The 226172-nt window shown below is 38.1% G+C and overlaps 75 non-coding genes and 1 pseudogene across 75 annotated transcripts; 9 read left to right on the forward strand and 67 right to left on the reverse strand.

Annotated features, from left to right (window-relative positions):
• Nucleotides 1-50: 50 nt before the first annotated feature.
• TRNAN-GUU (transfer RNA asparagine (anticodon GUU)) lies at nt 51-124 on the reverse strand. Its single transcript has one exon. It is a non-coding gene; the product is annotated as a tRNA-Asn (tRNA).
• Nucleotides 125-771: 647 nt separating this feature from the next.
• On the forward strand, nt 772-912 carry LOC142469350 (U4 spliceosomal RNA). The gene has a single exon (XR_012789034.1). It is a non-coding gene; the product is annotated as a U4 spliceosomal RNA (small nuclear RNA).
• A 1858-nt stretch (nt 913-2770) lies between these two features.
• LOC142469347 (U4 spliceosomal RNA) lies at nt 2771-2911 on the forward strand. Its single transcript, XR_012789030.1, has one exon. It is a non-coding gene; the product is annotated as a U4 spliceosomal RNA (small nuclear RNA).
• A 1858-nt stretch (nt 2912-4769) lies between these two features.
• On the forward strand, nt 4770-4910 carry LOC142469342 (U4 spliceosomal RNA). Its single transcript, XR_012789026.1, has one exon. It is a non-coding gene; the product is annotated as a U4 spliceosomal RNA (small nuclear RNA).
• A 1138-nt stretch (nt 4911-6048) lies between these two features.
• TRNAN-GUU (transfer RNA asparagine (anticodon GUU)) lies at nt 6049-6122 on the reverse strand. Its single transcript has one exon. It is a non-coding gene; the product is annotated as a tRNA-Asn (tRNA).
• Nucleotides 6123-6768: 646 nt separating this feature from the next.
• On the forward strand, nt 6769-6909 carry LOC142469373 (U4 spliceosomal RNA). The gene has a single exon (XR_012789053.1). It is a non-coding gene; the product is annotated as a U4 spliceosomal RNA (small nuclear RNA).
• Nucleotides 6910-8768: 1859 nt separating this feature from the next.
• Nucleotides 8769-8909, forward strand: LOC142469351 (U4 spliceosomal RNA). Its single transcript, XR_012789035.1, has one exon. It is a non-coding gene; the product is annotated as a U4 spliceosomal RNA (small nuclear RNA).
• Nucleotides 8910-10767: 1858 nt separating this feature from the next.
• Nucleotides 10768-10908, forward strand: LOC142469348 (U4 spliceosomal RNA). The gene has a single exon (XR_012789032.1). It is a non-coding gene; the product is annotated as a U4 spliceosomal RNA (small nuclear RNA).
• A 1138-nt stretch (nt 10909-12046) lies between these two features.
• TRNAN-GUU (transfer RNA asparagine (anticodon GUU)) lies at nt 12047-12120 on the reverse strand. The gene has a single exon. It is a non-coding gene; the product is annotated as a tRNA-Asn (tRNA).
• A 646-nt stretch (nt 12121-12766) lies between these two features.
• On the forward strand, nt 12767-12907 carry LOC142469344 (U4 spliceosomal RNA). The gene has a single exon (XR_012789027.1). It is a non-coding gene; the product is annotated as a U4 spliceosomal RNA (small nuclear RNA).
• Nucleotides 12908-14045: 1138 nt separating this feature from the next.
• On the reverse strand, nt 14046-14119 carry TRNAN-GUU (transfer RNA asparagine (anticodon GUU)). Its single transcript has one exon. It is a non-coding gene; the product is annotated as a tRNA-Asn (tRNA).
• A 646-nt stretch (nt 14120-14765) lies between these two features.
• On the forward strand, nt 14766-14906 carry LOC142469374 (U4 spliceosomal RNA). The gene has a single exon (XR_012789054.1). It is a non-coding gene; the product is annotated as a U4 spliceosomal RNA (small nuclear RNA).
• A 1848-nt stretch (nt 14907-16754) lies between these two features.
• On the forward strand, nt 16755-16895 carry LOC142469345 (U4 spliceosomal RNA). The gene has a single exon (XR_012789028.1). It is a non-coding gene; the product is annotated as a U4 spliceosomal RNA (small nuclear RNA).
• A 7078-nt stretch (nt 16896-23973) lies between these two features.
• On the reverse strand, nt 23974-24046 carry TRNAV-UAC (transfer RNA valine (anticodon UAC)). Its single transcript has one exon. It is a non-coding gene; the product is annotated as a tRNA-Val (tRNA).
• A 4982-nt stretch (nt 24047-29028) lies between these two features.
• On the reverse strand, nt 29029-29101 carry TRNAV-UAC (transfer RNA valine (anticodon UAC)). Its single transcript has one exon. It is a non-coding gene; the product is annotated as a tRNA-Val (tRNA).
• Nucleotides 29102-36611: 7510 nt separating this feature from the next.
• TRNAV-CAC (transfer RNA valine (anticodon CAC)) lies at nt 36612-36684 on the reverse strand. The gene has a single exon. It is a non-coding gene; the product is annotated as a tRNA-Val (tRNA).
• Nucleotides 36685-37689: 1005 nt separating this feature from the next.
• TRNAV-CAC (transfer RNA valine (anticodon CAC)) lies at nt 37690-37762 on the reverse strand. Its single transcript has one exon. It is a non-coding gene; the product is annotated as a tRNA-Val (tRNA).
• Nucleotides 37763-41654: 3892 nt separating this feature from the next.
• Nucleotides 41655-41727, reverse strand: TRNAV-CAC (transfer RNA valine (anticodon CAC)). Its single transcript has one exon. It is a non-coding gene; the product is annotated as a tRNA-Val (tRNA).
• A 2819-nt stretch (nt 41728-44546) lies between these two features.
• TRNAV-CAC (transfer RNA valine (anticodon CAC)) lies at nt 44547-44619 on the reverse strand. The gene has a single exon. It is a non-coding gene; the product is annotated as a tRNA-Val (tRNA).
• Nucleotides 44620-46724: 2105 nt separating this feature from the next.
• On the reverse strand, nt 46725-46797 carry TRNAV-CAC (transfer RNA valine (anticodon CAC)). The gene has a single exon. It is a non-coding gene; the product is annotated as a tRNA-Val (tRNA).
• A 4280-nt stretch (nt 46798-51077) lies between these two features.
• TRNAV-UAC (transfer RNA valine (anticodon UAC)) lies at nt 51078-51150 on the reverse strand. Its single transcript has one exon. It is a non-coding gene; the product is annotated as a tRNA-Val (tRNA).
• Nucleotides 51151-52530: 1380 nt separating this feature from the next.
• On the reverse strand, nt 52531-52603 carry TRNAV-AAC (transfer RNA valine (anticodon AAC)). The gene has a single exon. It is a non-coding gene; the product is annotated as a tRNA-Val (tRNA).
• A 287-nt stretch (nt 52604-52890) lies between these two features.
• On the reverse strand, nt 52891-52963 carry TRNAV-CAC (transfer RNA valine (anticodon CAC)). Its single transcript has one exon. It is a non-coding gene; the product is annotated as a tRNA-Val (tRNA).
• Nucleotides 52964-53968: 1005 nt separating this feature from the next.
• On the reverse strand, nt 53969-54041 carry TRNAV-CAC (transfer RNA valine (anticodon CAC)). Its single transcript has one exon. It is a non-coding gene; the product is annotated as a tRNA-Val (tRNA).
• A 2465-nt stretch (nt 54042-56506) lies between these two features.
• TRNAV-AAC (transfer RNA valine (anticodon AAC)) lies at nt 56507-56579 on the reverse strand. Its single transcript has one exon. It is a non-coding gene; the product is annotated as a tRNA-Val (tRNA).
• Nucleotides 56580-58684: 2105 nt separating this feature from the next.
• TRNAV-AAC (transfer RNA valine (anticodon AAC)) lies at nt 58685-58757 on the reverse strand. Its single transcript has one exon. It is a non-coding gene; the product is annotated as a tRNA-Val (tRNA).
• Nucleotides 58758-59044: 287 nt separating this feature from the next.
• On the reverse strand, nt 59045-59117 carry TRNAV-AAC (transfer RNA valine (anticodon AAC)). Its single transcript has one exon. It is a non-coding gene; the product is annotated as a tRNA-Val (tRNA).
• A 1752-nt stretch (nt 59118-60869) lies between these two features.
• TRNAV-UAC (transfer RNA valine (anticodon UAC)) lies at nt 60870-60942 on the reverse strand. The gene has a single exon. It is a non-coding gene; the product is annotated as a tRNA-Val (tRNA).
• A 9184-nt stretch (nt 60943-70126) lies between these two features.
• Nucleotides 70127-70199, reverse strand: TRNAV-CAC (transfer RNA valine (anticodon CAC)). The gene has a single exon. It is a non-coding gene; the product is annotated as a tRNA-Val (tRNA).
• A 2824-nt stretch (nt 70200-73023) lies between these two features.
• Nucleotides 73024-73096, reverse strand: TRNAF-AAA (transfer RNA phenylalanine (anticodon AAA)). Its single transcript has one exon. It is a non-coding gene; the product is annotated as a tRNA-Phe (tRNA).
• A 3169-nt stretch (nt 73097-76265) lies between these two features.
• TRNAV-AAC (transfer RNA valine (anticodon AAC)) lies at nt 76266-76338 on the reverse strand. The gene has a single exon. It is a non-coding gene; the product is annotated as a tRNA-Val (tRNA).
• A 3182-nt stretch (nt 76339-79520) lies between these two features.
• Nucleotides 79521-79593, reverse strand: TRNAF-AAA (transfer RNA phenylalanine (anticodon AAA)). Its single transcript has one exon. It is a non-coding gene; the product is annotated as a tRNA-Phe (tRNA).
• A 3169-nt stretch (nt 79594-82762) lies between these two features.
• TRNAV-AAC (transfer RNA valine (anticodon AAC)) lies at nt 82763-82835 on the reverse strand. Its single transcript has one exon. It is a non-coding gene; the product is annotated as a tRNA-Val (tRNA).
• Nucleotides 82836-110208: 27373 nt separating this feature from the next.
• Nucleotides 110209-137534, reverse strand: LOC142469214 (DDB1- and CUL4-associated factor 7 pseudogene; annotated as a pseudogene).
• Nucleotides 131324-131396, reverse strand: TRNAV-AAC (transfer RNA valine (anticodon AAC)). Its single transcript has one exon. It is a non-coding gene; the product is annotated as a tRNA-Val (tRNA).
• On the reverse strand, nt 132573-132645 carry TRNAV-AAC (transfer RNA valine (anticodon AAC)). Its single transcript has one exon. It is a non-coding gene; the product is annotated as a tRNA-Val (tRNA).
• A 7115-nt stretch (nt 137535-144649) lies between the features above and the next one.
• TRNAV-CAC (transfer RNA valine (anticodon CAC)) lies at nt 144650-144722 on the reverse strand. Its single transcript has one exon. It is a non-coding gene; the product is annotated as a tRNA-Val (tRNA).
• A 647-nt stretch (nt 144723-145369) lies between these two features.
• On the reverse strand, nt 145370-145442 carry TRNAV-AAC (transfer RNA valine (anticodon AAC)). Its single transcript has one exon. It is a non-coding gene; the product is annotated as a tRNA-Val (tRNA).
• Nucleotides 145443-146618: 1176 nt separating this feature from the next.
• TRNAV-CAC (transfer RNA valine (anticodon CAC)) lies at nt 146619-146691 on the reverse strand. The gene has a single exon. It is a non-coding gene; the product is annotated as a tRNA-Val (tRNA).
• A 287-nt stretch (nt 146692-146978) lies between these two features.
• Nucleotides 146979-147051, reverse strand: TRNAV-AAC (transfer RNA valine (anticodon AAC)). The gene has a single exon. It is a non-coding gene; the product is annotated as a tRNA-Val (tRNA).
• Nucleotides 147052-148057: 1006 nt separating this feature from the next.
• Nucleotides 148058-148130, reverse strand: TRNAV-CAC (transfer RNA valine (anticodon CAC)). The gene has a single exon. It is a non-coding gene; the product is annotated as a tRNA-Val (tRNA).
• A 1176-nt stretch (nt 148131-149306) lies between these two features.
• On the reverse strand, nt 149307-149379 carry TRNAV-CAC (transfer RNA valine (anticodon CAC)). Its single transcript has one exon. It is a non-coding gene; the product is annotated as a tRNA-Val (tRNA).
• Nucleotides 149380-150025: 646 nt separating this feature from the next.
• TRNAV-CAC (transfer RNA valine (anticodon CAC)) lies at nt 150026-150098 on the reverse strand. Its single transcript has one exon. It is a non-coding gene; the product is annotated as a tRNA-Val (tRNA).
• An 8571-nt stretch (nt 150099-158669) lies between these two features.
• On the reverse strand, nt 158670-158742 carry TRNAV-CAC (transfer RNA valine (anticodon CAC)). The gene has a single exon. It is a non-coding gene; the product is annotated as a tRNA-Val (tRNA).
• A 646-nt stretch (nt 158743-159388) lies between these two features.
• Nucleotides 159389-159461, reverse strand: TRNAV-AAC (transfer RNA valine (anticodon AAC)). Its single transcript has one exon. It is a non-coding gene; the product is annotated as a tRNA-Val (tRNA).
• Nucleotides 159462-160108: 647 nt separating this feature from the next.
• Nucleotides 160109-160181, reverse strand: TRNAV-CAC (transfer RNA valine (anticodon CAC)). Its single transcript has one exon. It is a non-coding gene; the product is annotated as a tRNA-Val (tRNA).
• Nucleotides 160182-162077: 1896 nt separating this feature from the next.
• TRNAV-AAC (transfer RNA valine (anticodon AAC)) lies at nt 162078-162150 on the reverse strand. The gene has a single exon. It is a non-coding gene; the product is annotated as a tRNA-Val (tRNA).
• A 286-nt stretch (nt 162151-162436) lies between these two features.
• Nucleotides 162437-162509, reverse strand: TRNAV-CAC (transfer RNA valine (anticodon CAC)). Its single transcript has one exon. It is a non-coding gene; the product is annotated as a tRNA-Val (tRNA).
• Nucleotides 162510-163515: 1006 nt separating this feature from the next.
• On the reverse strand, nt 163516-163588 carry TRNAV-CAC (transfer RNA valine (anticodon CAC)). Its single transcript has one exon. It is a non-coding gene; the product is annotated as a tRNA-Val (tRNA).
• Nucleotides 163589-165484: 1896 nt separating this feature from the next.
• Nucleotides 165485-165557, reverse strand: TRNAV-AAC (transfer RNA valine (anticodon AAC)). Its single transcript has one exon. It is a non-coding gene; the product is annotated as a tRNA-Val (tRNA).
• A 286-nt stretch (nt 165558-165843) lies between these two features.
• TRNAV-CAC (transfer RNA valine (anticodon CAC)) lies at nt 165844-165916 on the reverse strand. Its single transcript has one exon. It is a non-coding gene; the product is annotated as a tRNA-Val (tRNA).
• A 1006-nt stretch (nt 165917-166922) lies between these two features.
• Nucleotides 166923-166995, reverse strand: TRNAV-CAC (transfer RNA valine (anticodon CAC)). The gene has a single exon. It is a non-coding gene; the product is annotated as a tRNA-Val (tRNA).
• Nucleotides 166996-168891: 1896 nt separating this feature from the next.
• Nucleotides 168892-168964, reverse strand: TRNAV-CAC (transfer RNA valine (anticodon CAC)). Its single transcript has one exon. It is a non-coding gene; the product is annotated as a tRNA-Val (tRNA).
• Nucleotides 168965-170135: 1171 nt separating this feature from the next.
• TRNAV-AAC (transfer RNA valine (anticodon AAC)) lies at nt 170136-170208 on the reverse strand. Its single transcript has one exon. It is a non-coding gene; the product is annotated as a tRNA-Val (tRNA).
• Nucleotides 170209-170496: 288 nt separating this feature from the next.
• On the reverse strand, nt 170497-170569 carry TRNAV-AAC (transfer RNA valine (anticodon AAC)). The gene has a single exon. It is a non-coding gene; the product is annotated as a tRNA-Val (tRNA).
• Nucleotides 170570-172107: 1538 nt separating this feature from the next.
• Nucleotides 172108-172180, reverse strand: TRNAV-CAC (transfer RNA valine (anticodon CAC)). Its single transcript has one exon. It is a non-coding gene; the product is annotated as a tRNA-Val (tRNA).
• Nucleotides 172181-173716: 1536 nt separating this feature from the next.
• Nucleotides 173717-173789, reverse strand: TRNAV-CAC (transfer RNA valine (anticodon CAC)). Its single transcript has one exon. It is a non-coding gene; the product is annotated as a tRNA-Val (tRNA).
• A 1171-nt stretch (nt 173790-174960) lies between these two features.
• TRNAV-AAC (transfer RNA valine (anticodon AAC)) lies at nt 174961-175033 on the reverse strand. The gene has a single exon. It is a non-coding gene; the product is annotated as a tRNA-Val (tRNA).
• Nucleotides 175034-175321: 288 nt separating this feature from the next.
• TRNAV-AAC (transfer RNA valine (anticodon AAC)) lies at nt 175322-175394 on the reverse strand. Its single transcript has one exon. It is a non-coding gene; the product is annotated as a tRNA-Val (tRNA).
• Nucleotides 175395-176931: 1537 nt separating this feature from the next.
• Nucleotides 176932-177004, reverse strand: TRNAV-CAC (transfer RNA valine (anticodon CAC)). The gene has a single exon. It is a non-coding gene; the product is annotated as a tRNA-Val (tRNA).
• A 1536-nt stretch (nt 177005-178540) lies between these two features.
• On the reverse strand, nt 178541-178613 carry TRNAV-CAC (transfer RNA valine (anticodon CAC)). Its single transcript has one exon. It is a non-coding gene; the product is annotated as a tRNA-Val (tRNA).
• A 1171-nt stretch (nt 178614-179784) lies between these two features.
• Nucleotides 179785-179857, reverse strand: TRNAV-AAC (transfer RNA valine (anticodon AAC)). Its single transcript has one exon. It is a non-coding gene; the product is annotated as a tRNA-Val (tRNA).
• A 288-nt stretch (nt 179858-180145) lies between these two features.
• TRNAV-AAC (transfer RNA valine (anticodon AAC)) lies at nt 180146-180218 on the reverse strand. Its single transcript has one exon. It is a non-coding gene; the product is annotated as a tRNA-Val (tRNA).
• A 1538-nt stretch (nt 180219-181756) lies between these two features.
• TRNAV-CAC (transfer RNA valine (anticodon CAC)) lies at nt 181757-181829 on the reverse strand. Its single transcript has one exon. It is a non-coding gene; the product is annotated as a tRNA-Val (tRNA).
• A 648-nt stretch (nt 181830-182477) lies between these two features.
• TRNAV-AAC (transfer RNA valine (anticodon AAC)) lies at nt 182478-182550 on the reverse strand. Its single transcript has one exon. It is a non-coding gene; the product is annotated as a tRNA-Val (tRNA).
• Nucleotides 182551-183195: 645 nt separating this feature from the next.
• TRNAV-UAC (transfer RNA valine (anticodon UAC)) lies at nt 183196-183268 on the reverse strand. Its single transcript has one exon. It is a non-coding gene; the product is annotated as a tRNA-Val (tRNA).
• Nucleotides 183269-184443: 1175 nt separating this feature from the next.
• On the reverse strand, nt 184444-184516 carry TRNAV-CAC (transfer RNA valine (anticodon CAC)). Its single transcript has one exon. It is a non-coding gene; the product is annotated as a tRNA-Val (tRNA).
• A 287-nt stretch (nt 184517-184803) lies between these two features.
• Nucleotides 184804-184876, reverse strand: TRNAV-AAC (transfer RNA valine (anticodon AAC)). Its single transcript has one exon. It is a non-coding gene; the product is annotated as a tRNA-Val (tRNA).
• A 288-nt stretch (nt 184877-185164) lies between these two features.
• TRNAV-AAC (transfer RNA valine (anticodon AAC)) lies at nt 185165-185237 on the reverse strand. The gene has a single exon. It is a non-coding gene; the product is annotated as a tRNA-Val (tRNA).
• Nucleotides 185238-190970: 5733 nt separating this feature from the next.
• TRNAL-CAA (transfer RNA leucine (anticodon CAA)) lies at nt 190971-191043 on the reverse strand. Its single transcript has one exon. It is a non-coding gene; the product is annotated as a tRNA-Leu (tRNA).
• A 5693-nt stretch (nt 191044-196736) lies between these two features.
• Nucleotides 196737-196809, reverse strand: TRNAV-CAC (transfer RNA valine (anticodon CAC)). The gene has a single exon. It is a non-coding gene; the product is annotated as a tRNA-Val (tRNA).
• Nucleotides 196810-203541: 6732 nt separating this feature from the next.
• On the reverse strand, nt 203542-203614 carry TRNAV-CAC (transfer RNA valine (anticodon CAC)). The gene has a single exon. It is a non-coding gene; the product is annotated as a tRNA-Val (tRNA).
• A 1358-nt stretch (nt 203615-204972) lies between these two features.
• TRNAV-AAC (transfer RNA valine (anticodon AAC)) lies at nt 204973-205045 on the reverse strand. Its single transcript has one exon. It is a non-coding gene; the product is annotated as a tRNA-Val (tRNA).
• Nucleotides 205046-216022: 10977 nt separating this feature from the next.
• TRNAV-CAC (transfer RNA valine (anticodon CAC)) lies at nt 216023-216095 on the reverse strand. Its single transcript has one exon. It is a non-coding gene; the product is annotated as a tRNA-Val (tRNA).
• Nucleotides 216096-216384: 289 nt separating this feature from the next.
• On the reverse strand, nt 216385-216457 carry TRNAV-AAC (transfer RNA valine (anticodon AAC)). The gene has a single exon. It is a non-coding gene; the product is annotated as a tRNA-Val (tRNA).
• A 2806-nt stretch (nt 216458-219263) lies between these two features.
• TRNAV-AAC (transfer RNA valine (anticodon AAC)) lies at nt 219264-219336 on the reverse strand. The gene has a single exon. It is a non-coding gene; the product is annotated as a tRNA-Val (tRNA).
• Nucleotides 219337-226172: the final 6836 nt, after the last annotated feature.

Here is a 226172-nt window from a genome sequence, read left to right on the forward strand (position 1 = left end):
ATTCCATGGGCGGAACTAGTCAAGAAAAGAGCTGTCGGGTCTAAAACAGACGTCCCTGGGTGGGCTTGAACCACCAACCTTTCGGTTAACAGCCGAACGCGCTAACCAATTGCGCCACAGAGACCTTGGGTGTTATGTCGAAAGTGGTTATAATAATGTTCATAATGCACAAACCATGTTGATGATATTTTTCCCTACCAAACCTACCATGAATGAGTCCATACTATCTGCATGACGAGTGTGTATATCTGATATGATCTCGTTGGTGTTAAGAGGGGGTTACCCACCCGGGTGCTGAAGATTTACATATATAAAAGCAAGTACATGCCATGTCCCTGAGCTACTGAAGTTGCTCATTTGATCTGTATGGATTTTATTTTTTGAAGTCTAAATGTGTGACTTTCACATTTGACATGAATATCACTGCGAGAAAACATTTCTTTTTCATATGAGATCATGTTTTCGAGCAACTTCCAGTAGGTTTGAAATAGCAATATTCAATCATAATTGTTATTTCACAGTCAGGTCACTGGTAAGAGAGGAGAGATCATGTATTTGGTCCCAAATACACCTCTGGCTGAAGCGTTTGCATGCAGATACACTGCAAGTGGTTGTTTGTGGAACTGCAAGAGAGTCTTTCTAGTTCACAGTTGAATTACCATATTAACTCCCACAATCCATAGCACTGAACCAGCTCCTGCATTTGGCTAGCCACAATTGTAATGAGGGCTTCTTGTGGGCTGGTGGTTTCACTAAGCCAGTAGAAAGTTAACCTTTGCGCAGTGGCAGTATCATAGCCCAAGAGGTTAATCCGAGGCGTGATTATTGCTAGTTGAAAACTTTTCCCAATACCCCGCTGTGATGACTTGCAATATAGTCAGCATTAGCAATTTTTGACAGTCTCACGAGAGATTGATATTTGTGTCTAAATATAGATAATGCCATTCTTTAGGAAACTGTGTAAAGCTGGAACCAGGCAAGATGATAACCACCTACCCCTATGATGCAAAGTATCACTAACAAGAGAATAAAATGCCCCTATGGAGTATGCCACAAGGAAAAGAATTGGCCAAACATTTGTGGAAGACTGTATGGATTACCGCGCTCCTCTTCCCTTTACAAGGGTAACTGCTGCTGGTAAAACCAAAACAAATCCTGCTCTCCTACCAATTTGGGCTCAAATATACTAGTATCAGGTTTACATTTACAAGGTATGTCTCTTTGACAAAGGAGTCATCAGGTTGCATCTTTTGACCAAAACATGATTCAAGCCTGCCCACCTCATCAAGGTCTTGAGCAAGAACCTAAACGGAACATATGTCATTTCTTAATGTCCTGTGGACTAAACTTTGTGAGATACGTGAAAATGCCCTGAAGACTGGCATACAAATGAAAAATGTAGGAGGAGCCCCTGGAATAAGTATGCATTGTAAAATAATTCAATAATAATTGTTATTGCGCAGTCAGGCTTTCAGGTCAAACCAATGAAACATATACCTAATGATGAAATTAGTGTCATGTATAAGGATATGTTAGAGTACTGAGTGTTATCACAGGATTGCAGTTATTAACTGTTAACGCATCTTTCTATCTATAAATTGACATATCTATCGCATGTGAGGCAATCTTAGGTGGGAAATAATTGTACGCTCTCAATGACCACACTCGACCTATTGTCCCCAGATATTTCCAATCCCATCTTGGTTTGCAGATAATCCTGTGCTCTTCACTAGGATTCATCTATCACCAAATATTTCTATTTCCACCACAACAAAAGCAGTATTAATATAGTTCTTGTTCTGGCATCACGTTTCTCAAGCAACTTCACTTAATAGATACCAACACTGATGCATAGAAAAAGAAGTCTTTTGTTTAGTGCATGAAACGACAATTAGTCATCAGACATTCTATTTTAAAATCTCATTAAATGTCTTGAAGGAGATAAGTGGGTATAATATAATCAGGGATGTGAATGTTTTCGGGGTTTTCCCGGCTACTTGATTCCATGGGCGGAACTAGTCAAGAAAAGAGCTGTCGGGTGGAAAACAGACGTCCCTGGGTGGGCTTGAACCACCAACCTTTCGGTTAACAGCCGAACGCGCTAAACAATTGCGCCACAGAGACCTTGGGTGTTATGTCGAAAGTGGTTATAATAATGTTCATAATGCACATACCATGTTGATGATATATTTCCCTACCAAACCTACCATGAATGAGTCCATACTATCTGCATGACGAGTGTGTATATCTGATATGATCTCGTTGGTGTTAAGAGGGGGTTACCCACCCGGGTGCTGAAGATTTACATATATAAAAGCAAGTACATGCCATGTCCCTGAGCTACTGAAGTTGCTCATTTGATCTGTATGGATTTTATTTTTTGAAGTCTAAATGTGTGACTTTCACATTTGACATGAATATCACTGCGAGAAAACATTTCTTTTTCATATGAGATCATGTTTTCGAGCAACTTCCAGTAGGTTTGAAATAGCAATATTCAATCATAATTGTTATTTCACAGTCAGGTCACTGGTAAGAGAGGAGAGATCATGTATTTGGTCCCAAATACACCTCTGGTTGAAGCGTTTGCATTCAGATACACTGCAAGTGGTTGTTTGTGGAACTGCAAGAGAGTCTTTCTAGTTCACAGTTGAATTACCATATTAACTCCCACAATCCATAGCACTGAACCAGCTCCTGCATTAGGCTAGCCACCATTGTAATGAGGGCTTCTTGTGGGCTGGTGGTTTCACTAAGCCAGTAGAAAGTTAACTTTGCGCAGTGGCAGTATCATAGCCCATGAGGTTAATCCGAGGCGTGATTATTGCTAGTTGAAAACTTTTCCCAATACCCCGCTGTGATGAATTGCAATATAGTCAGCATTAGCAATTTTTGACAGTCTCACGAGAGACTGATATTTGTGTCTAAATATAGATAATGCCATTCTTTAGGAAACTGTGTAAAGCTGGAACCAGGCAAGATGATAACCACCTACCCCTATGATGCAAAGTATCACTAACAAGAGAATAAAATGCCCTTATGGAGTATGCCACAAGGAAAAGAATTGGCCAAACATTTGTGGAAGACTGTATGGATTACCGCGCTCCTCTTCCCTTTACAAGGGTAACTGCTGCTGGTAAAACCAAAACAAATCCTGCTCTCCTACCAATTTGGGCTCAAATATACTAGTGTCAGGTTTACATTTACAAGGTATGTCTCTTTGACAAAGGAGTCATCAGGTTGCATCTTTTGACCAAAACATGATTCAAGCCTGCCCACCTCATCAAGGTCTTGAGCAAGAACCTAAACGGAACATATGTCATTTCTTAATGTCCTGTGGACTAAACTTTGTGAGATACGTGAAAATGCCCTGAAGACTGGCATACAAATGAAAAATGTAGGAGGAGCCCCTGGAATAAGTATGCATTGTAAAATAATTCAATAATAATTGTTATTGCGCAGTCAGGCTTTCAGGTCAAACCAATGAAACATATACCTAATGATGAAATTAGTGTCATGTATAAGGATATGTTAGAGTACTGAGTGTTATCACAGGATTGCAGTTATTAACTGTTAACGCATCTTTCTATCTATAAATTGACATATCTATCGCATGTGAGGCAATCTTAGGTGGGAAATAATTGTACGCTCTCAATGACCACACTCGACCTATTGTCCCCAGATGTTTCCAATCCCATCTTGGTTTGCAGATAATCCTGTGCTCTTCACTAGGATTCATCTATCACCAAATATTTCTATTTCCACCACAACAAAAGCAGTATTAATATAGTTCTTGTTCTGGCATCACGTTTCTCAAGCAACTTCACTTAATAGATACCAACACTGATGCATAGAAAAAGAAGTCTTTTGTTTAGTGCATGAAACGACAATTAGTCATCAGACATTCTATTTTAAAATCTCATTAAATGTCTTGAAGGAGATAAGTGGGTATAATATAATCAGGGATGTGAATGTTTTCGGGGTTTTCCCGGCTACTTGATTCCATGGGCGGAACTAGTCAAGAAAAGAGCTGTCGGGTGGAAAACAGACGTCCCTGGGTGGGCTTGAACCACCAACCTTTCGGTTAACAGTTGAACGCGCTAACCAATTGCGCCACAGAGACCTTGGGTGTTATGTCGAAAGTGGTTATAATAATGTTCATAATGCACAAACCATGTTGATGATATATTTCCCTACCAAACCTACCATGAATGAGTCCATACTATCTGCATGACGAGTGTGTATATCTGATATGATCTCGTTGGTGTTAAGAGGGGGTTACCCACCCGGGTGCTGAAGATTTACATATATAAAAGCAAGTACATGCCATGTCCCTGAGCTACAGAAGTTGCTCATTTGATCTGTATGGATTTTATTTTTTGAAGTCTAAATGTGTGACTTTCACATTTGACATGAATATCACTGCGAGAAAACATTTCTTTTTCATATGAGATCATGTTTTCGAGCAACTTCCAGTAGGTTTGAAATAGCAATATTCAATCATAATTGTTATTTCACAGTCAGGTCACTGGTAAGAGAGGAGAGATCATGTATTTGGTCCCAAATACACCTCTGGTTGAAGCGTTTGCATGCAGATACACTGCAAGTGGTTGTTTGTGGAACTGCAAGAGAGTCTTTCTAGTTCACAGTTGAATTACCATATTAACTCCCACAATCCATAGCACTGAACCAGCTCCTGCATTAGGCTAGCCACCATTGTAATGAGGGCTTCTTGTGGGCTGGTGGTTTCACTAAGCCAGTAGAAAGTTAACTTTGCGCAGTGGCAGTATCATAGCCCATGAGGTTAATCCGAGGCGTGATTATTGCTAGTTGAAAACTTTTCCCAATACCCCGCTGTGATGACTTGCAATATAGTCAGCATTAGCAATTTTTGTATGTCTCACGAGAGACTGATATTTGTGTCTAAATATAGATAATGCCATTCTTTAGGAAACTGTGTAAAGCTGGAACCAGGCAAGATGATAACCACCTACCCCTATGATGCAAAGTATCACTAACAAGAGAATAAAATGCCCTTATGGAGTATGCCACAAGGAAAAGAATTGGCCAAACATTTGTGGAAGACTGTATGGATTACCGCGCTCCTCTTCCCTTTACAAGGGTAACTGCTGCTGGTAAAACCAAAACAAATCCTGCTCTCCTACCAATTTGGGCTCAAATATACTAGTGTCAGGTTTACATTTACAAGGTATGTCTCTTTGACAAAGGAGTCATCAGGTTGCATCTTTTGACCAAAACATGATTCAAGCCTGCCCACCTCATCAAGGTCTTGAGCAAGAACCTAAACGGAACATATGTCATTTCTTAATGTCCTGTGGACTAAACTTTGTGAGATACGTGAAAATGCCCTGAAGACTGGCATACAAATGAAAAATGTAGGAGGAGCCCCTGGAATAAGTATGCATTGTAAAATATTTCAATAATAATTGTTATTGCGCAGTCAGGCTTTCAGGTCAAACCAATGAAACATATACCTAATGATGAAATTAGTGTCATGTATAAGGATATGTTAGAGTACTGAGTGTTATCACAGGATTGCAGTTATTAACTGTTAACGCATCTTTCTATCTATAAATTGACATATCTATCGCATGTGAGGCAATCTTAGGTGGGAAATAATTGTACGCTCTCAATGACCACACTCGACCTATTGTCCCCAGATGTTTCCAATCCCATCTTGGTTTGCAGATAATCCTGTGCTCTTCACTAGGATTCATCTATCACCAAATATTTCTATTTCCACCACAACAAAAGCAGTATTAATATAGTTCTTGTTCTGGCATCACGTTTCTCAAGCAACTTCACTTAATAGATACCAACACTGATGCATAGAAAAAGAAGTCTTTTGTTTAGTGCATGAAACGACAATTAGTCATCAGACATTCTATTTTAAAATCTCATTAAATGTCTTGAAGGAGATAAGTGGGTATAATATAATCAGGGATGTGAATGTTTTCGGGGTTTTCCCGGCTACTTGATTCCATGGGCGGAACTAGTCAAGAAAAGAGCTGTCGGGTGGAAAACAGACGTCCCTGGGTGGGCTTGAACCACCAACCTTTCGGTTAACAGCCGAACGCGCTAACCAATTGCGCCACAGAGACCTTGGGTGTTATGTCGAAAGTGGTTATAATAATGTTCATAATGCACAAACCATGTATTTGATATATTTCCCTACCAAACCTACCATGAATGAGTCCATACTATCTGCATGACGAGTGTGTATATCTGATATGATCTCGTTGGTGTTAAGAGGGGGTTACCCACCCGGGTGCTGAAGATTTACATATATAAAAGCAAGTACATGCCATGTCCCTGAGCTACTGAAGTTGCTCATTTGATCTGTATGGATTTTATTTTTTGAAGTCTAAATGTGTGACTTTCACATTTGACATGAATATCACTGCGAGAAAACATTTCTTTTTCATATGAGATCATGTTTTCGAGCAACTTCCAGTAGGTTTGAAATAGCAATATTCAATCATAATTGTTATTTCACAGTCAGGTCACTGGTAAGAGAGGAGAGATCATGTATTTGGTCCCAAATACACCTCTGGTTGAAGCGTTTGCATGCAGATACACTGCAAGTGGTTGTTTGTGGAACTGCAAGAGAGTCTTTCTAGTTCACAGTTGAATTACCATATTAACTCCCACAATCCATAGCACTGAACCAGCTCCTGCATTAGGCTAGCCACCATTGTAATGAGGGCTTCTTGTGGGCTGGTGGTTTCACTAAGCCAGTAGAAAGTTAACTTTGCGCAGTGGCAGTATCATAGCCCATGAGGTTAATCCGAGGCGTGATTATTGCTAGTTGAAAACTTTTCCCAATACCCCGCTGTGATGACTTGCAATATAGTCAGCATTAGCAATTTTTGACAGTCTCACGAGAGACTGATATTTGTGTCTAAATATAGATAATGCCATTCTTTAGGAAACTGTGTAAAGCTGGAACCAGGCAAGATGATAACCACCTACCCCTATGATGCAAAGTATCACTAACAAGAGAATAAAATGCCCTTATGGAGTATGCCACAAGGAAAAGAATTGGCCAAAAATTTGTGGAAGATTGTATGGATTACCGCGCTCCTCTTCCCTTTATAAGGGTAACTGCTGCTGGTAAAACCAAAACAAATCCTGCTCTCCTACCAATTTGGGCTCAAATATACTAGTGTCAGGTTTACATTTACAAGGTATGTCTCTTTGACAAAGGAGTCATCAGGTTGCATCTTTTGACCAAAACATGATTCAAGCCTGCCCACCTCATCAAGGTCTTGAGCAAGAACCTAAACGGAACATATGTCATTTCTTAATGTCCTGTGGACTAAACTTTGTGAGATACGTGAAAATGCCCTGAAGACTGGCATACAAATGAAAAATGTAGGAGGAGCCCCTGGAATAAGTATGCATTGTAAAATAATTCAATAATAATTGTTATTGCGCAGTCAGGCTTTCAGGTCAAACCAATGAAACATATACCTAATGATGAAATTAGTGTCATGTATAAGGATATGTTAGAGTACTGAGTGTTATCACAGGATTGCAGTTATTAACTGTTAACGCATCTTTCTATCTATAAATTGACATATCTATCGCATGTGAGGCAATCTTAGGTGGGAAATAATTGTACGCTCTCAATGACCACACTCGACCTATTGTCCCCAGATGTTTCCAATCCCATCTTGGTTTGCAGATAATCCTGTGCTCTTCACTAGGATTCATCTATCACCAAATATTTCTATTTCCACCACAACAAAAGCAGTATTAATATAGTTCTTGTTCTGGCATCACGTTTCTCAAGCAACTTCACTTAATAGATACCAACACTGATGCATAGAAAAAGAAGTCTTTTGTTTAGTGCATGAAACGACAATTAGTCATCAGACATTCTATTTTAAAATCTCATTAAATGTCTTGAAGGAGATAAGTGGGTATAATATAATCAGGGATGTGAATGTTTTCGGGGTTTTCCCGGCTACTTGATTCCATGGGCGGAACTAGTCAAGAAAAGAGCTGTCGGGTCTAAAACAGACGTCCCTGGGTGGGCTTGAACCACCAACCTTTCGGTTAACAGCCAAACGCGCTAACCAATTGCGCCACAGAGACCTTGGGTGTTATGTCGAAAGTGGTTATAATAATGTTCATAATGCACAAACCATGTTGATGATATTTTTCCCTACCAAACCTACCATGAATGAGTCCATACTATCTGCATGACGAGTGTGTATATCTGATATGATCTCGTTGGTGTTAAGAGGGGGTTACCCACCCGGGTGCTGAAGATTTACATATATAAAAGCAAGTACATGCCATGTCCCTGAGCTACTGAAGTTGCTCATTTGATCTGTATGGATTTTATTTTTTGAAGTCTAAATGTGTGACTTTCACATTTGACATGAATATCACTGCGAGAAAACATTTCTTTTTCATATGAGATCATGTTTTCGAGCAACTTCCAGTAGGTTTGAAATAGCAATATTCAATCATAATTGTTATTTCACAGTCAGGTCACTGGTAAGAGAGGAGAGATCATGTATTTGGTCCCAAATACACCTCTGGCTGAAGCGTTTGCATGCAGATACACTGCAAGTGGTTGTTTGTGGAACTGCAAGAGAGTCTTTCTAGTTCACAGTTGAATTACCATATTAACTCCCACAATCCATAGCACTGAACCAGCTCCTGCATTTGGCTAGCCACAATTGTAATGAGGGCTTCTTGTGGGCTGGTGGTTTCACTAAGCCAGTAGAAAGTTAACCTTTGCGCAGTGGCAGTATCATAGCCCAAGAGGTTAATCCGAGGCGTGATTATTGCTAGTTGAAAACTTTTCCCAATACCCCGCTGTGATGACTTGCAATATAGTCAGCATTAGCAATTTTTGACAGTCTCACGAGAGATTGATATTTGTGTCTAAATATAGATAATGCCATTCTTTAGGAAACTGTGTAAAGCTGGAACCAGGCAAGATGATAACCACCTACCCCTATGATGCAAAGTATCACTAACAAGAGAATAAAATGCCCCTATGGAGTATGCCACAAGGAAAAGAATTGGCCAAACATTTGTGGAAGACTGTATGGATTACCGCGCTCCTCTTCCCTTTACAAGGGTAACTGCTGCTGGTAAAACCAAAACAAATCCTGCTCTCCTACCAATTTGGGCTCAAATATACTAGTATCAGGTTTACATTTACAAGGTATGTCTCTTTGACAAAGGAGTCATCAGGTTGCATCTTTTGACCAAAACATGATTCAAGCCTGCCCACCTCATCAAGGTCTTGAGCAAGAACCTAAACGGAACATATGTCATTTCTTAATGTCCTGTGGACTAAACTTTGTGAGATACGTGAAAATGCCCTGAAGACTGGCATACAAATGAAAAATGTAGGAGGAGCCCCTGGAATAAGTATGCATTGTAAAATAATTCAATAATAATTGTTATTGCGCAGTCAGGCTTTCAGGTCAAACCAATGAAACATATACCTAATGATGAAATTAGTGTCATGTATAAGGATATGTTAGAGTACTGAGTGTTATCACAGGATTGCAGTTATTAACTGTTAACGCATCTTTCTATCTATAAATTGACATATCTATCGCATGTGAGGCAATCTTAGGTGGGAAATAATTGTACGCTCTCAATGACCACACTCGACCTATTGTCCCCAGATATTTCCAATCCCATCTTGGTTTGCAGATAATCCTGTGCTCTTCACTAGGATTCATCTATCACCAAATATTTCTATTTCCACCACAACAAAAGCAGTATTAATATAGTTCTTGTTCTGGCATCACGTTTCTCAAGCAACTTCACTTAATAGATACCAACACTGATGCATAGAAAAAGAAGTCTTTTGTTTAGTGCATGAAACGACAATTAGTCATCAGACATTCTATTTTAAAATCTCATTAAATGTCTTGAAGGAGATAAGTGGGTATAATATAATCAGGGATGTGAATGTTTTCGGGGTTTTCCCGGCTACTTGATTCCATGGGCGGAACTAGTCAAGAAAAGAGCTGTCGGGTGGAAAACAGACGTCCCTGGGTGGGCTTGAACCACCAACCTTTCGGTTAACAGCCGAACGCGCTAAACAATTGCGCCACAGAGACCTTGGGTGTTATGTCGAAAGTGGTTATAATAATGTTCATAATGCACATACCATGTTGATGATATATTTCCCTACCAAACCTACCATGAATGAGTCCATACTATCTGCATGACGAGTGTGTATATCTGATATGATCTCGTTGGTGTTAAGAGGGGGTTACCCACCCGGGTGCTGAAGATTTACATATATAAAAGCAAGTACATGCCATGTCCCTGAGCTACTGAAGTTGCTCATTTGATCTGTATGGATTTTATTTTTTGAAGTCTAAATGTGTGACTTTCACATTTGACATGAATATCACTGCGAGAAAACATTTCTTTTTCATATGAGATCATGTTTTCGAGCAACTTCCAGTAGGTTTGAAATAGCAATATTCAATCATAATTGTTATTTCACAGTCAGGTCACTGGTAAGAGAGGAGAGATCATGTATTTGGTCCCAAATACACCTCTGGTTGAAGCGTTTGCATTCAGATACACTGCAAGTGGTTGTTTGTGGAACTGCAAGAGAGTCTTTCTAGTTCACAGTTGAATTACCATATTAACTCCCACAATCCATAGCACTGAACCAGCTCCTGCATTAGGCTAGCCACCATTGTAATGAGGGCTTCTTGTGGGCTGGTGGTTTCACTAAGCCAGTAGAAAGTTAACTTTGCGCAGTGGCAGTATCATAGCCCATGAGGTTAATCCGAGGCGTGATTATTGCTAGTTGAAAACTTTTCCCAATACCCCGCTGTGATGAATTGCAATATAGTCAGCATTAGCAATTTTTGACAGTCTCACGAGAGACTGATATTTGTGTCTAAATATAGATAATGCCATTCTTTAGGAAACTGTGTAAAGCTGGAACCAGGCAAGATGATAACCACCTACCCCTATGATGCAAAGTATCACTAACAAGAGAATAAAATGCCCTTATGGAGTATGCCACAAGGAAAAGAATTGGCCAAACATTTGTGGAAGACTGTATGGATTACCGCGCTCCTCTTCCCTTTACAAGGGTAACTGCTGCTGGTAAAACCAAAACAAATCCTGCTCTCCTACCAATTTGGGCTCAAATATACTAGTGTCAGGTTTACATTTACAAGGTATGTCTCTTTGACAAAGGAGTCATCAGGTTGCATCTTTTGACCAAAACATGATTCAAGCCTGCCCACCTCATCAAGGTCTTGAGCAAGAACCTAAACGGAACATATGTCATTTCTTAATGTCCTGTGGACTAAACTTTGTGAGATACGTGAAAATGCCCTGAAGACTGGCATACAAATGAAAAATGTAGGAGGAGCCCCTGGAATAAGTATGCATTGTAAAATAATTCAATAATAATTGTTATTGCGCAGTCAGGCTTTCAGGTCAAACCAATGAAACATATACCTAATGATGAAATTAGTGTCATGTATAAGGATATGTTAGAGTACTGAGTGTTATCACAGGATTGCAGTTATTAACTGTTAACGCATCTTTCTATCTATAAATTGACATATCTATCGCATGTGAGGCAATCTTAGGTGGGAAATAATTGTACGCTCTCAATGACCACACTCGACCTATTGTCCCCAGATGTTTCCAATCCCATCTTGGTTTGCAGATAATCCTGTGCTCTTCACTAGGATTCATCTATCACCAAATATTTCTATTTCCACCACAACAAAAGCAGTATTAATATAGTTCTTGTTCTGGCATCACGTTTCTCAAGCAACTTCACTTAATAGATACCAACACTGATGCATAGAAAAAGAAGTCTTTTGTTTAGTGCATGAAACGACAATTAGTCATCAGACATTCTATTTTAAAATCTCATTAAATGTCTTGAAGGAGATAAGTGGGTATAATATAATCAGGGATGTGAATGTTTTCGGGGTTTTCCCGGCTACTTGATTCCATGGGCGGAACTAGTCAAGAAAAGAGCTGTCGGGTGGAAAACAGACGTCCCTGGGTGGGCTTGAACCACCAACCTTTCGGTTAACAGCCGAACGCGCTAACCAATTGCGCCACAGAGACCTTGGGTGTTATGTCGAAAGTGGTTATAATAATGTTCATAATGCACAAACCATGTTGATGATATATTTCCCTACCAAACCTACCATGAATGAGTCCATACTATCTGCATGACGAGTGTGTATATCTGATATGATCTCGTTGGTGTTAAGAGGGGGTTACCCACCCGGGTGCTGAAGATTTACATATATAAAAGCAAGTACATGCCATGTCCCTGAGCTACAGAAGTTGCTCATTTGATCTGTATGGATTTTATTTTTTGAAGTCTAAATGTGTGACTTTCACATTTGACATGAATATCACTGCGAGAAAACATTTCTTTTTCATATGAGATCATGTTTTCGAGCAACTTCCAGTAGGTTTGAAATAGCAATATTCAATCATAATTGTTATTTCACAGTCAGGTCACTGGTAAGAGAGGAGAGATCATGTATTTGGTCCCAAATACACCTCTGGTTGAAGCGTTTGCATGCAGATACACTGCAAGTGGTTGTTTGTGGAACTGCAAGAGAGTCTTTCTAGTTCACAGTTGAATTACCATATTAACTCCCACAATCCATAGCACTGAACCAGCTCCTGCATTAGGCTAGCCACCATTGTAATGAGGGCTTCTTGTGGGCTGGTGGTTTCACTAAGCCAGTAGAAAGTTAACTTTGCGCAGTGGCAGTATCATAGCCCATGAGGTTAATCCGAGGCGTGATTATTGCTAGTTGAAAACTTTTCCCAATACCCCGCTGTGATGACTTGCAATATAGTCAGCATTAGCAATTTTTGTATGTCTCACGAGAGACTGATATTTGTGTCTAAATATAGATAATGCCATTCTTTAGGAAACTGTGTAAAGCTGGAACCAGGCAAGATGATAACCACCTACCCCTATGATGCAAAGTATCACTAACAAGAGAATAAAATGCCCTTATGGAGTATGCCACAAGGAAAAGAATTGGCCAAACATTTGTGGAAGACTGTATGGATTACCGCGCTCCTCTTCCCTTTACAAGGGTAACTGCTGCTGGTAAAACCAAAACAAATCCTGCTCTCCTACCAATTTGGGCTCAAATATACTAGTGTCAGGTTTACATTTACAAGGTATGTCTCTTTGACAAAGGAGTCATCAGGTTGCATCTTTTGACCAAAACATGATTCAAGCCTGCCCACCTCATCAAGGTCTTGAGCAAGAACCTAAACGGAACATATGTCATTTCTTAATGTCCTGTGGACTAAACTTTGTGAGATACGTGAAAATGCCCTGAAGACTGGCATACAAATGAAAAATGTAGGAGGAGCCCCTGGAATAAGTATGCATTGTAAAATATTTCAATAATAATTGTTATTGCGCAGTCAGGCTTTCAGGTCAAACCAATGAAACATATACCTAATGATGAAATTAGTGTCATGTATAAGGATATGTTAGAGTACTGAGTGTTATCACAGGATTGCAGTTATTAACTGTTAACGCATCTTTCTATCTATAAATTGACATATCTATCGCATGTGAGGCAATCTTAGGTGGGAAATAATTGTACGCTCTCAATGACCACACTCGACCTATTGTCCCCAGATGTTTCCAATCCCATCTTGGTTTGCAGATAATCCTGTGCTCTTCACTAGGATTCATCTATCACCAAATATTTCTATTTCCACCACAACAAAAGCAGTATTAATATAGTTCTTGTTCTGGCATCACGTTTCTCAAGCAACTTCACTTAATAGATACCAACACTGATGCATAGAAAAAGAAGTCTTTTGTTTAGTGCATGAAACGACAATTAGTCATCAGACATTCTATTTTAAAATCTCATTAAATGTCTTGAAGGAGATAAGTGGGTATAATATAATCAGGGATGTGAATGTTTTCGGGGTTTTCCCGGCTACTTGATTCCATGGGCGGAACTAGTCAAGAAAAGAGCTGTCGGGTGGAAAACAGACGTCCCTGGGTGGGCTTGAACCACCAACCTTTCGGTTAACAGCCGAACGCGCTAACCAATTGCGCCACAGAGACCTTGGGTGTTATGTCGAAAGTGGTTATAATAATGTTCATAATGCACAAACCATGTATTTGATATATTTCCCTACCAAACCTACCATGAATGAGTCCATACTATCTGCATGACGAGTGTGTATATCTGATATGATCTCGTTGGTGTTAAGAGGGGGTTACCCACCCGGGTGCTGAAGATTTACATATATAAAAGCAAGTACATGCCATGTCCCTGAGCTACTGAAGTTGCTCATTTGATCTGTATGGATTTTATTTTTTGAAGTCTAAATGTGTGACTTTCACATTTGACATGAATATCACTGCGAGAAAACATTTCTTTTTCATATGAGATCATGTTTTCGAGCAACTTCCAGTAGGTTTGAAATAGCAATATTCAATCATAATTGTTATTTCACAGTCAGGTCACTGGTAAGAGAGGAGAGATCATGTATTTGGTCCCAAATACACCTCTGGTTGAAGCGTTTGCATGCAGATACACTGCAAGTGGTTGTTTGTGGAACTGCAAGAGAGTCTTTCTAGTTCACAGTTGAATTACCATATTAACTCCCACAATCCATAGCACTGAACCAGCTCCTGCATTAGGCTAGCCACCATTGTAATGAGGGCTTCTTGTGGGCTGGTGGTTTCACTAAGCCAGTAGAAAGTTAACTTTGCGCAGTGGCAGTATCATAGCCCATGAGGTTAATCCGAGGCGTGATTATTGCTAGTTGAAAACTTTTCCCAATACCCCGCTGTGATGACTTGCAATATAGTCAGCATTAGCAATTTTTGACAGTCTCACGAGAGACTGATATTTGTGTCTAAATATAGATAATGCCATTCTTTAGGAAACTGTGTAAAGCTGGAACCAGGCAAGATGATAACCACCTACCCCTATGATGCAAAGTATCACTAACAAGAGAATAAAATGCCCTTATGGAGTATGCCACAAGGAAAAGAATTGGCCAAACATTTGTGGAAGACTGTATGGATTACCGCGCTCCTCTTCCCTTTACAAGGGTAACTGCTGCTGGTAAAACCAAAACAAATCCTGCTCTCCTACCAATTTGGGCTCAAATATACTAGTGTCAGGTTTACATTTACAAGGTATGTCTCTTTGACAAAGGAGTCATCAGGTTGCATCTTTTGACCAAAACATGATTCAAGCCTGCCCACCTCATCAAGGTCTTGAGCAAGAACCTAAACGGAACATATGTCATTTCTTAATGTCCTGTGGACTAAACTTTGTGAGATACGTGAAAATGCCCTGAAGACTGGCATACAAATGAAAAATGTAGGAGGAGCCCCTGGAATAAGTATGCATTGTAAAATAATTCAATAATAATTGTTATTGCGCAGTCAGGCTTTCAGGTCAAACCAATGAAACATATACCTAATGATGAAATTAGTGTCATGTATAAGGATATGTTAGAGTACTGAGTGTTATCACAGGATTGCAGTTATTAACTGTTAACGCATCTTTCTATCTATAAATTGACATATCTATCGCATGTGAGGCAATCTTAGGTGGGAAATAATTGTACGCTCTCAATGACCACACTCGACCTATTGTCCCCAGATGTTTCCAATCCCATCTTGGTTTGCAGATAATCCTGTGCTCTTCACTAGGATTCATCTATCACCAAATATTTCTATTTCCACCACAACAAAAGCAGTATTAATATAGTTCTTGTTCTGGCATCACGTTTCTCAAGCAACTTCACTTAATAGATACCAACACTGATGCATAGAAAAAGAAGTCTTTTGTTTAGTGCATGAAACGACAATTAGTCATCAGACATTCTATTTTAAAATCTCATTAAATGTCTTGAAGGAGATAAGTGGGTATAATATAATCAGGGATGTGAATGTTTTCGGGGTTTTCTCGGCTACTTGATTCCATGGGCAGAACTAGTCAAGAAAAGAGCTGTCGGGTGGAAAACAGACGTCCCTGGGTGGGCTTGAACCACCAACCTTTCGGTTAACAGCCGAACGAGCTAACCAATTGCGCCACAGAGACCTTGTGTGTTTTGTTGAAAGTGGTTATAATAATGTTCATAATGCACTAACCATGTTGATGATATATTTCCCTACCAAACCTACCATGAATGAGTCCATACTATCTGCATGACGAGTGTGTATATCTGATATGATCTCGTTGGTGTTAAGAGGGGGTTACCCACCCGGGTCCTGAAGATTTCCATATATAAAAGCAAGTACATGCCATGTCCCTGAGCTACTGAAGTTGCTCATTTGATCTGTATGGATTTTATTTTTGAAGTCTAAATGTGTGACTTTCACATTTGACATGAATATCACTGCGAGAAAACATTTCTTTTTCATATGAGATCATGTTTTCGAGCAACTTCCAGTAGGTTTGAAATAGCAATATTCAATCATAATTGTTATTTCAACAGTCAGGTCACTGGTAAGAGAGGAGAGATCATGTATTTGGTCCCAAATACACCTCTGGCTGAAGCGTTTGCATGCAGATAGACTGCAAGTGGTTGTTTGTGGAACTGCAAGAGAGTCTTTCTAGTTCACAGTTGAATTACCATATTAACTCCCACAATCCATAGCACTGAACCAGCTCCTGCATTTGGCTAGCCACCAGTGTAATGAGGGCTTCTGGTGGTTACTAAGCCAATAGAAAGTTAACTTTGCGCAGTGGCAGTATCATAGCCCATGAGGTTAATCCGAGGTGTGATTATTGCTAGTTGAAAACTTTTCCCAATACCCCGCTGTGCTGACTTGCAATATAGTTAGCATTAGCAATTTTTGACAGTCTCATGAGAGACTGATCTTTGTGTTTAAATATAGATAATGCCATTCTTTAGGAAACTGTGTAAAGCTGGAACCAGGCAAGATGATAACCTACCCCTATGATGCAAACTATCACTAACAAGAGAATAAAATGCCCTTATGGAGTATGCCGCAAGGAAAAGAATTGGCCAAACATTTGTGGAAGACTGTACGGATTACCGCGCTCCTCCTCCCTTTACAAGGGTAACTGCTGCTGGTAAAACCAAAACAAATCCTGCTCTATGCATAAAAGACAAGACAACTACATAGTTCCACTGGGTTTTGGACCCAGGACCTTCTGCGTGTGAAGCAGACGTGATAACCACTACAATATGGAACTCTTAAAATTGTTTCCTGAAACAGCTTTTCTGTTCGCAAGAAAGCACATCAGATTCATTTGTGTATGCTCGAAACCTTGCTTAAATTGAGCTTACGTTTTCTGTTTAATAATATATATTTCAAAAAGTACACTTGAACAAAAAAGAATCTTACTCTATTTGGTAAAGAAAAAATTGTCTGAAAGGATACTAAAACTATATCCAATATTTCTGGATTCAAGATTTCCGTTGCCATTACAGTATCTTGTTTTCAAAAACGTACATTTATGCATAAAAGACGAGAAAACTACATAGTTCAACTGGGTTTTGAACCCAGGACCTTCTGCGTGTTAAGCAGATGTGATAACCACTACACTATGGAACTCTTAAAATTGTTTCCTGAAACAGCTTTTCAGTCCGCAAAAAAGCACACCAGATTCATTTGAGTGTGCTTGAAATCTTGCTTAAATTGAGCTAACTTTTTCTGTTTAATAATATATATTTCAAAAAGTAAACTTGAAGAAACAAGAATCTTACTCTATTTGGTAAAGAAAAAATTGTATGAAAGGATTCTAAAACTATAACCAATATTTCTGGATTCAAGATTTCTGTTGCCGTCACAATATCTTGTTTGAAAACGTACATTTATGCATAAAAGACAAGACAACTACATAGTTCCACTGGGTTTAGAACAACTGACCTTCTGCGTGTTAAGCAGATGTGATAACCACTATACTGCACCGACACACTTTATCCGAGCAAATGCCCAGTTTGTACCTGGCAGATACCTGGAATCCGCCGCTGCTCACCTCTTGCATGCTTCGTTGCGTTTGCCTACCCAGCCACGGTTCATGCCTGGCTGACGGGGTCCTGATCTGTTAAATGATAATGAGAAGGATTTACTAGGCTGCAATGCTTCACGTGTCCACCAGATGGCATAAACTCATGACTTGTAGAGCGCCGAATCAGTAATGTGTGGGCTTGCAGTTGCAGTTGCCCGCTTTATTGTGTGTAGTGGGGATGGGTGAGGGGGGGTATTTGGCCCTTGGTGTGAGTTTAGGACTTGCGGGGGGGGGTTGCGGGTGCACTTAACCCCTTCACGACCGTAGCAGTTAATACCGCTACGGTCATGAAGGGGTTAAGCCCTCCCGCTACCCCCCCCGCAAGCCCTAAACAACCATCGTTGGGGCTAATATCCCATTCACCCACCCTCCCGCTACCCACAATAAAAAAATACACACACACAGCAGCCGCCAAAAAATAAATAAATAAATCTAAATAAATAAATAAATAAATAAATGACAATAAATACATTTGAAATACATTTTTATTGATAGTGTAGATGTGCAGGGGGTCTCCGGAGCTGAATCGCGTTGGTTTCATGTCTGGGCCCCCCCTGCCCCCCGAGATACAGGCCCCTTTAGGGGGTGCCGGTATCCCTCTGCTTGGTTTAAAGGGCGCGACCACGTGATCGCGGCCTGTAAACCAAGCAGAGCAGAGGGATACCGGCACCCCCTAAAGGGGCCTGTATCTCGGGGGGCAGGGGGTCCCCAGACCTGAAACCTGTGCGCTTCTGCTCTGGAGACCCTCTGCACATGTACAGTATCAATAAAACACATACAATATACAGTATAAATAAACACTCGTTCTTTACCTTAGCGGCTATGCGCTATGGTAAAGAAGCATCATTTCTGTATTTTAATAATATTGTACAGTGAGCAGGGGGTTCCCTGAGCCAGAAATTAATGCTCAGGGACCCCCCCTGCTCCTGCTCAATATTATTAAAAATACAGAAATGCTGCTTCATTACCATAGCGGATAGCCGCTAAGGCAATGAAGGGGTTAACCCACCGTGCCCGCTTTATTGTGTGTAGTGGGGATGGGTGAGGGGGGTATTTGGCCCTTGGTGTGAGTTTAGGACTTGCGGGGGGGTTGCGGGTGCACTTAACCCCTTCACGACCGTAGCATTTAATACCGCTACGGTCATGAAGAGGTTAAGCCCTCCCGCTACCCCCCGCAAGCCCTAAACAAGCACCGTTGGGGCTAATACCCCATTCACCCACCCCCGCTACCCATTTAAAAAAAAATAGACACACACAGCAGCCGCCAAAAAATAAATAAATAAATCTAAATAAATAAATAAATAAATGACAATAAATACATTTGAAATGAATTTTTATTGATAGTGTAGATGTGCAGGGGGTCTCCGGAGCTGAATCGCGTTGGTTTCAGGTCTGGGCCCCCCCTGCCCCCCGAGATACAGGCCCCTTTAGGGGGTGCCGGTATCCCTCTGCTTGATTTAAAAGGCGCGACCACGTGATCGCGGCCTGTAAACCAAGCAGAGCAGAGGGATACCGGCACCCCCTAAAGGGGCCTGTATCTCGGAGGGCAGGGGGTCCCCAGACCTGAAACCTGTGCGCTTCTGCTCTGGAGACCCTCTGCACATGTACAGTATCAATAAAACACATACAATATACAGTATAAATAAACACTCGTTCTTTACCTTAGCGGCTATGTGCTATGGTAAAGAAGCATCATTTCTGTATTTTAATAATATTGTACAGTGAGCAGGGGGTTCCCTGAGCCAGAAATTAATGCTCAGGGACCCCCCCTGCTCCTGCTCAATATTATTAAAAATACAGAAATGCGGGGGGCGTGTCTATGACGTCAACCAGGACAGTCGGGTAAAGGGAGAGCTCTGGAGACCCCTCTGTATAATCGTTGAATTTATACCTTTGCACCCGGCCAAAAACACCTTAAATTGCATACAATCCCTCCCTGAATCTGCAGGGATGGCGAACAGGGGAAAAAATCAGCAGCCCCAGGGGGTTGGAAGGTTCTTTACCCCTGCTAAACAAACTGCTGAAGCGGGAAGCAGGCGGCAAGATGGCCTCCAGACATCAGGTGCACGAGGCAAACAAGGCCTCACTAGCCCGGCGAGCCCCGCTGAAACAAACGTTTTCTGTTTGATAATATATATTTCAAAAAGTACACTTGAACAAACAAGAATCTTACTCTATTTGGTAAAGAAAAAATTGTATGAAAGGATTCTAAAACCATAACCAATATTTCTGGATTCAAGATTTCCGTTTCCGTCACAATATCTTGATTGAAAACATACATTTATGCATAAAAGACCAGACAACTACATAATTCCACTGGATTTTGAACCCAGGACCTTCTGCGTTTTAATTAGACGTGATAACGACTACACTATGGAACTCCTAAAATTGTTTTCTGAAACAGCTTTTCTGTCCGCAAGAAAGCACATCAGATTCGTTTGTGTGTGCTCGAAACCTTGCTTAAATTGAGCTTACGTTTTCTGTTTAATAATATATATTTCAAAAAGTACACTTGAACAAAAAAGAATCTTACTCTATTTGGTAAAGAAATAATTGTCTGAAAGGATACTAAAACTATATCCAATATTTCTGGATTCAAGATTTCCGTTGCCATTACAGTATCTTGTTTTCGAAAACGTACATTTATGCATAAAAGACGAGAAAACTACATAGTTCAACTGGGTTTTTAACCCAGGACCTTCTGCGCGTGAAGCAGACGTGATAACCACTACACTATGGAACTCTTAAAATTGTTTCCTGAAACAGCTTTTCTGTCCGCAAGAAAGCACATCAGATTCGTTTGTGTGTGCTCGAAACCTTGCTTAAATTGAGCTTACGTTTTCTGTTTAATAATATATATTTCAAAAAGTACACTTGAACAAAAAAGAATCTTACTCTATTTGGTAAAGAAAAAATTGTCTAAAAGTATACTAAAACTATATCCAATATTTCTGGATTCAAGATTTCCGTTGCCATTACAGTATCTTGTTTTCGAAAACGTACATTTATGCATAAAAGACGAGAAAACTACATAGTTCAACTGGGTTTTGAACCCAGGACCTTCTGCGTGTTAAGCAGATGTGATAACCACTACACTATGGAACTCTTAAAATTGTTTCCTGAAACAGCTTTTCTGTCCGCAAGAAAGCACATCAGATTCATTTGTGTGTGCTCGAAACCTTGCTTAAATTGAGCTTACGTTTTCTGTTTAATAATATATATTTCAAAAAGTGCACTTGAACAAACAAGAATCTTACTCTATTTGGTAAAGAAAAAATTGTATGAAAGGATTCTAAAACCATAACCAATATTTCTGGATTCAAGATTTCTGTTGCCGTCACAATATCTTGTTTGAAAACGTACATTTATGCATTAAAGACCAGACAACTACATATTTCCACTGGGTTTTTAACCCAGGACCTTCTGCGTGTTAAGCAGACGTGATAACCACTACACTATGGAACTCTTAAAAATGTTTTCTGAAACAGCTTTTCTGTCCGCAAGAAAGCACATCAGATTCATTTGTGTGTGCTCGAAATCTTGCTTAAATTGAGCTTACGTTTTCTGTTTAATATATATTTCAAAAAGTGTACTTGAACAAACAAGAATCTTACTCTATTTGGTAAAGAAAAAATTGTATGAAAGGATTCTAAAACAATAACAAATATTTCTGGATTCAAGATTTCTGTTGCCGTCACAATATCTTGTTTGAAAACATACATTTATGCATTAAAGACCAGACAACTACACAGTTCCACTGTGTTTTGAACAACGGACATTCTAAGTGTTAAGCAGATGTGATAACCACTACACTATGGTACTCTTACAAAAGTTTTCTGAAACAGCTTATCAGTCTGCAAAAAAGCACATCAGATTCATTTGTGTGTGCTTGAAATCTTGCTTAAATTGAGCTTACGTTTTCTGTTTAATAATATATTTCAAAAAGTACACTTGAACAAACAAGAATCTTACTCTATTTGGTAAAGAAAAAATTGTATGAAAGGATTCTAAAACCATAACCAATATTTCTGGATTCAAGATTTCCGTTGCCGTCACAATATCTTGTTTGAAAATGTACATTTATGCATAGAAGACAAGACAACTACATAGTTACACTGGGTTTTGAACTCAGGATCTTCGGCGTGTGAAGAAGACGTGATAACCACTACACTATGGAACTCTTAAAAATGTTTTCTGAAACAGCTTTTCAGTCTGCAAAAAAGCACATCAGATTCATTTGTGTGTGCACAAAACCTTGCTTAAATTGAGTTTACGTTTTCTGTTTAATAATATATATTTCAAAAAGTACACTTGAACAAACAAGAATCTTACTCTATTTGGTAAAGAAAAAATTGTATGAAAGGATTCTAAAACCATAACCAATATTTCTGGATTCAAGATTTCTGTTGCCGTCACAATACTGTATCTTGTTTGAAAACGTACATTTAAGCATAGAAGATCAGACAACTACATAGTTCCACTGTGTTCTGAACAACGGACCTTCTGCGTGTTAAGCAGATGGGATAACCACTATACTATGGAACTCTCAAAATTGTTTCCTGAAACAGCATTTCTGTCCACAAGAAAGCACATCAGATTCATTTGTGTGTGCTCAAAATCATGCTTAAATTGAGCTTACGTTTTCTGTTTAATAAAATATATTTCAAAAAGTAAACTTAAACAAACAAGAATATTACTTTATTTGGTAAAGAAAAAATTGTCTGAAAGGATTCTAAAACCATAACCAATATTTCTGGATTCAAGATTTCTGTTGCCGTCACAATATCTTGTTTTCGAAAACAGAAATTTATGCATAAAAGACCAGACAACTACATAGTTCCACTGGGTTTTGAACCCAGAACCTTCTGCGTGTTAAGTAGATGTGATAACCACTACACTATGGAACTCTTAAAAATGTTTTCTGAAACAGCTTTTCAGTCCGCAAAAAAGCACATCAGATTAATTTGTGTGTGCTTGAAATCTTGCTTAAATTGAGCTAACGTTTTCTGTTTAATAATATATATTTCATAAATTACACTTGAACAAACAAGAATCTTACTCTATTTGGTAAAGAAAAAAATGTATGAAAGGATTCTAAAACCATAACCAATATTTCTGGATTCAAGATTTCTGTTGCCGTCACAATATCTTGTTTGAAAACGTACATTTATGCATAAAAGACAAGACAACTACATAGTTCCACTGTGTTTTGAACAACTGACCTTCTGCGTGTTAAGCAGATGTGATAACCACTATACTATGGAACTCTTAAAATTGTTTCCTGAAACAGCTTTTCTGTCCGCAAGAAAGCACATCAGATTCATTTGTGTGTGCTCGAAACCTTGCTTAAATTGAGCTAACGTTTTCTGTTTAATAATATATATTTCATTAATTACACTTGAACAAACAAGAATCTTACTCTATTTGGTAAAGAAAAAATTGTATGAAAGGATTCTAAAACCATAACCAATATTTCTGGATTCAAGATTTCTGTTGCCGTCACAATATCTTGTTTGAAAACGTACATTTATGCATAAAAGACAAGACAACTACATAGTTCCACTGTGTTTTGAACAACTGACCTTCTGCGTGTTAAGCAGATGTGATAACCAATATACTATGGAACTCTTAAAATTGTTTCCTGAAACAGCTTTTCTGTCCGCAAGAAAGCACATCAGATTCATTTGTGTGTGCTCGAAACCTTGCTTAAATTGAGCTTACGTTTTCTGTTTAATAATATATATTTCAAAAAGTACACTTGAACAAACAAGAATCTTACTCTATTTGGTAAAGAAAAAATTGTATGAAAGGATTCTAAAACCATAACCAATATTTCTGGATTCAAGATTTCTGTTGCCGTCACAATATCTTGTTTGAAAACGTACATTTATGCATTAAAGACCAGACAACTACATAGTTCCACTGGGTTTTTAACCCAGGACCTTCTGCGTGTAAAGCAGACGTGATAACCACTACACTATGGAACTCTTAAAAATGTTTTCTGAAACAGCTTTTCAGTCCGCAAAAAAGCACATCAGATTAATTTGTGTGTGCTTGAAATCTTGCTTAAATTGAGCTAACGTTTTCTGTTTAATAATATATATTTAATAAAGTACACTTGAACAAACAAGAATCTTACTCTATTTCGTAAAGAAAAAACTGTCTGAAAGGATACTAAAACCATATCCAATATTTCTGGATTCAAGATTTTCGTTGCCGTTACAATATCTTGTTTTCGAAAACGTACATTTATGCATAAAAGACCAGACAACTACATAGTTCCACTGGGTTTTGAACCCAGGACCTTCTGCAGGTTAAGCAGACGTGATAACCACTACACTATGGAACTCTTAAAAATGTTTTCTGAAACAGCTTTTCTGTCCGCAAGAAAGCACATCCGATTCATTTGAGTGTGCTCGAAATCTTGCTTAAATTGAGCTTACGTTTTCTGTTTAATAATATATATTTCAAAAAGTACACTTGAACAAACAAGAATCTTACTCTATTTGGTAAAGAAAAAATTGTATGAAAGGATTCTAAAACCATAACCAATATTTCTGGATTCAAGATTTCCGTTTCCGTCACAATATCTTGATTGAAAACATACATTTATGCATAAAAGACCAGACAACTACATAATTCCACTGGATTTTGAACCCAGGACCTTCTGCGTTTTAATTAGACGTGATAACGACTACACTATGGAACTCCTAAAATTGTTTTCTGAAACAGCTTTTCTGTCCGCAAGAAAGCACATCAGATTCGTTTGTGTGTGCTCGAAACCTTGCTTAAATTGAGCTTACGTTTTCTGTTTAATAATATATATTTCAAAAAGTACACTTGAACAAAAAAGAATCTTACTCTATTTGGTAAAGAAATAATTGTCTGAAAGGATACTAAAACTATATCCAATATTTCTGGATTCAAGATTTCCGTTGCCATTACAGTATCTTGTTTTCGAAAACGTACATTTATGCATAAAAGACGAGAAAACTACATAGTTCAACTGGGTTTTTAACCCAGGACCTTCTGCGCGTGAAGCAGACGTGATAACCACTACACTATGGAACTCTTAAAATTGTTTCCTGAAACAGCTTTTCTGTCCGCAAGAAAGCACATCAGATTCGTTTGTGTGTGCTCGAAACCTTGCTTAAATTGAGCTTACGTTTTCTGTTTAATAATATATATTTCAAAAAGTACACTTGAACAAAAAAGAATCTTACTCTATTTGGTAAAGAAAAAATTGTCTAAAAGTATACTAAAACTATATCCAATATTTCTGGATTCAAGATTTCCGTTGCCATTACAGTATCTTGTTTTCGAAAACGTACATTTATGCATAAAAGACGAGAAAACTACATAGTTCAACTGGGTTTTGAACCCAGGACCTTCTGCGTGTTAAGCAGATGTGATAACCACTACACTATGGAACTCTTAAAATTGTTTCCTGAAACAGCTTTTCTGTCCGCAAGAAAGCACATCAGATTCATTTGTGTGTGCTCGAAACCTTGCTTAAATTGAGCTTACGTTTTCTGTTTAATAATATATATTTCAAAAAGTGCACTTGAACAAACAAGAATCTTACTCTATTTGGTAAAGAAAAAATTGTATGAAAGGATTCTAAAACCATAACCAATATTTCTGGATTCAAGATTTCTGTTGCCGTCACAATATCTTGTTTGAAAACGTACATTTATGCATTAAAGACCAGACAACTACATATTTCCACTGGGTTTTTAACCCAGGACCTTCTGCGTGTTAAGCAGACGTGATAACCACTACACTATGGAACTCTTAAAAATGTTTTCTGAAACAGCTTTTCTGTCCGCAAGAAAGCACATCAGATTCATTTGTGTGTGCTCGAAATCTTGCTTAAATTGAGCTTACGTTTTCTGTTTAATATATATTTCAAAAAGTGTACTTGAACAAACAAGAATCTTACTCTATTTGGTAAAGAAAAAATTGTATGAAAGGATTCTAAAACAATAACAAATATTTCTGGATTCAAGATTTCTGTTGCCGTCACAATATCTTGTTTGAAAACATACATTTATGCATTAAAGACCAGACAACTACACAGTTCCACTGTGTTTTGAACAACGGACATTCTAAGTGTTAAGCAGATGTGATAACCACTACACTATGGTACTCTTACAAAAGTTTTCTGAAACAGCTTATCAGTCTGCAAAAAAGCACATCAGATTCATTTGTGTGTGCTTGAAATCTTGCTTAAATTGAGCTTACGTTTTCTGTTTAATAATATATTTCAAAAAGTACACTTGAACAAACAAGAATCTTACTCTATTTGGTAAAGAAAAAATTGTATGAAAGGATTCTAAAACCATAACCAATATTTCTGGATTCAAGATTTCCGTTGCCGTCACAATATCTTGTTTGAAAATGTACATTTATGCATAGAAGACAAGACAACTACATAGTTACACTGGGTTTTGAACTCAGGATCTTCGGCGTGTGAAGAAGACGTGATAACCACTACACTATGGAACTCTTAAAAATGTTTTCTGAAACAGCTTTTCAGTCTGCAAAAAAGCACATCAGATTCATTTGTGTGTGCACAAAACCTTGCTTAAATTGAGTTTACGTTTTCTGTTTAATAATATATATTTCAAAAAGTACACTTGAACAAACAAGAATCTTACTCTATTTGGTAAAGAAAAAATTGTATGAAAGGATTCTAAAACCATAACCAATATTTCTGGATTCAAGATTTCTGTTGCCGTCACAATACTGTATCTTGTTTGAAAACGTACATTTAAGCATAGAAGATCAGACAACTACATAGTTCCACTGTGTTCTGAACAACGGACCTTCTGCGTGTTAAGCAGATGGGATAACCACTATACTATGGAACTCTCAAAATTGTTTCCTGAAACAGCATTTCTGTCCACAAGAAAGCACATCAGATTCATTTGTGTGTGCTCAAAATCATGCTTAAATTGAGCTTACGTTTTCTGTTTAATAAAATATATTTCAAAAAGTAAACTTAAACAAACAAGAATATTACTTTATTTGGTAAAGAAAAAATTGTCTGAAAGGATTCTAAAACCATAACCAATATTTCTGGATTCAAGATTTCTGTTGCCGTCACAATATCTTGTTTTCGAAAACAGAAATTTATGCATAAAAGACCAGACAACTACATAGTTCCACTGGGTTTTGAACCCAGAACCTTCTGCGTGTTAAGTAGATGTGATAACCACTACACTATGGAACTCTTAAAAATGTTTTCTGAAACAGCTTTTCAGTCCGCAAAAAAGCACATCAGATTAATTTGTGTGTGCTTGAAATCTTGCTTAAATTGAGCTAACGTTTTCTGTTTAATAATATATATTTCATAAATTACACTTGAACAAACAAGAATCTTACTCTATTTGGTAAAGAAAAAAATGTATGAAAGGATTCTAAAACCATAACCAATATTTCTGGATTCAAGATTTCTGTTGCCGTCACAATATCTTGTTTGAAAACGTACATTTATGCATAAAAGACAAGACAACTACATAGTTCCACTGTGTTTTGAACAACTGACCTTCTGCGTGTTAAGCAGATGTGATAACCACTATACTATGGAACTCTTAAAATTGTTTCCTGAAACAGCTTTTCTGTCCGCAAGAAAGCACATCAGATTCATTTGTGTGTGCTCGAAACCTTGCTTAAATTGAGCTAACGTTTTCTGTTTAATAAAATATATTTCAAAAAGTAAACTTAAACAAACAAGAATATTACTTTATTTGGTAAAGAAAAAATTGTCTGAAAGGATTCTAAAACCATAACCAATATTTCTGGATTCAAGATTTCTGTTGCCGTCACAATATCTTGTTTTCGAAAACAGAAATTTATGCATAAAAGACCAGACAACTACATAGTTCCACTGGGTTTTGAACCCAGAACCTTCTGCGTGTTAAGTAGATGTGATAACCACTACACTATGGAACTCTTAAAAATGTTTTCTGAAACAGCTTTTCAGTCCGCAAAAAAGCACATCAGATTAATTTGTGTGTGCTTGAAATCTTGCTTAAATTGAGCTAACGTTTTCTGTTTAATAATATATATTTCATAAATTACACTTGAACAAACAAGAATCTTACTCTATTTGGTAAAGAAAAAAATGTATGAAAGGATTCTAAAACCATAACCAATATTTCTGGATTCAAGATTTCTGTTGCCGTCACAATATCTTGTTTGAAAACGTACATTTATGCATAAAAGACAAGACAACTACATAGTTCCACTGTGTTTTGAACAACTGACCTTCTGCGTGTTAAGCAGATGTGATAACCACTATACTATGGAACTCTTAAAATTGTTTCCTGAAACAGCTTTTCTGTCCGCAAGAAAGCACATCAGATTCATTTGTGTGTGCTCGAAACCTTGCTTAAATTGAGCTAACGTTTTCTGTTTAATAATATATATTTCATTAATTACACTTGAACAAACAAGAATCTTACTCTATTTGGTAAAGAAAAAATTGTATGAAAGGATTCTAAAACCATAACCAATATTTCTGGATTCAAGATTTCTGTTGCCGTCACAATATCTTGTTTGAAAACGTACATTTATGCATAAAAGACAAGACAACTACATAGTTCCACTGTGTTTTGAACAACTGACCTTCTGCGTGTTAAGCAGATGTGATAACCAATATACTATGGAACTCTTAAAATTGTTTCCTGAAACAGCTTTTCTGTCCGCAAGAAAGCACATCAGATTCATTTGTGTGTGCTCGAAACCTTGCTTAAATTGAGCTTACGTTTTCTGTTTAATAATATATATTTCAAAAAGTACACTTGAACAAACAAGAATCTTACTCTATTTGGTAAAGAAAAAATTGTATGAAAGGATTCTAAAACCATAACCAATATTTCTGGATTCAAGATTTCTGTTGCCGTCACAATATCTTGTTTGAAAACGTACATTTACAGTATGCATTAAAGACCAGACAACTACATAGTTCCACTGGGTTTTTAACCCAGGACCTTCTGCGTGTAAAGCAGACGTGATAACCACTACACTATGGAACTCTTAAAAATGTTTTCTGAAACAGCTTTTCAGTCCGCAAAAAAGCACATCAGATTAATTTGTGTGTGCTTGAAATCTTGCTTAAATTGAGCTAACGTTTTCTGTTTAATAATATATATTTAATAAAGTACACTTGAACAAACAAGAATCTTACTCTATTTCGTAAAGAAAAAACTGTCTGAAAGGATACTAAAACCATATCCAATATTTCTGGATTCAAGATTTTCGTTGCCGTTACAATATCTTGTTTTCGAAAACGTACATTTATGCATAAAAGACCAGACAACTACATAGTTCCACTGGGTTTTGAACCCAGGACCTTCTGCAGGTTAAGCAGACGTGATAACCACTACACTATGGAACTTTTAAAAATGTTTTCTGAAACAGCTTTTCTGTCCGCAAGAAAGCACATCCGATTCATTTGAGTGTGCTCGAAATCTTGCTTAAATTGAGCTTACGTTTTCTGTTTAATAATATATATTTCAAAAAGTACACTTGAACAAACAAGAATCTTACTCTATTTGGTAAAGAAAAAATTGTATGAAAGGATTCTAAAAACATAACCAATATTTCTGGATTCAAGATTTCTGTTACCGTCACAATATCTTGTTTGAAAACGTACATTTAAGCATTAAAGACCAGACAACTACATAGTTCCACTGTGTTTTGAACAACGGACCTTCTGCGTGTTAAGCAGATGTGATAACCACTACACTATGGAACTCTTACAAAAGTTTTCTGAAACAGCTTTTCAGTCTGCAAAAAAGCACATCAGATTCATTTGTGTGTACTTGAAATCTTGCTTAAATTGCGCTTACGTTCTCTGTTTAATAATATATATTTCAAAAAGTACACTTGAACAAACAAGAATCTTACTCTATTTGGTAAAGAAAAAATTGTTTGAAAGGATACTGAAACCATATCAAATATTTCTGGATTCAAGATTTCCGTTGCCGTTACAATATCTTGTTTTCGAAAACGTACATTTATGCATAAAAGACCAGACAACAACATAGTTCCACTGGGTTTTGAACCCAGGACCTTCTGCGTGTTAAGCAGACGTGATAACCACTTCACTATGGAACTCTTAAAATTGTTTCCTGAAACAGCTTTTCTGTCCGCAAGAAAGCACATCAGATTCATTTGTGTGTGCTCGAAACCTTGCTTAAATTGAGCTTACGTTTTCTGTTTAATAATATATATTTCAAAAAGTGCACTTGAACAAACAAGAATCTTACTCTATTTGGTAAAGAAAAAATTGTATGAAAGGATTCTAAAACCATAACCAATATTTCTGGATTCAAGATTTCGGTTGCCGTCACAATATCTTGTTTGAAAACGTACATTTATGCATTAAAGACCAGACAACTACATATTTCCACTGGGTTTTTAACCCAGGACCTTCTGCGTGTTAAGCAGACGTGATAACCACTACACTATGGAACTCTTAAAAATGTTTTCTGAAACAGCTTTTCTGTCCGCAAGAAAGCACATCAGATTCATTTGTGTGTGCTCGAAATCTTGCTTAAATTGAGCTTACGTTTTCTGTTTAAGATATATTTCAAAAAGTGTACTTGAACAAACAAGAATCTTACTCTATTTGGTAAAGAAAAAATTGTATGAAAGGATTCTAAAACAATAACAAATATTTCTGGATTCAAGATTTCTGTTGCCGTCACAATATCTTGTTTGAAAACATACATTTATGCATTAAAGACCAGACAACTACACAGTTCCACTGTGTTTTGAACAACGGACATTCTAAGTGTTAAGCAGATGTGATAACCACTACACTATGGTACTCTTACAAAAGTTTTCTGAAACAGCTTTTCAGTCTGCAAAAAAGCACATCAGATTAATTTGTGTGTGCTTGAAATCTTGCTTAAATTGAGCTTACGTTTTCTGTTTAATAATATATTTCAAAAAGTACACTTGAACAAACAAGAATCTTACTCTATTTGGTAAAGAAAAAATTGTATGAAAGGATTCTAAAACCATAACCAATATTTCTGGATTCAAGATTTCCGTTGCCGTCACAATATCTTGTTTGAAAATGTACATTTATGCATAGAAGACAAGACAACTACATAGTTCCACTGGGTTTTGAACCCAGGATCTTCGGCGTGTGAAGAAGACGTGATAACCACTACACTATGGAACTCTTAAAAATGTTTTCTGAAACAGCTTTTCAACAAAAAAGCACATCAGATTCATTTGTGTGTGCACAAAACCTTGCTTAAATTGAGTTTACGTTTTCTGTTTAATAATATATATTTCAAAAAGTACACTTGAACAAACAAGAATCTTACTCTATTTGGTAAAGAAAAAATTGTATGAAAGGATTCTAAAACCATAACCAATATTTCTGGATTCAAGATTTCTGTTGCCGTCACAATACTGTATCTTGTTTGAAAACGTACATTTAAGCATAGAAGATCAGACAACTACATAGTTCCACTGTGTTTTGAACAACGGACCTTCTGCGTGTTAAGCAGATGGGATAACCACTATACTATGGAACTCTCAAAATTGTTTCCTGAAACAGCATTTCTGTCCACAAGAAAGCACATCAGATTCATTTGTGTGTGCTCAAAATCATGCTTAAATTGAGCTTACGTTTTCTGTTTAATAAAATATATTTCAAAAAGTAAACTTAAACAAACAAGAATATTACTTTATTTGGTAAAGAAAAAATTGTCTGAAAGGATTCTAAAACCATAACCAATATTTCTGGATTCAAGATTTCTGTTGCCGTCACAATATCTTGTTTTCGAAAACAGAAATTTATGCATAAAAGACCAGACAACTACATAGTTCCACTGGATTTTGAACCCAGAACCTTCTGCGTGTTAAGTAGATGTGATAACCACTACACTATGGAACTCTTAAAAATGTGTTCTGAAACAGCTTTTCAGTCCGCAAAAAAGCACATCAGATTAATTTGTGTGTGCTTGAAATCTTGCTTAAATTGAGCTAACGTTTTCTGTTTAATAATATATATTTCATAAATTACACTTGAACAAACAAGAATCTTACTCTATTTGGTAAAGAAAAAATTGTATGAAAGGATTCTAAAACCATAACCAATATTTCTGGATTCAAGATTTCTGTTGCCGTCACAATATCTTGTTTGAAAACGTACATTTATGCATAAAAGACAAGACAACTACATAGTTCCACTGTGTTTTGAACAACTGACCTTCTGCGTGTTAAGCAGATGTGATAACCACTATACTATGGAACTCTTAAAATTGTTTCCTGAAACAGCTTTTCTGTCCGCAAGAAAGCACATCAGATTCATTTGTGTGTGCTCGAAACCTTGCTTAAATTGAGCTTACGTTTTCTGTTTAATAATATATATTTCAAAAAGTACACTTGAACAAACAAGAATCTTACTCTATTTGGTAAAGAAAAAATTGTATGAAAGGATTCTAAAACCATAACCAATATTTCTGGATTCAAGATTTCTGTTGCCGTCACAATATCTTGTTTGAAAACGTACATTTATGCATTAAAGACCAGACAACTACATAGTTCCACTGGGTTTTTAACCCAGGACCTTCTGCGTGTTAAGCAGACGTGATAACCACTACACTATGGAACTCTTAAAAATGTTTTCTGAAACAGCTTTTCAGTCCGCAAAAAAGCACATCAGATTAATTTGTGTGTGCTTGAAATCTTGCTTTAATTGAGCTAACGTTTTCTGTTTAATAATATATATTTAATAAAGTACACTTGAACAAACAAGAATCTTACTCTATTTCGTAAAGAAAAAACTGTCTGAAAGGATACTAAAACCATATCCAATATTTCTGGATTCAAGATTTTCGTTGCCGTTACAATATCTTGTTTTCGAAAACGTACATTTATGCATAAAAGACCAGACAACTACATAGTTCCACTGGGTTTTGAACCCAGGACCTTCTGCAGGTTAAGCAGACGTGATAACCACTACACTATGGAACTCTTAAAAATGTTTTCTGAAACAGCTTTTCTGTCCGCAAGAAAGCACATCCGATTCATTTGAGTGTGCTCGAAATCTTGCTTAAATTGAGCTCACGTTTTCTGTTTAATAATATATATTTCAAAAAGTACACTTGAACAAACAAGAATCTTACTCTATTTGGTAAAGAAAAAATTGTATGAAAGGATTCTAAAACCATAACCAATATTTCTGGATTCAAGATTTCTGTTACCGTCACAATATCTTGTTTGAAAACGTACATTTAAGCATTAAAGACCAGACAACTACATAGTTCCACTGTGTTTTGAACAACGGACCTTCTGCGTGTTAAGCAGATGTGATAACCACTACACTATGGAACTCTTACAAAAGTTTTCTGAAACAGCTTTTCAGTCTGCAAAAAAGCACATCAGATTCATTTGTGTGTACTTGAAATCTTGCTTAAATTGCGCTTACTTTTTCTGTTTAATAATATATATTTCAAAAAGTACACTTGAACAAACAAGAATCTTACTCTATTTGGTAAAGAAAAAATTGTTTGAAAGGATACTGAAACCATATCCAATATTTCTGGATTCAAGATTTCCGTTGCCGTTACAATATCTTGTTTTCGAAAACGTACATTTATGCATAAAAGACCAGACAACAACATAGTTCCACTGGGTTTTGAACCCAGGACCTTCTGCGTGTTAAGCAGACGTGATGACCACTTCACTATGGAACTCTTAAAAATGTTTTCTGAAACAGCTTTTCTGTCCGCAAGAAAGCACATCCGATTCATTTGAGTGTGCTCGAAATCTTGCTTAAATTGAGCTTACGTTTTCTGTTTAATAATATATATTTCAAAAAGTACACTTGAACAAACAAGAATCTTACTCTATTTGGTAAAGAAAAAATTGTATGAAAGGATTCTAAAAACATAACCAATATTTCTGGATTCAAGATTTCTGTTACCGTCACAATATCTTGTTTGAAAACGTACATTTAAGCATTATAGACCAGACAACTACATAGTTCCACTGTGTTTTGAACAACGGACCTTCTGCGTGTTAAGCAGATGTGATAACCACTACACTATGGAACTCTTACAAAAGTTTTCTGAAACAGCTTTTCAGTCTGCAAAAAAGCACATCAGATTCATTTGTGTGTACTTGAAATCTTGCTTAAATTGCGCTTACGTTTTCTGTTTAATAATATATATTTCAAAAAGTACACTTGAACAAACAAGAATCTTACTCTATTTGGTAAAGAAAAAATTGTTTGAAAGGATACTGAAACCATATCAAATATTTCTGGATTCAAGATTTCCGTTGCCGTTACAATATCTTGTTTTCGAAAACGTACATTTATGCATAAAAGACCAGACAACAACATAGTTCCACTGGGTTTTGAACCCAGGACCTTCTGCGTGTTAAGCAGACGTGATGACCACTTCACTATGGAACTCTTAAAAATGTTTTCTGAAACAGCTTTTCTGTCCGCAAGAAAGCACATCAGATTCATTTGTGTGTGCTCGAAATCTTGCTTAAATTGAGCTTACGTTTTCTGTTTAATAATATATATTTAAAAAAGTACAATTGAACAAACAAGAATCTTACTCTATTTGGTAAAGAAAATATTGTATGAAAGGATTCTAAAACCTTAACTAATATTTCTGGATTCAAGATTTCTGTTGCCGTCACAATATCTTGTTTGAAAACGTACATTTATGCATTAAAGACAAGACAACTACATAGTTCCACTGGGTTTTGAACAAGGGACCTTCTGCGTGTTAAGCAGATGTGATAACCACTACACTATGGAACTCTTAAAATTGTTTCCTGAAACAGCTTTTCTGTCCGCAAGAAAGCACATCAGATTCATTTGTGTGCTCAAAATCATGCTTAAATTGAGCTAACGTTTTCTGTTTAATAAAATATATTTCAAAAAGTAAACTTGAACAAACAAGAATATTACTCTATTTGGTAAAGATAAAATTGTCTGAAAGGATTCTAAAACCATAACCAATATTTGTGGATTCAAGATTTCTGTTGCCGTCACAATATCTTGTTTGAAAACGTACATTTAAGCATAGAAGACCAGACAACTACATAGTTCTACTGTGTTTTGAACAACGGATCTTCTGCGTGTTAAGCAGATGTGATAATCACTACACTATGGAACTCTTAAAATTGTTTCCTGAAACAGCTTTTCTGTCCGCAAGAAAGCACATCAGATTAATTTGTAAGTGCACGAAACCTTGCTTAAATTGAGCTTACGTTTTCTGTTTAATAAAATATATTTCAAAAAGTACACTTGAACAAACAAGAATCTTACTCTATTTGGTAAAGAAAATATTGTCTGAAAGGATACTAAAACCATAACCCATATTTCTGGATTCAAGATTTCCGTATTCAAGATTTCCGTTGCCGTCCCAAAATCGTGTTTGAAAACGTACATTTATCCATAAAAGACAAGACAATTACATAGTTCCAGTGGGTTTTGAACCCAGGACCTTCTGCGTGTGATGCACACGTGATAACCACTACACTATGGAACTCTTAAAATTGTTTCCTGAAACAGATATTCTGTCCGCAAGAAAGCACATCAGATTCATTTGTGTGTGCTCGAAACCTTGCTTAAATTGAGCTTACGTTTTCTGTTTAATAATATATATATTTCAAAAAGTACACTTGAACAAACAAGAATCTTACTCTATTTGGTAAAGAAATTTTTTTCTGAAAGGATACTAAAACCATATCCAATATTTCTGGATTCAAGATTTCCGTTGCCGTTACAATATCTTGTTTGAAAACGTACATATATGCATAAAAGACCAGACAACTACATAGATCCACTGTGTTTTCAACAACAGACCTTCTGCGTGTTAAGCAGATGTGATAACCACTACACTATGGAACTCTTAAAATTGTTTCCTGAAAAAGCTTTTCTGTCCGCAAGAAAGCACATCAGATTCATTTGTGTGTGATCAATATCATGCTTAAATTGAGCTTACGTTTTCTGTTTAATAAAATATATTTCAAAAAGTAAAGTTGAACAAACAAGAATCTTACTCTATTTGGTAAAGAAAAAATTGTATGAAAGGATTCTAAAACCATAACCAATATTTCTGGATTCAAGATTTCCGTTGCCGTCACAATATCTTGTTTGAAAATGTACATTTATGCATAAAAGACAAGACAACTACATAGTTCCATTGTGTTTTGAACAACTGACCTTCTGCGTGTTAAGCAGATGTGATAACCACTATACTATGGAACCCTTAAAAATGTTTTCTGAAACAGCTTTTCTGTCCGCAAGAAAGCACATCAGATTCATTTGTGTGTGCTCGAAATCTTGCTTAAATTGAGCTTACGTTTTCTGTTTAATAATATATATTTCAAAAAGTACACTTGAACAAACAAGAATCTTACTCTATTTGGTAAAGAAAAAATTGTATGAAAGGATACTAAAACCATATCCAATATTTCTGGATTCAAGATTTCCTTTGCCGTCACAATATCTTGTTTGAAAACGTACATTTATGCATAAAAGAGAAAACAACTACATAGTTCCACTGGGTTTTGAACCCAGGACCTTCTGCGTGTGAAGCAGACGTGATAACCACTACACTATGGAACTCTTAAAATGTTTCCTGAGATAGCTTTTCTGTCCGCAAGAAAGCACATCAGATTCATTTGTGTGTGCTCAAAATCATGCATAAATTGAGCTAACGTTTTCTGTTTAATAAAATATATTTCAAAAAGTTAACTTGAACAAACAAGAATATTACTCTATTTGGTAAAGATAAAATTGTCTGAAAGGATTCTAAAACCATAACCAATATTTGTGGATTCAAGATTTCTGTTGCCGTCACAATATCTTGTTTGAAAACGTACATTTAAGCATAGAAGACCAGACAACTACATAGTTCTACTGTGTTTTGAACAACGGATCTTCTGCGTGTTAAGCAGATGTGATAACCACTACACTATGGAACTCTTAAAATTGTTTCCTGAAACAGCTTTTCTGTCCGCAAGAAAGCACATCAGATTCATTTGTAAGTGCACGAAACCTTGCTTAAATTGAGCTTACGTTTTCTGTTTAATAATATATATTTCAAAAAGTACACTTGAACAAACAAGAATCTTACTCTATTTGGTAAAGAAAAAATTGTCTGAAAGGATACTAAAAACATAACCAATATTTCTGGATTCAAGATTTCTGTTGCCGTCACAATATCTTGTTTGAAAACGTACATTTATGCATAAAAGACAAGACATCTACATAGTTCCACTGTGTTTTGAACAACGGACCTTCTACGTATTAAGCAGATGTGATAACCACTACACTATGGAACTCTTAAAATTATTTCCTGAAACAGCTTTTCTGTCCGCAAGAAAGCACATCAGATTCATTTGTGTGTGCTCGGAACCTTGCATAAATTGAGCTTACGTTTTCTGTTTAATAATATATATTTCAAAAAGTACACTTGAACAAAAAAGAATCTTACTCTATTTGGTAAAGAAAAAATTTCTGAAAGGATACTAAAACCATATCCAATATTTCTGGATTCAAGATTTCCGTTGCCGTTACAATATCTTGTTTGAAAACGTACATTTATGCATAAAAGACAAGACAACTACATAATTCCACTGGGTTTTGAACCCAGGACCTTCTGCGTGTGAAGCAGACGTGATAACCACTACACTATGGAACTCTTAAAATTGTTTCCTGAAACAGATTTTCTGTACGCAAGAAAGCACATCAGATTCATTTGTGTGTGCTCGAAATCTTGCTTAAATTGAGCTTATGTTTTCTGTTTAATAATATATAATTCATGAAGTACACTTGAACAAACAAGAATCTTACTCTATTTGGTAAAGAAAAAATTGTATGAAAGGATTCTAAAACCATAACCAATATTTCTGGATTCAAGATTTCTGTTGCCGTCACAATATCTTGTTTGAAAACGTACATTTATGCATTAAAGACCAGACAACTACATAGTTCCACTGGGTTTTTAACCCAGGACCTTCTGCGTGTTAAGCAGACGTGATAACCACTACACTATGGAACTCTTAAAAATGTTTTCAGAAACAGCTTATCAGTCCGCAAAAAAGCACATCAGATTAATTTGTGTGTGCTTGAAATCTTGCTTAAATTGAGCTAACGTTTTCTGTTTAATAATATATATTTAATAAAGTACACTTGAACAAACAAGAATCTTACTCTATTTCGTAAAGAAAAAACTGTCTGAAAGGATACTAAAACCATATCCAATATTTCTGGATTCAAGATTTTCGTTGCCGTTACAATATCTTGTTTTCGAAAACGTACATTTATGCATAAAAGACCTGACAACTACATAGTTCCACTGGGTTTTGAACCCAGGACCTTCTGCAGGTTAAGCAGACGTGATAACCACTACACTATGGAACTCTTAAAAATGTTTTCTGAAACAGCTTTTCTGTCCGCAAGAAAGCACATCCGATTCATTTGAGTGTGCTCGAAATCTTGCTTAAATTGAGCTTACGTTTTCTGTTTAATAATATATATTTCAAAAAGTACACTTGAACAAACAAGAATCTTACTCTATTTGGTAAAGAAAAAATTGTATGAAAGGATTCTAAAACCATAACCAATATTTCTGGATTCAAGATTTCTGTTACCGTCACAATATCTTGTTTGAATACATACATTTAAGCATTAAAGACCAGACAACTACATAGTTCCACTGTGTTTTGAACAACGGACCTTCTGCGTTTTAAGCAGATGTGATAACCACTACACTATGGAACTCTTACAAAAGTTTTCTGAAACAGCTTTTCAGTCTGCAAAAAAGCACATCAGATTCATTTGTGTGTACTTGAAATCTTGCTTAAATTGCGCTTACGTTTTCTGTTTAATAATATATATTTCAAAAAGTACACTTGAACAAACAAGAATCTTACTCTATTTGGTAAAGAAAAAATTGTTTGAAAGGATACTGAAACCATATCCAATATTTCTGGATTCAAGATTTCCGTTGCCGTTACAATATCTTGTTTTCGAAAACGTACATTTATGCATAAAAGACCAGACAACAACATAGTTCCACTGGGTTTTGAACCCAGGACCTTCTGCGTGTTAAGCAGACGTGATGACCACTTCACTATAGAACTCTTAAAAATGTTTTCTGAAACAGCTTTTCTGTCCGCAAGAAAGCAGATCCGATTCATTTTAGTGTGCTCGAAATCTTGCTTAAATTGAGCTTACGTTTTCTGTTTAATAATATATATTTCAAAAAGTACACTTGAACAAACAAGAATCTTACTCTATTTGGTAAAGAAAAAATTGTATGAAAGGATTCTAAAAACATAACCAATATTTCTGGATTCAAGATTTCTGTTACCGTCACAATATCTTGTTTGAAAACGTACATTTAAGCATTAAAGACCAGACAACTACATAGTTCCACTGTGTTTTGAACAACGGACCTTCTGCGTGTTAAGCAGATGTGATAACCACTACACTATGGAACTCTTACAAAAGTTTTCTGAAACAGCTTTTCAGTCTGCAAAAAAGCACATCAGATTCATTTGTGTGTACTTGAAATCTTGCTTAAATTGCGCTTACGTTTTCTGTTTAATAATATATATTTCAAAAAGTACACTTGAACAAACAAGAATCTTACTCTATTTGGTAAAGAAAAAATTGTTTGAAAGGATACTGAAACCATATCAAATATTTCTGGATTCAAGATTTCCGTTGCCGTTACAATATCTTGTTTTCGAAAACGTACATTTATGCATAAAAGACCAGACAACAACATAGTTCCACTGGGTTTTGAACCCAGGACCTTCTGCGTGTTAAGCAGACGTGATGACCACTTCACTATGGAACTCTTAAAAATGTTTTCTGAAACAGCTTTTCTGTCCGCAAGAAAGCACATCAGATTCATTTGTGTGTGCTCGAAATCTTGCTTAAATTGAGCTTACGTTTTCTGTTTAATAATATATATTTAAAAAAGTACAATTGAACAAACAAGAATCTTACTCTATTTGGTAAAGAAAATATTGTATGAAAGGATTCTAAAACCTTAACTAATATTTCTGGATTCAAGATTTCTGTTGCCGTCACAATATCTTGTTTGAAAACGTACATTTATGCATTAAAGACAAGACAACTACATAGTTCCACTGGGTTTTGAACAACGGACCTTCTGCGTGTTAAGCAGATGTGATAACCACTACACTATGGAACTCTTAAAAATGTTTTCTGAGACAGCTTTTCTGTCCGCAAGAAAGCACATCAGATTCATTTGTGTGTGCTCGAAATCTTGCTTAAATTGAGCTTACGTTTTCTGTTTAATAAAATATATTTCAAAAAGTAAACTTGAACAAACAAGAATATTACTCTATTTGGTAAAGATAAAATTGTTTGAAAGGATTCTATAACCATAACCAATATTTGTGGATTCAAGATTTCTGTTGCCGTCACAATATCTTGTTTGAAAACGTACATTTAAGCATAGAAGACCAGACAACTACATAGTTCTACTGTGTTTTGAACAACGGATCTTCTGCGTGTTAAGCAGATGTGATAACCACTACACTATGGAACTCTTAAAATTGTTTCCTGAAACAGCTTTTCTGTCCGCAAGAAAGCACATCAGATTCATTTGTAAGTGCACGAAACCTTGCTTAAATTGAGCTTACGTTTTCTGTTTAATAATATATATTTCAAAAAGTACACTTGAACAAACAAGAATCTTACTCTATTTGGTAAAGAAAAAATTGTGTGAAAGGATACTAAAATCATAACCAATATTTCTGGATTCAAGATTTCTGTTGCCGTCACAATATCTTGTTTGAAAACGTACATTAATGCATAAAAGACAAGACAACTACATAGTTCCACTGTGTTTTGAACAACGGACCTTCTGCGTATTAAGCAGATGTGATAACCACTACACTATGGAACTCTTAAAATTATTTCCTGAAACAGCTTTTCTGTCCGCAAGAAAGCACATCAGATTCATTTGTGTGTGCTCGGAACCTTGCTTAAATTGAGCTTACGTTTTCTGTTTAATAATATATATTTCAAAAAGTACACTTGAACAAAAAAGAATCTTACTCTATTTGGTAAAGAAAAAATTTCTGAAAGGATACTAAAACCATATCCAATATTTCTGGATTCAAGATTTCCGTTGCAGTCACAATATCTTGATTGAAAACGTACATTTATGCATAAAAGACAAGACAACTGCATAATTCCACTGGGTTTTGAACCCAGGACCTTCTGCGTGTGATGCAGACGTGATAACCACTACACTATGGAACTCTTAAAATTTTTTCCTGAAACAGCTTTTCTGTCCGCAAGAAAGCACATCAGATTCATTTGTGTGTGCTCGAAATCTTGCTTAAATTGAGCTTACGTTTTCTATTTAATAATATATAATTCATGAAGTACACTTGAACAAACAAGAATCTTACTCTATTTGGTAAAGAAAAAATTGTCTGAAAGGATACTAAAACCATATCCAATATTTCTGGATTCAAGATGTCCTTTGCCGTCACAATATCTTGTTTGAAAACGTACATTTATGCATAAAAGAGAAGACAACTACATAGTTCCACTGGGTTTTGAACCCAGGACCTTCTGCGTGTGAAGCAGACGTGATTGCCACTACACTATGGAACTCTTGAAATGTTTTCTGAAACAGCTTTTCTGTCCGCAAGAATGCACATCAGATTCATTTGAGTGTGCTCAAAATCTTGCTTAAATTGAGCTTACGTTTTCTGTTTAATAATATATATTTCAAAAGTACACTTGAACAAACAAGAATCTTACTCTATTTGGTAAAGAAAAAATTGTTTGAAAGGATTCTAAAACAATAACCAATATTTCTGGATTCAAGATTTCTGTTGCCGTCACAATATCTTGTTTGAAAACGTACATTTAAGCATAGAAGACCAGACAACTACATAGTTCTACTGTGTTTTGAACAACGGATCTTCTGCGTGTTAAGCAGATGTGATAACCACTACACTATGGAACTCTTAAAATTGTTTCCTGAAACAGCTTTTCTGTCCGCAAGAAAGCACATCAGATTCATTTGTAAGTGCACGAAACCTTTCTTAAATTGAGCTTACGTTTTCTGTTTAATAATATATATTTCAAAAATTACACTTGAACAAACAAGAATCTTACTCTATTTGGTAAAGAAAAAATTGTCTGAAAGGATACTAAAATCATAACCAATATTTCTGGATTCAAGATTTCTGTTGCCGTCACAATATCTTGTTTGAAAACGTACATTAATGCATAAAAGACAAGACAACTACATAGTTCCACTGTGTTTTGAACAACGGATCTTCTGCGTGTTAAGCAGATGTGATAACCACTACACTATGGAACTCTTAAAATTATTTCCTGAAACAGCTTTTCTGTCCGCAAGAAAGCACATCAGATTCATTTGTGTGTGCTCGGAACCTTGCTTAAATTGAGCTTACGTTTTCTGTTTAATAATATATATTTCACAAAGTACACTTGAACAAAAAAGAATCTTACTCTATTTGGTAAAGAAAAAATTTCTAAAAGGATACTAAAACCATATCCAATATTTCTGGATTCAAGATTTCCGTTGCCGTCACAATATCTTGTTTGAAGACGTACATTTATGCATATAAGACAAGACAACTGCATAAATCCACTGGGTTTTGAACCCAGGACCTTCTGCGTGTGAAGCAGACGTGATAACCACTACACTATGGAACTCTTAAAATTGTTTCCTGAAACAGATTTTCTGTACGCAAGAAAGCACATCAGATTCATTTGTGTGTGCTCGAAATCTTGCTTAAATTGAGCTTATGTTTTCTGTTTAATAATATATAATTCATGAAGTACACTTGAACAAACAAGAATCTTACTCTATTTGGTAAAGAAAAAATTGTCTGAAAGGATACTAAAACCATAACCCATGTTTCTGGATTCAAGATTTCCGTATTCAAGATTTCCGTTGCCGTCACAATATCGAGTTTGAAAACGTACATTTATCCATAAAAGACAAGACAATTACATAGTTCCACTGGGTTTTGAACCCAGGACCTTCTGCGTGTGAAGCACACGTGATAACCACTACACTATGGAACTCTTAAAATTGTTTCCTGAAACAGCTTTTCTGTCCGCAAGAAAGCACATCAGATTCATTTGTGTGTGCTCGAAACCTTGCTTAAATTGAGCTTACGTTTTCTGTTTAATAATATATATATTTCAAAAAGTACACTTGAACAAACAAGAATCTTACTCTATTTGGTAAAGAAAGTTTTTTCTGAAAGGATACTAAAACCATATCCAATATTTCTGGATTCAAGATTTCCGTTGCTGTTACAATATCTTGTTTGAAAACGTACATATATGCATAAAAGACCAGACAACTACATAGATCCACTGTGTTTTCAACAACAGACCTTCTGCGTGTTAAGCAGATGTGATAACCACTACACTATGGAACTCTTAAAATTGTTTCCTGAAAAATCTTTTCTGTCCGCAAGAAAGCACATCAGATTCATTTGTGTGTGATCAAAATCATGCTTAAATTGAGCTTACGTTTTCTGTTTAATAAAATATATTTCAAAAAGTAAAGTTGAATAAACAAGACTCTTACTCTATTTGGTAAATAAAAAATTGTATGAAAGGATTCTAAAACTATAACCAATATTTCTGGATTCAAGATTTTCGTTGCCGTCACAATATCTTGTTTGAAAACGTACATTTATGCATAAAAGACCGACAACTACATAGTTCCACTGTGTTTTGAACAACGGACCTTCTGCGTGTTAAGCAGATGTGATAACCACTACACTATGGAACTCTTAAAATTGTTTCCTGAAACAGCTTTTCTGTCCGCAAGAAAGCACATCAGATTCATTTGTGTGTGATCAAAATCATGCTTAAATTGAGCTTACGTTTTCTGTTTAATAAAATATATTTCAAAAAGTAAAGTTGAACAAACAAGAATCTTACTCTATTTGGTAAAGAAAAAATTGTATGAAAGGATTATAAAACCATAACCAATATTTCTGGATTCAAGATTTCCGTTGCCGTAACAAAATCTTGTTTGAAAACGTACATTTATGCATAAAAGACAAGACATCTACATAGTTCCACTGTGTTTTGAACAACGGACCTTCTGCGTATTAAGCAGATGTGATAACCACTACACTATGGAACTCTTAAAATTATTTCCTGAAACAGCTTTTCTGTCCGCAAGAAAGCACATCAGATTCATTTGTGTGTGCTCGGAACCTTGCATAAATTGAGCTTACGTTTTCTGTTTAATAATATATATTTCAAAAAGTACACTTGAACAAAAAAGAATCTTACTCTATTTGGTAAAGAAAAAATTTCTGAAAGGATACTAAAACCATATCCAATATTTCTGGATTCAAGATTTCCGTTGCCGTTACAATATCTTGTTTGAAAACGTACATTTATGCATAAAAGACAAGACAACTACATAATTCCACTGGGTTTTGAACCCAGGACCTTCTGCGTGTGAAGCAGACGTGATAACCACTACACTATGGAACTCTTAAAATTGAATCCTGAAACAGATTTTCTGTACGCAAGAAAGCACATCAGATTCATTTGTGTGTGCTCGAAATCTTGCTTAAATTGAGCTTATGTTTTCTGCTTAATAATATATAATTCATGAAGTACACTTGAACAAACAAGAATCTTACTCTATTTGGTAAAGAAAAAATTGTCTGAAAGGATACTAAAACCATAACCCATATTTCTGGATTCAAGATTTCCGTATTCAAGATTTCCGTTGCCGTCCCAAAATCGTGTTTGAAAACGTACATTTATCCATAAAAGACAAGACAATTAAATAGTTCCACTGGGTTTTGAACCCAGGACCTTCTGCGTGTGAAGCACACGTGATAACCACTACACTATGGAACTCTTAAAATTGTTTCCTGAAACAGATTTTCTGTCCGCAAGAAAGCACATCAGATTCATTTGTGTGTGCTCGAAACCTTGCTTAAATTGAGCTTACGTTTTCTGTTTAATAATATATATATTTCAAAAAGTACACTTGAACAAACAAGAATCTTACTCTATTTGGTAAAGAAATTTTTTTCTGAAAGGATACTAAAACCATATCCAATATTTCTGGATTCAAGATTTCCGTTGCCGTTACAATATCTTGTTTGAAAACGTACATATATGCATAAAAGACCAGACAACTACATAGATCCACTGTGTTTTCAACAACAGACCTTCTGCGTGTTAAGCAGATGTGATAACCACTACACTATGGAACTCTTAAAATTGTTTCCTGAAAAAGCTTTTCTGTCTGCAAGAAAGCACATCAGATTCATTTGTGTATGATCAATATCATGCTTAAATTGAGCTTACGTTTTCTGTTTAATAAAATATATTTCAAAAAGTAAAGTTGAACAAACAAGAATCTTACTCTATTTGGTAAAGAAAAAATTGTCTGAAAGGATTCTAAAACCATAACCAATATTTCTGGATTCAAGATTTCCGTTGCCGTCACAATATCTTGTTTGAAAATGTACATTTATGCATAAAAGACAAGACAACTACATAGTTCCACTGTGTTTTGAACAACTGACCTTCTGCGTGTTAAGCAGATGTGATAACCACTATACTATGGAACCCTTAAAAATGTTTTCTGAAACAGCTTTTCTGTCCGCAAGAAAGCACATCAGATTCATTTGTGTGTGCTCGAAATCTTGCTTAAATTGAGCTTACGTTTTCTGTTTAATAATATATATTTCAAAAAGTACACTTGAACAAACAAGAATCTTACTCTATTTGGTAAAGAAAAAATTGTATGAAAGAATGGTAAAACCATAACCCATATTTCTGGATTCAAGATTTCCGTTGCCGTCACAATATCTTGTTTGAAAACGTACATTTATGCATAAAAGACAAGACAACTACATAGTTCCACTGGGTTTTGAACCCAGGACCTTCTGCGTGTTAAGAAGACGTGAGAACCACTACACTATGGAATTCTTAAAAATGTTTTCTGAAACAGCTTTTCATTCCGCAAAAAAAGCACATTAGATTAATTTGTGTGTGCTTGAAATCTTGCTTAAATTGAGCTTACGTTTTCTGTTTAATAATATATATTTCAAAAAATACAATTGAACAAACAAGAATCTTACTCTATTTGGTAAAGAAAATATTGTATGAAAGGATTCTAAAACCTTAACCAATATTTCTGGATTCAAGATTTCTGTTGCCGTCACAATATCTTTTTTGAAAACGTACATTTATGCATAAAAGACAAGACAACTACATAGTTCCACTGTGTTTTGAACAACGGACCTTCTGCGTGTTAAGCAGATGTGATAACCACTACACTATGGAACTCTTAAAAATGTTTTCTGAAACAGCTTTTCTGTCCGCAAGAAAGCACATCAGATTCATTTGTGTGTGCTCGAAATCTTGCTTAAATTGAGCTTACGTTTTCTGTTTAATAATATATATTTCAAAAAGTACACTTGAACAAACAAGAATCTTACTCTATTTGGTAAAGAAAAAATTGTCTGAAAGGATACTAAAACCATATCCAATATTTCTGGATTCAAGATGTCCTTTGCCGTCACAATATCTTGTTTGAAAACGTACATTTATGCATAAAAGAGAAGACAACTACATAGTTCCACTGGGTTTTGAACCCAGGACCTTCTGCGTGTGAAGCAGACGTGATTGCCACTACACTATGGAACTCTTAAAATGTTTCCTGAGATAGCTTTTCTGTCCGCAAGAAAGCACATCAGATTCATTTGTGTGTGCTCAAAATCATGCATAAATTGAGCTAACGTTTTCTGTTTAATAAAATATATTTCAAAAAGTTAACTTGAACAAACAAGAATATTACTCTATTTGGTAAAGATAAAATTGTCTGAAAGGATTCTAAAACCATAACCAATATTTGTGGATTCAAGATTTCTGTTGCCGTCACAATATCTTGTTTGAAAACGTACATTTAAGCATAGAAGACCAGACAACTACATAGTTCTACTGTGTTTTGAACAACGGATCTTCTGCGTGTTAAGCAGATGTGATAACCACTACACTATGGAACTCTTAAAATTGTTTCCTGAAACAGCTTTTCTGTCCGCAAGAAAGCACATCAGATTCATTTGTAAGTGCACGAAACCTTGCTTAAATTGAGCTTACGTTTTCTGTTTAATAATATATATTTCAAAAAGTACACTTGAACAAACAAGAATCTTACTCTATTTGGTAAAGAAAAAATTGTCTGAAAGGATACTAAAAACATAACCAATATTTCTGGATTCAAGATTTCTGTTGCCGTCACAATATCTTGTTTGAAAACGTACATTTATGCATAAAAGACAAGACATCTACATAGTTCCACTGTGTTTTGAACAACGGACCTTCTGCGTGTGAAGCAGACGTGATAACCACTACACTATGGAACTCTTAAAATTGGTTCCTGAAACAGATTTTCTGTACGCAAGAAAGCACATCAGATTCATTTGTGTGTGCTCGAAATCTTGCTTAAATTGAGCTTATGTTTTCTGTTTAATAATATATAATTCATGAAGTACACTTGAACAAACAAGAATCTTACTCTATTTGGTAAAGAAAAAATTGTCTGAAAGGATACTAAAACCATAACCCATGTTTCTGGATTCAAGATTTCCGTATTCAAGATTTCCGTTGCCGTCACAATATCGAGTTTGAAAACGTACATTTATCCATAAAAGACAAGACAATTACATAGTTCCACTGGGTTTTGAACCCAGGACCTTCTGCGTGTGAAGCACACGTGATAACCACTACACTATGGAACTCTTAAAATTGTTTCCTGAAACAGCTTTTCTGTCCGCAAGAAAGCACATCAGATTCATTTGTGTGTGCTCGAAACCTTGCTTAAATTGAGCTTACGTTTTCTGTTTAATAATATATATATTTCAAAAAGTACACTTGAACAAACAAGAATCTTACTCTATTTGGTAAAGAAAGTTTTTTCTGAAAGGATACTAAAACCATATCCAATATTTCTGGATTCAAGATTTCCGTTGCTGTTACAATATCTTGTTTGAAAACGTACATATATGCATAAAAGACCAGACAACTACATAGATCCACTGTGTTTTCAACAACAGACCTTCTGCGTGTTAAGCAGATGTGATAACCACTACACTATGGAACTCTTAAAATTGTTTCCTGAAAAATCTTTTCTGTCCGCAAGAAAGCACATCAGATTCATTTGTGTGTGATCAAAATCATGCTTAAATTGAGCTTACGTTTTCTGTTTAATAAAATATATTTCAAAAAGTAAAGTTGAATAAACAAGACTCTTACTCTATTTGGTAAAGAAAAAATTGTATGAAAGGATTCTAAAACTATAACCAATATTTCTGGATTCAAGATTTTCGTTGCCGTCACAATATCTTGTTTGAAAACGTACATTTATGCATAAAAGACCGACAACTACATAGTTCCACTGTGTTTTGAACAACGGACCTTCTGCGTGTTAAGCAGATGTGATATCCACTACACTATGGAACTCTTAAAATTGTTTCCTGAAACAGCTTTTCTGTCCGCAAGAAAGCACATCAGATTCATTTGTGTGTGATCAAAATCATGCTTAAATTGAGCTTACGTTTTCTGTTTAATAAAATATATTTCAAAAAGTAAAGTTGAACAAACAAGAATCTTACTCTATTTGGTAAAGAAAAAATTGTATGAAAGGATTATAAAACCATAACCAATATTTCTGGATTCAAGATTTCCGTTGCCGTAACAATATCTTGTTTGAAAACGTACATTTATGCATAAAAGACAAGACATCTACATAGTTCCACTGTGTTTTGAACAACGGACCTTCTGCGTATTAAGCAGATGTGATAACCACTACACTATGGAACTCTTAAAATTATTTCCTGAAACAGCTTTTCTGTCCGCAAGAAAGCACATCAGATTCATTTGTGTGTGCTCGGAACCTTGCATAAATTGAGCTTACGTTTTCTGTTTAATAATATATATTTCAAAAAGTACACTTGAACAAAAAAGAATCTTACTCTATTTGGTAAAGAAAAAATTTCTGAAAGGATACTAAAACCATATCCAATATTTCTGGATTCAAGATTTCCGTTGCCGTTACAATATCTTGTTTGAAAACGTACATTTATGCATAAAAGACAAGACAACTACATAATTCCACTGGGTTTTGAACCCAGGACCTTCTGCGTGTGAATAAGACGTGATAACCACTACACTATGGAACTCTTAAAATTGTTTCCTGAAACAGATTTTCTGAACGCAAGAAAGCACATCAGATTCATTTGTGTGTGCTCGAAATCTTGCTTAAATTGAGCTTATGTTTTCTGCTTAATAATATATAATTCATGAAGTACACTTGAACAAACAAGAATCTTACTCTATTTGGTAAAGAAAAAATTGTCTGAAAGGATACTAAAACCATAACCCATGTTTCTGGATTCAAGATTTCCGTATTCAAGATTTCCGTTGCCGTCACAATATCGAGTTTGAAAACGTACATTTATCCATAAAAGACAAGACAATTACATAGTTCCACTGGGTTTTGAACCCAGGACATTCTGCGTGTGAAGCACACGTGATAACCACTACACTATGGAACTCTTAAAATTGTTTCCTGAAACAGCTTTTCTGTCCGCAAGAAAGCACATCAGATTCATTTGTGTGTGCTTGAAACCTTGCTTAAATTGAGCTTACGTTTTCTGTTTAATAATATATATATTTCAAAAAGTACACTTGAACAAACAAGAATCTTACTCTATTTGGTAAAGAAAGTTTTTTCTGAAAGGATACTAAAACCATATCCAATATTTCTGGATTCAAGATTTCCGTTGCTGTTACAATATCTTGTTTGAAAACGTACATATATGCATAAAAGACCAGACAACTTCATAGATCCACTGTGTTTTCAACAACAGACCTTCTGCGTGTTAAGCAGATGTGATAACCACTACACTATGGAACTCTTAAAATTGTTTCCTGAAAAATCTTTTCTGTCCGCAAGAAAGCACATCAGATTCATTTGTGTGTGATCAAAATCATGCTTAAATTGAGCTTACGTTTTCTGTTTAATAAAATATATTTCAAAAAGTAAAGTTGAACAAACAAGACTCTTACTCTATTTGGTAAAGAAAAATATGTATGAAAGGATTCTAAAACTATAACCAATATTTCTGGATTCAAGATTTTCGTTGCCGTCACAATATCTTGTTTGAAAACGTACATTTATGCATAAAAGACCGACAACTACATAGTTCCACTGTGTTTTGAACAACGGACCTTCTGCGTGTTAAGCAGATGTGATAACCACTACACTATGGAACTCTTAAAATTGTTTCCTGAAACAGCTTTTCTGTCCGCAAGAAAGCACATCAGATTCATTTGTGTGTGCTTGAAATCTTGCTTAAATTGAGCTTACGTTTTCTGTTTCATAATATATATTTCAAAAAGTACACTTGAACAAACAAGAATCTTACTCTATTTGGTAAAGAAAAAATTGTCGGAAAGTTTTCTAAAACCATAACCAATATTTCTGGATTCAAGATTTCTGTTGCCGTCACAATATCTTGTTTGAAAACGTACATTTTAGCATAGAAGACCAGACAACTACATAGTTCCACTGTGTTTTGAATAACGGACCTTCTGCGTGTGAAGCAGACGTGATAAGCACTACAGTATGGAACTCTTAAAAATGTTTTCTGAAACAGCTTTTCATTCCGCAAAAAAAGCACAACAGATTAATTTGTGTGTGCTTGAAATCTTGCTTAAATTGAGCTTAAGTTTTCTGTTTAATAATATATATTTCAAAAAGTACACTTGAACAAACAAGAATCTTACTCTATTTCGTAAAGAAAAAACTGTCTGAAAGGATACTAAAACCATATCCAATATTTCTGGATTCAAGATTTTCGTTGCCGTTACAATATCTTGTTTTCGAAAACGTACATTTATGCATAAAAGACCAGGAAACTACATAGTTCCACTGAGTTTTGAACCCAGGACCTTCTGCGGGTAAAGCAGACGTGATAACCACTACACTATGGAACTCTTAAAAATGTTTTCTGAAACAGCTTTTCTGTCCGCAAGAATGCACATCAGATTCATTTGAGTGTGCTCAAAATCTTGCTTAAATTGAGCTTACGTTTTCTGTTTAATAATATATATTTCAAAAGTACACTTGAACAAACAAGAATCTTACTCTATTTGGTAAAGAAAAAATTGTTTGAAAGGATTCTAAAACAATAACCAATATTTCTGGATTCAAGATTTCTGTTGCCGTCACAATATCTTGTTTGAAAACGTACATTTAAGCATAGAAGACCAGACAACTACATAGTTCTACTGTGTTTTGAACAACGGATCTTCTGCGTGTTAAGCAGATGTGATAACCACTACACTATGGAACTCTTAAAATTGTTTCCTGAAACAGCTTTTCTGTCCGCAAGAAAGCACATCAGATTCATTTGTAAGTGCACGAAACCTTTCTTAAATTGAGCTTACGTTTTCTGTTTAATAATATATATTTCAAAAATTACACTTGAACAAACAAGAATCTTACTCTATTTGGTAAAGAAAAAATTGTCTGAAAGGATACTAAAATCATAACCAATATTTCTGGATTCAAGATTTCTGTTGCCGTCACAATATCTTGTTTGAAAACGTACATTAATGCATAAAAGACAAGACAACTACATAGTTCCACTGTGTTTTGAACAACGGATCTTCTGCGTGTTAAGCAGATGTGATAACCACTACACTATGGAACTCTTAAAATTATTTCCTGAAACAGCTTTTCTGTCCGCAAGAAAGCACATCAGATTCATTTGTGTGTGCTCGGAACCTTGCTTAAATTGAGCTTACGTTTTCTGTTTAATAATATATATTTCACAAAGTACACTTGAACAAAAAAGAATCTTACTCTATTTGGTAAAGAAAAAATTTCTAAAAGGATACTAAAACCATATCCAATATTTCTGGATTCAAGATTTCCGTTGCCGTCACAATATCTTGTTTGAAGACGTACATTTATGCATATAAGACAAGACAACTGCATAAATCCACTGGGTTTTGAACCCAGGACCTTCTGCGTGTGAAGCAGACGTGATAACCACTACACTATGGAACTCTTAAAATTGTTTCCTGAAACAGCTATTCTGTCCGCAAGAAAGCACATCAGATTCATTTGAGTGTGCTCGAAATCTTGCTTAAATTGAGCTTACGTTTTCTGTTTAATAATATATATTTCAAAAAGTACACTTGAACAAACAAGAATCTTACTCTATTTGGTAAAGAAAAAATTGTATGAAAGGATACTAAAACCATAACCCATATTTCTGGATTCAAGATTTCCGTATTCAAGATTTCCGTTGCCGTCACAATATCGTGTTTGAAAACGTATATTTATCCATAAAAGACAAGACAATTACATAGTTCCACTGGGTTTTGAACCCAGGACCTTCTGCGTGTTAAGCAGATGTGATAACCACTACACTATGGAACTCTTAAAAATGTTTTCTGAAACAGCTTTTCTGTCCGCAAGAAAGCACATCAGATTCATTTGTGTGTGCTCGAAATCTTGCTTAAATTGAGCTTACGTTTTCTGTTTAATAATATATATTTCAAAAAGTACACTTGAACAAACAAGAATCTTACTCTATTTGGTAAAGAAAAAATTGTCTGAAAGGATACTAAAACCATATCCAATATTTCTGGATTCAAGATTTCCTTTGCCGTCACAATATCTTGTTTGAAAACGTACATTTATGCATAAAAGAGAAGACAACTACACAGTTCCACTGGGTTTTGAACCCAGGACCTTCTGCGTGTGAAGCAGACGTGATAACCACTACACTATGGAACTCTTAAAATGTTTCCTGAGACAGCTTTTCTGTCCGCAAGAAAGCACATCAGATTCATTTGTGTGTGCTCAAAATCATGCATAAATTGAGCTAACGTTTTCTGTTTAATAAAAAATATTTCAAAAAGTTAACTTGAACAAACAAGAATATTACTCTATTTGGTAAAGATAAAATTGTCTGAAAGGATTCTAAAACCATAACCAATATTTGTGGATTCAAGATTTCTGTTGCCGTCACAATATCTTGTTTGAAAACGTACATTTAAGCATAGAAGACCAGACAACTACATAGTTCTACTGTGTTTTGAACAACGGATCTTCTGCGTGTTAAGCAGATGTGATAACCACTACACTATGGAACTCTTAAAATTGTTTCCTGAAACAGCTTTTCTGTCCGCAAGAAAGCACATCAGATTCATTTGTAAGTGCACGAAACCTTGCTTAAATTGAGCTTACGTTTTCTGTTTAATAATATATATTTCAAAAAGTACACTTGAACAAACAAGAATCTTACTCTATTTGGTAAAGAAAAAATTGTCTGAAAGGATACTAAAAACATAACCAATATTTCTGGATTCAAGATTTCTGTTGCCGTCACAATATCTTGTTTGAAAACGTACATTTATGCATAAAAGACAAGACATCTACATAGTTCCACTGTGTTTTGAACAACGGACCTTCTGCGTATTAAGCAGATGTGATAACCACTACACTATGGAACTCTTAAAATTATTTCCTGAAACAGCTTTTCTGTCCGCAAGAAAGCACATCAGATTCATTTGTGTGTGCTCGGAACCTTGCATAAATTGAGCTTACGTTTTCTGTTTAATAATATATATTTCAAAAAGTACACTTGAACAAAAAAGAATCTTACTCTATTTGGTAAAGAAAAAATTTCTGAAAGGATACTAAAACCATATCCAATATTTCTGGATTCAAGATTTCCGTTGCCGTTACAATATCTTGTTTGAAAACGTACATTTATGCATAAAAGACAAGACAACTACATAATTCCACTGGGTTTTGAACCCAGGACCTTCTGCGTGTGAAGCAGACGTGATAACCACTACACTATGGAACTCTTAAAATTGTTTCCTGAAACAGATTTTCTGTACGCAAGAAAGCACATCAGATTCATTTGTGTGTGCTCGAAATCTTGCTTAAATTGAGCTGATGTTTTCTGTTTAATAATATATAATTCATGAAGTACACTTGAACAAACAAGAATCTTACTCTATTTGGTAAAGAAAAAATTGTCTGAAAGGATACTAAAACCATAACCCATGTTTCTGGATTCAAGATTTCCGTATTCAAGATTTCCGTTGCCGTCACAATATCGAGTTTGAAAACGTACATTTATCCATAAAAGACAAGACAATTACATAGTTCCACTGGGTTTTGAACCCAGGACCTTCTGCGTGTGAAGCACACGTGATAACCACTACACTATGGAACTCTTAAAATTGTTTCCTGAAACAGCTTTTCTGTCCGCAAGAAAGAACATCAGATTCATTTGTGTGTGCTCGGAACCTTGCATAAATTGAGCTTACGTTTTCTGTTTAATAATATATATATTTCAAAAAGTACACTTGAACAAACAAGAATCTTACTCTATTTGGTAAAGAAAATTTTTTCTGAAAGGATACTAAAACCATATCCAATATTTCTGGATTCAAGATTTCCGTTGCTGTTACAATATCTTGTTTGAAAACGTACATATATGCATAAAAGACCAGACAACTACATAGATCCACTGTGTTTTGAACAACGGATCTTCTCCGTGTTAAGCAGATGTGATAACCACTACACTATGGAACTCTTAAAATTGTTTCCTGAAACAGCTTTTCTGTCCGCAAGAAAGCACATCAGATTCATTTGTAAGTGCACGAAACCTTGCTTAAATTGAGCTTACGTTTTCTGTTTAATAAAATATATTTCAAAAAGTAAAGTTGAACAAACAAGAATCTTACTCTATTTGGTAAAGAAAAAATTGTATGAAAGGATTATAAAACCATAACCAATATTTCTGGATTCAAGATTTCCGTTGCCGTCACAATATCTTGTTTGAAAATGTTCATTTATGCATAAAAGACAAGACAACTACATAGTACCACTGTGTTTTGAACAACTGACCTTCTGCGTGTTAAGCAGATGTGATAACCACTATACTATGGAACTCTTAAAAATGTTTTCTGAAAAAGCTTTTCTGTCCGCAAGAAAGCACATCAGATTCATTTGTGTGTGCTTGAAATCTTGCTTAAATTGAGCTTACGTTTTCTGTTTAATAATATATATTTCAAAAAGTAAACGTAAACAAACAAGAATATTACTCTATTTGGTAAAGAAAAAATTGTCGGAAAGTTTTCTAAAACCATAACCAATATTTCTGGATTCAAGATTTCTGTTGCCGTCACAATATCTTGTTTGAAAACGTACATTTTAGCATAGAAGACCAGACTACTACATAGTTCCACTGTGTTTTGAATAACGGAACTTCTGCGTGTGCAGCAGACGTGATAAGCACTACACTATGGAACTCTTAAAAATGTTTTCTGAAACAGCTTTTCATTCCGCAAAAAAAGCACAACAGATTAATTTGTGTGTGCTTGAAATCTTGCTTAAATTGAGCTTACGTTTTCTGGTTAATAATATATATTTCAAAAAGTACACTTGAACAAACAAGAATCTTACTCTATTTGGTAAAGAAAAAATTGTATGAAAGGATTCTAAAACCATAACCAATATTTCTGGATTCAAGATTTCCGTTGTCGTCACAATATCTTGTTTGAAAACGTACATTTATGCATAAAAGACAAGACAACTACATAGTTCCACTGGGTTTTGAACCCAGAACCTTCTGCGTGTTAAGCAGACGTGATAACCACTACACTATAGAACTCTTAAAAATGTTTTCTGAAACAGCTTTTCAGTCCGCAAAAAAGCACATCAGATTAATTTGTGTGTGCTTGAAATCTTGCTTAAATTGAGCTAACGTTTTCTGTTTGATAATATATATTTCAAAAAGTACACTTGAACAAACAAGAATCTTACTCTATTTGGTAAAGAAAAAATTGTATGAAAGGATTCTAAAATCATAACCAATATTTCTGGATTCAAGATTTCCGTTGCCGTCACAATATCTTGTTTGAAAATGTACATTTATGCATAAAAGACAAGACAACTACATAGTTCCACTGTGTTTTGAACAACTGACCTTCTGCGTGTTAAGCAGATGTGATAACCACTATATTATGGAACTCTTAAAATTGTTTCCTGAAACAGCTTTTCTGTCCGCAAGAAAGCACATCAGATTCATTTGTGTGTGCTCGAAACCTTGCTTAAATTGAGCTTACGTTTTCTGTTTAATAATATATATTTAATAAAGTACACTTGAACAAACAAGAATCTTACTCTATTTGGTAAAGAAAAAATTGTCTGAAAGGATACTAAAACCATATCCAATATTTCTGGATTCAAGATTTCCGTTGCCGTCACAATATCTTGTTTGAAAACGTACATTTATGCATAAAAGACAAGACACCTACATAATTCCACTGGGTTTTGAACCCAGGACCTTCTGCGTGTTAAGCAGATGTGATAACCACTACACTATGGAACTCTTAAAATTGTTTCCTGAAACAGCTTTTCTATCCGCAAGAAAGCACATCAGATTCATTTGTATGTGCACGAAACCTTGCTTAAATTGAGCTTACGTTTTCTGTTTAATAATATATATTTTAAAAAGTACACTTGAACAAACAAGAATCTTACTCTATTTGGTAAAGAAAAAATTGTCTGAAAGGATACTAAAACCATAACCAATATTTCTGGATTCAAGATTTCTGTTGCCGTCACAATATCTTGTTTGAAAACGTACATTTATGCATAAAAGACAAGACAACTACATAGTTCCACTGTGTTTTGAACAACGGACCTTCTGAGTGTTAAGCAGATGTGATAACCACTACACTATGGAACTCTTAAAATTATTTCCTGAAACAGCTTGTCTGTCCGCAAGAAAGCACATCAGATTCATTTGTATGTGCACGAAACCTTGCTTAAATTGAGCTTACGTTTTCTGTTTAATAATATATATTTCAAAAAGTACACTTGAACAAAAAATAATCTTACTCTATTTGGTAAAGAAAAAATTGTCTGAAAGGATACTAAAACCATATCCAATATTTCTGGATTCAAGATTTCCGTTGCCGTCACAATATCTTGTTTTCAAAAACGTACATTTATGCATAAAAGACAAGACAACTACATAATTCCGCTGGGTTTTGAACCCAGAACCTTCTGCGTGTGAAGCACACGTGATAACCACTACACTATTGAACTCTTAAAATTGTTTCCTGAAACAGCTTTTCTGTCCGCAAGAAAGCACATCAGATTCATTTGTGTGTGCTCGAAATCTTGCTTAAATTGAGCTTACGATTTCTGTTTAATAATATATAATTCATGAAGTACACTTGAACAAACAAGAATCTTACTCTATTTGGTAAAGAAAAAATTGTCTGAAAGGATACTAAAACCATAACCCATATTTCTGGATTCAAGATTTCCGTATTCAAGATTTCCGTTGCCGTCACAATATCGTGTTTGAAAACGTACATTTATCCATAAAAGACAAAACAATTACATAGTTCCACTGGGTTTTGAACCCAGGACCTTCTGCGTGTGAAATACACGTGATAACCACTACACTATGGAACTCTTAAAATTGTTTCCTGAAAAAGCTTTTCTGTCCGCAAGAAAGCACATCAGATTCATTTGTGTGTGATCAAAATCATGCTTAAATTGAGCTTACGTTTTCTGTTTAATAAAATATATTTCAAAAAGTACACTTGAACAAACAAGAATCTTACTCTATTTGGTAAAGAAATTTTTTTCTGAAAGGATACTAAAACCATATCCAATATTTCTGGATTCAAGATTTCCGTTGCCGTTACAATATCTTGTTTGAAAACGTACATTTATGCATAAAAGACCGACAACTACATAGTTCCACTGTGTTTTGAACAACGGACCTTCTGCGTGTTAAACAGATGTGATAACCACTACACTATGGAACTCTTAAAATTGTTTCCTGAAACAGCTTTTCTATCCGCAAGAAAGCACATCAGATTCATTTGTGTGTGCTTGAAATCTTGCATAAATTGAGCTTACGTTTTCTGTTTAATAATATATATTTCAAGAAGTACACTTGAACAAACAAGAATCTTACTCTATTTGGTAAAGAAAAAATTGTCTGAAAAGATACTAAAACCATAACCAATATTTCTGGATTCAAGATTTCCGTTGCCGTCACAATATCTTGTTTGAAAATGTACATTTATGCATAAAAGACAAGACAACTACATAGTTCCACTGTGTTTTGAACAACTGACCTTCTGCGTGTTAAGCAGATGTGATAACCACTATATTATGGAACTCTTAAAATTGTTTCTTGAAACAGCTTTTCTGTCCGCAAGAAAGCACATCAGATTCATTTGTGTGTGCTCGAAACCTTGCTTAAATTGAGCTTACGTTTTCTGTTTAATAATATATATTTCAAAAAGTACACTTGAACAAAAAATAATCTTACTCTATTTGGTAAAGAAATAATTGTCTGAAAGGATACTAAAACCATAACCAATATTTCTGGATTCAAGATTTCCGTTGCTGTTACAATATCTTGTTTTCGAAAACAGAAATTTATGCATAAAAGTCCATACAACTACATAGTTCCACTGGGTTTTGAACCCAGGACCTTCTGCGTGTTAAGCAGACGTGATAACCACTACACTATGGAACTCTTAAAAATGTTTTCTGAAACAGCTTTTCAGTCCGCAAAAAAGCACATCAGATTAATTTGTGTGTGCTTGAAATCTTGCTTAAATTGAGCTAACGTTTTCTGTTTAATAATATATATTTAATAAAGTACACTTGAACAAACAAGAATCTTACTCTATTTGGTAAAGAAAAAATTGTCTGAAAGGATACTAAAACCATATCCAATATTTCTGGATTCAAGATTTCCGTTGCCGTCACAATATCTTGTTTGAAAACGTACATTTATGCATAAAAGACAAGACACCTACATAATTCCACTGGGTTTTGAACCCAGGACCTTCTGCGTGTTAAGCAGATGTGATAACCACTACACTATGGAACTCTTAAAATTGTTTCCTGAAACAGCTTTTCTATCCGCAAGAAAGCACATCAGATTCATTTGTATGTGCACGAAACCTTGCTTAAATTGAGCTTACGTTTTCTGTTTAATAATATATATTTTAAAAAGTACACTTGAACAAACAAGAATCTTACTCTATTTGGTAAAGAAAAAATTGTCTGAAAGGATACTAAAACCATAACCAATATTTCTGGATTCAAGATTTCTGTTGCCGTCACAATATCTTGTTTGAAAACGTACATTTATGCATAAAAGACAAGACAACTACATAGTTCCACTGTGTTTTGAACAACGGACCTTCTGAGTGTTAAGCAGATGTGATAACCACTACACTATGGAACTCTTAAAATTATTTCCTGAAACAGCTTGTCTGTCCGCAAGAAAGCACATCAGATTCATTTGTATGTGCACGAAACCTTGCTTAAATTGAGCTTACGTTTTCTGTTTAATAATATATATTTCAAAAAGTACACTTGAACAAAAAATAATCTTACTCTATTTGGTAAAGAAAAAATTGTCTGAAAGGATACTAAAACCATATCCAATATTTCTGGATTCAAGATTTCCGTTGCCGTCACAATATCTTGTTTTCAAAAACGTACATTTATGCATAAAAGACAAGACAACTACATAATTCCGCTGGGTTTTGAACCCAGAACCTTCTGCGTGTGAAGCACACGTGATAACCACTACACTATTGAACTCTTAAAATTGTTTCCTGAAACAGCTTTTCTGTCCGCAAGAAAGCACATCAGATTCATTTGTGTGTGCTCGAAATCTTGCTTAAATTGAGCTTACCTTTTCTGTTTAATAATATATATTTCAAAAAGTACACTTGAACAAAAAATAATCTTACTCTATTTGGTAAAGAAAAAATAGTCTGAAAGGATACTAAAACCATATCCAATATTTCTGGATTCAAGATTTCCATTGCCGTTACAGTATCTTGTTTTCAAAAACGTACATTTATGCATTAAAGACCCGACAACTACATAGTTCCACTGGGTTTTGAACAACGGAACTTCTGCGTGTTAAGCAGATGTGATAACCACTACACTATGGAACTCTTAAAATTGTTTCCTGAAACAGCTTTTCTGTCCGCAAGAAAGCACATCAGATTCATTTGTGTGTGCTCGAAATCTTGCTTAAATTGAGCTTACGTTTTCTGTTTAATAATTTATATTTCAAAAAGTACACTTGAACAAACAAGAATCTTACTCTATTTGGTAAAGAAAAAATTGTATGAAAGGATTCTAAAACCATAACCCATATTTCTGGATTCAAGATTTCCGTATTCAAGATTTCCGTTGCCGTCACAATATCGTGTTTGAAAACGTACATTTATGCATAAAAGACAAGACAATTACATACAGTAGTTCCACTGGGTTTTGAACCCAGGACCTTCTGCGTGTTAAGAAGACGTGAGAACCACTACACTATGGAACTCTTAAAAATGTTTTCTGAAACAGCTTTTCATTCCGCAAAAAAAGCACATTAGATTAATTTGTGTGTGCTTGAAAGCTTGCTTAAATTCAGCTTACGTTTTCTGTTTAATAATATATATTTAAAAAAGTACAATTGAACAAACAAGAATCTTACTCTATTTGGTAAAGAAAATATTGTATGAAAGGATACTAAAACCATATCCAATATTTCTGGATTCAAGATTTCCTTTGCCGTCACAATATCTTGTTTGAAAACGTACATTTATGCATAAAAGAGAAGACAACTACATAGTTCCACTGGGTTTTGAACCCAGGACCTTCTGCGTGTAAAGCACACGTGATAACCACTACACTATGAAACTCTTAAAATGTTTCCTGAGACAGCTTTTCTGTCCGCAAGAAAGCACATCAGATCCATTTGTGTGTGCTCAAAATCATGCTTAAATTGAGCTAACGTTTTCTGTTTAATAAAATATATTTCAAAAAGTAAACTTGAACAAACAAGAATATTACTCTATTTGGTAAAGATAAAATTGTCTGAAAGGATTCTAAAACCATAACCAATATTTGTGGATTCAAGATTTCTGTTGCCGTCACAATATCTTGTTTGAAAACGTACATTTAAGCATAAAAGACCAGAAAACTACATAGTTCTACTGTGTTTTGAACAACGGATCTTCTCCGTGTTAAGCAGATGTGATAACCACTACACTATGGAACTCTTAAAATTGTTTCCTGAAACAGCTTTTCTGTCCGCAAGAAAGCACATCAGATTCATTTGTAAGTGCACGAAACCTTGCTTAAATTGAGCTTACGTTTTCTGTTTAATAATATATATTTCAAAAAGTACACTTGAACAAACAAGAATCTTACTCTATTTGGTAAAGAAAAAATTGTCTGAAAGGATACTAAAACCATAACTAATATTTCTGGATTCAAGATTTCTGTTGCCGTCACAATATCTTGTTTGAAAACGTACATTTATGCATAAAAGACAAGACAACTACATAGCGGCACCCCCTAGCCATAGGCGGGGGGGCTTCATGACCGGGGGGGGTCCGGCCTTCCCCTCGCTGGCCCGCCCCCACACCTCCCTCCCCAGCACAGGGGAGGAGTTCACGGAAGGCCTACTTAAGGCCAGGCTGGCGGGCAGCACATCCTCTTTTGCTGCCCGCCAGACGATTTGGACATCTCCCTTCACCGCACGTGAGTACAGTACGGCTTCTGCCTCTAGGGTTGGGGGCTACCTGCTCCTGAATCGGAGCGTCGTGGCCGCGCGGTAGGCGGTGTGCAGACCCCTTCCCCCAACCCTCACTGGCGGCGCGGGGGTCTGGCGGCCTCCTGTGGTCCCACGTGGTGTGGACACTCGGGGGCTGAGGCACGGCCCGGAGGGCGCGGGCACGGCCTCAGTCAGTTCCCCTCCCGGTCCCCGCGGCGTTTCCCGTCGGCTGCTCGCGGCCCGTTCGGGGGCAGGGGCGCAGTCCCACGTGGTGCGGGCCTTAAGTCTCTCGGTGGGCAATGTAGCGCGGGCAGAAGACCCTCCTACCCCTCCCCTTTTCGTTTAGTGGTCTCGGGGCAAGGGGGTTTGTGGTGGACCGGTCAGCCTGGCGGCTGGAGATGCGGCTGCTCCCGCGGCCCCCCCCCCCCCCACACCTGTGGGGTCGTTAAAATGTATGTGTGAGGAGGGGGCCGGCCGGGATAAATGTATAATAAATAAATAACGTGGTATGGATATGTGTGTGGTATGGGTATATATGTATATATGTGTGTGGTATGGGTATATATGTATATATGTGTGTGGTATGGGTATATATGTGTGTGGTATGGGTATATATGTATATATGTGTGTGGTATGGGTATATATGTATATATGTGTGTGGTATGGGTATATATGTATATATGTGTGTGGTATGGGTATATATGTATATATGTGTGTGGTATGGGTATATATGTATATATGTGTGTGGTATGGGTATATATGTATATATGTGTGTGGTATGGGTATATATGTATATATGTGTGTGATATATGTATATGTGCGTGGTATGGGTATATATGTATATATGTGTGTGGTATGGGTATATATGTATATGTGTGTGGTATGGGTATATATGTATATGTGCGGGGGTATATATGTGGATGTACGGATAGGTATTTATGGGTGTTATGTGCAGGTATGGGGGTGTGTATGTTCATGTGTATATGGGTATGCATGTATACGTAGGTACCTGTGGGGTCGTTAAAATGTATGTGTGAGGAGGGGGCCGGCCGGGATAAATGTATAATAAATAAATAAATAACGTGGTATGGATATGTGTGTGGTATGGGTATATATGTATATATGTGTGTGGTATGGGTATATATGTATATATGTGTGTGGTATGGGTATATATGTGTGTGGTATGGGTTTATATGTATATATGTGTGTGGTATGGGTATATATGTATATATGTGTGTGGTATGGGTATATATGTATATATGTGTGTGGTATGGGTATATATGTATATATGTGTGTGGTATGGGTATATATGTATATATGTGTGTGGTATGGGTATATATGTATATATGTGTGTGGTATGGGTATATATGTATATATGTGTGTGATATATGTATATGTGCGTGGTATGGGTATATATGTATATATGTGTGTGGTATGGGTATATATGTATATGTGTGTGGTATGGGTATATATGTATATGTGCGGGGGTATATATGTGGATGTACGGATAGGTATTTATGGGTGTTATGTGCAGGTATGGGGGTGTGTATGTTCATGTGTATATGGGTATGCATGTATACGTAGGTGGAGATATACGCATGTATAGGCTAGTGCAGCCGCTCTTAGTGGTTGCAGCCCTAGGCCCGGGGTAAGCGCGAAGGGGTGGGCGGCCAAGGTTGGCGCTTCACGGTCTGCTCCCGCAGTTAAAGTTTCGGCGCGGGGACCGCTGATGCGCTCGGGACGATTGTGTGCAGGTATATATATATGTGTATAAGGGTACGTATATATGTGTACATGGGTGCATGTAAATCGGTGCATACGTATGTGTAGGTAGGCATGTATACTATAAGCTATAAAAAAAAAAATGGGCACACGTGGAGGCGCGTGGGTGTATGGGTGCGCGTGGGTGTATGGGCACACGTGGATGCGCGTGGGTGTATGGGCACACGTGGATGCGCGTGGGTGTATGGGCACACGTGGATGTGCGCGTGGGTGTATGGGCACACGTGGATGTGCGCGTGTGTGTATGGGCACACGTAAATGCGCGCGCGTGTATGGGCACACGTGGATGCGCGCGTGTGTATGGGCACACGTAAATGCGCACGTGTATGGGCACACGTAAATGCGCGCGTGTATGGGCACACGTAAATGCGCGCATGTGTATGGGCACACGTGGATGCTCGCGTGTGTATGGGCACACGTGGATGTGCGCGTGTGTATGGGCACACGTGGATGTGCGCGTGTGTATGGGCACACGTAAATGCGCGCGTGTGTATGGGCACACATAGATGTCAATAGAGCTCTTTATCTAGTGACATTATAAACTATATAAATATACTGTAGTAATTATTAGAGGATAAATACTTGTTAATGGGAATCACAATGTTTAGCAGTTATGCTTGGTTACTTTTATCGGAATTCCCCAATTCATTTGGAAGGGGTGCGAGTGCGGATGGGTGCACGTGGATGCGCGCGGGTGTATGGGCGCACGTGGATGCGCGAGTGGGTATTGGCGCACGTAAAGGCGCGTGTGTATGGGCGCACGTGTATGGAGGCGCGTGGGTATTGGCGCACGTGGATGCGTGCGAGTGTATGGGCGCACGTAGATGCGCGCGCAGGGGCACACAGACGCGCTTGGGTATAGGGGCGCAAGTGTATATGGGCTCACGGAAATGCGCTCGTGTGTATGGGCACACGGAAATGCGCGCGTGTGTGTATGGGCACACGGAAATGCGCGTGTGTGTATGGGCACACGGAAATTCGCGCGTGTGTATATGGGCACACGGAAATGCGCGCGTGTGTGTGTACGGGCGCACGCAGGGCGCGCGCGTATGTATATGGGCACACGCAGAGGCGCGTGTGTATGGGCGCACATGGAGGCGCGTGGGTATTGGCGCACGTGGATGCGTGCGAGTATGGGCGCGCGTAGATGCACGCGTGTATAGGGGCACACGGAGACGCGCACATGTGTATATTGGCACACGGAAATGCGCGCGTGTGTATATGGGCACACGGAAATGCGCGCATGTGTGTATAGGGGCACACGGAAATGCGCGCGTGTATATGGGCACACGGAAATGCGCGCGTGTATATGGGCACACGGAAATGCGCGCGTGTGTATATGGGCACACGGAAATGCGCGCGTATGTATATGGGCACATGCAGAGGCGCGCGCGTGTGTATATGGGTGACTGTGTGGGGACTGCGTAGCGGCGATAGGCTTAGAACCGCTTGGCAAGCGCACACGCAGCGCTTGAATAGCTCAGGGCCCAGCTAAGCACCGGAAGTTAAGCGAGAATCCCCCCCCCCCACACAGCAGCATGGCATCGATGGCAGAGCAGTTCTGCCTTCAAGTCGAGGCGGAAAACCATGACGAGGCATGGTTGGATCGGCAGCTGCAGGCGTTGTTCTCTGTGAAACCAGCACGTGGCACTAAGGCTGCTCCCCACGGGAAGGGGAAGCAGAGGGCGCTGCAGCACAACGCGTCAGGCGACAGTCCCCAGGCAGCATTGCGCGCAAGACAGGCGGCAGGCAGAGAGACCACGCTCCACAGGAAAGGAGCGCGGAGGGTGCTGCAGTGCAAGGCGGCAGGCGAAGTTCAGCATCCGCACGCAGGGCGGCAGCCCTCGGTCACGGTACCGCGAGGCAGGGCGTCACAGCGGCCAGGTCGGGCCTCAGCGATGGTGGGGAGGACTTCGACTGCTGGGACGCAGGTGTGTGGGCGCACGTGGGTATTGGCGCACGTGGTTGCGTGCGAGTGTATGGGCGCGCGTAGATGCGCGCGTGTATAGCTGCTCCCCACGGGAAGGGGAAGCAGAGGGCGCTGCAGCACAACGCGTCAGGCGACAGTCCCCAGGCAGCATTGCGCGCTAGATAGGCGGCAGGCAGAGAGGCCGCGCTCCACAGGAAAGGAGCGCGGAGGGTGCTGCAGTGCAAGGCGGCAGGCGAAGTTCAGCAACCGCACGCAGGGCGGCAGCCCTCGGTCATGGTACCGCGAGGCAGGGCGTCACAGCGGCCAGGTCGGGCCTCAGCGATGGTGGGGAGGACTTCGACAGCTGGGACGCAGGACACGGCGGATCGGCGCGCAGATCGGCCCGCGAAGGAGGGGTGGCGACTTCCAGCCTCCGTGACGCAGAACAGGGCGTCACGGCACGCCACACGGCTGCCCGTTGCTGACGCGGGCGGTGTCACTCAGGATTTTGCCTGCCGAGTCAGCAGGGCCAAGGAGACCAAGACGGCCAACCGCAACCGCGGTTGGTGCCAATGTGTTTCGGAGAGCAGAGAACCCAGCATGGTTCGACTACGTGGAGACGGCATCGGGTGAAGGGAGAACCAAGTCGCGGCCCAGGTCTCTTCCTCAAGAGAGGCCACAATGGCCACGGCCGGATGTCACTGGCACCGCGAATCCCACTCCAGTACCAACAGCCATCAGCCGGACCCCGGTGTCTTTCAATTCTTCAGCCACGGCCGGGGTCAGGGGCACGGTAGCGGACCCACCCGGCAGCATCACGCACTGCACAGATGGTGGAACAGCCCCGGCGGGCGGTTGATGGGGACACGCTGTGGAAGGTACGGCATATGGCGTATCGGGTAATGGTAAGGAGTCGCGTTTAGGGCGGCATCGAGGAGATAGGGCAAGGCGTCAAGGCTTGCAGTGTGCGACACAGAGCGAGCAAGAGAGGAGGCGTGGCCCAGTCCACTGCCAGGGTTTATTCCCCAGGGGTCGCTGAGGGCGGGTAAGAAGCCTGCAGCAGTAAAAAAGGCGAAATCCCAGATAGCGCGGGGCAAAGGCGGCCTGCGGCTCCGGAGGTGGGTATGTCCGGGACCGGGTGAGGGATAGTGCAGCGAAAAAAGCGATTCTCAGGGCATCTTTAAAAACCATGGCAAGTTGAGTAACTACTGCTCCAGGCGCGATTGGCAGCCCCAGGTAAATGGTAAGGACAGGCTGAGCTGGTAGAGGAGCATGGGTCCCGCTGCTAGGCATGCCAGGCGGGATAGACTTATTTCAGTTTCCGGGAGGGCTTCGAGAGGGTCTGGAGGGTTGGCGGTACGGGCCTAGTTTAAGGGGGGTTAAATAGGCCCGTCGGTGGCGGCTCTTGGGGGGTAGGTGCTTGTTCTTGCCAAACTGGGAGCTGGGCCGTTTGAGCCCGGGGGGAGTACGAGTGGGCAAGGTCAGTTATCCATGACCTCGAGAGCCCGCTCGCGTAGGGGACATGAGGTCAGCGGTTCGAGGGCCGGCTGACCGTCCCCTCCCCCTCCTGACAAAGGAGCACACTCTGGCAGGGAGTGCATTTACCCCATTAGGTTTTCTGTATAAATAAATAGCCGCGGCCATTTTACCTCCAGCTCCCGTTTCCTGTCTTTATTTGTATGTTGCATGTGGGTACAAGGCGGGGGGAGAGGGGAACCGCCTGGAACCTCCCTGGTCAAGCGGCACCCCCTAGCCATAGGCGGGGGGGCTTCATGACCGGGGGGGGTCCGGCCTTCCCCTCGCTGGCCCGCCCCCACACCTCCCTCCCCAGCACAGGGGAGGAGTTCATGGAAGGCCTACTTAAGGCCAGGCTGGCGGGCAGCACATCCTCTTTTGCTGCCCGCCAGACGATTTCCCACCCACCCATCCCCTTAGTTAGTGATTGCAATCATGTAATGAACGGCAGCAGAAGGTTGAGCAGGGCAGGGTATTCCCAGGAATGTGGACATATGCATTGTATGCCGTGTTAATGGTTCTTTGTTCCGTTACAGCACGAACAGCTGATACTGTGCTGAGTGGAAGGACGAGGTTCCGAGCAGGAGGGGTCATTGTCCAGTTTTGCCTTTGTCGCGGCGGCTCTTGGGGGGTAGGTGCTTGTTCTTGCCAGACTGGGAGCTGGGCCGTTTGAGCCCGGGGGGAGTACGAGTGGGCAAGGTCAGTTATCCATGACCTCGAGAGCCCGCTCGCGTAGGGGACACGAGGTCAGCGGTTCGAGGGCCGGCTGACCGTCCCCTCCCCCTCCTGACAAAGGAGCACACTCTGGCAGGGAGTGCATTTACCCCATTAGGTTTTCTGTATAAATAAATAGCCGCGGCCATTTTACCTCCAGCTCCCGTTTCCTGTCTTTATTTGTACGTTGCATGTGGGTACAAGGCGGGGGGAGAGGGGAACCGCCTGGAACCTCCCTGGTCAAGTTCCACTGTGTTTTGAACAACGGACCTTCTGCGTGTTAAGCAGATGTGATAACCACTACACTATGGAACTCTTAAAATTATTTCCTGAAACAGCTTTTCTGTCCGCAAGAAAGCACATCAGATTCATTTGTGTGTGCTCGGAACCTTGCTTAAATTGAGCTTACGTTTTCTGTTTAATAATATATATTTCAAAAAGTACACTTGAACAAAAAAGAATCTTACTCTATTTGGTAAAGAAAAAATTTCTGAAAGGATACTAAAACCATATCCAATATTTCTGGATTCAAGATTTCCGTTGCCGTCACAATATCGTGTTTGAAAACGTACCTTTATCCATAAAAGACAAGACAATTACATAGTTCCACTGGGTTTTGAACCCAGGACCTTCTGCGGGTTAAGCAGACATGATAACCACTACACTATGGAACTCTTAAAAATGTTTTCTGAAACAGCTTTTCAACCCGCAAGAAAGCACATCAGATTCATTTGTGTTTGCTCGAAATCTTGCTTAAATTGAGCTTACGTTTTCTGTTTAATAATATATATTTCAAAAAGTACACTTGAACAAACATGAATCTTACTCTATTTGGTAAAGATAAAATTGTATGAAAGGATTCTAAAACCATAACCAATATTTCTGGATTCAAGATTTCTGTTGCCGTCACAATACAGCAGCGGCAGCTCTTATTCGAGCAAAAGCCGCCGGCTGCATGCGTCTGGGAAGCGGGTAGCCGCGGCGCGTGGCGGCGCACTGTGACGTCACAGTAACATGCGCGCCCGGCTTCCCCGTCTTCCCCGGCTTCCCCAGGCTTCCCCGACACCCCTGGAGATCAAATTAGGGTAAGTGGGGGTGCGGGGAAGCAGAGGGGCAGAGCAGAAGCCGGGTTCGTGGTCCGGAAGGGGGGGTAATTGAGCGCGAAGTGGAGGGGGGGTGCGTGGGGGAAACGCGGCGGCGCGCGTTTTTTACTGGCGGCAGCTGGGGTAGATCCCGGCATGCCGCCGGCATTTACTTCAATAAAGTATGTCGCTACTGTATCTTGTTTGAAAACGTACATTTATGCATTAAAGACCAGACAACTACATAGTTCCACTGGGTTTTTAACCCAGGACCTTCTGCGTGTTAAGCAGACGTGATAACTCTACACTATGGAACTCTTAAAAATGTTTTCTGAAACAGCATTTCAGTCCGCAAAAAAGAACATCAGATTAATTTGTGTGTGCTTGAAATCTTGCTTAAATTGAGCTAACGTTTTCTGTTTAATAATATATATTTAATAAAGTACACTTGAACAAACAAGAATCTTACTCTATTTCGTAAAGAAAAAACTGTCTGAAAGGATACTAAAACCAAATCCAATATTTCTGGATTCAAGATTTTCGTTGCCGTTACAATATCTTGTTTTCGAAAACGTACATTTATGCATAAAAGACAAGACAACTACATAGTTCCACTGGGTTTTGAACCCAGGACCTTCTGCGGGTTAAGCAGACGTGATAACCACTACACTATGGAACTCTTAAAAATGTTTTCTGAACAGCTTTTCTGTCCGCAAGAAAGCACATCAGATTCATTTGTGTGTGCTCAAAATCTTGCTTAAATTGAGCTTACGTTTTCTGTTTAATAATATATATTTCAAAAAGTACACTTGAACAAACAAGAATCTTACTCTATTTGGTAAAGAAAAAATTGTATGAAAGGATTTTAAAACCATAACCAATATTTCTGGATTCAAGATTTCTGTTGCCGTCACAATATCTTGTTTGAAAACGTACATTTATGCATAAAAGACAAGACAACTACATAGTTCCACTGTGTTTTGAACAACGGACCTTCTGCGTGTTAAGCAGATGTGATAACCACTACACTATGGAACTCTTAAAAATGTTTTCTGAAACAGCTTTTCTGTCCGCAAGAAAGCACATCAGATTCATTTGTGTGTGCTCGAAATCTTGCTTAAATTGAGCTTACGTTTTCTGTTAATTAATATAAATTTCAAAAAGTACACTTGAACAAACAAGAATCTTACTCTATTTGGTAAAGAAAAAATTGTCTGAAAGGATACTAAAACCATATCCAATATTTCTGGATTCAAGATTTCCTTTGCCGTCACAATATCTTGTTTGAAAACGTACATTTATGCATAAAAGACAAGACAACTACATAGTTCCACTGGGTTTTGAACCCAGGACCTTCTGCGTGTGAAGCAGACGTGATAACCACTACACTATGGAACTCTTAAAATTGTACCCTGCAACAGCTTTTCTGTCCGCAAGAAAGCACATCAGATTCATTTGTAAGTGCACGAAACCTTGCTTAAATTGAGCTTACGTTTTCTGTTTAATAATATATATTTCAAAAAGTACACTTGAACAAACAAGAATCTTACTCTTTTTGGTAAAGAAAAAATTGTCTGAAAGGATACTAAAACCATAACCAATATTTCTGGATTCAAGATTTCTGTTGCCGTCACAATATCTTGTTTGAAAACGTACAGTTATGCATAAAAGACAAGACAACTACATAGTTCCACTGTGTTTTGAACAACGGACCTTCTGCGTGTTAAGCAGATGTGATAACCACTACACTATGGAACTCTTAAAATTATTTCCTGAAACAGCTTTTCTGTCCGCAAGAAAGCACATCAGATTAATTTGTGTGTGCTCGGAACCTTGCTTAAATTGAGCTTACGTTTTCTGTTTAATAATATATATTTCAAAAAGTACACTTGAACAAACAAGAATCTTACTCTATTTGGTAAAGAAAAAATTGTCTGAAAGGATTCTAAAACCATAACCCATATTTCTGGATTCAAGATTTCCGTATTCAAGATTTCCGTTGCCGTCACAATATCGTGTTTGAAAACGTACATTTATCCATAAAAGACAAGACAATTACATAGTTCCACTGGGTTTTGAACCCAGGACCTTCTGCGTGTGAAGCACACGTGATAACCACTACACTATGGAACTCTTAAAATTGTTTCCTGAAAAAGCTTTTCTGTCCGCAAGAAAGCACATCAGATTCATTTGTGTGTGATCAAAATCATGCTTAAATTGAGCTTACGTTTTCTGTTTAATAAAATATATTTCAAAAAGTACACTTGAACAAACAAGAATCTTACTCTATTTGGTAAAGAAAATTTTTTCTGAAAGGATACTAAAACCATATCCAATATTTCTGGATTCAAGATTTCCGTTGCCGTTACAATATCTTGTTTGAAAACGTACATTTATGCATAAAAGACCGACAACTACATAGTTCCACTGTGTTTTGAACAACGGACCTTCTGCGTGTTAAGCAGATGTGATAACCACTACACTATGGAAATCTTAAAATTGTTTCCTGAAACAGCTTTTCTGTCCGCAAGAAAGCACATCAGATTCATTTGTGTGTGCTTGAAATCTTGCTAAATTGAGCTTACGTTTTCTGTTTAATAATATATATTTCAAGAAGTACACTTGAACAAACAAGAATCTTACACTATTTAGTAAAGAAAAAATTGTCTGAAAAGATACTAAAACCATAACCCATATTTCTGGATTCAAGATTTCCGTTGCCGTCACAATATCGTGTATGAAAACGTACATTTATGCATAAAAGACAAGACACCTACATAGTTCCACTGGGTTTTGAACCCAGGACCTTCTGCGTGTGAAGCAGACGTGATAACCACTACACTGTGGAATTCTTAAAGTTGTTTCCTGAAACAGCTTTTCTGTCCGCAAGAAAGCACATCAGATTCATTTGTAAGTGCTCGAAATCTTGCTTAAATTGAGCTTACGTTTTCTGTTTAATAAAATATATTTCAAAAAGTAAACTTGAACAAACAAGAATATTACTCTATTTGGTAAAGAAAAAATTGTCTGAAAGGATTCTAAAATCATAACCAATATTTCTGTATTCAAGATTTCTGTTGCCGTCACAATATCTTGTTTGAAAACGTACATTTAAGCATAGAAGACAAGACAACTACATAGTTCCACTGTGTTTTGAACAACGGACCTTCTAAGTGTTAAGCAGATGTGATAACCACTACACTATGGAACTCTTAAAATTGTTTCCTGAAACAGCTTTTCTATCCGCAAGAAAGCACATCAGATTCATTTGTATGTGCACGAAACCTTGCTTAAATTGAGCTTACGTTTTCTGTTTAATAATATATATTTTAAAAAGTACACTTGAACAAACAAGAATCTTACTCTATTTGGTAAAGAAAAAATTGTCTGAAAGGATACTAAAACCATAACCAATATTTCTGGATTCAAGATTTCTGTTGCCGTCACAATATCTTGTTTGAAAACGTACATTTATGCATAAAAGACAAGACAACTACATAGTTCCACTGTGTTTTGAACAACGAACCTTCTGAGTGTTAAGCAGATGTGATAACCACTACACTATGGAACTCTTAAAATTATTTCCTGAAACAGCTTGTCTGTCCGCAAGAAAGCACATCAGATTCATTTGTATGTGCACGAAACCTTGCTTAAATTGAGCTTACGTTTTCTGTTTAATAATATATATATTTCATAAAGTACACTTGAACAAACAAGAATCTTACTCTATTTGGTAAAGAAAAAATTGTATGAAAGGATTCTAAAACCATAACCAATATTTCTGGATTCAAGATTTCTGTTGCCGTCACAATATCTTGTTTGAAAACGTACATTTAGGCATAAAAGACAAGACAACTACATAGTTCCACTGTGTTTTGAACAACTGACCTTCTGCGTGTTAAGCAGACGTGATAACCACTTCACTATGGAACTCTTAAAAATGTTTTCTGAAACAGCATTTCAGTCCGCAAAAAAGCACATCAGATTAATTTGTGTGTGCTTGAAATCTTGCTTAAATTGAGCTAACGTTTGCTGTTTAATAATATATATTTAATAAAGTACACTTGAACAAACAAGAATCTTACTGTATTTCTTAAAGAAAAAACTGTCTGAAAGGATACTAAAACCATATCCAATATTTCTGGATTCAAGATTTTCGTTGCCGTTACAATATCTTGTTTTCGAAAACGTACATTTATGCATAAAAGACCATACAACTACATAGTTCCACTGGGTTTTGAACCCAGGACCTTCTGCGGTTTAAGCAGACGTGATAACCACTACACTATGGAACTCTTAAAAATGTTTTCTGAAACAGCTTTTCTGTCCGCAAGAAAGCACATCAGATTCATTTGTGTGTGCTCGAAATCTTGCTTAAATTGAGTTTACGTTTTCTGTTTAATAATATATATTTCAAAAAGTACACTTGAACAAACAAGAATCTTACTCTATTTGGTAAAGAAAATATTGTATGAAAGGATACTAAAACCATATCCAATATTTCTGGATTCAAGATTTCCTTTGCCGTCACAATATCTTGTTTGAAAACGTACATTTATGCATAAAAGAGAAGACAACTACATAGTTCCACTGGGTTTTGAACCCAGGACCTTCTGCGTGTGAAGCCCACGTGATAACCACTACACTATGAAACTCTTAAAATGTTTCCTGAGACAGCTTTTCTGTCCGCAAGAAAGCACATCAGATTCATTTGTGTGTGCTCAAAATCATGCTTAAATTGAGCTAACGTTTTCTGTTTAATAAAATATATTTCAAAAAGTAAACTTGAACAAACAAGAATATTACTCTATTTGGTAAAGATAAAATTGTCTGAAAGGATTCTAAAACCATAACCAATATTTGTGGATTCAAGATTTCGGTTGCCGTCACAATATCTTGTTTGAAAACGTACATTTAAGCATAAAAGACCAGACAACTACATAGTTCTACTGTGTTTTGAACAACGGATCTTCTCCGTGTTAAGCAGATGTGATAACCACTACACTATGGAACTCTTAAAATTGTTTCCTGAAACAGCTTTTCTGTCCGCAAGAAAGCACATCAGATTCATTTGTAAGTGCACGAAACCTTGCTTAAATTGAGCTTACGTTTTCTGTTTAATAATATATTTTTCAAAAAGTACACTTGAACAAACAAGAATCTTACTCTATTTGGTAAAGAAAAAATTGTCTGAAAGGATACTAAAACCATAACCAATATTTCTGGATTCAAGATTTCTGTTGCCGTCACAATATCTTGTTTGAAAACGTACATTTATGCATAAAAGACAAGACAACTACATAGTTCCACTGTGTTTTGAACAACGGACCTTCTGCGTGTTAAGCAGATGTGATAACCACTACACTATGGAACTCATAAAATTATTTCCTGAAACAGCTTTTCTGTCCGCAAGAAAGTACATCAGATTCATTTGTGTGTGCTCGGAACCTTTCTTAAATTGAGCTTACGTTTTCTGTTTAATAATATATATTTCAAAAAGTACACTTGAACAAAAAAGAATCTTACTCTATTTGGTAAAGAAAAAATTTCTGAAAGGATACTAAAACCATATCCAATATTTCTGGATTCAAGATTTCCGTTGCCGTCACAATATCGTGTTTGAAAACGTACATTTATGCATAAAAGACAAGACAACTACATAGTTCCACTGTGTTTTGAACAACGAACCTTCTGAGTGTTAAGCAGATGTGATAACCACTACACTATGGAACTCTTAAAATTATTTCCTGAAACAGCTTGTCTGTCCGCAAGAAAGCACATCAGATTCATTTGTATGTGCACGAAACCTTGCTTAAATTGAGCTTACATTTTCTGTTTAATAATATATATTTCATAAAGTACACTTGAACAAACAAGAATCTTACTCTATTTGGTAAAGAAAAAATTGTATGAAAGGATTCTAAAACCATAACCAATATTTCTGGATTCAAGATTTCTGTTGCCGTCACAATATCTTGTTTGAAAACGTACATTTAGGCATAAAAGACAAGACAACTACATAGTTCCGCTGTGTTTTGAACAACTGACCTTCTGCGTGTTAAGCAGACGTGATAACCACTACACTATGGAACTCTTAAAAATGTTTTCTGAAACAGCATTTCAGTCCGCAAAAAAGCACATCAGATTAATTTGTGTGTGCTTGAAATCTTGCTTAAATTGAGCTAACGTTTTCTGTTTAATAATATATATTTAATAAAGTACACTTGAACAAACAAGAATCTTACTCTATTTCGTAAAGAAAAAACTGTCTGAAAGGATACTAAAACCATATCCAATATTTCTGGATTCAAGATTTTCGTTGCCGTTACAATATCTTGTTTTCGAAAACGTACATTTATGCTTAAAAGACCAGACAACTACATAGTTCCACTGTGTTTTGAACAACGAACCTTCTGAGTGTTAAGCAGATGTGATAACCACTACACTATGGAACTCTTAAAATTATTTCCTGAAACAGCTTGTCTGTCCGCAAGAAAGCACATCAGATTCATTTGTATGTGCACGAAACCTTGCTTAAATTGAGCTTACATTTTCTGTTTAATAATATATATTTCATAAAGTACACTTGAACAAACAAGAATCTTACTCTATTTGGTAAAGAAAAAATTGTATGAAAGGATTCTAAAACCATAACCAATATTTCTGGATTCAAGATTTCTGTTGCCGTCACAATATCTTGTTTGAAAACGTACATTTAGGCATAAAAGACAAGACAACTACATAGTTCCGCTGTGTTTTGAACAACTGACCTTCTGCGTGTTAAGCAGACGTGATAACCACTACACTATGGAACTCTTAAAAATGTTTTCTGAAACAGCATTTCAGTCCGCAAAAAAGCACATCAGATTAATTTGTGTGTGCTTGAAATCTTGCTTAAATTGAGCTAACGTTTTCTGTTTAATAATATATATTTAATAAAGTACACTTGAACAAACAAGAATCTTACTCTATTTCGTAAAGAAAAAACTGTCTGAAAGGATACTAAAACCATATCCAATATTTCTGGATTCAAGATTTTCGTTGCCGTTACAATATCTTGTTTTCGAAAACGTACATTTATGCTTAAAAGACCAGACAACTACATAGTTCCACTGGGTTTTGAACCCAGGACCTTCTGCGGGTTAAGCAGACGTGATAACCACTACACTATGGAACTCTTAAAAATGTTTTCTGAAACAGCTTTTCTGTCCGCAAGAAAGCACATCAGATTCATTTGTGTGTGCTCGAAATCTTGCTTAAATTGAGCTTACGTTTTCTGTTTAATAATATATATTTCAAAAAGTACACTTGAACAAACAAGAATCTTACTCTATTTGGTAAAGAAAAAATTGTATGAAAGAATGGTAAAATCATAACCCATATTTCTGGATTCAAGATTTCCGTTGCCGTCACAATATCTTGTTTGAAAACGTACATTTATGCATAAATTACATGACAACTACATAGTTCCACTGGGTTTTGAACCCAGGACCTTCTGCGTGTTAAGCAGATGTGATAACCACTACACTATGGAACTCTTAAAAATGTTTTCTGAAACAGCTTTTCTGTCCGCAAGAAAGCACATCAGATTCATTTGTGTGTGCTCGAAATCTTGCTTAAATTGAGCTTACGTTTTCTGTTTAATAATATAAATTTCAAAAAGTACACTTGAACAAACAAGAATCTTACTCTATTTGGTAAAGAAAAAATTGTCTGAAAGGATACTAAAACCATATCCAATATTTCTGGATTCAAGATTTCCTTTGCCGTCACAATATCTTGTTTGAAAACGTACATTTATGCATAAAAGACAAGACAACTACATAGTTCCACTGGGTTTTGAACCCAGGACCTTCTGCGTGTGAAGCAGACGTGATATACACTACACTATGAAACTCTTGAAATGTTTCCTGAGACAGCTTTTCTGTCCGCAAGAAAGCACATCAGATTATTTGTGTGTGCTCAAAATCATGCTTAAATTGAGCTAACGTTTTCTGTTTAATAATATATATTTCAAAAAGTACACTTGAACAAACAAGAATCTTACTCTATTTGGTAAAGAAAAAATTGTCTGAAAGGATACTAAAACCATAACCAATATTTCTGGATTCAAGATTTCTGTTGCCGTCACAATATCTTGTTTGAAAACGTACATTTATGCATAAAAGACAAGACAACTACATAGTTCCACTGTGTTTTGAACAACGGACCTTCTGCGTGTTAAGCAGATGTGATAACCACTACACTTTGGTACTCTTAAAATTATTTCCTGAAACAGCTTTTCTGTCCGCAAGAAAGCACATCAGATTAATTTGTGTGTGCTCGGAACCTTGCTTAAATTGAGCTTACGTTTTCTGTTTAATAATATATATTTCAAAAAGTACACTTGAACAAACAAGAATCTTACTCTATTTGGTAAAGAAAAAATTGTCTGAAAGGATTCTAAAACCATAACCCATATTTCTGGATTCAAGATTTCCGTATTCAAGATTTCCGTTGCCGTCACAATATCGTGTTTGAAAACGTACATTTATCCATAAAAGACAAGACAATTACATAGTTCCACTGGGTTTTGAAACCAGGACCTTCTGCGTGTGAAGCACACGTGATAACCACTACACTATGGAACTCTTAAAATTGTTTCCTGAAAAAGCTTTTCTGTCCGCAAGAAAGCACATCAGATTCATTTGTGTGTGATCAAAATCATGCTTAAATTGAGCTTACGTTTTCTGTTTAATAAAATATATTTCAAAAAGTACACTTGAACAAACAAGAATCTTACTCTATTTGGTAAAGAAAATTTTTTCTGAAAGGATACTAAAACCATATCCAATATTTCTGGATTCAAGATTTCCGTTGCCGTTACAATATCTTGTTTGAAAACGTACATTTATGCATAAAAGACCGACAACTACATAGTTCCACTGTGTTTTGAACAACGGACCTTCTGCGTGTTAAGCAGATGTGATAACCACTACACTATGGAAATCTTAAAATTGTTTCCTGAAACAGCTTTTCTGTCCGCAAGAAAGCACATCAGATTCATTTGTGTGTGCTTGAAATCTTGCTAAATTGAGCTTACGTTTTCTGTTTAATAATATATATTTCAAGAAGTACACTTGAACAAACAAGAATCTTACACTATTTAGTAAAGAAAAAATTGTCTGAAAAGATACTAAAACCATAACCCATATTTCTGGATTCAAGATTTCCGTTGCCGTCACAATATCGTGTATGAAAACGTACATTTATGCATAAAAGACAAGACACCTACATAGTTCCACTGGGTTTTGAACCCAGGACCTTCTGCGTGTGAAGCAGACGTGATAACCACTACACTGTGGAATTCTTAAAGTTGTTTCCTGAAACAGCTTTTCTGTCCGCAAGAAAGCACATCAGATTCATTTGTAAGTGCTCGAAATCTTGCTTAAATTGAGCTTACGTTTTCTGTTTAATAAAATATATTTCAAAAAGTAAACTTGAACAAACAAGAATATTACTCTATTTGGTAAAGAAAAAATTGTCTGAAAGGATTCTAAAATCATAACCAATATTTCTGTATTCAAGATTTCTGTTGCCGTCACAATATCTTGTTTGAAAACGTACATTTAAGCATAGAAGACAAGACAACTACATAGTTCCACTGTGTTTTGAACAACGGACCTTCTAAGTGTTAAGCAGATGTGATAACCACTACACTATGGAACTCTTAAAATTGTTTCCTGAAACAGCTTTTCTATCCGCAAGAAAGCACATCAGATTCATTTGTATGTGCACGAAACCTTGCTTAAATTGAGCTTACGTTTTCTGTTTAATAATATATATTTTAAAAAGTACACTTGAACAAACAAGAATCTTACTCTATTTGGTAAAGAAAAAATTGTCTGAAAGGATACTAAAACCATAACCAATATTTCTGGATTCAAGATTTCTGTTGCCGTCACAATATCTTGTTTGAAAACGTACATTTATGCATAAAAGACAAGACAACTACATAGTTCCACTGTGTTTTGAACAACGAACCTTCTGAGTGTTAAGCAGATGTGATAACCACTACACTATGGAACTCTTAAAATTATTTCCTGAAACAGCTTGTCTGTCCGCAAGAAAGCACATCAGATTCATTTGTATGTGCACGAAACCTTGCTTAAATTGAGCTTACGTTTTCTGTTTAATAATATATATATTTCATAAAGTACACTTGAACAAACAAGAATCTTACTCTATTTGGTAAAGAAAAAATTGTATGAAAGGATTCTAAAACCATAACCAATATTTCTGGATTCAAGATTTCTGTTGCCGTCACAATATCTTGTTTGAAAACGTACATTTAGGCATAAAAGACAAGACAACTACATAGTTCCACTGTGTTTTGAACAACTGACCTTCTGCGTGTTAAGCAGACGTGATAACCACTTCACTATGGAACTCTTAAAAATGTTTTCTGAAACAGCATTTCAGTCCGCAAAAAAGCACATCAGATTAATTTGTGTGTGCTTGAAATCTTGCTTAAATTGAGCTAACGTTTGCTGTTTAATAATATATATTTAATAAAGTACACTTGAACAAACAAGAATCTTACTGTATTTCTTAAAGAAAAAACTGTCTGAAAGGATACTAAAACCATATCCAATATTTCTGGATTCAAGATTTTCGTTGCCGTTACAATATCTTGTTTTCGAAAACGTACATTTATGCATAAAAGACCATACAACTACATAGTTCCACTGGGTTTTGAACCCAGGACCTTCTGCGGTTTAAGCAGACGTGATAACCACTACACTATGGAACTCTTAAAAATGTTTTCTGAAACAGCTTTTCTGTCCGCAAGAAAGCACATCAGATTCATTTGTGTGTGCTCGAAATCTTGCTTAAATTGAGTTTACGTTTTCTGTTTAATAATATATATTTCAAAAAGTACACTTGAACAAACAAGAATCTTACTCTATTTGGTAAAGAAAATATTGTATGAAAGGATACTAAAACCATATCCAATATTTCTGGATTCAAGATTTCCTTTGCCGTCACAATATCTTGTTTGAAAACGTACATTTATGCATAAAAGAGAAGACAACTACATAGTTCCACTGGGTTTTGAACCCAGGACCTTCTGCGTGTGAAGCCCACGTGATAACCACTACACTATGAAACTCTTAAAATGTTTCCTGAGACAGCTTTTCTGTCCGCAAGAAAGCACATCAGATTCATTTGTGTGTGCTCAAAATCATGCTTAAATTGAGCTAACGTTTTCTGTTTAATAAAATATATTTCAAAAAGTAAACTTGAACAAACAAGAATATTACTCTATTTGGTAAAGATAAAATTGTCTGAAAGGATTCTAAAACCATAACCAATATTTGTGGATTCAAGATTTCGGTTGCCGTCACAATATCTTGTTTGAAAACGTACATTTAAGCATAAAAGACCAGACAACTACATAGTTCTACTGTGTTTTGAACAACGGATCTTCTCCGTGTTAAGCAGATGTGATAACCACTACACTATGGAACTCTTAAAATTGTTTCCTGAAACAGCTTTTCTGTCCGCAAGAAAGCACATCAGATTCATTTGTAAGTGCACGAAACCTTGCTTAAATTGAGCTTACGTTTTCTGTTTAATAATATATTTTTCAAAAAGTACACTTGAACAAACAAGAATCTTACTCTATTTGGTAAAGAAAAAATTGTCTGAAAGGATACTAAAACCATAACCAATATTTCTGGATTCAAGATTTCTGTTGCCGTCACAATATCTTGTTTGAAAACGTACATTTATGCATAAAAGACAAGACAACTACATAGTTCCACTGTGTTTTGAACAACGGACCTTCTGCGTGTTAAGCAGATGTGATAACCACTACACTATGGAACTCATAAAATTATTTCCTGAAACAGCTTTTCTGTCCGCAAGAAAGTACATCAGATTCATTTGTGTGTGCTCGGAACCTTTCTTAAATTGAGCTTACGTTTTCTGTTTAATAATATATATTTCAAAAAGTACACTTGAACAAAAAAGAATCTTACTCTATTTGGTAAAGAAAAAATTTCTGAAAGGATACTAAAACCATATCCAATATTTCTGGATTCAAGATTTCCGTTGCCGTCACAATATCGTGTTTGAAAACGTACATTTATGCATAAAAGACAAGACAACTACATAGTTCCACTGTGTTTTGAACAACGAACCTTCTGAGTGTTAAGCAGATGTGATAACCACTACACTATGGAACTCTTAAAATTATTTCCTGAAACAGCTTGTCTGTCCGCAAGAAAGCACATCAGATTCATTTGTATGTGCACGAAACCTTGCTTAAATTGAGCTTACATTTTCTGTTTAATAATATATATTTCATAAAGTACACTTGAACAAACAAGAATCTTACTCTATTTGGTAAAGAAAAAATTGTATGAAAGGATTCTAAAACCATAACCAATATTTCTGGATTCAAGATTTCTGTTGCCGTCACAATATCTTGTTTGAAAACGTACATTTAGGCATAAAAGACAAGACAACTACATAGTTCCGCTGTGTTTTGAACAACTGACCTTCTGCGTGTTAAGCAGACGTGATAACCACTACACTATGGAACTCTTAAAAATGTTTTCTGAAACAGCATTTCAGTCCGCAAAAAAGCACATCAGATTAATTTGTGTGTGCTTGAAATCTTGCTTAAATTGAGCTAACGTTTTCTGTTTAATAATATATATTTAATAAAGTACACTTGAACAAACAAGAATCTTACTCTATTTCGTAAAGAAAAAACTGTCTGAAAGGATACTAAAACCATATCCAATATTTCTGGATTCAAGATTTTCGTTGCCGTTACAATATCTTGTTTTCGAAAACGTACATTTATGCTTAAAAGACCAGACAACTACATAGTTCCACTGTGTTTTGAACAACGAACCTTCTGAGTGTTAAGCAGATGTGATAACCACTACACTATGGAACTCTTAAAATTATTTCCTGAAACAGCTTGTCTGTCCGCAAGAAAGCACATCAGATTCATTTGTATGTGCACGAAACCTTGCTTAAATTGAGCTTACATTTTCTGTTTAATAATATATATTTCATAAAGTACACTTGAACAAACAAGAATCTTACTCTATTTGGTAAAGAAAAAATTGTATGAAAGGATTCTAAAACCATAACCAATATTTCTGGATTCAAGATTTCTGTTGCCGTCACAATATCTTGTTTGAAAACGTACATTTAGGCATAAAAGACAAGACAACTACATAGTTCCGCTGTGTTTTGAACAACTGACCTTCTGCGTGTTAAGCAGACGTGATAACCACTACACTATGGAACTCTTAAAAATGTTTTCTGAAACAGCATTTCAGTCCGCAAAAAAGCACATCAGATTAATTTGTGTGTGCTTGAAATCTTGCTTAAATTGAGCTAACGTTTTCTGTTTAATAATATATATTTAATAAAGTACACTTGAACAAACAAGAATCTTACTCTATTTCGTAAAGAAAAAACTGTCTGAAAGGATACTAAAACCATATCCAATATTTCTGGATTCAAGATTTTCGTTGCCGTTACAATATCTTGTTTTCGAAAACGTACATTTATGCTTAAAAGACCAGACAACTACATAGTTCCACTGGGTTTTGAACCCAGGACCTTCTGCGGGTTAAGCAGACGTGATAACCACTACACTATGGAACTCTTAAAAATGTTTTCTGAAACAGCTTTTCTGTCCGCAAGAAAGCACATCAGATTCATTTGTGTGTGCTCGAAATCTTGCTTAAATTGAGCTTACGTTTTCTGTTTAATAATATATATTTCAAAAAGTACACTTGAACAAACAAGAATCTTACTCTATTTGGTAAAGAAAAAATTGTATGAAAGAATGGTAAAATCATAACCCATATTTCTGGATTCAAGATTTCCGTTGCCGTCACAATATCTTGTTTGAAAATGTACATTTATGCATAAATTACATGACAACTACATAGTTCCACTGGGTTTTGAACCCAGGACCTTCTGCGTGTTAAGCAGATGTGATAACCACTACACTATGGAACTCTTAAAAATGTTTTCTGAAACAGCTTTTCTGTCCGCAAGAAAGCACATCAGATTCATTTGTGTGTGCTCGAAATCTTGCTTAAATTGAGCTTACGTTTTCTGTTTAATAATATAAATTTCAAAAAGTACACTTGAACAAACAAGAATCTTACTCTATTTGGTAAAGAAAAAATTGTCTGAAAGGATACTAAAACCATATCCAATATTTCTGGATTCAAGATTTCCTTTGCCGTCACAATATCTTGTTTGAAAACGTACATTTATGCATAAAAGACAAGACAACTACATAGTTCCACTGGGTTTTGAACCCAGGACCTTCTGCGTGTGAAGCAGACGTGATATACACTACACTATGAAACTCTTGAAATGTTTCCTGAGACAGCTTTTCTGTCCGCAAGAAAGCACATCAGATTATTTGTGTGTGCTCAAAATCATGCTTAAATTGAGCTAACGTTTTCTGTTTAATAATATATATTTCAAAAAGTACACTTGAACAAACAAGAATCTTACTCTATTTGGTAAAGAAAAAATTGTCTGAAAGGATACTAAAACCATAACCAATATTTCTGGATTCAAGATTTCTGTTGCCGTCACAATATCTTGTTTGAAAACGTACATTTATGCATAAAAGACAAGACAACTACATAGTTCCACTGTGTTTTGAACAACGGACCTTCTGCGTGTTAAGCAGATGTGATAACCACTACACTTTGGTACTCTTAAAATTATTTCCTGAAACAGCTTTTCTGTCCGCAAGAAAGCACATCAGATTAATTTGTGTGTGCTCGGAACCTTGCTTAAATTGAGCTTACGTTTTCTGTTTAATAATATATATTTCAAAAAGTACACTTGAACAAACAAGAATCTTACTCTATTTGGTAAAGAAAAAATTGTCTGAAAGGATACTAAAACCATAACCCATATTTCTGGATTCAAGATTTCCGTATTCAAGATTTCCGTTGCCGTCACAATATCGTGTTTGAAAACGTACATTTATCCATAAAAGACAAGACAATTACATAGTTCCACTGGGTTTTGAACCCAGGACCTTCTGCGTGTGAAGCACACGTGATAACCACTACACTATGGAACTCTTAAAATTGTTTCCTGAAAAAGCTTTTCTGTCCGCAAGAAAGCACATCAGATTCATTTGTGTGTGATCAAAATCATGCTTAAATTGAGCTTACGTTTTCTGTTTAATAAAATATATTTCAAAAAGTACACTTGAACAAACAAGAATCTTACTCTATTTGGTAAAGAAATTTTTTTCTGAAAGGATACTAAAACCATATCCAATATTTCTGGATTCAAGATTTCCGTTGCCGTTACAATATCTTGTTTGAAAACGTACATTTATGCATAAAAGACCGACAACTACATAGTTCCACTGTGTTTTGAACAACGGACCTTCTGCGTGTTAAGCAGATGTGATAACCACTACACTATGGAACTCTTAAAATTGTTTCCTGAAACAGCTTTTCTGTCCGCAAGAAAGCACATCAGATTCATTTGTGTGTGATCAATATCATGCTTAAATTGAGCTTACGTTTTCTGTTTAATAATATATATTTCAAGAAGTACACTTGAACAAACAAGAATCTTACACTATTTAGTAAAGAAAAAATTGTCTGAAAAGATACTAAAACCATAACCCATATTTCTGGATTCAAGATTTCCGTTGCCGTCACAATATCGTGTTTGAAAACGTACATTTATGCATAAAAGACAAGACACCTACATAGTTCCACTGGGTTTTGAACCCAGGACCTTCTGCGTGTGAAGCAGACGTGATAACCACTACACTGTGGAATTCTTAAAATTGTTTCCAGAAACAGCTTTTCTGTCCGCAAGAAAGCACATCAGATTCATTTGTGTGTGCTCGAAATCTTGCTTAAATTGAGCTTACGTTTTCTGTTTAATAAAATATATTTCAAAAAGTAAACTTGAACAAACAAGAATATTACTCTATTTGGTAAAGAAAAAATTGTCTGAAAGGATTCTAAAACCATAACCAATATTTCTGTATTCAAGATTTCTGTTGCCCTCACAATATATTGTTTGAAAACGTACATTTAAGCATAGAAGACAAGACAACTACATTGTTCCACTGTGTTTTGAACAACGGACCTTCTAAGTGTTAAGCAGATGTGATAACCACTACACTATGGAACTCTTAAAATTATTTCCTAAAACAGCTTGTCTGTCCGCAAGAAAGCACATCAGATTCATTTGTATGTGCACGAAACCTTGCTTAAATTGAGCTTACGTTTTCTGTTTAATAATATATATTTCAAAAAGTACACTTGAACAAAAAATAATCTTACTCTATTTGGTAAAGAAAAAATTGTCTGAAAGGATACTAAAACCATATCCAATATTTCTGGATTCAAGATTTCCGTTGCCGTTACAATATCTTGTTTGAAAACGTACATATATGCATAAAAGACCAGACAACTACATAGATCCCCTTTGTTTTCAACAACAGACCTTCTGCTTGTTAAGCAGATGTGATAACCACTACACTATGGAACTCTTAAAATTGTTTCCTGAAACAGCTTTTCTGTCCGCAAGAAAGCACATCAGATTCATTTGTGTGTGATCAATATCATGCTTAAATTGAGCTTACGTTTTCTGTTTAATAAAATATATTTCAAAAAGTAAAGTTGAACAAACAAGAATCTTACTCTATTTGGTAAAGAAAAAATTGTATGAAAGGATTCTAAAACTATAACCAATATTTCTGGATTCAAGAATTCCGTTGCCGTCACAATATCTTGTTTGAAAATAAACATTTAAGCATAAGAGACAAGACAACTACATAATTACACTGAATTTTGAACACAGAACCTTCTGCGTGTGAAGCAGATGTGATAACCACTACACTATGGAACTCTTAAAAATGTTTCCTGAAACAGCTTTTCTGTCCGCAAGAAAGCACATCAGATTCATTTGTGTGTGCTCGAAATCTTGCTTAAATTGAGCTTACGTTTTCTGTTTAATAATATATATTTCAAAAAGTACACTTGAACAAACAAGAATCTTACTCTATTTGGTAAAGAAAAAATTGCCTGAAAGGATTGTAAAACCATAACCAATTTTTCTGAATTCAAGATTTCCGTTGCCGTCACAATATCTTGTGTAGAGTGGCGGCCGAACTGAGTTAGAGGGCCTCATGCAGTAAGCGCCGATAAGGCTTTTTTGGCATTTTCCCGCCAAAATTGGATTTGAGATTCAGTAAGCGCCGATAAGTGCTCAAAATCGGCAGTTTTTCGTGCTGAAAATTTTTTATCGCCATGCGGCTGCCGATAAGCCACTTATCTGTATTTTTCGGCACTTTTAGAAATCGGCTGTATTCAAGTAGCCCCGATCAGCTTTTCGGTGCTGATCGGCACTCAGAAATGGAGATTTTATCGGCAATTGGTCCCGCCAACTAAAGTTGGCAAGTTGGAGGGGATAACGAACGGCAAGGTTGCCGGAACGGCACTTAGAAACAAAACCTCTTCTCTACATCAATGGAGTCAATGGAGCGGGGACTTATAACATTATAGTAGTGTTTACGTTCTATTGCTCATAATACAAATGTGCTTGGCATTACAGTGTCGAGGTCATTCACTTCATCGTGTGACCCCTTACGTTTATTATTTGCATAACATTGTACTTTTATATGTTATGATGATTTGCGTGTCACATTAGTCTTCATGTTATGATTTGTCAAGGGAAAATCCTATACTCAACCCTTAAGGAGCAGCTCACATCATATCAAACATGTTACTTAAGTGTGCTTCAATTTATTATATGATGTACTGTAACACATTTCACACATCTAACACATCCAGCGTATAGTAATGTTGTTATACATCATACAATGCTTGTAATGTATAACGCATGATCAAACGTAAATGTAGCTGTTTGTTTTCATGTTTACATGTACTTTGTGACCTCCCTCTTTTCATGACGTCCGCAATTGGACACTCAATAACATTGCATGTTTACATTGTACACGATGCATTACAATCACTTCATGCTAACTTATACACACATCTAGAATAGTTACTCATTTTTACACGTTTGAAACTTAATCAATAGCAACTATCCTGATGGCATTAAATTATGCATATGCACGTTAGAATTACTTCATGTGAACATGTGTCAATAACATGCCAAATTAGACATGTTGCAACGTAGTTTTTCAACGTCAATGTCATGGTTGTAAACTAATTAGATGACAGAATGTTGCGTTCAGAAGTTGTACATGCATTACACATTCCACAAATACTTTCCAATAAATGCTTGTACAAAGCTTAACGTTACATCATTCTCAAATATCATGATTGCTTGGTGAACACACATAAATAATACTTTTAATTTCAAATGGATACACGTTGGGAGTCAACTACTTGGATATGTTAATGTAACACCTTGCACTTTAGCAAGTCACCTGACATCATCACAAAGGTATTTAAAGGAGGGCAATTACCTGCTCATTGACAGCTGCAGACCTGAAAATGATGCAAATGTTTATGAGACGGAGGAACATTCTATTGCACGAGTGGCTTGCTGATGGAGAGGGTGTCACAGGCCAAGGAAGGGACAGAGGCAGGGACAGTGGCAGGGACAGTGACAGGGACAGGCACGCGGACAGGAGAGGGAGAGGGAGAGATCAAGGGAGAGGGAGAGGGCAAGGAGATGAGAGGAGAAGAGAGAGGAGAGAAGTTGTGCCTCGTCCTCGTTTGTACAAGGAGAGAACCCTGTTAGATGGGATGAGTGAGGAGGAGATTGTAAGTCGCTATCGTTTGAGTTCAGCAGCAATCTTAGCTCTTTATGAAGAGATATGGGGAGATTTAGATTTTGTGACAGCCAGAGATCGTGCAGTCCCTGGGCTTGTTAAAATGCTGTGCTCATTACATTATCTTGCTTCCGTGTCATTCCAGACAATTGTGGGCATAGTGGGCGGGGTCTCGCAATCTACATTCTCGCAGGCCTTTACCCAGTTTCTATGTGCACTCAATAGACGCGCTAGGAATTATATTCATTTTCCTACAGAGCATAAAGAGTGGCTGGAAATCAGGAATGGCTTTTATACCATAGCCGGGATACCATGTGTGATGGGTGCAATCGATTGCACCCATGTTGCTTTGATCCCGCCTAGTCAGAGTGAGCATGCTTACCGCAACCGTAAGCACTACCATTCACTGAATGTACAGGTGGTATGCGATGCCACGATGACGATTATGCATGTGGTAGCCAAATTCCCTGGTTCCAGTCACGATTCCTCTATCCTGAGAAACTCATCAGTCTTCCATGCTTTCGAAGAAGGCTATTTTGGACCTGGTTGGCTGGTGGGTGAGTACATATTATGATGTGTTAACAAACAACTCTTGTTTTTCTAGGAAATGTTGTATGTTATAATGTTAACACTAATTGTTTCATATGTGTGCACGATGGATTATAGGTGACTCAGGATACGGAATTAAGCCGTGGCTGTTGACCCCGGTGCCAAACCCTCAAAGGGAAGCAGAGGAGGGGTACAATGTTGCCCATATATCTACGCGATCCGTCAGAGAGGACATTTGGGCTTCTCAAAACAAGATTTAGGTGTCTCAATGGAACTGGTGGGGCACTTCAATATAAGCCTGCTAAAGTGTCTGATATTATAATTGCATGTTGCATTTTGCACAATGTGGCACTCAGAAATAATGTTCAAACAGAAATATGTCAGGGTTTGGAGGAGGAGCATCCCGTCAATTTACCAGCTGACACTGAGCAAACAGCCAGTGGTGTTGAGACACGTCTGAAAGTCATAAACACATTTTTTTCATGTAAGCAAATACATATATGTTCATAGTACTACATAGATGTATTCATTCTTTGTTATGATAAATACATTTCTCCAAATACCAATCACTTAGGAAACAGATGAATATGGTTCGTTCACCTTTATCTTCTCTGCTGTGTGGACAAATGCATGTCATTCATCAACAGGTTGTATTATACTTCTTACCAATAAAAGTTGTTGTGTGTACGTGAAGAAATAATGTGTACAAAATGTATGTAGATAGAAAAAAAACGAATGGCGCACAGCCAGGGAGTCAGGTGTACAGCAAAATGTTTATATTTATTCAGTGCATGGTAGCAGACAAATTCACCCCTTGGGGGACAAAAGCAGGAACCTCCTACGCGTTTCAGACCAGCAGGTCCTTTATCAAGGAGTCTGGGGTGTGCAGGGATGAGGTGCATTATATACCTAGCTGTTAATAAGGTTAATTGCACGAAGCTGAGTGAAATTACGCCCCACGCCCAGTGCGCATGCGCATGACGTCACCCGGGGCGCCGATCCACCATCCCTAAGGATTCTGGGTATGGACCGCCCCCTGCTGTTGTCCGCGCATGCTCACATCAGACGTGAAGCCAGGGCAACCAGGTTAATCTCTGCCTCCATTTACGCCCATCGTGACGTCACTGCGGACCCGTGATAGGTTGAGGCACATCGCTGCACCACCAATGAATGCGGTGAGCAGACGATGCAGCCCCAATCCCCGAGGCTCCTGCAGGCATCTGTAAATGGACTTCACAAAGAGCAAAGTCTTAGAAAAACATAGAAATAATTGTATACACAGTGCGAGCAAGCTAATAAAAAGTCATTTTCCTAAATGCTCACATTGTGAAGAATACACCTCCTCACTGCACATCCCACAGATACAAAGACATACAGTGTATAAAAACGGACCACAACATTGGTCCATTAATAATAGACGTAGTGTCACAACATCTCACGTCTCACTTAAAATGTACACAAAAACAATATTAAAAGCAAAATAGTATAATCCTAAGACTATTTAACCTAAGTCTTTTTTATGTCTTCAATTGCCTCCAAGGGGAGGAAGAATCAACTGTGTTTATAGCATGTATTCATCAATATACATCCACATAACATAAATTTTAGTTATAGTGAACCATAACAAGTGATGTAAAAAAAATTTGGTAACATTCACATTCATTACTATGATTGAGGGCAACTATGGTTTTTGGGAATGGCCCCTGATGTCTACCATATAAATCATGAAGGCTCAGCAATATACCAGGACATAATACAACTCTGACAGAAATAGTGGCTCTAGTACATCCCATTTAGAGAACAGCATTCTAATAAACTGATAATTATGGCCTAGGATTTCAAGAAATGGCCTAAGTTCCATTCTATGTTTAGACCGCAGGGTGCTCTGGTCTGGAGCATAAAGATCCAGTATGCCTCCCTGCAGTCCAAAAGGTTGAGTAAATCTCCCCCTTTTTCTCTCATGAAGATTTTTTCAATTCCCTGAACTTTTAACCCCCTGATGTCACCTTTTGGGCAAATTGAAAAGTGTTTAGAGACAGGGTGAGATATGTCCCCCTTTTTTATTAATCTGACATGTTCAAGTATCCTGTTCTTGAGGGGTCTGATTGTCCTACCCACGTAATTAATTCCACACCCACAGGTTAGGAGGTAAATCACATATTGTGTATTACAGTTTATAAAAGATTTTATCGGAAATTCCTGATTGGACATACAACCCCTGAAATGTTGTGATGGAGTCATAAACTGACAAATTTTACAGCCTCCACATCTGTATGAGCCTTTTGTTACAAATTTTCTAATAGATGGAGGAGAAGAAGCAACATAACTTGGTGATATACACTACCGACACACTTTATTGAAGTGTGGTCGGTACCGCAAGCCGGGAAATCTCCCGGCTTGCTAGTGGCCGCCCCTCGGCGTGCCGCGCGTCATAGATGCGCGGTCACGCGTCATCGGGAGCGTGCGCCCCCTGCACGCGTGTCCAGGGGCTCCCCGAGGGCGCCCTGGTGTCCCGCGATCGCGGGACAGCGGCAGGGGGTTCCGGGGGACCCGGCGGACCCGGCAGCGGTAGGGAGAGCGCCCCGATCGGAGGGCGCTCTTCCGCTGCTTCGGCGTGCGCCCGTCACACTCGGGCGCGCGCCAGGCTACTGCTGCGGCACAGAACGGGCAAATGCTCGAATAAACTGTGCCGCAGCAGTATAGGTTGCAATGGTTTTCGCTTTACGGTAAACGAAACGGGGGCCCTTCTTAACACAGTCTTTTAGACTCCCATCCATCAGGAGGATGTTCCAATGCTTACGGATTATGTTCTGAACACCCTGACTGCATTTATTGTATTGTGTAATCATAAGGGGAACTTCCTGTTTTGAGATGTCGGTACCTTTATTATTGTTAATAGGTACAACTGCATCCTTACATGGATCACCCTGTCTTATTTTAAAGAGATCCTCCCTGTTAGTTAATGCCACTTCTTGGCGAGTATTAGTTAGGTGCTTCATATTGTATCCCCTCTGTTGGAAGCGGTGGCACAATTCCTCAGACTGACGAGAAAAACCCTCCTCTGTGGAGAAGTTTCTCCTCAGTCTGAGGAATTGGCCCTTAGGTATCCCCCTAATCACAGCAGGTGGGTGACAGCTGTCTGCTCTTAATAACATATTCCTTGAATTGGGTTTTCTAAATGTCTCGGTTTGGATTTGACCTTCAATATCCATGAACAACCGAAGGTTCAGACAGTCAATGTGGTGTGTGTTGATATTGTGAGTGAAAGCTAAATTTAAATCATTGGAGTTAATATATGTAAGGAAATTGTGCAGTGTATCTAAATCCCCATCCCAAATCATAATCAAATCATCGATAAACCTTCTATAAAAAGTGATATATTTCCGAAAAGGATTTGTGCTTGTGAAAATAAAAAGTGACTCCCACCACCCCATAAATAGATTAGCGTACACCGGTGCAAAGCTCGTGCCCATTGCCGTACCCCGTTGCTGAAGATAAAAAGTGTGATCAAATAAGAAATAATTGTGTGTCAGCAGAAATTTTATGGCATCCAAAATAAATGCTGTGTGAAATTGATTGCTATCTGGACCCCCGATAAAGTGATTGACAGCTGCCAAACCCTGATCGTGTCTGATGACTGAATAGAGGGACGTGACGTCCATGGTTACCCAAATAGAATGTGGGCTCCATGTTACATTCCTTAATTTAGTAATGAGATCCCCTGAATCCAACAGAAAGGAGGGTAGATCCCTGACAAAGGATTGCAGGAATTGATCAATGTATTTGGATAAGCCATCTCCCAAAGATCCAATAGACGAAATGATTGGTCTTCCCGGGGGGTCGACCAATGTCTACAATGAGTTCCATTAGTTTGAGACTGCACTGGTCCAATGTTGAAATCCAGTGCTGTTCAAACTGAGGGGTAGTGAACCCAAATGTTGGTACCTTTTTTACACGCAAACCCCTGGGGATCCTCTTATTTAGTATGTAATTTTCCAGGGAAATGATATCCCACCAGGCTCTGATGTTTAAGATTAAAAGTCTCTCCAATCTTTATTTAGAGGAGAAACAGGCACTTTTTTCTTTGCAGAAGAATTATAAGATTGTAATAAAAAATGCCGACAAGGGAGGAGCTGTGGAGGTGCAGAGTAGGGCTGGCTACATCAAGGAGGCCTATCGGCAACTTGGGGATGCCACCACCTACTCTGCACTACCAAGTGATCCCACAGAGGGTTTTTTGGAATCCTATAAAGAATTGCTAGAATTAGGGGTTATCACACAAGTTTTGAGCAAGACGGAAAGTGTATTTTTGGGGAATCCAAATCCGACTATACCAGTCTTTTACCATCTCCCAAAGGTCCATAAGACATTGGTTGACCCCCCGGGGAGACCAATCATTTCGTCTATTGGATCTTTGGGAGATGGCTTATCCAAATACATTGATCAATTCCTGCAATCCTTTGTCAGGGATCTACCCTCCTTTCTGTTGGATTCAGGGGATCTCATTACTAAATTAAGGAATGTAACATGGAGCCCACATTCTATTTGGGTAACCATGGATGTCACGTCCCTCTATTCAGTCATCAGACACGATCAGGGGTTGGCAGCTGTCAATCACTTTATCGGGGGTCCAGATAGCAATCAATTTCACACACAATTATTTCTTATTTGATCACACTTTTTATCTTCAGCAATGGGGTACGGCAATGGGCACGAGCTTTGCACCGGTGTACGCTAATCTATTTATGGCGTGGTGGGAGTCACTTTTTATTTTCACAAGCACAAATCCTTTTCGGAAATATATCACTTTTTATAGAAGGTTTATCGATGATTTGATTATGATTTGGGATGGGGATTTAGATACACTGCACAATTTCCTTACATATATTAACTCCAATGATTTACATTTAGCTTTCACTCACAATATCAACACACACCACATTGACTATCTGGACCTTCAGTTGTTCATTGATATTGAAGGTCAAATCCAAACCGAGACATTTAGAAAACCCAATTCAAGGAATATGTTATTAAGAGCAGACAGCTATCACCCACCTGCTGTGATTAGGGGGATACCTAAGGGCCAATTCCTCAGACTGAGGAGAAACTGCTCCACAGAGGAGGGTTTTTCTCGTCAGTCTGAGGAATTGTGCCACCGCTTCCAACAGAGGGGATACAATATGAAGCACCTAACTAATACTCGCCAAGAAGTGGCGTTAACTAACAGGGAGGATCTCTTTAAAATAATACAGGGTGATCCATGTAAGGATGCAGTTGTAACTATTAACAATAATAAAGGTACCGACATCTCAAAAGAGGAAGTTCCCCTTCTGATTACACAATACAATAAATGCAGTCAGGGTGTTCAGAACATAATCCATAAGCATTGGAACATCCTCATGATGGGTGGGAGTATAAAAGACTGTGTTAAGAAGGGCCCCCGTTTCGTTTACCGTAAAGCGAAAACCATTGCAACCTATATATCACCAAGTTATGTTGCTTCTTCTCCTCCATCTATTAGAAAATTTGTAACAAAAGGCTCATACAGATGTGGAGGCTGTAAAATTTGTCAGTTTATGACTCCATCACAACATTTCAGGGGTTGTATGTCCAATCAGGAATTTCCGATAAAATCTTTTATAAACTGTAATACACAATATGTGATTTACCTCCTAACCTGTGGGTGTGGAATTAATTACGTGGGTAGGACAATCAGACCCCTCAAGAACAGGATACTTGAACATGTCAGATTAATAAAAAAGGGGGACATATCTCACCCCGTCTCTAAACACTTTTCAATTTGCCCAAAAGGTGACATCAGGGGGTTAAAAGTTCAGGGAATTGAAAAAATCTTCATGAGAGAAAGAGGGGGAGATTTACTCAACCTTTTGGACCGCAGGGAGGCATACTGGATCTTTATGCTCCAGACCAGAGCACCCTGCGGTCTAAACATAGAATGGAACTTAGGCCATTTCTTGAAATCCTAGGCCATAATTATCAGTTTATTAGAATGCTGTTCTCTAAATGGGATGTACTAGAGCCACTATTTCTGTCAGAGTTGTATTATGTCCTGGTATATTGCTGAGCCTTCATGATTTATATGGTAGACATCAGGGGCCATTCCCAAAAACCATAGTTGCCCTCAATCATAGTAATCAATGTGAATGTTACCAATTTTTTTTTACATCACTTGTTATGGTTCACTATAACTAAAATTTATGTTATGTGGATGTATATTGATGAATACATGCGATAAACACAGTTGATTCTTCCTCCCCTTGGAGGCAATTGAAGAGATAAAAAGGACTTAGGTTAAATAGTCTTAGGATTATACTATTTTGCTTTTATTATTGTTTTTGTGTACATTTTAAGTGAGACGTGAGATGTTGTGACACTACGTCTATTATTAATGTGGACCAATGTTGTGGTCCGTTTTTATACACTGTATGTCTTTGTATCTGTGGGATGTGCAGTGAGGAGGTGTATTCTTCACAATGTGAGCATTTAGGAAAATGACTTTTTATTAGCTTGCTCGCACTGTGTATACAATTATTTCTATGTTTTCCTAAGACTTTGCTCTTTGTGAAGTCCATTTACAGATGCCTGCAGGAGCCTCGGTGATTGGGGCTGCATCGTCTGCTCACCGCATTCATTGGTGGTGCAGCTATGTGCCTCAACCTATCACGGGTCCGCAGTGACATCACGATGGGCGTAAATGGAGGCAGAGATTAACCTGGTTGCCCTGGCTTCACGTCTGATGTGAGCATGCGCGGACGACAGCAGGGGGCGGTCCATACCCAGAATCCTTAGGAATGGTGGATCGGCGCCCCGGGTGACGTCATGCGCATGCGCACTGGGTGTGGGGCGCAATTTCACTCAGCTTTGTGCAATTAACCTTATTAAAAGCTAGGTATATAATGCACCTCATCCCTGCACACCCCAGACTCCTTGATAAAGGACCTGCTGGTCCGAAACGCGTAGGAGGTTCCTGCTTTTGTCCCCCAAGGGGTGAATTTGTCTGCTACCATGCACTGAATAAAGGTAAACTTTTTGCTGTACACCTGACTCCCTGGCTGTGCGCCATTCGTTTTTTTCTATCTGCTGTATCTGGATCCTGGATCATCTGTGGCTGGCACGCCAGCAATCACCCCTGGAGATGACGTGAGTGGGTTTCAATGGTTTAGACTGTTATAGTTAAGTTGTGGCTGACGTCATTTGGTTACTTACAAGTCTATGGTTACCTACCCACTCCCACTGGTATCTCCAGGGTTAGTGCTTTATTGCAATTTGCACTGGATGTTATCACCTGGGGGTCGAGCACCCTACAACCCTTTTACTGCTGCGACACACTTTATTCGAGCAAATACCCAGTATGTACCTGGCAGATACCTGGAATGCGCCGCTCCTCACCTCAGACAAGCCCCATTGCGTTTGCCTTCCCAGCCATGGTTCATGCCTGGCTGACGGGCGGCTGATCTGTTAAATGATAATGATTAGGATTTAATAGGCTGCAATGCTTCGCGTGTCTACCAGTTGGCATAAATTCATGAATTGTAATGCAGTATATATATATATACTGTGCAGTATTGCAGCCAGCGGGAATAAAATGCTTCAATCCCTGCCTGGAAAATAACGCAATGCACTCGGGCAGAAAACAGTCACAAACCTCAATACACCCGAGTATACCCGAATTCGTGGGACTAGCCGAGCTCGAATAAAGTGTGTCGCCAGTGTACCTACAAAATGTATGTACATGCTGTTTTTGGTTATGCAGACACAATAAACCTACTATGTCCATAGTCATTAGCTAGTGCAGTATGGTTACATACAATGTTATTTTTGCAGTGTGACATGTGAGTCACAATGATGTGTACATCATTATGTATTTCATATCATATTTTTTGTATTCTACATGGTGTTTCATATCTAACACAAAATGGTCAATTTTGTGTGTTGCTTACCTTAATGAACATGTCATGACAATGATTTATATTCATTCATGTTTTCTTTTTCAAGGTATATCACTTCAATGACTGCTCATGGTATGTATTTCAATTTACATATGTCATAAGATGTGCAAACCTCGATATAGGTATAGTTACAGGATGTATAACAGAACGTACTGAAAAAGATGTGACTATTGAAACATGTTGTTTCTGTATTGTGTACGTGCGTTTAGCTACACTTGGTGGTTAATGTGCAGTGTATTTGAAAATCATTAGGGACATTACATAACATGTAATGTAGCAAACGTAACAACTTCCATTCATGTAATATAGGAGTGGGGGGAGAGAAGGGGATAAACCCTGCTCAACTATTGATTATGGGAGGAGAATATCCACTGATGCACATGAGTGATCTTAACACTCAATGCATGTTTGCCTGAAAATACACCAATGTTTTCAACATCATTAACATTGCAATGTATGTGATTAGTTGTTGTATCACTGCATCTTCATGTTGATTACTACATTGTCACATGTATATGTATAAGTCAAAGATGTGTGTTGACTTGACGTACATGTAACATGTGTCAAAATGTTTACACCATTCCAAAGTATAGTTCTTTGGATTCTCAACTTTTCCTAATTCATTCTACACAATGACAATGTTGTTAATATAATTTTAATTTCATTCACGTTAGTTATTCATAATGATCATGATCCTTTACAACTAATGTCAACATATGAATGTAAATGAAGTGGACATTTGCATACGCACACATTTCAGCAACAGTGTTTGTGTGTGTTGCAGTTTTTGTGTGATGCATGATTTTCTACGTGAAATAATATAAACAAACATACTAATGTTGCTTTTATCATTGGACACACTTAGCTGTGTATGTGTTGAACATTTAATAAAAAAACTAAACTATAGTTAGTCGTGAGAATAAAATTTACACACAAATGTTAATCTTTTCATGATCTTGAACTAACATTCAGTAGCTCATGCATGCAAGGTTAGCACGACAACTTAGTTAAAAAAACAAAACACATGACTACACAGTTTCTATCACCTCCCTATTGTTATTGTGTACGTTCAGATACAATGTCTACGAGTTGTTATGTAGCATTAACATTCTTTGACAAGTCACATGTGAGATTATACTATATAGTAGATTAATGTGTTTGCTGAGTGATAATGTTGGTTGCATATATCACAGGGCAATACATATAATGTTAGTAGGAAATAACCAAAAAACAATATAAGTTCTAACTTCAGTGCTTAGCAACATCATTATGTTAATTAAGTGCATAGTAAATATTGGCATAACAGGATAACATTATGTATTGATTGTTAATCTGCGCACCAAGCATTGAAAGCATTGTTACATATGTATTATAATAGTTGTTCGGTCGTCGTCACAATCATCTAATATAACGATTAGCTCATCTGAATTCATACATTGTTCCCATGTATTCATCCGTGACATCTGTGAAATACAGCAAACACATGATATTCAAAGATGGCACATTTATCTATGTCTAAGCATGACAACGCGTAACACATCTCTATATGATTGTGGATATTCACGCATAAGTAACGTATATGTTGAAAGTGCAAGGATAAAACCACAGATACAGAACTGTCATTTTTATAATGGCGTTGCTGCCATTACTACGGATATGATATTTCCGGTGCCTGTATACATAATAATGTGTGCGCACAACGTCTGTTGCGCGCTCAATTCACGAATGTGTGGACTAAGTCTTAGCGCATGCGCTAAACGATGTGTATGTTGTGCGTTCAATACATGTCCCTCCATGGTGCTGCTAGCAGCAAGCATATCATGGCTGGAAGTTATGATATGTAAGCGAAACAAAATCACTTCTACACACGTACATATGTAAACTTTGTAAACGGACGTGTGTCGACGGAAACAACGGACGATCAGCCAATGAGCGAACAAAAGACGTGTGACGTCATGTTAAGGCACCGTGAAATGCACGCTAACACTCCTCCCACTGAATTAACATTGGCCTCCAGCGCTGTGCACGCACCGCCCCACCGACGCGCGCGCATTACACACTGCACTGACCGTAACAATACGCTACGGGCACAGCCAATATGGTTTCACGCACGCATGTCGGCTGGGTTGGGGCTTGCATCCGTAAACCTTTTTTTTTGTTTCAAATTTTTTTATTAGGCAATTACAACATTTCACATTATTACAGTTATTTACAATACGTCGGCCTAATTCAGGTTTTTTTTCCAACTTTTTAACTGGAGAGGGGGGAGAAAGACTCAACGTCCCCCTGACCCACCTGGGTCTGCCGGGGAGGCGTGAGTGTGGAAACAGAGAGGGGGGAGCGGGGGGTAGAGAGAGTGGGGGGGATGGGGGGGTGGCAGGTAAGGGAGCTTGTACCCCTTTTTCCCTGCATTTGCAGCTCGGGTAGTGTCATGTGGCATTTCGGCTCATAAGAGTCATGTAGGTTTGCCATGACAATCATATATCGTTAAAGGAGGAACAGGACTGCCTTAGGAAAGCTGAGAGTCTCTCCATCTCCATCACCTCCTGCACTCTTTGTATTATTGTTCGCTTGGGGGGGGGGGACACTTTCTTCCAGGCGGCTGCCACCGCACATCTGGCCGCTGTGAGGATGAAGGAGATGAATTTACCTGTTGGTCGGTCCAGCGTCTCTAGGGGCCTGGCCAACAGGTAGGTTAGCGGGTCAATAGGTATCGTTAGGTCCGTGACCTCTTTTATCAAATTTTGTACGGTTTCCCAATACCTCTGAATTTCCGGGCATGTCCACCAAATGTGGGCCATGTCCCCCTTTTGACTGCAGCCTCTACAGCATAGGTCGGAGGCCAGAGGGTAGATTTGATTTATTCTAACTGGGGTAAGATACCAGCGAAACATTATTTTGTATATGTTTTCTTTGATTGTGGTACATATAGAGGTCCCTGAGGCATTTTCCCAGATACTTTCCCAGTCCTCTCGGTCTATAACTATGCCCAATTCTGCTGCCCAATGTAGCATATAGTCATGTGTGGGGGCTTCTGTGGCCCTCTCTAGTTCTGCACAAATTTGCGTTATCAGACCTTTCTGGTGAGCTGTTTCTCTACAGAGCCGCTCGAAACCTGTGAGAGGGGGAAATTCCAACGTTGGGGATAATGTTTGAATAAAGTGCCGAATTTGTAGGTATTTGAAAGCGTTCAGTCCTACTATTTCATATTTGTTTTGCAAATTTTGATAGCTCAGGAACTCCCCGAAGCTCAAGAGGTCGGCAACCGCTCCAATATTTTTTGCTTTGAATTGATCAAATTGTCTGGGCTCACAGCCAGGAGGGAATTTTGGCTTTTTATGAATTGGTGTTAGTTGGGATTGAGGTGTTGTGAGCTTATATTTGAATTTGCTTTTCATCCAGGTCTCCCATGTGTGTCTCATCGATCCTAATTTGAATTTGCTATTCTGCATGTCTTCCCTGCTCAGGGACCAAAGGCAGGCTGGCAGCGAAGGCATCCCGGCATATTGTGTTTCTATAGCTAGCCAACAGTATTTATTTGGGTTGGTGTTCCAGACTACTGCCTGTCGTAGTTGGGCGGCCAGGTAGTATCTTGTGATGTCTGGAACACCAAGTCCTCCTCTCCCCCTTGAGGCCAAGAGAACTGTTCTGGCGACTCTGGGTTTTTTACCCTGCCAGATGAATTGGAGGATTAGTTTTTGTATATTTTTCAACTCCGAGCCAGGGATGTGGACTGGGAGGGTTTGGAAATAGTATAGTAACCTACGGAGTACGTTCATTTTGACTGAGATCATTCTCCCGATCCATGATATCTGGTATCCTCCCCATTTATCTAAATCTTGTTTAATTTTTTGGAACAGGGTCGGATAATTATGCTTGTACAAGGTTTGGTAGGTCCTCGATATCTTAACTCCCAAGTATTTGATACAAGAGGAGCTCCAACGGTAATTAAAGTTTAATTTGAGGAGTTTCACCTCTGGCTCTGGCAGGCTTAGATTCAGGGCTTCTGATTTATCGTTATTTATTTTATATCCTGAGATTTTTCCAAAATCCCGGAGTTCCTTTTGAAGATTGGGAAGGGAGATTTGAGGTTTGGAAAGGGTCAAAATAACATCATCCGCGAATAGGGATATTTTGTGCTGCCTGTGTCCAATTTCTATTCCTTGGATGTCTATATTGAGTCGTATAGCTGATGCCAGTGGTTCTATGGTTAGTGCAAAGAGGAGAGGAGATAGGGGGCATCCCTGACGAGTTCCATTTGTAATCTCGAATCTCTGGTTATTGCCCCCTGGAAGTTTTACCGTTGCTGATGGGTTTTGATATAGTCTACGGACCCCCTCTAGGTATGCGTCTTTGAAGCCGAATTTGCACATAGTATGGTCCAGGAATTGCCAGTTTATTCTATCGAATGCCTTGTGTGTGTCTAGGCTTAAAAGTAAAGCTTTGGTGCCTGTGAGGTGGACCTGATCAATAATATTGATTATCTTCCGAGTATTGTCCGAGGCTTGCCTGCGACAAATCCTACTTGGTCGTTATTGATTAATCTCGGTAAGATGGGGTGTAGTCTGTTTGCAAGTATTTTACTATATAATTTGAGATCACTGTTGAGAAAGGAGATTGGACGATAGCTTCCACATTGCATCGGGTCCCTGCCTTCCTTATGTATAATAGCCAGATTGGCGAGAGACATTGATGGGGGGATTTGGTTCCCTTCTATAAAATAGTTAAATGTTTTTAGGAGATGCGTGGATAGGGTAGACAAGAATCTCTTATAATAGACGTTGGTGAAGCCGTCAGGGCCAGGTGACTTAGTATTCTTTAGTGATTTGACCGACCTCTTCCAGTTCCTCTTTTGAGATCTCAGCGTTGAGGACTGTGTTTTCCTCCTCCGTTAAGGTGGGGAGTTGGCATTTGTCTAGGTATTGGGTTATTAGTTCTGTCGCTATTGGTGCAGGTCGGCCATTTTTGGATCTTAAGTTATACAGTAGAGTTCCTTATAGTATTTTGTGAATTCTGCTGCGATTTTGTTGTCATTATATTGTATCTCACCAGACCTGCTCTTAATCGCTGTAATTTGGGACCTTTTTTGTACCCCTCTTAGTTTACTGGCTAGTAGTCTATCGGCCTTGTTACACTTATCGTAATATTGTTGATTGGTCCATTTGAGGGCCTTCTAAACATCCTCCAGCTGAGTTTGTCTAAGTTTGGTTCTGGCTGTTATCAATGTTTTGTATATTTTTTTTGAGGAGTTAGCCTTATGGGCTTGTTCTATTGTTTTGATACTATCCGTGAGCTCTTTGATTAGTGCTTGGAGGGCTTTTTTCCTGTGGGATGCGATGGAAATAAATTTCCCTCTAATGGTTGCCTTATGGGCTTCCCATAGGATTGCTGGAGAGGAGACCGTTCCTGTGTTGAAGGAGAAGTAGTCCTTAAGTGAGGATCTAACTTCCCTTTCTATCTCTGGGTGATTAAGTAGCGAATCATTTAGTCTCCAGGAGTAGTTTGTTGTTTTTTCGAAAGGGATTGACAGTGTGAGAGTGATTGGGGCGTGGTCGGACCAAGTGATTGAGCCAATGTCTGATTCAATGGCTGCCGCCATCACATTATTAGTGGTCAGGAAGTGGTCGATACGAGAGTAGGTCTGGTGAGGTGCTGAGAAAAAGGTGTAGTCTCTCTGACCCTGATGTTGGGATCTCCATACGTCTATCAGTGAGAACTCGCTTAAGATTTCCCTGAACCTTTTCCCCTTGATCTGGGAGTGGGTTGTGCGGGATGGGCCCACTGTGGTTGATCTGTCCTTGGTGGGGTTTAAGACCATGTTTAGGTCTCCTCCCACTATCATCGATGACAGATATCCCGGGTCAACGCCCTCGAGAACGGTTTGTAAGAATTCTGTTTGGTTCTCGTTTGGGGCGTCATTGATTAGAGCATTTGCTGAGCCCGCTATGGAGCCATATACCATTAGGAATCTACCCTCTGGGTCCACCGTTGTTTTGACATGATTGAATGGGGTGCCTTGTCTGATCAGGATAGACACACCCCTTTTCTTACTACTGAATGATGCAAAAAAGCACATTGGGAACAATTTTTTGAATAAATTTGGGGGGTCCTGTGATGTGAAGTGGGTCTCCTGCAAGAATATAATGTCTCCCCCTGATTTTTTCATGTCCAGAAGGGCTAGCCTTCTTTTTCGGTTATTTTGTAATCCTTTGACGTTTAATGAACGGACTTTAATTGGGGCCGTGGTGGTCATTATAAATTTGTAGTAGTTCGGGGTCTTGGGGTCCCTCCTTTCCCACTAGGGGAGACCTTGTTTTTATGTTCTAAAGTCCCTTTGTGACTTAGGCCGCCCATTGGGCTGAACCTCCTTCCTGGGGGGATGTACTGAGCTTGCCATTGAGGAGGGGGGCAGGGGGAGGGGGGAGGGGGGAGGGGGAGGGGGGGTAAAGATCTGCTGGGACAGGACCAGCAGATGGAGAAAAGATAGGAGTAGGGCCTGTTTTGGTCCTAAAGTGGTGTCGCCTGGTCTTTGGACGACCGGCATTTGGGCTTGGATGCCCTTCTGGGGTGTGTCTGGCTCTGACGATCGGGCCGCAACTGAGGGGGGCCAGACCCTGAGTTGCTTTTGCGTGGCTCTTTCCCCATTCAACTCCCCCGTTCAAAGTTTGAACCCCGTCATGAACTATATTTGTTGGTGACTAGGGGGGGAGGGGGGGAGGGAGGATAGGGGGGGGGAGGGAGGATAGGGGGGGGGAGGGATAGGGGAGGGAGGAGAATGGGGGGGGTTAATGTTGGTTCTGTCTTATTTCACCTTACATAGTACAATATCAGTGGGGTTATTACATTTGTGTGGAAAGATAGAGTTCTCATATAAACAACCTTGCTTTGTACGCAGTGGCCTGGTGGTGAGGGGGGACCAGTTTGTTGAGGGGGGTGGGGGTAGAGAGGAAGGGAAGTGGGGGCGGGGGAGGGGAGGGGGGGGTTAAAGGGGTAGGGTGCTAAAGGAGTAGGGAGGGAGGGGGTTAAGGGGGTGAGGGATGTGAGGAAGGGGGGTGGGGGAGTGAGTGGGGGGGGGGAGTGGGGGGCGAGGGGGTGGAGGGAGGGGAAGGGGAAGGAAGGGGGGTGGGCGGTTGCATTTCCTAAGCATCATCACATTTTTGATCAGGAGAAACAGTTCCTTGAATAGCCTCACATTGTTGGCAGGACATAACATAACATAACATAACATCGACTTGTGCCGCATAACATTCTTGAACAGATTTAAGCAGGCTTTGACATTGCCCTGGGCTTTTTTTTTGGTTTTTGTTTGTCAGTGTCAGCAGGGTTTTATATCCCTCTGTACCTCGCAGCAGTATGCAAACAGAGTGTAATATTACTTTTTTAATTTTTATTAACTCATTCTATAGGCTGTATACTATGTGTTCCCTGGGGGAGGGTTGTGGCTGCAGCTGGCCGTGTGGTGGGGGGGGGGAGTTCTCTTGTTCAGACCTTCCTTGGTCATTTCAGGGGTGACTGGGTGCTGCTTGGGGGTGAGGTGGTGGGGGGCAGAGGGGATGTTAGATGGTGTGCTAGGGTGGGGGGGAGGGGGGCCTTTGTTGGGAGGAGAGGGGAAGGGGGAAGGGGGGAGGGGTAGGTCCGTGGGGGGGAGAGGGGGAGGGGGCAGTCCCTTGGGGGGCCGGGGAAGGGGGGGGTTAGGGGGAGGTTGGACTGGGGAGGTGGGGGGGGATGGGGGGAGGGGGGGATCTAATTATATTGTGTTAGTGTTACTTGCTTTCTATTTATGTGTCTGATCATATTGTGTTCTTTATCACTGCGTGTGGCATTTGTTCCTGATTGTCGCAACCTTGGGTCTACGTTCATTTGCGTGTGTGAATTGACAGGTGGCGCTGCAGATCTCTTAGTGATAAGCCACTGGAGCTTGTTTTGTTTTGCATATATTAGCCTCTGGTTATCTGCATTTTCACAGCATACATATTATTCCGCGGGCATTCATTAATCTTAGGTCACCGTTCCTCATGGTTAAGTGTGTGGGTGGAGGTAACAGCTTTATACACAGTTGTCCCGTTTCGGTTATTGTCTCCTCCCTGCCAGGCCCCCCCCGGCTGCGCGGCACCGGCTGAGGGGGACCATCTATGGGGGGGGGGCATGGTTCTCTGATCCACCCGGGCTTCAACTGAATCGGCCAGTGGGGGTTGGATCATTGGCCCCATCTCTGGACTGTGGGGTTGGTCAAGAGGTTCCTCTAGCTGTTGGGCCCAAAATGGCCGCTGTTGTCTAGATAGTGAGAGGGGGCCGCTGGGTACGGTTCCATTTTAGCTCGTTGTGTGACCCCCCCCCCCCTACCTCCCCCGACCGGGCCCGCCGCTGCCGACCCGCCTGGCTCTGTCAATTTAACCCGGGGATTTGGGTTACTTACGCTTGCTGGGGCAATTCGTCCTGTGCCCGGGAGACCATGATATTGGGGAGCTCCGACTCTCTGGGTCAGGAACCCCACACGGGGGGGGGGGGCTGGGGGCCAAAAAGCCGAAAAGCCGGGGGGGCCGACAACAAGGAGACACGGGGGGGGGGGCAGGTGCTCTTCTGCTCCCCCCCAAACTCCCTCCAACTCCCTCCCCTGCGTGAAGCTGGGCCACTCGTCTCCCGACATCCTGGACCTCGTCTCTCGTTTCAGGTGAGTGAAGTGGGTGATGTGAGTGGCTGCGAGGATTTGAGAGCGATGCTGTTCTTTTGCCGGTTGCTTCTTTTCCTTTGGCGTGTCAGTGTGACCATCCCCGGCGGCGCTTGCTTCCTCCCTGCGGTGCTGTCATGGTGGGGTCTTTGGGCCATTCTTGGAAACGGTGCCTTTGTATGAGCTGTGAGTGTGGGTTCCTTATTTATGCCGCTGGCCCCGCTGACCTGCAAGCCTTTCCGATGCCCTGATCGGGGGCTCTTCTGGCCTGGGTCCTTCGGGTTCTCCAGCTGGAGGGGGGAGTGAGGCTTAATGCCTTTGCAAAATGTTCCATGTCCTCCTGGTGCTTAATTGAGAGCATCTTGCCATTGCGCTGAACCATTAGCCTGAATGGGAAACCCCATTTATATTTTACACCGCTGTCCCGCAGTAGTATGGTTAACGGTCTTAATTCTTTCCGGCGATCCACGGTGCATTTGGAGAGATTGTTATAAAGTTGTAGTGGGCTGTCCTCAAACGTGATGAGCTCTTTGGTTCGGGCAATCTCCATTATTTTCTCTTTCACTGAGAATCTATGGAGCTTGACTATTACGTCTCTCATCCTTTTTGGATCCTCTGACTGTGGGCCAAGGGAGCGGTGAGCCCTGTCCATTTTGAGGTCCTTCTGACCCAGGTCTCCACTTAGTGAGGCGAAGAAGTCCAGGAGGTAGGTCTTTTGCTGGCCCGGGAGAACCGACTCGGGGATACCTCTGATTCATATGTTCTGTCTCCTGTCGCGATTTTCCTGATCTTCTAGGCATTCCCGGAGATTTTCTACCTCAGCCCTGAGCCGGTAGATCTCGTTTGCGGCTAGTTCTTGGGCCTGTGTGGTGTCCACCATTTTGACTTCTAGGGCCTCCGTGCGCTCCTTGAGGCTTGTTATCTCCTGTTTTAACTCTGTAACTGCCGCTCTGAGATCGGCCTTTAACGAGGCGTGCAGTTCGTTTAGCATTTCTGCCATGAGTTCTTTCATGCCCTCCGAAGTGAGTGCTTCAGCCGCCTGTGCTGGTGCTTCCTGCCGGTCCTGCGTTGGGGCATTTTGTTTGGGGCTGCGTGCGCTTGATGGTCCCACGCCATCTTGGCTTCTCGCAGTCGTCTCTGAACTCCGCGGGGAGAATAGTTTAGTTACTGCCTGTGCTGTCTGGGTTTTTTGCTTGCTCGCCATGCCGGCCAGGTCTGTGGATCTGGAGATGTGCTTTTAGAGGGGGAATTTTGGGGGGAAAGTGCCTCTATTCGTTTATTTATGAGAGGGTCTGGGGAGCTCCTCTGCTACACGTCCATCTCTGTCGGCGTCCTGGCCACCATCCGTAAACCTTTTTAAGGACGCCTTAGAACATGACAACGGTCCCACGTCATATGTTGGCGACACTTTGTTTTTCGATGTTGAATGCTAAACAATGAGGTGTGTGTGTGTTACAGTTAGTGTAACATGTAGAAATGATAATTTAAAAGTGATAATAATCTAGGTTTTGTGACTCCATCAACAATGTGTAGTAATGGTTCGTCATGTAGTATATTGTTATAGGAAATAATGTCTTTGTGCACGCTACATGTAAGCCTGTCTGCAATGTTGGCCTGTATCCACACATTTGGCTAACAAATGGTGTATATTATAAATGTAGACATATATAATGTGAGTAAAGGCATAACGAAATTTGTATTTACCATTCTTGTACTGTAGAAGTCAAAACTGATTTGGCTGCAACTGCTCGCTCCAGGAAGGCACAACAGTATCATCCATGGTTGAGGCAACCGTTGAATCCTGAATCACACACATCTCCATGAGGTGGTCATATGGATCTGCAGTGGCTTCTTCAAACAAGACGTCCGGAGGTACGTACAGTTGTTGGTTGTTTTCCCATCCACATTGGTATTACCCATATAAGTTTGGATACATATCATAGTAGTTTTGTCCATCTTGCATCTGGTCTTGATGAATGGAGTGTGCAGGTACAGCAGCAGACGCGACAGTCGGTGCGGCTTCAGTGTAACTGGTATTAGGCAAATATATGCTATTTAACAGAAGATATGTTCCATGTTCCATGGTAATTTTAAATGATGGTGCAACATGCCAACATCCATATCGTTGATCTAGCCGATCATGGACACGCTCAAATCATTCATTTGCGGATAAAGTGAATCGTACAGAAGTTTTAAAATTTGTTTGTCTGGCTGGTTCTTGGTAGTATGGATATTTCTTTTGGATCAAGTCATAGATTAGGGCAACGGTTGCCCTCTTCTCATCTGTTGATTCGATAGCTTCATAAGTCATAAATTTGTATGATTTACGTGGATGGCTGTGCAATGTGGAAGCTTCTGCCATTTCTTCTCTGTTGAACTGTACAGTGTCTAAGTTGAGAGCATACAGATGTCTGCTGAATGTGTGAATGTGTGAATGTGTGAATGTTATCTTCGCGGTTTGGTCCAAGGTTATAATACAACCTCACTGTTATACGCCTAGGTTTTCTCTCACCAGAAATGTGTTACAATAATTGGCTGAAATTCTTTGTCTAAGATACTCTTTTCACAGGAATCGAAACTTGTATTACGGCTTATTCAATCAACATGTGCAAAACAAGTTGACGATTTTAATTAAAATAACAATGTGTGTGAAATCTTGTACAGTGGTAGAATGAACTGTTTTCGGCTTACACTAACCTATAATTACCCCCACACACACATCTGTTTGTCTGTTTTTCTCTCTCTCTGTTTCTCTCTCTTTCTCTCTCTGTTTGTCTCTGTCTTTCTCTCTCTTTGACTGTCTCTGTTAGTCTCTCTTGATATATACATAGATATATATATATAAAATATATATATATAATTAATTTTATATATCATTAACTATATATTGTGTGTTTATGTGTATGTCTATATATATATATATATTTGTGTGTGTGTGTGTGTGTGTGTGTATATATATATATATATATATATGTGTGTGTGTATCTATATATATATATATGTGTATATGTATATGTATATGTATATATATATATATATATATATACAGCTAAACCCCGTTATAACGCGGTCCTTGGGGTCCACAACCCAAAGACCGCGTTACAGCACAGATAACATTCCAATAGACACTGTTTATAGTATAGCTTTTGCTTGCTTCATTCATTGTAAGATCGCCGGAAGAAGAGATCAGTGTATCTCGAAAGCTCGCACAAATAAAAGCATTTCGTTAGCCACAGAACGGTATCATCTATTTATTTTTTGATTATTGAAGCTCGGCTAACACGGTACTGATACCTCTACATGTATATATATATATATATATATATATACAGGTAAACCCCGTTATAGCGCGGTCCTCGGGGGCCACCCGATCCGACCGCGCTAGACCCGGGGTTGCGCTAATTTAAAAAAAAATTGGCTGCCGCGCGCCTGATCGGCAGGGAGGGAGGGAGTGAGGAGGGAAGGAAGGAAGGAAGAGGTGGCCGGAAGCCCTACACCTAGCAACGGCGAGTCCAGTCGCAACCTGCTCCTTACCTCCCACCACCGGCATCCATTTCCTCCCCCCCCAGGCCCCCACACCTACCGGCCGGGGTGTGCAGCGCATCCACGGGGGGTCCATCTATGTCACAGGGGGGAGGGTGCCATCTGTCACACAGGGGGGGAAGGAGTGTGTCAGATGGGGGGTATCTGTTATCGCATTGCTTAGCAAGCTCTGTCCAAAACCCTACAAAGTTTATTTAGAGGGTCTTTGTACGGAGGCTGGTGGGGGGGGGGAGAGAAGAGAGAAACAGGATATGGAAAAGGCGTATAAAAATCCCAGTCTGATGGGAGATCCCAGAGACGGGAGCGGTGAGGGTGGGGGGGAGGGTGAGACTTTTCAGAAGGGGGGGGAGAGGGCGGTCGGAATAAATTAGGGTCAGACTCGGAGGATCTCCATATATTTCCAAAAAAGGTGTTCGAGAGATGATCACCAAAAAAGATTCCCAGTTAAGTTGCACTCAGCCTATTGTTTATTTTTCTTATAATTAAACAGTAGGTGTCTTAAGGTTACTTATATTTCAAAAAACCCCAAGGAGATAAGTACATAGGGAAATACTAACATTTAAAATCATTTTATTAAACTCATCTATCAAAAATAAACCCAAATAAACTATACTATATTAAAATTCTTGCTTCTCTTTTTTACACAGTATGTGCTAATTGTTACACCAGTGATAATTATATCTTAGTAGTTTGGTTATCACACAGTCTACAGACGCTAGTATATGCAGAAGTGAAGCACCTTAATCCTAGGTTTATCACTCTCAGTTGTACAGAGTATCAGTCGCACAAAGTATCAATCTATGAAATGGAATACTTTTCTCAATGGTGGATGGTTACTATTGTAACACTGCTAAGTTGCAAACACAGCAATAGTCAGAACACAGTTATTCCTTACAGAAGGTGAGTATCAGTGTATATTGTGTATTGTGTAGGACTGTGAACTCGCTCTGTAGGCTGCCCCTAGGGTCAATGCAGCCTTACTAAGAATTATTTTTGCTGTCTTAGCTATGTAATTAGTATCCATGAACAGGATAAAATGCGGCTCTGATTTTACACTGGTTAAACAAGGGGTTAATGCCTTATAAGCACATACAATATTAACACCAGATGTTACGTTTGCATATGGTATCGTGTAGGACTGTGAGCTAGCTGGGTAGGCTGCCCTAAAGGTCAATACAGCCCTACTAGGAATTATATATATTTAATTCTCACTTCTTATGTCTTAGCTATATGTGCTTATTCACCATAGACAGAGTATAGTACAAATGTGGTTCTGATCTCACATGGATAAAGCAAAGGGTAAATGCCTTATCAACACATATATGCATACAATAATAGCACCATGTGTTTTAACCCAGGTCAGGTACTTCATATGAGTCAGTAATTGCACTTCAAAATACACTGTAATTATAAACCACTTCAGTTACCTTTTCATACTGGGTAAAGTACCCGTGTATACATCACTTAATGCTGGGTTAGAGTATACAGTAGCTTAGTGGCATTATCACACTGTAATTGGATATAGGTATATACAACCTTGTTAACTCCGTGTCTCTGCATCCAGTGTTTATTTGGGTTTATTTTTGATAGATGAGTTTAATAAAATGATTTTAAATGTTAGTATTTCCCTTTGTACTTATCTCCTTGGGGTTTTTTGAAATATAAGTAACCTTAAGACACCTACTGTTTAATTATAAGAAAAATAAACAATAGGCTGAGTGCAACTTAACTGGGAATCTTTTTTGGTGATCATCTCTCGAACACCTTTTTTGGAAATATATCGTTTTCTTCCCATTGCACCGCCACTACAACTATTTAATGATGGATATTAAGGTTGAGCAGGAATGACCCCCCTTCCTACTTAAAATATCGGAGGATCTCCAGGCAGTTGTTATAGCAGATGGCGATCCAGTCGGGCTGGGTGGAGGCCCACTGCACGTTGTTGATCTCGCCCTCCGCGGTGTACGCCAGGATCGGGTCCTCGATGCCCCGCGGCATCTGCTGTATGTCCCATATCAGGGCCTGGTGATAGTCAGCTGTGTTACAGATGTGGCAGGAGGAGTGCGGGGCCCAGGCGATGCCGTTGACGCAGGCGCGGTGGTTGTTGAGCCTCGCCACGGGGGTGCACGGTATGCGAACGTCCAGGATGACGACCTCCATCCCGTCCATGGCCATGGTGGCCAGGTAGTTGGGGTCCTGCTTGTTCCAGCACAGCCGGAGCAGCGGGTGGTGCTGCAGATCCTCGTAGATGATGGTGCTGTGCTCCAGGTGCCGCAGGTCAAACATCCGCACCGAACCGTCGGCCCCCACCGAGGCGAACATGTCCCGGCCCCCGCCCGCGCGGCTGAACGTGATGTTGTACACCTCTTTGTCGTGGCGATCAGCTGTGTCTTCACGTGGCCGGACAGCAGGTTCACTCTGCCCAGCACCTGCCCGGTCTCCAGGCCCCAGATAGTGCAGGTCGTGTCAATGCTGGACGTGCCCAGCAGGTTGGGGTCCACTTCGTTCCAATCGAAGGAGGCCAGGGGGGCGCAGAAGTCGGAGTTTTTGTTGTTGTTCAGTAAACACTCCAGGTGCGTCTCTGTCTCCCCCACCCTCCAGACGCGCAGGTAGTACCCGCTGGTGGCTAGCAGGTCGGGACACACCCCCTTGGTGTCAGGGATCCACATGAGCTTGGTGATGGGATACGGGTGGTCGAAAGTGTTTCTGCAAATAAACTCCGGCTGCACAGTGTGCAGTGAGAGTGTGTGCAGTGAGAGAGTGTAGTGTGTGCAGTGTGCAAAAAAAAAAATTACATTTTTTTTCTTTAATTTTTTTTTTTTAAACGGGAGCCACGTGAAAACCGCGTTATAACCGATTTCGCGTTATAACGGGTCGCGCTATAACGGGGTTTACCTGTATATATTAAACTCACACACACTGTGTGTGTGTGTGTGTGTGTGTGTGTACATATATCCATAGAGACTACAGATATATTAATACACACTAACAGATCTGTTATTCTAACCAAAACTCATACATGATCACATGGCAACATTATGAAGTATAAAAGAAGATGAAAGTAAGTAATGTGTTACAGAGTTAAGACACCAAAAAACACAACATCAAGATGTATGCTGTGTGACAAACGGCTTACTCCGGGGCTCCGCCGTCTGTCCGGGACTGTTAGAACACGGTCTTTTAGGGTAGGTTAAATGATGAGACGTCACGTACTGTTCCTTTAAACAGGCTATGCCTGGTTTATTCAGTCCCAGGCACTGAGACTGCCACAGTTTAAACAGAAAACAAAGCCAAACAAAAAGCTGCTCGTCTGAGCGATAACTTAAACTTAGATGTCCCTGACTCAGAGTTGGAAGTGGCTTGTCCACTTCCACCAACAAAATAAGTACCTTTGCAGTCTTTAGACAAACTAACAGAATGAATGAAGCGATTTGGGAAAGAGGCTTTCTCACCCCTCTGCAGTTCAGCAGCCTTCCAGGCTCTTGGGCGGGGCCCAGAGGAAACAGGAAACAGGTCTTATATACCTGAACTCTAATCAGCATGACAGGTGACAGAAAACAGGCAGCAGACAAACTGTGGAATGGAGTGCCTGTACCACGAGGCTGCCCTGTTCAGCTTAGACAGGACAGAAACTGTTCAGTATCCTGGGAGCCCTGTATATGGAGTTTATTACCAACCCCTGGTTTCTGTCACATATCCTCCCCCCCAGCTCAGACCTCGAGGGGTGAGCGACCATGGATATTAGGGAGTGCATCCTTGACAACCCGTCGGCATTGCCATGTTTGTGCCCCGACCTGTGTTCCACAGAAAATTTAAAGGGCTGTAGGCTTAGGAACCACCTGGTCACCCTAGCGTTCTTCTCCCTATTTTGACACATCCAGGTAAGGGGTGCATGATCTGTGACCAATCGGAACTTTCTCCCCAACAGATAATACTTGAGTGTCTCTACAGCCCACTTTATTGCGAGACACTCTTTCTCGACTATGGAGTAATTTTTCTCCTGGGGATTTAGTTTCCTACTTAAATAAAGGATGGGGTGCTCCTCCCCTTGAGACTCCTGGGAGAGTACCGCCCCCAGCCCTACCTCAGATGCGTCGGTTTGGACTACGAACTCTTTGGAGAAGTCAGGTGTGACCAACACTGGTTGGGCACAGAGAGCTTCTTTCAGGCTTCTAAAGGCCTGTTCGGCTTCGGGGGACCACTTTACCATTAGAGGTCCTCTTGCTTTTGTGAGGTCGGTTAGTGGGGTTGCCTTAGTTGCAAAATTGGGAATAAACCTCCTATAGTAGCCAATTAACCCCAAAAAGGTTCTTACTTGTTTTTTTGTGACTGGCCTTGGCCAATTTTGTATCGCCTCTACTTTGAGTGTTTGTGGTTTGAGTAACCCTCTACCAATAGAATACCCCAGATACTTGGCCTCCTCCAGACCAATAGTGCATTTAGCGGGGTTAGCAGTTAGTCCAGCAGACCGAACTGCGTCGAGCACAGCTTGGACCTTTGGAAGGTGGGACTGCCAATCTTCACTATGGATTACCACATCATCCAGGTAGGCGGCAGCGTATCGAACATGTGGTTTTAAAATTTTATCCATCATTCTTTGGAATGTGGCGGGAGCTCCATGTAAGCCAAAAGGCAGCACCTTATATTGAAAGAGGCCGTCTGGGGTTGAGAAGGCTGTTTTTTCTTTTGCCCTTTCTGTGAGGGGAACCTGCCAGTACCCTTTTGTTAGGTCTAGGGTTGTGAGATATCGGGCTTTGCCCAGTCTCTCTACAAGTTCATCCACCCTGGGCATAGGATAAGTATCAAATTTTGACACCGCGTTTAGTTTCCGGTAGTCATTACAAAACCTTGTTGTACCGTCTGGCTTTGGGACTAAAACTATAGGGCTGTTCCACCCACTTTGGGATTCCTCAATTACGCCTAGTTTTAGCATTTTTTTAACCTCTAAACTTATAGCCTCTCTCTTGGCCTCTGGGATTCGGTACGGTTTAAGGTTAACTCGGACCCCCGGTTCAGAGACTATGTCATGTTTAATTACGTTAGTTTTACCTGGCTGTGTAGAGAAGATTTCTTTGTTCCTTCTCACTAAACTCTGGACCTCTCGTTTCTGATGCACGGACAGTGTTTCAGCTATGCTAACCTCTGGGTCAGTTTCTTGATTCTCTGACGGACCTGGGGGTACTAGGGTTAACAAGACCTCTCTATCTTTCCAGGGCTTGAGTAGGTTTATATGGTAAATTTGCTCAGGTTTCCTCCTACCTGGCTGCCTTACCCTATAATTTACTTCTCCCACTCTTTCCAAGACCTCATATGGCCCATGCCATTTAGCAAGGAATTTACTCTCCACGGTGGGAACCAGAACTAGTACCCTATCACCTGGAAAAAAAATTCTGACCCTAGCACCCTTATTATACGTATTCCTTTGTGCTTCTTGAGCTTTCTCCATGTGTTCCCTCACTATGGGTAGGACTGCAGCAATGCGGTCCTGCATTTGGGCAACATGCTCTATTACACTTCTGTAAGGGGTAACCTCGTGTTCCCAAGTTTCTTTGGCTATATCCAGTAAGCCCCTTGGATGTCGGCCATACAATAGTTCAAACGGGGAGAAGCCTGTGGATGACTGGGGAACTTCCCTAATGGCAAATAACAGGTATGGTAACAAACAGTCCCAGTTTTTCCCATCCTTATCGACCGCCCGGCGTAACATGCTCTTTAAGGTTTTATTGAACCTTTCCACTAAACCATCTGTTTGTGGATGATAGACTGAGGTTCTGAGATGCTTGATTTTTAGGAGTTTACATAGCTCTTTTGTTACTTGGGACATAAATGGTGTTCCCTGGTCAGATAAGATCTCTTTAGGAATTCCGACCCGGGAAAACAGAAGTACTAACTCTTTTGCTATGTTTTTAGCAGAGGTGCTACGTAGGGGAACTGCCTCCGGATATCGGGTAGCATAATCTAATATTACCAATATATGCTGATGTCCCCTAGCAGACTTTATTAGGGGTCCTACTAGATCCATAGCAATCCGGTCAAATGGTACCTCTATTATGGGAAGGGGTACCAATGGGCTGCGGTATGCTTTGAACGGGGCGGTGATCTGACATTCTGGGCATGAGGAACAATAGTTTGTAATTTCTGCCAGAACCCCAGGCCAATAAAAGCTTCGGAGAACCTTTTCTTTTGTCTTTTCCACCCCTAGGTGTCCCCCCAATGGATGACTATGTGCGAGGTGTAATACTACGTTACGGAATGTCCGTGGTACCAACAATTGTTTAGTTGTAACTGATTTTCTTTTATCAACCCGATATACTAGGTCGTTCTCTACCTCGAAGTAGGGGTAAGCAAGTGACCTATCTGGTTGGCCATGAGTACTATTCTGGTCCCGTATATTTCCCCTTGCTACCGCTAATGTGGGGTCCTCCCACTGGGCCTTCTTAAAACTCCCAGGACTGACCTCTAGGTCAGCGAGGGTCTTATCCTGTACTGGGGTGGTAAGTGCCTGATCAACATCTTGATTTGGGGTATTCCCTACCAAAGTAGTGATGGGGAAGGGAATTTCACAGCACTCCTCCTTTTCCCCTTTCTTATTTGGGCCCTCGTCAACCTCCATTTCTGAAAAAGGGAAAGGATTTGTTTCTTCTAACACTTCGTTATGGTCTGCTATTGAACTCTGGGCGCTATTCTGAGCTGGGGACCACATTTTTAGAAAATGGGGAAAGTCGGTCCCTATTAACACATCATGTGCCAGTTTGGGTACAACACCCACCTTGAAATCTAAAGAACCAAATTCTGTTTCAAAAAAAACATCAACAGTGGAATATTCATGATTATCCCCATGTATACAACAAATTGCCACTCTTTGTGAACTGTTTACCTGTTTCTTCTTAATGGGCAATAGGTATTCGGACACTAGTGTGACCATACTCCCAGAGTCAAGAAGTGCCCGAACCCTCTTACCATTAACCTTTACAAATGCCCACAGATGGTTATTCAAGGGGTCCTCTGGGCTAGGGCCCATACATTGGGACAACAGCGAATAAGGTTCCACGCTGTTGCATTGCATGGGCTCCTCATTTAGTGGGCAGATTTTTGCTGTGTGGCCCCTCTCATGACAATTTACACATTTAGGTACATAGTCTGTGTCCCACTTAGAGCCTTTTCCCGGCTCCCCATGTTGGCTATTGCCCTTAGTGTGCGAACCACTGTTGCTGGTGCTGCGTGAAGGTGGTCGCCGCTCTTCAGCTCCCCTTAACCCCGGTACCCTTTTACCGTCTCTGGAAGAGTCCTGGAACCTCGGGTAGTGGGGTTGCTCCACAACTGTGGGTTGCGGGTGCTCTCCTGCTGCATTGTACCTTTCTACGAGGGCCACAAGCTCATCCGCATTGTGGGGGTCACTCCGACTGACCCAATGGCGTAAGGCAGAGGGAAGTTTCCTCAAGAACTGGTCCATGACCAACCGTTCCACGATGTGGCTTGCTGAGTTGATCTCGGGTTGTAGCCACTTCCGGGCGAGGTGGATGAGGTCATACATCTGGCTTCGGGTGGCTTTATCCATCGTGAAGGACCATGCGTGAAACCTTTGGGCGCGAACAGCCGTGGTTACGCCGAGGCGGGCGAGGATCTCGAACTTCAATTTGGCATAGACGTTAGCTTCGGCTGGCTCTAGATCAAAGTAAGCCTTCTGGGGTTCGCCGCTTAGGAAGGGTGCGATTAGACCAGCCCACTCAGCTTCTGGCCATCCCTCTCTCTGTGCCATGCGTTCAAACGTGAGAAGATAGGCTTCCACATCATCCGAGGGTCCCATCTTCTGAAGGTAGTGGCTTGCCCTGGTCATTTTCAGAACTGGGGCTGCCGCTGCCAGTGGAAGGTTACTGATAGTCTCCCTCAGGATCTCGAGTTCCTGCTGTAAGCCCTGAGCGAACCGCTGTTGCTCCTCTTTCAGCAAGCGGTTTGTCTCTTGCTGGTTTGCATTCGCCTGTTGCAGGGCTTCATTCGCGTCTCTCTGGACAGCGACATTGCGTACCAGCGCACTCACCACGTCTTCCATCTTGTTTGGAGAGAGAGAAAAAAAACCCCTTTTTTTTTTTTTTTCCTTTAAAGTTCTTTAACCCCCAGACCTTTTAGTGTTCTGCCCGCATTCTCCACCATATGTGACAAACGGCTTACTCCGGGGCTCCGCCGTCTGTCCGGGACTGTTAGAACACGGTCTTTTAGGGTAGGTTAAATGATGAGACGTCACGTACTGTTCCTTTAAACAGGCTATGCCTGGTTTATTCAGTCCCAGGCACTGAGACTGCCACAGTTTAAACAGAAAACAAAGCCAAACAAAAAGCTGCTCGTCTGAGCGATAACTTAAACTTAGATGTCCCTGACTCAGAGTTGGAAGTGGCTTGTCCACTTCCACCAACAAAATAAGTACCTTTGCAGTCTTTAGACAAACTAACAGAATGAATGAAGCGATTTGGGAAAGAGGCTTTCTCACCCCTCTGCAGTTCAGCAGCCTTCCAGGCTCTTGGGCGGGGCCCAGAGGAAACAGGAAACAGGTCTTATATACCTGAACTCTAATCAGCATGACAGGTGACAGAAAACAGGCAGCAGACAAACTGTGGAATGGAGTGCCTGTACCACGAGGCTGCCCTGTTCAGCTTAGACAGGACAGAAACTGTTCAGTATCCTGGGAGCCCTGTATATGGAGTTTATTACCAACCCCTGGTTTCTGTCACAGCTGTTATATGGATAGTTACTTAAAGTTGTATGTCAATAATATTAGCATGCAATGACTATCTACATTACCAAACAAACCCACATACATCTAATGTTGAACAAGAGCTAAGTGAATATCAGCTTCTATAAACATAGCAACTGTGTAATGTTGTACCATTATTCAACTGATGATTAATACATAATCATATGTTTTAAAATATGCCTTAATTCAGACAGTGAATATTTCTAAACCTTCATGTGTACAAGGACATACTTGAATGTTATCAAGCATCTGTACATGATCATATATACAGTATGCATGAAATATTCTGCAGTAAACACCACCAGGACAAGAAAAACATTTAGTGAATTTGATTCTTTATTTCTGTTTATCCTTTTGAGAGCGAGTCACAGGCCTGCTTATTGGCTGTTGTCTTTGCCTTTTCCCTTTGCCAAGTAATTTGGCCTTAACTGTACGACTTGTACTGGCCTGTGGCAGTTCTGTGACACTGGGTGTGGGCTGTGGCAGTTCTGTGGCACTGGGTGTGGGCTGTGGCAGTTCTGTGGCACTGGGTGTGGGCTGTGGCACTTCAGGGGCACTGGGTGTGGGCTGTGCCAGTTGTGAACCAGTTGGTAAACATTGCATGACTGATGGTGGAGCAGTTTCCTTTTTTGGTGTTTTAATCTTGTTCCAAAAGCTGGTTAGTAGTAATTGTTGGCCTAACTTTCTTTTTCGTGTGTCATTTGTAGGTGTCCGTTCCAGATTTTGAACTGATGTAAGCGTTTGGATGTTGACAGGGACCTGCACAGAACTTGCACCTACTGTACCGGTATCATCCAGAACTGGGGAATGAAGAACTGATGACTCAGGAGAAAAACTAGCAGCATGTAAAGATCCATACTCAGATGGGGTAAAGTGGAATTGTTGTTCTCTTGCAGTAATTCTCAACTGATTAGCTTGGCTTAGATTCACAACTATTGCTTGTAATGTCCTGTTTACATTTTGTATTTCTTTAGGAACTTGGATGATGACTCTTTCTAGTTGTGACAATTGTGATATTGTCCTTTCCTGCTGTGATATCATCCTTTCAAGCACTGACATCATTTCTGAATGGCGACGATTTTCTTCAAGCAAGATTCTTTCTTCAGAAGCTGCAATAGCTGAGTAGGTGTCACGAGCAGGAGGACTTGAATGCTGGGTTAATCGACGAGTGGGAACATCTTCATGGTCACTTGAGTGAATTTGTCCTTCAGTGGCAACATCTGCTTCTACAAATAAATGAAGACATTATGAACTGCCATGGAACTTTCTGTTGTTTATCAATATAATGAGAGTTGTTCTCACAGTGTAACACATAACATGTTTCCATAAGTTTTCAGTTGTGTCAAATTAAAAGTTTGTTTGAAGTAACAATTATGTTTCGACTCAGTGTGAAAGAAGAATGAATGAAAGGTTGTTGTAACCTCACAACTCGTAGCTGATAGTTTACATCACACACAATACATGTTGACATTAAAAACTACATATTGTGTGACAATAACTGATTTGAAGTTAATTCCATGTGAAAGGCATTTATTTCGCATGGCAAAATAACATCTAGAAATGTACACATTAGATGTCCTGCACCTCATACACTTCCCTTCCAGGCTTGATGATGAGCTTGATGAGCCAGGTGATGAGACTTGTTCAGTGTCAGGTGACAAATGAGCTTCAGGAGCAACTATATAGAAGAATAACATAAGAATTTTATTGACATGTGTACATAATTAACATACAGTTTGTGTAGTTGGAGTATTTATGGCTAAATATCAGCATCACATAATGAAATGAAAAGATGTTTCTGGCAAGCTGTACATTATCTATCTTAACATCAATGTACATGTGAACCTAATTGGCACATTTATTGTAAAAATCATACACCATACAACATACAATGTTCATGCAGGAATGCGTTGCAAAATTAAGTGTTCTGTTGTACATACACTGCATATGTTGTGTAGTAATCTAACAATAATAATATACATCACTACCATGACAGCAAAGTTGACTCTGCTTATAATTCAGTACCTAATTGTGGAAATGTGAATGAATGTTTTTAGTGATCTGTGGGAACATTTAAGAGAAGCAGGTGTAGCGCTCAATGTGGCTGACACTCATCAACACATGCAATGTGTCGCTCACAGATGCTACTGGTGTGATAATGTGGCGTTTCTATAAGGTTACGAGATGTGAGTTAGATATGAGTAACGTACGTTTTCATACTGCACCGACACACTTTATTCGAGCAAATACCCAGTATGTACCTGGCAGATACCTGGAATGCGCCGCTCCTCACCTCTGACAAGCCCCGTTGCGTTTGCCTTCCCAGCCTGGGTTCATGCCTGGCTGACGGGCGGCTGATCTGTTAAATGATAATGATTATGATTTAATAGGCTGCAATGCTTCGCGTGTCTACCAGATGGCATAAATTCATGAATTGTAATGCAGTATATATATATATACTGTGCAGTATTGCAGCCAGGGGGAATAAAATGCTTCAATCCCTGCTTGGAAAATACCTCAATGCACTCGGGCAGAAAACAGTCACAAACCTCAATACACCCGGGTATACCCGAATTCGTGGGACTAGCCGAGCTCGAATAAAGTGTGTCGCCAGTGCATATAGTGGGCTGGTGGGTGAAAGTCTTCATAGAATTACCATTTCAAATGAATGTGATGAACTTCTGTTCACCTTGTCAGCTTCTAACAACTGTAGTCCCTCCCCCAAGACGTGACAGCACCCTGACCTTTTATTTGTTTCTACCACCTGTAAGGCGTCCCAAAAGACTTGACTGTAACATGACCCTGTGATCTGGCTCGGTGCCCAACCCCACCCCCTGTTTTCTCCTCTATGCTGTGATGACATATTAATTACTGCTGGTTTCACACACTGGTACATGAGCGAAAGTCAAATCTGAAGTGAGCTACATATGAACACAATTAAATACCATATGGTACATGTTCCTATTTATGCTCTCAGTATACTACATGAAGCAAAAAAAGAGCTTTAATTAAACATAATGAAATGTGTTTGTGGAAATTATAAATGTTCGCCTTTGAATGCACTATCTTCCATGCAAGACTTGATGAGGCAGCAATGGCCTGTTTATAGGTGTAACATAGATTATCACTAATTTATGTATATATATATATATATAGCAACTGTAAATATTACTGTATGCTCATTTGCATGTCTTTTGCATGTCTTATGCTCATTTGCATGTCTGCAACCCTGTCTTTCCCCATCATCGCTCAGCATACAGCACTTCCACTGCAGCAAGGGATTCTGGGAAATGACATGCAAATGAGCACTCAGTGCCACCTTTTGCCACCATATATATTAATTGTTACTTTTTGTAGGACAACTAGATATAAATCTATATAGATAGATAGATATATAGATATAGAGAGAGAGACATATATACAGATATATATGTAGGTATGCTTATATTGGGAAGAAAGTATACGTAGCAGCGGAAATATAGATTAGAACTGTATCCTACGACACGCCTAGTACAGTCAAATTTGTCACCTGGTGGAAATGGAGCAGAATAAATTCCGATATCTCTGTCCCCGGGCAAACCCTCCACGACGACAGGAAGAAAATTTTCCCGCATCTGCTCCTCCAATGGTGTTAAGATTAGAGCTTGTGCTGGCGGCCCACCTCCAGTGCCAGAAGCATGCATCCGTTGTGCTTGTATTTTTTTCTTTAAGTTTGCCCTGATATCATCGAATCTCTTCCGACAATTCGCCCGGTCCCTGACATGATTCCCACGCAGACACAGCCAAGGTTATTTGATCCCACATTTCTTTTTTTGATGCTGAACTTGTCCGCCCTTGAAATACATACAAAATATATGACGTAAATTATTATTATAAAAACGATCAGTTTCCTAAACTGCTACCTGTTCCAAGAGATAACAAACATGCTGGTTTAGGTGTAATATGTGTACCACATGAGCATTTACGTGTAAACATAGAAATGTAAGGAAGCTTGCATGAATATTGTATGAACTTTGGCAACATTTTGAGACCGATTGTTATGGTCGTTCTAAAGCATGAAGGAATATGTGTGTAACAATTTACTTTTATTGATAGATAGAGATAATAATCTTTTGATATTAAGACATCTCACATGACCTAGGATAACATGTCTTTGAAGAATGAATGCAAAGATAGACTTAGAGAATCCCTGTGACAAGAACTGTGTTTTCCTGTTCATTGAACCGAGGATTACGTGGCCGTTCCACACGTTTCTTCCGAATACGTGCAGACCCAGAGCTTGGCTGCTTCTGACTGGACTCTCCTTTTTCCAATGGAAGAGACTCCAAAAGCGGGCCAGCAGCAACCACCCCACCACCAGACACCCCAGCAGCACCAGCAACAGAGCCACCATTCGCACTCGCACTCCAAGCAACACCACTTGCACTCCCAGCAACACCAGTCACACTCACAGCAACACCACTCGCACCACTCGCACTCCCAGCAACACAGAGAATGAATAAAAATACACGCTGCCTTTAAATGGACCGCTCAATCAAAAACATGCTTGCTTCGGCAGATTCAGCAAGAAGTTTCATTGGCGAACCTAACACCACCTCGCCATGCACGCCGATACACCTGTGTGTGATCGGCAAATCATCGGCAAAGTGGGAGCAAATGTTTTTTGCTTGATTCGGAAGGGATTCGGCACTTATTGCATACGGAGAGGGAAAATCGCCAGAATCATGCCGATAAGGTACCCTTGGCGATTGCACTTTTTTGGCGCTTACTGCATAGAGCCCTAAGTCGGCTAGATCCACGGCTCTCAGATTATCCCGGTTAGGTGCGTTTTTTTGTCGTTTTCGCCCGGAGTGAACTGCGTTATTTTCGCGCTCGCAGTAATTGTAAATTTGCATATTCAAAGTATACATGCATTTGCAGTGCTGTACTGTACAGTATGTCTCATTTGAAAATTGTTGAAATGCATAGGCGTGTACAGTACTGTAACAGTGTCACATTTCGGCATATACAGCGCTCTCCCCTCGCTCAGGATAATTAACTGCTCTGCAGGGTATTTCAACTTCTTATCTTCTGTGCAATGCAGTACATCTCTCCGACACCATTCCTTTGAATGTGTGTCTGGTTTCAATCACATTCCTGCTTGACAGCAGTAATTTACTGTGCATGCGCCTGTAACTTCGCCCACCACTGCTTGCTTGCCTGAGTGAGTGACCAAAAAAAAATTAAAACATTTTTTTTATTGTAATTTTATTTTTATTTTCTCTACAAGCCTGCAAAAACCATCTTACTGTATTACGATATTCAATCTGTGCTGTAGCTTTTGACTGCGACCCTGCACATGGTTGATTTATGTGCTTTTTACGTACTGTATTTAGGGGTGTATTATTATAATGAACTGCTTTTGAAATTAAAGTATGTCTTTAGCTTTGAACTTCATGCAGCTGTACCATGTGCCCCCCCCCCACGAATGCTAGCTCAAGGATTTGAAATTCCACAGAGTCGTCAATTTTCTGAATCTTGCCATTGTGTTCTTAATCCATCCAAAGCCGAGCTACAAAGCCTCACTGCGCCTGCGTGTAATCCTCTTTGAGATGGGAGCTAGCTGATTACTGCACATGACTCACCCAACCCCCCGTCTTCCCCCAGTTGATACCGCGCTCAAGGATATGCGCTGTTGACGCGGTGTGCTTCGGATCGTTGTCCTGGTAGAAGCAGTGACCATTCGGGAACTCGCGTGTGATGTATTGCACTATCTCAGGGACAATGTTGTCTTGGAAGAAAACTTTATTCATGATTCCTAAAGCAAGAAAAGAAAAGTGCTCAAAAAACTGCACAATAGTACAGTGCATACAGTAAGGCTACACTAGTAAAGTACAGTGCATAAGGCTACATGATATTTCATATATTTTACCTTCAAAGATGACAATGCATCCTGGTATACGCTTAGAGATGGCACCCCACACATGCAGCTTCACGGGGTGTTTTGGCCGCGGATTCAAAGATATGTGGCCTTTTTTGTGGAATGCAAAGCTTGCAAATCTCTCCAGCGACACAGTAGACTCGTCAGTGAAGATGCAATCCTGGAAAGTTTCCCCACTGTCGATCCATGCCTGGGCCTGGACCACTCTTTTGATTTTGTTTACATCCCTTATCATGGGGTACGCTCTCTAATGACAAGGAATAAATAATTTTAGCAGTACAGTACAGTTTCCTAAACAACACTTTTACCTCCTGTACTGTCCAGTACTAACCTCACACGTCCATATTTCCATCCAATGCTGCGTCTCATCTTCTTTATGCTGGTCTCGTATACAGTGAGATTGTGATTTTCCTGCAGAGTGTATTTGACCCTTAATGCACTCTTCTCATCATTCTCCTCACTTATTTTGTCCACCAGAAGAGTTGTCTCCCTACAATGTAAAGAAAAACATTCCGGTAAGTAAAAATATTAGAGACAGTAGATGAACAGGATACAATATATTGTTCTATTAATATGCAGCAATATAAAACTGTTGTTTTATAAATATAAATATACAAAATATATATACTGTTGTAATATAAATATAAATATACAAAATATATATACTGTTGTAATATAAATATAAATATACAAAATATATATACTGTTGTAATATAAATATAAATATACAAAATATGTATACTGTTGTAATATACAGTGCGGCCGATCTGAGTCTAAGACGGCTAGATCTGCGGTTCTCAGATTATCCCGATTAGGTGCGTTTTTTTGTCGTTTTCGCCCGGAGTGAACTACGTTATTTTCGAGCTCGTGATATTAGCATTTTATTCTCGCTGTCTGCAATACTGCAATGCCGTGTAAAAACTCAGGGGGGCGTTTGCGAGCTGTTGTCTTGGAAGTCTAATACCTTCGCGGTTCAACCTACGTCAGTACACAGTCTGTGTGTGCGCGCGCAGTAATTGTAAATTTGCATATTTAAAGTATACATGCATTTGCAGTTCTGTGCTGCTGTACGGTATGTCACATTTGAAAATTGTTGAAACGCATAGGCGTGTACAGTACTGTAACAGTGTCACATTTCAGCATATACAGCGCTCTCCCCTCGCTCAGGATAATTAACTGCACTTCAGGGTATTTCAACTTCTTATCTTCTGTGCAATGCAGTACATCTCTCCCACACCATACCTTTGAACGTGTGTCTGGTTTCAATCACATTCCTGCTTGACAGCAGGAATTTACTGTGCATGCGCCTGTAACTTCGCCCACCACTGCTTGCTTGCCTGAGTGAGTGACCAAATTTTTTTTTCAAATTTTCATTGTAATTTTTTTTTTCTTCACAAGAGACTGCAAAACCCATCTTACTGTATTACGATATTCAATCTGTGCTGTAGCTTTTGACTGCGACCCTGCACGTGGTTGATTTATGTGCTTTTTACGTACTGTATTTAGGGGTGTATTATTATGATGAACTGCCTTTTGAAATCAAAGTATGTCTTTATCTTTGAACTTCATGCAGCTGTACCCTGCAGCCCCCACCCCCACGAACACTAGCTCAAGGATTTGAAATTCCACGAAGTCGTTAATTTTCTGAATCTTGCCATTGTGTTCTTAATCCGTCCATAGCCGATCTACAAAGCCTCACTGCACCTGCGTGTAATTGTCTTTGAGATGGGAGCTAGCTGCTTACTGCGCATGAGTCACCCAACCCCCCCCCTCTCCACAGAGTCGTTAATTTTCTGAATCTTGCCATTGTGTTTTTAATCCGTCCCTAGCCGAGCGTCAATCGCCTCACTGCGCCTGCGTGTACTCTAATCCTTTTAGAGATGGGAGCTTGCTGCTTACTGCTCATGAGTCACCCAACCCCCTCTCTCCACAGAGTCGTTAATTTTCTGAATATTGCCATTCTGTTCTGAATCCATTCAAAGCCGACCTACAAAGCCTCACTGCGCCTGCGTGTAATTCTCTTTGAGATGCGCCTGTAACTTCACCCACCACTGCTTGCTTGAGTGCCCCCCGAAAAAATTTAAATTATGATTTTTTAACTGTTATTTTATCCCCAAGCCTGCAAAAACAATCTTGATATTGCTATATTAAATCTGTGCGTTGGTCTGCACATGGTTGATTTGTGTGCTTTTTATGTACTGTATTTGGGGGGTGTAGGGATCAAATTACACTATTATGATGAACTGCCTTTTGAAATTACTGTACTCTACCGTACAGTACAGTATGTTAATTCTTTGAACTGCTGCACAACTAATCCTTCATCCCTCCCCCACGCACACACAAACTCTTATTGACAGACACCTCCACAGTCTTTCATTTTCTGAAGTTAGTTAGTCATTGTGTTTTTAATCCATCCCTAGCCGAGCGTCAATCGCCTCACTGCGCCTGCGTGTACTCTAATCCTTTTAGAGATGGGAGCTTGCTGCTTACGGCGCATGAGTCACCCAACCCCCTCTCTCCACAGAGTCGTTAATTTTCTGAATATTGCCATTGTGTTCTTTATCCGTCCATAGCCGACCTACAAAGCCTCAGTGTGCCTGCATGTAATCACCCCCCCCCCCCCAACCCTTTGAGGCTTTGTTTACGGTAACGCTTTGGAAAATCCCTTCTCGATTTTGAAATGTAAATCCGATTTGCACAGCATTGTGAGAATTGAGAGTTAAATAAACCATTAACTGATTCAATGGTGTACTGTAGGGGTGGGGGGGGGGCTGTGGTTGTTGTAAATGATTATGACTAGCAGAAATGTGAATAAATATTTATTTTATTTTATCAGGAACCAAAAAATACAAATTAAAAAATAATCATGAATAATACATAATGCAGTCTTTATTAAGTTCTTTTGGCAGATTGAAATTGGATAAACATTTCTAAAACATTTCTAAAACATGGGGAAACATGAATAATGCACATTTATAAGAATATTATTTAATAATATATACTGTAATGTATTATATACAATATATATATATACAATATATAAACAATATATATATATGTATATATATATATATATATATATATATATTGTTTTTTCCGTCTTTATCTTGTTCCTCATTCTGTGTACAGTACAGTATTTCACTGAGAGAGGAGAGGTTTTGTGTACATCATTACTGCTGTTTATATACTGTACATTTTACTGTACAAACAGATTAGACTGGACACAAAACCATCTCCTCCCAGGCCACCCTTTTTTCCTGAATCGACAAGAAAACAAAAAATTAGTGCAGTTATGTGCGTACTGTATTATGGCATTGTGTGATGTGTAGTACTACAGTAGATGGCTGGTGCTGCTTTCTCTGGAAAGAAAAAAATGGAGCAGTTAGTAGGCAGTTACTGAATTACTGTCAAACTAGTCTATACTGGAACTACTGTATACTCTGTACTGTAACCTGATGGCTGGTGCTGCTCTCTCTGTAAAGGAAAAACTGTAGCTACTGTATACTCTGACTATTGGGAAAGAAAAAATCTGTGCCATACTTACCTGTATCATACTGTACTTACAATACTACAGCACAGTACTACTTTCCTGATGCTTGCCCATTACGCGCGATCACAATGGGAAACACAGTGACAATATGGTCTATATATTTATTGCAGCGTTCAACGGTGAGTACATCGTTCCAAAAACTCATTATGCCTTTCAACAACTCGTCCTTTTTGGAGGGTTTCGTCACTTTCCGGATATGGTCCTTCAGCTGATGCCAGACCATTTCGATCGGATTGAAGTCTGGCGATCTGTCATTGGAAAAAAAGGACAATTAGTTTAAGAGATACAGTACACAGTAAAAACTGTCGGATACAAATGAGGCACGGTTACCGCACTTACTCCGCTGGCGACTTCACCCAGTTGATACCGCGCTCAAGGATATGCGCTGTTGACGCGGTGTGCTTCGGATCGTTGTCCTGGTAGTAGCAGTGATCATTCGGGAACTCGCGTGTGATGAATTGCACTATCTCAGGGACAATGTTGTCGTGGAAGAAAGCTTTATTCATGATTCCTATAGCAAGAAAAGAAAAGTGCTCAAAAAACTGCACAATAGTACAGTACAGTGCATACAGTAAGGCTACACTAGTAAAGTACAGTGCATAAGGCTACATTATATTTGATATATTTTACCTTCAAAGATGACAATGCATCCTGGTTCACGCCTAGAGATGGCACCCCACACATGCAGCTTCACGGGGTGTTTTGGCCACGGCTTCAAAGATATGCGGCCTTTTTTGAGGAATGCAAATCGTGCAAATCTCTCCAGTGACACAGTAGACTCGTCAGTGAAGATGCAATCCTGGAATGTTTCCCCACTGTCGATCCATGCCTGGGCCTGGACCACTCTTTTGATTTTGTTTGCGTCCCTTATCATGGGGTACGCTCTGTAATGACAAGGAATAAATAATTTTAGCGGTACAGTACAGTTTCCTAAACAACACTTTTACCTTCTGTACTGTCCAGTACTAACCTCACACGTCCATATTTCCGTCCAATGCTGCGTCTCATCTTCTTTATGCTTGTCTCGGATACAATGAGATTGTGTTTTTCCTGCAGAGTGTATTTGACCCTTAATGCACTCCTCTCGTCATTCTCCTCACTTATTTTGTCCACCAGAAGAGTTGTCTCCCTACAATGTAAAGAAAAACATTCCGGTAAGTAAAAAAATTAGAGACAGTAGATCAAGAGGATACAATATATTGTTCTATTAATACAGTATGCGGCAAAATAAAACTGTTGAAGATAGACTTGGGGCTATTTCTATAGCTTCCCTAAACATATGTGTCTATCTGTATAGCTATATTCATTCTCTCCTTTGTAAGCTTATGGTTGCTCCCACAAGGGATCAGTGATATAACATTATCCTCACCTTACTTACCTGTGTGATACTTCTCTAACACTTACAAACCATTCAAGGGCTAACAGACTGACAAGAGGGTTTATATATAATTCCCCTATGTACTACCCCACCTCTCCGGTTTTTTATTTATTTTAATAACAATTTGTCCTGCATCTATGGTTATTCCAAACAGTTATCATTTTAAGATTAATCAATAAATATTAAGTTTTAGCTTGGGTGCACTCCCTAAGTGCCACAATATAGGGATTCTTTCTTTCCTCTCACTTAGTCTATCATTTATTCCCTGTGAGCACCACCCTTCCCCTATACTGTTTGGGGTATTAATCCCTCTTCATTCGCTTGAGCAGGGTATATCTGCCAATACTATAATCTGCAGATGATACTTGGTTTATACATATCCATTGCTGCGAGTAGAAAGAAATACAAACACAGGAATGTATATTCGATGTTTAGTCGATGTGTATTCAATGTGCAGTGAATCCACAAAATGGAGGGTGTATTTATACTGTAATGACTCACATTAGAGTATGCCAACTTTCAACACCTGTACCTCGCCGCCATGCATAAAAGGTTATACACTTTGCATAGCCCACCACTCGATGATCTTTATCTGAACTTTCCCTTGTCCAGATACTGCATTACTGTATGCCATCTGCTTCCATGGATCAACCCCGATTCTACGGATGCAGGAACCCACTCGCCTCTGCCGTGCCTGTCAAGCAGAAAAAGCAAAAGGCGGTTGCCGTTTCCATGCCAAGGCAAAAGCGACAGGCTAAGGCCAATAAAGAAAACCTTCTGCTGACCCAAAGGCTAAGGGTTTTCATAGACGTCAGCCTTATTATGTCAAGAAGATATACGGTGATGTACTCGCGACGCAAAACGAATGGCAGCCAACCCATCGAATCCACAGACCACTTCCTCACATGCGCTTCGACGACTCTGCCCGCCGCCCTCCCGGAAACCCACAGGCTATCATCTCCAGTTCTATCCAACGACGCTACCTCTGAAATCCACGGGTCACTTTCTCCTTTGCTCTTAGACGACTCTACTTCTCGCCCGGAAATCCAAAGGTCACTTTTTTCATCCCTCTTCGACGACGCTGCCGCTTCTCCTCTACCGGATATCCACAGGTCACCTCCTCCACCCTTCTTCGACGACGCTGCCGCTTCTCTCCATGGAATCCTCATCTCATCCTCTGTTGCACCCATCCACCCAGATGTCCACACGCCATGTACAAGAAGCGGCTCGTTAGACTGGATGCTGAATGGGATAAGTGTGGATCTCCCCGGGAACTCTATTGTGCTAGCAAAGATAGATTTGCTTCTGAAGACCATGCTAAATGTGGAGCAACAGATGCTACATATGGATCAACGGATGATACATAAGGATCGACAGATGCTAGATATAGATCAACGGATGCAACATATGTATCAACGGATGGATCGACGGATGGAGAAGATAGAGGCTGACATAGCGGGTATACATCATTTGCTCGGTGTTAATGCCTCTGTTTCCCCAACGCCGGAGTAGGGGGGTGACATGGATGTGATGAATGGGAGCATCGACCCCCTTTCATCACCAAGCCCACCCCCTCCACCAGAAGATGTAGTGTACATGTATGCCGTTGAGGAGGACATGACAACCCCGTCAAGACCACACCAGGAGACAACACGGCGACCAAGACCGGAGGAAAGCTTCCTCCCAGACAACCTACCATCGCTCGTCGCCTCAAGCACACGCGCACGCAGAAGACCTACATTTGCTCGCATCAATACGGTTCCCGACATCACCCTGTGCGATCTGCCACCGGCGCTCAGGGAGAAGTATAGGGTGATGAGTGCTGGTGCACCCCACAAGTATGCCTTGTTACTTTTTAAGCACCATGTTCCCTACTCGTTGTACTGGGACTGGGCCATCAGAGTGAACTACGAAGGAAATCACGTAAAAAAGGCGCTTCCTGCCAATTTAAGAAAGAACATTCTGGATGAAATGCGGTGCTTTTATCCAATTACAGATCCTGTAATGAAAGGCGTTCAAGACTGCATTAATGGCGTTTTGCGCCATGCAAGGAATCGGCCGTGGACGGACAATGTGGTGGACTTTCTGGTTTAATCACGGGAACTGTAAGACCATACTGTTGTGTTGAACTGTGCTGTACTGTACATGTTTTGACCTGCTGAACTTAAATAAAGGAGATGTTTTGACCTGCTGTACTGTATTTAACTTACTGTTTAACTTGCTGTACACACACAGGACCTGCACAATTCCAGTCCCTAAGGGCCGCAAACAGGCACGGTTTTCAAGGTTGTCCTGAAAACTGGGCCTGTTTGCTGCCCTCGAGGACTGTAGTGGTGCAGGCCTGACTGACTGTTTTGCACACCATCCCACTGTACTGTATACTGTATGTTTCTTTAATAAAGGAGATGTTGCGTTTTGTATACTGTATTTTATGAATAAAGATTTTTTTTAATCACAGGTAAGACCATACTGTTGTGATGAACTGTATTGTACATGTTTTGACCTGCTGTACTTAAATAAAGGAGATGTTGTTGTGTGTTTTTTAACTTGTATTTATATAGAATGTTTTAACTATGTGTACACACACAGGACTTGCACAATTCCAGTCCCTGAGGGCCGCAAACAGGCAAAACGTACATTTATGCATAAAAGACAAGACAACTACATAGTTCCACTGTGTTTTGAACAACGGACCTTCTGCGTGTTAAGCAGATGTGATAACCACTACACTATGGAACTCCTAAAAATGTTTTCTGAAACAGCTTTTCTGTCCGCATGAAAGCACGTCAGATTCATTTGTGTGTGCTCGAAATCTTGCTTAAATTGAGCTTACGGTTTCTGTTTAATAATATATATTTCAAAAAGTACACTTGAACAAACATGAATCTTACTCTATTTGGTAAAGAAAAAATTGTCTGAAAGGATACTAAAACCATATCCAATATTTCCGTTGCCGTCACAATATCTTGTTTTCGAAAACGTTCATTTATACATAAAAGACCAGACAACTACATAGTTCCACTTGGTTTTGAACCCAGAACCTTCTGCGTGTTAAGCAGACGTGATAACCACTACACTATGGAACTCTTTAAAAAGTTTTCTGAAACAGCTTTTCAGTCTTCAAAAAAGCACAACAGATTCATTTGTGTGTGATTGAAATCTTGCTTAAATTGAGCTTACGTTTTCTGTTTAATAATATATATTTCAAAAAGTAAACTTGAACAAACAAGAATCTTACTCTATTTGGTAAAGAAAAAATTGTCTGAAAGGATACTAAAACCATATCCAATATTTCTGGATTCAAGATTTCCGTTGCCGTCACAATATCTTGTTTTCGAAAACGTACATTTATACATAAAAGACCAGACAACTACATAGTTCCACTGGGTTTTGAACCCAGAACCTTCTGCGTGTTAAGCAGACGTGATAACCACTACACTATGGAACTCTTCAAAAAGTTTTCTGAAACAGCTTTTTAGTCTTCAAAAAAGCACATCAGATTCATTTGTGTGTGATTGAAATCTAGCTTAAATTGAGTTTACGTTTTCTGTTTAATAAAACATATTTCAAAAAGTACACTTGAACAAACAAGAATCTTACTCTATTTGGTAAAGAAAAAATTGTATGAAAGGATGCTAAAACCATAACCCATATTTCTGGATTCATGATTTCCGTTGCCGTCACAATATCTTGTTTGAAAATTGAGCTTACGTTTTCTGTTTAATAATATATATTTCAAAAAGTACACTTGAACAAACAAGAATCTTACTCTATTTGGTAAAGAAAAAATTGTCTTAAAGGATTCTAAAACCATAACCAATATTTCTGGATTCAAGATTTCCGTTTCCGTCACAATATCTTGATTGAAAACGTACATTTATGCATAAAAGACCAGACAACTACATAATTCCACTGGATTTTGAACCCAGGACCTTCTGCGTTTTAATTAGACGTGATAACGACTACACTATGGAACTCCTAAAAATGTTTTCTGAAACAGCTTTTTTGTCCGCAAGAAAGCACATAAGATTCATTTGTGTGTGCTCGAAATCTTGCTTAAATTGAGCTTACCTTTTCTGTTTAATAATATATATTTCAAAAAGTACACTTGAACAAACAAGAATCTTACTCTATTTGGTAAAGAAAAATTTGTCTGAAAGGATTCTAAAACCATAACCAATATTTCTGGATTCAAGATTTCCGTTGCCGTCACAATATCTTGTTTGAAAAAGTACATTTATGCATAAAAGACGAGACAACTACATAGTTCCACTGGGTTTTTAACCCAGGACCTTCTGCTTGTGAAGCAGACGTGATAACCACTACACTATGGAACGCTTAAAATTGTTTCCTGAAACAGCTTATCAGTCCGCAAGAAAGCACATCAGATTCATTTGTGTGTGCTCGAAATCTTGCTTAAATTGAGCTTACGTTTTCTGTTTAATAATATATATTTCAAAAAGTACACTTGAACAAACAAGAATCTTACTCTATTTGGTAAAGAAAAAATTGTATGAAAGAATGCTAAAATCATAGCCCATATTTCTGAATTCAAGATTTCCATTGCCGTCACAATAACTTGTTTGAAAACGTACATTTATGCATAAAAGACCAGACAACTACATAGTTCCACTGGGTTTTGAACCCAGGACCTTCTGCGTGTTAAGCAGACGTGATAACCACTACACTATGGAACTCCTAAAAATATTTTCTGAAACAGCTTTTCTGTCCGCAAGAAAGCACATCAGATTCATTTGTGTATGCTCGAAATCTTGCTTAAATTGAGCTTACGTTTTCTGTTTAATAATATATATTTCAAAAAGTACACTTGAACAAACAAGAATGTTACTTTATTTGGTTAAGAATAAATTGTCTGAAAGAATGCTAAAACCATAGCCCATATTTCTGAATTCAAGATTTCCGTTGCCGTCACAATATCTTGTTTGAAAAAGTACATTTATGCATAAAAGACCAGACAACTACATAGTTCCACTGGGTTTTGAACCCAGGACCATCTGCGTGTTAAGCAAACGTGATAACCACTAAACTATGGAACTCTTAAAATTGTTTCCTGAAACAGCTTTTCTGTCCGCAAGAAAGCACATCAGATTCATTTGTGTGTGCTCGAAATCATGCTTAAATTGAGCTTACGTTTTCTGTTTAATAATATATATTTCAAAAAGTACACTTGAACAAACAAGAATCTTACACTATTTGGTAAAGAAAAAATTGTCTGAAAGGATACTAAAACCATAATCAATATTTCTGGATTCAAGATTTCCGTTGCCGTCACAATATCTTGTTTAAAATGTACATTTATGCATTAAAGATGAGACAACTTCATAGTTCCACTGGGTTTTGAACCCAGAACCTTCTGCTTGTGAAGCAGACGTGATAACCACGACACTATGGAACTCCTAAAAATATTTTCTGAAACAGCTTTTCTGTCCGCAAGAAAGCACATCAGATTCATTTGTGTATACTCGAAATCTTGCTTAAATTGAGCTTACGTTTTCTGTTTAATAATATATATTTCAAAAAGTACACTTGAACAAACAAGTATCTTACTTTATTTGGTTAAGAAAAAATTGTCTGAAAGAATGCTAAAACCATAACCCATATTTCTGAATTCAAGATTTCCGTTGCCGTCACAATATCTTGTTTGAAAAAGTACATTTATGCATAAAAGACCAGACAACTACATAGTTCCACTGGGTTTTTAACCCAGGACCTTCTGCGTGTTAAGCAAACGTGATAACCACTACACTATGGAACTCTTAAAATTGTTTCCTGAAACTGCTTTTCTGTCCGCAAGAAAGCACATCAGATTAATTTGTGTGTGCTCGAAATCATGCTTAAATTGAGCTTACGTTTTCTGTTTAATAATATATATTTCAAAAAGTACACTTGAACAAACAAGAATCTTACACTGTTTGGTAAAGAAAAAATTGTCTGAAAGGATACTAAAACCATAATCAATATTTCTGGATTCAAGATTTCCGTTGCCGTCACAATATCTTGTTTGAAAACGTACATTTATGCATAAAAGACAAGACAACGACATAGTTCCACTGTGTTTTGAACAACGGACCTTCTGCTTGTTAAGCAGATGTGATAACCACTACACTATGGAACTCTTACAATCGGTTCCTGAAACAGCTTTTCTGACCGCAAGAAAGCAGATCAGATTCATTTGTGTGTGCTTGAAATCTAGCTTAAATTGAGCTTACGTTTTCTGTTTTTTTTTTTTTATAACTTTGGTTTTATTGGGTGAAATACATCTTACATGGTAACACTCTCCATTATCTCCAAATATATCACCATAATAAAAGCTTTCATTTTTGTTTTATACAAACCTTCCAAAATTTTGACGAACTAGACTCACAAGACGAACAGGGGGGGAAGACATGCCCAATGGATACTGGGGCAGGGAGGGGGGAAGGGAGGGCTGGGGAAGGGAGAGGAGGAGGGGGGGGATGCTCCGTGAACGATCCAAACTGCCGCTGTCAGGTGGGCTACCGTGTACTATGCTTCTTTTGCTCCCCCTGAGACCCCACCGGTCGCCTTCACCTCCATATATCTCCCATTGCCTGGGTCTCACACCCGCTCTGGGCCTACGGTCACTAAGCTGTCAAGGATCCCGTTCATTACCGGAGAATGCATTTACCGGTAATCATTGCAGAATTGTGGTGATATCTATTCCCGGGATGTCTGTCTGTGCCAACCAAGGCTCCCAGACTTTTAGAAAATTTGAGCCGGTGTCGTTGACCAGACTCGTCAACTGTTCCATCCGACACACAAACCAAATTCTGTTTCTAATCTTCGGGAGAATTGGAATCTCTGTTTGTTTCCATACTGCTGCGATCTCGCATCTGGTGGCAGTGGCCAGATGTGCTATTAATTTATGTGTGGCGTTTGAGAGCCCCTCGACTCCTCTGCCTAATAGGAATAGCCACGGGTCTAAGGGGATCTCCACATCCAATAGTCTTTGGAGCCAATCCTTAATTTCCTCCCAAATGGGGGTTATCATTGCGCAAGACCACAGCATATGAAACAGGTCCGCTCTCTCCCCGCACTGTTTGGGGCAGAGTGGGGAGTAGCCTTTGACAAATTTAGATAATTTAGCGGGCGTATAATACCACCTCATCAGGACCTTATATGCATTCTCCTTTAATGTGGTACAGATGGAGCTTTTGGCCGCCACCTGCAGGATCCTGTCCCAGTCTTCGTCCTCTAAAGTCCCACCTAGGTCTGCCTCCCACTGTCTCATGTATGAAAGTCTGGGTTGATCGTCCGTCTCCGGGCACACTACTTCCCTGTACATTCTAGACGTTAGTCCCCTTGTGTCCGTATCTCTTGAACAGAGCTGCTCAAAATTTGTTCTCTGAGGCCGAATAGGGGCTTCATTGTAGAAGGCCCTAATCTGGAGGTATCTAAAAAATTCCGTGTTAGGCAAATTTTTCTCTTCTTTAATATGATCAAATGTTTTTATGTGTAGTCTGCCCTCCAGATCTTTCAGACGGAGATATCCTGCTTGGATCCATTTTGAAAAGATCGTACTATCCATCCCTGGAGCAAAGTTTGGGCTCCCCCAGATAGGGGTCATTAGAGAGTGTAGGGACGTGAGATGGCATTTGAGCTTAACTGCGTCCCAGACCTTCAAGGAGCTAGCCATGGTCTGCAGAGGTGTCTGCATTATGGCCCGACTCTTACAGGGCAGCCAAATTAGATTCTTAATATCTATTGGTGAGCAACATTCTTTTTCTAATGCTACCCACCGGTGAAGATTCGGGTCTGTGTGCCACTGCACAATTTGGCTCAGTTGCGCTGCTTTGTAGTAGGCGAACAGACATGGCACCCCCAACCCTCCTCTCAAGGTCGGCCTCCTCAAGATTGCTCTATTAATTCTCGGGTTTTTCCTATTCCAGATAAATTTTGTTATCAGGGACTGTAGCGAGAGGATATCTTCTCTTACCAGGGGGATCGGGAGGGCCTGGAAAAAGTACAGCACCCGTGGCAGGAGATTCATCTTAACACTGTGTATGCGGCCTATCCACGAGATACTGCACTCCGCCCATTTCCTGATATCCTCACGAAGAGTCCGAAACAACCTGGGATAGTTAGCTTTGTACAAAGCCTTATATTCTTTTGTGATGTATACCCCTAAATATTTGATCATAGAGGGTTGCCACATAAAATTGAAATTTAGAGCGATTAATTTTTCTACTTGTTTGGGTAAATTTATATTGAGGGCTTCCGATTTGGCCTGATTAATTTTGAACCCTGAAATTTGTCTAAAGGTCCCCAGAATTGAGAAGACGTTGGGCAGGGAGGTGAGAGGTTGTGACAATGTCAGGATCACATCATCTGCGTAGAGCGCCACTTTGTGTGATTGCCCTTTTACAGTTAGTCCCGTAATATCCGGGTTGTTTCTGATATGTGCCGCCAAGGGTTCCACGCATAGGGCGAACAACAAGGGGGACAACGGGCATCCCTGGCGCGTGCCGCTCTTAATTAGGAATTGCTCGGAGGAGAAACCCTGATGCCTTACCCTTGCCGCTGGCCCCTCGTAGAGTGCCATAATGGCCTCCAAGAGGCGTCCCTCAAAGCCGAATGCTCCAAGCGTCTTCCTCAGATAGGGCCAATCTATTCTATCGAAGGCTTTTTCAGCGTCCAGACTTAATACCATTGACTGGATGTTTTGTTTCTGTGCCAAATCTATCAGATCTATTATCCGTCTGGTATTGTCTGCCGCTTGCCTTCCTCCGATAAACCCGACCTGATCCGGATGAACTAACCTGGGCAGGACGGTACCCACTCTATTGGCTAGTAATTTGGAGAAAATTTTGTTATCCGTGTTAATCAATGAGATGGGCCGGTAGCTCTTGCAGTCTGCCGGGTCCTTGCCAGGTTTATGGATCAGGGAGATTGACGCCTGCAGCATCTGGGCTGGGAATGAGGCCCCATGTAGTATAGAGTTAAAGAGCTTCAATAGGTGTGGGGCTAATTTTTTCAAATATTTTTTATAGTATAAGTTGGAGAAGCCATCTGGCCCGGGCGCCTTGGCCGGTTTAAGTGACTTTACAACTTCTGTTAACTCTTCTAAAGAGAAGTCCGACTGTAACGCTTCTTTCTCCACCATGCTCAGTGTCGGCAATTTGGCTTCTTTTAAGAATTCCCCTAGATTATCCCTCGTCTTTTGATTGTGTATGACCTTACCTCCATCGTACAGTGTCTCGTAGTAGTTTTTGAATTCCGCCACGATCCGCTCAGGATTGGAAGTGAGGTCTCCCCCTTGTGTGCGAATAGTTTGTATATGGTAATTAGGGATTTTGTTTCTCAGTTTGTTTGCCAGTAGGGTGTCTGGTTTGTTCGCCTTTTCAAAGTACCTACGCCTGGACCAGCTCATCTCCTTTTCTGCCTGGGAGGCTAGTTTGATGTTCAATTGCTGTTTGATATCTGCTAATGCTCGCAGCGTGTCCGCGTTTCTATATAGTTTATGCGCCTTTGATAGGGACGCCAGCTTGTCCTGTAGGACCTTGATTTGCTTCTCTTGATCCCTCCTGCGCCTAGCAGCCAGGCACATGAGGGAGCCTCTGAGCGTTGCCTTATGGGCCTCCCACAGGGTAGTGTTGGACGAGACACTCCCTACGTTCTCAGCAAAGAAGTCTGTGATTCTGTCTCCTATCTCTCTCTGTATGTCTGGGATTTTGAGCAATAATTCATTAAGCCTCCAATTTGCTCCAGGTCTGGCTCGCAGGTCTAGTGAGCACCGCAGCTCAATGGGTGCGTGGTCGGACCACGAAATATCGTGGATCCCTGAGTGGGAGACCACCGGAACCAATCTATTGGATACAAGGAAGTAGTCCAGCCGGCTGTATCGGTTGTGGGGGTGAGAGAAAAAGGTGTAGTCTCTACTGCTGGGGTGTTGTTCCCGCCATATGTCTACTAATTGGCATTCTTTTAACCCCTGTATGATTTGCCGAATGTCCATTTTAGGGGGGGCATCCGTAAACGTGCATCTGTCTAATTTGGGATTTAGGGTCCTGTTTAGGTCACCTGCTATTATCATCTTTCCCTTAGCCTCCCTGTGGAGCTTTCTAAAGAAGAGGGAGAAGAAATCTGCCGAAGCTTCGCAAGGTGCATAGACCGATGCTAACGTAAGCGGGTTTCCTTGTAGTGACCCCACTAAGATTAAGAATCTGCCCTCTCTATCTACAACCTTCTTCTCAACTAGAAAATGTAACCTGTTATGTATGGCTATTGCAACCCCTCTTTTTTTAACTTGTGCGGATGCCATGTGTACTACTCTGAAATCTTTGTCCCAGAATTTTGGGTAACTATCTCTAGAGAAATGCGTTTCCTGGAGAAACAGTATATCGGCCCTGAGACGTTTGTAGTCCCGCAAGGCCAGCTTGCGTTTTGCTGGGCCGTTGAACCCCTTCACATTGTGAGATATGCATCTGACCTCATTACTCATAGTGTTTTATTGATGACCTGATTCTGTCGTTGACTTCTTGCGCCCTTCGGGGCCCTCTGGGAGGTGCATGGATTTCAGTTTCAGCAACTCTCTTTGCGGAGCGTCTCCTCATCTGCCTCTTGATGGGTGGGTAGGGTACGCGAAAAGGGAGAGTGGTACAAAGGGAAAAAACATTAGGAGAGGATACATACAAATCAAAACACTCAAACATATAAACGGTTATACACATGTAACTGATACCGGAACCAGGCCTTCCCTGACCTACTTCCCGCATCACTGCCTTTCGGATTGAGGACCTGGCGAGTCCCGGACCCTGCCCCCCTCCCTCTCTCCGAAGGTCTTTAGGTGGTTCTGGGAGACCCCCCCCCATCACCCCCTGCTTGAGGCTTATGCCGACTTCGGGGTAGACCAGCCGGTTCCCACCCCGTGTCCGCGCATCTCATACACCCTAAATGGTAAATGGGGATATATCCCCTAACTTGTTAACTGCGCAACTTAGCCTAATGTGACTGTGTTTGCCAATCCAACTTTTAAGAATCAATTCTCTATCCTGTTGCCCCTTGCCTCTCTCTCCGAGTCACCAACCATGTTCTTCAGATTCCCAGCTTACTATACTTAACCCTGCTTCGCTCTACCCATGCTACCTCTCTCCTATCTGCTTACTTCCCCCCACCTGCTTCCAACTTTCCCGAGCCTGCACATCCTCATTCTCCTCCCCTGCGACCTCTCCGCCCCCCATCTCTTGCTCTCTTCTCTGTCTCTGATACCTTTATTTTTAATTCTCACTCTTATATTCCCTCAGAAACAAAGAAAAGCCCGGGCGCTCCCTGATTAAGTTCTTAAGAACAGGGTCAATGTAACAATGGAATTTACAACCTTATAAACAAAGGTCCCCTCTGGTTCGTCTTCTTGTCCTATGGCTCAGACCCCAATAGGGTCCTTATCCAGGATCCTTATTAGTACAGGGATATAGAGAGAGAAAGGGGGAGCACAGGTTGAAGAATTTGGGGTGTCTGGAGTATCTAATTAGATATTTATGGGTGTGTTTGAAAGATATAATAAATCACTTACACGGCCTTGTGTAAATGCTCTCACAGCAAGGTTTACTTGTCTTGGTGTTCCCTCGGTCGGTTGCCTTCTTCTTTTCAGGACTTGGTTTTCTTTCTTGATGTCTTCAGCGGTCCTCGGCTTACAATGAGGATGTCTCCCTCGGAATCAATAGATTAAAACAATGTTTTAGAGGGTGATACAGGCAGTATTGATAAAATCCAATGATATATATATTTATATTTTATAAGGCAGTAAATACTGCCAGTACTCACACGGGCTAGTGTGAGTACAATCCTAGGGGAAGGTATCTTTTTATCCAAAGTTGATCTTAGCACGTAGTGATCTATAGATGTATTAGGGGTCTGATATGTAATGATAAATATAAAAAAATGATACTCACACGGCCTTGTGTGAGTGAATGCACATCAAGGTATCTTTATCTTGACAGTCCCCTTTTTTTTCCTTCTTTTCCGGTTCTTGCTCTTCTTCCTGATTTTCCTCGGTGGTCTTCAACTTCCAGTGTGGTAATCCCCCTCGGTGTGAACAAATAGGAAAACAATTGTTAGTGGGGAAACGTCAACATAAATCAGTGGCTACCCACTAGAAGAGCACGAGCAGATACGTCAAAACAGCAAAATGCTGCAGGCACTCACACGGGCAAGTGTGAGTGTAGTCCTAGGGGAAGGTATCTTTTTCTCTTTTGGTGTCTTTAAATCTGGTGCCCTGTAAGGGTAATGGTGGTCTAATATATAGGTATATAAGAATCAAATTCAAAATGATACTCACACGGCCTTGTGTGAGTAAATGCACATCAGGGTATCTTTGACTTCTTTGTGATACTGATAGTATTGATCTCCAAGTGCCAGTGTAGGTAGAAAACCCCTCCCTGGTGTAGATGTAAAATTGAACACTATCGCGATTTTCGTGGGCTACAACAAAATTTATTAAAGAACACTCTAAAAACGGAACATATTTAAAAACAATAGAAAAAATGCATAGAAAGAAAAAGCCAGCCGTCTGAAAGAAATTTGCTCGTGGGTCTCGTGGAGCGCAGCTAACTTGCTCCGCGTCCGGATATAGTGCCGCCTCCTCTCAGATCCACTCCTTGACGGTGGCTGTGCTGGGTCACAATTGCCTAGTGGTCAGAGCAACGCGTTTCGACTTTTGGTCTTCCTCAGGCTCCGTCAGCCGGAGCCTGAGGAAGACCAAAAGTCGAAACGCGTTGCTCTGACCACTAGGCAATTGTGACCCAGCACAGCCACCGTCAAGGAGTGGATCTGAGAGGAGGCGGCACTATATCCGGACGCGGAGCAAGTTAGCTGCGCTCCACGAGACCCACGAGCAAATTTCTTTCAGACGGCTGGCTTTTTCTTTCTATGCATTTTTTCTATTGTTTTTAAATATGTTCCGTTTTTAGAGTGTTCTTTAATAAATTTTGTTGTAGCCCACGAAAATCGCGATAGTGTTCAATTTTACATCTACACCAGGGAGGGGTTTTCTACCTACACTGGCACTTGGAGATCAATACTATCAGTATCACAAAGAAGTCAAAGATACCCTGATGTGCATTTACTCACACAAGGCCGTGTGAGTATCATTTTGAATTTGATTCTTATATACCTATATATTAGACCACCATTACCCTTACAGGGCACCAGATTTAAAGACACCAAAAGAGAAAAAGATACCTTCCCCTAGGACTACACTCACACTTGCCCGTGTGAGTGCCTGCAGCATTTTGCTGTTTTGACGTATCTGCTCGTGCTCTTCTAGTGGGTAGCCACTGATTTATGTTGACGTTTCCCCACTAACAATTGTTTTCCTATTTGTTCACACCGAGGGGGATTACCACACTGGAAGTTGAAGACCACCGAGGAAAATCAGGAAGAAGAGCAAGAACCGGAAAAGAAGGAAAAAAAAAAGGGGACTGTCAAGATAAAGATACCTTGATGTGCATTCACTCACACAAGGCCGTGTGAGTATCATTTTTTTATATTTATCATTACATATCAGACCCCTAATACATCTATAGATCACTACGTGCTAAGATCAACTTTGGATAAAAAGATACCTTCCCCTAGGATTGTACTCACACTAGCCCGTGTGAGTACTGGCAGTATTTACTGCCTTATAAAATATAAATATATATATCATTGGATTTTATCAATACTGCCTGTATCACCCTCTAAAACATTGTTTTAATCTATTGATTCCGAGGGAGACATCCTCATTGTAAGCCGAGGACCGCTGAAGACATCAAGAAAGAAAACCAAGTCCTGAAAAGAAGAAGGCAACCGACCGAGGGAACACCAAGACAAGTAAACCTTGCTGTGAGAGCATTTACACAAGGCCGTGTAAGTGATTTATTATATCTTTCAAACACACCCATAAATATCTAATTAGATACTCCAGACACCCCAAATTCTTCAACCTGTGCTCCCCCTTTCTCTCTCTATATCCCTCTTATATTCCCTCACTCTGCCTTTCCCCCTCGCCTACTTACGTACGCCCTCTTTTTTCTCCTTCCTATTATTTTAGCCTTCCTTGCTCCCATATCTAGTCTGAAATCTACTTCCCTGAGCCCCTCTCGGCTACCTCCTGTTATTACTATATCTGAAGCTCCCTTCTTCTACAATCCAGTCGGCTCTCCGCTTAATGTACCCCCTTTCCCAAGGCCTGCAAGTCCCATATATCGTATCTGCCCTCCTGTTCTGAGTGGGAGACTTCCGCGGCATTCTGCAGATCTTTCGCGCCTTCCGGTGCGGTGCGTCTCTGTCTGATGACGTCGTCTGATTCCTTTGCCACCTCCAAGATGGCGCCCGTCACTGTGCATCCGCCCTCGGCTGTCAGCTGGTTTCCTGTTTCCTGTGACCGGACACCATTTTGAGGAGTGCTCCGCCATGAGGAGGAGGTGTGGCGCGCTGCTTCTTCCCGCCTTAGGAGAGCCGCTGCCGTCTGCGTCTCACGCTGGAACTCACCATGCTCCGGCCTCAGCGCCATCTTTTGCTGAATGGAGGTAAGTCCGTTTACTTTTTGCAGGGATTGAGCTGCCCATCCGATTACCCTGGGTCGGTCACCCCCCGTTCCAGTGCGGATGTGATCTTCTTGCTTCCCCCCTGGCCGTGCCATTTGGTGAGGGCGCGTCTGTATGACCCGTCCGGGTCAGAGGCATAACTGGGCGATATTAGGCTGATGAATGGCCGGTTTACCCACCCCTCCGGTTAGTGTGTCCAGTGGGCAGGTAGATAACAAGCAGTGGGGCTAGATAGTTTATAACAGCATGATAACTTGAAAACTGCGCAACTGTGCGCTAGTGTGGGAGGACCGGTGCCATATTTCAGCGCTTCCCTTTTGTCCGAGGGGATCCAGGCCCTCCACTCCACTCCGGCTCCAGCACTTCTGCCTCCTCCGTTGGGGGTGCCGGGGCACCTTTGAGGCCCAGTTTGCTTAAGAATTCCGGGCCGTCTGCGGGGTCTTTTATGTGGAGTGCCCTCCCGTTCCTGGTTACCTGCAACCCGAACGGAAAGGTCCACCTGTACCGCACATTCTGCTCCCTGAGGGCCCTTTTAATGGGGAACAGGCCGCGGCGCCTGAGAAGCGTGGCTGGGGATAGATCTTGGAAGATCAGCATCCTGTTCCCCTCAAAGTCCACAGATGGCAGGGGCCTCGTCAGTCGTAGGATAGCTTCCTTCGTGGTGAAGTAGTGTAACCTAATTATAATGTCTCTGGGCTGCTCATTATGTACTAGACAAGCCCGGAGGGCTCTGTGGCATCTGTCCATTGCCCGGGCCTCCTTGTTTAGGTCGGGGAGAAGGGTCTCAATCCAGCGGGTGACATAGTCATTGCAATCCTCTATCCCCTCTGAGACTCCCCGGATCCGTAGATTGTTCCTTCTATCCCGGTTCTCAGCATCTTCCTGTCTCTCCCGCAGCTCGTCGATTTGTTTCTGTAAGTCCCCCGATTTTTTGTCAGTCCTTTGTACTGCCTTTATGGTCTGGTCCACCTTCCGTTCCAAGTCATCAGTTCTGGTGCCCAGCTTCCCCACATCCCGTTTAATTTCTTTTATGTCCGCTTGCAGGAGCGATTTAAGGTCATTATATAACCTCTCAAAATCGCACCTTCTGACTGGTAATAGTGCATGGTCGCTGGGGGAGTCATCCTCACCTTCCGTTTCATTATCTGTGCCGGGGGTTGAAGTTGGCGCCATTTCTTCTCTGCTCCCGCTTGTGCTAGCGCCGCCAAAGTAATTCCTTACATCAACCGTTTTCGTTTTTTTCTGCGCCCCCGGTTTCTTCGGTGCCATCCTGGGATGTTCAGACAGGCTGCTGGCACTGATTATTGTAAAGATCTTTATTATTTGGGTGTTTTTAAGTTGTTTTATGTGTCGCGCGGCACGGAGCTAGATTCCTATGCTGCCATCTACGTTGCCGTCGCGCATGCGCCCCTCACGTTTTCTGTTTAATAATACATATTTCAAAAAGTACACTTGAACAAACAAGAATCTTACTCTATTTGGTAAAGAAAAAATTGTATGAAAGGATGCTAAAACCATAACCCATATTTCTGGATTCATGATTTCCGTTGCCGTCACAATATCTTGTTTGAAAACTGAGCTTACGTTTTCTGTTTAATAATATATATTTTAAAAAGTGTACTTGAACAAACAAGAATCTTACTCTATTTGGTAAAGAAAAAATTGTCTTAAAGGATTCTAAAACCATAACCAATATTTCTGGATTCAAGATTTCCGTTTCCGTCACAATATCTTGATTGAAAACGTACATTTATGCATAAAAGACCAGACAACTACATAATTCCACTGGATTTTGAACCCAGGACCTTCTGCGTTTTAATTAGACGTGATAACGACTACACTATGGAACTCCTAAAAATGTTTTCTGAAACAGCTTTTTTGCCCGCAAGAAAGCACATCAGATTCATTTGTGTGTGCTCGAAATCTTGCTTAAATTGAGCTTACTTTTTCTGTTTAATAATATATATTTCAAAAAGTACACTTGAACAAACAAGAATCTTACTCTATTTGGTAAAGAAAAAATTGTCTGAAAGGATTCTAAAACCATAACCAATATTTCTGGATTCAAGATTTCCGTTGCCGTCACAATATCTTGTTTGAAAAAGTACATTTATGCATAAAAGACGAGACAACTACATAGTTCCACTGGGTTTTTAACCCAGGACCTTCTGCTTGTGAAGCAGACGTGATAACCACTACACTATGGAACTCTTAAAATTGTTTCCTGAAACAGCTTATCAGTCCGCAAGAAAGCACATCAGATTCATTTGTGTGTGCTCGAAATCTTGCTTAAATTGAGCTTACGTTTTCTGTTTAATAATATATATTTCAAAAAGTACACTTGAACAAACAAGAATCTTACTCTATTTGGTAAAGAAAAAATTGTATGAAAGAATGCTAAAATCATAGCCCATATTTCTGAATTCAAGATTTCCATTGCCGTCACAATAACTTGTTTGAAAACGTACATTTATGCATAAAAGACCAGACAACTACATAGTTCCACTGGGTTTTGTACCCAGGACCTTCTGCGTGTTAAGCAGACGTGATAACCACTACACTATGGAACTCCTAAAAATATTTTCTGAAACAGCTTGTCTGTCCGCAAGAAAGCACATCAGATTCATTTGTGTATGCTCGAAATCTTGCTTAAATTGAGCTTACGTTTTCTGTTTAATAATATATATTTCAAAAAGTACACTTGAACAAACAAGAATGTTACTTTATTTGGTTAAGAATAAATTGTCTGAAAGAATGCTAAAACCATAGCCCATATTTCTGAATTCAAGATTTCCGTTGCCGTCACAATATCTTGTTTGAAAAAGTACATTTATGCATAAAAGACCAGACAACTACATAGTTCCACTGGGTTTTGAACCCAGGACCTTCTGCGTGTTAAGCAAACGTGATAACCACTACACTATGGAACTCTTAAAATTGTTTCCTGAAACAGCTTTTCTGTCCGCAAGAAAGCACATCAGATTCATTTGTGTGTGCTCGAAATCATGCTTAAATTGAGCTTACGTTTTCTGTTTAATAATATATATTTCAAAAAGTACACTTGAACAAACAAGAAACTTACTCTATTTGGTAAAGAAAAAATTGTATGAAAGGATTCTAAAATCATAACCAATATTTCTGGATTCAAGATTTCTGTTGCTGTCACAATATCTTGTTTGAAAACGTACATTTATGCATAAAAGACAAGACAACGACATAGTTCCACTGTGTTTTGAACAACGGACCTTCTGCTTGTTAAGCAGATGTGATAACCACTACACTATGGAACTCTTACAATCGGTTCCTGAAACAGCTTTTCTGACCGCAAGAAAGCACATCAGATTCATTTGTGTGTGCTCGAAATCATGCTTAAATTGAGCTTACGTATTCTGTTTAATAATATATATTTCAAAAAGTACACTTGAACAAACAAGAAACTTACTCTATTAGGTAAAGAAAAAATTGTATGAAAGGATTCTAAAACCATAACCCATATTTCTGGATTCATGATTTCCGTTGCCGTCACAATATCTTGTTTTAAAATTGAGCTTACGTTTTCTGTTTAATAATATATATTTCAAAAAGTACACTTGAACAAACAAGAATCTTACTCTATTTGGTAAAGAAAAAATTGTCTTAAAGGATTCTAAAACCATAACCAATATTTCTGGATTCAAGATTTCCGTTTCCGTCACAATATCTTGATTGAAAACGTACATTTATGCATAAAAGACCAGACAACTACATAATTTCACTGGATTTTGAACCCAGGACCTTCTGCGTTTTAATTAGACGTGATAACGACTACACTATGGAACTCCTAAAAATGTTTTCTGAAACAGCTTTTTTGTCCGCAAGAAAGCACATCAGATTCATTTGTGTGTGCTCGAAATCTTGCTTAAATAGAGCTTACCTTTTCTGTTTAATAATATATATTTCAAAAAGTACACTTGAACAAACAAGAATCTTACTCTATTTGGTAAAGAAAAAATTGTCTGAAAGGATTCTAAAACCATAACCAATATTTCTGGATTCAAGATTTCCGTTGCCGTCACAATATCTTGTTTGAAAAAGTACATTTATGCATAAAAGACGAGACAACTACATAGTTCCACTGGGTTTTTAACCCAGGACCTTCTGCTTGTGAAGCAGACGTGATAACCACTACACTATGGAACTCCTAAAAATATTTTCTGAAACAGCTTTTCTGTCCGCAAGAAAGCACATCAGATTCATTTGTGTATGCTCGAAATCTTGCTTAAATTGAGCTTACGTTTTCTGTTTAATAATATATATTTCAAAAAGTACACTTGAACAAACAAGAATCTTACTTTATTTGGTTAAGAAAAAATTGTCTGAAAGAATGCTAAAACCATAACCAATATTTCTGAATTCAAGATTTCCGTTGCCGTCACAATATCTTGTTTGAAAAAGTACATTTATGCATAAAAGACCAGACAACTACATAGTTCCACTGGGTTTTGAACCCAGGACCTTCTGCGTGTTAAGCAAACGTGATAACCACTACACTATGGAACTCTTAAAATTGTTTCCTGAAACAGCTTTTCTGTCCGCAAGAAAGCACATCAGATTAATTTGTGTGTGCTCCAAATCATGCTTAAATTGAGCTTACGTTTTCTGTTTAATAATATATATTTCAAAAAGTACACTTGAACAAACAAGAATCTTACACTGTTTGGTAAAGAAAAAATTGTCTGAAAGGATACTAAAACCATAATCAATATTTCTGGATTCAAGTTTTCCGTAGCCGTCACAATATCTTGTTTAAAATGTACATTTATGCATTAAAGACCAGACAACTTCATTGTTCCACTGGGTTTTGAACCCAGAACCTTCTGCTTGTGAAGCAGACGTGATAACCACTACACTATGGAACTCTTAAAATTGTTTCCTGAAACAGCTTTTCTGTCCACAAGAAAGCACATCAGATTCATTTGTGTGTGCTCGAAATCATGCTTAAATTGAGCTTAAGTTTTCTGTTTAATAATATATATTTCAAAAAGTACACTTGAACAAACAAGAATCTTACTCTATTTGGTAAAGAAAAAATTGTCTTAAAGGATTCTAAAACCATAACCAATATTTCTGGATTCAAGATTTCCGTTTCCGTCACAATATCTTGATTGAAAACGTACATTTATGCATAAAAGACCAGACAACTACATAATTCCACTGGATTTTGAACCCAGGACCTTCTGCGTTTTAATTAGACGTGATAACGACTACACTATGGAACTCCTAAAAATGTTTTCTGAAACAGCTTTTTTGCCCGCAAGAAAGCACATCAGATTCATTTGTGTGTGCTCGAAATCTTGCTTAAATTGAGCTTACCTTTTCTGTTTAATAATATATATTTCAAAAAGTACACTTGAACAAACAAGAATCTTACTCTATTTGGTAAAGAAAAAATTGTCTGAAAGGATTCTAAAACCATAACCAATATTTCTGGATTCAAGATTTCCGTTGCCGTCACAATATCTTGTTTGAAAAAGTACATTTATGCATAAAAGACGAGACAACTACATAGTTCCACTGGGTTTTTAACCCAGGACCTTCTGCTTGTGAAGCAGACGTGATAACCACTACACTATGGAACTCTTAAAATTGTTTCCTGAAACAGCTTATCAGTCCGCAAGAAAGCACATCAGATTCATTTGTGTGTGCTCGAAATCTTGCTTAAATTGAGCTTACGTTTTCTGTTTAATAATATATATTTCAAAAAGTACACTTGAACAAACAAGAATCTTACTCAATTTGGTAAAGAAAAAATTGTATGAAAGAATGCTAAAATCATAGCCCATATTTCTGAATTCAAGATTTCCATTGCCGTCACAATAACTTGTTTGAAAACGTACATTTATGCATAAAAGACCAGACAACTACATAGTTCCACTGGGTTTTGTACCCAGGACCTTCTGCTTGTTAAGCAGATGTGATAACCACTACACTATGGAACTCTTACAACCGGTTCCTGAAACAGCTTTTCTGACCGCAAGAAAGCACATCAGATTCATTTGTGTGTGCTCGAAATCATGCTTAAATTGAGCTTACGTTTTCTGTTTAATAATATATATTTCAAAAAGTACACTTGAACAAACAAGAAACTTACTCTATTAGGTAAAGAAAAAATTGTATGAAAGGATTCTAAAACCATAACCCATATTTCTGGATTCATGATTTCCGTTGCCGTCACAATATCTTGTTTGAAAATTGAGCTTACGTTTTCTGTTTAATAATATATATTTCAAAAAGTACACTTAAACAAACAAGAATCTTACTCTATTTGGTAAAGAAAAAATTGTCTTAAAGGATTCTAAAACCATAACCAATATTTCTGGATTCAAGATTTCCGTTTCCGTCACAATATCTTGATTGAAAACGTACATTTATGCATAAAAGACCAGACAACTACATAATTTCACTGGATTTTGAACCCAGGACCTTCTGCGTTTTAATTAGACGTGATAACGACTACACTATGGAACTCCTAAAAATGTTTTCTGAAACAGCTTTTTTGTCCGCAAGAAAGCACATCAGATTCATTTGTGTGTGCTCGAAATCTTGCTTAAATAGAGCTTACCTTTTCTGTTTAATAATATATATTTCAAAAAGTACACTTGAACAAACAAGAATCTTACTCTATTTGGTAAAGAAAAAATTGTCTGAAAGGATTCTAAAACCATAACCAATATTTCTGGATTCAAGATTTCCGTTGCCGTCACAATATCTGGTTTGAAAAAGTACATTTATGCATAAAAGACGAGACAACCACATAGTTCCACTGGGTTTTTAACCCAGGACCTTCTGCTTGTGAAGCAGACGTGATAACCACTACACTATGGAACTCCTAAAAATATTTTCTGAAACAGCTTTTCTGTCCGCAAGAAAGCACATCAGATTCATTTGTGTATGCTCGAAATCTTGCTTAAATTGAGCTTACGTTTTCTGTTTAAAAATATATATTTCAAAAAGTACACTTGAACAAACAAGAATCTTACTTTATTTGGTTAAGAAAAAATTGTCTGAAAGAATGCTAAAACCATAACCAATATTTCTGAATTCAAGATTTCCGTTGCCGTCACAATATCTTGTTTGAAAAAGTACATTTATGCATAAAAGACCAGACAACTACATAGTTCCACGGGGTTTTGAACCCAGGACCTTCTGCGTGTTAAGCAAACGTGATAACCACTACACTATGGAACTCTTAAAATTGTTTCCTGAAACAGCTTTTCTGTCCGCTAGAAAGCACATCAGATTAATTTGTGTGTGCTCGAAATCATGCTTAAATTGAGCTTACGTTTTCTGTTTAATAATATATATTTCAAAAAGTACACTTGAACAAACAAGAATCTTACACTGTTTGGTAAAGAAAAAATTGTCTGAAAGGATACTAAAACCATAATCAATATTTCTGGATTCAAGTTTTCCGTAGCCGTCACAATATCTTGTTTAAAATGTACATTTATGCATTAAAGACCAGACAACTTCATAGTTCCACTGGGTTTTGAACCCAGAACCTTCTGCTTGTGAAGCAGACGTGATAACCACTACACTATGGAACTCTTAAAATTGTTTCCTGAAACAGCTTTTCTGTCCACAAGAAAGCACATCAGATTCATTTGTGTGTTCCCAAAATCATGCTTAAATTGAGCTTCGTTTTCTGTTTAATAAAATATATTTCAAAAAGTACACTTGAACAAACAAGAATCTTATTCTATTTGGTAAAGAGAAAATTGTATGAAAGGATTCTAAAATCATAACCAATATTTCTGGATTCAAGATTTCTGTTGCCGTCACAATATCTTGTTTGAAAACGTACATTTATGCATAAAAGACAAGACAACGACAGAGTTCCACTGTGTTTTGAACAACGGACCTTCTGCTTGTTAAGCAGATGTGATAACCACTACACTATGGAACTCTTACAATCGGTTCCTGAAACAGATTTTCTGACCGCAAGAAAGCAGATCAGATTCATTTGTGTATGCTCAAAATCTTGCTTAAATTGAGCTTACCTTTTCTGTTTAATAATATATATTTCAAAAAGTACACTTGAACAAACAAGAATCTTACTCTATTTGGTAAAGAAAAAATTGTCTTAAAGGATTCTAAAACCATAACCAATATTTCTGGATTCAAGATTTCCGTTTCCGTCACAATATCTTGATTGAAAACGTACATTTATGCATAAAAGACCAGACAACTACATAATTCCACTGGATTTTGAACCCAGGACCTTCTGCGTTTTAATTAGACGTGATAACGACTACACTATGGAACTCCTAAAAATGTTTTCTGAAACAGCTTTTTTGCCCGCAAGAAAGCACATCAGATTCATTTGTGTGTGCTCGAAATCTTGCTTAAATTGAGCTTACCTTTTCTGTTTAATAATATATATTTCAAAAAGTACACTTGAACAAACAAGAATCTTACTCTATTTGGTAAAGAAAAAATTGTCTGAAAGGATTCTAAAACCATAACCAATATTTCTGGATTCAAGATTTCCGTTGCCGTCACAATATCTTGTTTGAAAAAGTACATTTATGCATAAAAGACGAGACAACTACATAGTTCCACTGGGTTTTTAACCCAGGACCTTCTGCTTGTGAAGCAGACGTGATACACTACCGACACACTTTATTGAAGTGTGGTCGGTACTGCAAGCCGGGAAATCTCCCGGCTTGCTAGTGGCCGCCCCTCGGCGTGCCGCGCGTCATAGACGCGCGGTCACGCGTCATCGGGAGCGTGCGCCCCCTGCACGCGTGTCCAGGGGCTCCCCGAGGGAGCCCTGGTGTCCCGCGATCGCGGGACAGCGGCAGGGGGTTCCGGGGGACCCGGCGGACCCGGCAGCGGTAGGGAGAGCGCCCCGATCGGAGGGCGCTCTTCCGCTGCTTCGGCGTGCGCCCGTCACACTCGGGCGCGCGCCAGGCTACTGCTGCGGCACAGAACGGGCAAATGCTCGAATAAACTGTGCCGCAGCAGTAACCACTACACTATGGAACTCTTAAAATTGTTTCCTGAAACAGCTTATCAGTCCGCAAGAAAGCACATCAGATTCATTTGTGTGTGCTCGAAATCTTGCTTAAATTGAGCTTACGTTTTCTGTTTAATAATATATATTTCAAAAAGTACACTTGAACAAACATGAATCTTATTCTATTTGGTAAAGAAAAAATTGTATGAAAGGATTCTAAAACCATATCCAATATTTCTGGATTCAAGATTTCCGTTGCCGTCACAATATCTTGTTTTCGAAAACGTACATTAATACATAAAAGACAAGACAACTACATAGTTCCACTGGGTTTTGAACCCAGTACCTTCTGCGTGTTAAGCAGACGTGATAACCACTACACTATGCAACTCTTTAAAAAGTTTTCTGAAACAGCTTTTCAGTCTTCAAAAAAGCACATCAGATTCATTTGTGTGTGCTTGAAATCTAGCTTAAATTGAGCTTACGTTTTCTGTTTAATAATACATATTTCAAAAAGTACACTTGAACAAACAAGAATCTTACTCTATTTGGTAAAGAAAAAATTGTATGAAAGGATGCTAAAACCATAACCCATATTTCTGAATTCAAGATTTCCGTTTCAGTCACAATATCTTGTTTGAAAACGTGTATTTATGCATAAAAGACCAGACAACTACATAGTTCCACTGGGTTTTGAATCCTGGACCTTCTGCATGTGAAGCAGGCGTGATAACCATTACACTATGGAACTCTTCATATTGTTTCCTGAAACAGCTTTTCTGTCCGCAAGAAAGCACATCAGATTCATTTGTGTGTGCTCGAAATCATGCTTAAATTGAGCTTACGTTTTCTGTTTAATAATATATATTTCAAAAAGTACACTTGAACAAACAAGAAACTTACTCTATTTGGTAAAGAAAAAATTGTATGAAAGGATTCTAAAATCATAACCAATATTTCTGGATTCAAGATTTCTGTTGCTGTCACAATATCTTGTTTGAAAACGTGTATTTATGCATAAAAGACCAGACAACTACATAGTTCCACTGGGTTTTGAATCCTGGACCTTCTGCATGTGAAGCAGGCGTGATAACCATTACACTATGGAACTCTTCATATTGTTTCCTGAAACAGCTTTTCTGTCCGCAAGAAAGCACATCAGATTCATTTGTGTGTGCTCGAAATCATGCTTAAATTGAGCTTACGTTTTCTGTTTAATAATATATATTTCAAAAAGTACACTTGAACAAACAAGAAACTTACTCTATTTGGTAAAGAAAAAATTGTATGAAAGGATTCTAAAATCATAACCAATATTTCTGGATTCAAGATTTCTGTTGCTGTCACAATATCTTGTTTGAAAACGTACATTTATGCATAAAAGACAAGACAACGACATAGTTCCACTGTGTTTTGAACAACGGACCTTCTGCTTGTTAAGCAGATGTGATAACCACTACACTATGGAACTCTTACAATCGGTTCCTGAAACAGCTTTTCTGACCGCAAGAAAGCACATCAGATTCATTTGTGTGTGCTCGAAATCATGCTTAAATTGAGCTTACGTTTTCTGTTTAATAATATATATTTCAAAAAGTACACTTGAACAAACAAGAAACTTACTCTATTTGGTAAAGAAAAAATTGTATGAAAGGATTCTAAAATCATAACCAATATTTCTGGATTCAAGATTTCTGTTGCTGTCACAATATCTTGTTTGAAAACGTACATTTATGCATAAAAGACAAGACAACGACATAGTTCCACTGTGTTTTGAACAACGGACCTTCTGCTTGTTAAGCAGATGTGATAACCACTACACTATGGAACTCTTACAATCGGTTCCTGAAACAGCTTTTCTGACCGCAAGAAAGCACATCAGATTCATTTGTGTGTGCTCGAAATCATGCTTAAATTGAGCTTACGTTTTCTGTTTAATAATATATATTTCAAAAAGTACACTTGAACAAACAAGAAACTTACTCTATTAGGTAAAGAAAAAATTGTATGAAAGGATTCTAAAACCATAACCCATATTTCTGGATTCAAGATTTCCGTTGCCGTCACAATATCTTGTTTGAAAAAGTACATTTATGCATAAAAGACGAGACAACTACATAGTTCCACTGGGTTTTTAACCCAGGACCTTCTGCGTGTGAAGCAGACGTGATAACCACTACACTATGGAACTCTTAAAATTGTTTCCTGACACAGCTTATCAGTCCGCAAGAAAGCACATCAGATTCATTTGTGTGTGCTCGAAATCTTGCTTAAATTGAGCTTACGTTTTCTGTTTAATAATATATATTTCAAAAAGTACACTTGAACAAACAAGAATCTTACTCTATTTGGTAAAGAAAAAATTGTATGAAAGAATGCTAAAATCATAGCCCATATTTCTGAATTCAAGATTTCCATTGCCGTCACAATAACTTGTTTGAAAACGTACATTTATGCATAAAAGACCAGACAACTACATAGTTCCACTGGGTTTTGTACCCAGGACCTTCTGCGTGTTAAGCAGACGTGATAACCACTACACTATGGAACTCTTAAAATATTTTCTGAAACAGCTTTTCTGTCCGCAAGAAAGCACATCAGATTCATTTGTGTATGCTCGAAATCTTGCTTAAATTGAGCTTACCTTTTCTGTTTAATAATATATATTTCAAAAAGTACACTTGAACAAACAAGAATCTTACTCTATTTGGTAAAGAAAAAATTGTCTGAAAGTATTCTAAAACCATAACCAATATTTCTGGATTCAAGATTTCCGTTGCCGTCACAATATCTTGTTTGAAAACGTACATTTATGCATAAAAGACGAGACAACTACATAGTTCCACTGGGTTTTTAACCCAGGACCATCTGCTTGTGAAGCAAACGTGATAACCACTACACTATGGAACTCTTAAAATTGTGTCCTGAAACAGCTTTTCTGTCCACAAGAAAGCACATCAGATTCATTTGTGTGTTCCCAAAATCATGCTTAAATTGAGCTTCGTTTTCTGTTTAATAAAATATATTTCAAAAAGTACACTTGAACAAACAAGAATCTTACTCTATTTGGTAAAGAGAAAATTGTATGAAAGGATTCTAAAATCATAACCAATATTTCTGGATTCAAGATTTCTGTTGCTGTCACAATATCTTGTTTGAAAACGTACATTTATGCATAAAAGACAAGACAACGACATAGTTCCACTGTATTTTGAACTACGGACCTTCTGCTTTTTAAGCAGATGTGATAACCACAACACTATGGAACTCTTACAATCGGTTCATGAAACAGCTTTTCTGACCGCAAGAAAGCAGATCAGATTCATTTGTGTATGCTCAAAATTTTGCTTAAATTGAGCTTACCTTTTCTGTTTAATAATATATATTTCAAAAAGTACACTTGAACAAACAAGAATCTTACTCTATTTGGTAAAGAAAAAATTGTCTTAAAGGATTCTAAAACCATAACCAATATTTCTGGATTCAAGATTTCCGTTTCCGTCACAATATCTTGATTGAAAACGTACATTTATGCATAAAAGACCAGACAACTACATAATTCCACTGGATTTTGAACCCAGGACCTTCTGCGTTTTAATTAGACGTGATAACGACTACACTATGGAACTCCTAAAAATGTTTTCTGAAACAGCTTTTTTGCCCGCAAGAAAGCACATCAGATTCATTTGTGTGTGCTCGAAATCTTGCTTAAATTGAGCTTACCTTTTCTGTTTAATAATATATATTTCAAAAAGTACACTTGAACAAACAAGAATCTTACTCTATTTGGTAAAGAAAAAATTGTCTGAAAGGATTCTAAAACCATAACCAATATTTCTGGATTCAAGATTTCCGTTGCCGTCACAATATCTTGTTTGAAAAAGTACATTTATGCATAAAAGACGAGACAACTACATAGTTCCACTGGGTTTTTAACCCAGGACCTTCTGCTTGTGAAGCAGACGTGATACACTACCGACACACTTTATTGAAGTGTGGTCGGTACTGCAAGCCGGGAAATCTCCCGGCTTGCTAGTGGCCGCCCCTCGGCGTGCCGCGCGTCATAGACGCGCGGTCACGCGTCATCGGGAGCGTGCGCCCCCTGCACGCGTGTCCAGGGGCTCCCCGAGGGAGCCCTGGTGTCCCGCGATCGCGGGACAGCGGCAGGGGGTTCCGGGGGACCCGGCGGACCCGGCAGCGGTAGGGAGAGCGCCCCGATCGGAGGGCGCTCTTCCGCTGCTTCGGCGTGCGCCCGTCACACTCGGGCGCGCGCCAGGCTACTGCTGCGGCACAGAACGGGCAAATGCTCGAATAAACTGTGCCGCAGCAGTAACCACTACACTATGGAACTCTTAAAATTGTTTCCTGAAACAGCTTATCAGTCCGCAAGAAAGCACATCAGATTCATTTGTGTGTGCTCGAAATCTTGCTTAAATTGAGCTTACGTTTTCTGTTTAATAATATATATTTCAAAAAGTACACTTGAACAAACATGAATCTTATTCTATTTGGTAAAGAAAAAATTGTATGAAAGGATTCTAAAACCATATCCAATATTTCTGGATTCAAGATTTCCGTTGCCGTCACAATATCTTGTTTTCGAAAACGTACATTAATACATAAAAGACAAGACAACTACATAGTTCCACTGGGTTTTGAACCCAGTACCTTCTGCGTGTTAAGCAGACGTGATAACCACTACACTATGCAACTCTTTAAAAAGTTTTCTGAAACAGCTTTTCAGTCTTCAAAAAAGCACATCAGATTCATTTGTGTGTGCTTGAAATCTAGCTTAAATTGAGCTTACGTTTTCTGTTTAATAATACATATTTCAAAAAGTACACTTGAACAAACAAGAATCTTACTCTATTTGGTAAAGAAAAAATTGTATGAAAGGATGCTAAAACCATAACCCATATTTCTGAATTCAAGATTTCCGTTTCAGTCACAATATCTTGTTTGAAAACGTGTATTTATGCATAAAAGACCAGACAACTACATAGTTCCACTGGGTTTTGAATCCTGGACCTTCTGCATGTGAAGCAGGCGTGATAACCATTACACTATGGAACTCTTCATATTGTTTCCTGAAACAGCTTTTCTGTCCGCAAGAAAGCACATCAGATTCATTTGTGTGTGCTCGAAATCATGCTTAAATTGAGCTTACGTTTTCTGTTTAATAATATATATTTCAAAAAGTACACTTGAACAAACAAGAAACTTACTCTATTTGGTAAAGAAAAAATTGTATGAAAGGATTCTAAAATCATAACCAATATTTCTGGATTCAAGATTTCTGTTGCTGTCACAATATCTTGTTTGAAAACGTGTATTTATGCATAAAAGACCAGACAACTACATAGTTCCACTGGGTTTTGAATCCTGGACCTTCTGCATGTGAAGCAGGCGTGATAACCATTACACTATGGAACTCTTCATATTGTTTCCTGAAACAGCTTTTCTGTCCGCAAGAAAGCACATCAGATTCATTTGTGTGTGCTCGAAATCATGCTTAAATTGAGCTTACGTTTTCTGTTTAATAATATATATTTCAAAAAGTACACTTGAACAAACAAGAAACTTACTCTATTTGGTAAAGAAAAAATTGTATGAAAGGATTCTAAAATCATAACCAATATTTCTGGATTCAAGATTTCTGTTGCTGTCACAATATCTTGTTTGAAAACGTACATTTATGCATAAAAGACAAGACAACGACATAGTTCCACTGTGTTTTGAACAACGGACCTTCTGCTTGTTAAGCAGATGTGATAACCACTACACTATGGAACTCTTACAATCGGTTCCTGAAACAGCTTTTCTGACCGCAAGAAAGCACATCAGATTCATTTGTGTGTGCTCGAAATCATGCTTAAATTGAGCTTACGTTTTCTGTTTAATAATATATATTTCAAAAAGTACACTTGAACAAACAAGAAACTTACTCTATTTGGTAAAGAAAAAATTGTATGAAAGGATTCTAAAATCATAACCAATATTTCTGGATTCAAGATTTCTGTTGCTGTCACAATATCTTGTTTGAAAACGTACATTAATGCATAAAAGACAAGACAACGACATAGTTCCACTGTGTTTTGAACAACGGACCTTCTGCTTGTTAAGCAGATGTGATAACCACTACACTATGGAACTCTTACAATCGGTTCCTGAAACAGCTTTTCTGACCGCAAGAAAGCACATCAGATTCATTTGTGTGTGCTCGAAATCATGCTTAAATTGAGCTTACGTTTTCTGTTTAATAATATATATTTCAAAAAGTACACTTGAACAAACAAGAAACTTACTCTATTAGGTAAAGAAAAAATTGTATGAAAGGATTCTAAAACCATAACCCATATTTCTGGATTCAAGATTTCCGTTGCCGTCACAATATCTTGTTTGAAAAAGTACATTTATGCATAAAAGACGAGACAACTACATAGTTCCACTGGGTTTTTAACCCAGGACCTTCTGCGTGTGAAGCAGACGTGATAACCACTACACTATGGTACTCTTAAAATTGTTTCCTGACACAGCTTATCAGTCCGCAAGAAAGCACATCAGATTCATTTGTGTGTGCTCGAAATCTTGCTTAAATTGAGCTTACGTTTTCTGTTTAATAATATATATTTCAAAAAGTACACTTGAACAAACAAGAATCTTACTCTATTTGGTAAAGAAAAAATTGTATGAAAGAATGCTAAAATCATAGCCCATATTTCTGAATTCAAGATTTCCATTGCCGTCACAATAACTTGTTTGAAAACGTACATTTATGCATAAAAGACCAGACAACTACATAGTTCCACTGGGTTTTGTACCCAGGACCTTCTGCGTGTTAAGCAGACGTGATAACCACTACACTATGGAACTCTTAAAATATTTTCTGAAACAGCTTTTCTGTCCGCAAGAAAGCACATCAGATTCATTTGTGTATGCTCGAAATCTTGCTTAAATTGAGCTTACCTTTTCTGTTTAATAATATATATTTCAAAAAGTACACTTGAACAAACAAGAATCTTACTCTATTTGGTAAAGAAAAAATTGTCTGAAAGTATTCTAAAACCATAACCAATATTTCTGGATTCAAGATTTCCGTTGCCGTCACAATATCTTGTTTGAAAACGTACATTTATGCATAAAAGACGAGACAACTACATAGTTCCACTGGGTTTTTAACCCAGGACCATCTGCTTGTGAAGCAGACGTGATAACCACTACACTATGGAACTCTTAAAATTGTGTCCTGAAACAGCTTTTCTGTCCACAAGAAAGCACATCAGATTCATTTGTGTGTTACCAAAATCATGCTTAAATTGAGCTTCGTTTTCTGTTTAATAAAATATATTTCAAAAAGTACACTTGAACAAACAAGAATCTTACTCTATTTGGTAAAGAGAAAATTGTATGAAAGGATTCTAAAATCATAACCAATATTTCTGGATTCAAGATTTCTGTTGCTGTCACAATATCTTGTTTGAAAACGTACATTTATGCATAAAAGACAAGACAACGACATAGTTCCACTGTATTTTGAACTACGGACCTTCTGCTTTTTAAGCAGATGTGATAACCACAACACTATGGAACTCTTACAATCGGTTCATGAAACAGCTTTTCTGACCGCAAGAAAGCAGATCAGATTCATTTGTGTGTGCTCGAAATCTTGCTTAAATTGAGCTTACCTTTTCTGTTTAATAATATATATTTCAAAAATTACACTTGAACAAACAAGAATCTTACTCTATTTGGTAAAGAAAAATTTGTCTGAAAGGATTCTAAAACCATAACCAATATTTCTGGATTCAAGATTTCCGCTCCCGTCACAATATCTTGTTTGAAAAAGTACATTTATGCATAAAAGACCAGACAACTACATAGTTCCACTGGGTTTTGAACCCAGGACCTTCTGCGTGTTAAGCAAACGTGATAACCACTACACTATGGAACTCTTAAAATTGTTTTCTGAAACAGCTTTTCTGTCCGCAAGAAAGCACATCAGATTCATTTGTGTGTGCTCGAAATCATGCTTAAATTGAGCTTACGTTTTCTGTTTAATAATATATATTTCAAAAAGTACACTTGAACAAACAAGAATCTTACTCTATTTGGTAAAGAAAAAATTGTCTTAAAGGATTCTAAAACCATAACCAATATTTCTGGATTCAAGATTTCCGTTTCCGTCACAATATCTTGATTGAAAACGTACATTTATGCATAAAAGACCAGACAACTACATAATTCCACTGGATTTTGAACCCAGGACCTTCTGCGTTTTAATTAGACGTGATAACGACTACACTATGGAACTCCTAAAAATGTTTTCTGAAACAGCTTTTTTGTCCGCAAGAAAGCACATCAGATTCATTTGTGTGTGCTCGAAATCTTGCTTAAATTGAGCTTACCTTTTCTGTTTAATAATATATATTTCAAAAAGTACACTTGAACAAACAAGAATCTTACTCTATTTGGTAAAGAAAAAATTGTCTGAAAGGATTCTAAAACCATAACCAATATTTCTGGATTCAAGATTTCCGTTGCCGTCACAATATCTTGTTTGAAAAAGTACATTTATGCATAAAAGACGAGACAACTACATAGTTCCACTGGGTTTTTAACCCAGGACCTTCTGCTTGTGAAGCAGACGTGATAACCACTACACTATGGAACTCTTAAAATTGTTTCCTGAAACAGCTTATCAGTCCGCAAGAAAGCACATCAGATTCATTTGTGTGTGCTCGAAATCTTGCTTAAATTGAGCTTACGTTTTCTGTTTAATAATATATATTTCAAAAAGTACACTTGAACAAACAAGAATCTTACTCTATTTGGTAAAGAAAAAATTGTATGAAAGAATGCTAAAATCATAGCCCATATTTCTGAATTCAAGATTTCCATTGCCGTCACAATAACTTGTTTGAAAACGTACATTTATGCATAAAAGACCAGACAACTACATAGTTCCACTGGGTTTTGTACCCAGGACCTTCTGCGTGTTAAGCAGACGTGATAACCACTACACTATGGAACTCCTAAAAATATTTTCTGAAACAGCTTTTCTGTCCGCAAGAAAGCACATCAGATTCATTTGTGTATGCTCGAAATCTTGCTTAAATTGAGCTTACGTTTTCTGTTTAATAATATATATTTCAAAAAGTACACTTGAACAAACAAGAATGTTACTTTATTTGGTTAAGAATAAATTGTCTGAAAGAATGCTAAAACCATAGCCCATATTTCTGAATTCAAGATTTCCGTTGCCGTCACAATATCTTGATTGAAAACGTACATTTATGCATAAAAGACCAGACAACTACATAATTCCACTGGATTTTGAACCCAGGACCTTCTGCGTTTTAATTAGACGTGATAACGACTACACTATGGAACTCCTAAAAATGTTTTCTGAAACAGCTTTTTTGCCCGCAAGAAAGCACATCAGATTCATTTGTGTGTGCTCGAAATCTTGCTTAAATTGAGCTTACCTTTTCTGTTTAATAATATATATTTCAAAAAGTACACTTGAACAAACAAGAATCTTACTCTATTTGGTAAAGAAAAAATTGTCTGAAAGGATTCTAAAACCATAACCAATATTTCTGGATTCAAGATTTCCGTTGCCGTCACAATATCTTGTTTGAAAACGTACATTTATGCATAAAAGACAAGACAACGACATAGTTCCACTGTGTTTTGAACAACGGACCTTCTGCTTGTTAAGCAGATGTGATAACCACTACACTATGGAACTCTTACAATCGGTTCCTGAAACAGCTTTTCTGACCGCAAGAAAGCACATCAGATTCATTTGTGTGTGCTCGAAATCATGCTTAAATTGAGCTTACGTTTTCTGTTTAATAATATATATTTCAAAAAGTACACTTGAACAAACAAGAAACTTACTCTATTAGGTAAAGAAAAAATTGTATGAAAGGATTCTAAAACCATAACCCATATTTCTGGATTCATGATTTCCGTTGCCGTCACAATATCTTGTTTTAAAATTGAGCTTACGTTTTCTGTTTAATAATATATATTTCAAAAAGTACACTTGAACAAACAAGAATCTTACTCTATTTGGTAAAGAAAAAATTGTCTTAAAGGATTCTAAAACCATAACCAATATTTCTGGATTCAAGATTTCCGTTTCCGTCACAATATCTTGATTGAAAACGTACATTTATGCATAAAAGACCAGACAACTACATAATTTCACTGGATTTTGAACCCAGGACCTTCTGCGTTTTAATTAGACGTGATAACGACTACACTATGGAACTCCTAAAAATGTTTTCTGAAACAGCTTTTTTGTCCGCAAGAAAGCACATCAGATTCATTTGTGTGTGCTCGAAATCTTGCTTAAATAGAGCTTACCTTTTCTGTTTAATAATATATATTTCAAAAAGTACACTTGAACAAACAAGAATCTTACTCTATTTGGTTAAGAAAAAATTGTCTGAAAGGATTCTAAAACCATAACCAATATTTCTGGATTCAAGATTTCCGTTGCCGTCACAAAATCTTGTTTGAAAAAGTACATTTATGCATAAAAGACCAGACAACTACATAGTTCCACTGGGTTTTGAACCCAGGACCTTCTGCGTGTTAAGCAAACGTGATAACCACTACACTATGGAACTCTTAAAATTGTTTCCTGAAACAGCTTTTCTGTCCGCAAGAAAGCACATCAGATTCATTTGTGTGTGCTCGAAATCATGCTTAAATTGAGCTTACGTTTTCTGTTTAATAATATATATTTCAAAAAGTACACTTGAACAAACAAGAATCTTACACTGTTTGGTAAAGAAAAAATTGTCTGAAAGGATACTAAAACCATAATCAATATTTCTGGATTCAAGTTTTCCGTAGCCGTCACAATATCTTGTTTAAAATGTACATTTATGCATTAAAGACCAGACAACTTCATAGTTCCACTGGGTTTTGAACCCAGAACCTTCTGCTTGTGAAGCAGACGTGATAACCACTACACTATGGAACTCTTAAAATTGTTTCCTGAAACAGCTTTTCTGTCCACAAGAAAGCACATCAGATTCATTTGTGTGTTCCCAAAATCATGCTTAAATTGAGCTTCGTTTTCTGTTTAATAAAATATATTTCAAAAAGTACACTTGAACAAACAAGAATCTTATTCTATTTGGTAAAGAGAAAATTGTATGAAAGGATTCTAAAATCATAACCAATATTTCTGGATTCAAGATTTCTGTTGCCGTCACAATATCTTGTTTGAAAACGTACATTTATGCATAAAAGACAAGACAACGACATAGTTCCACTGTGTTTTGAACAACGGACCTTCTGCTTGTTAAGCAGATGTGATAACCACTACACTATGGAACTCTTACAATCGGTTCCTGAAACAGCTTTTCTGTCCGCAAGAAAGCACATCAGATTCATTTGTGTGTGCTCGAAATCATGCTTAAATTGAGCTTACGTTTTCTGTTTAATAATATATATTTCAAAAAGTACACTTGAACAAACAAGAATCTTACTCTATTTGGTAAAGAAAAAATTGTCTTAAAGGATTCTAAAACCATAACCAATATTTCTGGATTCAAGATTTCCGTTTCCGTCACAATATCTTGATTGAAAACGTACATTTATGCATAAAAGACCAGACAACTACATAATTCCACTGGATTTTGAACCCAGGACCTTCTGCGTTTTAATTAGACGTGATAACGACTACACTATGGAACTCCTAAAAATGTTTTCTGAAACAGCTTTTTTGCCCGCAAGAAAGCACATCAGATTCATTTGTGTGTGCTCGAAATCTTGCTTAAATTGAGCTTACCTTTTCTGTTTAATAATATATATTTCAAAAAGTACACTTGAACAAACAAGAATCTTACTCTATTTGGTAAAGAAAAAATTGTCTGAAAGGATTCTAAAACCATAACCAATATTTCTGGATTCAAGATTTCCGTTGCCGTCACAATATCTTGTTTGAAAAAGTACATTTATGCATAAAAGACGAGACAACTACATAGTTCCACTGGGTTTTTAACCCAGGACCTTCTGCTTGTGAAGCAGACGTGATAACCACTACACTATGGAACTCTTAAAATTGTTTCCTGAAACAGCTTATCAGTCCGCAAGAAAGCACATCAGATTCATTTGTGTGTGCTCGAAATCTTGCTTAAATTGAGCTTACGTTTTCTGTTTAATAATATATATTTCAAAAAGTACACTTGAACAAACAAGAATCTTACTCTATTTGGTAAAGAAAAAATTGTATGAAAGAATGCTAAAATCATAGCCCATATTTCTGAATTCAAGATTTCCATTGCCGTCACAATAACTTGTTTGAAAACGTACATTTATGCATAAAAGACCAGACAACTACATAGTTCCACTGGGTTTTGTACCCAGGACCTTCTGCGTGTTAAGCAGACGTGATAACCACTACACTATTGAACTCCTAAAAATATTTTCTGAAACAGCTTTTCTGTCCGCAAGAAAGCACATCAGATTCATTTGTGTATGCTCGAAATCTTGCTTAAATTGAGCTTACGTTTTCTGTTTAATAATATATATTTCAAAAAGTACACTTGAACAAACAAGAATGTTACTTTATTTGGTTAAGAATAAATTGTCTGAAAGAATGCTAAAACCATAGCCCATATTTCTGAATTCAAGATTTCCGTTGCCGTCACAATATCTTGTTTGAAAAAGTACATTTATGCATAAAAGACCAGACAACTACATAGTTCCACTGGGTTTTGAACCCAGGACCTTCGGCGTGTTAAGCAAACGTGATAACCACTACACTATGGAACTCTTAAAATTGTTTCTTGAAACAGCTTTTCTGTCCGCAAGAAAGCACATCAGATTCATTTGTGTGTGCTCGAAATCATGCTTAAATTGAGCTTACGTTTTCTGTTTAATAATATATATTTCAAAAAGTACACTTGAACAAACAAGAAACTTACTCTATTTGGTAAAGAAAAAATTGTATGAAAGGATTCTAAAATCATAACCAATATTTCTGGATTCAAGATTTCTGTTGCTGTCACAATATCTTGTTTGAAAACGTACATTTATGCATAAAAGACAAGACAACGACATAGTTCCACTGTGTTTTGAACAACGGACCTTCTGCTTGTTAAGCAGATGTGATAACCACTACACTATGGAACTCTTACAATCGGTTCCTGAAACAGCTTTTCTGACCGCAAGAAAGCACATCAGATTCATTTGTGTGTGCTCGAAATCATGCTTAAATTGAGCTTACGTTTTCTGTTTAATAATATATATTTCAAAAAGTACACTTGAACAAACAAGAAACTTACTCTATTAGGTAAAGAAAAAATTGTATGAAAGGATTCTAAAACCATAATCCATATTTCTGGATTCATGATTTCCGTTGCCGTCACAATATCTTGTTTGAAAATTGAGCTTACGTTTTCTGTTTAATAATATATATTTCAAAAAGTACACTTAAACAAACAAGAATCTTACTCTATTTGGTAAAGAAAAAATTGTCTTAAAGGATTCTAAAACCATAACCAATATTTCTGGATTCAAGATTTCCGTTTCCGTCACAATATCTTGATTGAAAACGTACATTTATGCATAAAAGACCAAACAACTACATAATTTCACTGGATTTTGAACCCAGGACCTTCTGAGTTTTAATTAGACGTGATAACGACTACACTATGGAACTCCTAAAAATGTTTTCTGAAACAGCTTTTTTGTCCGCAAGAAAGCACATCAGATTCATTTGTGTGTGCTCGAAATCTTGCTTAAATAGAGCTTACCTTTTCTGTTTAATAATATATATTTCAAAAAGTACACTTGAACAAACAAGAATCTTACTCTATTTGGTTAAGAAAAAATTGTCTGAAAGGATTCTAAAACCATAACCAATATTTCTGGATTCAAGATTTCCGTTGCCGTCACAAAATCTTGTTTGAAAAAGTACATTTATGCATAAAAGACCAGACAACTACATAGTTCCACTGGGTTTTGAACCCAGGACCTTCTGCGTGTTAAGCAAACGTGATAACCACTACACTATGGAACTCTTAAAATTGTTTCCTGAAACAGCTTTTCTGTCCGCAAGAAAGCACATCAGATTAATTTGTGTGTGCTCGAAATCATGCTTAAATTGAGCTTACGTTTTCTGTTTAATAATATATATTTCAAAAAGTACACTTGAACAAACAAGAATCTTACACTGTTTGGTAAAGAAAAAATTGTCTGAAAGGATACTAAAACCATAATCAATATTTCTGGATTCAAGTTTTCCGTAGCCGTCACAATATCTTGTTTAAAATGTACATTTATGCATTAAAGACCAGACAATTTCATAGTTCCACTGGGTTTTGAACCCAGAACCTTCTGCTTGTGAAGCAGACGTGATAACCACTACACTATGGAACTCTTAAAATTGTTTCCTGAAACAGCTTTTCTGTCCACAAGAAAGCACATCAGATTCATTTGTGTGTTCCCAAAATCATGCTTAAATTGAGCTTCGTTTTCTGTTTAATAAAATATATTTCAAAAAGTACACTTGAACAAACAAGAATCTTATTCTATTTGGTAAAGAGAAAATTGAATGAAAGGATTCTAAAATCATAACCAATATTTCTGGATTCAAGATTTCTGTTGCCGTCACAATATCTTGTTTGAAAACGTACATTTATGCATAAAAGACAAGACAACGACATAGTTCCACTGTGTTTTGAACAACGGACCTTCTGCTTGTTAAGCAGATGTGATAACCACTACACTATGGAACTCTTACAATCGGTTCCTGAAACAGCTTTTCTGTCCGCAAGAAAGCACATCAGATTCATTTGTGTGTGCTCGAAATCATGCTTAAATTGAGCTTACGTTTTCTGTTTAATAATATATATTTCAAAAAGTACACTTGAACAAACAAGAATCTTACTCTATTTGGTAAAGAAAAAATTGTCTTAAAGGATTCTAAAACCATAACCAATATTTCTGGATTCAAGATTTCCGTTTCCGTCACAATATCTTGATTGAAAACGTACATTTATGCATAAAAGACCAGACAACTACATAATTCCACTGGATTTTGAACCCAGGACCTTCTGCGTTTTAATTAGACGTGATAACGACTACACTATGGAACTCCTAAAAATGTTTTCTGAAACAGCTTTTTTGCCCGCAAGAAAGCACATCAGATTCATTTGTGTGTGCTCGAAATCTTGCTTAAATTGAGCTTACCTTTTCTGTTTAATAATATATATTTCAAAAAGTACACTTGAACAAACAAGAATCTTACTCTATTTGGTAAAGAAAAAATTGTCTGAAAGGATTCTAAAACCATAACCAATATTTCTGGATTCAAGATTTCCGTTGCCGTCACAATATCTTGTTTGAAAAAGTACATTTATGCATAAAAGACGAGACAACTACATAGTTCCACTGGGTTTTTAACCCAGGACCTTCTGCTTGTGAAGCAGACGTGATAACCACTACACTATGGAACTCTTAAAATTGTTTCCTGAAACAGCTTATCAATCCGCAAGAAAGCACATCAGATTCATTGGTGTGTGCTCGAAATCTTGCTTAAATTGAGCTTACGTTTTCTGTTTAATAATATATATTTCAAAAAGTACACTTGAACAAACAAGAATCTTACTCTATTTGGTAAAGAAAAAATTGTATGAAAGAATGCTAAAATCATAGCCCATATTTCTGAATTCAAGATTTCCATTGCCGTCACAATAACTTGTTTGAAAACGTACATTTATGCATAAAAGACCAGACAACTACATAGTTCCACTGGGTTTTGTACCCAGGACCTTCTGCGTGTTAAGCAGACGTGATAACCACTACACTATTGAACTCCTAAAAATATTTTCTGAAACAGCTTTTCTGTCCGCAAGAAAGCACATCAGATTCATTTGTGTATGCTCGAAATCTTGCTTAAATTGAGCTTACGTTTTCTGTTTAATAATATATATTTCAAAAAGTACACTTGAACAAACAAGAATGTTACTTTATTTGGTTAAGAATAAATTGTCTGAAAGAATGCTAAAACCATAGCCCATATTTCTGAATTCAAGATTTCCGTTGCCGTCACAATATCTTGTTTGAAAAAGTACATTTATGCATAAAAGACCAGACAACTACATAGTTCCACTGGGTTTTGAACCCAGGACCTTCTGCGTGTTAAGCAAACGTGATAACCACTACACTATGGAACTCTTAAAATTGTTTCCTGAAACAGCTTTTCTGTCCGCAAGAAAGCACATCAGATTCATTTGTGTGTGCTCGAAATCATGCTTAAATTGAGCTTACGTTTTCTGTTTAATAATATATATTTCAAAAAGTACACTTGAACAAACAAGAAACTTACTCTATTTGGTAAAGAAAAAATTGTATGAAAGGATTCTAAAATCATAACCAATATTTCTGGATTCAAGATTTCTGTTGCTGTCACAATATCTTGTTTGAAAACGTACATTTATGCATAAAAGACAAGACAACGACATAGTTCCACTGTGTTTTGAACAACGGACCTTCTGCTTGTTAAGCAGATGTGATAACCACTACACTATGGAACTCTTACAATCGGTTCCTGAAACAGCTTTTCTGACCGCAAGAAAGCACATCAGATTCATTTGTGTGTGCTCGAAATCATGCTTAAATTGAGCTTACGTTTTCTGTTTAATAATATATATTTCAAAAAGTACACTTGAACAAACAAGAAACTTACTCTATTAGGTAAAGAAAAAATTGTATGAAAGGATTCTAAAACCATAACCCATATTTCTGGATTCATGATTTCCGTTGCCGTCACAATATCTTGTTTGAAAATTGAGCTTACGTTTTCTGTTTAATAATATATATTTCAAAAAGTACACTTAAACAAACAAGAATCTTACTCTATTTGGTAAAGAAAAAATTGTCTTAAAGGATTCTAAAACCATAACCAATATTTCTGGATTCAAGATTTCCGTTTCCGTCACAATATCTTGATTGAAAACGTACATTTATGCATAAAAGACCAAACAACTACATAATTTCACTGGATATTGAACCCAGGACCTTCTGCGTTTTAATTAGACGTGATAACGACTACACTATGGAACTCCTAAAAATGTTTTCTGAAACAGCTTTTTTGTCCGCAAGAAAGCACATCAGATTCATTTGTGTGTGCTCGAAATCTTGCTTAAATAGAGCTTACCTTTTCTGTTTAATAATATATATTTCAAAAAGTACACTTGAACAAACAAGAATCTTACTCTATTTGGTAAAGAAAAAATTGTCTGAAAGGATTCTAAAACCATAACCAATATTTCTGGATTCAAGATTTCCGTTGCCGTCACAATATCTTGTTTGAAAAAGTACATTTATGCATAAAAGACGAGACAACTACATAGTTCCACTGGGTTTTTAACCCAGGACCTTCTGCTTGTGAAGCAGACGTGATAACCACTACACTATGGAACTCCTAAAAATATTTTCTGAAACAGCTTTTCTGTCCGCAAGAAAGCACATCAGATTCATTTGTGTATGCTCGAAATCTTGCTTAAATTGAGCTTACGTTTTCTGTTTAATAATATATATTTCAAAAAGTACACTTGAACAAACAAGAATCTTACTTTATTTGGTTAAGAAAAAATTGTCTGAAAGAATGCTAAAACCATAACCAATATTTCTGAATTCAAGATTTCCGTTGCCGTCACAATATCTTGTTTGAAAATTGAGCCTACGTTTTCTGTTTAATAATATATATTTCAAAAAGTACACTTAAACAAACAAGAATCTTACTCTATTTGGTAAAGAATTTTTTTTATGAAAGGATTCTAAAACCATAACCAATATTTCTGGATTCAAGATTTCTGTTGCCGTCACAATATCTTGTTTGAAAACGTACATTTATGCATAAAAGACCAGACAACTACATAGTTCCACTGTGTTTTGAACCCAGGACCTTCTGCGTGTGAAGCAGACGTGATAACCACTATGGAACTCTTAAAATTGTATTCTGAAACAGCTTTTCTGTCCGCAAGAAAGCACATCAGATTCATTTGTGTGTGCTCGAAAGCTTGCTTTAATTGAGCTTAAGTTTTCTGTTTAATAATATATATTTTAAAAAGTACACTTGAACAAACAAGAATCTTACTCTATTTGGTAAAGAAAAAATTGTATAAAAGGATTCTAAAACCATAACCCATTCTTCTGAATTCAAGATTTCCATTGCCGTCACATTATCTTGTTTGAAAACGTACATTTACGCATAAAAGACAAGACAACTACATATTTCCACTGGATTTTGAACCCTGGACCTTCTGCATGTGAAGCAGGCGTGATAACCATTACACTATGGAACTCTTAAAAATGTTTTCTGAAACAGCTTTTCAGTCCGCAAGAAAGCACATCAGATTCATTTGTGTGTGCTCAAAATCAAACTAAAATTGAGCTTACGTTTACAGTTTAAAAATATATATTTCAAAAAGTACACTTGAACAAACAAAAATCTTACTATATTTGGTAAAGAAAAAATTGTATGAAAGGATTCTAAAACCATAACCAATATTTCGGGATTCAAGATTTCTGTTGCCGTCACAATATCTTGGTTGAAAACGTACATTTATGCATAAAATACAAGACAACTACATAGTTCCACTGGGTTTTGAACCCAGGACCTTCTGCGTGTTAAGCAGACGTGATAACCATTACACTATGGAACTCTAAAAATGTTTTCTGAAACAGCTTTTCAGTCCGCAAGAAAGCACATCAGATTCATTTGTGTGTGCTCGAAATCTTGCTTAAATTGAGCTTACGTTTTCTGTTTAATTATATATATTTCAAAAAGTACACTTGAACAAACAAGAATCTTACTCTATTTGGTAAAGAAAAAATTGTCTGAAAGGATTCTAAAACCATATCCAATATTTCTGGATTCAAGTTTTCTGTTGCCGTTACAATATCTTGTTTTCGAAAACGTACATTTGTGCATAAAAGACCAGACAACTACATAGTTCCACTGGGTTTTGAACCCAGGACCTTCTGCGTGTTAAGCAGACGTGATAACCACTACACTATGGAACTCCTAAAAATGTTTTCTGAAACAGCTTTTCTGTCCGCAGGAAAGCACATCAGATTCATTTGTGTGTGCTTGAAATCTTGCTTAAATTGAGCTTACGTTTTCTGTTTAATTATATATATTTCAAAAAGTACACTTGAACAAACAAGAATCTTACTCTATTTGGTAAAGAAAAAATTGTATGAAAGGATTCTAAAACCATATCCAATATTTCTGGATTCAAGATTTCCGTTGCCGTCACAATATCTTGTTTACGAAAACGTACATTTATACATAAAAGACCAGACAACTATATAGTTCCATTGGGTTTTGAACCCAGAACCATTCTGCGTGTTAAGCAGACGTGATAACCACTACACTATGGAACTCTTTAAAAAGTTTTCTGAAACAGCTTTTCAGTTTTCAAAAAAGCACATCAGATTCATTTGTGTGTGCTTGAAATCTAGCTTAAATTGAGCTTACGTTTTCTGTTTAATAATACATATTTCAAAAAGTACACTTGAACAAACAAGAATCTTACTCTATTTGGTAAAGAAAAAATTGTATGAAAGGATGCTAAAACCATAACCCATATTTCTGGATTCATGATTTCCGTTGCCGTCACAATATCTTGTTTGAAAATTGAGCTTACGTTTTCTGTTTAATAATATATATTTCAAAAAGTACACTGAACAAACAAGAATCTTACTCTATTTGGTAAAGAAAAAATTGTCTTAAAGGATTCTAAAACCATAACCAATATTTCTGGATTCAAGATTTCCGTTTCCGTCACAAAATCTTGATTGAAAACGTACATTTATGCATAAAAGACCAGACAACTACATAGTTCCACTGGGTTTTGAACACAGGACTTTCTGCGTGTTAAGCAGACGTGATAACCACTACACTATAGAACTCTTAAAAATGTTTTCTGAAACAGCTTTTCAGTCCGCAAGAAAGCACATCAGATTCATTTGTGTGTGCTCGAAATCTTGCTTAAATTGAGCTTACCGTTTCAGTTTAATAATATATATTTCAAAAAGTACACTTGAACAAACAAGAATCTTAATCTATTTGGTAAAGAAAAAATTGTCTGAAAGGATTCTAAAACCATAACCAATATTTCTGGATTCAAGGTTTTCGTTGCCATCACAATATCTTGTTTGAAAACGTACATTTATGCATAAAAGACCAGACAACTACATAATTCCACTGGATTTTGAACCCATTACCTTCTGCGTTTTAATTAGACGTGATAACGACTACACTATGGAACTCCTAAAAATGTTTTCTGAAACAGCTTTTCTGTCCGCAAGAAAGCACATCAGATTCATTTGTGTGTGCTCGAAATCTTGCTTAAATTGAGCTTACCTTTTCTGTTTAATAATATATATTTCAAAAAGTACACTTGAACAAACAAGAATCTTACTCTATTTGGTAAAGGAAAAATTGTCTGAAAGGATTCTAAAACCATAACCAATATTTCTGGATTCAAGATTTCCGTTGCCGTCACAATATCTTGTTTGAAAACGTACATTTATGCATAAGAGACAAAAAAACTTCCTAGTTCCACTGGGTTTTGAACCCAGGACCTTCTGCATGTGAAGCAGACGTGATAACCACTACACTATGGAACTCTTAAAATTGTTTCCTGAAACAGCTTTTCTGTCCACAAGAAAGCACATCAGATTCATTTGTGTGTGCTCGAAATCTTGCTTAAATTGAGCTTACGTTTTCTGTTTAATAATATATATTTCAAAAAGTACACTTGAACAAACATGAATCAAACTCTATTTGGTAAAGAAAAAATTGTCTTAAAGGATTCTAAAACCATAACCAATATTTCTGGATTCAAGATTTCCGTTTCCGTCACAATATCTTGATTGAAAACGTACATTTATGCATAAAAGACCAGACAACTACATAGTTCCACTGGGTTTTGAACACAGGACTTTCTGCGTGTTAAGCAGACGTGATAACCACTACACTATAGAACTCTTAAAAATGTTTTCTGAAACAGCTTTTCAGTCCGCAAGAAAGCACATCAGATTCATTTGTGTGTGCTCGAAATCTTGCTTAAATTGAGCTTACCGTTTCAGTTTAATAATATATATTTCAAAAAGTACACTTTAACAAACAAGAATCTTAATCTATTTGGTAAAGAAAAAATTGTCTGAAAGGATTCTAAAACCATAACCAATATTTCTGGATTCAAGGTTTCCGTTGCCATCACAATATCTTGTTTGAAAACGTACATTTATGCATAAAAGACCAGACAACTACATAATTCCACTGGATTTTGAACACATTACCTTCTGCGTTTTAATTAGACGTGATAACGACTACACTATGGAACTCCTAAAAATGTTTTCTGAAACAGCTTTTCTGTCCGCAAGAAAGCACATCAGATTCATTTGTGTGTGCTCGAAATCTTGCTTAAATTGAGCTTACGTTTTCTGTTTAATAATATATATTTCAAAAAGTACACTTGAACAAACAAGAAACTTACTCTATTAGGTAAAGAAAAAATTGTATGAAAGGATTCTAAAACCATAACCCATATTTCTGGATTCATGATTTCCGTTGCCGTCACAATATCTTGTTTGAAAATTGAGCTTACGTTTTCTGTTTAATAATATATATTTCAAAAAGTACACTTAAACAAACAAGAATCTTACTCTATTTGGTAAAGAAAAAATTGTCTTAAAGGATTCTAAAACCATAACCAATATTTCTGGATTCAAGATTTCCGTTTCCGTCACAATATCTTGATTGAAAACGTACATTTATGCATAAAAGACCAAACAACTACATAATTTCACTGGATTTTGAACCCAGGACCTTCTGCGTTTTAATTAGACGTGATAACGACTACACTATGGAACTCCTAAAAATGTTTTCTGAAACAGCTTTTTTGTCCGCAAGAAAGCACATCAGATTCATTTGTGTGTGCTCGAAATCTTGCTTAAATAGAGCTTACCTTTTCTGTTTAATAATATATATTTCAAAAAGTACACTTGAACAAACAAGAATCTTACTCTATTTGGTAAAGAAAAAATTGTCTGAAAGGATTCTAAAACCATAACCAATATTTCTGGATTCAAGATTTCCGTTGCCGTCACAATATCTTGTTTGAAAAAGTACATTTATGCATAAAAGACGAGACAACTACATAGTTCCACTGGGTTTTTAACCCAGGACCTTCTGCTTGTGAAGCAGACGTGATAACCACTACACTATGGAACTCCTAAAAATATTTTCTGAAACAGCTTTTCTGTCCGCAAGAAAGCACATCAGATTCATTTGTGTATGCTCGAAATCTTGCTTAAATTGAGCTTACGTTTTCTGTTTAATAATATATATTTCAAAAAGTACACTTGAACAAACAAGAATCTTACTTTATTTGGTTAAGAAAAAATTGTCTGAAAGAATGCTAAAACCATAACCAATATTTCTGAATTCAAGATTTCCGTTGCCGTCACAATATCTTGTTTGAAAATTGAGCCTACGTTTTCTGTTTAATAATATATATTTCAAAAAGTACACTTAAACAAACAAGAATCTTACTCTATTTGGTAAAGAATTTTTTTTATGAAAGGATTCTAAAACCATAACCAATATTTCTGGATTCAAGATTTCTGTTGCCGTCACAATATCTTGTTTGAAAACGTACATTTATGCATAAAAGACCAGACAACTACATAGTTCCACTGTGTTTTGAACCCAGGACCTTCTGCGTGTGAAGCAGACGTGATAACCACTATGGAACTCTTAAAATTGTATTCTGAAACAGCTTTTCTGTCCGCAAGAAAGCACATCAGATTCATTTGTGTGTGCTCGAAAGCTTGCTTTAATTGAGCTTAAGTTTTCTGTTTAATAATATATATTTTAAAAAGTACACTTGAACAAACAAGAATCTTACTCTATTTGGTAAAGAAAAAATTGTATAAAAGGATTCTAAAACCATAACCCATTCTTCTGAATTCAAGATTTCCATTGCCGTCACATTATCTTGTTTGAAAACGTACATTTACGCATAAAAGACAAGACAACTACATATTTCCACTGGATTTTGAACCCTGGACCTTCTGCATGTGAAGCAGGCGTGATAACCATTACACTATGGAACTCTTAAAAATGTTTTCTGAAACAGCTTTTCAGTCCGCAAGAAAGCACATCAGATTCATTTGTGTGTGCTCAAAATCAAACTAAAATTGAGCTTACGTTTACTGTTTAAAAATATATATTTCAAAAAGTACACTTGAACAAACAAAAATCTTACTATATTTGGTAAAGAAAAAATTGTATGAAAGGATTCTAAAACCATAACCAATATTTCGGGATTCAAGATTTCTGTTGCCGTCACAATATCTTGGTTGAAAACGTACATTTATGCATAAAATACAAGACAACTACATAGTTCCACTGGGTTTTGAACCCAGGACCTTCTGCGTGTTAAGCAGACGTGATAACCATTACACTATGGAACTCTAAAAATGTTTTCTGAAACAGCTTTTCAGTCCGCAAGAAAGCACATCAGATTCATTTGTGTGTGCTCGAAATCTTGCTTAAATTGAGCTTACGTTTTCTGTTTAATTATATATATTTCAAAAAGTACACTTGAACAAACAAGAATCTTACTCTATTTGGTAAAGAAAAAATTGTCTGAAAGGATTCTAAAACCATATCCAATATTTCTGGGTTCAAGTTTTCTGTTGCCGTTACAATATCTTGTTTTCGAAAACGTACATTTGTGCATAAAAGACCAGACAACTACATAGTTCCACTGGGTTTTGAACCCAGGACCTTCTGCGTGTTAAGCAGACGTGATAACCACTACACTATGGAACTCCTAAAAATGTTTTCTGAAACAGCTTTTCTGTCCGCAGGAAAGCACATCAGATTCATTTGTGTGTGCTTGAAATCTTGCTTAAATTGAGCTTACGTTTTCTGTTTAATTATATATATTTCAAAAAGTACACTTGAACAAACAAGAATCTTACTCTATTTGGTAAAGAAAAAATTGTATGAAAGGATTCTAAAACCATATCCAATATTTCTGGATTCAAGATTTCCGTTGCCGTCACAATATCTTGTTTACGAAAACGTACATTTATACATAAAAGACCAGACAACTATATAGTTCCATTGGGTTTTGAACCCAGAACCATTCTGCGTGTTAAGCAGACGTGATAACCACTACACTATGGAACTCTTTAAAAAGTTTTCTGAAACAGCTTTTCAGTTTTCAAAAAAGCACATCAGATTCATTTGTGTGTGCTTGAAATCTAGCTTAAATTGAGCTTACGTTTTCTGTTTAATAATACATATTTCAAAAAGTACACTTGAACAAACAAGAATCTTACTCTATTTGGTAAAGAAAAAATTGTATGAAAGGATGCTAAAACCATAACCCATATTTCTGGATTCATGATTTCCGTTGCCGTCACAATATCTTGTTTGAAAATTGAGCTTACGTTTTCTGTTTAATAATATATATTTCAAAAAGTACACTGAACAAACAAGAATCTTACTCTATTTGGTAAAGAAAAAATTGTCTTAAAGGATTCTAAAACCATAACCAATATTTCTGGATTCAAGATTTCCGTTTCCGTCACAAAATCTTGATTGAAAACGTACATTTATGCATAAAGACCAGACAACTACATAGTTCCACTGGGTTTTGAACACAGGACTTTCTGCGTGTTAAGCAGACGTGATAACCACTACACTATAGAACTCTTAAAAATGTTTTCTGAAACAGCTTTTCAGTCCGCAAGAAAGCACATCAGATTCATTTGTGTGTGCTCGAAATCTTGCTTAAATTGAGCTTACCGTTTCAGTTTAATAATATATATTTCAAAAAGTACACTTGAACAAACAAGAATCTTAATCTATTTGGTAAAGAAAAAATTGTCTGAAAGGATTCTAAAACCATAACCAATATTTCTGGATTCAAGGTTTTCGTTGCCATCACAATATCTTGTTTGAAAACGTACATTTATGCATAAAAGACCAGACAACTACATAATTCCACTGGATTTTGAACCCATTACCTTCTGCGTTTTAATTAGACGTGATAACGACTACACTATGGAACTCCTAAAAATGTTTTCTGAAACAGCTTTTCTGTCCGCAAGAAAGCACATCAGATTCATTTGTGTGTGCTCGAAATCTTGCTTAAATTGAGCTTACCTTTTCTGTTTAATAATATATATTTCAAAAAGTACACTTGAACAAACAAGAATCTTACTCTATTTGGTAAAGGAAAAATTGTCTGAAAGGATTCTAAAACCATAACCAATATTTCTGGATTCAAGATTTCCGTTGCCGTCACAATATCTTGTTTGAAAACGTACATTTATGCATAAGAGACAAAAAAACTTCCTAGTTCCACTGGGTTTTGAACCCAGGACCTTCTGCATGTGAAGCAGACGTGATAACCACTACACTATGGAACTCTTAAAATTGTTTCCTGAAACAGCTTTTCTGTCCACAAGAAAGCACATCAGATTCATTTGTGTGTGCTCGAAATCTTGCTTAAATTGAGCTTACGTTTTCTGTTTAATAATATATATTTCAAAAAGTACACTTGAACAAACATGAATCAAACTCTATTTGGTAAAGAAAAAATTGTCTTAAAGGATTCTAAAACCATTACCAATATTTCTGGATTCAAGATTTCCGTTTCCGTCACAATATCTTGATTGAAAACGTACATTTATGCATAAAAGACCAGACAACTACATAGTTCCACTGGGTTTTGAACACAGGACTTTCTGCGTGTTAAGCAGACGTGATAACCACTACACTATAGAACTCTTAAAAATGTTTTCTGAAACAGCTTTTCAGTCCGCAAGAAAGCACATCAGATTCATTTGTGTGTGCTCGAAATCTTGCTTAAATTGAGCTTACCGTTTCAGTTTAATAATATATATTTCAAAAAGTACACTTTAACAAACAAGAATCTTAATCTATTTGGTAAAGAAAAAATTGTCTGAAAGGATTCTAAAACCATAACCAATATTTCTGGATTCAAGGTTTCCGTTGCCATCACAATATCTTGTTTGAAAACGTACATTTATGCATAAAAGACCAGACAACTACATAATTCCACTGGATTTTGAACACATTACCTTCTGCGTTTTAATTAGACGTGATAACGACTACACTATGGAACTCCTAAAAATGTTTTTTGAAACAGCTTTTCTGTCCGCAAGAAAGCACATCAGATTCATTTGTGTGTGCTCGAAATCTTGCTTAAATTGAGCTTACGTTTTCTGTTTAATAATATATATTTCAAAAAGTACACTTGAACAAACAAGAAATTTACTCTATTAGGTAAAGAAAAAATTGTATGAAAGGGTTCTAAAACCATAACCAATATTTCTGGATTCAAGATTTCCGTTGCCGTCACAATATCTTGTTTGAAAATTGAGCTTACGTTTTCTGTTTAATAATATATATTTCAAAAAGTACACTTAAACAAACAAGAATCTTACTCTATTTGGTAAAGAAAAAATTGTCTTAAAGGATTCTAAAACCATAACCAATATTTCTGGATTCAAGATTTCCGTTTCCGTCACAATATCTTGATTGAAAACGTACATTTATGCATAAAAGACCAAACAACTACATAATTTCACTGGATTTTGAACCCAGGACCTTCTGCGTTTTAATTAGACGTGATAACGACTACACTATGGAACTCCTAAAAATGTTTTCTGAAACAGCTTTTTTGTCCGCAAGAAAGCACATCAGATTCATTTGTGTGTGCTCGAAATCTTGCTTAAATAGAGCTTACCTTTTCTGTTTAATAATATATATTTCAAAAAGTACACTTGAACAAACAAGAATCTTACTCTATTTGGTAAAGAAAAAATTGTCTGAAAGGATTCTAAAACCATAACCAATATTTCTGGATTCAAGATTTCCGTTGCCGTCACAATATCTTGTTTGAAAAAGTACATTTATGCATAAAAGACGAGACAACTACATAGTTCCACTGGGTTTTTAACCCAGGACCTTCTGCTTGTGAAGCAGACGTGATAACCACTACACTATGGAACTCCTAAAAATATTTTCTGAAACAGCTTTTCTGTCCGCAAGAAAGCACATCAGATTCATTTGTGTATGCTCGAAATCTTGCTTAAATTGAGCTTACGTTTTCTGTTTAATAATATATATTTCAAAAAGTACACTTGAACAAACAAGAATCTTACTTTATTTGGTTAAGAAAAAATTGTCTGAAAGAATGCTAAAACCATAACCAATATTTCTGAATTCAAGATTTCCGTTGCCGTCACAATATCTTGTTTGAAAATTGAGCCTACGTTTTCTGTTTAATAATATATATTTCAAAAAGTACACTTAAACAAACAAGAATCTTACTCTATTTGGTAAAGAATTTTTTTTATGAAAGGATTCTAAAACCATAACCAATATTTCTGGATTCAAGATTTCTGTTGCCGTCACAATATCTTGTTTGAAAACGTACATTTATGCATAAAAGACCAGACAACTACATAGTTCCACTGTGTTTTGAACCCAGGACCTTCTGCGTGTGAAGCAGACGTGATAACCACTAAGGAACTCTTAAAATTGTATTCTGAAACAGCTTTTCTGTCCGCAAGAAAGCACATCAGATTCATTTGTGTGTGCTCGAAAGCTTGCTTTAATTGAGCTTAAGTTTTCTGTTTAATAATATATATTTTAAAAAGTACACTTGAACAAACAAGAATCTTACTCTATTTGGTAAAGAAAAAATTGTATAAAAGGATTCTAAAACCATAACCCATTCTTCTGAATTCAAGATTTCCATTGCCGTCACATTATCTTGTTTGAAAACGTACATTTACGCATAAAAGACAAGACAACTACATATTTCCACTGGATTTTGAACCCTGGACCTTCTGCATGTGAAGCAGGCGTGATAACCATTACACTATGGAACTCTTAAAAATGTTTTCTGAAACAGCTTTTCAGTCCGCAAGAAAGCACATCAGATTCATTTGTGTGTGCTCAAAATCAAACTAAAATTGAGCTTACGTTTACTGTTTAAAAATATATATTTCAAAAAGTACACTTGAACAAACAAAAATCTTACTATATTTGGTAAAGAAAAAATTGTATGAAAGGATTCTAAAACCATAACCAATATTTCGGGATTCAAGATTTCTGTTGCCGTCACAATATCTTGGTTGAAAACGTACATTTATGCATAAAATACAAGACAACTACATAGTTCCACTGGGTTTTGAACCCAGGACCTTCTGCGTGTTAAGCAGACGTGATAACCATTACACTATGGAACTCTAAAAATGTTTTCTGAAACAGCTTTTCAGTCCGCAAGAAAGCACATCAGATTCATTTGTGTGTGCTCGAAATCTTGCTTAAATTGAGCTTACGTTTTCTGTTTAATTATATATATTTCAAAAAGTACACTTGAACAAACAAGAATCTTACTCTATTTGGTAAAGAAAAAATTGTCTGAAAGGATTCTAAAACCATATCCAATATTTCTGGATTCAAGTTTTCTGTTGCCGTTACAATATCTTGTTTTCGAAAACGTACATTTGTGCATAAAAGACCAGACAACTACATAGTTCCACTGGGTTTTGAACCCAGGACCTTCTGCGTGTTAAGCAGACGTGATAACCACTACACTATGGAACTCCTAAAAATGTTTTCTGAAACAGCTTTTCTGTCCGCAGGAAAGCACATCAGATTCATTTGTGTGTGCTTGAAATCTTGCTTAAATTGAGCTTACGTTTTCTGTTTAATTATATATATTTCAAAAAGTACACTTGAACAAACAAGAATCTTACTCTATTTGGTAAAGAAAAAATTGTATGAAAGGATTCTAAAACCATATCCAATATTTCTGGATTCAAGATTTCCGTTGCCGTCACAATATCTTGTTTACGAAAACGTACATTTATACATAAAAGACCAGACAACTATATAGTTCCATTGGGTTTTGAACCCAGAACCATTCTGCGTGTTAAGCAGACGTGATAACCACTACACTATGGAACTCTTTAAAAAGTTTTCTGAAACAGCTTTTCAGTTTTCAAAAAAGCACATCAGATTCATTTGTGTGTGCTTGAAATCTAGCTTAAATTGAGCTTACGTTTTCTGTTTAATAATACATATTTCAAAAAGTACACTTGAACAAACAAGAATCTTACTCTATTTGGTAAAGAAAAAATTGTATGAAAGGATGCTAAAACCATAACCCATATTTCTGGATTCATGATTTCCGTTGCCGTCACAATATCTTGTTTGAAAATTGAGCTTACGTTTTCTGTTTAATAATATATATTTCAAAAAGTACACTGAACAAACAAGAATCTTACTCTATTTGGTAAAGAAAAAATTGTCTTAAAGGATTCTAAAACCATAACCAATATTTCTGGATTCAAGATTTCCGTTTCCGTCACAAAATCTTGATTGAAAACGTACATTTATGCATAAAAGACCAGACAACTACATAGTTCCACTGGGTTTTGAACACAGGACTTTCTGCGTGTTAAGCAGACGTGATAACCACTACACTATAGAACTCTTAAAAATGTTTTCTGAAACAGCTTTTCAGTCCGCAAGAAAGCACATCAGATTCATTTGTGTGTGCTCGAAATCTTGCTTAAATTGAGCTTACCGTTTCAGTTTAATAATATATATTTCAAAAAGTACACTTGAACAAACAAGAATCTTAATCTATTTGGTAAAGAAAAAATTGTCTGAAAGGATTCTAAAACCATAACCAATATTTCTGGATTCAAGGTTTTCGTTGCCATCACAATATCTTGTTTGAAAACGTACATTTATGCATAAAAGACCAGACAACTACATTATTCCACTGGATTTTGAACCCATTACCTTCTGCGTTTTAATTAGACGTGATAACGACTACACTATGGAACTCCTAAAAATGTTTTCTGAAACAGCTTTTCTGTCCGCAAGAAAGCACATCAGATTCATTTGTGTGTGCTCGAAATCTTGCTTAAATTGAGCTTACCTTTTCTGTTTAATAATATATATTTCAAAAAGTACACTTGAACAAACAAGAATCTTACTCTATTTGGTAAAGGAAAAATTGTCTGAAAGGATTCTAAAACCATAACCAATATTTCTGGATTCAAGATTTCCGTTGCCGTCACAATATCTTGTTTGAAAACGTACATTTATGCATAAGAGACAAAAAAACTTCCTAGTTCCACTGGGTTTTGAACCCAGGACCTTCTGCATGTGAAGCAGACGTGATAACCACTACACTATGGAACTCTTAAAATTGTTTCCTGAAACAGCTTTTCTGTCCACAAGAAAGCACATCAGATTCATTTGTGTGTGCTCGAAATCTTGCTTAAATTGAGCTTACGTTTTCTGTTTAATAATATATATTTCAAAAAGTACACTTGAACAAACATGAATCAAACTCTATTTGGTAAAGAAAAAATTGTCTTAAAGGATTCTAAAACCATAACCAATATTTCTGGATTCAAGATTTCCGTTTCCGTCACAATATCTTGATTGAAAACGTACATTTATGCATAAAAGACCAGACAACTACATAGTTCCACTGCGTTTTGAACCCAGGACCTTCTGCGTGTTAAGCAGACGTGATAACCACTACACTATGGAACTCTTAAAATTGTTTCCTGAAACAGCTTTTCTGTCCACAAGAAAGCACATCAGATTCATTTGTGTGTTCCCAAAATCATGCTTAAATTGAGCTTCGTTTTCTGTTTAATAAAATATATTTCAAAAAGTACACTTGAACAAACAAGAATCTTATTCTATTTGATAAAGAGAAAATTGTATGAAAGGATACTAAAACCATATCCAATATTTCTGGATTCAAGATTTCCGTCGCCGTTACAATATCTTGTTTTCGAAAACGTACATTTATGCATAAAAGACCAGACAACTTCATAGTTCCACTGGGTTTTGAACCCAGGACCTTCTGCGTGTTAAGCAGACGTGATAACCACTACACTATGGAACTCTTAAAATTGTTTCCTGAAACAGCTTTTCTGTCCACAAGAAAGCACATCAGATTCATTTGTGTGTGCTCGAAATCTTGCTTAAATTGAGCTTACCTTTTCTGTTTAATAATATATATTTCAAAAAGTACACTTGAACAAGCAAAATCTTACTCTATTTGGTAAAGAAAAAATTATCTGAAAGGATTCTAAAACCATAACCAATATTTCTGGATTCAAGAATTCCGTTGCCGTCACAATATCTTGTTTTCGAAAACGTACATTTATACATAAAAGACCAGACAACTACATAGTTTCACTGGGTTTTGAACCCAGAACCTTCTGCGTGTTAAGCAGACGTGATAACCACTACACTATGGAACTCTTTAAAAAGATTTCTGAAACAGCTTTTCAGTCTTCAAAAAAGCACATCAGATTCATTTGTGTGTGCTCGAAATCTAGCTTAAATTGAGCTTACGTTTTCTGTTTAATAATGTATATTTCAAAAAGTACACTTGAACAAACATGAATCAAACTTTTTTGGTAAAGAAAAAATTGTTTGAAAAGATACTAAAACCATATCCAATATTTCTGGATTCAAGATTTCCGTTGCCGTTACAATATCTTGTTATCGAAAACGTACATTTATGCATAAAAGACCAACTTCATAGTACCACTGGGTTTTGAACCCAGGACCTTCTGCGTGTAAAGCAGACGTGATAACCACTACACTATGGAACTCCTAAAAATGTTTCTGAAACAGCTTTTCTGTCCGCAAGAAAGCACATCAGATTCATTTGTGTGTGCTCGAAATCTTGCTTAAATTGAGCTTACCTTTTCTGTTTAATAATACATATTTCAAAAAGTATACTTGAACAAACAAGAATCTTACTCTATTTGGTAAAGAAAAAATTGTATGAAAGGATGCTTAAACCATAACCCATATTTCTGGATTCATGATTTCCGTTGCCGTCACAATATCTTGTTTGAAAATTGAGCTTACGTTTTCTGTTTAATAATATATATTTCAAAAAGTACACTTGAACAAACAAGAATCTTACTCTATTTGGTAAAGAAAAAATTGTCTTAAAGGATTCTAAAACCATAACCAATATTTCTGGATTCAAGATTTCCGTTTCCGTCACAATATCTTGATTGAAAACGTACATTTATGCATAAAAGACCAGACAACTACATAATTCCACTGGATTTTGAACCCAGGACCTTCTGCGTTTTAATTAGACGTGATAACGACTACACTATGGAACTCTTAAAATTGTATTCTGAAACAGCTTTTCTGTCCGCAAGAAAGCACATCAGATTCATTTGTGTGTGCTCGAAAGCTTGCTTTAATTGAGCTTACGTTTTCTGTTTAATAATATATATTTTAAAAAGTACACTTGAACAAACAAGAATCTTACTCTATTTGGTAAAGAAAAAATGGTATAAAAGGATTCTAAAACCATAACCCATTCTTCTGAATTAAAGATTTCCATTGCCGTCACAATATCTTGTTTGAAAACGTACATTTATGCATAACAGACAAGACAACTACATATTTCCACTGGATTTTGAACCCTGGACCTTCTGCATGTGAAGCAGGCGTGATAACCATTACACTATGGAAGTCTTAAAAATGTTTTCTGAAACAGCTTTTCAGTCCGCAAGAAAGCACATCAGATTCATTTGTGTGTGCTCAAAATCAAACTAAAATTGAGCTTACGTTTACTGTTTAAAAATATATATTTCAAAAAGTACACTTGAACAAACAAGAATCTTACTCTATTTGGTAAAGAAAAAATTGTATGAAAGGATTCTAAAACCATAACCAATATTTCGGGATTCAAGATTTCTGTTGCCGTCACAATATCTTCGTTGAAAACGTACATTTATGCATAAAAGACAAGACAACTACATAGTTCCACTGGGTTTTGAACCCAGGACCTTCTGCGTGTGAAGCAGACGTGATAACCACTACACTATGGAACTCTTAAAATTGTTTCCTGAAACAGCTTTTCTGTCTGCAAGAAAGCACATCAGATTCATTTGTGTGTGCTCAAAATCACGCTTAAATTGAGCTTACGTTTTCTGTTTAATAATATATATTTCAAAAAGTACACTTGAACAAACATGAATCTTACTCTATTTGGTAAGGAAAAAATTGTATAAAAGGATTCTAAAACCATAACCCATACTTCTGAATTCAAGATTTCCATTGCCGTCACAATATCTTGTTTGAAATTGTACATTTATGCATAAAAGACCAGACAACTACATAGTTCCACTGGGTTTTGAACCCAGGACCTTCTGCGTGTTAAGCAGACGTGATAACCACTACACTATAGAACTCTTAAAAAATGTCTTCTGAAACAGCTTTTCAGTCCGCAAAAAGCACATCAGATTCATTTGTGTGTGCTCGAAATCTTGCTTAAATTGAGCTTACGTTTTCTGTTTAATTATATATATTTCAAAAAGTACACTTGAACAAACAAGAATCTTACTCTATTTGGTAAAGAAAAAAATTATATGAAAGGATTCTAAAACCATAACCAAAATTTCTGGATTCAAGATTTCCGTTGCCGTCACAATATCTTGTTTGAAAACGTACATTTATACATAAAAAACAAGACAACTACATAGTTCCACTGGGTTTTGAACCCAGGACCTTCTGCGTGTTAAGCAGACGTGATAACCACTACACTATGGAACTCTTTAAAAAAATTTCTGAAACAGCTTTTCAGTCTTTAAAAAAGCACATCAGATTCATTTTTGTGTGCTTGAAATCTAGCTTAAATTGAGCTTACGTTTTCTGTTTAATAATACATATTTCAAAAAGTACACTTGAACAAACAAGAATCTTACTCTATTTGGTAAAGAAAAAATTGTATGAAAGGATGCTAAAACCATAACCCATATTTCTGGATTCATGATTTCCGTTGCCGTCACAATATCTTGTTTGAAAATTGAGCTTACGTTTTCTGTTTAATAATATATATTTCAAAAAGTACACTGAACAAACACGAATCTTACTCTATTTGGTAAAGAAAAAATTGTCTTAAAGGATTCTAAAACCATAACCAATATTTCTGGATTCAAGATTTCCGTTTCCGTCACAATATCTTGATTGAAAACGTACATTTATGCATAAAAGACCAGACAACTACATAATTCCACTGGATTTTGAACCCAGGACCTTCTGCGTTTCAATAAGACGTGATAACGACTACACTATGGAACTCCTAAAAATGTTTCCTGAAACAGCTGTTCTGTCCACAAGAAAGCACATCAGATTCATTTGTGTGTGCTCAAAATCACGCTTAAATTGAGCTTACGTTTTCTGTTTAATAATATATATTTCAAAAAGTACACTTGAACACACAAGAATCTTACTCTATTTGGTAAAGAAAAAATTGTATAAAAGGATTCTAAAACCATAACCCATACTTCTGAATTCAAGATTTCCATTGCCGTCACAATATCTTGTTTGAAAACGTACATTTATGCATAAAAGACCAGACAACTACATAGTTCCACTGGGTTTTGAACACAGGACTTTCTGCGTGTTAAGCAGACGTGATAACCACTACACTATAGAACTCTTAAAAAATGTTTTCTGAAACAGCTGTTCAGTCCGCAAGAAAGCACATCAGATTCATTTGTGTGTGCTCGAAATCTTGCTTAAATTGAGCTTACCGTTTCAGTTTAATAATATATATTTCAAAAAGTACACTTGAACAAACAAGAATCTTAATCTATTTGGTAAAGAAAAAATTGTCTGAAAGGATTCTAAAACCATAACCAATATTTCTGGATTCAAGGTTTCCGTTGCCATCACAATATCTTGTTTGAAAACGTACATTTATGCATAAAAGGCCAGACAACTACATAGTTCCACTGTGTTTTGAACAACGGACCTTCTGCGTGTGAAGCAGATGTGATAACCATTACACTATGGAACTCTTAAAAATATTATCTGAAACAGCTTTTCATTCTGCAAGAAAGCACATCAGATTCATTTGTGTGTGCTCAAAATCAAACTAAAATTGAGCTTACGTTTACTGTTTAAAAATATATATTTCAAAAAGTACACTTGAACAAACAAGAATCTTACTCGTGGCATATATATATAGATGACATATTGTTCATCTGGGACGGTAGCCTGGAGCTACTAGATAACTTTCTGGAATTACTTAACAACAATCCCTACAACCTCAAGTTTACCAATAAGCACAGTCGAGACAGTATAGAATTTCTAGACTTGAACATATATGTCCTTAATGGATCACTAGAAACCAAAACATATGTAAAAGATGTGGACTGTCACAATTTTCTCATGGGAGATAGTGGCCATCTAGACAGATGGATTGACAACATACCTCTGGGCCAACTACAAAGAGTGCGTAGGAACTGTACACAAGAAGACACGTATCATGAACAAGCACAAGAATTGATGGAAAAGTTTACTGAAAGAAAATATAAGAAGGAGGTAGTGAACACAGCTTACCAAAAAGTGACTCAAATGGAGAGAAAAGAGTTATTAAAATACAAACCGAATAAGGAACAAGGTAGGAATGGGGAGAAAGATAAAATCTCAATTCCATTTGTCACCAGATACACTGGCGACACACTTTATTCGAGCTCGGCTAGTCCCACGAATTCGGGTATACCCGGGTGTATTGAGGTTTGTGACTGTTTTCTGCCCGAGTGCATTGAGTTATTTTCCGGCAGGGATTGAAGCATTTTATTCCCGTTGGCTGCAATACTGCACAGTACATATATATATACTGCATTACAATTCATGAATTTATGCCATCTGGTAGACACGCGAAGCATTGCAGCCTATTAAATCCTAATCATTATCATTTAACAGATCAGCCGCCCATCAGCCAGGCATGAACCCAGGCTGGGAAGGCAAATGCAACGGGGCTTGTCAGAGGTGAGGAGCGGCGCATTCCAGGTATCTGCCAGGTACATACCGGGTATTTGCTCGAATAAAGTGTGTCGGTGCAGTATAATGAATCTTCACAGCATATCAGGAGAATATTCCACAAACATTGGAATATTCTCCATCAAGATCCATTACTACAACAGATATTGCCAAAAAATCCAGAAATAATATTCATGAAGGCCCCAAATTTAAAACAAAGACTTGCACCTAGTTGCTTGAGGAAAGAATGTATTAAACCAGTAAGCATTACAAATGGTTTCTTTAAATGCCAAACATGTAGAGGGTGTAAGATCAATCCCAACACACAAAAATCCTTTAAGAAGGTAAAATCAGAAGTAACACAGAGGGAGTTTACAATCAAAGATTTCATAGATTGTAACTCCAACAATGTGATCTACATGTTGCAATGTCCATGTAACAAACAGTACATAGGGAGAACAACTAGGAAATTGAAGTTGAGAATAGCAGAGCACATAAGGAACATTGAGCGAGGTTTTATGCAACACAGTGTCTCCAAACACTTCAAGGAACACCATGATCAAAACCCAATTGGGTTAAATTTTCTAGGTATTGACAGAATCCACCCCAATTGGAGGGGGGGGGGGAACCAGGTCATTAAAATCTCAAGACAAGAAACGTTTTGGATTTATACCATGAAAACACTAATCCCTAACGGTATGAATATCGATATAGATCTGGGATCCTTCCTAAAGGATTAACACACTATTCCATGACTTCTTTATGTGCTCTGCAGTCAATATACTTCACACTATGTATCAATGGACAATCAAACTGGTGTTATACTTTAGATATGACCTCCACATTCATATGTCTTTGTTTTAGGGGAACTATTATGTGATAATTAACATACACAATATTGTGGTCACGAGGATTTAAACGGGCCAAAGATGAGCTGCGTAGCTTCGTTGCTAGGACAATATTTATATTACAGTGTCTTTATTAGCATGTTTTTGGTATGTTGTAACTGCAAGGTGGATATGATTCAGTTCATCTTTAGTATCTGATTAGATAAGATGTGTAACTACGTTGCTAAGTTAAAATGTATAACATAGTATCTCCACTAGCTTGTATTTAGAATGTTGAATTTGTTAGGTGGATATGATTTATTTAAGTCTCTAGAATTTGTATCCAGACTCTCCCTTGATATGTATGCATTATACCTTTGGTCTGATATTTAATCAGTAAACAGTAAATATCCAATTTAAGTGTAACCTACGCATTGCTTTACCCCAGAGGCACCACTGCTTAACCATAAACTGAAACCAAGACATAATTAATATTATGTCCATTGTGTCTCTAATAGGTAAACATCGCCCCTGATATTGTCATAACTACAAGTACTTCAATTACACACCCATTCATTATTGGGTTAACATCTCCCCTGAAATTTTCAGAAAACAAACACTCGAAGCACACACCCATTTATTGCATACAGCCTATATAATATGGGCTTTAAAATTTTTCTTTATAGGTAGCACTGATGAATATAATATATGTCCTTATATGTAGACATATGATAATAGATTTATTAGCATAAGTACGCATTACAGATGAATGTCACAATAGAGGTATAACGGATTTATGTCGTGTACACTATCGAATTAATTTGTATGTTTATTGTATGATTGGCGTTATATAAAGCACTTTATTGAATATTTTATTTAATATTTTACCTTACATTATATTGCACAAGGGTTATAATTAAAATACACACGGGTAACAAATATTACATGAGTTGATGTATGAGTGTATACATTATGGTTTTGTATTATATTAGGAATTTGTTTATTCACTATATTAATTAGAGTGTATAGTAATTCGAGTGAGGTCACAACAATAATGAATAGTAATATAGTAGAGTTCATTCCATATGATATATTGTTCCCCTCCTTTGGGGTATAATTTCTTGTACTATACGCCAGAAAGTGCACTAGGTATTGACCATGAGTTAATGTGTCTACACACATACAGGTAATATGAGCTTTATTATAAAGGGTATTAGAGAGTAGTCCCAATGTTACATACTATGAACATTAAACTCTAGTCCCATGTCTCAATATGCTACTGGTCTATAATCCATGTAGAAGTATTTAGCATATTCTTAATCCCATAATTTTCTCCTAGAAATCCCTCTCATAAGTATAATTTACTAAATGGATTGGCATTAGGGTTAAGTTTGAATAAAGTACCAATATGCATCTAAAACAACATATATGATGCACAATAAGATAAATATCTCCCATGGGTAAATGACCTAAATTATCCAAATAACTCAAAACGATAAGCCATACCATTAAGGTAATGTTAGCATAAGGGTATCCCTAATTCCCTTAGTTAAAGTTTTTAACTATGTTCCGGTTGGCCTTATATGGCTTATACAGTTGGAGTTTAGTATCCATTGGTCCCCCTATCTTTCCTATGTTCATTTTTTAAAATGCTCCATGTTTATGCACATAGCACCATTATTGTATAATATGTGTATTTTACCATATACAATGTTTATCCAATTGTCAAATATATTGTGTTCTATATATTCTCCAAATTGTTTAAAGTGACAAATATATTACAGCAGAGTCGTTATCTGCTATATGCAGTGATTGCAATGGTATACGACACTAATTATAAACAACCAATCACGTTCCAAGTAGTCAAATTAGTTTAATTAGATTGAGCCAATCGTTCAAGGTTTCCGTTGCCATCACAATATCTTGTTTGAAAACGTACATTTATGCATAAAAGACCAGACAACTACATAGTTCCACTGTGTTTTGAACAACGGACCTTCTGCGTGTGAAGCAGATGTGATAACCATTACACTATGGAACTCTTAAATATATTTTCTGAAACAGCTTTTCAGTCTGCAAGAAAGCACATCAGATTCATTTGTGTGTGCTCGATATCTTGCTTAAATTGAGCTTACGTTTTCTGTTTAATAATATATATTTCAAAAAGTACACTTGAAAAAACACGAATCTTACTCTATTTGGTAAAGAAAAAATTGTCTGAAAGGATACTAAAACCATAACCAATATTTCTGAATTCAAGATTTCTGTTGCCGTCACAATATCTTGTTTTCGAAAACGTACATTTATGCATAAAAGACCAGAAAACTACATAGTTCCACTGGATTTTGAATCCAGGACTTTCTGCGTGTTTAGCAGACATGATAACCACTACACTATGGAACTCTTAAAAAGATTTCTGAAACAGCTTTTCAGTCCGCAAGAAAGCACATCAGATTCATTTGTGTGTGCTCGAAATCTTGCTTAAATTGAGCTTACGTTTTCTGTTTAATAATATATATTTCAAAAAGTACACTTGAACAAACAAGAATCTTACTCTATTTGGTAAAGAAAAAATTATATGAAAGGATTCTAAAACCATAACCAAAATTTCTGAATTCAAGATTTCCGTTGCCGTCACAATATCTTGTTTGAAAACGTACATTTATACATAAAAAACAAGACAACTACATATTTCCACTGGGTTTTGAACCCAGGACCTTCTGCGTTTGAAGCAGACGTGATAACCACTACACTATGGAACTCTTAAAAAGTTTTCTGAAACAGCTTTTCAGTCCGCAAGAAAGCACATCAGATTCATTTGTGTGTGCTCGAAAACTTGCTTAAATTGAGCTAACGTTTTCTGTTTAATAATATATATTTCAAAAAGTACACTTGAACAAACAAGAATCTTACTTTATTTGGTAAAGAAAAAATTGTATAAAAGGATGCTAAAACCATAACCCATATTTCTGAATTCAAGATTTCCGTTGCCGTCACAATATCTTGTTTGAAAACGTATATTTATGCATAAAAGACCAGACAACTACATAGTTCCACTGGGTTTTGAATCCTGGACCTTCTGCATGTGAAGCAGGCGTGATAACCATTACACTATGGAACTCTTAAAAATGTTTTCTGAAACAGTTTTCAGTCCGCAAGAAAGCACATCAGATTCATTTGTGTGTGCTCGAAATCTTGCTTAAATTGAGCTAACGTTTTCTGTTTAATAATATATATTTCAAAAAGTTCACTTGAACAAACAAGAATCTTACTCTATTTGGTAATGAAAAAATTGTCTGAAAGGATACTAAAACCATATCCAATATTTCTTGATTCAAGATTTCAGTTGCCATTACAATATCTTGTTTTCGAAAATGTACATTTATGCATAAAAGACAAGACAACTACATAGTTCCACTGGGTTTTGAACCCAGGACCTTCTACGTGTTAAGCAGACGTGATAACCACTACACTATGGAACTCCTAAAAATGTATTCTGAAACAGCTTTTCTGTCCGCAAGAAAGCACATCAGATTCATTTGTATGTGCTTGAAAACTTGCTTAAATTGAGCTTACGTTTTCTGTTTAATAATATATATTTCAGAAAGTACACTTGAACAAACAAGAATCTTACTCTATTTGGTAAAGAAAAAATTGTATGAAAGAATGCTAAAACCATAGCCCATATTTCTGAATTCAAGATTTCCGTTGCCGTCACAATATCTTGTTTGAAAACGTACATTTATGTATAAAAGACAAGACAACTACAAAGTTCCACTGGGTTTTTGAACTCAGGAACTTCTGCGTGTTAAGCAGACATGATAACCACTACACTATGGAACTCCTAAAAATGTTTTCTGAAACAGCTTTTCTGTCCGCAAGAAAGCACATTAAATTCATTTGTGTGTGCTCGAAATCTTGCTTAAATTGAGCATACCTTTTCTGTTTAATAATATATATTTCAAAAAATACACTTGAACAAACAAGAAGCTTACTCTATTTGGTAAAGAAAAAATTGTCTGAAAGGATTGTAAAACCATAACCAATATTTCTGGATTCAAGATTTCCATTGCCGTCACAATATCTTGATTGAAAACGTACATTTATGCATAAAAGAATAGACAACTACATAGTTCCACTGTGTTTGGAACAACGGACCTTCTGCGTGTGAAGCAGACGTGATAACCACTACACTACGGAACTCTTAAAATTGTTTCCTGAAACAGCTTTTCTGTCCGCAAGAAAGCACATCAGATTCATTTGTGTGTGCTCAAAATCATGCTTAAACTGAGCTTACGTTTTCTGTTTAATAATATATATTTCAAAAAGTACACTTAAACAAAAAAGAATCTTACTCTATTTGGTAAAGAAAAAATTGTCTGAAAGGATACTAAAACTATATCCAATATTCCTGGATTCAAAATTTCCGTTGCCATTACAGTATCTTGTTTTCGAAAACGTACATTTATGCATAAAAGACGCGAAAACTACATAGTTCAACTGGGTTTTGAACCCAGGACCTTCTGCGTGTTAAGCAGATGTGATAACCACAACTCTATGGAACGCTTAAAATTGTTTCCTGAAACAGCTTTTCTGTCCGCAAGAAAGCACATCAGATTCAATTGTGTGTGCTCGAAACCTTGCTTAAATTGAGCTTACGTTTTCTGTTTAATAATATATATTTCAAAAAGTGCACTTGAACAAACAAGAATCTTACTCTATTTGGTAAAGAAAAAATTGTATGAAAGGATTCTAAAACCATAACCAATATTTCGGGATTCTAGATTTCCGTTGCCGTCACAATATCTTGGTTGAAACGTATATTTATGCATAAAAGACCAGACAACTACATAGTTCCACTGTGTTTTGAACAACGGACCTTTTGCGTGTTCAGCAGATGTGATAACCACTAAACTATGGAACTCTTAAAAATGTTTTCTGAAACAGCTTTTCTGTCCGCAAGAAAGCACATCAGATTCATTTGTGTGTGCTCAAAATCTTGCTTAAATTGAGCTTACGTTTTCTGTTTAATAATATATATTTCAAAAAGTACACTTGAACAAACAAGAATCTTACCCTATTTTGTAAAGAAAAAATTGTATGAAAGAATGCTTAAAACCATAGCCCATATTTCTGAATTCAAGATTTCTGTTGCCGTCACAATATCTTGTTTGAAAACGTACATTTATGCATAAAAGACAAGACAACTACATAGTTCCACGGGGTTTTGAATCCTGGACCTTCTGCATGTGAAGCAGGCGTGATAACCATTACACTATGGAACGCTTTAAATTGTTTTCTGAAACAGCTTTTCTGTCCGCAAGAAAGCACATCAGATTCATTTGTGTGTGCTCGAAATCTTGCTTAAATTGAGCTTACGTTTTCTGTTTAATAATATATATTTCAAAAAGTACACTTGAACAAGCAAGAATCTTACTCTATTTGGTAAAGAAAAAAGTGTCTGAAAGGATACTAAAACCATATCCAATATTTCTGGATTCAAGGTTTCCATTGCCGTCACAATATCCTGTTTGATAACGTACATTTATGCATAAAAGACCAGACAACTACATAGTTCCACTGTGTTTTGAACAACGGACCTTCTGCGTGTGAAGCAGACGTGATAACCATTACACTATGGAACTCTTTAAAAAGTTTTCTGAAACAGCTTTTTTGTCCGCAAGAAAGCACATCAGATTCATTTGTGTGTGCTTGAAATCTTGCTTAAATTCAGCTTACGTTTTCTGTTTAATAATATATATTTCAAAAAGTACACTTGAACAAGCAAGAATCTTACTCTATTTGGTAAAGAAAAAATTGTCTGAAAGGATACTAAAACCATATCCAATATTTCTGGATTCAAGGTTTCCATTGCCATCACAATATCCTGTTTGATAACGTACATTTATGCATATAAGACCAGACAACTACATAGTTCCACTGTGTTCTGAACAACGGACCTTCTGCGTGTGAAGCAGACGTGATAACCATTACACTATGGAACTCTTTAAAAAGTTTTCTGAAACAGCTTTTCTGTCCGCAAGAAAGCACATCAGATTCATTTGTGTGTGCTTGAAATCTTGCTTAAATTGTGCTTACGTTTTCTGTTTAATAATATATATTTCAAAAAATACACTTGAACAAACAAGAATCTTACTCTATTTGTTAAAGAAAAAATTATATAAAAGGATGCTAAAATCATAACCCATATTTCTGAATTCAAGATTTCCGTTGCAGTCACAATATCTTGTTTGAAAACGTATATTTATGCATAAAAGACCAGACAACTACATAGTGCCACTGGGTTTTGAATCCTGGACCTTCTGCATGTGAAGCAGGCGTGATAACCATTACATTATGGAACTCTTAAAAATGTTTTCTGAAACAGCTTTTCTATCCGCAAGAAAGCACATAAGTTTCATTTGTGTGTGCTCGAAATCTTGCTTAAATTGAGCTTACGTTTTCTGTTTAATAATATATATTTCAAAAAGTACACTTGAACAAACAAGAATCTTACTCTATTTGGTAAAGAAAAAATTGTCTGAAAGGATACTAAAACCATATCCAATATTTCTGGATTCAAGATTTCCGTTGCCGTTACAATATCTTGTCTTCGAAAACGTACATTTATGCATAAAAGACCAGACAACTACATAGTTCCACTGTGTTTTGACCAACGGACCTTCTGCGTGTGAAGCAGACGTGATAACCATTACACTATGGAACTCTTTAAAAAGTTTTCTGAAACAGCTTTTCTGTCCACAAGAAAGCACATCAGATTCATTTGTGTGTGCTTGAAATCTTGCTTAAATTGAGCTTACGTTTTCTGTTTAATAATATATATTTCAAAAAATACACTTGAACAAACAAGAATCTTACTCTATTTGTTAAAGAAAAAATTATATAAAAGGATGCTAAGATCATAACCCATATTTCTGAATTTAAGATTTCCGTTGCCGTCACAATATCTTGTCTGAAAACGTATATTCATGCATAAAAGACCAGACAACTACATAGGGCCACTGGGTTTTGAATCCTGGACCTTCTGCATGTGAAGCAGGCGTGATAACCATTACACTATGGAACTCTTAAAAATGTTTTCTGAAACAGCTTTTCTGTCCGCAAGAAAGCACATCAGATTCATTTGTGTGTGCTCGAAATCTTGCTTAAATTGAGCTTACGTTTTCTGTTTAATATTATATATTTCAAAAAGTACACTTGAACAAACAAGAATCTTACTCTATTTGGTAAAGAAAAACAATGTATGAAAGGATGCTAAAACCATAACCCATATTTCTAGATTCAAGATTTCGGTTGCCGTCACAATATCTTGTTTGAAAACGTACATTTATGCATAGAAGACAAGACAACTACATAGTTCCACTAGGTTTTGAATCCAGGACCTTCTGCGTGTGAAGCAGGCAGGTTATCCATTAAACTATGGAACTCTAAAAATGTTTTCTGAAACAGCTTTTCTGTCCGCAAGAAAGCACATCAGATTCATTTGTGTGTGCTCGAAATCTTGCTTAAATTGAGCTTACGTTTTCTGTTTAATAATATATATTTCAAAAAGTACACTTGAACAAGCAAGAATCTTACTCTATTTGGTAAAGAAAAAATTGTCTGAAAGGATACTAAAACAATATCCAATATTTCTGGATTCAAGATTTCCGTTGCCGTTACAATATCTTGTTTTCGAAAACGTACATTTATGCATAAAAGACCAGACAACTACATAGTTCCAAAGGGGTTTTGAACCCAGGACCTTCTGTGTGTTTAGCAGACATGATAACCACTACACTATGGAACTCCTAAAAAAGTTTTCTGAAACAGCTTTTCAGTCCGCAAGAAAGCACATCACATTCATTGGTGTGTGCTCGAAATCTTGCTTAGATTGAGCTTACCTTTTCTGTTTAATAATATATATTTCAAAAAGTACACTTGAACAAACAAGAATCTTACTCTATTTGGTAAAGAAAAAATTGTCTGAAAGGATTCTAAAACCATAACCAATATTTCTGGATTCAAGGTTTCCATTGCCATCACAATATCCTGTTTGATAACGTACATTTATGCATAAAAGACCAGACAACTACATAGTTCCACTGTGTTTTGAACAACGGACCTTCTGCGTGTGAAGCAGACGTGATAACCATTACACTATGGAACTCTTTAAAAAGTTTTCTGAAACAGCTTTTCAGTCTTCAAAAAAGCACATTAGATTCATTTGTGTGTGCTTGAAATCTAGCTTAAATTGAGCTTACCTTTTCTGTTTAATAATATATATTTCAAAAAGTACACTTGAACAAGCAAAATCTTACTCTATTTGGTAAGGAAAAAATTGTCTGAAAGGATTCTAAAACCATAACCAATATTTCTGGATTCAAGATTTCCGTTGCCGTCACAATATCTTGTTTAAAAAGTACATTTATTCATTAAAGACGAGACAACTTCATAGTTCCACTGGGTTTTGAACCCAGAACCTTCTGCTCGTGAAGCAGACGTGATAACCACTACACTATGGAACTCTTAAAATTGTTTCCTGAAACAGCTTTTCTGTCCACAAGAAAGCACATCAGATTCATTTGTGTGTTCCCAAAATCATGCTTAAATTGAGCTTACGTTTTCTGTTTAATAAAATATATTTCAAAAAGTACACTTGAACAAACAAGAATCTTACTCTATTTGGTAAAGAGAAAATTGTATGAAAGGATTCTAAAATCATAATCAATATTTCTGGATTCAAGATTTCTGTTGCCGTCACAATATCGTGTTTGAAAACGTACATTTATGCATAAAAGACCAGACAACGACATAGTTCCACTGTGTTTAGAACAACGGACCTTCTGCTTGTTAAGCAGATGTGATAACCACTACACTATGGAACTCTTACAATCGGTTCCTGAAACAGCTTTTCTGACCGCAAGAAAGCAGATCAGATTCATTTGTGTGTGCTCGAAATCTTGCTTAAATTGAGCTTACCTTTTCTGTTTAATAATATATATTTCAAAAATTACACTTGAACAAACAAGAATCTTACTCTATTTGGTAAAGAAAAATTTGTCTGAAAGGATTCTAAAACCATAATCCATATTTCTGGATTCAAGATTTCCGTTGCCGTCACAATATCTTGTTTGAAAACGTACATTTATGCATAAAAGACCAGACAACTACATAGTTCCACTGGGTTTTAAACACAGGACCTTCTGCTTAACTCTTAAGTCTTAACTCTTAACTCTTAAAATTGTTTCCTGAAACAGCTGTTCTGTCCGCAAGAAAGCACATCAGATTCATTTGTGTGTGCTCGAAATCTTGCTTAAATTGGGCTTACGTTTTCTGTTTAATAATATATATTTCAAAAAGTACACTTGAACAAACAAGAATCTTACTTTATTTGATAAAGAAAAAACTGTATGAAAGAATGCTAAAACCATAGCCCATATTTCTGAATTCAAGATTTCCGTTGCCGTCACAAAATCTTGTTTGAAAAAGTACATTTATGCATAAAAGACGAGATAACTACATAGTTCCACTGGGTTTTTAACCCAGGACCTTCTGCATGTGAAGCAGACGTGATAATCACTACACTATGGAACTTTTAAAAATGTTTCCTGAAACAGCTTTTCTGTCCGCAAGAAAGCACATCAGATTCATTTGTGTGTGCTCGAAAACTTGCTTAAATTGAGCTTACGTTTTCTGTTTAATAATATATATTTCAAAAAGTACACTTGAACAAGCAAGAATCTTACTCTATTTGGTAAAGAAAAAATTGTCTGAAAGGATACTAAAACCATATCCAATATTTCTGGATTCAAGGTTTCCATTGCCATCACAATATCCTGTTTGATAACGTACATTTATGCATAAAAGACCAGACAACTACATAGTTCCACTGTGTTTTGAACAACGGACCTTCTGCGTGTGAAGCAGACGTGATAACTATTACACTATGGAACTCTTTTAAAAGTTTTCTGAAACAGCTTTTCTGTCCGCAAGAAAGCACATCAGATTCATTTGTGTGTGCTTGAAATCTTGCTTAAATTGAGCTTACGTTTTCTGTTTAATAATATATATTTCAAAAATACACTTGAACAAACAAGAATCTTACTCTATTTGTTAAAGAAAAAATTATATAAAAGGATGCTAAAATCATAACCCATATTTCTGAATTCAAGATTTCCGTTGCCGTCACAATATCTTGTTTGAAAACGTATATTTATGCATAAAAGACCAGACAACGACATAGTTCCACTGTGTTTAGAACAACGGACCTTCTGCTTGTTAAGCAGATGTGATAACCACTACACTATGGAACTCTTACAATCGGTTCCTGAAACAGCTTTTCTGACCGCAAGAAAGCAGATCAGATTCATTTGTGTGTGCTCGAAATCTTGCTTAAATTGAGCTTACCTTTTCTGTTTAATAATATATATTTCAAAAATTACACTTGAACAAACAAGAATCTTACTCTATTTGGTAAAGAAAAATGTGTCTGAAAGGATTCTAAAACCATAATCCATATTTCTGGATTCAAGATTTCCGTTGCCGTCACAATATCTTGTTTGAAAACGTACATTTATGCATAAAAGACCAGACAACTACATAGTTCCACTGGGTTTTAAACACAGGACCTTCTGCTTAACACTTAAGTCTTAACTCTTAACTCTTAAAATTGTTTCCTGAAACAGCTGTTCTGTCCGCAAGAAAGCACATCAGATTCATTTGTGTGTGCTCGAAATCTTGCTTAAATTGAGCTTACGTTTTCTGTTTAATAATATATATTTCAAAAAGTACACTTGAACAAACAAGAATCTTACTTTATTTGATAAAGAAAAAACTGTATGAAAGAATGCTAAAACCATAGCCCATATTTCTGAATTCAAGATTTCCGTTGCCGTCACAAAATCTTGTTTGAAAAAGTACATTTATGCATAAAAGACGAGACAACTACATAGTTCCACTGGGTTTTTAACCCAGGACCTTCTGCATGTGAAGCAGACGTGATAATCACTACACTATGGAACTTTTAAAAATGTTTCCTGAAACAGCTTTTCTGTCCGCAAGAAAGCACATCAGATTCATTTGTGTGTGCTCGAAATCTTGCTTAAATTGAGCTTACGTTTTCTGTTTAATAATATATATTTCAAAAAGTACACTTGAACAAGCAAGAATCTTACTCTATTTGGTAAAGAAAAAATTGTCTGAAAGGATACTAAAACCATATCCAATATTTCTGGATTCAAGGTTTCCATTGCCATCACAATATCCTGTTTGATAACGTACATTTATGCATAAAAGACCAGACAACTACATAGTTCCACTGTGTTTTGAACAACGGACCTTCTGCGTGTGAAGCAGACGTGATAACCATTACACTATGGAACTCTTTTAAAAGTTTTCTGAAACAGCTTTTCTGTCCGCAAGAAAGCACATCAGATTCATTTGTGTGTGCTTGAAATCTTGCTTAAATTGAGCTTACGTTTTCTGTTTAATAATATATATTTCAAAAATACACTTGAACAAACAAGAATCTTACTCTATTTGTTAAAGAAAAAATTATATAAAAGGATGCTAAAATCATAACCCATATTTCTGAATTCAAGATTTCCGTTGCCGTCACAATATCTTGTTTGAAAACGTATATTTATGCATAAAAGACCAGACAACGACATAGTTCCACTGTGTTTAGAACAACGGACCTTCTGTTTGTTAGCAGATGTGATAACCACTACACTATGGAACTCTTACAATCGGTTCCTGAAACAGCTTTTCTGACCGCAAGAAAGCAGATCAGATTCATTTGTGTGTGCTCGAAATCTTGCTTAAATTGAGCTTACCTTTTCTGTTTAATAATATATATTTCAAAAATTACACTTGAACAAACAAGAATCTTACTCTATTTGGTAAAGAAAAATTTGTCTGAAAGGATTCTAAAACCATAATCCATATTTCTGGATTCAAGATTTCCGTTGCCGTCACAATATCTTGTTTGAAAACGTACATTTATGCATAAAAGACCAGACAACTACATAGTTCCACTGGGTTTTAAACACAGGACCTTCTGCTTAACACTTAAGTCTTAACTCTTAACTCTTAAAATTGTTTCCTGAAACAGCTGTTCTGTCCGCAAGAAAGCACATCAGATTCATTTGTGTGTGCTCGAAATCTTGCTTAAATTGAGCTTACGTTTTCTGTTTAATAATATATATTTCAAAAAGTACACTTGAACAAACAAGAATCTTACTTTATTTGATAAAGAAAAAACTGTATGAAAGAATGCTAAAACCATAGCCCATATTTCTGAATTCAAGATTTCCGTTGCCGTCACAAAATCTTGTTTGAAAAAGTACATTTATGCATAAAAGACGAGACAACTACATAGTTCCACTGGGTTTTTAACCCAGGACCTTCTGCATGTGAAGCAGACGTGATAATCACTACACTATGGAACTTTTAAAATTGTTTCCTGAAACAGCTTTTCTGTCCGCAAGAAAGCACATCAGATTCATTTGTGTGTGCTCGAAATCTTGCTTAAACTGAGCTTACGTTTTCTGTTTAATAATATATATTTCAAAAAGTACACTTGAACAAAAAATAATCTTACTCTATTTGGTAAAGAAAAAATTGTCTGAAAGGATACTAAGACCATATCCAATATTTCTGGATTCAAGGTTTCCATTGCCATCACAATATCCTGTTTGATAACGTACATTTATGCATAAAAGACCAGACAATTACATAGTTCCACTGTGTTTTGAACAACGGACCTTCTGCGTGTGAAGCAGACGTGATAACCATTACACTATGGAACTCTTTTAAAAGTTTTCTGAAACAGCTTTTCTGTCCGCAAGAAAGCACATCAGATTCATTTGTGTGTGCTTGAAATCTTGCTTAAATTGAGCTTACGTTTTCTGTTTAATAATATATATTTCAAAAAATACACTTGAACAAACAAGAATCTTACTCTATTTGTTAAAGAAAAAATTATATAAAAGGATGCTAAAATCATAACCCATATTTCTGAATTCAAGATTTCCGTTGCCGTCACAATATCTTGTTTGAAAACGTATATTTATGCATAAAAGACCAGACAACTACATAGTGCCACTGGGTTTTGAATCCTGGACCTTCTGCATGTGAAGCAGGCGTGATAACCATTACACTATGGAACTCTTAAAAATGTTTTCTGAAACAGCTTTTCTATCCGCAAGAAAGCACATAAGTTTCATTTGTGTGTGCTCGAAATCTTGCTTAAATTGAGCTTACGTTTTCTGTTTAATAATATATATTTCAAAAAGTACACTTGAACAAACAAGAATCTTACTCTATTTGGTAAAGAAAAAATTGTCTGAAAGGATACTAAAACCATATCCAATATTTCTGGATTCAAGATTTCCGTTGCCGTTACAATATCTTGTTTTCGAAAACGTACATTTATGCATAAAAGACCAGACAACTACATAGTTCCACTGTGTTTTGAACAACGGACCTTCTGCGTGTGAAGCAGACGTGATAACCATTACACTAAGGAACTCTTTAAAAAGTTTTCTGAACAGCTTTTCTGTCCACAAGAAAGCACATCAGATTCATTTGTGTGTGCTTGAAATCTTGCTTAAATTGAGCTTACGTTTTCTGTTTAATAATATATATTTCAAAAAATACACTTGAACAAACAAGAATCTTACTCTATTTGTTAAAGAAAAAATTATATAAAAGGATGCTAAGATCATAACCCATATTTCTGAATTTAAGATTTCCGTTGCCGTCACAATATCTTGTTTGAAAACGTATATTCATGCATAAAAGACCAGACAACTACATAGGGCCAGTGGGTTTTGAATCCTGGACCTTCTGCATGTGAAGCAGGCGTGATAACCATTACACTATGGAACTCTTAAAAATGTTTTCTGAAACAGCTTTTCTGTCCGCAAGAAAGCACATCAGATTCATTTGTGTGTGCTCGAAATCTTGCTTAAATTGAGCTTACGTTTTCTGTTTAATAATATATATTTCAAAAAGTACACTTGAACAAGCAAGAATCTTACTCTATTTGGTAAAGAAAAAATTGTCTGAAAGGATACTAAAACAATATCCAATATTTCTGGATTCAAGATTTCCGTTGCCGTTACAATATCTTGTTTTCGACAACGTACATTTATGCATAAAAGACCAGACAACTACATAGTTCCACTGGGTTTTGAACCCAGGACCTTCTGTGTGTTTAGCAGACATGATAACCACTACACTATGGAACTCCTAAAAAAGTTATCTGAAACAGCTTTTCAGTCCGCAAGAAAGCACATCACATTCATTGGTGTGTGCTCGAAATCTTGCTTAGATTGAGCTTACCTTTTCTGTTTAATAATATATATTTCAAAAAGTACACTTGAACAAACAAGAATCTTACTCTATTTGGTAAAGAAAAAATTGTCTGAAAAGATTCTAAAACCATAACCAATATTTCTGGATTCAAGGTTTCCATTGCCGTCACAATATCCTGTTTGATAACGTACATTTATGCATAAAAGACCAGACAACTACATAGTTCCACTGTGTTTTGAACAACGGACCTTCTGCGTGTGAAGCAGACGTGATAACCATTACACTATGGAACTCTTTAAAAAGTTTTCTGAAACAGCTTTTCTGTCCGCAAGAAAGCACATCAGATTCATTTGTGTGTGCTTGAAATCTTGCTTAAATTGAGCTTACGTTTTCTGTTTAATAATATATATTTCAAAAAGTACACTTGAACAAACAAGAATCTTACTCTATTTGTTAAAGAAAAAATTATATAAAAGGATGCTAAAACCATAACCGATACTTCTGAATTCAAGATTTCCGTTGCCGTCACAATATCTTGTTTGAAAACGTATATTTATGCATAAAAGACCAGACAACTACATAGTGCCACTGGGTTTTGAATCCTGGAACTTCTGCATGTGAAGCAGGCGTGATAACCATTACACTATGGAACTCTTAAAAATGTTTTCTGAAACAGCTTTTCTGTCTGCAAGAAAGCACATAAGATTCATTTGTGTGTGCTTGAAATCTAGCTTAAATTGAGCTTACCTTTTCTGTTTAATAATATATATTTCAAAAAGTACACTTGAACAAGCAAAATCTTACTCTATTTGGTAAAGAAAAAATTGTCTGAAAGGATTCTAAAACCATAACCAATATTTCTGGATTCAAGATTTCCGTTGCCGTCACAATATCTTGTTTAAAAAGTACATTTATTCATTAAAGACGAGACAACTTCATAGTTCCACTGGGTTTTGAACCCAGAACCTTCTGCTCGTGAAGCAGACGTGATAACCACTACACTATGGAACTCTTAAAATTGTTTCCTGAAACCGCTTTTCTGTCCACAAGAAAGCACATCAGATTCATTTGTGTGTTCCCAAAATCATGCTTAAATTGAGCTTACGTTTTCTGTTTAATAAAATATATTTCAAAAAGTACACTTGAACAAACAAGAATCTTACTCTATTTGGTAAAGAGAAAATTGTATGAAAGGATTCTAAAATCATAACCAATATTTCTGGATTCAAGATTTCTGTTGCCGTCACAATATCTTGTTTGAAAACGTACATTTATGCATAAAAGACCAGACAACGACATAGTTCCACTGTGTTTAGAACAACGGACCTTCTGCTTGTTAAGCAGATGTGATAACCACTACACTATGGAACTCTTACAATCGGTTCCTGAAACAGCTTTTCTGACCGCAAGAAAGCAGATCAGATTCATTTGTGTGTGCTCGAAATCTTGCTTAAATTGAGCTTTCCTTTTCTCTTTAATAATATATATTTCAAAAATTACACTTGAACAAACAAGAATCTTACTCTATTTGGTAAAGAAAAATTTGTCTGAAAGGATTCTAAAACCATAATCCATATTTCTGGATTCAAGATTTCCGTTGCCGTCACAATATCTTGTTTGAAAACGTACATTTATGCATAAAAGACCAGACAACTACATAGTTCCACTGGGTTTTAAACACAGGACCTTCTGCTTAACTCTTAAGTCTTAACTCTTAACTCTTAAAATTGTTTCCTGAAACAGCTGTTCTGTCCGCAAGAAAGCACATCAGATTCATTTGTGTGTGCTCGAAATCTTGCTTAAATTGAGCTTACGTTTTCTGTTTAATAATATATATTTCAAAAAGTACACTTGAACAAACAAGAATCTTACTTTATTTGATAAAGAAAAAACTGTATGAAAGAATGCTAAAACCATAGCCCATATTTCTGAATTCAAGATTTCCGTTGCCGTCACAAAATCTTGTTTGAAAAAGTACATTTATGCATAAAAGACGAGACAACTACATAGTCCAACTGGGTTTTTAACCCAGGACCTTCTGCATGTGAAGCAGACGTGATAATCACTACACTATGGAACTTTTAAAATTGTTTCCTGAAACAGCTTTTCTGTCCGCAAGAAAGCACGTCAGATTCATTTGTGTGTGCTCGAAATCTTGCTTAAATTGAGCTTACGTTTTTTGTTTAATAATATATATTTCAAAAAGTACACTTGAACAAACATGAATCTTACTCTATTTGGTAAAGAAAAAATTGTCTGAAAGGATACTAAAACCATATCCAATATTTCTGGATTCAAGATTTCCGTTGCCGTCACAATATCTTGTTTTCGAAAACGTACATTTATACATAAAAAACCAGACAACTACATAGTTCCACTGGGTTTTGAACCCAGAACCTTCTGCGTGTTAAGCAGACGTGATAACCACTACACTATGGAACTGTTTAAAAAGTTTTCTGAAACAGCTTTTCAGTCTTCAAAAAAGCACATCAGATTCATTTGTGTGTGCTCGAAATCTTGCTTAAATTGAGCTTACGTTTTCTGTTTAATAATACATATTTCAAAAAGTACACTTGAACAAACAAGAATCTTACTCTATTTGGTAAAGAAAAAATTGTATGAAAGGATACTAAAACAATATCCAATATTTCTGGATTCAAGAATTCCGTTGCCGGTACAATATCTTGTTTTCGAAAACGTACATTTATGCATAAAAGACAAGACAACTACATAGTTCCACGGGGTTTTGAACCCAGGACCTTCTGCGTGTTTAGCAGACATGATAACCACTACACTATGGAACTCCTAAAAATGTTTTCTGAAACAGCTTTTCAATCCGCAAGAAAGCACATCACATTCATTGGTGTGTGCTCGAAATCTTGCTTAGATTGAGCTTACCTTTTCTGTTTAATAATATATATTTCAAAAAGTACACTTGAACAAACAAGAATCTTACTCTATTTGGTAAAGAAAAAATTGTCTGAAAGGATTCTAAAACCATAACCAATATTTCTGGATTCAAGGTTTCCATTGCCGTCACAATATCCTGTTTGATAACGTACATTTATGCATAAAAGACCAGACAACTACATAGTTCCACTGTGTTTTGAACAGCGGACCTTCTGCGTGTGAAGCAGACGTGATAAACTTTACACTATGGAACTCTTTAAAAAGTTTTCTGGGAGACTTCCGGTGACGTCACAGCCGATGGTCTGCTAGTGAGAGAGCTCCCGGCACCCTCACCAATCTATACACTAGAATAAGCTGATTCTACATCCCAAACCCCCCGAAAATTGACCCCACACCAGGAATAAGCACCGGAGAGATGGCAGGGAAACCGCAGAGAAAAAACCAATGCCCCGTCACCAAGTTCTTCCCTCCGGCGCAACGCCAGGTTGAGATCAGCCCCGAGGAGCAAGATGGCGCCGGATAAGACCCAGAGCACGAGGCGCGCAGCGGCCGACACAGCCCGACTGACTCGGACCCCCCCGTCCTAAATAAAGACTTTTTTGATGCTCTAATCACCAAAATGAGGAGGGGAGTACAGGAGGACACGGAAAAGGCCCTCCAAACCATCCGGGCAGAGGTGGAAGCGCTGACGGAGCGGACGGAAGATCTGGAGGTGAAGATGGAGGGAATCTCAAACGAACAGGCTGAGACCCACGAGGAAGTACTGAGATGCGGAGAGGCGATCCGACACATACAAGACAAACTAGAAGACATGGAGAACAGAGAGCGGAGGCAGAACATCCGCCTCAAAAATATTCCTGAATCCATCACCCATGAAGAACTCCAACCATACCTCCGCAGACTCTTCCTGCAGCTCGTCCCTGATCTCTCAGAACATGACCTACATACAGTACAGATCGCGCCCACAGAGCCCTGGCCCAGAAATCAACGGACCCAAACCGTCACAGAGATGTGGTGCTGAGAATGCACGCATACTCTGCTAAAGACCGCATCATGTCAGCGGCTAGAGAAGTGAGGACTGTGACTATGGATGGAGTGCAAATTCAACTCTATAACGATCTCTCCCAATTGACAATAAATAAAAGAAACGCACTGCGCCCACTCACCTCCTACCTCAGGGACCAGGGGGTAAAGTACCGCTGGGGATTCCCCTTCAAACTAGTGGTTCTGCGCAATGGCCGCCACCACACAGTAACAACCCCTGAAGACGCCAAGAACTTCCTGAAAGCGTTAGGAATCCCTCTCCCACCGCAGAAGAGCAACCGCCCCAGCACTGAAGAGACGCCGGAGACGACCCTCCAAGAAGCCCCCCGCACATCGGAAAGATTGGCGAGCCAACGCCTCCGGTGAACCCCGATGAGCCAGCCAGTTGTGAGGCCCAAGGAAACCACACGCGGCCCCTGCAGTCATCCCACGCAGTTCCAGAGGCCCTAAAGACCACAGTATACACCCAGCATAAGAATCCGCAATAAACAAAATATTCCCCTGGACCCGAGTCCCCCTAGACTACACCCCATGAAATTACCTTCCCCTTCCCTCCCCCCCCAATTCCCCACCCCCCCCTCCTATTCCCCCCCCCAACCCTACCCCCCCCCTTCCCTTGCCAGTACCTCCCCATATTCCTCCCACCCTAACCCCCCCTAACCCTCCCCTCCTCCCCCCCCCACACACGTTAAATGCCCACTTACCTTCACCGCCCCCACCTGAGACCGAGGGGAACCAGGACCCCGCTCGGGGTGTCTCGGACAGCAACGAGAGGAATCGGCAACCAAGCCGCTCCTCTCCGGGCGCGGTCCTATCGAGTCACTCACGCGCTCCGGAGCTGCACCATCAGAGACACAGACACCAGAGCCGCGGACCTGCTGCTGCTCTCCCCCATAAGCATGCCCGGTTGGAGCTCCCGATGGACAAGAGATGCCCAAGATCCCCAACCTAAGGAGCCCACACACCAGGACATCAGGCCCAGAGACCCCACATACGGAATCAGCACCCCGTGATCCGCCCCTGGGAGCAACCTCCACCCCCCCTCCCTTCCCGCAAGTGGCAGGTTGTATGAACAAAAATCCTCCCCCCCCCCCCATCTCCCCTCTCCCATCCCTATGGCAAAGATGCTGTACCCCGATATCCCCCAAAGAAAGCCCCACTTCTCCAGCCTACCGCGCTCCCCCCAAACTACCCCCCCACCCCTCCCCCCTTGCTGTCAATCTGAAAATTACATATGACCAAGGCCTTGAATCAACTGAGCACCCCTACCGGGGCTCACCCCCAGAATCATAGGGCCCCCCAATTGAACCCGCAAGTGTATGCCCCCCCCCTCAATCCCCACCCCTCTCCACCCCATACATTCCCCCCCCCGCCACCTCCCCCTACCCCTCCCCCCCCCCGGTTCTGGGCCGGTGTGGCACTGGATACTTCAGCCCACTTCACAACAGCTGACACACTATAAAAACCTCAGCTATTCACATCCAAACACCCCCCCAGACCAAAACTAAGCCCCCTTCAGAGGCAAGTCCCAAACACTCGAATAAGCCAGATGTCCCCCCTCCTCCCCCCCCCCCCATTTTTTCTCTTCCTACCCTCCCCCCCACTAGTCAAAGTAAACACCAAGTTATACTGCCCCCCAAAAGATCTCCCCGCCCCCCTCCCTGCCGCGGACAGCTTCCCCTCCCCCCCTCCCTGACCTGCCCCCCCCCCCACAAGATCAGAGATCCGGACTATGTTTACCCAATATGTATAGATATATGCCAATGTATAAATAACTATTCACGTTCTAATTTAAAATGGGGCTATATAAGGGATCTCTCGCTCTAAGAATGTGATTCCGTCTGAGTGCAATGTATAAATTCCTTACTGAACTCTGGTATACCATGTGCTCCCCCTCCCCCCCCCTCCCCTACCCCAGTATGCCCCCCCCCCCCCCAGAGAAGTAACGATCTATGTTATGCTAAATTGTAGTGCTATATACCAATGTTTGAACGCATCCCAATGAGCAGTTGATACCAGCAAAACGCAAGGGAAACCTAGGCTTATGATGAGAACTCCCCCCGAGAACAAGGTTTTAACCCCCTGCTAACTATGTGTATACTATATGCTAGCCCCCCCCTTGTCCCCTCCAGGGGAACCTACACTGTTATAAACCAATGTTTAAAGGTGTTCCATTGTTGCAATTTGACAATAGCAGAATACAAGGGAAGCCTCAGCCATAGACTGGGACTCCCCCCGAGAGCAAGGTTTAACCTATATGCTACCTATGTGTACTCCGCACGCCCCCCCCCTCTCCCGCCCCCACCCTATTCCCAGATACCCCCCTCCCCCCCCCTACCTTACCAGATGCCCCCCGCCCCCCCTATCCCCTCCCCCCCCTATCCCCTCCCCCCCCCCATCCCCTCCCCCCCCTATCCCCCCCCCCCCATCCCCTCCCCCCCCTCTCCCTCACCCCCCACCCCTCCCCCCCCTATCCCCTCCCCCCCCCTCTCCCTCACCCCCCCCCTCACCCCCCTCCCCCCCCCTCCCCCCCCAAACCCCCTCCCCCCCCTCCCCCTCCCTCCCCCCCCCCCACCCCTACCTCCCTCCCCCCCTCCCCCCCCACCCCTTCCCCCCCCCCCACCCCTCCCTCCCCCCAACCCTCCCCCCCCCCCTCTCCCCCCTCCCTCACCCCCCCTTGCCCCCCCCCATCCACCCCCCCCACCCCTCCCCCCTCCCCAACACCCCCCCCCCTCCCCTCCCCCCCCTCCACCCCCCTTCCTCCCTCCTCCCCCCCCCACCCCCCCCCGGAACTCACAAAGAACACACAGACAAGGACTTAACATAAGGGGAAAAAAAAAACAATGTTTACTAAAGATGTAAAAGATTATCTATGGCCCAATCCAAAGGAGAGTAAGGCCTCCATAAGCCAGAGGTGCCCTTCCTTACTAGGGACCCCCCCCCCCATAAGCAATGGGGTGGGGGTGCTGGACCCTTCTTTCTGGCTACGGTCCGTGAGTGACGCCCCGAAAGTTCTCCCAGGGGTTTTTTTTTACACCCCATCCCCTTGACATCAAAATGTCAAGAGGAACCTTTTTCGGGCTCCAAGACAGCCCATTCTCTTTCTTGTCTTCTTGTGTCCTCCCCCCCCCCCACCTCTCCCCTTCCACCCCACCCTCCCCCCGTCGACCTCCACCCAATACCCCTTGTGGGACCACTAAAGACTACCCCCCACATACCCAACCAGACGCACGAACCAACCCTGACATGGGAACAATTCAGGGACAGGGGCTTATCCCCGAGACCCCCCCTCCACACTGATGGCGTCGATCAAAATTATTTCCCTGAATGTCAAAGGCCTTAATTCGGTTCGCAAACGCAAACTAGCCCTTCAAGAATTTAAAAAAACTAAAGGGGATATAATTTGTATCCAAGAAACCCATTATAACAATGTAGACCCGCCAAACACATTTAAACACATGTACCCCCAGGCGTTTTTCGCTTCCTCCCCCAGCAAGAAAAGAGGGGTGGCCGTCCTGATTAAAAACAACATACCATTTGCCCTGACGACGGTAACTAAAGACCCCGAGGGACGGTACATACTCCTCCAAGGTACGCTCTCAGGCTCCCCCTTAGCCATCCTAAATATTTACGCCCCAAACGCCAACCAAACCCAATTCTTACAGAACCTCCTTAGCACCCTCGACCAACCGACGCTCTCTTCCCTTCTCCTAGTCGGAGACGTAAATATGGTACTTAACCCAGCCCATGACAGATCAGGCCAAACTACTGCCCCATATTCCATCCAACTACAGACAAAAGCCCAAAAATTTCAAGATATCCTCGGGGAGTACTCTCTGACAGATATTTGGCGAGCCCAGCACGTGGGTCAGCGAGACTACTCTTTCTACTCAACCCCCCATCAGTCTTACTCGAGGATCGACTATTTTCTGGGCACCAATAATGTACTCCAGGCATCCTCCCACTCCGAAATAGGCCCAATAACGTGGTCTGACCATGCCCCTATCGTACTCACCCTCTCTCTGCCTTTCGTCAAGTCCTTAACATACAATTGGAAACTCGACGACTCGCTTCTCAACGATCCACTAGTAGTCAAAACAGTGAAACAAAAACTGATCACCTTCTTCCAAATAAACAAAGGTTCAGTGCCCTCAGCAGCAACTCTGTGGGAGGCCCACAAAGCCACCATCAGAGGGGAACTTATATCAATAGCCTCCTACAAGAGGAAACTTAAACAGAGAGCCCAGAAGGAACTCACGGATAAAATCCTAGCGCTAGAGCGCTCACACAAACAATCCTTATCAAAAAAGGTGTTCTGAACACTCGAGAAAGCGAGATCCGACCTAAAAGTGCTGCAACTTGACGAGGTAGAGAGAGCCCTGAAATGGACCAAACAGCGGTTCTACGATAGGGGCAACAAAGCGGACAAACTTCTGGCCTCCAAATTAAGAGGCTTGAAGACAAAGTCCCAGATCACAAAGATCAGGACTAAAAGCGGCCTAATCTCCTATAACGAGAAGTACATCGCGAATGAGTTCGCAGAGTTCTACACAGATCTTTACAATCTCCACCCAACTAGCATGCCAAAAGATATCGCCAAAAATACATCCGACTATCTAACCAAATGCAACCTCCCATCCCTCACTCAGGAAGAACTCGAGTTCTTAAACAAGAAAATAACTCTAGAGGAACTAAAAAAAGCGATATCCTCACTTAAATTAGCTAAAACACCCGGACCCGACGGATTTTCCAACGGGTACTATAAAAAATTTGTAGGCCCCCTGTCCTCCCACCTCCTAGAAATGTACAACTCCTTTATGCAAGACCAACAGATCCCAGACACTATGTCGGCAGCCAATCTGGCTATTATTCATAAAGAGGGCAGAGACCCCCTTCAATGCGGCAGCTATCGCCCAATATCCCTCCTAAACTCTGACCTCAAACTTTTCAGCAAAATCCTAGCAAACAGGCTGAATCCTATTCTCCCAAGGCTAATTCATATAGACCAGGTGGGATTTGTGTCAGGAAGACAGGCCTCTGACAACACCCGCAAAATTATTGATATTATAGACCACGTGCACCTCAAACAATCCCAGGCCCTGATACTAAGTCTCGACGCGGAGAAGGCCTTTGACCGCATCAGATGGTCCTATCTAGACCAAACGATGCGCCAATTCGGCTTCTCCGGACCATTTCTTGCCGCCGTCCGGGCCCTCTATACTAATCCAACAGCCCTACTAAAACTCCCAGGAGGCCGCTCCAACCCAATAAAAATACAAAACGGCACCAGACAAGGCTGCCCCCTCTCCCCTTTACTATTCGCCCTATCCATAGAGCCCCTGGCCGCCCGAATTCGAACTGAACCCACTATTAAAGGTATCCCAATCGGAGACAGGGAATACAAAATATCCCTGTTCGCCGACGACATAATTCTCACTCTGTCAGACCCCCTCACCTCCCTCCCTAACTTAGAAAAACTCCTTGACGAATTTGGCCAACTATCAGACTATAAAGTCAATACTGACAAGTCAGAGGCGCTTAGCATCTCCCTCCCGAACCCCGTATGGTCAGCCCTACAACAGAACTTTAAATATAAATGGAACACCTCCCACATCAAATACCTCGGAATCAAAATAGCAAGTTCATATAACTCGCTGTATCAAATTAACTACCCCCCCCTCTTCCGCCAGATCTTAAAAGATCTTGAGACCTGGCTATCCCACCAGATCTCCTGGTTCGGAAGGATAGTATCCACCAAAATGAACATCCTACCCCGCTTGCTCTACTTCTTTCAGACCCTCCCCGTCCCTGTCCCACTAGCAGAACTGAGGAATATTCAGGCCCATATATTAAGATTTATATGGCAACAACGTAGAGCCAGGGTCCCACGATCGGTCCTATTAGCCTCGAGGTCGAGAGGGGGCCTGGGGGCCCCGGACATACTCCGATACTACCTTTCGGCCCAACTGAGGCAGGCGGTAGTATGGAACAGCTCCCCCGCCACCAATTGCTGGCTGGAGATCGAGACACACCACGCTTTCCCGAACCCCCTCCCGACCCTACTGTGGTCCCCAGCTCTCAAAAACAGGAAATCGCTGAGACTTGGTCTCGGGGCAATGAGATGCACGAGGTCGACATGGTTAAAAACCAAAGGGAAATATGGCCTAGCTTCAACCCCCTCTAAACTGACCCCCTTATTCGGGAACCCGGACTTCCCACACGGATGCGCCCGATCCCAATTCAGCCAATTTCAAGGCTTAAACATCAGAGTGGTTGCGGATTTGCTGGAAAAAGACGAGGCCATGTCCCTCCCGGAATTAAGAACTACATTCACGTCCCCCAACTTGCCCATTTTCCAATACCTCCAGATCCGACATTTCCTAAGAACCCAATCCCCTACTCTCAAGTTCCCGCCGCGTTCTAGATTCGAGACCCTCTGCCTCAAAGGCGAATACCAAAAGGGCCTCATATCAGAGATTTATAAAACGCTCGAAGCATCTCAGCCCCCCCCTAACCACCTATATATGCAGAAATGGAATGAAGACCTAAACACCAACTTGGACCTTGAAGATTGGGAGGATATTTGGGAAGCAGCCACCAAAACCTCAATTTGTTCCGTCACAAAAGAAAACATCTATAAAATATTATTCCACTGGTACCTGACCCCGAGTAGACTGAGCCAAATCTACCCAGGCACTTCAGACGAATGCTGGAGAGGTTGTGGTCAAAGGGGGGACATGCCCCATATTTGGTGGACATGTCCGGAGATCCAAAGATTCTGGTCCCGGATCCAGGGCCTCCTGACCGAGACCCTGGATATAGAAATACCCCTGGACCCGCTGACCTACGTGCTGGGAAAACCAATTGACGACCTCCCTGCCCCGGCGGCCAGACTCGCGGCGGCAATACTGACAGCTGCGAGATGCTGTGTCGCGGCGGCATGGAAGAAAATTAAAGCCCCCTCCAGAAGAACTGTGATTACAAGAATAGACGGAATTATGAGCATGGAAAAACTGATGGCAATGTTAAAGCAAAAAACCCCACAATTTTACTCTACCTGGGAACCCTGGATAGGACTATCAACCCCCACATAAACCCCTTAGCTACTCCTCTCCCCCCCCCCCTACGGCCGACGAACCCTAACCCCCTCCCCCCTCTCTTCCCGAAGTCGTTCCCAACTATCCACCTTTCCTTCATCTCCCCCTCTCTTTTTCACTATTGAAAGAAGGAAAAAGGGTTTATTGTGTGTCATTTACCTTTTCTATGCCATGTACATGCACTGCGCCGTATTTACAAGTTGGCCTGTGAGCCAGTGTCGATATTATGTACCCCTGCGATGTATGACACCAATAAAGGAAAAATATTTACAAAAAAAAAAAAAAAAAAGTTTTCTGAAACAGCTTTTCTGTCCGCAAGGAAGCACATCAGATTCATTTGTGTGTGCTTGAAACCTTGCTTAAATTGAGCTTACGTTTTCTGTTTAATAATATATATTTCAAAAAGTACACTTGAACAAACAAGAATCTTACTCTATTTGTTAAAGAAAAAATTATATAAAAGGATGCTAAAACCATAACCGATATTTCTGAATTCAAGATTTCCGTTGCCGTCACAATATCTTGTTGAAAACGTATATTTATGCATAAAAGACCAGACAACTACATAGTGCCACTGGGTTTTGAATCCTGGACCTTCTGCATGTGAAGCAGGCGTGATAACCATTACACTATGGAACTCTTAAAAATGTTTTCTGAAACAGCTTTTCTGTCCGCAAGAATGCAAATAAGATTCATTTGTGTGTGCTCGAAATCTTGCTTAAATTGAGCTTACGTTTTCTGTTTAATAATATATATTTCAAAAAGTACACTTGAACAAACAAGAATCTTACTCTATTTGGTAAAGAAAAAATTGTCTGAAAGTATACTAAAACAATATCCAAAATTTCTGGATTCAAGATTTCCGTTGCCGTTACAATATCTTGTTTTCGAAAACGTACATTTATGCATAAAAGACCAGACAACTACATAGTTCCACTGGGTTTTGAACCCAGAACTTTCTGTGTGTGAAGCAGACGTGATAACCATTACACTATGGAACTCCTAAAAATGTTTTCTGAAACAGCTTTTCTGTCCGCAAGAAAGCACATCAGATTCATTTGTGTGTGCTCGAAATCTTGCTTAAATTGAACTTACCTTTTCTGTTTAATAATATATATTTCAAAAAGTACACTTGAACAAACAAGAATCTTACTCTATTTGGTAAAGAAAAAAATGTATGAAAGGATGCTAAAACCATAACCCATATTTCTGGATTCAAGATATCGGTTGCCGTCACAATATCTTGTTTGAAAACGTACATTTATGCATAAAAGACAAGACAACTACATAGTTCCACTGGGTTTTGAACCCAGGACCTTCTGCGTGTTCAGCAGATGTGATAACCACTAAACTATGGAACTCTTAAAAATGTTTTCTGAAACAGCTTTTCTGTTCGCAAGAAAGCACATCAGATTCATTTGTGTGTGCTCGAAATCTTGCTTGAATTGAGCTTTCGTTTTCTGTTTAATAATATATATTTCAAAAAGTACACTTGAACAAACAAGAATCTTACTCTATTTGGTAAAGAAAAAAATGTATGAAAGGATGCTAAAACCATAACCCATATTTCTGGATTCAAGATTTCCGTTGCCGTCACAATATCTTGTTTGAAAACGTACATTTATGCATAAAAGACCAGACAACTACATAGTTCCACTGTGTTTTGAACAACGGACCTTCTGCGTGTTCACCAGATGTGATAACCATTACACTATGGAACTCTTTAAAATGTTTTCTGAAACAGATTTTCAGTCCGCAAGAAAGCACATCAGATTCATATGTGTTTGCTTTAAATCTTGCTTGAATTGAGCTTTCGTTTTCTGTTTAATAATATATATTTCAAAAAGTACACTTGAACAAACAAGAATCTTACTCTATTTGGTAAAGAAAAAAATGTATGAAAGGATGCTAAAACCATAACCCATATTTCTGGATTCAAGATTTCCGTTGCCGTCACAATATCTTGATTGAAAACGTACATTTATGCATAAAAGAATAGACAACTACATAGTTCCACTGTGTTTTGAACAACGGACCTTCTGCGTGTGAAGCAGACGTAATAACCACTACACTATGGAACTCTTAAAATTGTTTCCTGAAACAGCTTTTCTGTCCGCAAGAAAGCGCATCAAATTCATTTGTGTTCTCAAAATCATGCTTAAATTGAGCTTACGTTTTCTGTTTAATAATATATATTTCAAAAAGTACACTTGAACAAACAAGAATCTTACTCTATTTGGTAAAGAAAAAATTGTATGAAAGAATGCTAAAACCATAGCCCATATTTCTGAATTCAAGATTTCCGTTGCCATCACAATATCTTGTTTTCGAAAACGTACATTTACGCATAAAAGACAAAACAACTACCTAGTTCCACTGGGTTTTGAACCCAGGACATTCTGCGTGTGAAGCAGACGTGATAACCACTACACTATGGAACTCTTAAAATTGTTTCCTGAAACAGCTTTTCTGTCCGCAAGAAAGCACATCAGATTCATTTGTGTGTGCTCGAAATCTTGCTTAAATTGAGCTTACGTTTTCTGTTTAATAATATATATTTCAAAAAGTACACTTGAACAAACAAGAATCTTACTCTATTTGGTAAAGAAAAAATTGTCTGAAAGGATTCTAAAACCATATCCAATATTTCTGGATTCAAGATTTCCGTTGCCGTTACAATATCTTGTTTTTGAAAACGTACATTTACGCATAAAAGACCAGACAATTACATAGTTCCACTGGGTTTTGAACCCAGGACCTTCTGCGTGTTAAGCAGATGTGATAACCACTACACTATGGAACTCTTAAAATTGTTTCCTGAAACAGCTTTTTTGTCCGCAAGAAAGCACATCAGATTCATTTGTGTGTGCACGAAATCATGCTAAAATTGAGCTTAATTTTTTTGTTTATAAAATATATTTCACAAAGTAAACTTGAACAAAAAAGAATCTTACTCTATTTGGTTAAGAAAAAATTGTATGAAAGGATTCTAAAACCATAACCAATATTTCGGGATTCAAGATTTCTGTTGCCGTCACAATATCTTGGTTGAAAACGTACATTTAAGCATAGAAGACCAGACAACTACATAGTTCTACTGTGTTTTGAACAACGGACCTTCTGCGTGTTCAGCAGATGTGATAACCACTACACTATGGAACTCTTAAAATTGTTTCCTGAAACAGCTTTTCTGTCCGCAAGAAAGCACATCAGATTCATTTGTGTGTGCTCAAAATCATGCTTAAATTGAGCTTATGTTTTCTGTTTAATAATATATATTTCAAAAAGTAAACTTGAACAAACAAGAATATTACTCTATTTGGTAAAGAAAAAATTGTCTGAAAGGATTCTAAAACCATAACCAATATTTCTGGATTCAAGATTTCTGTTGCCGTCACAATATCTTGTTTGAAATCGTTCATTTAAGCATAGAAGACCAGACAACTACATAGTTCCAGAGTGTTCTGAACAACGGACCTTCTGCGTGTTAAGCAGATGTGATAACCACTACACTATGGAACTCTTAAAATTGTTTCCTGAAACAGCTTTTTTGTCCGCAAGAAAGCACATCAGATTCATTTGTGTGTGCACGAAATCATGCTAAAATTGAGCTTACTTTTTTTGTTTATAAAATATATTTCACAAAGTAAACTTGAACAAAAAAGAATCTTACTCTATTTGGTTAAGAAAAAATTGTATGAAAGGATTCTAAAACCATAACCAATATTTCGGGATTCAAGATTTCTGTTGCCGTCACAATATCTTGGTTGAAAACGTACATTTAAGCATAGAAGACCAGACAACTACATAGTTCTACTGTGTTTTGAACAACGGACCTTCTGCGTGTTCAGCAGATGTGATAACCACTACACTATGGAACTCTTAAAATTGTTTCCTGAAACAGCTTTTCTGTCCGCAAGAAAGCACATCAGATTCATTTGTGTGTGCTCAAAATCATGCTTAAATTGAGCTTATGTTTTCTGTTTAATAATATATATTTCAAAAAGTAAACTTGAACAAACAAGAATATTACTCTATTTGGTAAAGAAAAAATTGTCTGAAAGGATTCTAAAACCATAACCAATATTTCTGGATTCAAGATTTCTGTTGCCGTCACAATATCTTGTTTGAAATCGTTCATTTAAGCATAGAAGACCAGACAACTACATAGTTCCAGAGTGTTCTGAACAACGGACCTTCTGCGTGTTAAGCAGATGTGATAACCACTACACTATGGAACTCTTAAAATTGTTTCCTGAAACAGCTTTTCTGTTCGCAAGAAAGCACATCAGATTCATTTGTATGTGCACGAAACCTTGCTTAAATTGAGCTTACGTTTTCTGTTTAATAATATATATTTCAAAAAGTACACTTGAACAAACAAGAATCTTACTCTATTTGGTAAAGAAAAAATTGTCTGAAAGGATACTAAAACCATATCCAATAATTCTGGATTCAAGATTTCCGTTGCCATCACAATATCTTGTTTGAAAACGTACATTTATGCATAAAAGACCAGACAACTACATAGTTCCACTGTGTTTTGAACAACGGACCTTCTGCGTGTTCAGCAGATGTGATAACCATTACACTATGGAACTCTTTAAAATGTTTTCTGAAACAGATTTTCAGTCCGCAAGAAAGCACATCAGATTCATATGTGTTTGCTTTAAATCTTGCTTGAATTGAGCTTTCGTTTTCTGTTTAATAATATATATTTCAAAAAGTACACTTGAACAAACAAGAATCTTACTCTATTTGGTAAAGAAAAAAAATGTATGAAAGGATGCTAAAACCATAACCCATATTTCTGGATTCAAGATTTCCGTTGCCGTCACAATATCTTGTTTGAAAACGTACATTTATGCATAAAAGACAAGACAACTACATAGTTCCACTGGGTTTTGAACAACGGACCTTCTGCGTGTTCAGCAGATGTGATAACCACTAAACTATGGAACTCTCAAAAATGTTTTCTGAAAAAGCTTTTCTGTCCGCAAGAAAGCACATCAGATTCATTTGTGTGTGCTCGAAATCTTGCTTAAATTGAGCTTACCTTTTCTGTTTAATAATATATATTTCAAAAAGTACACTTGAACAAACAAGAATCTTACTCTATTTGGTAAAGAAAAAATTGTCTGAAAGGATTATAAAACCATAACCAATATTTCTGGATTCAAGATTTCCGTTGCCGTCACAATATCTTGATTGAAAACGTACATTTATGCATAAAAGAATAGACAACTACATAGTTCCACTGTGTTTTGAACAACGGACCTTCTGCGTGTGAAGCACACGTGATAACCACTACACTATGGAACTCTTAAAATTGTTTCCTGAAACAGCTTTTCTGTCCGCAAGAAAGCGCATCAGATTCATTTGTGTTCTCAAAATCATGCTTAAATTGAGCTTACGTTTTCTGTTTAATAATATATATTTCAAAAAGTACACTTGAACAAACAAGAATCTTACTCTATTTGGTAAAGAAAAAATTGTCTGAAAGGATTCTAAAACCATATCCAATATTTCTGGATTCAAGATTTCCGTTGCCGTTACAATATCTTGTTTTCGAAAACGTACATTTACGCATAAAAGACCAGACAATTAAATAGTTCCACTGGGTTTTGAACCCAGGACCTTCTGCGTGTTAAGCAGATGTGATAACCACTACACTATGGAACTCTTAAAATTGTTTCCTGAAACAGCTTTTCTGTCCGCAAGAAAGCACATCAGATTCATTTGTGTGTGCTCAAAATCATGCTAAAATTGAGCTTACTTTTTCTGTTTATAAAATATATTTCACAAAGTAAACTTGAACAAAAAAGAATCTTATTCTATTTGGTTAAGAAAAAATTGTATGAAAGGATTCTAAAATCATAACCAATATTTCGGGATTCAAGATTTCTGTTGCCGTCACAATATCTTGGTTGAAAACGTACATTTAAGCATAGAAGACCAGACAACTACATAGTTCTACTGTGTTTTGAACAACGGACGTTCTGCGTGTTCAGCAGATGTGATAACCACTACAATATGGAACTCTTAAAATTGTTTCCTGAAACAGCTTTTCTGTCCGCAAGAAAGCACAAAAGCACATCAGATTCATTTGTGTGTGCTCAAAATCATGCTTAAATTGAGCTTATGTTTTCTGTTTAATAATATATATTTCAAAAAGTAAATTTGAACAAACAAGAATATTACTCTATTTGGTAAAGAAAAAATTGTCTGAAAGGATTCTAAAATCATAACCAATATTTCTGGATTCAAGATTTCTGTTGCCGTCACTATATCTTGATTGAAAACGTACATTTATGCATAAAAGAATAAACAACTACATAGTTCCACTGTGTTTTGAACAACGGACCTTCTGCGTGTGAAGCAGACGTGATAACCACTACACTATGGAACTCTTGAAATTGTTTCCTGAAACAGCTTTTCTGTCCGCAAGAAAGCACATCAGATTCATTTGTGTGTGCTCGAAATCTTGCTTAAATTGCGCTTACGTTTTCTGTTTAATAATATATATTTCAAAAAGTACACTTGAACAAACAAGAATCTTACTCTATTTGGTAAAGAAAAAATTGTCTGAAAGGATTCTAAAACCATATCCAATATTTCTGGATTCAAGATTTCCGTTGCCGTTACAATATCTTGTTTTCGAAAACGTACATTTACGCATAAAAGACCAGACAATTACATAGTTCCACTCGGTTTTGAACCCAGGACCTTCTGCGTGTTAAGCAGATGTGATAACCACTACACTATGGAACTCTTAAAATTGTTTCCTGAAACAGCTTTTCTGTCCGCAAGAAAGCACATCAGATTCATTTGTGTGTGCTCAAAATCATGCTAAAATTGAGCTTACTTTTTCTGTTTATAAAATATATTTCACAAAGTAAACTTGAACAAAAAAGAATCTTACTCTATTCGGTTAAGAAAAAATTGTATGAAAGGATTCTAAAATCATAACCAATATTTCGGGATTCAAGATTTCTGTTGCCGTCACAATATCTTGGTTGAAAACATACATTTAAGCATAGAAGACCAGACAACTACATAGTTCTACTGTGTTTTGAACAACGGACCTTCTGCGTGTTAAGCAGATGTGATAACCACTACACTATGGAACTCTTAAAATTGTTTCCTGAAACAGCTTTTCTGTCCGCAAGAAAGCACAAAAGCACATCAGATTCATTTGTGTGTGCTCAAAATCATGCTTAAATTGAGCTTATGTTTTCTGTTTAATAATATATATTTCAAAAAGTAAATTTGAACAAACAAGAATATTACTCTATTTGGTAAAGAAAAAATTGTCTGAAAGGATTCTAAAATCATAACCAATATTTCTGGATTCAAGATTTCTGTTGCCGTCACAATATCTTGTTTTCGAAAACGTACATTTATGCATAAAAGACCAGACAACTACATAGTTCCACTGGGTTTTGAACCCAGGACCTTCTGTGTGTTAAGCAGACGTGATAACCACTACACTATGTAACTTCTAAAAATGATTTCTGAAACAGCTTTTCTGTCCGCAAGAAAGCACATCAGATTTATTTGTGTGTGATCTAAATCTTGCTTAAATTGAACTTACCTTTTCTTTTTAATAATATATATTTCAAAACGTACACTTGAACAAACAAGAATCTTACTCTATTTGGTAAAGAAAAAATTGTATGAAAGGATTCTAAAACCATAACCAATATTTCTGATACAAGATTTCTGTTGCCGTCACAATATCTTGTTTGAAAACGTACATTTATGCATTAAAGACAAGACAACTACATAGTTCCACTGTATTTTGAACAACGGACCTTCTGCGTGTTAAGCAGATGTGATAACCACTACACTATGGAACTCTCAAAATTGTTTCCTGAAACAGCTTTTCTGTCCTCAAGAAAGCACATCAGATTCATTTGTCTGTGCTCAAAATCATGCTTAAATTGAGCTTACGTTTTCTGTTTAATAAAATATATTTGAAATAGTAAACTTGAACAAACAAGAATATTACTCTATTTGGTAAAGAAAAAATTGTCTGAAAGGATTCTAAAACCATAACCAATATTTCTGGATACAAGATTTCTGTTGCCGTCACAATATCTTGTTTGAAAACGTATATTTATGCATTAAAGACCAGACAACTACATAGTTCCACTGGGTTTTTAACCCAGGACCTTCTGCGTGTTAAGCAGACGTGATAACCACTACACTATGGAACTCTTAAAAATGTTTTCTGAAACAGCTTTTCAGTCCGCAAAAAAGCACATCAGATTCATTTGTGTGTGCTTGAAATCTTGCTTAAATTGAGCTAACGTTTTCTGTTTAATAATATATATTTCAAAAAGTACACTTGAACAAACAAGAATCTTACTCTATTTGGTAAAGAAAAAATTGTATGAAAGGATGGTAAAACCATAACCAATATTTCTGGATTCAAGATTTCTGTTGCCGTCACAATATCTTGTTTGAAAACGTACATTTATGCATAAAAGACAAGACAACTACATAGTTCCACTGTGTTTTGAACAACTGACCTTCTGCGTGTTAAGCAGATGTGATAACCACTACACTATGGAACTCTTAAAATTGTTTCCTGAAACAGCTTTTCTGTCCGTAAGAAAGCACATCAGATTCATTTGTGTGTGCTCGAAACCTTGCTTAAATTGAGCTTACATTTTCTGTTTAATAATATATATTTCAAAAAGTGCACTTGAACAAACAAGAATCTTACTCTATTTGGTAAAGAAAAAATTGTCTGAAAGGATACTAAAACTAAATCCAATATTTCTGGATACAAGATTTCTGTTGCCGTCACAATATCTTGTTTGAAAACGTACATTTATGCATTAAAGACCAGACAACTATATAGTTCCACTGGGTTTTTAACCCAGGACCTTCTGCGTGTTAAGCAGACGTGATAACCAGTACACTATGGAGCTCTTAATAATGTTTTCTGAAACAGCTTTTCAGTCCGCAAAAAAGCACATCAGATTCATTTGTGTGTGCTTGAAATGTTGCTTAAATTGAGCTAACATTTTCTGTTTAATAATATATATTTCAAAAAGTACACTTGAACAAAAAAGAATCTTACTCTATTTGGTAAAGAAAAAATTGTCTGAAAGGATACTAAAACTATATCCAATATTTCTGGATTCAAAATTTACGTTGCCATTACAGTATCTAGCTTTCGAAAACGTACATTTATGCATAAAAGACGAGAAAACTACATAGTTCAACTGGGTTTTGAACCCAGGACCTTCTGCGTGTTAAGCAGATGTGATAACCACTACACTATGGAACTCTTAAAAATGTTTTCTGAAACAGCTTTTCAGTCCGCAAAAAAGCACATCAGATTCATTTGTGTGTGCTTGAAATCTTGCTTAAATTGAGCTAACATTTTCTGTTTAATAATATATATTTCAAAAAGTACACTTGAACAAAAAAGAATCTTACTCTATTTGGTAAAGAAAAAATTGTCTGAAAGGATACTAAAACTATATCCAATATTTCTGGATTCAAAATTTCCGTTGCCATTACAGTATCTAGCTTTCGAAAACGTACATTTATGCATAAAAGACGAGAAAACTACATAGTTCAACTGGGTTTTGAACCCAGGACCTTCTGCGTGTTAAGCAGATGTGATAACCACTACACTATGGAACTCTTAAAATTGTTTCCTGAAACAGCTTTTCTGTCCGCAAGAAAGCACAAAAGCACATCAGATTCATTTGTGTGTGCTCAAAATCATGCTTAAATTGAGCTTATGTTTTCTGTTTAATAATATATATTTCAAAAAGTAAATTTGAACAAACAAGAATATTACTCTATTTGGTAAAGAAAAAATTGTCTGAAAGGATTCTAAAATCATAACCAATATTTCTGGATTCAAGATTTCTGTTGCCGTCACAATATCTTGTTTGAAATCGTTCATTTAAGCATAGAAGACCAGACAACTACATAGTTCCAGTGTGTTTTGAACAACGGACCTTCTGCGTGTTAAGCAGATGTGATAACCACTACACTATGTAACTTCTAAAAATGATTTCTGAAACAGCTTTTCTGTCCGCAAGAAAGCACATGAGATTCATTTGTGTGTGCTTGAAATCTTGCTTAAATTGAGCTTACGTTTTCTGTTTAATAATATATATTTCAAAAAGTACACTTGAACAAAAAAGAATCTTACTCTATTTGGTAAAGAAAAAATTGTCTGAAAGGATACTAAAACTATATCCAATATTTCTGGATACAAGATTTCTGTTGCCGTCACAATATCTTGTTTGAAAACGTACATTTATGCATTAAAGACCAGACAACTATATAGTTCCACTGGGTTTTTAACCCAGGACCTTCTGCGTGTTAAGCAGACGTGATAACCAGTACACTATGGTACTCTTAATAATGTTTTCTGAAACAGCTTTTCAGTCCGCAAAAAAGCACATCAGATTCATTTGTGTGTGCTTGAAATCTTGCTTAAATTGAGCTAACATTTTCAGTTTAATAATATATATTTCAAAAAGTACACTTGAACAAAAAAGAATCTTACTCTATTTGGTAAAGAAAAAATTGTCTGAAAGGATACTAAAACTATATCCAATATTTCTGGATTCAAAATTTCCATTGCCATTACAGTATCTAGCTTTCGAAAACGTACATTTATGCATAAAAGACGAGAAAACTACATAGTTCAACTGGGTTTTGAACCCAGGACCTTCTGCGTGTTAAGCAGATGTGATAACCACTACACTAAGGAAATCTTCAAAATGTTTTCTGAAACAGCTTTTCTGTCCGCAAGAAAGCACATCAGATTCATTTGTGTGTGCTCGAAACCTTGCTTAAATTGAGCTTACGTTTTCTGTTTAATAATATATATTTCAAAAAGTACACTTGAACAAAAAAGAATCTTACTCTATTTGGTAAAGAAAAAATTGTCTGAAAGGATACTAAAACTATATCCAATATTCCTGGATTCAAAATTTCCGTTGCCATTACAGTATCTTGTTTTCGAAAACGTACATTTATGCATAAAAGACGAGAAAACTACATAGTTCAACTGGGTTTTGAACCCAGGACCTTCTGCATGTTATGCAGATGTGATAACCACAACTCTATGGAACTCTTAAAATTGTTTCCTGAAACAGCTTTTCTGTCCGCAAGAAAGCACATCAGATTCAATTGTGTGTGCTCGAAACCTTGCTTAAATTGAGCTTACGTTTTCTGTTTAATAATATATATTTCAAAAAGTGCACTTGAACAAACAAGAATCTTACTCTATTTGGTAAAGAAAAAAATGTATGAAAGGATTCTAAAACCATAACCAATATTTTTGGATTCAAGATTTCTGTTGCCGTCACAATATCTTGTTTGAAAACGTATATTTATGCATTAAAGACCAGACAACTACATAGTTCCACTGGGTTTTTAACCCAGGACCTTCTGCGTGTTAAGCAGACGTGATAACCACTACAATATGGAACTCTTAAAATGTTTCCTGAGACAGCTTTTCTGTCCGCAAGAAAGCACATCAGATTCATTTGTGTGTGCTCAAAATCATGCTTAAATTGAGCTAACGTTTCCTGTTTAATAAAATATATTTCAAAAAGTAAACATGAACAAACAAGAATATTACTCTATTTGGTAAAGATAAAATTGTCTGAAAGGATTCTAAAACCATAACCAATATTTCTGGATACAAGATTTCTGTTGCCGTCACAATATCTTGTTTGAAAACGTATATTTATGCATTAAAGACCAGACAACTACATAGTTCCACTGGGTTTTTAACCCAGGACCTTCTGCGTGTTAAGCAGACGTGATAACCACTACACTATGGAACTCTTAAAAATGTTTTCTGAAACAGCTTTTCAGTCCGCAAAAAAGCACATCAGATTCATTTGTGTGTGCTTGAAATCTTGCTTAAATTGAGCTAACGTTTTCTGTTTAATAATATATATTTCAAAAAGTACACTTGAACAAACAAGAATCTTACTCTATTTGGTAAAGAAAAAATTGTATGAAAGGATGGTAAAACCATAACCAATATTTCTGGATTCAAGATTTCTGTTGCCGTCACAATATCTTGTTTGAAAACGTACATTTATGCATAAAAGACAAGACAACTACATAGTTCCACTGGGTTTTGAACAACTGACCTTCTGCGTGTTAAGCAGATGTGATACCACTATACTATGGAACTCTTAAAATTGTTTCCTGAAACAGCTTTTCTGTCCGCAAGAAAGCACATCAGATTCATTTGTAGGTGCTCGAAACCTTGCTTAAATTGAGCTTACTTTTTCTGTTTACTAATATATATTTGAAAAAGTACACTTGAACAAACAAGAATCTTACTCTATTTGGTAAAGAAAAAACTGTCTGAAAGGATACTAAAACCATATCCAATATTTCTGGATTCAAGATTTCCGTTGCCGTTCCAATATCTTGTTTTCGAAAACGTACATTTATGCATAAAAGACCAAACAACTACATAGTTCCACTGGGTTTTGAACCCAGGACTTTCTGCG

Source organism: Ascaphus truei, chromosome 18 (genome assembly GCF_040206685.1).
Source record: "Ascaphus truei isolate aAscTru1 chromosome 18, aAscTru1.hap1, whole genome shotgun sequence".
NCBI classification, from domain to species: Eukaryota; Metazoa; Chordata; class Amphibia; order Anura; family Ascaphidae; genus Ascaphus; species Ascaphus truei.